General features: G+C 38.6%; 11 protein-coding genes and 1 pseudogene across 20 annotated transcripts; 6 read left to right on the top strand and 6 right to left on the bottom strand.

The window, feature by feature from the left end:
- Nucleotides 1–3,066: 3,066 nt before the first annotated feature.
- LOC146306306 (BPTF-associated chromatin complex component 1) lies at nucleotides 3,067–11,421 on the bottom strand. Of its 2 annotated transcripts, none has more exons than XM_084712285.1 (5): nucleotides 11,091–11,421; nucleotides 9,198–9,292; nucleotides 5,154–5,395; nucleotides 3,400–3,504; nucleotides 3,067–3,301 (listed from the first exon to the last, which is right to left on the bottom strand). In XM_084712285.1, the coding sequence occupies exons 1-5, from the start codon at nucleotides 11,109–11,111 to the stop codon at nucleotides 3,237–3,239; spliced, it is 528 nt and encodes a 175-aa protein (XP_084568411.1). In that variant the 5' UTR covers nucleotides 11,112–11,421; the 3' UTR covers nucleotides 3,067–3,236. The 2 variants fall into 2 exon arrangements, with proteins under 2 accessions (XP_084568411.1, XP_084568410.1); XM_084712284.1 differs by having other exon boundaries at nucleotides 5,154–5,377; nucleotides 11,091–11,146.
- Nucleotides 11,422–11,614: 193 nt separating this feature from the next.
- LOC146306305 (charged multivesicular body protein 4c pseudogene) lies at nucleotides 11,615–13,873 on the top strand (annotated as a pseudogene).
- Nucleotides 13,874–17,035: 3,162 nt separating this feature from the next.
- On the top strand, nucleotides 17,036–23,537 carry LOC146306304 (ribonuclease kappa-A-like). Its single transcript, XM_084712645.1, has 4 exons — nucleotides 17,036–17,217; nucleotides 19,658–19,737; nucleotides 22,928–23,051; nucleotides 23,464–23,537. The coding sequence occupies exons 1-4, from the start codon at nucleotides 17,143–17,145 to the stop codon at nucleotides 23,479–23,481; spliced, it is 297 nt and encodes a 98-aa protein (XP_084568771.1). The 5' UTR covers nucleotides 17,036–17,142; the 3' UTR covers nucleotides 23,482–23,537.
- A 1,838-nt stretch (nucleotides 23,538–25,375) lies between these two features.
- On the bottom strand, nucleotides 25,376–48,913 carry alox12 (arachidonate 12-lipoxygenase). The gene is made up of 15 exons (XM_084712529.1): nucleotides 48,643–48,913; nucleotides 39,453–39,599; nucleotides 38,166–38,367; nucleotides 36,871–36,955; nucleotides 36,645–36,767; nucleotides 36,000–36,106; nucleotides 33,883–34,055; nucleotides 33,606–33,749; nucleotides 32,518–32,721; nucleotides 31,553–31,639; nucleotides 31,149–31,318; nucleotides 29,182–29,303; nucleotides 27,742–27,842; nucleotides 27,419–27,589; nucleotides 25,376–26,063 (listed from the first exon to the last, which is right to left on the bottom strand). Exons 2-15 carry the CDS (start codon nucleotides 39,597–39,599, stop codon nucleotides 25,884–25,886), a joined length of 2,016 nt encoding a protein of 671 aa, XP_084568655.1. The 5' UTR covers nucleotides 48,643–48,913; the 3' UTR covers nucleotides 25,376–25,883.
- A 5,880-nt stretch (nucleotides 48,914–54,793) lies between these two features.
- On the bottom strand, nucleotides 54,794–74,152 carry pelp1 (proline, glutamate and leucine rich protein 1). Its single transcript, XM_084712233.1, is given in 20 exon segments — nucleotides 54,794–54,915; nucleotides 54,918–55,007; nucleotides 55,805–56,143; nucleotides 58,456–60,144; nucleotides 61,828–61,930; nucleotides 64,130–64,263; nucleotides 64,450–64,505; nucleotides 64,616–64,769; nucleotides 64,855–65,005; nucleotides 65,705–65,818; nucleotides 66,020–66,108; nucleotides 66,454–66,541; nucleotides 67,279–67,411; nucleotides 68,171–68,327; nucleotides 68,441–68,500; nucleotides 68,641–68,712; nucleotides 70,019–70,168; nucleotides 70,294–70,399; nucleotides 73,702–73,766; nucleotides 73,963–74,152. Coding segments are annotated over 20 exon segments (3,951 nt in total). The 5' UTR covers nucleotides 74,104–74,152; the 3' UTR covers nucleotides 54,794–54,855.
- On the top strand, nucleotides 74,152–78,298 carry med11 (mediator complex subunit 11). Its single transcript, XM_084712232.1, has 3 exons — nucleotides 74,152–74,433; nucleotides 76,665–76,795; nucleotides 77,093–78,298. Exons 1-3 carry the CDS (start codon nucleotides 74,364–74,366, stop codon nucleotides 77,300–77,302), a joined length of 411 nt encoding a protein of 136 aa, XP_084568358.1. The 5' UTR covers nucleotides 74,152–74,363; the 3' UTR covers nucleotides 77,303–78,298.
- Nucleotides 78,299–81,044: 2,746 nt separating this feature from the next.
- Nucleotides 81,045–99,641, bottom strand: arrb2b (arrestin, beta 2b). Its single transcript, XM_084712231.1, has 14 exons — nucleotides 99,510–99,641; nucleotides 91,069–91,099; nucleotides 90,898–90,958; nucleotides 89,826–89,870; nucleotides 89,514–89,710; nucleotides 89,043–89,170; nucleotides 87,890–88,025; nucleotides 87,729–87,813; nucleotides 87,520–87,592; nucleotides 85,508–85,645; nucleotides 85,315–85,398; nucleotides 84,423–84,499; nucleotides 84,185–84,239; nucleotides 81,045–81,557 (listed from the first exon to the last, which is right to left on the bottom strand). The coding sequence occupies exons 1-14, from the start codon at nucleotides 99,530–99,532 to the stop codon at nucleotides 81,467–81,469; spliced, it is 1,224 nt and encodes a 407-aa protein (XP_084568357.1). The 5' UTR covers nucleotides 99,533–99,641; the 3' UTR covers nucleotides 81,045–81,466.
- An 8,301-nt stretch (nucleotides 99,642–107,942) lies between these two features.
- cd99l2 (CD99 molecule-like 2) lies at nucleotides 107,943–125,376 on the top strand. 3 transcript variants are annotated; one of them, XM_084712330.1, is made up of 10 exons: nucleotides 107,943–108,171; nucleotides 112,971–113,030; nucleotides 114,175–114,240; nucleotides 115,482–115,598; nucleotides 118,944–119,024; nucleotides 120,320–120,391; nucleotides 120,507–120,560; nucleotides 120,654–120,773; nucleotides 122,344–122,409; nucleotides 124,274–125,376. In XM_084712330.1, the coding sequence occupies exons 1-10, from the start codon at nucleotides 108,111–108,113 to the stop codon at nucleotides 124,333–124,335; spliced, it is 759 nt and encodes a 252-aa protein (XP_084568456.1). In that variant the 5' UTR covers nucleotides 107,943–108,110; the 3' UTR covers nucleotides 124,336–125,376. The 3 variants fall into 3 exon arrangements, with proteins under 3 accessions (XP_084568456.1, XP_084568455.1, XP_084568457.1); XM_084712329.1 differs by having other exon boundaries at nucleotides 114,172–114,240; XM_084712331.1 differs by lacking the exon at nucleotides 118,944–119,024 and having other exon boundaries at nucleotides 114,172–114,240.
- A 10,342-nt stretch (nucleotides 125,377–135,718) lies between these two features.
- On the bottom strand, nucleotides 135,719–153,202 carry mtmr1a (myotubularin related protein 1a). 4 transcript variants are annotated; one of them, XM_084711746.1, is made up of 20 exons: nucleotides 152,837–153,202; nucleotides 149,917–150,022; nucleotides 149,813–149,836; nucleotides 148,590–148,613; nucleotides 146,292–146,360; nucleotides 144,874–144,961; nucleotides 143,956–144,050; nucleotides 143,531–143,638; nucleotides 143,187–143,285; nucleotides 142,790–142,873; nucleotides 142,472–142,621; nucleotides 141,283–141,471; nucleotides 140,998–141,183; nucleotides 140,720–140,878; nucleotides 140,587–140,634; nucleotides 139,801–139,893; nucleotides 139,577–139,690; nucleotides 139,450–139,493; nucleotides 139,237–139,369; nucleotides 135,719–137,920 (listed from the first exon to the last, which is right to left on the bottom strand). In XM_084711746.1, exons 1-20 carry the CDS (start codon nucleotides 152,941–152,943, stop codon nucleotides 137,753–137,755), a joined length of 2,088 nt encoding a protein of 695 aa, XP_084567872.1. In that variant the 5' UTR covers nucleotides 152,944–153,202; the 3' UTR covers nucleotides 135,719–137,752. The 4 variants fall into 4 exon arrangements, with proteins under 4 accessions (XP_084567872.1, XP_084567870.1, XP_084567869.1 ...); XM_084711744.1 differs by lacking the exon at nucleotides 146,292–146,360; XM_084711743.1 differs by lacking the exons at nucleotides 148,590–148,613; nucleotides 149,813–149,836.
- Nucleotides 153,203–165,602: 12,400 nt separating this feature from the next.
- On the bottom strand, nucleotides 165,603–206,418 carry mtm1 (myotubularin 1). Of its 3 annotated transcripts, none has more exons than XM_084711749.1 (16): nucleotides 206,228–206,418; nucleotides 198,110–198,191; nucleotides 194,552–194,624; nucleotides 188,085–188,179; nucleotides 184,549–184,659; nucleotides 181,485–181,586; nucleotides 178,903–178,986; nucleotides 178,505–178,654; nucleotides 176,073–176,258; nucleotides 170,496–170,678; nucleotides 170,225–170,380; nucleotides 168,832–168,879; nucleotides 168,540–168,632; nucleotides 167,117–167,230; nucleotides 166,847–167,023; nucleotides 165,603–166,228 (listed from the first exon to the last, which is right to left on the bottom strand). In XM_084711749.1, the coding sequence occupies exons 2-16, from the start codon at nucleotides 198,164–198,166 to the stop codon at nucleotides 166,037–166,039; spliced, it is 1,821 nt and encodes a 606-aa protein (XP_084567875.1). In that variant the 5' UTR covers nucleotides 198,167–198,191; nucleotides 206,228–206,418; the 3' UTR covers nucleotides 165,603–166,036. The 3 variants fall into 3 exon arrangements, with proteins under 3 accessions (XP_084567875.1, XP_084567873.1, XP_084567874.1); XM_084711747.1 differs by having other exon boundaries at nucleotides 165,603–166,231; nucleotides 206,228–206,415; XM_084711748.1 differs by lacking the exon at nucleotides 206,228–206,418 and having other exon boundaries at nucleotides 165,603–166,231; nucleotides 198,110–198,646.
- Nucleotides 206,419–220,184: 13,766 nt separating this feature from the next.
- On the top strand, nucleotides 220,185–258,754 carry nat16 (N-acetyltransferase 16). Of its 2 annotated transcripts, XM_084713007.1 has the most exons (6): nucleotides 220,269–220,367; nucleotides 243,810–243,999; nucleotides 254,276–254,501; nucleotides 256,291–256,515; nucleotides 256,685–257,025; nucleotides 257,145–258,754. In XM_084713007.1, exons 2-6 carry the CDS (start codon nucleotides 243,941–243,943, stop codon nucleotides 257,371–257,373), a joined length of 1,080 nt encoding a protein of 359 aa, XP_084569133.1. In that variant the 5' UTR covers nucleotides 220,269–220,367; nucleotides 243,810–243,940; the 3' UTR covers nucleotides 257,374–258,754. The 2 variants fall into 2 exon arrangements, with proteins under 2 accessions (XP_084569134.1, XP_084569133.1); XM_084713008.1 differs by lacking the exon at nucleotides 243,810–243,999 and having other exon boundaries at nucleotides 220,185–220,367.
- An 18,615-nt stretch (nucleotides 258,755–277,369) lies between these two features.
- Nucleotides 277,370–281,836, top strand: LOC146306295 (uncharacterized). Its single transcript, XM_084711768.1, has 3 exons — nucleotides 277,370–277,831; nucleotides 280,214–280,502; nucleotides 280,545–281,836. Exons 1-3 carry the CDS (start codon nucleotides 277,370–277,372, stop codon nucleotides 281,834–281,836), a joined length of 2,043 nt encoding a protein of 680 aa, XP_084567894.1.
- The last annotated feature ends 6,522 nt before the right edge of the window (nucleotides 281,837–288,358 follow it).

Here is a 288,358-nt window from a genome sequence, read left to right as displayed (position 1 = left end):
TACTGATGTGAGAAAAGGTGTTAGAAGATATAAAACACATGCTCAAAACTACATATTTTTTCTCTTAACTGTCATGCTGTTTATCCATCTAGATCAGTCATTCCCAAAGACTGGGTCGAAACCCACAGGTGGATAACAGGAGATTTTATTTGGGTCCACAAAAAATGAAAGATTGGAGGAAACTCTGCAAATTATAGATTTAGAAGATATAGACATGCACTTCACCTTTTATAACACTTTTAAAACGTGTATATTGTTTTCCTGATGAGAGGGAAAAAAACAATGAGATGGCCTGTTAAGTCAGCCTAAATTAATTTATTTGTGTGTGTATGCACTGTAAAACTGAAAGCTCCAGTTAATTATTTGTTAAAACGTTTTACCAACTTCAAAATGATGAGTGCTGAGTTTATTAAACTAATAATTTTGATTAATGAGGAAAACAATATCCCTAAGACATAAATATTTTAATAAGATTAATATACTTACTATATTATACTGTACTATACTTGTATATTCAGTTCTGTTCATCTATTCAATGAGAGTGGTGAGTAAAAACTCTGAGTTGAATTACTGAACATTTGGCTTAATCAGTCATTTTAATTTAAGTGAAATCAAAGAGCACATGACACCAATTCCAAATATTTAAGCTCTGATAAGCTCCAACCTTTGAGTTTACAAACTCAAGGAAATTGTGGCAACTGTCTGGACTTTTTCTGAGTACTGCTGTGCTGACTTACTTGGGTTTCAGTGTATGTTTTCAATAAAGCGTCAAGATAATATAAGGTGATGTGGAAATGGCAGTAAAAATAGTCAGGAACTTTCACTTATGCATGAATGAGCTCTTCCTAGAATTTATTGATGAGGCCTACTATAAATCAGGTCGCAATTGTTTGTCCTTTTTTTTTTTTTTTTTTAAAGTGGGTCCCCAGAAATAAAAAGTTTGGGAAAACACTGGTTTAGATAGTTTTGGATCTGTCTTCTCTCCAGTACAATAGAAGTAGATGTAGTGCTCAAGGTGCCAAAACAGATCAACAGCAGTATCACACACCTTTTTGTGAACTGCCAACAGTTTCACTGTGCAGGTGGAAGTTGTGCATGTCAGGGTTTCGGCTGGAGTTTAAAGGAATAATATGCAACATTTTCCTTAAAAAACAATGTAGAGTTTGATATAAACATAATCCATTTCAGTCATCACTTTTGACCTGCTGTCAGTGTGCAGTGGTGTCTGTATCTGCAGACACTCTGCAGCCCTCTGCCTGGATTTCCTTAATTTTCTCATTATTTTGCTGCTCAGGTCGCTTTACCAACTCAAAACATTGGTATCTGATGTCCAGTGAATCAGACCCAACAATCTTTTGGGTGCGTTTGCATGCAGCTCATAAAAACTGATCCTAAATTATATTAAATACTTTTAAAGACAGTATGAATGCAATTTGAGGCCTATTTCATGTCCATACTGGCAAAAAATGTATGAAGGATATGAAGGGCAATCAGATTCTCAGAATTACTTGAAATGTGATTTCATGTGCTTTATGTTTTTCTGATTTCCCATACAAGGTGCAGCGGGCTTCTAATTCCTTATTTTCAATGGGCTTCAACCAAGTACTGATCTCGCTGAACTTGCACTTACCTGTATTAGATAAAAAAATAACATTAATAGAAACAATTTTAACTTATTACTTTGAAAAGTAGACAATTCTTCAGTGAGATGCCACATCAGCCCACACACCACATCGCAATTCAATACCAATCAATTTTAAGATCTCTCAAAATAGTATTTAAGAAATTTTAAAGGAACAGTTCACCCAGAAATGACAATTCTCATCCCCTATTCACTCTCCTGCTGATTGGAGGTTGGATTTAGTTTTTTAGTCCACTAAACACTGCTCACAATTTAAGTGAATGGTGGCCAGTTTTCAAATGGAAACAACAAAACAGAAAATGCCTCCATACTGCTCATCTGGTGTAATCCAAGTCTCTTAAAGCCCTGACATGCAGAGTTGACTTGAAAGATGTGATTAACACCATGTTTTTAGCCTGAATCTTCACTGTAGAGCCTTAACTTGTAGACGTGTTCATGTGCCACACGGTCTGAACTGTGTGTATGTGTGTTGTGACAGTGTGTGAACAGCATGTCAGGGCTTTAGGGGATGTGAATTACACCAGACAAGCAGTATGGAGGCATTTTATGAGTTTTTTGGTTGTTGTTTTTTTAACATTTGAAAACCCTCAGTTGGCATGATGGTGAGGAGATAATGACTGAATTTCCATTTTTGGGTCATTTTTCTATCACTTTAAGGCCTGGAATTCAGATTATTAGATCTCAGACTTTAAAAGGACCTGTGTAAACACTGACTCATGGACAAGAGGGTCCAGCTCAGCCAAGAAGGATACCATGAATGTTTACATCCCCTTATATGCCGTCACCATCGTCCATGAATTCAAAACTATCTAGAAGGATAAACAGCACTACAGGGAAGACACAAAAATATGTCTCTTTAATTTTAGGATGAACTGTCCCTTTAAATATATACCTCAAATGACTGGCTTCCACAATTACAGTCAACTTAAACATCTTTCAATATGCCTGTTAAAAATAAATAATATGACCACAACAACATATTTCATGTGGAGAAAAAGAGATAAATGTAGAATGAAAAGAGTCAAGTGTTTTGATCTGAGCCTCCATCACACTTTTACTTGCAAGAAATTTAGACAATTCACACTGAAGATATTCTAGAAGTAAATCACTCAGACATGATTCCAGACTCTCTGTAGTTCTACATACTCTAGTAACTTCATGAATATAAACTGAGGCTTGTGTTAACATCTTCTAATACAATCATTTGCTAAATGTGGCAAGACTGTATTGGACATGACATACAGTAAAATTTTACATTGTTCTGCTTTCTAATCCACAGGTGCATGATGGGAGAGCAAGGATGGTTGTTTTCCTGACCTGAATCTTAGAAAAGCTTCCCCATGAAATAAAGTCTGTCTTCTTTATTTTTGGGGGAAATATTCTGGACATTCCCACAAAGCAAAAGACCTTGAAGTAAAAAAGAATTTTACAGTAAAAGAAAACTTTATTTTCTGATGGTGCCAACACGTCACTGACTCCACGACCTGCTGTTGTCAGTCTGATGCGTGTCTGTGTCAGCACCATGTGGCTCAACAGACGAGTCCAGTTTGTTACAACTACACAGTTTAGTCCATCGTTTCTGTGAAGTCCTCAATCAGCGGGACAGTAGAGGAAGGTCACCAGGGTTCATGATGAGGCTCGAGTCCAAGTTCAGGTTGTCTGTGAAAACAGAAAAAAAAAAAAAAAGTATTTGTACTTTTTTTTCTTGCTTTGAATGTTCAGTTCGCTGCTCAAAACTGCTCCTGAATCAACCTCACCCTGATCAAAGTTGAGTTTTTTGGAGTTTGATCCTTCACCCAGTCCCTCGATGTCCACGAGATCACTGTTGACATCTGAGTCATTCAGAGCACTCAAGGTCACATCTAGACATACAGAGACACAAAAAAGGCTGAACATGTAGTAGTGTTTTTGAACATGCAAACATTTTTAACACTGGTTTATATAAGATAAAATGATGACAGAAAAAGAAAAGAACATTTAAACAGAGAGCTGATTTCAGCTTCTTAAATGTGAACGTTTTCTGGTCTCTTTACTCCTCTATGACAGTAAACTGAATATATTTGTGTTGTGGACAAAAAATGACATTTGAGGACGTCATCTTGAGCTTTGATCAACATTTTTCACCATTTTTCTGACATTTTCTGGAACAAACCACTGACTGATTGATAATCAATTAATTGAGAAAATAATCAACAGATTAATCAGTGATGACAATAATCATTAGCTGCAGCTAACCCTGAAGTTAGCATCGCTCTGGTTCCATCAACAAACAGCCAAAGACATTTTTCCATTAGTGCAAAAAATAAACTCGGTGGTGAACACAAGTTTCTGATATTGACACATTTTGTGCATCTTCACAACTAAAAAACAATTTAATGATTTCTGAAGTGAAAATGCATTTGTGAGAAATAAAAAGCTAATGTTAGGCTGTAAATGAGGGACACCACAGTCAAATGGTACTGTGACTCATGTTGGGTATGATGATGTTTCATGTCCCTGACAACATCTGCAATCACATTTAGCTGCTTGTTAGCAACCGCTTTGTTTGAGACATAAAAGCTCAGGATTGGGAGGGTTACTTTAAAAATGTATTCTGATACAGTTACTAATTACTTGTTATGTGTCATCAGAGACATTATACAAGTATCACCATAGTAAAGTAATGTAACTTGATTACCTAATGTTACTTTTGGATTACCTCAATATAAAACATGGTGAAATTGTTCAGCCTAATATAGTGTTTTTAGGGCTGCAACTAACAATTATTTTCATTATCAATTAATCAGTCGATTATTTTCTCAGTTAATCGATTGGTTAGTTGGTCCATAAAATGGTGAAAAATGTTGATCAAAGCTCAAGATGACGTCCTCAAATATCTTGTTTTGTCCACAACTCAAAGATATTCAGTTTACCAGAAAATATTTACATTTAAGAAGCTGAAATCAGAGAATTTTGACAATTAATCAAAATAGATGCAGATTAATTTAATAGTCTATTAGTAATAGTTGAATCATTGCAGCTGTATTTAATGTTTGTTGTTAGGGTTTATTAGTCCAGCGGTTTCCTCCTTTGTTGTGTAGTGTTTATTGATTGATTGATTTAAAGACAAAAAATGTTGGAACGTTCCACCCAGTGAATCATTTTTTCACTAGAGGCCATCATAATGAATTGGCAGCTGTGTGTCTACTGTGCATGGTAGTATATCACTCTTTAATTTAAAATTGTAATCCTACTAATAATCCACATTTTTACTAAATGTAACTGTAACAGAATACAGACATTGAACCATCTGAGGGAACCGTAAGTGTTAACATGTTCAGCTGCATGTTTCAGGACTCGATAATTACAATTTACAAAACATGTCAAAAAAGGTTGGGGCATTAAATTCACATTAAAATTGTAACTGTCTGCAGTACTGCAGGTCTGTTGATAGTTTTTGTTTGATCACATGATGTGATGATCAGTTCAAACACTGTGATGTTGTTCAGTCATGTGTTTCTTCCTCGCTCACCTGCTGTCTTTTGTTTCTTGAGGGTGGGCTGGCTGGAGGGGGGGCCCTGCAGTCCCGATGCCACGACAACCTGAGCAGCGGGCACGGAGATGACGGTTGGAGTGGCCGGCGTTGCCATGGCAACGGGGGCGACTTTCTTGACGACCTTCTTCGGGGCATCGGAGGAGGTGGGTGGCGCTCCATCTTCATACAGCTTCCTCTTCACCGTGCTCTTCGTCTGACCGCTGGAGGGAGGATGGGAACTGAACTGACTTTAATATTTATCCACATGAGCTCACACTCTTCAGACACTCTGGAATTATAAGGTTATAAGGCTATTTTTGTCAAAATGTAATTATTCACATATTGTTATTATGTAACACTTGGCCATTTTTGTAAGAAATATGATTTTTTTTAAAATTTAGACAACAAAACGGTTCTATCTGCAAAGTCAAACTAACTAGGCACAAGAGGACCAATCAGGTTCTGCTTCTTCGTCATGTTGCTGCATGCGACATAAGAAAATTTAGAACAAACCTGAAGATGGAGGATGTTACTGATGGTCTCATTAAGGACAGCCATAGATTTTTTTATTGTTTTAGATCTCACTGAGGAGTGTATTTTCAGTGTTCCAGCTAATGTTAGCTTCCTGATGTCAGTCTACAGCTAGGATAGGTCGGGGCTGTGCAACCTGTGCACTTTAGCTGCTCTCCAGTGGCTCCCCGTAGCTATGCCAAAAAATATGTAAATTAATATTTTTTTTAAACTTTTATTTTACTTTTAATTTTTCAGTATTGTAGGTCCACACTGTAAAAACACTGAAAAAATTAAAAGGCAATGCACTGCAATGGATTTTTGAGTTTTGAGCCCAACTCAAGTTTTGAAAAGGTTTTACTAACTACAAATCTTTTATTGAGATAATTAACTTTTCCTCTTTAAATAAACTTAAATCTTTGCGTTTTAGACACCCAAAAAAGATGTATTGAAAAAAAATCAGAGAGTAAATTCATTGAAGTGAAAGTGAATTATGGTTAAAATTTACAATTATATATTATATTTTCAATTAAAACCTTTCAGGCAGCAAAATAATGAAAAATCAGGTTCACAGCTCACTGGCCATATTGAGGAGGGGCGTTCTAAAGTTTATCTAAAGAAGAAAAGTAAATTATCTCAACTAAAGATTATAGGTCAGCAAATTCAACTATTTCTTACAGTGTAAACTGATTCTTACATTCTCTAACTGTAAAAATATGTCTGTCTTTGTTGAAAATCGCTGCTTCTTTTCATGTTTTGCGAGGCAGAATGTGAGGAAGAGTGTTTTAGGATTAGAAGGCTCTATCTGCATTTGACCTGCTCCAAAAAAAAAGAAGAAGAAGAAAAAATAACATTTACAAATTTGATAGGATGCAGATCCAGAATGCAGATAGAACCTTAGAATTCCAAGTTTTAGTGCTTAAACTAGCCTGCACACATTCACAGACTGACTACAGATTAGGGCTGCACAATATTGCGATTAATAATAATAATAATATAATGCGATTTTTTTTAACCCTGTAATATATATTGCGATATGAAAAAATACAGGAATTTTCACCAGATGACTTGAATAGCATTTTATGTTATGCTGCACTGCTGCCATCTTGTGGACAATTAACCTGCACTGATCTTGTGACTCACTCCATATACAGGGGCGTGGTCTGCTTTGGCAAATTGATTAAGAACGATTGTGATTGGTGGATCGCTGCGCGCAGTGTGTGTCAGGTACCCTTGAAATTAGCTGAGAACACGTTTAGTTCATTTGCCTCCTACATCGCAGGACCTGCGATGTGACTATTGCGCACACGTACATTGCGATGATGATGCTCAAACGATATATTGTGTAGCTCTACTACAGATCACTGTTAGTGCTGACTCCAGGTGAGATGGCTAACAACTGCATCCTCAACAACAGTATCACTCCATCGGCTCCTCAAAATGCCTTTTTTTTCTCTGTCACCTGATCCTAACTGGTTCCTCTTTTGGTAATAAAATGACTGTTTCTGTAAATGGAGTCTGGTTACTTTAGCAAAAGCAATAAATCAGCTATTTCTGGTTAAATAAAACAGATCTTCCTCTTTAACACAAAGCTCTGTCTCTCCACAAAATTGCTTTAGAATAAGAAACTGAGCCTGTCAGTGACAAAACAAGCACTTTTAGCGGATGTTGAAACTGCCTTCTAACATCGCAGCGTGTTTCACAGATGCTGGCTGCAGCGCTCTCCCTCAATACTGGACCAAGGTTAAACATTGTTGTCCCCATTAGTCACTTACATACAAAACCATGGGAAAAGGAGGGTCCAGGTTGAAAAATACGGAGCTTACCCTTTTACATGCACAGGTAGTGCAGCAGAATTCATGTGAAACAAGCCTCACTGTGGACCATGAATAAGCTCTGTATTCCAACTTCTGCAATGCTTTATTTTCCAGGACCCATAATTTCATAGTAAGTAGGTGATAATTACCAAGTAATATATTTCAAATTTCTTAGAAATTACACCCAGATTACCTCCAAATTTCATGATTAATGATGTGATAATTAGCGCTTTACCACTTTCATGCAGTGGTAATTAGCAAGTAACATAGGACTGAGCATTATAGCTGAAAAGTCTATCACAGCAGAGAAGTTTAATATCAATTGATACTGATAATTATCAGTCTAATTGTCAGTTTTTTCAAAGCGGAGGACCAGTGGTTCTACTCCGAGCTCCCTCCGTATGAATAAGCTGCTGTTTTTGTTCTTCTCACGTGTCACTCTGTTCATGCTGTTTCTAACGTGTCAGTGGGGCAACCCAAAAACAACTGTGAAATGACTGGCTGTGTGTGTGTCACTGTAGCACCTAGGGATATGATAGGCTGTTTGTAAGCCACAGAGAGTGAACATGTGGGCCTTCTCTGTTAAATGATTGGTTGTTCATGTGTCACTCGTAGCATGTTCATTATTAAGGACTATGAAAGCCTGCGCTTTGTGCTTTCATGGCGGTTTGCATAAATGAAACTTAACACTTTATCTCACTACTTTCTTACTACTATCGATGACGTGTCTAGGGTAACATTAGAAATTTCTTACAAAGTACCCACAAATTACCTCCAAAATTCATGGTCAAGTACACGATTATTAGCAAGTACCCTTTTCATATAATGGTAGTAATTTCCAAATAACACAGTTGAAATTTCTTAGAAATTAGCCACAAACTGCCTCCAAAATTAATGGTTAAGTTTGTGATAATCAGCAAGTTCCATTTTCATGTAGTGAAGTTCCTTTGAATTTGCCTGCAAATTTTCCCAAAATTTCCTGATAAATATGTGACAATTAGCAAGTATGATAACTGAAATTTCTTAAAAATAATCCCCAATTTTATTGAAAATGTCCCCAACATGATTTAATAATTATATTTCAAAGTAAGCTCTTAATAAACAGGTGATAATTTCTTTAAATAAAGAGGTAAATATCAACTAATTCTTGAAAATTAACTGGATTGAACTAATTTCTGCAAACCTCTGCAGACCAAACCTGTTTAACATCCAACTAATTTCTGCCGGTCATACTTGTTAACTTCTAAATAATTTCTACCCAACATGTGCAGAGCAGACCACTAAATTGAAATGAGTTGTTGCATCCTAAATATCTAATAATTTCTACTCAACTTTCTCTACCTAACTTACTTCTAAATTTGGGGGTAGTTTGGAGACAATTTGTGGATCATTTCTAAGAGATTTCAAATATGTTACTTGGTAATTACCACCACTACATGAAAACGGTACTTGCCAATTATCACATAATAAACCACTGAATCTGGGGGTAATTTGCAGGTCATTTGTGGGTAATTTCTAAGAAATCTGAAATATAGTACTTTGTAATTACACCTATTTACTATGAAATTATGGGACCTGGAAATTAAAGGGTTACCCAAAGCTCTCTGTTCAACTGGGTATTCACCATTAAAGTGTCCAAGTGTTTGTGTGTGTGTGTGTGTGTGTGTGTGTGTGTGTGTGTGTGTGTGTGTGTGCGTCTGTGTGTAGGATTTACCCTGCAGGACTGGTGTCTGCCACTGGGTGAAGCTGCATGGTGAGCTCTCCTAGTTTGGTGAAGGCAGCTCCGGCTGCAGAGAAGATCTCACCAACCTGTGGAACACACACACAGGAGTCAGACGTGGTACCAGGTTCACTTTCACTCAGACTGACCGCGCACAACTCAAATAATAAGGGAAACTAGAAACAGAGTTACATGGAAAACTAGAAGAGCTCGCTGCAATGCGACCACAAAGTTTTGAATAGAGTGTTTTTGTACAGTATAGTCTCAGTTTTCTTTAGGATGCATACATTAGTGTAACAGTATTGTGACTGTGCATCCTGGGTTTATCTGTGCAGCAGGAGGGCAGAAAGAGGTTTTCAGAAGCTTTGTAGCTTCTAACTGAATCTCTGTGATTTGAAGTTTAGTTTCTCTCCTGCGTTACTGTTTGTAGGTATCTGCTTTATTTTACTGTTTCATGTCACTTTCAGCTAATAGGAACTGTGTTAGGTTACTGCTGAGGAAAGCCCAACACTTCCTGAATTTGCTGCTTCATAAAAAAGCGTTTAAATAAGAAATTATGGGGGGCTTTTAATGTGAAGACTTTCTAGAGAATGAAATTTGGTTAACCAGCATTTTACAGCAGCTTGACTAACTACAAGGGTTGCATAGATGCAAAGCCACACCACACTGGACTGATACGCCAAGTCAAACTGTGCCCGCACACTTGTGTGGAGAAGGTCTACATGAGGGCAGACATCTTCCTGTTGGTGCTCATATTGAAAAAACTGTCCAACAATAGTTACAAATACATTACACTTTATTCCAGCCTCTTTCTGACAGAGAAAAAACACTGTGTACACTGGTCCCCAGTAAATCTCAAACTATTCAGGGCAGAGTGTAAGGGCACTGTTAAAACTGTGAATAGCATGACTGCATCAGCGCAGGCTAACGATGTAATAGCTTGCAGTTGTAGACACCGCTGATTGCTTAAATCGACCAGTGGAATTGCGATTCTAGAGCTGCACAATATATCGTTTGAGCATCGTCATCGCAATATACGTGTGCGCAATAGTCACATTGCAGGTCCTGCGATGTAGGAGGCAAATGAACTAAACGTGTTCTCAGCTAATTTCAAGGGTACCTGACACACACTGCGCGCAGCGATCCACCAATCACAATCGTTCTTAATCAGTTTGCCAAAGCAGACCACGCCCCTGTATATGGAGTGAGTCACAAGATCAGTGCAGGTTAATTGTCCACAAGATGGCAGCAGTGCAGCATAACATAAAGTGCTATTCAAGTCATCTGGTGAAAATTCCTGTATTTTTTCATATCGCAATATATATTACAGGGTTAAAAAAATTTGCAATGTCAGTTTTTTCCAATATTGTGCAGCCCTAGTCGATTCTGACGTGTATGTATGCAATAAACATACATTTTGGTGATTTTGGTGCTGATAAAACTTTAATTCAACCTTTGCAGCTTGACAACTCGTCTCGATGACGTTGGCTGTAATAAGTCTATAATAGAGACTGGTTTGGGATTGGGCCTGAAATAGCCTGTGGTTCTTTTTGTACACTAATGACATCACTGTGACATCACTGTATGCAGGAAGAACAACAGATTTTGCAGCAGCACAATTCAGCCTTCTTGGTCAATATAGCAGCACTAAGGAATTTATTACTTCAACTGACTGCATTTACCATTAATACTGACTGGAAAGCCACATGAACAGTGGAGACTTTTCACTCTAAATTCATGTTCTACGTTGTTCCCGCGAGCAGCAGCGGGAAACATAGAGAGGCTCGTGCATTTGCATACATGTACAGTAATAGGACAGTAACTATTCAGAACAATAAATGCTAACTTTAAACTCCACCTGCGTGTTCCTGTGTAGAGATGACTTACTTTAGTGGAGGCTGAGGTCATCCTGCTGCTGTCTGTAGAACCACAGGCTGACTTCAGTCTGTGAGCAGGACTCAATGATGCCTTCAAGCGCACGGAGCGGCTGCTAAGATGCTAACACTGTAGCTCGGCAGCATTAGGGTGCTCTTTGAGATGTAGCCAGCTAACAGAGAAGCTAGCAGTGTGCTCCTCCGCCGCAGCTAACAGAGCAGTTAGCGGTGTGCTCCTCCGCCGGGTCACCGTCGGTGCAACATGTGCACAGAACGCTGCATAGCGCTATTAAACTTGAATGTAGTGTACATTACCACTGGGAACAGAGCAGACAGGTCAGGTCATCTGGATACAATACAACGACAAAGCTGCTGCTGCCTTCACTGACTCCTCGGAATTTCCACGTTTAGGATTACAATTTATACTTTACCTCGTGTTTGACAGAATGATATTACAACAGAATGCAAAATTTGGAGGACGAAGCGTCATAAAGCTTTGGGGTGTTTTTTGTTTAATTTAGTTACATTCATACATTTGTAAGTAAAAAAGAGGACACCTCATGGCAGGGAATGGAATTACAATATTACACGGTATAAGCACTAGATCCACAAGAAATACACCAATATTAATGGATGTGAAAGATTTACATTTAACTAGTTTAATTGTGTGTAATAAAAATCCTAGGTTTTGTCATTTGTCCATTATGTCTGTGGTTTGCAAACTGGTGTTCAGAGACCAACAGGGGCCCTTGGGTGGATTAAAGGGGGTCCCCCAGCAAAAGGAGAAACAGATTATTTCAACTTTTGTCACATTTTTGGAAGTTGTAACAACAAGGGAAGAATTAGTGTTGGGGTCCATGGTCTAATGTGGATCTATTCTGAGGGTCCTTAACATAAAAAAGTTTGGGAACCCCTGTGTCAATATCTCACATTATTTTATGCTATAACATTTTGGGGACAGGCTGGGTTTTACTAGATTTTACAAAGTTGTTGCATGGCAAATTTGCAAATTTGAATTATTGGCTAGACCAAATGAAAACATGAGCTCAGTTGCATAAAACTGCCTAGGAAAGTTTTCCTTTAAATTTCTTTCAGATTGAAGTATTGAAGGACATTTATTATCATTATACAACACAGGGTTGTACAGCAAAATTAGAGTTGTGGTTCCTTACCAAAATACAACATACAGGTCAGCATCCTCACATAAAAAAATTGAATTTCTGGGAAATGTTAAGCAAAGAAAAAAAGTTATCTAAATGATGCCTTTGGAAGAAATGATCACCATAAGGATTTCCTCAATTCTTATGGTCCTTAGTATGAATTTTCCTCAGACCATTTTAAGGGACCCATAACAGTAAAATATTTTGTTGAATATCAGACAGTGAGAGAGACAATTTATGGTGATTGAAGAGGTACAGGAGACATCAAGATGGATTTTTGGGACAGGGAAAACCCTCTGGACATTATGAATGATGCACAACTTTTAGAGAGTATAGATTTGAAGTTACAACTAGCAACTTTGTAACTAGCTAGCCAAACATTAAAGGAACATGTCATATATATCTTAATTATTGTTTTCAACTCCCGTTGATGTTTGTCACCAATCTTGTTGTCACAATTATTAATATTTTTTTATTCATAACAATGAACTGATTATCAGTTACGTCTTGAAAAAAGTTTGGTTTTCCTTGTCTTTTTGTGTTCTCTTTGTTGTAAAGAATAAATCACCTTGATGTCTTGTTCATTGGAGAAGCTAGCTACCGAAGGCTTACTAAGTTGCTAAGCTAGCTATCATCTGACAATAATGCTATTTAGTAACTTTAAAGAATGATGTGCATGAAGTGTAACCATGGTAACTGAAGTGCACATGTGCTGAAGATCTTAGTCTAAACACTTTGGCAAGGAGACAACCTAAGAAGCTTTATGCAGCACTCCTTAAGCGAGCCCCTTAGCTTAGGGAAATATCCTGCTCGGGGACAAACTTAAGTCTGAAACTTTTTTTTAATACAACTGGACACAGGGCATCATTTAAGCATAACACAAAGAACTGTATTTTATTTTGAAAGTGGTCTCCAGGCAACATTAGCTACAACCTACACAATTATAGATTTCTTCAGTGCAAGACCAAGGGCCCAAAAGGTGTCAGTCAAGGTGTCAGAGACATGTCTTTTTTGAGTACAATGTTCCATGGAGGAAAGAAGTTGAAGAAGAAGCGCTGCCAACGAGAGGCGATTGAGAGACTCGCAGAGGGTGAGGAGACACTGATGAAGAAGAAAGACTTTCTGGAGAAAAAGATTGAGCAAGAACTTCTGTTTGTCAAGAAAAACAGCAGGAAAAACAGAAGAGCAGCTCTGCAGGCGCTGAGAAGAAAGAAGTTCTATGAGAAACATGCCAGGTACATCGACTGTGCTGTGAAGGCCTTGAGGTCTGCTCATGAACAAATAGACATCATCAACAAAGTGAACAACCTGATTAAGGACATTACAGAGGAGCAGGATGGGACTCAGGACATGGCAGACACCCTCTACTCACCTATGAACTTGAAAGTGGAATTTGACGAGGATGAGCTGCTGGCAGAGCTGGACAGGCTGGAGAAGTTCCTGGATGAGAGTTTCTTTGACAGGGACACAGCGGAGGAGAGTTGTCCCAAATTATCGTCCACTGCATCATTTTCCCAACCTGCCAAGATGGAGGAAGACGAGACTGAAGAGGATCTGGAGTATTTGTGGCGCTGGTTGAATGAAGCCTCATAAATACACAAAGTATAGCTTGGAATAATAAACAGGCAGAAATACATTATTGTTGTTCATGAGTGTTTTATGTTTGTAAATTCTTCTTCTTCTTCTTCTTCTTCTTCTTATTATTATTATTATTATTATTATTATTATTATTATTATTATTATTAGTATACTATAATTAAGGTATTGTTAACATTGCTAAATACTCAATACCATAAAATGAACTTCTCTGAACTGCATACGCCAACCTTATCACTATGCAGAAGCAAATATGCATCTACTCATGGATGAGAGGAAACCCAACTTACTATATGAGTATGTGTAGGAACCAAAAATACTTGGGTAGGGTTAGGAACCAAAATCACTTTGTTAGGATCAGGAACAAAAACTTGTTGGGTAGGGTCAGGGACAAAAACACTTAAGTATAGGACTAGGAACAAAACTATTTGGGCCTTTCTGGAAATGACCATCCAGGCAATGAGTTCTTGCCAATTACAGCACAGTAGGGTGGGACTACGTGGAACAGTCTTGATGGGAAAAATGATGCTCAGCTGAGAAGGACACCATTAATGTTTATATCCCATGCTGTCACAAGCATGAGCCTCTTGTTCATGAGTAGATGCACGCTTCCTTGTGCACTATGATTGGTTGGTGCATGTAATTCGGTAGAAGGAAAATAGCTCCTGCATGAAACTGCTCACAACAAGATCTGTGGATTACCTTGAGTAACCAGGTTATGATTTCTGAGAGACATAACTGTTAAGATTTTGCCTTTAGTCACTTCTTAGCTGATATCTCCAAAACTCTGCAGCTCACACCAAGTCTGTCTAGATGGATAAATAGAACTACAGGTAAGAGGAAAAACATGTAGTTCTTGATTTTTGGGTGAGCTGTTCCTTTAAGCTACAGGTGGTTCTGCCATCATCAATCAACAAAAGAGTCCACTACACCCGTGTACTCGGCCTCCTGCCCTTCACTGATGCAGAGTAAACCTGAGGAGTTGTCAGAGAACTTCTGCAGGTGGCAGAACATGAAGTTGTAGTTGAAGTCAGAACAGAAAAGGTGACAGGACCGTCCCCTGTGGGGCTCTGTGTGTCTCACCACTGTGTTGGGCAAGTGGCCCTGAAATCTTGCATACTGTGGCCAACTGGTCAGATGGTCAACAATCCAGGATGCCAACAGGGCAGGCTGGATGGTGTTGAACAAAATGGAGAAATCAAAGAAGATGAGTCTCATAATGTTACCAGACCTGTCCAGGTGAGCACAGGCACCATGAAGATGGTTGACCTTTCCAGACTCAAGGCCCTCGCCAGACTTGGACTCAGGTTGTCTTCTCCAGACTCGAGCTCAGATTAAAGACGGTGGCCCTCTCCAGACTCTGGCTCACATTTAAGATGTGCTATAGCTGTCCACACAGCTGGATGGCATAGGCTTTGAGCACCATGATGTCCTCAGGACCTGCAGTTTTGCCTGGATGGAGTCTACTTACTCTTGCGCTCTTGTTACCTGCTCTGCTGTGAAGGTTGGCATCAAAAGCTTAGTTTTTGTTTTGATCAGGGGGATGGGGGGGCGGGAATTTGGGGGGACGACATATTACGCGGGTCCTTCCCCAGGAAATTCTCAGTGTTTAACACTTTATTTCTGGCATTCTGGTGATTTTTGCTGCACCAGTTTGTGTCTTTTGTGAATCAATTTAGTCTTTATTTATGTAAAGGAAAACACAAAATTTAGGTGACAGGTGACAATTCGAAATGTAATGGAATATAATGCAGCAAGGCTCCTTGTCAAAATAAAAGTCCTGTACATTTTTTAGTTATTATTAGGGGGGACAAATGCATGTGTTCTAAATATTGAGGGGGGACTAACCCCTCCATTCCCCCCAAAATATACACCTATGACTGATGTACAGTGTGTAACAACAGTGCACTTTATTAGCCCTTTGGAGCAACAAACAAAGAGCAAAGTAAGAGCTACTAAACAAAGGATGGGAGAATTGTATAATTTTCCATCCAACTGTCTTCATAGAATAAAGATTTTTGACTATCTGAGGTTTTTTTTTGTTTTTGTTTTTTTATAGTATTTTGTCATTATACATTGGGAATGAAGGGGAACAAAGCAGTGAAATACAAGAATGTTAGACAACAACCAAACAACAACAGAATAAACAACAACAAGGAAAAAGTATACATGATACACATACCTTTACACAAAAACACACCTAAACGCATGCAAAAATGGGGGGAAAACAAAAATCAAACAGAAAAAAAAAATCAGAGGGTACTTGAACGCAGCATAGTACCATGTCATGCCGCATTCATACCCCTTAACAGCCGGATGGGAAACCCCGCTCATGTCAGTTGAGGAATTTCTGACACAGGCTATAATGCGTCTTAGTGGAAAAGAACCAGAGACATGTTAACTAACTTTTGGCAGAATGGACGCAGATTCATCCTCCTGACAGTTACATCTAAATAAAACCTAGTATAAACACTAATACAGTCCATTCAGCTCATATTATAGGAGCCATACACTGTTTGTATCTGATTTTTCATTGTAACTAACTGCCACAAGTACATACTAAAATACTATTTATTATCTGGTGTAACTGTGAGGTTATATATTGCAAACATTACACATATTTTTATATATTACCTCACTTATCTCATTATCTCATTGGACATTTGTATATGAAATATTCTGCCAGAATAATGAAATGATTATTCCCAAACTTTTTCCTTCATGCTGGAGACCAAATTTTACATTTTCATATGTTAGAATGGCCGAAGTGGGAATAAGCGCTGTTTTTTCCTGTTCTTTTCAAGCAGCAGACAAGTGAATGCAGCATCAGAACGGCCATTGAAAGGAAAGTCACGTGACTGGAGACCGTATGGTCACATGATTTTTATTATTGACAAGGAAAGTTTATGTTATATGATTTGCTAAAATGTCTAAGAGGACACGCTAACTTTCTTTTAACAATAATTGTTAGTTATGACAAATAAATAATGTAATTACAAATTTAAATCAATTAAATGCAAAAAATCTTTAGGAAGAGATAAATGAATAAAGATACGCCTATAATAAAAGCATAATGTGCTTATTTGCGTTTTATTTTCATCAAATATAAAACAGATTTTTTTTTTCTATTTAAATTAAATACTTTATTTAATATTTCAGTCCGTAATATATCTTTTTAAAACTCTGTCAACATCCCGGAAACTCCCGGTGTTGACTCAATCACGTGACTGAACAAGTGACAGTCAGAAGTGTGAACACCGAGCAGCTTCTGTGTTTCTTTTTCTCCTTCAACAGCAGAGTGAAATAATCATGCGTGGTTTGATTTGTGGACCTAAGCTGGCCGCCTGCGGTCTGGTGCTGAGTCTGTGGGGGGTTATAATGCTGGTGAGTGTCGTTTTTTCTCTTTTCATTCTCGGAAATCATGAGTTCGTTTTCCACAGAGCGAACAGGCAACAGGTGCTCCGATGAGTTTCTCAGCACACTCCAGACTCCAAACTGGCCTTAATGTTGAGTTAGTGTGACATATATCCAAAACGTTTGAGATGAAATTGAATTATTGCAGACATAAAAGCATGGAAACACAAATTATTACTTTCCTTTTAATTTTATTATTTTATTCGCGTTGTTTGTTGTATTTTGTTTTAATTGTATAAATATGCTAACTAATCTATATTATTTTTCTGTACACTGTTACAGTCATTGGCTGTATGATTTTGTTAAATGTTTCACTTTACAAAAGCCAGAATGTTGTTCAGGGAGACATCGACACTTTACATGTAAATGTCCAGTCAGGGTTGATGGTAAATGTAGTTCTTCTGCTGCAAAATTTGTGGTCTATTTTTTTTTTCTCTTTATTAACAAACATTGAGTATACATGGGACAGAATACAAAAGAAACATGACCGGAGAGCCAGGGGTAAATAACAATATCTTACAAAAAGATATTAAAAGACATAAGTAAATTAAAAAGCATCCAAATCGCACAGCCAGAACCAAATTGCTATTTTTTAGAAAAAGCATTAGAGGGATGCTCAGTCTAAAAGAAAAAATCTTGTTCTTCCAATGAAAGAAACCATGTTTGTTTGGTACGGACCTCAATAAATATCACATTATCACAACTTTTTTTCTGCAAAAAATTATAACTGTGATACAAAAATGATCATTCCCACAAATCATATAATGATCACAATTTCAGTCAAAATATTTGCAATATGACGTTTTTTACCGTCCAGCCCTAGTGTGCACTTGCCAAAACAAATGTCAGCAATTTTTTTACAGTCAGCCATGTTGTTTGTTGTAGTTTTGGCATCGTGCACCTGGAACACTTTGATTCCAGAAGTTGGAAATTTCAGATGGGAAATTCCAACCTCCGACGTTGTCTTGAAGGCAGCATTTGTCTGGTCCAGTGTATTACTCTATGCATGATGTCAAGAGACAACATCCTGGAAAACTTTTGGGCCTTGAGTCGAGGTATGACATGCAGCAAAGGGCTGCAGGCGGGAGTTGAAGCCATGGCCGCTGCAGAGGGTTAGGGTCACAGCATCAGTATACGGGGCGAACGCTCTACAACTGAATAACCAGGCTGGAAACATTTAAGGTCATGACTCCAAGCAATCTTTCAAGTTAAAGGAGGAGAAAAAAAACCATCTCCTGGGAGAATTGCAGATTCTGCCTTTAATGTCCTCTAGTAAACATGATAATAGTTTTTATCCAGAAAAGTTGCTGCGCCCCGTTTGCTTTACAGGACTGTCCTGCCTGGTCCAGTAAGGTGGTGACAGCGACGTACGATCCAAAGGCCAATGCAGTGTCTACGTATGTATGTCCATGCAACTGATGCTATGTTTTGGCCAACAAACTAATAGCTAGTTTTGGGTGGTGATACGCGGCCATGTGGGTGTTGTAACTCAGTTGGTAGAGTGTCCATCCCATGTCCTGAGGCTGTGAGTCTTGTCATATCTGCAGCTGTCCTAAATAAAAAAAAAAAAGTTCCAAGTTCCAATTTTTTTCCTCTTAAGTATTTTTATTACTGTAGGTGTTGGTACAAATACAGCATCCAAAAGTTACAACTTTTTCCATGTTTCATATTTTTCAAATAAAGCAAAACAAAACAAACCAGATAGAACAACAGGTAATCCCTCCCCCCACCCCCCCTACCTGTCTCAGGAGTATCAGGAGAATAAAATCAAATGACCCTGTCACAGTCCCTTCTGTTTACAGTAGGTTAAAGATTGACATCAATTACGTCTCTTGGGTTTGGTCATAAGCCAATAAAACAGAAAATAATAAAAATAAATGAAAAGTAAATGGAAACCTATGTATTGGTCTCATTAGAAGATGTCCTTTTACAGGTACAAACATATTAATTCTCATAGGCCGGAGCATTAAACAATAAAAATGTAGACAACACATGCAAAAAGAGGACAAGTCAGCCACGTGCAGGTATAGTTGAATATTTTCTTGTCTGTGTCGTAAGGCAAACAAGCTAAAGAAAATAGCTCAAAATTATAGTTATAAAAATGTGGTTTTGATAATATTTGGTCTTGAAAGCTGAAACCATATCCACCATATCTTCAAGTTACTGTGAACTAATGTTTGGTGTAAGATTAGTTTGAATAAAAACATTTAGTTCTTTTTAAATCATTCATAAAGTCTTATGTTCATGTAAATATATATCCTCAAGTGTGTTTACCAGTTAATTTCATTAAATCTTAGTTCATTGTCTTTTCTCTCAGTTTTCAGTTTGTGACTGAACACAGTAAAAGCCTGTAAAGGCCTGTCACTATTTAACTGTCTCTCTCCTGTCTCCTGTCCCTCGTGTCTCTCAGGCCATGCTGGGGATTTTCTTCACCATACACTCAGCGGGGCTGATAGAAGACGTGCCCATATCAGAGGACTTCAAGCCAGAGTAAGACCATCACATCTGTCACATGTTCTGTTGGTGCTGCAGGGCGTACAGCTAGAGCTGAACAACTTTGATTTGATTGCGATTATTTTGATTTCCAATGTTGGAGGCAGTGATAATTTTTACATCGTTTGTATTTTGATTCAAAAACATGTAAAAATGTATTTGTAAATGATATTTTTGCAGGAATCTGTACCAAATGAAGAATCTGACGTGTAGGACAGGACGTCTCTGCCTCACCACATTCATTCATTTAAATGTTTAAAGACACAAATTTGGCCTTTAACAAATATTCCTGTGGCACGAAAATTGCAGAAAGCCATATTTTGATTTTGCTAAAATTTGGATTAACTTGGGCAGCCGTGTGTCCGCCTCATATCAGCTGATTACAGATCAACTGTTTCCAATATGAAGTTTGTCCATCAGAGACACTGACAGGTGGACTTTTACTTGGAAAATATAGAATACAACCAGTCCTGGAGTTTGAGAGGCTGATGCAGACTAATACCAGTGAGTAAATTTTAGTGAAGTGTATATGATAACATTAGGACCCTGAAATAATTGCCTGCTGCCTATAAAACTAAGATAAAAAAACAAAAACAAAAAAACAACAACAACAACAAAAAAAAAACACCTGCCTTATATAAAGAAAATACATGGGATCACACATGTGGTGATATGAGGTTGATAATATCAGTCAACTGATCCATCTGTCTGGCTCTGAGGGCTGTACAATGAAGGAAGCTCAGCAGGGTTTCTTTGTATGAGCTGCTCAACAAAACCTAAAACTGTCTTTGTTAACTCAGGCTTTCTTCTTCAGACTCATTTGATCCTTCACCCGCACGCGACCCTCTCACTTCACTGCAGAAAGCATCACTGTTGCTGCAAATAAGGCAGGAGAAGAAGAACGGTGTCAGAAAATGACTGACGGACTGAATGTGATTTTAATGCTGCTGTTTATGTCTAACATGACAACTGAACATAAGACAGTTAAACTTCATCCAGCAGATTTCAACATGATGCTGTCGCTCTGACACTGTCCCACGATGACAGAGACGTGCACATCACTTAACTTTTAATCCAAATCAAAGTGAAAAGAGATTGAACAGATGAAAGATTTTTTTTTTTGTTCTGAGCTGCTGTATCAGTGATGCAGAACCGACTTTAAATAGTATTCAAAGTGTCTGTAGTTGCTTCATCATTATTTTTGTGTGTGGATGATACACTGTGTAAATTTAAAGAGATGATATGAGCTGAAGCAAACAGGAGAAAATGACTCTGCATCATCAAACAGAGGTTCCCAGTTTGTGCTGCTGTTACATTATGTTACATTTCTACATTACTTCGGCTTAATTTGGTGATATTATAAACGTACAGCTCAGCAACTTTTCATTTTTAACATCTTCCCTCAGTTTATAATCTGTATCACACAAAGAACTTTGTTAGGAAAAGAGTTTGGGTGCAGCACTTTTTATTGCCGATTTAATCTGAAACTCTGAACAGAACCTGCTTCAGACCAGGTGATGAGTCCAGCATCAGTTACCATGGTGATCTTGCAGGTTAAAGAGAGAGACACCTTCATGACGCTGAAAACTCTGACTTTAGACTCAACCTGCTAACACATTAATGTCCCTTTGTATTACAGCCCTCTGGAGTTTGTGAGTCAATGCACAACAATATTAGTGAGTTAAAAAACTCCAATATTGATATATTCTTTATATGTATGTACATACAGTATATGTATACAGTGGTGGAAAGAGTACTGGAAGTCTATACTCAAGTACAAGTACTGTTACTGTATTAAAATATTACTCAGTTACAAGTAAAAGGACTGGTGCTAGAGAGCTACTGAAATACAAGTACAGAGTATTCTTGTAATAACTACTCAGAGTATTAGTTACTCACACACTCACATCTGCAAGATTGAAAACTGTGTGCATGTGACTGAACCAATGAAAAATCTAACATTCAATAAATCATAGATTTTTTTTTTTCATACAAAACAGTTTTTTTTATTCAAATTTATTTTTCTTTGTCATTTTTGAAGTTTTAAGATTTCTTATTCAACACGTTAAATGAGGTGCAGGTACTGCTTCTTTTAGACTATTGATTAAATATTCATTTATACATTCTTAATCTGTGAAATTCTTAACAGTGATTAATTGATTAATGATTAATTACTCATTAAGATCCTCACGCCAAACCAGCGCTGCTGCAGTGTTTTGTTTTCCGTCCATATGTCAGTGTTTTCATTGGTCCATTTGTGATCAAATCATCTTATTGGCTACAAAAATGCAGATGAAAATGTTTGATATTAATTCAAATTGTACTCAGTAATCAATTATGATTTTAAAAGTTGAAAATCTACTCATAAAAGTACCCTAAAAAAACTACTGAATTATATACAGTAATACAGTAATTTGAGTATTTGTAATTAGTAATTAGTGTGTATGTACTACATATACTGCCTATAAAATGAAGACAAAAAAAACAAAACAACAAAAACAACAACTTTATGAAGAAAAAAAAAAGTGACCACATATGCACTGATACTGATATAGACAGATACAGATGTGCATGGCCAGTGTAGCAGACCAGGGCAAAATGTGGCCTGGGGTCCAGATGAAGTCCACTCAAATTTTTCATGTGGCCCACAAGGTCATCATGGAAATTTCAAAAATTAAAAATCTAGCACAGACACTCGATATCATTTTGTTCACCATTAAATCATTATCAGACCTTTATTGTGAAAGGGGTCACTGCTGTGTTCTTTGGTAATGCTAATGAACTCTGTCTTTTATATTTATTCACTCAGTGCTGTACGTCCATGTTGTTTATGTTCTTCTTCTACTGCTGCTGCTACTGTCGTTACAACCTGTATGCAGCCTGCATAATACACTGTAAAACATTTCCGAGAAAATATTGGCCCACAATTCAACATGGCAATTCAGGAATGGTGACCAACAGGCCTATATAGAACACCTCTGATCAGTCCATTATTAGAGATTTGATCATTATTAGGACCTTTTATCATCTGTATCTGACTCACAGCAGCCTGATCAGTTTCTCATGTGGCCCCCCATGAAAAATAATTGTCCACCCCTAAAATATGGGGTTGGTAGTATCAGTCAACTGGTATATCTGTCTGTCTCTGGTCAGATCTAACGTTGTTACTTGTTGTTTGTGCCCTCAGTACCAACCCTGAGAGGGCCTACGAGCTGTACAACAAGGTGGGCTACAACTGCTTCATAGCAGCTGTGATCTACGGTCTGTTCGGCGCGTTCTCCTGCTGCCAGCTGAGGCTCAACAAGCAGAAGGTCAGTTCATTGATTCGGCTCTTTGACTTTAATGTTGTGGATCTTTGCTGAAAGAGTCAGACAACAGTGAAGAACAACGCAGCTCTGGTGGCATCTCTTCATTAAAATATGATTGGAACTACTTTGTTCTGCAGGAGTAGTCCTTAAAGGGAATGTCTGGACTTTTTGATTTGTAGTTGTATGAGGTACTTGTCCATAGTCAGCGTATTACCTACAGTAGATAGCAGTCGACACCCCCAGTTTGGAGAAGCAGCAGGAAAACTGGTGTAGGAAGCTAAAATTTAGTTTAGAGACCTAAAAAAATCTGTTTAAGTGTATGTTACATTCAGAATCTTTTCATGATTTTACCGTGCAGGAAACTGCTGTCTTTAATGTTCACTCACATGTATATTGTTGATGTGTTGTTCTGTAGGAGTACCTGGTGCACTAGTGCCACCTGCTGGACTGATGATCTCCCAGCAGCCGTTGGGACCTTCACCTGCTCTCCGATTCACTGTCGTCACTCTCAGGGTTTCAAATTCCTAATCAGGAGCTGCAGGGAGGAGCCTGATGAGATTCAGAAGATGAGATTAATTCTACCTCTTATCACAAGTGCTGAAATGATTTAAAAAAAACAAAAAAAAAACGACCCAGTGGAAGTATTTGAAATATTTGTCTTAAATGAACTGTTGAAGGTTGTAAATTATTTAGTCTTGACTTGCTCTTTCAGGCTGACCTGTACAAGAGAATGTGTCTGTGATTAGTGCCAGTATCCTCTTGTGTTTGGAGCATCAGTCATTGGATCAAGTTACTCATGTCTGTCTTCTTATTTCTGTCTCTTCTTCGTATGTCCACTGGACACAGTCCAGCTGTGCTAATGTTGATCACACTAATTTAATTCCATGTGTCATATCAGTCCATCAGAGTCCTGAGCAGGGTGTCTGACACTCTGGACAGCATCACAGTAACAGTGATCTGTCTGCCATTATTATCAGGGGCCAGTATTTCAAAACCTTAAATCTAGATCAGAATTATCCAGGTAGGATTAAGTCTCAAAATTAGATATTTCAAAACCAGGTTATGTGATCCTGATCGTGGAAAACTGGGATTTGGTAATCCAATCCTACCTAGAATCCAAATGTTCAAATGTTATTTTGGGCATTTCAAAACTCTTAAGTGGAAATTAGGAGCGTTTTGATGCTGATCCTACTGGAGAGGTGGATTCATCATGGATTCAAGGTGGATGTAGAGACATGTAGGGCTCAGGGGGTGTGTTAAATTATTCTTTTATTCAGTGCTTGCATGTTAAAGTAACACACATCATGCAAAACAATGCCCAGTCTAAATCAAATTATTAATCAATAAACTAATATTTTCAGTGTATGTTAAAAAAAATAAAAAGGTTTGAGAACAGTTCTTTTACTGAGGGTCTTTAGACCAACAGTAATCTGCCAAAACTTTTAATAAATCCAGAAAGACATTTAACAAATAAATATAAAATATATAATGATAATAATAGTATACAAACTGATTTGTACTTCCCAGTATTTTCTCATCTGTTAATGAAATGTTTCTCTGACCAACAGATGGAGGCTGATCCAAAGACTGCAAATGTAGATTGTGCAGTCCTGATCCTGTGGCATCCTTCTGAAAATTCTTTGACAAAGTAGAAGAAAAACTACAAGAACAGTTTTATCTGGGATAGCCAAAAAAATCTGGAATCAAAGTTTTGAAATATCAGGCCCAAGCCTCATTTCCTTGTTTTGCATCAGTGGGTTCAAGAGAAACCATTTCAAAGTGAAAAACTGCAGATAACTGAGTTAGCTTTATTAATTTTTAGTTGGTGTGTTGATCTGTCCTTAAATTTCAAACATGCAGAAGAGCAGCTTATCCACAGTTCATTCACACATCAAGATCTGTGGCTGTCATCACTAAAATGAACATTCCATAATTATATTAGCACTGCAACTGACAAGTATTTTCACTATTGATTGATCTACTGATTGTTTCCAGAATTGTTTAGTCTATAAAATGTCCAAAAATCGTCAAAAAATTCAGTTCAGTTGTCTTCAAATGTCATATTTTGTCCAGCAAACAGTCCAAACACAAAGACTCTTCATTTACTGTCATCAATGACAAAGAAAAGCAGCAAATTCTGTTTGACATTTTTATTTTAAAAAATGACTGAAACAATTAATTGATTACAAAAATCAAAACGACATTTTCTTCCAATCAACAGCGGCTCAACCACAGATAAAATATTGGCTAAATAGGTAGTGGTCCATGACCTTTGACCCCTTCCAATTCTGTGCCTACAGCATCTCATGCTTCAGTTTGGCTTTTAATTCTGTAAAGATGCTGCTGTCTTGCTAGCACTAAGGGGTGACTCCAAATGCGTTTTTTTCAAGTTATACAAATGGAATTTTTACTTTTAGCAAAAAGTGGTGATGAAGGATAAAGCGCTGATGCCCCGTCCCGTCTCTCAGCCAGGGATGGTTTGTACATAGCAGAAATCTACATCATACTATCGTGGCCTATGTTTCTTTAAATAGGACATGAAAAAATAACATTTTGATGCTAAAACATAAATATGTGAATACATAAAGAACCTCTGGTGGACACTCCATTTACTGCCTGTTCAATGAAGACGTGTCACACAAATCATCAATTGTCTAATCGATGACTTGCAGAAGATTTTTCACACAAATAAAGTATTTTGCCTTACTTGGATTCTCTTGTGTTCTTTTTTTCAACATTTAATAACATAAGAGATCATTTTATTACATGACAGCACCTCTGGGAGCTGTCAGGTGTCACACAGGGTGACTCCTGTATGTAGTCTGTAGTCTGTCTCTATATGGTGATGCTGTTTTCTATGCGGCTGGGCAGGAGGAAAAGGTACTGAAGCTCCAGTCCTTCATTCTGATTGAGGATGTGGCCCTCAATCTTTTTCAGCTCTTCTCTGAAGCTGTCAATCACCTCCTGGGCCCGCCCCTCAGTGAAGTGGTCCTGTGTGTATTGGCCCAATGGGATCTAAGGAAAAGAGAACAGGAGGATGCTGAACTAATGTGGCTGATGTCATGTGATCACTGATTAAAAGAAAAACAAAACACTAAGAATGAAGTGGAAATGACAAAACTAAAGTGAAACTAAAGTTGAAATGTTGAGAATAAAGTCAAAATTTTGGGAATATAATTGAAAGGTCAAGAATAAAGATGAAATAAAGTCAAAATGTCAAGAATTACGTCAAAATTATGGGAGCAAAGTTGAAATGTTGAGTCTAAATTGGAAATGTTGAAATAAAGCAGAAATGATGAGAAGAAAGTGAAAATAAAGTCAAAATGTTGAGAATGAAGTTGAAATGTTACACAAAGTCAAAATGTCAAAAATAGGCAAAATTCTGGGTGTAAAGTCAACATGAAATAAAGTAATAAAGTCAAAATGTCGAGAATAAGGTCGAGATGTCAAAAATAAAGTGAAAAAGTCAAAAAATAAAGTCAAAATGTTGACAATGAAGTTGAAGTGTTGAAATAAAGTGGAAATGTCAAGAATAAAGTTAACATGTCAGGAATAGAAATAAAGACATAAAGTTGAAATGTTGAGAAGAAAATTGAAACGTCAACAACAAAGACAAAATAAAGTCAAAATGTCAAAAAAAAGTAAAAATAATATTTCAGCGTGATCAATTCAACTTTATTCCAGACATTTTTTCCCAGCAGTTTGACTTTATTCTCAAAATGCAATTTTTTTCCCCCTTAAAGGACCAATGTGTAGAATTTAGAGGCATCTCACACTTAGCTTGCAAAATGCAAACACCTCGCCTCACCCTCCCCTTCCAAGAGTGTAGGAGAACAACTGGGGGCCACAAAACTTGTACCTTGTTTGCTTTGTCCGTAGAGACACGACGGTTTTAGAAAGAAATCTTATTTTCATGTAATTATAAAAAGAAAACATACTGCCATATTCTGGCAACAGATCTGACACACTGGACCTTTAAATTGAGGTTTTTCACCTCATGTTTGCTTCAGGGCGACTGAGTTAATCTGCCACAATTCACGCTCTCTCCCATTCATCTCATATTTTCTTTTCAATATGCTGACATTGTCACTTGTACGTTTGAACAACCTCAATATGCTTCTTATTTATATCTGTATTTTATTCATTTTATTTTCTTATTGATCTCATGCAGACACCACTGCTATAACTCAATACTGAAGAAATATTCCCAGTGAAAATAGAAACTGTCTATTATCCAGAGTATAAACAGTGACCTTGCTCGTGGTGATGAGTATTTAGTATTTTTTTCTATACAGAGAGCAAACATAAACATAAAAGCCCTGAATGTCTCATTAGTGGGAACATGAAGCAGCAGACAGAGGTGGACTCACTGCATCTGGCTGCGCTCGGCCCAGGTGCCACGTGATGGCCATCTGCACACACGACTGGCTGACATCGGGGAGGGTGGCCATGATCATCTCCATGGTGACAGCATCTTTGTCTGTCGGTGGGGGGTGTCTCATGGTGCAGGGGGTGTTTGGGACCCAAGCACACCAGTCAAACTGGAAAAAACACCAACAAGACAGGGAAGATGAGTAGGAGGTCTGAACAGTGTGGCAGCCAGGGGGCAGTGTTCCTCACAGAGGCATCTCACAGCTGACAGCATCTTTGGCAACAACTCAGTGTGTGTGTGTGTGTGTGTGTGTGTGAGCACCTGTCCATTGTTAGTAGCAGCATGTTGGGTTGTACTGGTGAAAATGGACACTGACAGCAGGGTGCACAGCTCCTCTCTGCTGCTCAGCTTACTGGCCAGACCTGAACATAACATACAGCCACCATCAACTATTAGATACATGACACAATTATAGAATCTGGTGTCTTTCTGATATGTTTATTTTGGGTTATAGGTAAAGAGAGATACAGCACAGATCAGATATATACAGGTATATACTGAGGATGCCAAGAAAATGATAATGGTGGACTGGAAAGATGCAAAACCACCAATTATAACTGATCGTATCGTACATCGTATGTGGATGTTTAATCAGGTGGAAAGGGTTGTTGTAATAGATTATATTATGATGAAAAAACACTGAAAAAATTATTTATTTAATAATTTGATTTAATTTATTTAAATCATGTTGATGATTTTATCTAGTTATATTTTTAAGTATGCTGTCTATAGACGTGTCCGGTGAAGTAGCAGAAGATAACAAGTCGCCATTGCTGCAGTAGCGTCTCCCTACAGTATGAGCGTGAATGTAAAGCGAGCTGTCATAAGAAGTTTGCAGTTTTCTACTCCGGCACTTACTTTTTACGTAACGGTACTTTTGAAAACAGTGTCTAGGAAGTTGGGAAAAACCTGTGCCGTAAGAGGGCGGAACACACAAAGCAGTCGCCGGATTCATCTGTAAGGCAACCCAGAATTTGCAAGACTGTTGCAAGGTTTTTCATGTTTTCGGTCAAAATGTTCACTCTCACGAGATCTAGTGGATCTGGGGTTCCCTTCTACACACTGTGTCTGCTGTTACTTGGTAGTGACAGCACAGATAATTGGATTGACAGCAGCCCTCAGAAAGTTTCCTTTTATTAATGTTAACCCTTTCTTTTTAATAATCTGTATGAGGTCCTATGTCAGGGAACGTTTTGTTATGCAAAAAGAAAAAGAAAAACTTAAATATGAAGTTTTTAAAAAAAGTATTAGATGCATGAAAACATCACTTCTCCTGCCTCTGACAGCACTTTATATCCTCCTGAGAAATGTTTTCATATTGAATATTATATTGAATATTGAGATTTTTTTCTCCCAGATTTTCTTTGCTTATGTTTTATAACATGTCCCTTGTAATGAACATCGGGTCAATATTTTCTACACAAATGCAGAAACATGTTTTTAAGATAACAATAATTTTAAATAACAATTAATCAATTAATTGATCATTGATGTTACCAAGGATTGATTAACCCTTTGCGACCCTGGGTTTAAACTAGTGCTGGTACTGGTACAAGACTCACAATCCAATGTTGAAATGTTGTCATGAATATTTAACTGTAAAATAAAGGCTAAAAAAAAAGTCAGAAAAGAGAGAATGCAAGAAAAAAAGATGTGAAGATGTGAGGTAACGTGATATGAATATGGACATGAAGAACAGACCAAAGTTGGGGATGTCTGTGAAGCCCTCCATTGCGATGTCTCTGATCCAGGCCTGGAGCTCCGGGTCCTTCTGCACATCCTCGTCTGACTGGTAGTACAGGCTCATCATACCTGAGACAAAACTGAGGGGAGAGACACACTTAGGGTGACTAATCGTGGTTTGAATTACGGGGGAGCTAAGGAGAGCTCAGCTCCCCTGAGAAGGGAACATGAGCTCCCCTGAAATCCTGCTTTGAGACAGTTGACGGAAGCTCTAAAACATGAGGTTCATGAAATAAATAATAATAGTCAAAATATGCCAATGTTATGTGTTTATTCACTCATAACATTATAATTTCTGAACATTTATTTTCACTAATTAACACAATGGTTTGTGTGTACCACAGAGGCCGTGGTGCTGTCCATGATTCTGACACAGAGCGGAGACAATCGATAGACATGCTTGTAAATAGAAATAGAAATAGAAAGTATATTTTTCCACAGACTGAAGTGAAATGGCAAGAAAGATCATCCTGATTCAAGAACTCTTCACATTAGTTTACATTCACAAAGCTCAGGTGATCTTCATTAATAAATGCATTCTTTGATTTTGAAACAGTAGCCTTATATTCTTGTTATCTAGCATCTATGAAATGTTACTGACAGTATTAACTGTCTGCAGTTGTAAAATGTTTTTTGCAGTAACCCTGAAATTGACCGTGCTGCTGCTGTGTACTTCCCTGTGCACACAAGCACATAACATGCTTTCATAGAGTCACGGTGTAATTCAAAGCCTGACACTAATACATGTGGACCTTAGTGATATTTCTCTTCCTTCTGGTGGTTTTAAACTATTTGGATATTTATTTGCATATATATACTACAGCATGGGATTTTCAAAGCTTCCCCAGTGAAAGGTTCCAGGCTGTCTTAGGGACCAGGAGCTGCAGCAGCAACACAACACTGTTCAAGGTACAACAGCACTGTGTTTATCTACAACTTCTCAAACTCTCATGTAGAACTTGGTACCAAGTCAAGTCCTCTTAACATTAGGTCTCCCAAAAGGGTCCATTCTTGGTCCTCTTTTATTCACCATTTATATAAAGAGTAGTGTGGTGACTTTTTCTTGATTATTTACCTGCAGAGCTGAAGTAGAAATCTTGGGACACACAACATGATATGGCTAATGATGACTGGTTACCCTAAACACATATACATATAGAGGACCATAAACAATATTTTGTTTAATTTTATATGATGAATTAACAGACTTATTTGTCTATGTATATTATATACATAACAAAGTCCTGAAAGGTGATACAGTATTTATTTTATCACTATTTTATCAATTTAAAAAAACAAACAAACAAAAAAACAACACTGTTATTTTAAAAGAACACATTTTTATTTAATTGCGTATCATGTGTATCATGTGATTTTTAAAAAATTTTTTTTTGAAAAATGACCATTATTTTGAAAGATCACATACCCATTTTAAATCCAGATGAAAAAGCCTTTCAAGTACTATCTAGTTTCTGTACGATGACATAGCTCTGAGTGAAACAGGATAGGCAGGCAGGATAACGTTGACAGGCATTTGATTTGAATTTGATTTTTTGTATCTTTTTGGCTTATATTGTTAAATAGGTGCAAAAAAAATGCACTGGACATGATCTACAAGGGTTAAAAGGGCATTTCTCATTTCAGTTTGACTTTAAGAAATGATCAGAATTGGTAATGTCACAAAAAGTATTGGTATCCTATCAAATTAAAGTTTTTTTTTATCACTTATCCTGTAATAAACTATGCAGGGTAATTAAACTTTCAGCAAACTTACAGTTAAATGATACTTTAATGATAATACTTGTTACACACTAACTGCTGTTCAACTCTCCCTGATGTCTCTGTCAGAATAAACCAGAGCCAGCAGTGATGTCCTGCCAGCAGCTGGTATGAGCAGGGTGTGTGTGTTGGTGTGTGTTGTGTACCTGTTTATGGCCTCCCACAGCATCAGGCTGTGTTCTCTGTAGAAATACTTTGGGAGCTGGGAAACTCCTCTATCAGTGAAGTCATTTGGGGGCTGGAGGGAGCGGTAGGTCAGCACCTTGTACTCCCTCTGAGCCAGAATCAACAGACCATCACCGCCTGTAGACACAACCTACACACACAAGACTGTCATAAGCACCACCAGTCGGTCAGCATCAGATTGTTTGACAGAGCAACTGAGTTTGTTTTTCATCCTGCAGATAAAAAAGACATCAAAGATGAGTAATGTGGCTGCGATGGGTGGAAGGCCTGGTGACGCATCAAATAACCTCACATCAAATAAGTTAAACCTACATCAAATAAGTTCAAACATTAAAAAAAAAAACAATCAGTCAGAGTGACGCACCCGTTTGAAGATGCCATTAGCAGAGATGAGCTGAGTGCGCCCCCTACAGTTGATCTCTAGAGTGTAGCGGAGATGAGGGGCCAGGAGCTGCAGCAGGAACAGATAGAACACTGTTCAGGGTACAACATCAATGTGTTATCTACAACTTGCCAAACCCTCAGGTAAAACTCAGTTCCAAGGTAAATCCCCTTAACATTAATATAGGTGTGCCACAAGGATCCAGGCTTGGTCCCCTTTTATTCACTCATTTATATAAACAATGTCATCTCTGCCACTTCAAAGTGTCATATACATTTTTATGCAGATGACACTGTTTTCTACGTCACTGGCTGAAGACTAAATATATGCTATTCTGTGCATCATCTGAGAGCATCCAGCCTACTGTCCATATCCAAACTGTTCAGGGTTCTGAAAAAGAAACTGTTGAGTGTTATAAATTACTGTGTTATTGGACAGCAGGCCCATGAGGAACACCTATCAAGCAAGAAAAACGCACAGAAACAAATCCTGTATAAAGGCCTGTGTCTAATAAAGGCTTGTTGTAAAATGTATATATTTGTGAGAAAGCACCAACTCATCAACATCTGCTAAACTCTCTTTTTTATAAACAGTGGTGCATAACCTGATTTTAAACATTAAGAAAAAAAAACACCTTTGTTTTGTGCGAAGGTTCAGGGTCCTTGGAGTTGATAAGAATATTGTGTTGTTTTATAGAGCAGCTGCTGAATTCATTGTTCATTCTGGCATCACGAAATGGTTTGGTAACCTGACCATCAAACTCAGATCACAACTTCAAAACTTGATCAGGAAGGCTGGAAAAATAATTGGAATGTTGCCCTATCCTCTCTCCAGGAGCTATTTGAGGAGACATTTAGGAAGCAGGGTCTTAAAATCGAACATTTTTTCAGCATAACTCCCTGCCAGTGAGATGTTTCAATAATATGCCTTGCGTGGATGTTTGTTACCTTATATACAGGGTGCACAGCGGGCAGCTGCCTCAGAGTGGCCACACAGAACACCTCTATGACAAGGTGAGTCCTGAGCAGGTGAGACAGCAGCTGGAACACCTGGAACTCAGCGTGACGCACCCACATCTTAGCCAACAGCCAGGCCAGGGGCGGGTCTTTGGGCAGGAAGATGGGCGTGTCCCGGCTTGGAGTCTGCTCGAGCTGAGGACGAGGAGAGGACATTGTTACAGGCAGTCCTGTTCCACTGCAGAAACCTAGAACCTCCCAGACCACATGAGCTGCAGCTATAAGTCACACTTTTTAAAAAAAGATTTTCTTCGTATTAAACTGAGACTTATCAAGCTTTCTTGCCGTTAGATTCAATATTGTCTGATTATTAGATTTTCTTATATTTTATAAATATTTCTTCGGTATACATTCAGTCAGATTCATATTAAAAAAATCAACATTTCACTGTTTTTAAATATTTTTTAAATATATTATTTAATATGGTATTCTCCTCTTAAAAAATATGTACATATATCAGATTTACCTTGAATATTTCTAAAAATCATTCTGTATTTTGTGATTTTTATAAAATATAGCAGTAGTAGTAGCAGATTTACTGTCTGTATTTGCATATTTTAAGAATATTTTAAATCATTACATTCAACATTCAATGTTATCATGTCCTTATTAATATATTTCAAAATAATATTTCTCACAAATGCATTTTATATTTTTAAAATATCTTTTAAGATCACCTTCAGTATCTCAGATTTCTATAGAAGTTTCAGTTGTTTTCTTCAGTTTCCTTTAAGTATTTCTTAATTAATTAATTAATTTTTTTTTGTAGATGTTTTCTCAGGGTTAAATTCAGTTTTCTCCAATTCTTATAAAATGTTTTCAGGTTTTCTTTTAATTTCCGAGATTCTATAAATATTAATCAGCTTTACATTCAGTATTGTCAGATTTTTGTATACTTTTCTCAGGTTTACATTCAGTGGTATCATTTCATATTTTCAGCACTGTGACAGGTGGTGTTCAGTCAGTATTTAGTACAGGACAGTACAGATCTATGGACATGATGGGTGTGGTTGATGTACCTGTATAGCGATAGGAATGAGTCCAACATCTGGGTGTTGGTACAGGAGACAGAGTGGAGCAGCGATGTACTGAGGTTTACCCCTGATGGAGTTGGCGGGGATCCCGTCCATGATGGCGTAGTCTAACAGGTAAATATTCCCTGCCTGGACAGAAGAGCGTGGACATGGACGGAGCAAAGAGGATGAGATGAATGAGACATGAATTAAACTTTTTTTTATGGTATCACATTAAAGTCTGGATAGACTGTACACAGACAGATTTGGAGCATATGTCCACCTTGAGTTCCTTGTCCAGGTTGGTCCTGGGAGCCATGGAGCTCTGCACCATGTCTGCACACACGGGGAAGTTCTCTGGCAGCTTCTTGCACCTCTGGATCATCCTCGGGTTTGAGCCATTCATACACTGGTAGCCAAAAAACCAGTCTTCCTTCCAGTGCTCCATACAGTACTCTGAGACAAACACACATGCACACTGGGTCTGAATAACAAATATCATAAGTATTTTGTTAGCACTGAACAACAACACCTCCCATGCAGCTTTGATATCACGTTTTGTGTCTCTGACTTAAATTACAGCTTTACAAAGAGTGGTGATAGACTTTCTCTCTCTGGGAAAACACTGTGTAACAGAGACTGGCTCAGAAGTAGGGCAAAAAAAGTTTAATCTCCTCCCAGTTTTATCCAAATTTTCAGTGAAATTGAGAGGCCTACGGTTATCACACAAGTGTTGCTTGGCTAGCTAGCCTTGGGCTTTACATAAAGTATGTAGACCTCAGTATTCTTCAAATAAAGGCACTTCTAAAGGCTAAAGTGAGGATAAGAGTGCAGATATTCATAGTCTTGCACTTGTTCTTTATTCACCCAAAAAGTGACGCAAGCAGCAGCGTGAGGAATGAGGACTTGAGAGCCAATCGCAAACCAAAACCATATGCCATCACATCATTTGAAAGATTATGTAATCACATCAAAACTCACACACAGCTTTACAGTTTTTTCTCAATCGTTTAAACACATTTTCTGACAGTATAGCTCAACACTTGCAAACTGAAACACTACACTCAAAACCTTGAAATCTTTCCACCAACACTGTACACAGCTTTAATCTGTCAGAACATCAGTTTACATTTTTCTCCATCGTATATACACAAACACACAACTGACCCTTTGCTAAGCCCCACCTTCAAAGAGCAACTGTCCAATCACAGTGTGCAGCAGGCTGTGAGAAGAGTGATACTCTGTTTTTCATGAGTCTACACGGTGGTGTCTTTTGTTGTCTCTCAAAGATGTGAAACACAAGAGGACATGTGTGGGGACTGATTTCATCTGCTCAAACAGAAGCTATGAACATTAGCATGTCCAGCTAACTAATACTAGCTTACCAGCTGAAGTAACTTCAAGTCCAGACAAACTTGTTATATATCACTGCATTTGTGTTAGTTATATAGGGGGTTTGAAGTGGGCCAACAGTGATGCACTTCTCTCAGGCTCACTCTCTTCGGTCTAACCCAGGTTAGCTTAGCACTTATCCTGGCTCTTTTCCTGTGGCGATTGTGGTCTGGCTGGTCTGGCTGGTCTGGTTGAATGATCCGTCTCAAGGTCCGCTGCGCTAATCGAGTCCCTGAGCTTCTTTTTCCCACATTAATGAGTGTATTTCTGTCATCTATCATGTAGATATACCTGCTGTATTTCACCATCTGACCAATGTTTGCTGAGATGTAAGTTAGCTTTAGCTTCAGTCTTTTAGCATGAATGTTATATCACGTTCAAACTGTGCCACAAATTACATGATGTTTGCCAATTTAAATCATAATTTCACAAGTCAAGAAAGTCTCTGTCAGAGGTTTGTCGTAGTTGTAATAGTTTTACATGAAACAGCTCAATGAACTGCATCTCTTATCTTGGACAACACATTATCAACACCAAAAGTGTTGGTAGTGGGACTACATCCCAGTACAAAAACTGACAGGCATCGCAGTTTCAGCAGCTAACGTTCTATATTTATATAAATATATACGTTCTACATTTCTTTACAGTCTCATACTTCAACAGTTTTATGACAAACTGGGAATGTCTTGACTTGCAAAATGATCTTTTAAGTTTACAAACATCATTTAATTAATTCATGGCACAATTCAAACAAGATCAAAAAATAATGTGTCTCATACATGTCACAATGACTAACTCTTATTATATGTTTGCATAAAAAAATACTCTGTATTAGTGTTTACTGAAGATGCAGCATGTTCTTCTTGTTCTTCTACTTCTTCTCATGTTTACTAGAAATGTCAATGAGTTACAGGAAACCACCAAGCCTTTAGATTTAATTTCCCAATCAGATTTTGTAAGGTGTGCGTGTGTGAGTGTGTGAGTGTGTGTGTGCGTGTATTTACACACCAGCTATAGGGCTTCGCAATTTCCAGAAGATCCGTTTGAAATCGTCCAGATCACTCCAGGACCTCCCAAACCTGATGGCAAGCTTCTTCAGAGACAACTCCAGCAGGCTGATGAGAAGGACGGGTATATATGTTCTTAATGTTCATCATGTTGTTGGCATACAGGTGTATACAGGAGTGTGTAGTCATGTTTTCACCATAGGAGCTTTCCTCAGGGACTAGGAACCTTTGGTGGAACTGGTCCCTGCATTTCCACCACAGGGACCTGGGTCTAAATTAAGTTCTGAGGATGTTAATTTATCCCAAAAAGTTTCTGCTTAGCCAGTATTTCCCAAAAGTAGGGAAAGTGGGGGGTGGGGCTTGCAGCTCAGAACATTTCTGATTGGTTGAGTACCTGCAGTACCGTTTTTAAAAATCTGCACTACAGATTAGAGGTTGACATGAGAGTGGATTTTCATTACTGCCCCGTCCTACTCCCACATAAAAACTTTCATGGAGAGAGTCATTTACATATGAATCCCAAAATACATTTGTGAATCATTCTGTGTGCATTTATTCATTATGAGACTGATCTGACTCCATACTCCTGAGACTCAAAGTTCCAGGTACTTTAGGTGGAAACAGCTTATGTTTGTGCACAACCTACGCATATTGTAAGGAATGTTCAAAGTCGCTCCTCTTCTCGTTGTCAAAGCGGACGTCTTGGGGTAAATCTGCTTCTGTTTTAGCGTCGATACATCTGGGAACACCTGGAGCCCACGTTACCCATCTGAGAGACAGTGACACACAGCTTGATACAAATATTAACACGTATAAATCTTAAATACTCTGCACACTGAACCTGTGTCTTTGTGTTGTCGTGTCTGTCGGACCTGTAAGTGTTCTGTCTCTCCTGCAGCTCTGTCTTCCTGTGTGCCAGCAGCAGGGGTGAGGAGTCGTCGTCCCTCTGTGTCTTCGCTACAGAGGCAGGTGGAAGAGAGAGACAGCAAAGTGCAATGATGTCCAACTCACCAAATCATAAAGAATGCACTTTGCATTTGTAATAAAAAGTTATTAATTATAGTTAACAATAATCAAGATATTTCAAAAATTAAATATTGATATCCTGTTAATAATGTAATGTAAATAATCCAGCACCTCTTAAACATATTGTCTTCTCATAAATAATTTCCGTTTCTTTCCATTCTCTTTTCAAATTTTCTACAGATATCGCAATGCCACTGTTATTATCAATTCTTTTGGCAATAATAATCATGTAGTGAAAATCTGATATCATGACAGCCCTAGTAGAAAGGCAAGGTACACTGAATCAAGGTTCTGTAAAATGGAGGAGGTGCATGCATACGTCATGATCAATCACTGACAGAAACGTAGCTTCCACACATTTTTCTTGGCATTGAAATAAGACTTGAAAATGCTAAAAATCATCAAGCAACTGTTAAAATGCTTTTGAGAAGACAAAGATATTTGTTTTCTGATTATTTGAAATTAATTCTAAACACAGAAGAGCGGTTTGTAATGACTGAAATGTAGTCTGAAGCTCTGGCACTGCTTGGACTAGAAAAGAATCACACATATAAATGAGACTGTCATCAGTATATAGGTGTATTTCAGCTTGAATGCCTTTACCGAAGTCATTTGCAAAATAGAAAACAAAACAGGTCCCAACATGGAACTCTGAGGGGCACATTTAGTTTTCGTTTGTTCAGCAGTTTACAGTTTTTCCTAGGGTTAGGGTTAAAGTGTATCTTGAGAAAACAGGAAGAGGTGGAGTTAAAGTACCTGTCAACTTGTCATATGAATTTTCTTGAGATGTGGTTTGTCATATACAGATACAGATCACGTTAACAGCAATGGTGATGAAGTTTCTGAGTATCAGCTCACTATCCAACAACAGTGTAAAATATTTGAAAGACTGATCAGTCCACACATGCACAAGGATGTGAATGTCAGTAGCTTTGTGCCAGCACAAACATAGAACACAATGCTTGGCTTTCAAGAGAAATTTAAATGTAAATGAAACTGTTTTCCATAGATAAAGCTGCTGCTCAGGTTAGGCCAGCTCCACTGGATCAGTTTGGAGTTGGTTATTTTGCTCAAAGGCACCATGACAGTACCTTTATTGTTTACCCTTAGAAGTCCATAGGGGCCATAGAATTTTTTCTACCTGTTCCTTCTCTGATCTCCAGCTTAATGTCTCCTACAAGCCAGCGGTAACAAGGGAACGTGAGCACTTTCTCTTCGCCTGGAGGCTCCACTGTGACATAGCGACAGAACCAGTTGTCTTCTATCCAGTACCTCTGTTTCTCCAGTCTGACCAGTAGCACGGAGCCTAAGGGTGAAGGGCTGGTCACCTTGTACTGATCCACCTGATGCAGATGGAGGGAGGGAGAAAGAGAAAGAAAAAAATTAATTGAATTTGATCTAAACTGGGACTTAGAAATTCCAACTTCCCAGTTGGAAATTTCAACTGGAATGCCTCCTGAAGATGGAGGAACCCCAACCTCAAAATCCAATATGGCTACTCCACCCAACTACAGACTACTGTCTTTGGACACATTGCTATAATGTTTATATGCACAAAATACTGCAGAATGCGTTGTTATCAATATCAAAATGTTTTCTGACTTCTTGTACTGAAATGTGGTAAACTTGGGTGTGACGTCATTCCCAGGTCCGATGTCCGAACTCTGAGGTAGATGGAACAAACCATAATAGCATCTCTAACTGGAACGGGAACTGGAAAGGGAACATCTGTGTCAAATAAAACTGCATGTATGAATGTAAAACTAAACCTGAATAGGTCACTCAGTGGAGTGTAGATCTCCACCGCGCAACAGATGGTGAAGCACCTACTGCAATGCCACCAGGAGTAACCAGCACAGATTTTCAAAGTTTTGAATCAAGTGTTTTTGTGTACTATAGTGTCGGTATGCTTTAAGATGCACAGAACAGTGTGATGGTGTCATAACTGTATAAACTTAATAAGGAAAAATTACACAGGACGATAAGTCCAAACTTCACAGTTTAAACACTGTTAACATTCCAAGCAACCAAGTGGTTTTACAACAACCCTCAAGCTTCTGGTTGAGGTTGTGAAAAAGTTTGTTGTATTGCTCCCTTTTGCTTTTATGTTTAACCACACTATTGTTGTTGTTGTGCATAAAAGTTTAACATCATCATGTCAAAAAGTATTGCCATTGTCATGATTATCATTATCTGTGTTTTTTCATCATATCAAAAACTGTATTGATATATTGTGAACAGTACGGCACATTTCTGCTTTGGGTTGTTGGCAGTGGAGTTTTTTTTTTGTTTAACTGTGAAATTGTTTCCGCCATGTTTTAACAACAGAAAATAGAGGACTGTCCTCAGTCTCCACTGATCGAGTTTGTTTGTTTAAAAGGACATCACTGTATTTAACAGTAATCACAACACCATTCCACACACTTACTGCTCCTCGACAGAAGTCCAGTCCAGGGTTGTCCAGCAGGGTGCGTTCACTCTCTCCTTTCTCCCCCACCAGGGTCACATAGATATAGTTGTTGGTGCCTGAATACTCTGATGTACCAGTTGCGACTGTTACAGTGTAGACTTCCATCTATGGACATGAACACACATGAGATGGTGATTGCCAAGGGTTCTATGGCCAACATGTGGGTACTTGAAGGCCACAGCAGCCTGAGGCTGTCATAGGTAGCATTTTGTTGCATTTATGTGCCCTAAGCGTAATTTTTTTGTGGTGCCACTATGTGGTTTTTGTCCAAAACGTCATTTTATAGAGTGGCCATTTTTGTAAAAGGGAGATTCTTGGTAAATGTAGAACCCATTTTCATTCAGACAACTTGACATGAGAGGTCAAAGACCTTTGAAAATAGTTACATCAGTTCTTACCTTACCAAAATGTAGCCTAACATTAGTCGTAATTGACCCTCCTGAAACACGTGGTTATTACTGATGGATTCTTTAGATATTCTACCAATATTTTCACTTCTCCTTCAAAACCACTGTGGCCTCTGAAAGACAGAACAGGTGACCAAGAAAATACCACAACTCATGTAGACACCTGCCTGATAAACCCCGCATCCCCAAGCTCAAATTCATAAACCCACATACCAAGCCCGCCCCCACAAACAAAACATGTGAATAGTCATACAAAAAACAAATAGTCACTGAGACAAATTCCATACTGACAATAAAAAAAGAAAACAACAACAACAAAAAGACAATAATTACCAAGAGTCAGTCATGAGTTTACACCACTGACTGCATTTCAAAGACATATAACCTATAGCAAACAGACAACGGTCCACAGTGTCAGAAAGCATATATTTTACAATTTACAGTAAATTCATGCTTATTTATAACATATCACATGGAACGTATGAACAAGCAGATCGAAGTTGTTATCTGGTCAGAACATAAAAGATAAAAAAGGGCCCCAGATTTTGTCGTATTTACTCACAGAGTCTATATTGCTGTATATGACTCTTTCCAGTTTAGCTATTTTAGCAAGAGCATTATATCAGTCCTAAATAGTAGGACAACAGACCTCCTTCCTTTTAATGTACAGTAATTTTTTAGCAATTTGCAGTAGCATTTGTGTTCTTGCTATATCGCTAACCCTTTGACAAACCTCAACCCGGAAGCTTTTAATTGTAGCACAGTCCCAAACCATGTGCAGGTAGGTCCCTACCTCAGCTAAGCATTTCCAACAAGTACCTGTTGGTCTAAGGCCAACTCTGTGTAGCTTGCTAGGGGTCCAGTGGTACCGATGCACCGTTTTCAGTTGCATCAACTTCAGTGACCCATCCTTTGAGACAGTGAGGGCCCTACTCCAAACTTCATCCCACTCTTCCTCAGTAATTTCACAGGCCTCTTGATGGCCTGAAAATCTGATGTTATTTCGCTAATAAGTTCTTCATAGATCCCAGATGAGTTTATTTTAGATTGCTCTCCTTCCAATAAACATTTGTCCCAGTATGATGCCAGGGTCTTTACCATTATTCCCAAAGGTTTCCACTGCACTTCTTAATTGGAAGTCTTTCCACCAGGGTAATAGAACAGGAGAGGTTGCTGTGCTCAGTTCAGTATAAGATTTAAATCCAACATCTGTATAAAGATCAGTCACTCTGGAAATGCCACTTCTGTGAAACTCCTTCCATTGGACTGGCTTCTTGCCTACAGTTATGGAGGGTATCCATGGAGACCGTGACACTAGTTCTTTAGATAATTTATGGATCGACAACCAGATGTTGTATAAGAAGCCCAGACAGGGGTGAGGCTCATCCATTCCATGCTTTCTAATATATAGTATCTTTCAATTGAACAGGTAGCATAAAATGCTGCCAGATATTAGCCCATGATAGTTTGGGATAAGGAGACCTTACTGTTGCTATAAATCTATTCAGTATAAAAGCCCCATGGTAAAGCTGGAGATTAGGCAAATTGAACCCTCCTTTATCTTTAGGTGTCTGCAAAGTTGCAAGGCTAAAACGTGCCTTTCTCCCACTCCATAAAAAAATATGAATATGCTTATTAACTAGTTTTTCTATATATTTATGCAGATGGTCAAATCATAAAACAAGCTGATGAGTTTAAAGACTTAGATGTTATTCTAGATTCCACTATTACATTCAAAAGGCATATTAAAAAGATATGACATGTATTATAACAAAGCTAACTTTAGACATACAGTATTAGGAACTCATTTACAGCTGAAGCTTTGAAGAATGCTTTTTTTTCTTATTTTCATGACTACATATCATGTTGGTCTCAGGCAAACAAGACTGCCTTAAAAACACATTGTACTCAGGTGTCAGTTTAGTGCACAAGATAATCCATAAAGCTCCTTCTAGAGACCGGTAGGTTTAATGCCACTCCAGAGGAGGACAGACTGTTTGTTGTGTGAGCTCAGTGAAACTGAGAATGAGGTTCACTTTGTGTTTTGTTGTCCTGCCTATGAGGACTTAAGGGGTGTACTTTTCACTATAATGTCACTAAATGTTTTTTGGTTGGATGAGTATGTGAAACTTGAGTTGTGCTTTAGTAAGGGGACCTTTTCTGTAGCAGATTTTATTTCTCAGGCCCGGTAGAGAAGGCAGAATATTCTGTTTATGTGATGAAATGGACTGTAATTTTGTAACGGAAGGAAAATGTTTGTGCACTGCAACTGTATTTGATGTCTTATAAACTCATGAGGGTTGGGCACTGTTTGTGGATGACACAAAAATAAAAAGAATCAATCAATCAATCAATCAATCAATCAATCAATCAATCAATCAATCAGTCTCCACAGTTGGAGCAGAGCAAAAGGAGACTGCATCGTCCTTAAATAAAGCTCTACTTTTGAGGAATGGCCAGTCTGGATAACTGCATACTTCCATATTTTATTCTGTAGAATTAGAAAATGGATTTTAAGTAACCAGTCTTGTCAACGTTCAATTGACATTTTGACAACTTGTTTTTATTAAATAACTAAACTCATAGTTGACTCTGTGTTCTAACTCTGGGTTAATTTTATGAGCGGGTTGACACTGAGATGTTTTCTGAAACAAACCAACAAATCAACATGTCAGCAGTTAGATAACATGATCCTGCTGGTATTTCTTAGAGAGACCACAGGAAATGTTTCATCAACCTGTTCTTGTTATAATTGAAGCTATGACATTGTTCAGCATTTCATATGAATCAAACTCTTCATCACAAAATGAGTAAAGGGTCGTTGTCACGCATTCTGTGAGGCCACTGACACGCCAATGTGGGTGTTTTTTTCCTGAAAATCATTTGAATATCATTTCAATAGTAACCACACTGATGCAAATGAGCTGATGAAACAACAGATAAGTGGTGTGATAGAGCAGCCCACAAACCTGCAGCAGGATGTGACTGAGAGCTGCTGCTAGCATCATGAGACATAACATGCTGTAACACTAAAGGTGTTACCCCTAACCCTCTTACAGAACCTCTGACCTTTGGGTTACAAGCTCTGTAATAGTTTAAATTATATTTAGCAAAAATGGTTAATAAATAATTATTGCATATAGTCACAGCAGTATTTTCCTAAAGAGTGAAACCACAATGATCCCATTCAAATTTTAGCTTGATCTAGTATTACTCAGAGCAAGAAACAAATAAATGTATTCTATAAAATTATAAACATGTTATTTTAACATGAAAAATGACAAATTTCTTCTAGAATCATCACAAAAAAGTAATCATATCCTACAGGAAAAGACTTGGAAATACTGCTATTTGTAGTAAGTAGGGGTATTTGTGTCAAAATATGAGAGCAAAAAACAAAATTCTGCAAGTTGCAGTGGTGTTACAACCATCCCCAGTCTCCCCTACTTTATGTTCCTCAAATTCTTCAGTTATTCTACAGCTTTGGATCATCTAATCTAATTATTTGTATTTTAATGTGAGCAACTTAATGGAACTTGAGACCACTTATGAAGTCTCACTGACAAAGACAATAATAGTTCTAAGCAACCAAGACGCCCGTCCAACTGCGCAAACAGTGGCAATTTCCTTGTGGTCAAAATGACCACTGATGGCCAAAATGAATAAAAATGATCACATTTCCTTTGATAGTGTTTGTGTAATGTAATGTTTGTTACTTTGAGCTAATACACAGATCAATAAAGGGTGTCACACACATTTGTCATCTGCATATAATCAGCCAATCACAGCTGTGTATCAGTTAGACACTGCAAGTTTAATTCCAGACTTGCTTTAAAAGCCACTTAGGAATTTATTTGAAATATATGGAATAAAACTTGAATGAAAGTCGGAATATATTGAATGAAACTTTGAACACGTAGAATGAAAATCAGAATATATGGAAAGAAATAATGTATTTATAGAAATGTGTATCTGTTCGAGTGAAATCTTCAGAATCAATAACCTGTCATCTAGACTCCTGGCTTCACAAAGTGGCTCCAGCTGAAACATTTCAATACTTTGTTGACGTGTAAAATTTAGCATCAGTCAGTCATCATCCAAATGACAGTGAATACATTTCTTCATCAGTTTAATGGTAGTTAATAGAGATGAAACAATTACCAGTTTCATAATGAAAAAAAAATGCAATAAAAGTCCTGATGATTATGATTATGATTTCAGGGCTTTTCAAGATTTTCAAAATAAAAGGTGGTGAAATGATTTCAGTGTGTGTATCAGTATTTTTTTTTTTTACATTTTCAACAGAATTTAACAAAACCTTGATAATACTGAGAACTGTTTGGTAACAAGAATCATCCAATGAAATGTTCATCCCATTTCATTGTTAGATGTTTATATGTTTACCACCAGTATTATATTGTGCAGTACATGCATTCACCAGGGTGTAAATGATCTCCTCATTATCAAGCAGAGCTGATACCATCTCATGTTGACTCACTCTGGCAGCTACATCTGTACAGAATAATATCACACACTGAAAATGCAAGATGGCGTCAGTATCTTGATGATTTCAGACTTTTTACAATATTCTCAAGTTTCATTCCATATAGTCCCACTGTCATTCAATATATTTAATATTTCCTTCAATATATTCAACCAGTTTTCATCCCAACTCATCCAATACAAAAGTGTGGCCAGAGCAGGTGGTTAATGTTGTAAAATGCTTGCAGTTTTGGTAGGTTAGGGACAAAAATACTTTTAAGTTAAAGATATGACCATTTTTGGGGTTGACATTACGTATGTCATGTGACATCACTGAAGCGACTCACAAAACATAAGCCACATGACAAAACGTTTTGGTTTCATGAACCCTGCTCTCCTGGGTGGAGCTCCTGTGTTTATTTGAGCCATCCATCCACCTTCACCTCCTCCATGTATTGACTTTCTCACTCTTTATAGTACGTCAGCCCAGGATGTCTCGTACAGCTGCTGATGGGTTTACACTGAAGTCACTCGAAAAAACCTGCTGCATCTCTTTCATCTGTATGAGTCACTGAGAGACAAATCATCACCATGTGATGAGCTGGGAATGGGATCGGACCGAGATGTTCAAACGGTCACGCCATACAGTTTCCAATTACCTGTTAATAAATGTAGTCAGTAACATAATCCAAGTATGACAATAGTCATGTAACTTGGTTCTTTTTGGATTACCTCAATATAAAATATAGTGAAACTGTTAAGCCTAATACAGTGTTGTTAGGGCTGCAAGTAACCATTATTTTCATCATTGATTAATCAGTTGATTATTTTCACAATTAATCAATTAGTTGTTTGATTCATAAAATGTCAGAAAATGGTGAAAAATGTTCATCAAAGTCCAAGATGACAGTTTAAGAAGCTGAAATCAGAGAATTTTGACTTCTTTTTCTTAGAAAATGACCTATCACAACAGATGCAGATTGAGGTAATTGCTGATTAATAATAAATTAGAAGTCTTTTATGAAAAAAAAAGTGAAATTTCCATCCAGTGAAGCATTTTTTCACTAGAGGCCATGATGATGAATTGGCAGCTGTGTGTTCACTGTGCATGGTAGGATATCATTCTTTACATTAAAACTTTAACCATACTAATAATCTCCATTTTACTAAATGTAGCTGTAATCTGATTATGTCTTCTTTCATCTGTGACTGTAATGGAATACAGTTTCCTTTTTTTTGTATCCAGATTATGTAATCCTATTACATGTAATCCATCTTGTATATTAGGGGTCACAGGGCAAAAGTTCTCTTTTAAATCCAGTGAAAACAGCAGACAAGCCATTACAATCCCTGAGACTAGTACTGGTCCCAGTCCTGGACTAGTACTCCTCTACTGAAACACAGTAGCACTTCCTGTCCTCAGGATTTCTGTGTTGGCTCTGTTTGTGGAAATTAAACTGTATTTACAGATGGAGGAATATGCATCATATGAGGATGATATACACTAAAACAATTATGGTTTTCACGCTAGATTTAGACACCACACCCAAGACAGAACCACATAATTGGCTAATAATGCAGAACTCACCTCAGCTGATATTCTACTAATATGGTGCAATTTCCCTACCAAACATGCGATGAAGGAACAAGGTACACCGTAGATATATTCATCATTAAACAACACAGGGTTGTATAACACCATGAAGCTGTAGTTCTCTTTTAGCAACTCACAAAAAACAGTGTTACATTTATACACAGCAGATTAGTTGAAAGGCTAATAAATCGTAGAAATAAAAGCAAAACAAGCTAATTTACATGGCCACAACCTGCAGTACGTTTTTATGATTTTCTTGATGTCGTGGAGCCTCAGTGATTCACATTTCTTATAATTTTCTATAGGTTTAAATTGCTGGGATCAGTTTGAAATTTGTGATTTGAATTTGAGAGAAAAGGAATATTTTTCAAAGATCTAGACTCCGTGTATTAAATGTTAAATGCATGGCCATGGACCACTTTTGACTTTAAATATAGTTTAAAAATTAAAATTTGCAACATAAAATTAATAAGGGGCACCCCCAAGAAACATTTTGCACAGGGCCTCCAAAAAGTTAAATACGGCCCTGGTATAGTTCGACGTTTCTGAGAAAATGTAAAGGAAATCAAATTTGTTTGTAATGTTTGTCAGTCTGACTGAAGAGTTGTTGGTTCAACTTAATACCTTTGTTTTCTCAAGAACAACTGAATCACTACCAAGTTTACTTGACTTGAAATATTAAGTTTTTCAGTTAACTGAACATTTTAAAGCTGCCTGGACATGAACATTTTAAGTTAAAACAAATGTTGAACAATGCTTTTAAGTCCCAGCAGTGAAATTTTGGATTTATTTAAAATTTTCTCATGTGATGCTTGATGAATATATGAATGGTGATATTAAACATATTGACAAAAATGACTAAATAATCTGATTTAATAACACTGAAGCATTTTATGGGTCCAAATGCTTTTGTTCATGTCTTAAAACTGCGGTCTCAATGTTCAGATACACGAAATAAGTTAATAAAACATTCTGACATTATTTCAAATAAAATTCTTTCATATAAATATGACTTTACACCATGCTAAAACTATTTCTTTTGTTTACTGATCGTTTATATGATTTTTTTTTTTATCTAAAAGTTTGTGTCCCATACTTCTGTGTCCTTCCTCTAATGCTGAAACCCATTGTTAACTTTTTTATTTTTTCCAAATCCAAACAAATCTACTTCCTGTGGAAACATAAGCGAGCAAGCGAGCACATGGCTGACTTGCTGGGCCACCAACACCAGGTTACCCTTTTAACTCTGGAGCAGTCATAGTATATCCTCACCAGACAGCTTATTAAAATGAATTTCATGTTACTGTTGAATTCATGAATATGAGATACTAGGACTCAAAGCTAACATAGCAGATCTTGCCAGCTGCCATTTATTACATTTAAATGAGCTCTGCAACAGTTTTAGGTGCTGTGGTGAAGACCTTGTGTTACAGTAGAGGCAATTTTACATTAAAAAAAAGGTAACTTCAGTATTTTTCAACCTGGAGCCTAATGCTAATGAGCTGCTAATGGAGCTAATGCAAACAGCAGATTATTGTTAAATGGTAAATTATTAACATTTACCATTAACACTGTGTCCTGAACAACACAAGGTGTCATTATTACTGCTCTGTGATAGTTATTAATATGATTTTAATGTGCAAACATTACTTTAACAGTAGACATATTATTCATAGGTTAGAATTGAATATCTGTCATTAAAAACATATTTTCTTTAGTGTTTATGTACACAACTGACATTTGAGGTTACTGTTCAAATTTTCCATTGAGTAGAAAAAAATCATGAAATCTCATGTTGTTTTTTGTCATTCAGTATTTACAATGTTGTACAAGCCTGATGAAATTTTATATGAAAATGTATTAAAGGGATAATTCACCCAAAATCGAAAAGGAAAACAGTGTTGCAGAATCTCCTGAACTATTGTAGTGAATGGTGCCCAGTTTTCAACTGTAAAAATAACAAGGAAAAAAAATACATAAAATGGCTCCATACTGCTCGTCTGGTGTAATCCAAGCCTCCTAAAGCCCCGACATGCCAAGTTGACTGGAAAGACATCATTTCCACCATGTTTTTAGTTGTTTAGTTTGTTCTTTTGCTTGTAATTACCACCCACTACTTGAAAATTTTGTTTTGTAATTATCACATAATTATGAAATTTGGGGTAATTAGGAGGAAATCTGTAAGAATTTCAAATATATCACCACCTATTTACCATGAAATTATTGAACCTGGAAATTGAAGCATTACCAATAAAAACATTAAACATAAAGAACAAATAGTGAAAAACAAGAAAAAACAAACATGTTCCAGATTAAAATATTAATGCCTACATGCAATTTTGGGTATCTGTTTATATTTATTAGAGCCTTTGGTTAAAATCAAAAGTCACAGACTGATTTTTACTCGTTTTGGAGTCAAATGTGCTTGAAGAAAGTTGGAAAAAAAGCCCAAGTTGAGCATTTGGAGTCACAAGCAGTAACACAGACGACACAGTGATGCAACCTGTGTTTTTCAGTGCCAGAAAAGGAACAGCCCCCGACGGTGAGAGCAAACAGTCAGCAGTCTGTGTCAGCCTGGTAACACTGAGTGGAGTTACTTCAGTGCGGTCATGCTTACTTGCATCTGAACTCCCTGGGCTGTAAGAAACTAGTGAGAAACACTCACCGTGCTGCAGAAGTGTGCTCACAGCTGAGGCTCGCAATATTTCCTCTGGCTCTGTTTGCTTTCTGCCACTTCCCTCTCGTGTCCCTCTCTCCTCCGTATCCTGTTTTGCCTCTCTTTCTCTGTCCTCTGAGTCCTCAAAGATCTGGAAGTTCAACAGTTCAAAAGTTAGCTGGTCCACAAATGCAGCAGTCCTCCCCTGGTTTCTCTGCTGCAGCAGGAGTCTCACTCCCTCACTCTCACTCTCACTGCACAGCTCTGCTCACTGTCTCTCTCTCACAAAGCCCTCAGTCTGTGTGCAGTATCACCTTGCACACACACACACACACACACACACACACACACAGAGAGAGAGAGAGAGAGAGAGAGAGGGAGTTACAAAAGGGAAGTTGGGTCAGTATCTGGGTTGAGCAGCAGCTGTATAACCACTCTAAAGCAGAAGATGAAGGAAATAACACATGTAGTTAGATGTCTGGCTCCAGTCTGCAAAATTAAAACTGAAAGAAACGTTCCAACATTCTGCAGGATTCTCTCTCAGTATTATCACTTCCATCTCTCTGAAGCCAGTACAGACAGGCGGGGAACTGTGGGAACCACATTTTTTCTCTTGTTGTTGTGATTTTTTTTTTTTTTTACACGTAACCATCTGCAAATTTGTCCCTAGAAACTCTTTGGAAAAAGGCAGGCACTTTAAAAAAACACACACACACTTGGCAGGTGACTGCATGAACCTTCTGTTTATCTAACATGGGCTAGCTATATATTTGCTTTCGGTGCAGACACACATGGATAACTTGAAGACTGGCAAGATGGATTCTCACAAATCTACCATCGTCGTGGCTCCAAACACAACAACAACTATTATGAAAAGAAGTGCAGATCAGGGGGAGAATATTTCGAGCATGCCATATTAAAAATGAAGTGGAAAAAGTGAGCCTGACTACTGAATTGTCAGGTACACAATAGCTCCTCACACCAAACAGCACAAAAAAATTTGAGAAACACTTCACTATGCAATATTATTAAATTTTGTAACACAAGTTTTGTGATATGCGATAACATGAATCGTGATCTTTTATCCTTTGTTCAACTGCAAATTACGTCCCTCAAAGGAAAACTTCTCACTCACCAGAAAAAAAAACAAAACAGCAAATGATTTACTTTAAATTTTTGTAATATTGGGAATTTAAATGATACAATACTGGCTTTTACCCGAACAGCATGAACCATCTGTCACATCAGTTTCAGCTGTGTTTGGTAATATTATGGTGATTATCATTTCAATCTCGTCATGATGATGTAAGATGAACTTATTTCTGTCCAGAGTTTCATCATAGCAACTGACTCAGGATGTGGTAAAGATGTATTTTTGTCAGGCTTATGTAACACAGGCTACTAGTTTTAATTTAGATTTTCTAAAACTCTAAAACTTAAAAATTGAAGTATGGAAGTAGGAGAATTTAGACCACGAGCTATAAATTCAGTGGTATTTACATTTCAACAGGAAGTAATAGGTTGTGATTGAATTTCTAAATTAAGCATTACGTTGCTTTTAAGATTCAAATCTCTGTGGCTGTTATTTTCCTCTGTGTAGGCAGCTGCTGCTCAGCAGAAGTCACAAAGCTGTGTTTCAGTCTCAGACTGCTCTACACACTCAGTCATCCAGGCCTGCAGTCTGTCATATGTTCACTCTAGAAAAGTGAGAAACTACTCTGCCCTACAAAGGAAACAGGAACTAACTTCACGAAGTGTAGAACTGAGAAAAATCACTTAAAAGTTTTCTTGTTGAGCCAAAATAGTTGAGGTAGTTTTATATGAAGTTATTCTTTCTACATATTAATCCTGACCCCTTGCAGAGCTGACCAAAAAATCCTGGGTCTTACCAAAGTCAAAGGCAGCAACTTCCATTTTATCTGATCACTTTAGCTTTAAAAAGCAGCATAATGACAAATATGATCAAATCCTCAGTCCGATAGTGATGTCAAATGAAAGTGCACCTTTCCTGTTATTCTTTACATTATTGTTATCACTTTTTATTTACAACCTTTATTATTACATTATGGCATGCTTGTGAAATGACTGTTAATATCAAATTATGTCAGTGCTTTTGGGATGTTTAAGAGCCTTATATTCAGATAAAACTAAATTTTAGAGTTTATATAAAAGGCAATTTGCTTCTACAGAAATGATATTAAATATCGCCAAACCTTTTTAGATAAAATGACACTGATTGCTTCATTTAATGGCAATGCATTTTCACCTCTGTGGTCTAATATGCTGGTTAAAAAAAACAAAAAAAAAAAACAAGGCACGCACTCTAATATTTTGTTGGACCACCTTTAGCTATGATGATGATCCTGCACATTCCAAAGATACTCAGAGATGATGGTTCACTACTATCCTTCCAGGTTTTAATAATGCTTTGGACTGTTCTTCACTCAGTTTCAGTAGTTTCATCAGTCTCCTTAGTTGTTGTCTTTGCTTGATGCAGGACAATAATTTGACTCTTCTGAAACAGAGTAACATCATCTGAAACATATTAATCACTACAGTAATTATCAAATGGAAGGATCTTACCTGTTTGATTAGTTAAATCCAGGAGGTGACTTTTTTTGGCCCAGCAGTGTATATAGTAGTATAATGCACTTAAGCGACACATTATTTCATTTTCATGCAGATATTTTACATGTTAGAATACAGCAACTGAAGTTACAGTGGTTTGCTGTGGTTACTCTACAGATTTTTACAATTATTGTAATTTCAGCCCCGTTTTCTCCAAAATAAAACACATTGAGAGAAGATATTTGTCTACACGACAAAGGATGTTTTAAATGTCATAAAAATGATAACTATTTTTTTTTGTAGGGCAGAATAAAACAGCTCACAGCTGCAGATCATTTCAATAAAGTGCAGATGGTCCTGGGAGAGTTCGAGAAGACACTGCATCAATTGTTAGTGGTGTTCCAAAGTTACTGGTTAACTGATGTCACTTCCCGTTAGTACAGAACTGTTAAGCAAAAATACTGATATAATAAAACTGCGAAGAGGACAACCGATCAGTGACTACATGAAAACCACCTGCCTTATCTTGTAATCTTGTGTAGGTCCACTCCCATGCAGCCAAATCAGCTGTGACCTGTGGAGGCCTGAGTCCTGACGACCTCTGACAGAGTCCTGTAGTATCTGACACCACGACGTTAACAACAGACACTTTACAGCCCGTGTAAAGGGAAAAGGGGGTTTTTCTCCTAAACACAGTGTACATGTTAGAACATAGTTGCTGAAAATACATTAAAACACTGAGAACTGGCTCAAACATGTGTGAACAAGTCTAATAAATCTGGTGTTACTTTACACAATATTTAAAGGGAAATTACAACATTTTTCATATATATTCAGGTATTAGTGGTAAATTCAGATAATTTACAAAATAAATTCCTTAGTGGTGCTATATTGATGAAGAAAGATGAGCTCTCCTGCTCACAGAGATGTGATGGCAGTGCCAACATGTACCAGGATGCATTGCAGATGAGCTTCAGATGGTAATGATCATGTTGCTGTGTATCAGCACCCTAGACTATAGCAGTTACTTTGATGGCCAAAACATGACGTTGGGTGACAAAAATACTAGCACGACCCCTGGATACCCAAAGGAGAAGATTAAAAATCCAGACTGAAATGACCTTCCTCAATGCCAGCGACTTCACTGGTTGCAGGACGAACACCAGATTTTGCGGCAGAGCTCAGCTTTCTTAGTCAATATAGCAGCACTGAGGAATCTGACTACATTTACCATCAACACTGACTAAACATCCACATGAAAAGTGGTGAATTTTCCCTTGAAGTTCAGCGGGTTGGATGAGACTTGTTCCAGCACATCCCGCAGACGCTTGATTGGACTGACATCTGTGGAATTTGGAGGCTGCAATCACCCCGCGGTCCAGTTCTGATGCTCACATGTTCATCGTAGGTGTCTTCAGCTGTGGACAGGGTCCAGCTTGAACAATTTGACCAGTCTGCTGCCACACAGGACCATAATGCACTGTTGGCTCTGACGCCTTTATCACAACCAGCATTCACTTTTTCAGAGGAATGGGATCAGACCAGACCCTGTCAAGGGATCACTGATCACCTTTTAGAGCTGCAACAATGAATCAGTTATTAAATTAATCTTTAAGACAATCAAAATATTGGAGAGAATTCGCCTGGAAAATTAAGATGAAGGTTTTAATAACACCAAAAATCATATCAAAATTAGGTAGCACTGAATACTGGAGGGAATATGGGGAACAGGAAGCTCATCACTCACATATTTTTTACTTTTGTCCTACATTAAAAATGTTTGGAGGTCAATTCAGGAGAAAGCCATGAATATTTTTAATTTAAAGAAACTCAGAGTCACCCAATATTATATTAGGAAATAGAGAGGAGAGGAGATAAATATTTGTTTACAATTACAAGCATAGCTGCATTAAAAGTATCACTTAGAGGTTGAGGAAACAGAAGAATAATTCGTAAGAAGCTGGAGTAAATGGGTCAAGGAAACAGATGGAGTGAAATAGTAAAATAAATCATAATTAAGAGAATACAGAAGGATCCCCCTTTCCCTTTTTTCTCTTTAGTTTTATTTTATTTCCCTCATTCTGTCAAACAAAAACTGTTAGAGTGCAGCAGGATGAATGACATAAGTGACAAATTTTATAACTTTTAAAGTGAAAACCTGCAATAAAGTTAAAAGAAAATTAAATTAATCCCCAACTATTTTGAAAAAATTGAAAATTAATTGAACTTTAGCTAATTGTTATTTCACTGTTGAACAACAAAATGATAGATATGTTTCCTAAGTGAGGGATAATTTATAGAAAGCAGGTCGTTATTGTGAAATAAACCCCGACAAGATGATGAGGCATTTATTTCACAATGACAGCCTGCTCACTGTGCATTATTTTAATAGATATGACACACATTTATGTGACACAAATTATTAATGCCAAAATGATTTTAGTGGTTTACCAATGATTTTGATGTTTCTCCTGAGTCTATGATCAAAACTGTTCAAAGCAACAGTCTGTTCTTTATAACAGTCTGTTATACAGAAATAACAGACCTCAGAATACTTTAGATGACCAGTCACAATTGAGCATTTAACAAAACCATGTAATAATTGTTAATGCCAGCATTTATTAGTTTATCTTTAGTTTCATGTGGCTAATAAATAGTTTGTAAACTGTCTATAAACATTATTTTACTCTTCTAAAGTTGCAACTTAGGATTACAAAAGCTGACCAACTTTTCTGCATAACTTCTACTAGTAATGTATTTATTTTAACACAAACCTTGATCTTTTCCCTAAACCTACCCAAGTAGTTTTGTTTCGTAAACCCAAAGAAGTAGTTTTTATGCCTTTATTTTGAAAGTCTATGTAGATGCTGCATATTTATTAATGACAACTTGACTGCAGAGCCCCGCAAGTGCAAAACTGATGCTACATACAGCATCATAGTTTGAAGTGTAGGGCTGCTGACCACACTGCTGCATTTAACGTGTTGGAGTGAGAACAAGTTGTCTATAAACATCATCTAGATGACCATTATGTTGTAACTGATGTTTATAATACTTGTAAAAGGTTAATGAAAGGTTTCTAAAGCATAGATAATTATCTGAATGTCTTCTAACTGTAAAATAACTACTAGTTAACATTTAATTAACTGTCAATTTACCATTTGTTAAGGATGGTAATTAATAAAGTGTTAACATGGATGAAACGATCCTTTCAAAGAGGGAAATCTCAGAAAAAGTGTGTATTTCACTTTTTACTTTTTTATAACAAAGCATATGACAGTGATGACAAAACATACAGGGCAAAAAAAAAAGACATAATCCAAGAAAACCACTTGACTGTAGGATACTATGAACTGGATACAAGAATGAAGGCATAAGAGTGTTGAAGGGAATAGAGGCTCACCTCCCTGCTGGACTCTGGACTGTAGAAAATGGACTGTCTGTCACATCATGTAGGACTAGTTCTTGCCACTTACAAGCTGGATGATATGGCAGTAAAAAGTCTGACTTCCTTCCTCCACATATTGTAGATTAAGTTGACAAAATTGTTAAAAAGAAAACAAACTGGAGGCTGCTTTCTACCACAGTGAAGAATGACGGGAGCTGCTGTAGGAGGTAACTAAACCTTGAGAATGTCACTAATGAGGCCGTGTCCTAGCAGTGTGTATTGAATCCATGGTAAATTATCAGTATCAGTTCAGGTTGGCAAATGTTTATGAGCGGTTCGATCCAGAGGCACCCTCTTCCTCATCAGGTGGACAGGCGACAAAATCAGCCAACATGGAGGCCATGGCGTCTTCATCCAGCTGAGGGACACAGAGAGAGAGAGCGTGAGAGTGAGACAATGGCTGAAACATGCTGTGATCTATCATCATTTCCACCAGACGTAAAAGAGGGAATTAATTCAAACTTGTCACAAACGGCCACTTGGACTCAAGGGTGAAGTGATTATATTGTGGCCACTGTGACCCCACGTCCATCCCACTCTTGTAAACATGATAACTCAGAAATTCTTGGAGGTAATTTCTTCAAATGTGGTACAAATGCCCACTTGGACTTGAGGATGAACTGCTTAGATTCTAGTGGTGTCAATGATCACTGTGACCTAACAGAAAACATTTTTGGCAAGAATTAATATGCTAATTATGTCAAAATTTTCACACATGCAGGGCTGGAAAGTTAACAGTTACATAATATAACTGCACATATGACTGAATTACAAAATACATTTTTTGTAATTTGTTACAGTTAATTTAAAAATATGCAACTCATTTCCAGTTACTGAGGCAGCACTGTAGCTCAGTTATTAGAGCGACCGCCCCACGTACGCAGGTCGTTAGTCCTCTGCAGTGGCCGCTAGTTTGATTCCCGCCTGTAGCGTGTCACCCTGCCTACTCTTTACCCTCTTTCCTGTCTGCTCTTCAGCTGTCCTGTCCAATAAAGGCAAAAAGCCCAAAAACATAACTTTAGAAAAAAAACCAAAAACATTACAGTTACTGGTGGAGATCTACAGTCTCCTGAAATACCTCCTCTAGTTAGAGATGTGTCTGACAAAGGGAAAATCTATTCAAAAAGACAGGTGGTTTATGGGAAATAAATGTACCTTTTTCTTCTCAGTGCTTTGCCCCGCCTCTTCCTCCCTGTGTGCATCCTCTCTCTTCCTCTTCACTCCTTTCCCCTCCTCTCCATCACTCTCTCCACCTCCGCCTCCTGCTCCTCCGCCTCCTCCGCCTCCTCCTTCTGTCTCCTGCTGCTCTTCTTTTAGTTTTTCTCTGTTCTCAGCGTCCGTCTCCTCTGGCTCTTTTGTATTCTGGTCTGTTGAGCTTTCAGGTTCTGCCGCTGCTATGTGTCCTTCTTCAACAGCTGCTAGCTGCTCTTCCTGATGACCGGAGGGCTGGTTATCACTGACACTGACCTCCTGTGCAGGTTCAGCTCCTGACTCCTGTTAAGTTGAAGACAGAGATCTCAATGTCCTTGCACCAATTAGACAAAAACATAAGAAAACTGGTACAGGTTGAAAAATACAGAAGTTATCCTTCAAAGCTGTAAAACTAAATCTGTTTATTGGTAGCAGCTGAACTTGACCCCTGATTCAGCTGCAATCTGCCATCTCTATCAGAACATAAACCACTTCTCTATCTTTGTTAATAAAGACACCATCTGTTTGACTCAGCAGTGTAAACAGACAGTGTGGGAAAGTGAGGAATGTGGAGAGAAGCATGATGAGTGCTTGGACTTCTGCCCGTCGACAACATAAATGCCTCATCTGAAAACCTCTGCTCTTGAGGAAAATGTCAGAGGAGCAACAACTATTCAAAATGAGAGGGGGTCTCCAAACAGTTTCAGGGGAGCCTCAGTGAATGGGGGTGAAAAAAATATTTAATTAGTTATAAAAACGAGATCACACAGAAGTGTGTCTGATTTAGTTAAATAGTTTGAGAAGGTGGGAAAACAGTAAACCACTGTACCTCTAAACTATCTCGGAGTCAGACACAGTTAAATTCAATGGAAAAACTTTTCACAAGTGTGTCAATGTGAGAAACGCCCTACTTGGCTTTCTGGCCAGGACTTAGATAAGAACATAAGGTGTTATGTGGCAGACTAGACTTCCCGTAGTCTCTGTTGGTTGCCTGGTAACTGCTCAGAAGAGGGGGGGTAGTGTGGCATGTAACTTCCTCTGAAACAATTGTGTTTTTGTAGAGATTAAACAAATCAGATCTGTCATGTGAATTGGTATGCTTCATAGGTGTTGATAGGTGGGTTTTATTACTGCTGGACAGGCTAGCTGTGGCCCCATTTCCAGTCTTCAAAGTTTTCCAAAAGCACCGGCTGCTGGACAAACAACACACTGCTCACTGGAATCTGGTTACTTAGAATAAAACCTATGGTAAATGAGGTGCATACTATTTCCAAGGAAATATTAGGCCTGCAGTATGCCAGCATAAATATCCCATAATGCAATACAGTAGGGACAACGACAACATTACAGACAAAAGTGGCCAGTGACCAAGGCAACAATGACTTAATGTCAATATCACTTCAATTCTGGGCACCTGGATAGCTCAGTTGGTACAGCGTGCACGCCATGTAACAAGACTATTGGTCCTCTGCAGTGGCTGTGGGTTCAGTTCCAACCTGTGGTCCTTTGCTGTCAGTCTCCCCACTGTCTGATCACTTTTCTGTCATCTTCAGCTATCTCTAATAATACAGGCAAAAATGTATGTTGCACATACAGAGCATAGTATGTGATTTTGGATGCAGCGCTTTGTCTAAGAAACCAGATGTAGCCTTATATTTACAGGACAGATATCACAGTAGTAACTCACATGTCAACTACAGTAATAACTAGTTTCACTGCGTAAGTGTCATATTTGATCCACTGACACTATAACTACACTTTAACTTGCATTTTAATTCTTGTCAGTGTTTATATCCTAACTGAAACTTCTGCTTCTTTCTTTCTGCGGTCATTCATCAATTGACATTTTAGCCAAATGTTACATTACCTGCTAGCTAGCTAGCTAAAAAGACAAAATGTTACATTATTTGCCATTACTATAGCTAGCTAGAAAGTGAACATTACATTGTCTGCTATACCTAGCCAAAGGCATTGTTCGCTATCTAAAACAACATTACATTGCTTGCTAGTTAGATAAAAGAGTTAAAGATGTTACATTGTTAGCTAGCAAAAAATTGGCAAAACATTGTTTTCTTGCTAACTACAAAGTCAACAAAACATTACATTGTTAGCTGTAGCTAGATAAAAGGGGACTAAAACATTCCATTGCTGGCTTCCTAGCTTAAAAATAAACAAAAACTTACATTGTTTATTTGCTAGCTAAAAAGTTAACCACACATTATATTGTTTGCTTGTTAGCTACAAAGTTAACAAACCATTAACAAACAAACCATTACAGTGTTAGCTAAAAATTAGCTAAAAAAAACAACAAAAAACACTACACTGTTTGCTCTATATTTCATGTAGCTACCTAAAAAGTGAACAAAATCAAAAAGTGTAACTTTAAAGTCAATACTGGATCACATTTTAAATTGGAGTTAAAAGTTTTGGTGCAGAAGAGTAAAAACTAAACTGAGGATTAAATAGAGGTTTAAATTCAGTATTTCTTAAGTTTAGTTTTAAAGTTTGGTGCCACATAATTTAAAGATAAACCATGATTAATCATGCTTAAAAATTAATCCCAGCCTAAAGTGGTCAGTATGCTTCAAAGGAAACATTTGAAGTTGTGTAACTACCTGCTGATTCTTATCAGCTGTGCATTGTTCTGAGGAGGTTTTTGGCTCAGTCTCACTGGCCCCTTGCTCCCATGAGCTGGCCTCCTCCTGCAGCTCTTCTCCTCCTCCTGCCCCTGCCCCTGCCCCTGCCCCTCCTCCTCCTCCTCCTCCTCCTCCCTCTCCTCTTGCTGCTCCTCCTGCCTCCTCCTCTGCCTCCTCTCTGTCCTCCAGCGCTCCTCCAGTGACACACAGGATCTGTGGCATGGTGGGGTCATCCATCCGTTCATTGTCTTCCTCCTCTCCCTCCCCTTCCCGCGCCTCCTCCAGGACCCCGATGCTCTCCACCTCCTGGACCTTCATCCTGTCCTCTGTGAAGAGCGCTCTGTTGGTCTGGATCTCCTCGATACCTCCTTCTGCCTCTCCCTCCATGCTGAAGCCAGCCATCCCTCCTTCATCCACTGCTGCGCGCAGTAGCTTCCCCTCCTCTATACCTGCCCCTGCTGCCTTGTCCTCCGCTCCCTCCAGAGGAGGTATGTCCCCGTCCTCCTCTTCCTCTTCTTCTTCCAGCTCCTCCCCCTCCTCTTCATCATAATCCTCGTACTCCTCTCCATCATAAAACTCCTCAGCATAGTCACTTGCCTCCTCCTCCTCGTCCTCCTCATCCATTCCCTCCTCCTCCTCCTCCAGCTCCTCATCATCCTCCATATCCTCCTCTTCTTCCTCCTCGTCATCGGTGCTGTTGATGTTGATGACTCCGGAGTCTTCATTGGCAGCAGGGGGCGGTTGATGCTGGTGGAGGTGGCGCCCCTGCTGGCTCAGCTGGTTCTGCAGCTGATGGATCTGGAGGGGGAGGCCCATAGGGCCTGGCTGGCCCGGGGTGGTGGAGGACTGCATCAGCATCTGCTGGAGCTGGGGTCGGCCCGGCAACGAGTCACCCAGACCACTGGGTGGAGCTGGGAGTGTGCTGGAGTTCAGAGGTGGGACCAGGGAGACCACTGAGGAGCCTGAGGGAGGGAAGGAGTTGATGGGGGTGGTGGAGGTGGTGAGGAGGGGGGAGGAGGTGGCTAGGTCATTGGGGAGCGAGACTCCATCTATAGTGGTGGTTGCAGCTGTGGTGGGAACCATGGAGACAGGCTCCGCTCCTGGCAGTGGGACTGTAGCTGGCCCGGGTGCAGCAGGGACCAGATTCTGGGAGTTGGCGGCTCCCACCTCCTCCTGCTGGTTCTCCATGTTGAGCATCCCCGGGGGGACGATGACCACACTGTCGTCTGAATCGCTTGCCAGAGAGATCTCCACGTCTTCTGCCTCCTCCCGGTCATAGCGCACAAACACGGGTCTCTGCCCCTCCGGTGGCCCCAGTCCAGCAGGGTCCTGCTGGTGGTGTGCGTGGGGGGACAAGATCATGTCTCCTGGGGTGGGGCCCTGGCCCGGCAGGCCCGGGACCAGGGAGAGGTGGTTCTCCAGAGAACCAAGCAGGGAGGCGGGGCCCAGACCAAGGGAGTGGCGGGTGGTGAAGGGAGGACCAGGGGCGGGCCCTCCCAGGAGGGTGGGCAAAGTGAGTCCGGGGGTCGGCCCCTGGGAGGAGGGAAGGACTGGAGCGGTGGGGGTGGGTTTCAGGGTGAGGGGTGGCAAGGGAAGGGCGATGGAGGGAGTGCGGGGGTGGAGGAGGGAGTTACAGATGGTCAGAGCCTCAGTGCAGAATGTAGAGACCTGAGAGGGGACAGAGGGGACAGAGAGAGCGGGGACAAGACAAAAGAGTCATTACAAACTGTGACACCTCGAACAACTGTCACAAAAACTGAAATCATCATCCATGTGTTAAAGTCTTTCCAGAGACAGATAATAGGTCATGTGAAGCATGAAGAGCTGAAGAAAATGTTGCTATGGTTACCTGCAGTTTAATATGAATCTGAACTAGTGTAAGCCTTGTCTGCATGGACGGCAGCACAGTCACTGGGCAAAAAAACACCCCAAAACTGTGACATATCATCATTCGTGCTGCATGTGTGAGGGGACACATTTGGATGCTGTGGTTTTACTAATTGAGTATTATCTGTGTTAAATAGGATAGACCCTAGATTCTCAAACTGTGGTCCGGGAACCACTGGTGGTACACGAGATCCCCCTAGTGGTGTGCAGAAAAATGTCAGAAATGTTTTTTAAAACGAAATAAATTAATCTAAAAACATATAATACTACCCAAATACTACAAAATTAAGTAAGCAGAGGTAAAATGGAGAGAATGAAAATAAATGCCTCACAAACGCTGCCTCCAAACAGGAATTATTACGAACAGAGGTGAAGAGCAGGAGGAGAATATTTTCAACAGCCGTGTTGAGGATGACTGTGAGCCGAGCATAAGTAGCTACTTAAGAAGTGCAAGTGACATATTCACTAAACTTCCTAGCACCAAATGGTAAGGTGGTACTTGGAGAGCTCAGTATTTTCTGAGGTGGTCCGTGGCATAAATAGTTAGAGAAACACTGCCATAGACTCATCAGCTTTTGAATGAGTGCTTTGAGCTGGAATATCAGCAGAGCAACTTGGATTTGGATTTGAAACTGTGACAAGGCGATGCATGCTGATTGTGAAACTTTAACATGTGACAACTTTCATGTACAGCTCAGCAATAGAATAACATCTTCCTTCCTCTGAGAATCTAGGTCACTCATAAAGAACATCATCAGGAAAAGAACTAGTTCAAGAGCGGTGCCTTTTACTGATTTAATCTGAAACTTTGAACAGAACCTGCTCTCAACCAGGTAATGAGTTCAGCATAAGTTACCATGGTGATTAATAGTATTTGAGGACTATTTTGATTCAAAATTTATTAAGGATATTGACTTTTTTTAAGCTGCCATTTTTCTAGATACCAAGTTCACTGACAAATGATGGAATGAATTTTGTAATTTCAAATATTTGGGGATACATTTGGGATTGGTAATATACAGAGTGTTTTATTTTTCCAACTCTGTCTATTTTTGTCCCTTTTTCTGCACGTGGGGACTGATTGTTTGCAGATTGGCAGCCTCTCCCTGTTTAAGATGGCTTCTCATTAAAACAAACTGTTTGCCTGATGAAGGTCTAGTACTGAAATGCTGCAAATAAACATTACCTTGCAAGTTAGACAGTGTGCGGGAGATGTTTTGTAACTTTTTGGTCTACTCACCCCTCTCCTATGCACCTAGCCAGATTAAAAAGCCACCTTCTTGACACAGAAACTGCTGGCTACAGACTCAACACACCTTGCTGACACATTAATCAGGCTTCATAGTACAACCCTCAGGCAGGGCTGAGTCTGTATACAGAGAGTTGTGTTCCCACATACGGCTCCTCCAGATAGTGTCTAGGTAAGTGTAGAGTTGAAGTGTGTGTGTCCCTCAGAACAGTCACCTTGAGGTTGCGGTCGGTGCATCCCTTGCTGAGGATGGACACAGCGCAGGTCAGAGGTGGAGGCCAACAGGGTGACGGGACCAGAACCAGAGCCAGCAGTACCCTGAAAATCAACACTAACACATCAGTGTGAACACATCTACACTCCAACAGCCAGCAGGGTTCTGTTGTTGAGCGGACTCCAGAATATCTGTGCTTCATTTGCTGAGTCCTGCACTGAGGGACACTGAATTATCCAAAAATGTTGTTCTTCACATCAGGGTGTTTCATCCAATATCAATGTTGTGCAAGTTCACACTTAAAAAGAGCTTAAAGTTCAGTTCATAGAGATCAAGATGAACAAGTTCATGTTCATAGTTCACATTTTTAAATTCTGAACTAAGTACAGAGTCCCAGAAATGAAGTAGCTCATTTCTTGAGTTTAAAAAAATATTTGAAATAGAACTTTCTCCTACCAGGGACACTGGAGTCTACATGATGATGTTATACTACATGCTGAACATGTTTTGTTTTTTATTTATTTGTGCAAAATTACTTTTAACTCAATTCAAATAATTTTAGAATAGTAGTCAAAAAAACTTGTAACATTATTAGCTACTACAGCAGTCATGTGATTACTTTTTGGTGTGCTTCTATTTAAGATACAGGAGGTGAACATGACTTTGTTTCATCTGACCCCACCAACTGTAACAACTGCCCCCACTAAGGGGACAATGGTAACCCTCTGACTTCTTGCATGAATTTTAATATTACAGTCTGTTCATTATTGATGCAAATATATATCAACTGTATTATTAATTAGTACAAAACAGTTGACTAATCGTTGCGGCTCTGGTGAGTTATGAAGGATTTTTTTTTTAACAGTTACAATTCCCCCTGGTCTCCCCTATCTTAAAATACTGAGTCAGTCTCTCAAAGTAATGAGAAATCTTCTGGGAATAATGACTTGGTATCTTAAAAGAATGACTTAATATCACAAAATAACAACTTGATATCTTAAAATAATTTACGATGACTTCATCTGCAAGTCATTTTGAGAAAGTTTCTCATTATTTTGAGACATATACTCAATATTTTGAAAGATTAAATCATAATTTTGAGATTCCAAGACATTATTTCAGCAAAGTTCCTCATTATAATGACTGACTGGATCTTCTTTTTTCCATCATATTGATGTTAATGTGGCTCTATAGATACGGATGTTTGGATATGAGAGGATAACACAGATCTAACTGTCTGTCTCTATTAACAGACTCCAGTCTGCAGTGTAGTTCATACACCTCACTGATTTCAGTGATCCATTTTCATACACACACTCTCTCTCTGCTGCAACCACACTTTTTTTTTTTAAATCAGCTGACAATGTGAGCACCATTATCTCTTTCAATGGGCCTCATTCACAAACAGTGCGTCTGCACAGATTTGTGCTTAAACCATGCATATGAACGGTACGTACAGCCTGGCTGTCTTAGAAAATGTTGAAACACACCTTTTAACTAAATATAAAGCATATCAAAACCACATTCATTAAAAAAAAACTTTAACAGAAGTGTTTTTATGGTTGATTTATTTGATTTTATTTTCCTTGTTTTTAGGATTTTATCATAAATGTCATGATTATCTGTTTTTATGTTAAGCACTTTTGTTGCATTTTCTGAATATAATGTGCTAGATCATTATTATTATGATCATTATTATAATAATTATTATCATCATTAGGTGTAAGTCCTTGCTTTCATCCTCATTTTTTTTTTATGTATGGATTTTTCCAATAATTGCGGTGAGTCTCTTATCTTGGGCCGACAGACAAGTTGTTCTCCACTTGTTTCCTCATTTTTCCTCTTGTCTGCTTTCTTTTTAACGCATCAACTTCAAACCATTTCTTTTTTATCTGTTTTACGCTCAGCGCTAGTAAAAAGCAGGTTTCATGGTGGTTAAGCTCTAAACAGAAATAAACATCCCCACATAGCGCAGCAATGCCTGATTTAGCCTGAATGTGACATTACAACAACTTCACTGTTTCCTCTATGACACTTTCCTATGCAAACATATTTCCTCAGTCAGTGTGCAGACTGCAGGCAGCAGGTACGAACCTCAGTCAGTTTAGAATGATTCTGATTCACATGCGCATGGTGGTAAGAACAAATTTGGCTGCTGCATGTTTCATGAATCAGAATTACTGCAGTTCAACATCACTGTCATTAATGAGGTGATGAATTCATAATGGTAATAATTATCTCTACGTGGCATATTAACGTAATAAGCAAACACAGGACTTTAAAATCTGTGTGACTGGAGGTACCTGTAGAGCTCTCGTCGGGTGAGGGCACCGCTGTACTGCCCACTGCTGCCCCCTACAGACTCAAATAAAGTGCTGCTGCTGGACTGTTGCTGCTGCAGACGCACACACAGCGGCAGCACCATGTCATGGAGACGCTGAGAGAAAAACAAGAGCACAAAACCAGGTTAACTGAGGAGGAGGCGTCCATTCTGTAACAGAGTGAGTGCTTTTTGGCAGATATGTTTTTACAGAAAACCACAAACATAATCTCAGGGTTTTATTGCAGTCAGTTATTACAGCAGCTAACTGAACTGTTAGCTCTGCTCTCTGCTGACATTTACCTTGTGTATATCATCCTTTAGCAGTGTGCCGCTGCTCAATATGATTTGTCTCAGTGCTGTGAAGAAGAAAAGAGAGTTTGAGATGACAGCAGACTTAGAGATCAACAGAAAAAAAAAATCACAACAGGATTTTAAAGGATGTAATGAAACTGAAGCAGCGTCTTACCCCTGAGGGCTGAAAGGCAGGTGTCCTGATTGGCCAGCAGGTCTCCTTTCCTCTGAACTGACGGTCCAACTGCGTCTGCCATGACCAGCGGTTTGGTCCGCCGTGGCCCAGGCTTCCCTCCAGGAACAGCATCTGCTGACAGACCAGCCCGGAGCTGGAGGACAGGACAAGCTCAAAAAAGCACATAATCAAAACACTGTAAAATACATTCAAACCAACTCCAGGGTTGTTGAACTAACCTTGACAGACTCCGCCCCTGGTGTGATGTCACCAAGCAGGTGGCTGAACAGGAGCTCTGAGTGGCCTGGGCTTCCCTGCAGTATGCTAGCCGAGGCTCCGGCCACCTGGACCCACAGCTCCAAGGCTCTGTAGACGGACACCCGCACGGAGCTGTGAGGGAGATATACGACACACATGAGACTTCAACTGACACCGTCCACAGCACTGCTGCTCAATCACCAGCATCTTTCACATATCATACCAATTCCTTTTTAAATACTCTTTTGTAAGAGTGTAAGAGTTGACATTTTTATTTACATTTGCTCACATATGATGTTAATACTTGCAGCATTCTTACAATATTTATACATTTTATAGCGAAAAGATTAAGTGAAGAAAAAGAACATAACGGATGAATCCTTCAATATTTTTCAATCGTGATCCACACATTTAATCTACTTATTCTAATATTCCAGTTCTTGATTTCTGATGCTAGTTATTCTTTCCATGGTTCCATGGTTCCATGATTTGTCACACAGAACCATCTGTGTCCTTGGAAACTGTTTGGAAAAGGGCAGGCACTTTCAAAAAAATACTTGATTGGATGGTGACTGGAAGAACAATCTGTCTATCACATCTAACATGAGCTAACTTCAACCAATCAGATCAAACTCTTGCTGAAGCCAGCCCAGTCCATTTTTAGTCACTTCCATGGACGCTTTTCGCTGTCATCACACCTAAAACTACACCCCTAGCTGCCAGTTGTCCCTTGTAGGATGTTGATTGGCTGCACCACTTTTGTTGCAGACAAACAGATAAATTGAAGCATGGCAAGATGGATTCTCATGTGATCTCGTGAAGGTAAGTTACCTGTAGGCTCTTTGCTGTCCCAGACTGGCTTCAGGTAGAGGCGTCCAGGCCGACAGAGTCTGAGAGAACAGCCTCTGTAGCACAGCAGCATACTGAATCATGCCACTACGGACACTGTAACACACACAGTACAGACACACACAGGGTCAGCACCACACAACCATCAACACAAAATTTAAACTGCTACATTATGTAGCTACTGCTGTTTTCACAACTATTCTACAACTGTTGCTTATGATTTATGTCTATCAATTACAAAACTAAACTATATGTATGTATGTGTGCATGTGTGTGCATGCACACGTCATTACTCACGCTGCGATAAGGGCTGATAAGACCTCCAGTGTGTTGGTGTGTACGATGGGCAAGACCAGCAACCTCACACTTCCATCACCTGTTAGATTCTGACACACACACTAAATTAAAAACACGGATTATAATCTATATTCTGTGTTTGCGTGTGGATTCAAAAACGTAGATGACATGCTGGGTTTTGCTGCTGTTACACAAGGCACCACCACCATCTTCTAAACATCTGTATCTCCCAGATGTGATTTCAAAAAGTTCAGAGTTCAGTTTGAAGACAGTTGAAGATTGTGCTTTCATTATTACATTCAATGCTACAGAATTTATTAAAACATCTGAGTCAAAACCAGCTCCTTCCTTCCTAAATATTAATGTGAGATACTGTGTGTGTGTGTGTGTGTGTGTGTGTGTGTGTGTGTGTGTGTGTGTGTGTGTGTGCTCACTATGCTCTTGGAGCTGACAGCGAGGGCTCGGCACACCAGGTTGAGTATGGGTCTGACAGGCAGACGGACAGCTGAGGCTGGATCCACCCTGATGGACACAGAGCAGAAGCAGCATGAGGTCAGTACAGTCCTGCTCTCCTGAACAAACCAGCTCCCCCTGCTGTTTTGGATTTTTACTTTAGATGCCTCTATACTGGAAGACTCCTAGATGTGCTGTCCTGTAGACTTGTTGTGGGAAATGTGAGTTGTTGTAAAGTGACTCTGCGTGGTGGTTTGGTGGTTTTCAGAGAAATTCTGGGGAAAAACTGGTCGATATTTTTCAACATTTTCGGACATTTTTCTGACATTTTATAGGCCAAACAACTAATCAATTAATCGAGAAAGAATTGAGAGATTAGTCAACAATGAAAACAATTATTAGTTGTAGCCCTAAACTCAACAGCAACATCTCCTTCCAGAAATGATCACTTGGTTACTCAAGATAATCCACACACCTTGTTGTGAGTACAGGTGTAAGAACATCAAAGTTTTTTTGGGGGGCGACAAATCGATTTATCAATTCAATAATCATTGACTATCAAAATAGTCATTAGTTGCAGCCCTACCCCGTCACAAGCAACAGTGTCTGCCATCACAACAGGGATCATTTATAGAAGCTGTTCATTTTGAATAATAAGTATGACTCCACAAAACAACCTTTTAGAGTTCAGTGTGTTAAGTTTACAGATAGAAGAAGTCAAATACATTTTAAAAAACATTATTTAAAATGATAAACTTTTTTTTTTAATAATAAAAAGTTATTTCAGTTGTGTGTGAGTTTTGTACCTGAGTGTGTGTTTGAGTGCCAGGCAGACAGCTGTGAATCTGTGCTGGAGCTGCAGCAGCAGCAAGGGATCTGATTGGTCGAGATGAGGAAAGGCCAGCTCCACCCCCGGACCTTCGTATTGCACCGTTCCATCTGCGGCGGCAGGAACCGCATCATCAGAGTATGACACACATGAAAGTCATGTTCAGACTGCATCTTTAACTAGAAAAGCTGGAGAAAACTGTCTCCAGGTGGTCCAGTGACTGATCAAAGTGCTGACAGTTATTTGCATTTAATTTACCAGTGATGATATTTATATCAGGCATGTAAATGAGCAGATCTATTTCTAGTGAAGACACTGCCTTTGTAGTCACTGTGACTCCCCTGTATGACAAAGTATGTGTGAGAATGTGTACAAGGCTACAAAGGATCACTGGTGCACTCTCACAGTCTGTCTCCCTCTAAAAGTATATAGACAAATAAGGAAATAAATCATCCTTACAAAGGTGTATTAAAGCCACTGTAGGTTAAAAAAAATCAACAGGAGAAGGGGGAAATATTAAAAGAAAACTTAGAATTTCAGAGAACATGGAGAAACTCAGTAATTCACCGTAATGTCATAAGAAATATATGTATAGGTACAAGAATAGGTTAGTCTGACCTTGACAAAAAACACATTTTCTTTTTCTTTCATTTTTTCTTGTTAATTAGTGAAATTGTGTTTTTTTTCACAAATTTACAACTTTATAATCTCAAAGAATAACCTTTTTTTCTTGTACATGTTAATCTGGGATTTTTTTTCTCTGAACATTACCCCTCACCATGGCTTCTTAGTTTGTTTTTGTTTGTTTTTTTTAACTATGAAAAACCTGCTGTGAAAGAAAGTGAACCAGCACTGATAGAAAACTGTACCTGTTTCTGAGCCCTGGTAGATCTGAGCTAGCTGGCCATTGGCTGTGGCCAGTAGGCAGTGAATCTGATTGGTCCAGCCCTCAGCTCTGCCAGCACCCACCCCTCTGTCCAACAGCCCCCCCAGACAGGGCAGGCGACCGTAACACTGACAGGCCATCTGACAGAATCACAATGAGACAGAGTTACTGAACATTTGGTTACGATTGTGTACATAAGACGTGTTAAGAAAGGCCTGCGTTATGATCACGTCAACAGTGAGAATTTACAAACCTCTTGTGTTTTCTTGTTTGTACTGTCCATTTTGGACAGAAAATAGGCCCCCAGTTTGTCCTGGAAGAAAAAAAAGCCACCTCAGGTTTCATACATGATGCAAAACTTATTTCTTCCGAACATGAGCCAATGTTTCTTCATAAGAAGCATCTCTTTTACAGCTGTTTTCTCCATCTCATCTGTCCATCAGTGCGTCTTACCCTGAGGGATCCACAGGCTCTGGGATAGAATGTCATACAGGCTGTCATCCCCTCCATGGCTGCCAGCTCACACTGAGATCACAGGAGGAACAAAGAACATGTCGCTGCTCAACTGATCATTCTTTTCACTGTCAATCAGTCTCCTGACTACTTTTTTAAGTTCATTCATTACTCATTTAGTCATTTAGTTTTCAGATATAGAAAAAAAATGGTTCATTGCAATAACCACATTCTGAGCCAACTCAACAACAGGGAGCTGAAGGCGTCATATCGCTCCAGAGTCCTTTGACAAAAGCAGAAATTACGAGTTGGGAAGGTTTCTTTATTTGACTTTATTTGTGTGGACACCCAGGTATGGTTTGTGACCTGTTTTGGTATTTTTATTTTTTTAATCAGTCTGAGATGACGACGGTATCAGTGATTGATTAGTGATCAGTCTGCCCTCCTCTCCTCACCTGTTCACTCTGCTGTGAGAAGGTCTGAAAGTTTCTCACAGAGGAACACATACTCTCCTGTTTTACGTATAGACAATTGTTTAATTTTATAAGAGCATCTGGTTGATGTCGATGTCGTTAACCATCACGTTAGTTTCGACTGTTGTAATAAACTCCGTCATTAACAACAGTCTCCTCCACCCGCAGCTTCTCTGCAATTGGTCTGTGCGTTTCCTGATCAGCTAAAAAAGCGCCGGAAAGACTACAAAAGTTGCGCCAGTTAAAATAGAAGCGTCCCGTCAAATTTTAAAATCTCTTAATAATTTATTGGTTATAGGTCCGGGTCTGTATAGAACGGCGTGTGGGTCCGGACTCGGACCGCAGTCCGCCTGTTAGGGACCCCTGACCTAGACGATCCATACGATCTCCTCACTTTGGCACATCGTCTACACGTTCTAATCCTTCACGATCTAATATCGTCATATCGCACACCCCTAATCGCAGTAAATGTGGACATTTAAAATTCACTTTGTAGCTATTCACACTTTACACTCAAACTTCAAGTCAGCTGCCATAAGTAGTAATACTGACAGGTTAGCTAGCTATAACTGAATTTATCTATAGCTGGTGTTAGCGCTTGGTCTGTGTAGCTAATGTTAGTGGTTGGTCTGTGTAGCTAATGTTAGCGGTTGGTCTGTGTAGCTAATGTTAGCGGTTGGTCTGTGTAGCTAATGTTAGTGGTTGGTCTGTGTAGGTAGTGTTAGCAGCAACCCCTGCATTCTACAAGTAAAATGACTATTTTTGCCAAAGGAGTCTGATGCTTTGAAGAGAGCATAGATGGTGGCTTCAGTTCCCCATCAGAATAGTCTGTCTGACAGCAAGTAACACACACTTTAGACAATTGCAGAAAACTTCTACACAGTTGTCCCACCCTGTCCCCTCACCTCTGTCTTCAGGCCCAGCAGAGACGTAAGGATTCCGAGGATGGAGTTAAGGCCAACCTCCCTGGCCAGCTCTGGTAGCTGGGACGAGTACTGCAGAACATCTTTCAGGATGTTCACAGCCAGCTGGATGGTCTGAACTGGAGCCTGAGACTGCATGATGGCACCGTGGGAGAGAGGAAGCAGAACGGAGGGCGTCAGGCTGCGCTTTCATTTCCCAGGTAGTCATCATTCAGGTTTTATACAGGATGTAGACTGACGGTGTTGTGTGATCATACCTGTATGACCTGCTGCAGGGAGCGCAGCCAGGAAAGGCAGTGCTGCTGGAACAGATCACTGGAGCTGTCTTTAACTAGCATGGAGAGCAGGCACAGCCCCTCAAACCTGCACACACACATAAAATATATAAAATACAGATATCTTGTATTGATATGACAACTTAAACCTCACTACACTTTAGAGTCATTCAGTGTAGCACCACGACAGCCAGACACATATATCAGACGTATTGTCAGCTCAGTATTGGCCTATCACAACTACTTTGAATACTTTTTTTTTTAACATATTCTTTAGCAGATTTTCAGATTTTTTAGTTTTATATGAAGAATTTTATGTATATTTCATTAATTTATTGACTGCCTATACATATTCCTGCTCACAAGTCAGACATTCAGAGATAATACTGGGCAACAAAGCTGAAAAACCTATAATGTTAGCCAAGTTTCATGTTTGTCAATATAGATAATTACTGATTATGTGACTGACGACATGTTGTATACACCAAGGGATGGAGGCTGCTGAGGTGATAAAATGAGTAAATATCACAATATTTTTAACCAAATACCTTGATATTGCAAGAATATTGTAGGATGACTACTGGTGCTTTTACAAACTAATAATACAATGAGCTTTTTGGATAAATAATCATCAGTAATGTGGAGATAATAGACAAAGTTTAGAAAATAATGTCACTTTACTGAAAGGGATAGTTCACCCAAAAATGAAAATTCAGTCATTATCTACTCACCCTCATGCTGACTGAAAATAAAAAAAAGCACATAAAATGCCTGTGAAAATCCAGCAGTGTTTTGTGGACTAAAAAAACTAAACCTGACCTTCAATCACCATGAGGGTGAGTAGATAATGTCTGAATTTTCATTTTTGGATGAACTATCCCTTTAAAATCAGGAAAGAGAAAGCAGTTCTGTCATATCAGGTTATAATATAATATTGATACATTCTCCGGCCCAGTGTAGATCTCTATGGCCAACTGCTCAGTTTTACCTTCTCTATTCATTATTTAGATTTTTACTCTTATTCTTACTATTATTTTATTCTACTTTATTGTATTACTCTTACTATCTTGGTTTTTGCCAGTACTTCTACTCTTCAATTGTTCCTTAACTGTGTTTCATTCTAATTGCTGTTGGTGCTATGGCATCTGAATTTCCCTCCAAGGTTTAACAAAAGGTTTACCTTATCTTATTTCCCTTAATTCTTGTTTATATATAGTTTGTTCTACATGTGTTCTAAAAAAAAAAAAAAAAACTCAGCACATCGTGCTTACCAGTGACCTATTTCCATTCCTGAGCAAGGCTGTAATTTCAATAGCTTTCTCATTTATGAATATATTGACATCAAACCACTTCTCATGTGTTTTGGATATCCCATCACAACATCCACAGCTGTTAGGTTGTTAAAAAGACTTCAGGAAATCCCTTCAGATAGTTATCAGTGACCAATTATGAGGGCCGTACAATACGGTTAAAAAATCAGGATGTATCATTAAGATTTTATTGGTTCTAATATTATCTAGAGCTGCAATGATTAAGTGATTATTAATTGGTTTGAGTATTTGAGAATATTTTCTGGTTTCTTTACTTCTCTCTGACAGTGAACTAAATATCTTTTGGTCGAGAGAAAAACAAGACATTTGAGGATGTCATCTTAGGCTTTGAGAAACACTGATTGATATTTTTCACCATTTTGTAGTATTTTAAAAACAACCCAAGTATCGTCTCGTTGCAAAAAATAAAGGCATGACATGGTACTTAGATGCATTTTCATGTGATTTAGTAAAGTGAACCCACACTTTTTGCTCTGTCAGCTTTATCTATAGTAATAGCAGCACCAGGAGCTTACTCATATTTCAGCAATCATTTTTCCAATAAAATTCCATTTAAGGAAAAAAACTATTAGAATCATGATGACGTGACATTTGTTGGGGTCTGTAGCAAAGAAACATGCTTTCTTACAAGAGAAAGAACAAGACAAGACATTTCTGCAGTATTACAGTACTTCAATATAAAGCTGTTCGACACACATTTGACCTTTAGCAAGACAATGCAGCCTCTGTGACTTGGATATTGCACATGGCCATAGTGAGATTTTGATCATATTTTGATTAATTGTGCAGCTCTACCTATAAGGGATGTCACGACACCAAAATTTTGAACTTTGATACAATACTTGTGTTAAAAAATGTGGCTTGATACCCCTTTCAATACCATAGCAAAGAGAAAAACCTCATTGGAAACTGGACTTTTTTTTCTTTGTATGAACAAATAGTGCTGGTACAGAAAAAGTCACTGAACACTGTCTGGTTTTGCTGCAAGTCGAATTTCAGGCAATACAATCACAACTGATCTAATCTGAGGTCTGAATAGATTATTCCTCTATATAGCTGTGGTACTTTTGATACTATCAAATGTTGGTATTGTATTGTTTTAAATAAAGTGGTGTTGAACGGTATTGAAGTATCGATACTTTTGACCAGGCCTGGGCAATATGACTGAAAAACCTATCATGATAGTGAAGCTTTATATTGGTTGATATTAATAATCATCACTGGGCAATATAAACAAAATAAAATATCACAATATTTGTGACCAAATACCTCAATATTGATATGGAGACAACATTATGTGGATGACTATTGGTGCTTTCACAAAATATTAATCCATTAGATTTTTTGATAACTAATCATAAGTAATGTGCTGGGCCTGGGCGATGAAGCTGAAAAACAGAATCATGATAGTTTCATGTCAATCAATATGGATAATTATTGATCATGTAGGGTGTGACTGATAACATGGGGATAATGCCTCAATACTGCAACAATATTGTACAGACGACTATTGGTGCTCTCACAAAATATTAAACCAATGAGATTTTTGGTAAATATCAGTAATATGGATGTAATGACTAATTGGGTAAAGGCAAATGATAAAGCAATTAGAACAGTCTGATAAGTTCAGAAAATGCAGACTTTAAAACCAGGAAAAGACAACACTTGTGCTATATCATGGTATAACGATATCCAAAAGCTATCACGATATCTAGTCCCAAATTGTGATATGATATAATATAAATATATTGCCCAGCCCAACTTTTACCCTTATTACCCGACTATACAGGTTGTAATTTCAATTACTTGCCCATTCCTAACCATATTGACTTCAGACCACCTGTCATAAGTCTTGAACCACTTCTCAGAACTTTCACAGCTGTTAGGCTGTGAGAAACCCCTTAACAAACTCCTTAACATCACTATCAGTGACTTATGGCTTCACTGGAAGGTTGTAATTTCATAGTTTGCTCATTTGTCAGTATATTGGCATTAGATCATCTCTCACATGGACTGGACATGCTCTCACAGTCGTTTTACAGACACAGCTCTGTCTCACCTGGTCTTGCTCGAGCCCAGTTTGGCATTGCTGAAACCCACGAGACCACCGACGGCGCTCGAGCCCTGCAGAGATAAACAGGTGAGATAAAACACAGTGAAGGTGAGACATGTTTAAGAGCCACAGACAGGCTCAGTTCTGCAGTGTGTGTATCAGACAGGAGCTGAATGAGTGACAAAGCCTGGAGCGGCTGCAGCAGCAGCGGCAAACGGACAGGCAGCTAGCCGCCGAGCTAACGCTCCTCCCCGGCCCCGACTCTACCTGAGTCTGGAAGACGCCATGTTCTCTGTAGCTGCTCAGCAGAGCAGGTAGATGCTCTGGACGCTGTTCTTTCAGGACCGACACCAATCCCTCTGTTAGCCGCATAGCAGACGGGCCACGCAGCCAAGCCGATGTAGCCATCTTGCCTCTCTGCGAAGCGACGTCACCAGAACGCGACTGTGACGTCAATTTAGGAGCTTCTTTGTTGATGTGCCGCTCAGAGAGACTTCAGGCTTCAGTTTGGTGGAAGTGGACCGAACTGCTTGGACTCGGTGTGTTTGTGCTCAGTAGAAATTTATCTCAGAGAGCTGCTGACTGTGTTCTGTAACGTTTCCCATGAGTGCTTAGTCTGCCGGAAGTCAAGAAGAAGAAGAAAAAGAAGAAGAAGAAGAACGTTCGTCATGGCGAACGAGCGGCTCCGAGCTCTGGAGGAGGTGGAGAAGGAGATAGCGAACATCCTGCAGTGTGCAGGTGAGGACGACATATTTCTACCAGAATGAATTAATTACAACTACTCCAATGAATGAAACAGACATTTTTACAGCAGCCATTTTGACATGAAACAGTGGTGAGAACACGGGTGTTGCTAATGATACTAATAAAGGCTTTGTTCCATTCAGGTCAAACAGACTCAGGGTGCTGTTGTTGTGCATGTTGCCTCACTGGAAAGACTCTGAATGGAACAGGGCTCTAATTAATATCAACAGTAACACCTGTGGCTATTCTAATATTTCATATTAGTATGGCTACTGTGGAAAAAGGTCGATTAAGCAGAGCAAATTCTTTCCTACTGTACTTGAGTGGAGTTTTCAGGTATCTGTACTTTACTTGAGTATTTATTTTTCCTACAAGTTTTTACTTTTATTCCCTACATTTGATCACAAATATTTATACTTTGTACTTCTTACATTTCAAAACAGGTTTGTTATTTTATTTTTAGTGCATTTGAAGGGAATTATTATTTTCTTCTTTTGCATCATTGTGCACCACTTTTCCAACATCAAGACTGATTTCAAGCTAAATGGATCAAACACTATCTCACAGAAAAGATGATTTGTTGGTGTGTCCATCAGTTTATATCATGCAAGACAGATGTAATGAAACAAAAATGAAGCAAAACACATAGCAGGACAAAAAAACAAAACAAAACAAAGAACAAAAATGTAGCAAGCTGAAAAAGACATAACACATGTAACAAAATAAAAATAATGTTAGTGGACATAATAAATGATGTTACAAGTTGAAAATTACATAGCAGGTTGCAAGACAAAAACAACATAAAATGTGTAAGAAAATGTCAATGATGTAACAACATGCTACAAGACAAAAACGACGTAACAAGACAAAGACGACGTGATAGACGTCTCAAGATGAAAATGACATATAAGATGCAACAAGACAAATATGTTGTAAGATGTAACAAGAATAAAATGACGTAAAAGATGTCAGATGATGTAAAGGATGCAACAAGACAAAAATGACATAAAAGACGTAACAAGACGGAAACAACTTAAAAGATGTAACAAGACAAAAATGACCTAAAAGACAACAAGACAATTGACAAAAAAAAAATAGTGGAAAAGATGTAACAAGATAGTAATGGCATATACAATGTTACTAGACAGAAACGTTAAATCAAGATAAAAATGGCATAAAAGCCGTAACAACACGAGACGGGGAGACATGACCGCAGTGAAAAGGTGAGGTTCAATAAGCTTTGCACAGAAACAGTCCTTAGAAATGTCTTTCAGAGGACAACTTTTTACTTTTATACCCTGAGTACGTTTTTACTTCAGTAAAGAAGTGAAATCAGTACTTCTACTCAGTACTTTTTCGTTTTCTTTTTTTGACACGTACGTATCTGTACTTCTGCTTGAGTAAATGTGTGTGTTTTTGCTACCTCTGCTGTTAAGTAAAAGTTACATCAGGGCACTGAACCAGTATATACCAACAGCAGCTGTGCATGGAGGGTTGGTAGGGTTACTTTAAAAATGGATTCTGATGCAGTTACTAATTCATTCATTTATTTTCTGTAACCGCTTATTCCATAAGGGTCGCGGGCTGCTGGAGTCTATCCCAGCTGACATTGGACGAGAGGCGGGGTTCACCCTGGATAAATCGCCAGTTAATCGCAGGGTTGACACATAGACAGACACAGTTACTAATTACCTGTAGTGAATGTAATCAGTAACATAATCCAAGTATCACAATATTAAAGTAATGTAACTTGATTACTTTTAATTATTTTTGGATTACCTTGATATAAAATATGGCAATTTCTTTCCTAATATATTGTTTTTAGGGCAATCAATTAGTTGCTTGGTCCATATAATGGTCAGCTGTGTGTGCACTGTGCATGACAGTATATCATTCTTTATTTTAAAGTTGTAATCCTACTGATAATACACATTTTTTCTAAATGTATCTGTATTCTGATTACGTCTTTTTTTTTATCTGTAACTGTAAAATACACCTTGTTTTTTTTTTTTAAATCCAGATTTCATAATCCCGTTACATGTAATCTGTTACTCCCCAAGCCTGGGTACATGGAATGGTGGTGTCGAATTGGTCCCTATTCTACTCTAATCCGTCAGATTTTATGTTCAGAGTTTGTTTTACTGCCCCTTCATTGGACAAAAATGTCAGCACGTCTGTTCAGACACTAATATGTTGCTGTAATGTCTTTATGTTTCTCTCGGCAGGTAACATAGTTCTGGAACTCTCTAAAGACAAACACAACGCCAGCTTCCTGGATAGACAGCTGGTCCAGTTTCAGAGCTCCGTCAACCGAGTGGAGAGCGAACTGAGCGGCCAGATCCGCTACCTCACACAGGTCAAACACACAGTACAGAACTGTTAGTTATTTTATTTGTCCACAATAAACCTGAGCACCACAGCTACAACAGCAGAGCTTTAGTGTCTCATGGTACCATAACTTGTCCTTTATAATTTTGTATTTATTTTTCTTTTCAATTTCTCAATTCCTGCTTTTTATTGACAGAAATTGGTCAGTACTGTTGAGGCAAATCTTATCACAGATGATCAGCTCATTATTGTCCAATAATACTGTAAACATGTAATGAGTCATAATTAGAGCAGCAGAATAAAGCAGTAATTCTCCTGTCCCCAGGTAGCTACTGGTCAGCCTCATGAAGGTTCCACTTATTCAGCCAGGAAAGACTGTCAGATGGCGCTGAACAGAGCCGAGTACGCCAAGGTCAAACTGGGGGAACTGGGACGTACCTGTGAAGTCATGCTGGAGCAGCAGCAGCAGCAGCAGCAACAACAACAGCAACAGCAGCAGCAACAACAACAACAACAACAACAGCAGACAACATGAGAGCAGACAGGGACTCTGTCTTGCTGGTGAAACAGTGATTACTGAGCAGCATTTCACTGTGTTGTGACTGTATCTGCCCTCATTCTCCATTTCTACCAACAGCCTTACAGTCTTTTCATAGATTCTTTTTATTGTTATATCAAATACTAAAGATACTCAGAATTTCTAAGTAGTGTAGGTTGAATTTCTGGGTATATTTTGTTTTTGGTATTGAGTTATATTCATTTTTCCTCTTCATGTGCAAAGCAGGCCAAAAGTAGACCTTGTTAAGATGCTAACATACTAACACAACTACAAAAATATTTGTCAGGGTTTGGATTCTCACTGGAGCAAATGCAGGTAGAAATCCAATAGGGGAACAACAGAGATGCAATTTTAGAATCTCAGCTGTATAATCAGTGTGAAAAATACAGAGTGATGAAAGTCAAGAATTGACAGAGCACAGAGACAAACTCTGAACCTCTGAGCACACATATAAAATATTTGGTTTGTACTCTGAAATGTGATCTCAGCATTTCCTTCAGCTTCATTTTGTTATATTCTGTGCAGAAAAAGAAAAACAGATCAGTATCACATCATGAGGAGAAAAGTTTAAAATTATAACAAGATGATTTTCATGTCATTACAACATACTGTAGTATGTAGTTATCACATTATAACTAGGGTGACCAGATGAGCGTGGGTGAAATTTGGGACAAGGGAGTTAGGCGTGGCCTCCAGTACATTACATTCACTGTCAACTTACACCAGCATGTTATTTTTGTTCATTAAATCAACTGTCTGTCTTTCAGACAAAGAAACACAATGACTCTGATGTTGCTTATATTATCTGTCACTAATGGTTAATTTTTGAGACAAAAAGGACAAGAGTCAGGACACCTGCTCTATTATGTCGCACTATAACAATAGGACCAATACCACATTTTAACTTACACTGAAACTATAAGTTATCAAATTATAACATGAGTTAGAACATTAAAACATTTTGTTACATGACTTTGTTAAATACTCTATTCTGATTGGTCAATTGCAGCATTCTAGGGTCTGTTATGTCTTTATAACAGACCATTGCTATAAGGAACAGGTTGTTGATACAAGTTATAGCAACGCGTTATAAAAGGGGTAGCTATACTCTCAGGACCCCTGTCTCACTTCCTGGTTTTAAAAAAAGCAGCAATGCTGCTCAATCACAGGTAAACTTTGTCTTCTTTCTTTTTTGACAAATTCATTATCCATTATTGCCATCAGATGTGTCTGAACCATAACATATCAACTTTGAAGCTTTTTAAAACTCAAAACTATAACAATTACTATATAATTATTAATAATAATAACTATATAACAACAAATGTAAAAATGTGTATTTTGATTTGCATTAAGAGAACTCTGAGCATCTATTCTGTGAAATTAAAAAAATAAACATTTAGTCAACTCTGTAAGATGTCATCAAGTTGACATCAGTGCTGACAGCAATATCTCTGTTATCTTAAACAATTGAATTAAATGTGTAATTGTAGTACTTTTTCAATTTAACTAAAATAAATGATAAATAAAATAAAAATAAATAAATAAAATAAATAAATAATAAGTCAGTGCCCACTTGGGCCCCCTAGTCAAAAAAAAGTCTGGACATGCCCCTGTATGTGATGTCAGTTTTGTCAGTTGGCTGTCAACTCCATCATTAAGTTTTAGAGAAAGTTTTAATGTTTAATTCATTACCTATATCTTCATAAGGATTAATAAATTGAGTTTACATAAACAAAAAAAAATCCTGGTACACCTAATGTATTTTCTTTGTGCTGGAAATGATTTTGTGTGTATCTTTTCCGGGAGTGACAGTAATACACTGCTGTACATCAGGTGGAAAACATAAAGAAGAAGACATTTTTTAGTAACAACACTTTATTTGTACATTTTAATGATTAACATACTGTTACAAATCTGATAGAGTATCTTGTAATATCCTCTCTTACTATATAAGTCATTTATAAATCTCAGGTTTGATTACAATGATATATAGCTGTTGTAGCTTACACTTGCGTAGCTCAATTTACATCTCTATGGAAAAATGCATTTATCATGTTTTAAAATCAGCCAGGTTCATAGGTACAAAAACATAAGCATGTTTAGAGACACTAACAACAGCTGACACCCTGTAAGATGATGTATCTTGTTTGTTGGAACTGACGTCTCAAATAAGACCAAGACCAAAGGATATTAATGAAGACGTCCAGTGAAGTCATGGTGGACTGTCTCACTGGACAACTTAAATGTTAAATGATGATACATACACATGTGATTTACCGCACTCTGGCCCTACACCTTGTCCCAGTTCCATACTACAGAAGGTTTAGAGAAAAAACAATTATAGCCCAGTGATAAATTGGCAGGCTGATGCGAGCTCATCACAGATACATCATTGATGGTTTTGTATATCAGCCAAGAAAATAATAAGAAATGAAATGCCAGACATGTTGGAGGTAATGCAAACTTGCCATTATTTTATTTTAACCAAATTTAAAGGATCCTCGTCAAAAATGTTAAAAAAGTAATATCATCTGATATATCTTTACCAGATTTTTTTTAACACTCAAATATAGGTAGCACCTTCAAATATCATGTATTGGACATTTTCTCATGCTCTAGTCTAGACAGCTGACTCTGGACCAAAGCAGTGGACCCACTAACATTGTTGTGCCAAGTACTTTTTATAAAGAATGTATGACTGAGTTGGACCTTTTTACAATACCCATTAACACCACACTTGAAAAAATAAAAATGAAATGGTTTTAGTCTGCAAGGAAGCATTTATGTCTAAACTTGATTTTCCAGTGAGAACAAACTGCATGTTCAAAATATTAAATTATGAGTTCTGACTTTAAAGACATTATTCTGGGTTTAACACTCAGAATTCTGACTTTATTCTCAAAATTCTTACTTCATTCACAAAATTTAGAAGATTCTGACTTTATTCTCAGAACTGTGACAAAATTTCAACTGTATTCTCAATTTTGACAAGATTCTGACCTTATTGTCAAAATTCTGAAGATTTTGACTTTATTCTCAGAATACTGACAAAGTTCTGACAAAATTTTCACAAAATTCTAAAAAATCTGACTTTATTCTTGTAATTCTTACAAAATTCTTACTTTATTCTCAAAATTGAGAAGATTCTGACTTTATTTTAAGAATTCTGACACAATTTTGACTTTGTTCTCAGAATTCAGAAGATTCTGACTTTATTCTCAAAGTTGTGTTTATGCTGAAAATTCTGACAAATTTCTGACTTTATTCTCAGAATACTGACAAAATTCAGACAAAATTTTCACAAAATTCTCAAAATCTTGACTTCATTCAGAAAATTCAGACCTTATTATCAGAATTCTGACAAAATTCTAACTTAATTCTGAGACTTTTGACAAAATTCTGACCTTTCTCTCAAAATTCAGAAGATTCTGACTTAATTCTCAGAATTCAGTGTAAATATGTTTATCATGTGTGGCACTTTTCAGTGTCTTCTGGTTTCACCTTGTTTACAGTTTTGGACCTGGAGAAACACTGTAACTAACCCAATTACTGAATATAATTAGTCTTTTGTGTAGGTCCACTAAAGAAGAGCTGATCTCATTCTGAAAGGCCGAAACTAGAATCAAACAACTCGGCTTGGCTGTTCGACAGACATTTAAGATCAGTATGTAGGATAAACATCTATTAGCAAAAGTACAAAAACTAACTAAAAAAATAAAATATTTCCTGTTTATTCATTTTTCTCCACCCTCCAGCTTGTTCTGCTCAGATATAAAAATGTTTCATTATAAAGAGGTTAAGAATAAATCAGAAGGGAGCAGTGAAAGTTAGAGGTTCCTGTGTTATTGCTCTGATACCTGAAGAAAAGAACTGACCTGTCATCAATATAAAAATATCATTTTTATTGCCCTGCTAGAAGTATAAATCCTGAATCACAGCAGCATGTAGAATACTGATATCAGCAGAATGAAAACTCAGAGTTAGGCAGCATGTCCTCCAAAAACATCGGACTGTGACCTCACTTAGATCAACTCAAAAATGGTACAAATAAAAGCATGTGTTGAGACTCAGGAGTCTGTGTTTACAGGTCTGGCTGTCTGCTCTTTGTGGGTTCTGAGTTGGAAGGAGGAGGCGGAGCTAACAAAAGGGTTCGTCCTCATCCTGCATCCCTGTTAACCGCAGGCGAGCGAAGTCTTCAAACACTAAGTCATCAAGCTGAGAGGAAGTGCTGAAAAGAGAAAGAATGTCGTCACCTACCTGCATAAAAATACAACATGACACAACAACAACATAAAATACAATGAAATGAAAGTAAACAGGTTTCAGTAAAGATGCAATGAGTGTTCATGTTGACAACAACACGTCTAAACTAACCTGACACACCAGATGGTTTGTTACACAGAACCATGTCGAAGTCGAAGTGGTTTCCAAAAAACCACTTGGCAGATGATTGGATGAACCATCTGTCTATCACATCTAATAGAGGCTAACCTTGACCAATTAGATCAAACTGTTGCCAAAGTCAATCAGGAGAAGAGTGCAAAAACAGCACCGTGCTTTCAGTTCTGATATAATTGATGCTAGCACAGTATCTATGCTAACCTCATCAGGAGCCGCCATTGTCTGTTTGAGACTAGTCGCTTCCATGGATGCTTCTCGCTGTTGGCACACCTAAAACCACACCCATAGTTACAAGTAGTCCTTCTGAGGACGCTGATTGGCTGCGTTTGTTTACTTCAAATACACAATATCCCTGTAGTAAGTAGATATGAGTGTAAACATAGATGCCATCTAAGGAGGGTGCATTGGGTTTTACACCAACCTCAAAGTTCAAGATAGTGGTGTAACAACCCCCGAATCCTGAGGCAAAGCAGGAAAAAAGCAGCTGCATAATTCCCATGGACTGATCAATTTCATTGGAGTTTAAAGGACCGCTAATAAATATAATACCATAGCAATATTATTATTATTAGTTTAATTTATGTGATGAGTTGTAGTGTGTGGCCGAGCACACTGCACACTTTAATTAATTTGTTAACAAGTACAAAGCATTGTGAATTCAAACAGTTATGACCGTTGATGCAGTTAGTACTGCAACTTGTGACTGTACCATTTAAATTAGATTCACATGACACGATGTCTGTCACCAGCTCTGCCTGGAAATACTTGAAAAGATTAAACAATGAGGACGCAAGGTGTGCGCTGTGCTCGAACGAGGGATAAGCTTCAAGACCTCTGGATTCAAACTTTATCCAAAACACTTCTGAGCGGCTGAGATGGCAGCGTATGATGGATTTACCTCCAAAAGTTAGGTACGGCAAAATGCGCCCTTCAGTACAGACAGTCAGCCAAAGGTTCCTGAAGAACCCATCAAAAATCTCATTGCACGATTGAGCACTTTTTCAGAGTTTTGTTTTTTAATTTTGAGTGATTGTCAAATTTATTAGGCCAACTGTTTCTAACATAGCAGTGCGCACGGTGCAGCCTGCTGCTGGAGCCTCTGAACACGAACACAATATGGAATCTGTCTCAGCTCAATAGAATAGAACAAGTTTTTGTTAGTTTATAATATGAATAACTGTAAAATATCACTTCCATGAGGCTGCTCAGTCAGACAGTCATAGATCACTTGGCGTTTCTTCCTTGGAGCTGTGACAAAGGTCAAGCAGCATGTGTAGTTTATATTATGTTAATGAATAATGAAATGGCATTTCTCTGCCTCAATTGTTATTAATACTACCAGATAAAAGACACCCAATGTTTAACCCAAGTCTGCACCCTTGAGTGTAATTATGCATGAGAACACAATTTTTACCATGTTATCACCAACAGGATGGGCATCTGTTTATTAATACTACAGAATAATAACATGTTTTCCCTGCGAGACAAAATCAATGGAACTCATTGATCAGACATCCAGTGGGAGCAGGCGGGAGTGGACACATGTATTGCAGGAGTGGGTGGGAATGGTCAGAATTCCTTCAGGAGTGGGATTAAGAAAACAGTCCCACACTGGGGTCTAGGTCAATGGTAAACTTCACTGAGACATCATCATGTTCTTGTCTTGCCATTATTCAACACCATAACTCAGGAGCAAAAACTGACGTGAGCCCATGAAATATGTGAGAAATACGGCCCGACCCGACCCAAACCCATTGGGTTCTATCAGGTCCCATTAGGTTCAGGCACAGATCTCAAGCTTGAGTAAGAATATACAAAACTCAGACACTGTTCTCGTTACAATACCAAAACTACTCTCTTTACAATATTAATAATGCAGTAGAAGAAAAGAAAAAGAAAAAAAAGACAGAGAAAAAAAAATTAGTTAATCCTTAAGTACAAGTGGATGTTTGTGCCAAGTGTTCCTGAGATATGGCCTTCATGAGTATGGGATGGACTTTAGGTTGCAGTAACCTTAACCTTTGACTCCTGGCCACCAAAATATAATCCATTTATCTGTGCATTCAAGTGGACATTTGTGCCAAGTTTAAAGAAATTTCACTTGAGGCGTTCCTGAGATATCACCTTCACAAGAATGCGACAGGCGGGCAGATAGATACAAGGGAGACAACCTGTAAACATAATGCCTCCTGCCACAGCTGTTGCTGGTGCTCAGGCATAAAAATAGCATCACCTGCTTCTATTTGCAGCTCTCCAATTCAGCACCACGTGACTCCTCTCTAATCCAAACACTGTCATTAAATTATGTTACGAAATGATCAGAGGAGTCAAATCACATCCAGCAACTGGAGTCTGGGAGTGAAAAATGTGGGGAAGAACTGTGGATGTGGATGACTCTGTAAGGATGAAATATCTTTTTTTTTTTTTTTTTTTTTTTTACACAAACACACTTACTTTGTGTCAAACTTGATGAGGTTTGTATCCACAGCAGCATCAGCCTGTGGGGCAACTAGAAATGAGAAGCAGAAAGTAATCAAATTACACTCTAATCCTCCCAGCTCACACAGCTCCATTGTTAACTGTGATGATGTGTGTGTGTGTGTGTGTGTGTGTGTGTGTGTGTGTGTGTGTGTGTGTGTGTGTGTGTGTGTGTGCGTGTGTGTGCGTGTGTGTGTGTGTGTGTGTGTCCTACCTGGTTGTGGTTGAGTGCTGGGCTGGTCTGCAGGTTTGGGATGCATCAGGACAAAAGGAAGTTCCACTGCTACATCCCTACACACACATACACACACACACACTCTTAGACCTGTTTATTGGCTTTATTAAAACTTAATTTATAGGTCCAGTGTATCAGATTTAGGGAGATCTATTGGCAGAATATGGCAAGAATGGAGTATAATATAAATAAAATAAATGTAAATATAAAATATAAAATCAAATAAAAGCACACTCATGTTTTCATTAGTGTACAATCATATAAAAATAAGAATCTTTGTGTTTGTGTCAAAGTTTTGCATCACCATGTTTCTACAGTAGCTCAGAACAGACAAACAGTCTCTGCTACATGCAACAGACTCCAGCCTGCAGTGTAGTTCATACACTTCTGTCCATTCTACCTGCTGCGATCACGCTTTGTTTTAATCAGCTGCTAATGTGAGCGCTGTTATCTCTCCCAGGAGTGAAAGATGCTCACGTTCATTAATTGCAAACTGATTCAGTAATTTCACTGTTCACCAAAAAAAATAGCACAAATGCTGCTCATTTAGCACCTGCATGCACAACACAGAACACTTCGCATATCTAAATACAGAAAACAGGAAAGGAAAAAGCTGACAGAGGTTCAATTGGGTACTAAGACTGTTCAAAGGGGCAGGACTGAGAAAGGGTCAAATCAAATGTCCAATGGCTAAATCATGTCTATACATGTGAACAGAACCATAGACGAACACAGCTTTATTAAAAGAATCTGTGTTTTTTGTACACAGAGTTTTAGTGATAAACCTACAGAGTTTATGCAGCTGCAGCATTTATTGTTTTTTTTTTTAATATCCTTACATATCCAAAAGCCACCTGGTGTGTTCACCTACCCTCCAAGAGACACCACCAGTTTGACTTTGACTCTGTAAGAAACCAGGATGCCCATCATCTCCTTGTTGGTCCCTTCTTTTATTCTGCAACACGCACAGGACACATGAAAACAGATATAAAGGTTTATCAGTATACATCTCCATGAATTTGTATTTCCTTTTCTATCAGATGTATGTGTGTATCTGTGTGTACATGGTGCTGGAGGCCAGATTGGTGTCTTCATGCTTTAGCTTTCCATCCAGGGCCAGGCCCCTCTTTTCCCTGTTGGTGCCCAGGGTAGGGGTCAGAGTGTAGACGTGGCAGGAGGTGGAACTGGGAGAAACCTGATCACTGAGGTTTAAGGAGGGTGGTAAAGGTCAGAGAGAGAGGAGTGAAATGGTAAAGTTAGAGAGTGATCCATCACTTTTTTCTGTTGCTACATAATGAATCCCGGAGTCATAAATACAAAATGAGACTTTAAATACTGCTTGCCTCACCCTCCCCTTCCAAGTGTGTAGGAGAAACTACAGTGGCTGGGAAACACACAAAAATGTAGAGCCAGTGTTTGATATGTCTGTTCAAAGATTCTTATTATCATGTGATTATACATTAGTGAAAGCATACTTTTGAACATTATATTCCATGTCTGATATATTCTGACAATAGATCCTCCCAAAATTTACACAAATTTTATTGTCATATATACAAATATGGAAGGTAGACTGTACAGTTAGATTCAGTCTCTGCGTATAACCCATCCTAGGATCAGGAGCAGTAGGCAGCAGTACCTGGATACCAACTCCAGTTCTAAGCCACTGCCTTGGTCCATACATACCATACATGTTTATGATTGTGGGGGAAACCCATGAAAGTACAGGGAGAACATGCAAACTTGAGGCGACAGTGCTAATAACTGAGCCACTGTACTGTTATTAATATACATTCTAAAGACACCTAAAATTGATCCCTGTGGAACCCCTTTGTTAATATTGAGAAGTGCTAAGGGTGCCAATATTAAGGATGGGTATCAATTCAGATTTCTCAAATCGATTTGATTGGATTCACAAGATCCCAAGTCGATCTGATTCAATATAGATATTGATTCTGTTAGGGATATTTCAGTTACAATACCAATTTTACCAGAATACTGTATGAAAGACATTCTCAGAGAACTAATGCTGTAATTTCTACAAGGAACCCTCAAACCTGGGACATTATTAAAAATATTAATGTATACATTAAAAATTGCCACCAAAGTAGTTACATTGATAGCGTTTCTCTTTCTGTTCTCTGATTAACTTAGGAGGCAAGTTGGACTTTTCTGATTAATTTAGCATTCTGTTAACACACCAGTCATAATTTTGTTTTAATGAAAACTCAACTCCAGATATTTGCTCCTGTTGTTCTTCACCACTGTCATGGGAGAAGGAACTAAAAGAAGTGACAGGCGAACCAGCTTTAACAATGATGTGTCTCCTTTTTAACTCTTTCCCCACCATTGATGAGATATCTTGTCAATTGCTGTTTCCACTGCAAAGCTGTAGGGGCCGCTGTAAACGATCATCTGACAAAAAATCATCAGTCGAAGAAGAAGGGAACAACTGGAATTGAGCAGCAGCAGAGGAAGATGGTGCTGTCTAGCATGAAAACACTGGTGCTCAGCTGCAACTAGATCTGTCCTTTGTTTTGATATATTCCCTGTTAACATATTCATATAACTGAATATTCTGTGGGTGTTGAAAAATCTGTGAGTTTTGTCGGGGAATCCTGCAGGACACAGGATTGGGAGTCAATTCTCACCACTGAAAAAAAAAAATTAGCAGGAGCAGGAATTATACCAACTATAGGTTTGGTATACTCTTCCGGGATTGGGACAGGACAGGAGTATTTCTGTGGGAGTGGGACGGGACAGGAGTGAAAATCCACTCCTGTGTCATGCTCTACTGTGCGGTGGATCTAATTTATGCCTGTGAAGAGTGGTTCATGTGGATTTAAAAAGTAACTTCTTGGGTGAGCCTACATTTGCATATAAGCAAAGAAACTTTAAAGTGTTAAATATGAGGGGGGGTTTTGGTGTGGTAGTGGGTGGTAGAATGAGAATGTCTTACTCCCAAAATTTTTACAGATCTTCATGGTTCCCACCCCTCAGAAACAGCTTGAAGAGAATAAACAATCAAATGAAGCATGTGTGAAAAGGAAGATAACAGTATAGAAGAGGAACTCACTCTACTTCAACCTGGGCAACTGGACACTTGTACTGAGCCGTGGAAAACAGACAGATATCAGCATACTGACGAACTGAGAGGGAAAGAGAAGGGAGGACAAAGACTTCAGTACTTCCTTTAGCTTTCGTCTGTCTTCAAAGTCAGTTCTGAGTCTAATCTGTTGCTCTAAGTGGTGCTTTCGGTTGTTGTGTAGGGGCAAGTGGTGTTACCAGATACTTTCACCCTCTTGACAGTCTTGGTGGAGTTGTTGGTGACCTGGACGTTGACACTGATGGGCTCGCCATGGTAGTACAGCTAGAAAGAGACAGAGACTCGTCAGTATGTGCATCCCAGTCATCAAATATCACATAAAAATGTGTGAGCGTGTTACCTCTTTATCCAGCGAGGCCTCCAGGTGTAGAGATCTGTCGGACATCAGGAAGGAGCGACTGGTCTCCACCATCGGCTGTGGACCTGGCTTCTCTGGGGCATACTGAACCTTCCTGATCACCAGGTGGACAGAATTCCTGCACACACAGCAGGTTCATATACATGTACATGTATGGTGGTAACATGTCTATACCCTACACAAGCCAACAGGACAGTTAGCAGTGACAGGGACAGCAGTACAGAGAGAACTGGGCATTCCAAACTGGTTAGCTATTAGCTGGTTTCAAAGAATATGTCTAGTCTCTAGTGTTTCCCAGAGAACCACATTGTATATATCTCTACAGGGCTTTTCACACTGCATATTCTTAGCCCAGGGCCGAGAGTTAACCCTGGGATAACTTAGTTCCTTTTCACACACATATTGGTAAGCCAAGGTTATGTTTAGCACAGGGCTATATAATCACACTGCATTTCTAGTAGCCCTGGGTCACTAGTCTGTTGGTGTAGCAGCTTATGTGAACATATTGTTCCGTGACTACTCCTTTGTTATAGCCCTATCTCACACCGGTACTTTTTAGGCCTGGATTTAGATGATTTTCAGGGGATAACCCCACAAACTTAGGGCTTACCCTGCTCCTCAACAGGGCCAGCAAGCCCTAGGCTAAAGTTGGGGTTAGCCCACTTGTTACACAGACATTGTTAACCCAGGCTTAAGCTAAGCCCAGGGCTATATAATTCACACCGCCCTTCTTCTAGCTCTGGGTTAAAGCCTGTGTACACCCACACAAGTGTTTTGCATTAACCTGGCTGATTATCTTGTTCTTTTAATGTTTTGGACCTATTTTGCAGTAGTTGCTCTAAGCCCAGGGTTTAGTTGATCTTCAGAGGCTAACCCTGCTCCAGAACAGGGCCAGCTAGCCCTGGGCTAAAGTCAGCGTTAGCCCACTTTGGAATGTGCCAGGATTGTGACAATGTGAAAGCTCTTTAAGTCTCAGCTCCCTTAGCCTAAGGCTAACTACTCTCTTAACTTGGGTCTAAATCCAGTGAGAAAAACTCTTGTGAAAGCTTTCATAACCTGGGGCTAAGTGAAGTATGAAAAGCTCTCTAGAGGTGTTGGTTTTAGTTGTAGTCTCTGGTGTCTGAATGTGTCAAACCTATGGTGGATCTTCTCCTCCACAGTTTTGGCACAGAATGCTTGAAGCTCATAGTCCACGCCACACGCCTTCCCAGTGTCCTCTGGGCCTGGCTGGAGGGTCACTGAGCAAGGCAGGTTCTGGGGGATCTAACACACCCAAACACATGAACAAAATTAAACATGGCAGCCATAGTGATTAGTCATACAGAACACTATAGCTCAAGTTCAGGTTCTTCATTGTCATACGCACAACTATTAGAGTGAAACAGTCGTTGGCAATGAAATTCTTAATCCAGTGGTGCACTGAGTAAAAAATGTGTCTACAGACAAATACTGTGTGGTATGATGGTATGTTCCTTTCTTTTCTGTCATCTGTACAAACTCTGACAACATTATGTCTTCCTGAAGAAGTCTAATTGCCTGTACCATCACTTTACAGCAGAGTTATTGGTGGTCCTGAGGGATGAAGGACTGGGTATGGTGGTCTTACAGTGAAGTTGAAAGGGTAGGCATGCTGCCCCAGCTTCTTCAGCAGCCTCTCCTGCAGGTGGCTAAGAGGCTTCTTTTCCTCCTGCAGAGGAGGGTAGACCTGGACCGTGTGGACGTACAGATCTTTCCGGAAGGAGAGGCCCAGGACATCCAGGTCTTCCCGACCGTAACGAAATGCACAAGTCAGAGTTACAAACACTGAGGATGGAAGAAGACACTGATTAGAGAGATGGTCAATTGGTCTTTCAATTATCAAATTAGGCAGGTTGGTGCTTTGTCTGCTTAATTTGTGTCTATCTGAAACTTTTCTCACCTTTTCGATCTTTCAGATACTCTGGGTCTACAAGGAGCACTCCGTCTAGAGAATAAACACACAGACATGCGGTCTTTTAATAATGTGTCTATTTCATGTACCCTAATTCAGAAGCTGCATTTCCAAAGTCATCATAAAGAGTCAACAAACAGTCAAGAAATACAGCTTTCTTTTGCCCAAATTTCGACACAACCTTTGTGTCCTTTGCATCCCATAAACTGGTGCCTACCACAGGGTGACCCGATGTCCCTCTTTATAGGACTCCACACATTTTGCTTGGCTTCAAAAGTCAAACTCCTGCAGGACAGGCACTTTTCTAAAAACAACTGTTTAATCAATGGATGTAAAGCAAACAGGGAGGACAGTCATCATGGAACTGTGCAAGTGCAGGTTAACCTGTCGCCATGTTTACTACCCCAAAATGCAACTGGAAATGTTTGTGAGTTGCCACAAAGAGACAAAAGCTATCCAGATTTAGACAGAATTGATCTAAACTACCATGAAGAAAAGCAAATGCAGCTACAACAAAAACTGTGAAAACATTTATCTATTGTCTATTGTGTGCTACTGAATCAACCAGAGCCCTCTCAGCATTGTTAATGTGCCCCACATTGTCCCACATGATCACACTCTTTGTCCCACATTTGGTTTATTGGGATCTGGTAACCCTTGCCCACCAGTGTGCTGCAGTGAAATGTCACAGCTGGTAACATAAACTCTGAATAATGAAAGTTCTTGTTTGCCTTTGCTCGAAGCATACACTTACAGTGCCATGTCATCAGAAGATAGAATGCCTTAGTGCCTTTCCCTTTGGCTGTCTGCGTAACTCAAGTAAGACTTCCTGGATTTTATCTTTTTATACTTGCCTCACGAAAGAGCACCTGTTGGACGAGCCATCCCAAGTCGTGCAGTGCTTCCTTGTCCCATTAAGAACTATTGAAACTCATTTGAGGGCATCTTACTGGCGGTATACCTTGACATTTCTGATTCTCTCAGATAAAAAGACTCTCTCAAACATGTGTGTGTGTGTGTGTGTGTGTGTGTGTGTGTGTGTGTGTGTGTTTAGACTCACCCACTGGATCGACATGTTTTAGGTGATCAACAAAGTCTCGCTTCCCAAGATAAACTGTGAGCTGTGGAAAAAATGAGAGAAAGAAGAAGGGAGTGATCATGATGATCCATAACAGGAGGGAGAGGAAGAAACAATGATATGAATCCCTTCTCACACACACTCATATCCTACCTTGCAGTTTGGACTGGACTTTTTAAAGACTCTGTAGAAAGAGGGAGAAAGCATGGCTCATTAACATAAGTAACATTTACTTATGTCATATTAAGGGACATTACATTGACTTACATTCATTTCGTAGATTTACTGTAACCCAAACCCTGTTTATTTGTTCTTAAACCCAACATTTATAGCACTTTAACAAGCAGCAGGACCACTCATTTTTAATTATTTATGAATTATTCTCTTTATTTGCTATCATATTGCATGACTTCGCACAAAGCACTTTCACATTTGCCCAGAGATAATTAATATTCTCATTTTTTCTTTTTTCTTTTTCTTTTAAAAGGGAGCCTGTCCACCTAGAGGTGAAGGCCCATCCAAACCAAATCAATTTTAATAAAATTATTCTGGGTGTATGTTTTATGACAGACTTTCTTTTGTAAATATTTTCCTATTTTACTCATTTGTTTTTACAATCTGCAGTGCAGTGTTTTATTTTATTCATAATTAAGCACTTATTGAATCACTCTTACTAATCAATGTGTCTTATGATGAATTTTTAATATTTTAGCACTTACATTTAACTGTTTTGGACAAGAATATATATGCACATTTATGTAACAGATATTTATTATTTATTCTTAAAATTTTATTAATCTTTCTACATCTCCCCTTTCTTTTTATTTATTCAGGTTGCAATTTTAACTTCATTCAGTATTATTAATGAATCGACCTGCAGGAGAGCCACTGGGAGCTCAACATTGTAATAAACGACTGTTCCCTCCTCTTTACCAGCTGAGCTATCATATCAGTCTCTCTTTTTTAACCCTTTTTATTTTCTTACTTTAAAAGGATAGTTCACCCAAAAATGGAAATTCAGTCATTATCTACTCCCCCTCATGCTGATTGAAGATTGGGTTTAGTTGTTTAGTCGACAAAACACTGCTGGAGTTTCACAGGAAAGCAGTGTTGCTGAATATCCAAATCAATGGAAGTCAACAGTGGCCAGTTTTCACATATAAAAATAAAAAAACAGAAAAAAACAACAGAAAAAAAAATTAAAATGCCTCCATACTGCTCGTATGGTGTAACTCTACTAAAGCCTCAACATGCCAAACTGACTTGAAAAATGTCATTTACATCATGTTTTCAGTCTAAATCTTCAATGTAGATCCTTAACGTGGAACCATGTTCTCATTAATCCTATGACAGCTCAGCTGATAAAGGGGTGGTCATTAATTAAAATGTCGCGTTCACATGCACACTGTCTGAACTGGGTGTATGTGTTGTGTCTGGCTTCAGGAGACTTGGATTAAACCAGACGAGCAGTGTGGAGACATTTTATGTTTTTTCCAGTTGTTTTTCCATTTAAAAACTGGTCACCATTCACTTCCATTATTTGGGACATTGTGCAATGCTGTTGTCCTCCTTCAAAACTAAAACTGACCTTCAATCAACATGAGGGTAAGTAGATAGTGACTAAATTTTCATTAAGAAAATAAAAAGGGTTAAAAAGAGAGACTGATATGATAACCCAGCTGATAAAGGGCAGGGAACGGTCATTAAAATGCAATGTTCACGTACACACTGTCTGAAATGGGTGTGCATGGTGTGACGGTGTGTGCACGCAAGTGAACGGCATGTCGGGGCTTTAGGAGACCTGGATTACACCAGATGAGGAGTATGGGGGGTTTCTGGGGTGTTTTTCTTTTTTCTTTTTTTTTTTGATAGTTTTTTTACGTTTGAAAACTGGTCACCATTCGCTTCCACTGTTTGGTGTCATGGTTTTGGATTTTTGCATTTGCATTTTCTGTTTTATTTTGTAGGCTTGGTTCTTCCTCGTGTGTCTTTGTTGTTTTTACTTCCTGTCTTTGTCTTCCCTTGTTTTCCCACCCTTTTAATTGTCATGTGTTTCACCTGTTTTCCCACCTGTGTCTCATTAGTTAAGTCTTTTTAGTCCCTGTGTGTCTCTGTGTCTTTGTCAGTTCGTCTGTGTATGCTTCCACATCAGCCAGCCCTTGTGTCTTCCCCCCCAAGTTTTCTCCCATGTTCTTTTCCCCCAGGACTGTTTTTTGAATTTGCCTTTTTGTGGATTCCGTTCTGTTTGGCGTTTGGATTTTACCTCCCTACATTCAGTGTAAGTCTTTGTTTCTTTGTTCGTTGTTTTACTTTATTAAACCTTTTTTGAGCTGGAAGCCTCCCGTTGTCTGCATTTGGGTCCTCCTTTTGTTGAACTATTACAGTTTGGGAGATTCTTCAACACTGTTTTCCAGTGAAACTCCAGCAGTGTTTTGTGGACTACAAAATGAAATCTGACTTTCAATCGGCATGAGGGTGAGTAGATAATCCCTGAATTTTCATTTTTGGATGAACTATCCCTTTAAATTATCTATGAAGGTCTTAACCAAGTTCAATGAAAATTTTAAAGTATTTTCAATACCTTCCAGGTCCTCTTGTGTCTGTGCCCCCATAGCACCTTTTAAAAGTTCTGTGCTCTTAACCAAACCTAACCCTAAACACTGACCGGGGACACGGTGTGTGTCCCTAATTGCATCAGTCGTCCCAAGTTAACTGGTCTTGAGTCTGACATGTGCCACCAAAAATAGCTTAGGTCATAGGCACCACCCCCAGCACCCTCCCACACACACACTCACACACAGTGCAGCAATAAACCAATCCTTGAGACTGGTGTAAACAAAAAGCAAGCAGTTACAGAGAAGCACAACGGCTCACAGCGCAATGACCCTCAGTACAGGAAGGTCGTCATAAACTACAGCTAAAAGTCAATGACATGTTCTCTCATCTGTCTCTGTATGTGTGACAGAACAGAGCAGTGTGTGTGTGACCTGTCTGTGACCGTGTGTGCCTGCTTAGATTACAATACACAGCATGGAGCAGTTCTAATCCTGAGAGAGACGTCAATCAGTACTATGAAAAACTGCAACAGTGTTTCACAAAGAACAATAGCATTAAAGCAGGGAGAATGTTTCAGAGAAATACTCAAGAAACTATTTCCAACTCATTTAAAGGAAATCCCCACCCTCTGATTGTCTTAAAGTTAGTTATCATCAGTGTTGAAAAGCAATTCAACATTCTTTACTAGACAATTTGTTAAAAACATCATTTAAAAAGACAAGAAGGAGGAACAGAAGTAAATTAAAATATCATCATTGAGCCAGCACATGTGAAATCGATTATTATGAAATTGATTGGCGTAACTTCCCATAAGAAAAGAGGTAGTGGGGAGTGATGATAAGTGGCCCATTGCAGAATGTCAACTCAGCGCATTTTCACACTAGGTGCGATTGATTCGTGTTGTGCCGGAGTACGATGAGGGTTGAGGGATGCCTTTGCTGCTGCTCTTTTGGTCTGGTTGCTTTCACAACCGTTGCATGAGACCGTGCTCCAGACTTTCTTTTCAAACAGACTCAGGCACAGATCAACACGGAACGCAGTGTTCACACTTATCAAACAAACTGGACTTTGGGGTCAAGCGTGTTTCGATCTGTGCACAGGTACCTGGTGTGAAAGCCCCCTCAGAGCCTACAGGTTGATGCTCAGATGGGGTGGGGGGGCTTTTGAAATACTATAAAGCAGCAGTGGTGGTGCAGTTATACATATATCTGCAACAGTACAGTCAGTGTTTGAGTTGTTTTGCAAAATGTTGCTTTTGCATGTAGGAACGTGTACACATTAAACAGAGGAGGCCCGGGAATCAAAACCTACAAAATGTTATTTTTATTTTACTCAGATAATTACCAATCAGTAAAGGAGTAGTCACTATCTCATACATGGGATTTGACCCAATGCCCACATGCAGTAGCTTCAAGGCCCACCATGTGGCGTGGCCCACTCTTTAGGAATCTCTGAACTCATTACAAGTACTGTACTGAGTTTTCTGATGGACAGATAGCTCTAACTGTTGCTAAATGTACAACAAAGCTAGCCATGCAGCTAGCAGTCCTGTCTGCTCACCATGTTATAAGAGCTGCATATTTGAGACACGGACATTGGAGGGATATCTGTATATTCACTCTTAGCAAGTGAATAAACATAATTCTCCATAATGTTAAACTGCTTTAACAGCGTGACTTCCTCCAGGGGATCTAATTGGACAATACTTTGATGCCATAGAGAGAAGATTCAGCCCTCATCTACCAGTGCTAAGCATTCATATGCTTAGCACTGGGCTATGAAGTAACCTTGAGATAATTTAGCCCTTTTTCACACGGACATTGTTAACCCAGGGTTAAGCTAAGATCAGGGTTATATGATTCACACTGCCCTTCTTCTAGCTCCGGATTAAAGCCTCTTTGCGTTAACCTGGCTGATTATCTTCTTCTTCTGATCTTTTAGCCCTTTTACACACTGGCTACTTTTAATCCTGGATTTAGTCATTTTTTCAGAGGATAAGCCCACAAACTCAGGGCTATCCCTGCTCTGGAGCAGGCTTAAGTTGCAGTTAGCCCACTTTGGAACATACCAGGATTGTGCCAGTGTGAAAGCTGTTTTAGCCCTGGCTAAACACCTCTCTTAGCCCGAGGCTAACTGCTCTCTTAACACGGGGCTAAAAGCAGTTGTGAAAAGCCCTTATTTAGTTCTTTAAGTCCACACAAAGTTCACAAATGAGTGTGAACAATGCAACTTACATCACAGCTACACACTGTTAAAACCTAGGAGTTAAAGTCTGTACATTTTGTCTACTATCAGAGCAGTTTTATTCTTATATTTATTATTGCACTAAAATTAGTCCAACAAGTCAAAGTTCCATTCAGGTCAAATGACTTGTCTTGTTTAGTTAGATCTTATCAAATTGTGTTCCACTCAGATAACTCACCACAGGAGATAGAGGGTTGGTTTTGTGGTGTTCGGGAATCTTCCACCAAACACTTACAGCTTAATGAAGTACAACTAATTACAACCTCCATGAGTTAGTCAACAGGGAGAGCCACTGTTCCTGATCCAGGTACAACTGAGACTACAAGTCAGCATGAAGCAGCGCAGAGAGAAAAGAGCAGTGAGTCTCCACTGAAGCTAAACAGGAAGTGGGTGCAGTGTACTCCAGGAAATGTGGCCAGTGTATTGCAGTAATGTGCATATCAGGAATTATTATTGTCACCATTGTGATTAATCAGACAACTCTTGGAGCCTGTGTGTATAACTATAACAATATAACTGTTGAAATAGTACCGGTCTGAACCAGAGCTGCTGTACCCAGTTTATGCACAGCGTTGCAGTTTTAACATTAGCATGTCCCTGTGCAGGAATGTGCTGCCTTTTACATTCTGAGGAAAGAAAACAGGGCAGAAGAACGAATGCACATCCTGATTATCAACAAAAATGTCCTTTGCTTCCTTGACACAGGACATGTGAAGCCCTTCCTGTCAACCCCTTACCCTAAAGGCAAAAAAACACCTCTAATAATAATAAAAAACCTCTTAGAAAAAAAACTCCCTTAACAGAGTATGAAGGTACTGAGGTCAGGATGTAACACACAATTCTAATTATTTCACTTTAATACATTTAATGCAAACTGCAAGGAAAGCACATAAAGAATAAGGCTTGCCTCATATCTCCTGATAATGTGATGATGTCTTACATGCTAACAGCCAATCATTTCGCAACTGTTGTTCAGTTGCATGTGACACACCAGAAACGACATGGACTGGTAAAATGAGTGTGGAGTAGGGTTGGACCGATCATTAATCATGATGGCTGACTGAGCCCTCTACCATCGTAACATCATAGTTTAAAAGACTTGTGTGTTTGAGGAAGAGTTTCCGCTCAGAGTTGCAATCGAGTTGTTGCCTAAGTTCCGTTTTTGACAAGAGGCAGGGAAAATGCTGCTGTTCACTGCGTCTCCATGTTGTCTTCATTAATTTTTTTACTTTTATTTTTTTACAGGCATGTGGTGCAGTGACAACAATATGGAAGCCCATTTCTGCCAAACAAGAAATACCCCCCCCCCCCCCATGGTAAGTCATATATTTCTGAGATAAAAAGTCGAAATTCTGACTTTTTATCTCATAATTTTGACATTTTATCTCATACATTTCAACTTTTTTGTCTCAATTATTACAATTTTTCTCATAATTATGACTTTTTATCTCATAATTTTGACTTTTTTGTCTCATAATTATGACTTACCATGGGGATATTTTTTTGTTTAGTGGTGTAAACATGCTTCCATACAAAGACCCTTTCAGACCCAGCAATGATACCATCATCCATCACAGTGTTTTCCTGTGGACACGGTGATAATTTGGTAGATCACCTAACTTTAGTGCAGACAGTGAGGAAACTGGTCATAAAAAAGGACAGGTCAGCTCACCAGCATGGCAGTTTTTGGGGGTTGTTTTGTTAAGTATATTAAAAGAGCAATATGTAGGATTTTGTGACAACTTGCAGTGAGCTTACAGCTTGCAAACACCTCGCCTCACTCTCCCTTTCCAAGTGTGTAAAAGAACCTATGGTGACCACGCAATTCCTGCAAAAACACTGCTGTAGAAACATGGCAGCCTCCATGCCTCCTCTGATTATAAAGGGCTCATTCTAAGGCAGGGGTTCTCAGAGTACCACCTATGGGTTAGTGGAGGGCCACAGAAACATTTTGTGCAGCCACTGAATGAAATGCATGTATTATATTTTAATTAGCAGATGACTTAGCAGTTTATTGTGCAAGTGAGATGCAAGCCACCACAGGAAAAACAGTGAGGATGAGGAGAAAAGGGGGTTTCAGAAAAAAATGGTTCAACTGTTTGCCAGACAAGTCCATCAAGTAGGAAAAAACCTGGTAAATTGCCCTCTAGGGTGCCCTTCCAGTAGATAAAGTGTGAACAGTGCCCTCTATGCTTGCCCTCTCAGTGGATAAAACCTGGTGAAGTGCCCTCCAGGGTGCCCATCAGGTAGATCAAACCTGGTAAAGTGGCCTCTAGGGTGTCCTTCCGGTGGATAAAGCATGAAAAAGTACATTCTAGAGTGCCCATCAAGTGGACAAAATGTAAAAAACAATGCTTTAGGGTCCCCTTCCAATGGAGAAAATACGATGTAGTGTCATAGAGGCCCCAGATGCTACAAAACTATTAGACCTCTATGTACCTTTAAATGGTTAAATAATTAATTGTTCCTTGTGTGTTTTTATGACAGAGGTGTAGTCACTGCTGTACTTGAAGTCACATAAACAAATTTGATCTAAAAAAGAGATTGAAACTGTTTAACCACAAGTCCATCTCGACTTTCTGCGTCTTCATATGCAACCACATGCAGCTGGTGACCTTTTTATTTTTATTTCTATTTTTTTTTTCACCCCTGCCCCCCAGACAGCCTGAATCCACCAATGGTAATTTATACGTTTCTTGTTATAATAAGTTTATAAGTTTGTCATTGTAACGTGAAAATATCTTATTATAACATGACAAAAAACTGTAATAACAATAAACTTTACGTTTTTCTAATGTGGCAGCAATACGCTCCCATAATACTGCACCATTTCTCCAGGAAGGAATATTTTCCTATGTCTAATCAGGCTTGGGGAGTAATGGATTACATGTAACAGGATTACGCAATCTGGATATTTTTGAGTTGTGGACAAAACAAGACACTTGAGGCCGTCATCTTGATCTTTGATCAACATTTTTCACCATTGGACCAAACAACTAATCAATTAATTGAAAAAGTAATCAACCGATTATTTAATCATGACAATAATCATCATCTGTAGCCCTAAAAACAATATATTAGGCTGAACAATTTCTCCATATTTTATGTTGAGGTAATCCAAAAGTAACTCAAAGTAAGTCACGTTACATTATCTTAATATTGTGATGCTTGGATTACATTACCAGCTGCATGCTTTAACAGGTAATTAGTAACTGCATAAGAATACATTTTCAAAGTAATTCTCCTATGTCTGCTTACAGGGCGCAATAATTTGAGGAAGGGGGGAGAGATCTGTTGGCTTAAATATAAGATCTAAAGTAAGAAGCGTTTTTACTGAGAGAGTCAAACTGCAGCTTGTGTGTCTCTGCCAGTGTTCCAGCCCGACACGTCTCGTTGTGTCTCCATGAGGAAGTTACGCAGCTGCTTCTTTCCTAAATGTTTACATTGAGTCAGTTTGACGCTGCACAGCTGGATTTACAGCTGGACGACACCTTCAGCTGACGTCCACACTTCACTTACATGTTACTATCACTCCATATTTATTTGAGATAGACTTAAAACTTTCAGTCCTCCGAAATCCTCTGAGCAGAGTCATGTGAGTCAGGCTGATCTAGAGTCAGTTTAAGATCAAAACCAGAAGCTTTGTTCAACTGGCTTCTTTGCATTTAAGACACTTTGAGCGATAAACAGTCCGGGGTTAAAGGACAGTTCCCCTTTTCTGCTCGCGGAGTTAACGGAACGTGTCTCCCTCCTCTGACAGCGCGCATGATGAAGCAGCTGGATGATTGTCCTACCTGGTCCCTGTTTTGTCCCCCATCTCCTCGCACCTCTGTGTGGACAGTGTCTGTAGTGTAGCTGCTGGTCTGTTGTGTGTCCGTGCTGAAGCTGCTGCTGCTGCTGCTGTCAGCTATTTGGGCTCATTCAGCCCGTTTCCGCAGTTCAGGGACAAAAACCACGCCTCTGTAATATGCTGGACACCACGATCACCCAAACAATTTTAAAGGGATAGTTCACCCAAAAATGAACATTTCAGTCACTATCTACTCATCCTCATGCAGACTGAGGGTCGGGTTTCGTTTTTTAATCTGCAAAACACTGCTGGAGTTTCACAGGAAAACAGTGTTGCAGAATCTCCTAAACAATGGAAGTGAATGGTGACCAGTTTTCAAATGGAAAAAACTACAGAATAAAAACATTTAATGCCTCCATACTGCTTGTCTGACACAATCCAAGTCTCCTAAAGTGCCAACATGCTGTTTGCTCACGTCACGACACACACTGACGGTGTGCATGTGCACATGAAATGGCTCTAAGGGATCTAGGCTAAAAACTTTGTGTAAATAACATTTATAGTCAACTTAGCATGTTGGGTCTTCAATCGACATGAGGGTGAGTAGATAATGACTGAACATTTCTGGGTGAACTATCCCTTTAACCCTCATCCTCTCAACACGTGACTGCAGCTCCCAGGGGCCCCAAGAAACTGTTGTAAGAAACAACCACCATAGCAAAATGTTCACTAATTTATTCTCAAAACACTATTCATTATGTAATAATTGAGGCTCAGGTTTATTTACTTTCCTGTCGAGTTTCACAGGAAAACAGCGTTGCAGAATTATGCAATTAATGTCCTAAGAATAATAAAAACAGTATTATTCATCCATTGCTGAGAATACTGACAAACCATGTCCTAAGTCATTTATACTCTGTGACAGAAAACACCCTTGTCCCAGACTCACTTAAAAAAGTAATTACGCCAAATTCTTGACTTTATGTATTTTAATTACATGTAATTTTTCCATGTAATTTTATTAGATAAGTTTATTGTAAAGAATTGCTTTTAATACAATGTTTCATGTTTGGTCAGTGTGATTAAATAAAGTTAATGCAAACTTTTACATAACCTGTGTGACGCACAGCCTCCTTATGTGATCTGGTAAATAAAGTTTACTTGATATGTTTACATTCAGTTTGTACTAAGCATATTCACATTATTTACATTGTTTGTTTGTTTGTTTGTTTTTTGGATAAATAACCTTTGATTTAGTATATTTTAGTTACATTTTACCTTAACGTATTGTTTTTTGTTTATTAAAGCCAAGAATTGTTTTGAGGACAAGAATTCACAACTTCAAATAATTTCAAAATGTGTTAAAAGTCTTCAAAATCTTATAATTTATATAATAATTTCTACTCATAACATTAAGTAGAAAATGGGTTATTATAATCATACTTGCTTTTTTTAAATTGCCCTTTTAAAGTTGTGTGCCAGATTTCCATCAACTCCGTCAGACTTTTACAAAAACATGATTTATTCAGGCATCAAAAGGGTTAGCTATACCGTAAGGACCCCTGTCTCACTTCCTGGTTTAAAAAAAAGGCGGGAATACTGCTCAAACACTGGTAAACTTTCTATTTTGTTTGACACATTCATTAAATAATATTCCTATCAGATGTGTCTCAACCATAACATGTCAACTCTGTAGCTCTTTTAAAATCAAAGCTAAATAACAATAATGGTTTAAAAATGTGTATTTTGATTAGCATTAAGAGAACTCTGAGACACTTTAAAAAATAAAATGGCTGCTCACTACAACTATGCTGTGAAATGAAAAAAATGTAGTATTCTGTCAGCTCTGTAAGATATCAACTACATGTCAGATGCAGCTTCAGAAGGACTGACAGACAAAAATACGTCATCATTAGTTATTCAGGAGGCTAGATTGCCACCCATTGACCTGCATTCTAAAAGTCTTGTGCCACCTGCTAACAAACCTTCTTTGTCAGCACTGAGATTGTTGAACACTTGAACCACACAGCTGTATCCACCTCTAACTTCTGTACTTCACATAGAAAGTGCAGTTCTCTGTCTGAATTTACCATTGACTCTCACTCAAAACTTCTCCATATCACTGACGCTGCTTCAAAAACTCACAACCACTTTGATTTCCAGCCCCAACCCACTGTTTCCCATTGACACCTGCTCAAAACATAATCCCCCTGTTGACTCTCAGCGTGCATCTGAGCCACCCGTTGACTCTCACTCAAAAACGTCTTGCAGAGACTTTCAGCTCCCTGCACACCATCACATCATGTCTTCCCCAGAATCTGTTTAGAACCAGTGGAACTGGTCCCCCACTGACGTCCATTCAGAGTCTCAGTTGCCCATTGATGAACACTCATCCAACCACATAGAAAAACATTTTTTATTGAGTTTGTTTTTAAGATAAATTGTGTCTTTCTGGTCTGGTCACACCAGATAATGTCAGATTTTCCATCCAACAGAGTTGATGTCTTACTAAAAAGTAAATCACTTGGATGTTGGCACAATAAAAGGTTTAACAGCCAAGAGTTTGATCTTTTAAAATAGATTTTCTGGCATAACTGAAGAGTGAAAACCAAACATCCCTCAAAATGTGTTTCGAGAATGAGTGTATTATTTCAGACAAGTTTCTACCCTCCTGATACTGTGTGATACTTGAAATTATGATCCATGGCAAACATGAGCTCAATTTCATCTATTACTACTGCAGAGGGGGAACTGGGTCTCCCACAACCCTAATACACGGGTAATTTTAAAAACCATTATTTCAAATAGAAACACAAAACAATGGGCCTTCTTCACCAACTGTTCCAATTTCTTCTTAAAATCCACTTATGCAGAATTTAAGAACACTTGAGAGCACACTTACACACACTTGTGTGCTGACATACTTGTGCAAAATAATTTCTAATAGCATTTTCTTCAATTCCACAGTTGTTTAATATTATAGGATTTAAATTACAAAGGTTTTTTTTTTTTTTATAATTTACATATTTATTATATAAAATACTTTAGCCTACAGTTTACAGTTAATATCAAGAAAGAAACATGTCACAAATTAAACAGATTTCAATGTATATCTTAATTTTTTAATATGTATTCATATTTGTAAGTGTCTCTGAGATGTGTTGAGACTGTGTGTGTGTGTGTGTGTGTGTGTGTGTGTGTGTGTGTGTGTGTGTGTGTGTGTGTCTGTTTGTCTAGACAGAATCTGAGATCAGATGTGGGGCAGTTAAATGAGACCTGAGATAAATAAATGATAAAAATAGAACCACTGTGGTGACCTTTTTGGTGTTTTAAATTGTGCAATGTCCGGTCTATACAATAAAAGCAAACTAAGAACTGAAGTAACATTGAAGAACTCTTCACTAAAATAATCACCTGCTTTTAGGTTTTACACATGTTCACATGTCAGCAGGTTTCACAGCTTTTAGATAAAATGTACCTCCAAATTCATCATTCATTCTGAAAAATGAAAAAAAACTTCCTCATTCTGAGATGACTGAGGAGATAAAACCAGTGACTCCGCTCCACCATCTTTAGATTTTTGTTCTTGATTTCTCTCTCAGCTTATCTCTGCACACACTCCTGCAGTCTCATGTCCTTATATGGTCATCAGTGGGGCGTTAACTCCTGCTAATTAAGCTGGCACTAATGAGGACAGTGACATTCATGACTCTAAGAACACAGATGTGAACACTTCTGCGGTTTAAGAACACATTGGTGAATCTGGGTTAGACTTTATTTAGGGTTCTTAAGAACAAATTTAAGAGAACTTAGAAAAGAAATTGGTGAATGAGGCCCAATAATTAGGGACAAACTGATGGACAAATCATGGAAAATTGGAGTGATACAATAAAGCACCTGTGAGATATGATAAGAAGTAAACACCTGGGGTCTGTGGATATTCTAGTCCATTGCTCTAGTCACTCTAGTCCACATGGATGGCAGGACCCAATGTTTCCCAGCAGAACATTACCCAAAGTATCACACTGCCTCTGCCAGCCTTCTTCCCATAGTGCAGCCTGGTGCTGTGTGTTCCCCAGGTAAGCGACACACACGCACCCAACCATCCACGTGATGTAAAAGAAAATTGATTCATCAGGCCACCTTCTTCCATTGCTCTGTGGTCCAGTTCAGATGCTCACGTGTCCATTGTTGGTGTTTTCGGCGGTGCACAGGGGTCAGCATGGACACTCTGACTGGTCTGCAGCTATGCAGCTCCATACACAACAAACTGTGATGCACTGTGTATTCTGACACCTTTCTATCAGAACCAGCATGAACTTCTTCAGCAGTTTGAGCAACAGTAGCTCGTCTGTTGGATTGGACCACACAGGGCAGCCTTCATTCCCCATGTGCATCAGTGAGCCTTGGCCGCCCATGACCCTGTCACCAGTTCACCACTGTTCCTTCCTTGAACCACTTTTGATAGATACTGACCACTGCAGACCAGGAACACCCCACAAGAGCTGCAGTTTTGGAGATGCTCTGACCCAGTCGTCTAGCCATCACAGTTTGGTCCTTGTCAAACTCACTCAAATCCTTACGTTTGTCCATTTTTCTGCTTCTAACACATCAACTTTGAGGACAAAATGTTCACTTCCTGCCTGATATATCCCACCCACTAACAGGAGCCATGATGAAGAGATAATCAGTGTTCTTCACTTCACCTCTCACTGGTCATAATGTTATGCCTGATCGGTGTAAGTTTACTCTATTGGGCTGTTAAAAGACAAAAATTTAGAAAAGAGACATTTAGATATTTGGTAACCACTGCTGGTAGGATTAAAGTTAATACACCTGCAAATCAGAATGTATACTACTACTACTACTACTGTACTACTGTTAGCAGCAGTTAAAGATGAACAGTGGTCTCGATTCATCTGAATACCCTTTAGTTAAAGTACCAATATCACAATGTAAAAGTACTCCAGTAAAAGTAAAAGTCCAGCATTTAAGCAAAAGTGCTAAAGTATCATCAGCTTCGTGTCATAGTGGCTGTGCAGTGAAATGTCCCCTATGACTTGTATTTTCCTGTATAACCTCAAAGATTGTTAGAGCATCAATGTGCATTTTACTGTTGCAACTACTTGAATTTAAATTACTTTATATACAGTGATATTTCTCACAGGGAGTCTCCAGAGTGTCATTAAATAAATCAGAGTTCTGATCCACAAACCTCTATTAATGCTTTTAACTTTTCTACAATCTTTGGTTTCCTTTTATCACCATCTCAGAAGATTTTATTGGTCTTGTAGAGTTGTATGCAGACACAGGTGGAATGAGTCCAAGGGCCAGTCTACTGAGACAGGTTGTTCTTCCTGTGGTGCTCTGTGGTGCATCTCAGTGGAATGAGTCCTGCTCAATGTCCTCCCGTACTTGACCAGCACGTCATGGGAGTGGGCGGAAAAACCTTGTCCAAGAGGAGACGTAACTTTGGCAGCACTGCCGTCCAGTAAGTGAGTCCAGTTCCACTCCCACAATGTCACTGACCTTGTGGATCAGTTTGTTCGATTTGCTCTCTCTAATGTGAAACATGACCCAGAGCCCAGCATAGATCACTGTTTTTTTCCCCTTTCATGTTTGTTAGGATCACAAAGCCAAGAAGCACTGGTACAAAATTCAGTGTTTAAAGTCCTATCTGAAAAGTAACTACAAAACTACAAAACAAATGTGCAGTGCAGTAAAAAGTACAATGCAAGTTGGAAAAATAGCTCCAGTTTATATCACTGAAAGACAATTATCTGATGACTTTAGAAACCCAGAAGCTTCTGACCATCTGGATAAAAAAAAAATAAAATAAAAACACAACTTGGGAAATGAGATTGACCCTGTACATTTGATACAAAATTATAACAAAATATAATACAAAAAAGTTACATGTAGCCCCAAAAGCCACTTAACTTCCAGGTCCCATAATGTCATGGTAAATAGGTGGTAATTACTGACGAGTATATTTGAAATTTCTTAGAAATTATCCACAAATATCATTAAGTATGTGATAATTACCAAGTACTATTTTCATGTAGTTGAAATTAAAAAGCAACTCATTTGAGATTTCTCTGAATTTACCCACAGATTACCACCAAAGTATGTGATATTTATCAAGTGTCATTTTCATGCAAGTATGCTTAATAGCTGGTAATTTATTAATTTCTTTTAATACATTGCCAAGAAAATAATGCAAAGTTAATTGATCAGCCATGCAAATGCTTTATTTCCAAGTTTGCTGTTTATGTTAAGTTTTTAATGTTCTATTTCCCAATAAGCAGTTGACGATCACATTTGATTTCACATACTTTCTATGAAATTTGGTGGTATGAAAATGGTACCTGCTAATTATTACATACTTAACAATTAAATCTGGGGTAATTTGGGGGTAATTTCTAAGAAATTTCAAATATATTACTTGGTAATTACCACCTTTTTACCATGAAATTATGGGACCTGGAAATTGAAGTGTTTCCAGTATTATTATTGCAAAAATGACCACTTGTTCACAGAAACCACAAAAATAAAATACCCCACTATTTATGGAATGCACAAGGATTGGCAGCTTTAGTTCTCTATACTTTATTATAGTCAGTCAATAGAGAAGCAATGGTAAATAAAGTAATAGTAATTAAATAATAAGATTAATTCCTTTCCCTTTATGGCCCAGACTTTTGTGTTGGTTCAATAGTTAATGACATGTAATGTAGTTGAACTACCAGCAAGATATTGCAAAACATATGTTGCAAAACTGGTAGTTTAATGACATTTAGTTCACTAGTCCCCAACAGTGCAGAGCATTATTCCAAGCAGAGTTTTCTTTAACATTTAGGTTACTGACTGGAGGGAATCTTTGATTGCAGGACATGATTGAAGCTTCGTATTTCTTATGTGTGTCATACTACTGAAAAAAAGAAGAGGGTCATTAAAAAAAGTAAAATAAATAAATGAAGGAAATATTTTTTATTTTGCATTTTGAGAATAAAGACAAAATGTTGAGAATAAAGTAGAAATGTCAAGAATAAAGTGGGAAAAAAAGTTGACATGATGAGAATAAAATCAAAATATTGAAATGAAGTTGAAATGTGGAGAGTAAAGTAGGAAAAAGATAAAATGTCAAGAATAAAACTGAAATAACATTCAAACTAAAATGATAACATCAGTAGGATTTGTCTGAGCTGTTCATAAATGCATCAGGATGCCAGATACCAATATTTTGGATTGGTGAAACCTCCCAAGCACAGCAACACAATAAAGCCAGCACTACACACTTCTAATGGGACTTAAATGATGATTGATGATTATTTTTCTTGGAAACTGTTGCAGATTAGACCTTTAACTCTCAAAATGAAAAATAATAATAATAAAAAAATCTGTCTCTGATACTCCATTGCACTAAAGTCTCTTAGTATAACAGCTATTTCTCAGTTGAAATGAAATGTCAAGAGTAAGGTAGAAATGTCAAAAACAAAGTTGAAATGTTGAGAATAAAGTCAAAATGACAAAAACAAAACTGAAATAAAGTTGAAATGCCAAGAATTATGTCAAGGTGTCAACAGCAAAGTTAAAATAAAATTGAATTGTCAAGAATAAAGTCAAAATGTCTAGAATAAAGTCACAATGATGAAAACATGGTTTAAATACAAAGAATAAGGTAGAAATGTAAAGAATATAGTCAAAATAAAGACAAAAAATGTTGAGGAAGAAGTTGGAATGTCAAGAATAAATTCCGAATGTTGAGAAAAAAAGTAAAAATATTGAGAATAAAGTTAGAATGCCAAGAAATAAAGTTGGAATGTCAAGAAAAAAGAATTGGAATGTTGAGAAAAAAAGTCGGAATGTTAAGAGTAAAGTCAAAATATCAAGGAAAAAGGTCAAAATGTCAAGAATGAAGTCGGAATGTCAAGAAAAAAAGTTGAAATGTCGAGAATAAAGTCAGAATGTCAAGAAATACAGTTGGAATGTCGAGAAAGTCAAAGTGTGGAGAATAAAGTCATAATGCAAAGGAAAAAAGCCAAAATGTCGAGAATAAAGTCTGAATGCCGAGAACAAAGTTAGAATGTTGAGTTTAAAGTTGGAGTCTCAGGAATAAAGTCAAAATAAAGTCAAACATCAAGAATAAAGTCATTCATCAAGTTTATTCTCAGCATTTCGACTTTACTCTCATACTGAAAAGTGAAAAAAAAAACACTCTTCCACTGATTCAATTTCAAATGCAAAATACATAAAAAAAAAAAAAAAAAAGTTAATATGGCTCCAATACTCTAATGCGCACTGTTTTGGAGTTGCTGGTGAGTTTCTATTTTTGGCAAAACCAAACCGTTGCGACGAGTCGTTTTTGAGCGTGGCGTTTTATTGTGAAAGGCGTGGCAGGAAACGGGTACGGTGTGGGCGTGCCCCCCAGTGCCATAGTGAACGCCTTGAATGCGGCTTTCTGAAGGGACGGAGCTGTGAACGGCAGACTTCAGACGGACGGCACGGCGGCACAGCTCTCGCTCTTTAACCGCTCTGTAATCCTCTCTCTCGCTCTCTCTCTCTCTCTCCCTCTCGGCTGTTGGTGCGCGAGGACACCGGGCTCATGGCTAACCGCTCCCTGTGGTCGCTCTGTCTGCTGCTGGCGCTGCTGCTGCCGCTGGAAGGTAAGAGACGGCGGCTTTGTCCTGCTCACCTCAGCAAATCCACATGTTCTGCCTTTTGTGCCGCACTAACATTCAAGGCCGAATAACGGTCCACCGGCCTGGAAGCACACATTAAAGAGGCAGAGAGGCAGCACGGATACACCCCTAACACATTCACACATCTCCTTACTAAGTTATTATCACATATATGCCTTAAATACATTTTATTTTTTCAAACTTGATTGAATGTGGCTGCCTTTGCTCTCCTTTGCTCCGGATATTACTGATGCTGCTGTTAACCTACTATAATAGGTTCACCTTTACATTATTATCTAAATGATTTTAGCCTGTATAGAGTTTGTTTCATGTGATCCAGTCATTTTAGATCTGATACTTAAAGCATCATGTATAGATCAAAGTGATGTGGCACCACCCACAGCAGGCTCACCTCTGTGTGTCTGGATTACAGCTGTACATGCCACCATGCTGTGCATGATGATGTCACTCTCACTGAGGATGATTATGAAAAGTTAGTCACTTGAAGGTGAATAATTCAAAAGCGGATGATTTCATTCAGTCTGACTGTAGCACCTGTCCTGTCCTCACACCCCTGTGATCTCCACCATCCGACCTCCCCATGACATTTTACTGTATTCTGTGAGGAGTAATGCATTGCATGATAAACTGTGGATTGGAGACACAATCTGACTGATTAGCTGCAGTGACTGAAAAAAAAAAGAAAAGATTTATTTAACCATGTGGCCTGCTTGTAAGTGCAGTGCTGCGATGCAAATTATGCGAATGAAATGCAGATTATGTGAATTAATTCTGGCTGGCTGTTGGGTTTATGCAGAAGATTGAAAATGCCTATGCTGGGTAATTTAAGTATATATTTTTAAAGTAGTTATTTTAAGGCTAATATGAGAGTTATGTAAAGACACACTGACACTTCAGTTCTCTCTTTTCCCCAAATTTAGAATCGGTAAATCTCAGTACGTGGAGCTCACTGGAAACATTTTTGCAGAACATGTGGCCAGAGACCGCTCATCTGTGACCACAGCCCAGCATGCACAGGAATGTAGCGATGCAGAAAGGCAGATAATGGAGGTTGTGGCAGTGGATGGGCTTGTAGCACATCTAATCGAAGCTCCCAGCACAGACCAACAGTTAAAGGGATAGTTTTTGAAGTGGGGTTGTAGAGGTGCTGATGTGAGGTACGCACCCAGTATGGAGAGGCAGAGAGGAGTACCAGTGTGGAAACATAGGGACAGGGTCAGTAGCAAAAGAATTTTAGCAATCTAAATAAATCAATATTAATTAAGTGAACGCTACATTTAAACTTTCTCTCGTTCAACCAGACTCCACTGGCAAAATTGCTAATTCTACCTCCATTGTTTCCTGTAGAATTGTACAGGGTAGAACCCACACCAGGCCAAAAAAAATTCTTTTTTCAATGCTAAAATAACGTCTCTGTACGGAGCTGTTCGTGACATGAGTCAGCCTTTGTGTTGTTGCCGGGGAAACTGTTGGATGAAAGTGCCCCTGCCTTTAGAGTCTGTGTGAATTACCACACAGCAGGGCTCCAACTAATGATTATTTTCATAGTCAATTAATCAGTTGATTATTTTCTTGATTGATTTTAGTTTTTTCCTATAAAATTTCAGAAAAGTCTGAAAACCCCCCACAAAATATTCACATTGAAGAAGCTGAAATCAGAATTTTCATTTTTTTCTTAAAGAATTACTCAAACCAGTAATCAGTTACTGAATAGTTGGCAATTAATTTAATAATACATTAATCGCTGCAGCTTCACTGCTGAACGCAAGCATATTGGATGCAGCTTAACTAATTTGAGCATGGGGTTTCCTAAAAAAGCCTCTATTAACAAATACTAAATTGATAGTTAATTAAATTTTGTTAATAGTTATTTCACTGTTAGTAAACAATGACATAATAATTATGTTTACTAATTATTATTAATGCTGTCATTAGTTTGTGTAATATGAAATAATATTAGTTTAGTTTTCGAAGTGACAAGAATACCATAATTACATTCTGATTAAATTAGTAAACTAACAGTTTATTATTGCACACATTATAGCATTTCATATGAAGTATTTGCTAATGACTAAAAATGATTTTTAACAAATCATTACATAAAGAGACTGATCAGATATCTATAAACATTTGTTAATGTTAATAATTAGTTTGTAAACTGTTTATAAACATGATTTGGCTGCTATCATAAAGTTGTATGTGATAATTATAATTCCTTATGTACTTATGTACATAAATTACAAACATTACGTTGTGTATGTGAACTTTTCGAAATCCTATTTAAGTAATTTAGTTTTTGTACCTTTAATTTGAAAGTCTATGTCGTGTTACCTCAGGTTTTTCAGCTTGTACCACCAGGCATGAAAAAAATGTCTTGGGGAAACACTGACCTCTGCTTCGATCGGTTAGTTTGTTTGTGTTATTGTGTGATTGTGAAGTCGCACAAGAACACAAACAAACTAACAGATCAAGGCAGTGGTAGACCAACAACTCCTGTGTTCTGTGAGGTAAAATGACTGATTTCGCCAATGAACTCTGGTTGAGTGAGAGATTATTTGGCCAGTACTCCTCTCTGCTTCTTGTGCGTGTCAACCAGCATCTTCTGTAGGTAATAAACTGACTATCAATCAGTACCTCATACAGCCCCATCTCTAATAATCTCAGTTACCCTCAGGTCCCTCTTGATGTCCCTGTGTTCGAAAACCAAACTGCAGCAGAAATGCCCTCTTGGATGTCCCTTTGATAGATAAAACATGACAAAGTACCCTCCCCGACCCTGTTACATTGTTACTTGTCACCCCTCTTGCTTTGTTTCCTGTCTGACTGTGCTAAAAATGCCAAAAAAAAAAAAAAATCATTAAGAAGATCAATGTAAAATCTGCCTGTCTGATGGATAGAAGCTAAAGCAGGAAGGCTAGACTGAAGTTAGAAGATAAGATAAGAGATAATTGATCCCCAGAGGAAATGGTGTTACGGCAGAACAAAAAAAAAGACCAGATACAAAAAATAGATACAGAGGGATAGAGCTGAGTGAAAAAAAACAAACACCTACAACTACAGCAGCAATCACAATTAGATAGTGATATATTTCACTGATAATAATTCTGTACTTTTACTCAAGTAGGGTTTTAAATGCAGAATGACTCATATCAGGCAAACACAGTGATATTTAGAGTCTGCACAGTTGACGCATAAGTAGCAACATGACCTGCCACAATTCACTTTTGCCCGCATTCTGTTGGTTGAAGGATGTGTATTTCAAATCCTGGTTAAAGGTGTGGCCTGTGATTGACACATTTACCCATACATACTGTATATAATGCATACATTAAAAAATAAAATATACATTTATGTTTTGTTTTTTGTTTTCAATGTTATATTATTGAATTAATTAAGGAAATTAGGAAATTTGTTTTGCTGATCTTTGTTGTTCTTTAAATTATTTTAAATTATATTTATTCATTCATTCATTCATTCATTCATTCATTTCATTATCATTTGAGCTCTGAGTTTAAAGTCAGGATTGTGAAAATAAAAACACGATTCTGAGTTTAAAGTCAGGATTCTAAGTTTAAAACCTGGATTCTGAAAATAAAGTCAGGATTCTGAGAATAAAGTCAGGATTCTGAGTTTAAAGTCAGGATTCCCAGGTTAAAGTCAGGATTCTGAAAAGAAAGTCAAGATTCTGAATGTAAAGTCAGGATTCTGAGAATAAAGTCAGGATTCAGGGGATAAATTCCGAATTCTGAGTTTAAAGTCAGGATTCTGGGAATAAAGTCGGGATTCTGAGTTTAAAGTCAGGATTCTGAGTTTAAAGTCAGGATTCTGGGAATAAAGTCGGGGTTCTGGGTTTAAAGTCAGGATTCTGAGAACGAAGTCAGGATTGTGAGAACGAAGTCAAGATGGAAGTCAGGATTGTAACAGTAAAGCCAGGCTTAAAGATTTGACTGATTGATTTTGAGATAAAAGTCAGGATCCTGAGAATAACGACAGCATACAGAGAATTAAGTCAAAATTCTGAGTTTGGATGCATGGAATTGATTTAAAATGATATTTATTTCCTTTGTATTTTTATAAATATTATAGAAGAGAATTAGGGCCACAAGTATCCTTATCCAATCAAGATGAAATTTCAAAGCAAGCATATATATACGTTCATTTTATATTTGCTCACAATATTGATGAAATTTTGTCAGATTTAGATTTAGAGTGAGAAAGGTAAAGTGTGTAAAAGCTGTGTAGTCATGTGTAGAAAGAAGTGAGGATAAAAATATGTAGTTAGAACAACCTGAACAGTAAAATCTCGTCTTGTACTGCGGCTGCATGTTGAAACGTGGATATTGACACACATGCACTCGCGCGCACACACACACACACACACACACACACACACACACACACACACACACACACACACACACACGGTGTTTGTTTGTGTGGTTGGCCAGCTCTGCTTTTGTGTCCTCTCTGGTAAATGATCTGTGCTCTGCAATCCAGACAACAAACAGAGGATTAGGCCCCTGTGGGCCCAGTTTGGCATCGGGGCAGAGGTTTACTATCTGTGTGGCACAGTCACCTGAGCAGGGCCTGCAGAACTGATCACTAACACGTTCATAACCTGTACCTCTACAAAATACAGACAGCTTCTATCAAAGAGATCAGCTTCATTCAGCATATGTTGAATCCTTTTTGATTGTTTGCATCAGATTCAGTATAACGTATCTGCCTGCTCTTTCTGTCCCTCTGTCCTCTCTGAACTGTAGTCTTGTCTCAGGACCTGGACCTGGGTGATGCTCTGGATGATTCTAATGACAGTAAAACATGTAAGTACAACAGGACACCATTGTTTAAATGTTACGGTCAAGTATGTGAGGAGTTTTGTAAGTTCTCCTCTCACAGTCCAAAGATGAGGTGAACTGAAGACTCAAGTCAGTGTGTGTCAAGGTGTCTCTTTGTGTTAATACCAGTTATGTAAAAGAGGGTGTGGCAATGGGAGTGGCCTTTAGCAAAGTGGAGCATAACTTTTAAGTAGATTCATGTAACACGACCAAACTAATGACCCATTTGTCATAGACTCTTGTGGGAGGCCTCATTGCACTCAGCAGATACTTCCTATTTCAATAATGACTTTTGTCCTACCCCCTACACTTTAGCCACACCCTTTTTCTTTAAAAAATAAACAGAAAGTCTTGTCTTTCTTCCCCAGTTTTTGTTTTCATTGTTTATTTTTTATTATTTAATCAATTTAGGGAATCAGTTTGATTTATTCTGTTTCTTGTTCTTCTTGTTAATTAATTAATTAACATTGCACACATGAAATTGATTTAGAACTATGTTTATGTTATTTGAAGAGGAATAGGGCCACATGTGAAAGAAAATTCTGAGTCAGGATTCTGAGTTAAAAGTCAGGATTTTCAGAATAAAGACAGGATTCTATGAATAAATTCAGGATTCTCAGTTTAAAGTCCGAATTCTGAGTTTAAAGTCGGGATTCTGATGAAGATATCTGAATCTCATTATTGCAAGAAAATCTTGTATCTCTTGGTTTCCTTTGATTTTGTTCATTATGAAAATTAGTAAGGCCACTACAATAATTTGGATCAGCATTATTTTATCATTACATAATATTGGATTGACATGAATGGAAACCAATGGCTCCCTGGAAGAGTGAGAAAAATACATCCTAAAGTCTAAAAATCCTAAAAATGTGAAGCCTGCATTCAAAACATTTTAAGTATTTGTCAGTAGTTTGTCAGTAATGTGTTAAAACATACAAACATGCCGGTATGGTCCTTTAAGATGGTATACAGGAGGGTATGTCACACCTCCTTATGACTTCACTACTGTAATAAATGACTATGGGACTTGAAATAGTGGTGTGCAGTAGAATATCCAGTGTTCACTTATGAATATGCATATACAATTATGTAGATATAATATATAATTCATCTTTCACTTTCACAGCAGTGACCCCTTCAACAAAGCCAGCAGCACCAGCAGCTCCAGCAGGAGGAGCAGGAGGAACAGGAGGAGGTAAGAACCACAAGCAACTACTGACACACCCACCCTAGCAAGAGACAACAAACGACGTAACAAGATGAGAAAGATATAACAAGACAAAAGTTGACATAATGAGACAACAAATTATGTAACATGAGGAGAAAGATGTAGCAAGACGAAAGACAACATAATGAGATGACAAATGACGTAACAAGAAGAGATATGTGTAACAAGACAAAAAATGTAGTAACAGGAGGAAAAACAACATAACGACAAAAATGAGAAAGATGTAACAAGAGAAAAATTACATAACAAAAGATGACAAATGACGTAACAAGAACTGAAAGATGTAACAAAACAAAAGATTACTTAACCGGATGAAAAATGACCTAACAAGAAGAGAAATGTGTAACAAGACAAAAATGTAGTAACAAGATGAAAAACAACGTAACAAGACAAAACCAAGAAAGATGTAAGAAGATGAAGATAGTGTAACATGGGATGATTAATGACACAACAAGAACTGAAAGATGTAACAAGATGGCAGACAACAAGAGACGACTAATGATGTAACAAGAAGAGAAAGACGCAACAAGATGAAAGACGACGCAACAAGATAACAAACAACGTAACAAGAAGAGAAATGTGTAACATAAAAAAATGTAGTAACTAGATGGAAAACAACATAACAAGACAAAAACAAGAAAGATGTAACAAGATGAAGATGACCTACAAGAGACAATAAATGACGTAACAAGAAAAGAAGATGTAACATGACAAAAGATGACGTAACAAGAGGCAACAAATGATGTAACAAGATGAGAAAGATGTAACAAGACAAAAGATGACATAATGAGACAACAAATGATGTAACAAGAAGAGAAGGATGTAACAAGATGAAAGACAACATAACAAGAGATGACAAATGATGTAACTAGAAGAGAAAGATGTTATAAGACAAAAGACAATATAATAAGCAGAGGAAGATGTAATAAGATGAACAATTACATTACAAGTCGATAAAGATGTAACAAGACAAAAGACGATGCAACAAGAGACGATGAACGATGTAACAAAGAAAAATGTAACAAGAGATGACAAATGACGTAAGAAGAAGAGAAAGATGTAAAAGATGAAAAACAGTGTAACGAGAGATGAAAATAATGTAACAGATGTAGTGCATGTCTGGGTACTCCACATATTTCCTCACCGCTCATAACTGCAGTTTGTGGATCTATGCGTTTGTATGACAGTTCTGTCCATGTTGTCTGCAGACCTTAATCTGGAGGATTTCTTTGATGACAACCCCACCCCCACCAAAGCTCCACCCAAGGTTGTGCCTAAAGTCCCTGCAGGCACCAAGGCCCCAGCGAAGCCCCAACCCAAGCCAGGTGAGATTTAGAGACACACACCCAACAGCAAAGAATTAGAAGCAGGCTTATAATAGAGACTGGCCTGTATTTTTCATTTGCCCGTTTTATATTTTACAAACCTGTTTTCTGATCTTCTTCTATTTTATTTGCTGTTAATCCAAATTCAACACTTTTTCGGTGTTTACCTTTAGCATCACCCTCAGCTATACTTTGTGTTTAATGTGATTTAGCATATGTTGGACTGTGAACATGTCAAATAGACCAGCTTAACATCAGAATTTCAGCCTTGTCATCATGAATTATTCAGCATACTGATGTCAATATTCAGCTCAAATGACAGCATCACAGAGCTGCTAGCATGGCTGTAGACCTCTGCACAGTGACTCCACAGCCCTGAGCCCATGTGGTCAAAGTAACACAGTAGCTGAGCTGTAGCAGCAGCAGTCCTCCATCTGTACCTAGAAACTGTGCCTCATGTCCTGAGTCCACTTAACCTGATGTATTTTTGTAGGCCAGCCTGGCAGTCAGCATCACTCTGGTTCTCTTGATCACTCCATTACAAGGGCAGTGTCTCTTTACAACATTTATTTATTTTTTAAAATTTAATGTGCTTTTTTATTTGGAAAAGAATCTATCAGGGAGTGTTCAGTGTTTGATGCTTTTACATAAAGCCCTTTTCCTTTTTTGCATATTTCTCAGTCCTTAGAAAACTGTCAGTCTTATTTTTTTTATATTTTTTGACATATAGAGGTTGATCACATCTACACACATTTACATCAGTAATATTCACCTGCATAACATTCAACAAATCTGTGCGTACTTCTACACCAACCTGCCAGCAGTTTGGTGTTCCACTTTCCTACATATGTCCTTCTGACATTCTATTAAAGTGTAACAACACACACAAAAAGAGGTGACATTTGTACTGTTCTCTTCTGTTAAAGGAAGCTTGAAACTTTAGTGGAGTCATACAAAGTCTGTTCATACTGAGGTTAGAAATTCTATCCATTTATTCCAAATTTGGTGTAATTTGTCTTTTTGAATCCTCAAAAAGTAAGTCAGTTTTTCTATTTTGAGTATTTCCACTGTACCAGTCTTCCACTGCAGGTGGTATCGGATTTAGACACTTTCTAGTGATTGATTTTTTTTTTACTCACCACCAAAAAGGCCTGCAGCAGCTTTGTATCCCTCCTCTGTTTCAAGATCAAAACATGGCCCAAATAAAGAGACTTCAGATTCGGGGCTTTATGAATTTCAAATACTGAGCACAATTTTTTGTGGATATCGCTTCAGATTTTTACTATTTATGACCATATTTCAGTCCCTGCAGGAAGTTGCAATCGCAACAATTAATGCAAATTGAACCAGCCCCCTGCACAACCTTGCAATTTTGTCCAATCAGGGCAACTTTTTTGCAAATGTGACTGAACATCATAGCTTCCTGCAGTTCCACCAATCATAGCATCCCTCTGTGCAAACGTCATGCATTTACGTTTTAATGAACCAACTCAATGTCACAATGTCACAGATAGTGAAAAGAACACAGAGTTTGTTATTGTTATTGACACTTATCAATGTTCTTTACACATATATCTGTCATTCTTTCCCAATAGGGATTCATATTTTTTCAGAAAATGAGACTTTTTTGATCCTGGGAAAAGAAGCCAATTTTCTGGGGAATCCCTTTTTTTAAAGGCATATCTTCAGCTAAGCACTGGTCATTTCAAGCAACATTGAATGTAGAATTACACATATATGTGTTCATAACTTTTTGTTTATTATTAAGGCAAAAGAATACAAATTTATGTCCATCAGCATTAGACTTAATATAAGCTTTGCATTCACCTTGAACATTGCTATATCTGTTGCTCAACTTCCAGAATTCTGAATTGTTGAATTAAATCTCAGAATTATTGTCTGAGATTTATCTTCTGAGAAAGCAAGACATTTTGTGTTTTCTAAGCCATTCTATTGAACTAAGTATTCTATGGCTGCTCCACTGGAAACAGGAAATGGTCTTGATTAGATTTCCCAGGAATCTCGTTTCCCAGGATTAAACCCTTCTTCCCACCATATCTTATTTTACAATTAAAGCATATTTTGTTAGAATCTTTATAATCTTAAGCCGTTTTTCATAGGGTAACTTGGAAAACAAAATACGGTTTTATTCTCAACAGAACATGTTGCCTGCTATTTTTTTCAATTTTGACTTGTTCTCTTTTAGAAAAGCTGCTGTGAAATCAGGCATTTTAGGCTGCAATGATCACAAAAACGTCTGCGAAATCCTGCAAGGAGTGATATTTATGGGACACAGCTCCATTCACCTAATAATAATAAATCATCAATGAACTATTCTCATTAATAATTCACACTGTTACGTACGTTAGCTAGTTTATATGTGACACCGTAATTATAACCAGGGATAGAGTCCACTATTTTTAAGCCCTGACCCCTTGAGGCATCCAGCCCCTAAATTTGGTGGCCAAAGTATATCTTTGGTGGCCCAAATGTAAACTGAAGTAAAAATGTTACAGAAAAGGCAATTTAACACAACTTAACACAACCTTCTTTAACTGTGACACTTGTTATGTCCACTGTTCCCATCAGTTGTGATGTGGTGTTTCCTGGAGTCATAGTCTCTGGTGAAAAACGAGCTACACTCCTCGGCTAGTTGAGGAAACTGGTGACACACACTGCAGTACATCACATTCTACACACTCCTGCTTCTGTTCGCTCCTACATTGTGAACCCAGACTTCAGTAGTCCTGACATACCTGCACTGACAACTGTTTGCCTTTTTTTCGTAGAACGTTGAACTAAAAGACACAAAGGAATCAGGATGTTTGTGGAACTGTGACGCTGTGTAGGTGAAAGATCACAGTATGGTGATAAAACTTGGTGGTCACAGTGGGCTGACATGGAATATTTGGTGGCCACATTGTCACTTTTGTGGCCAACACAGTCTGTCCCTAGTTAGTTAGCAGCTTCTCTCCCATTTCTCTGAGACAGTGTTTGATTATGGTCAACTAACTAGTTTGGCTTCAACCTCAGACTTTCAGTTACACTTATGCTCAGCTGGTGCACCAGGCTGCAGCTCTTTATTGACATAAAGGTCTATTATACTAAATATACAGTATGCAGTATGTAAGGACAGTCAGTACAGTCCAATTTAATAAAATAACTAAATAATAGGTAGTTGCTTTGAGCCTTTAATTGGTCAGGAGCCAAGTGAGTTTGTGTTTGTGTTTGAATTGATTTTTTTTCCGTTGTTCTAACCCCCTCAGTTTATAATAATGCTTTTTAAACTCCTGTGTTTGCTTTTATTTTGCATTAACACAATGACAAACCTTTCAACCTCTACAGCTGCTGATGACTTTGACCTGGCTGATGCCTTGGACCCCAAGAATGACATTGGTGGCAAGGATAAGAACAAGGGGCAGGGAGGTGGGTGGGAGTGTCTCCCGTAGGATTACTGTTTGTAGTCGGTAACACTTTAAAACCATCACTGAAAACATAATTATTAAGTCAGATGGCTTAATAATGTTTTTAAAGCTATAGTGTGCACAGTTAATTTTAGTTCAATGTTAGAAGAAGTGCTCTGTTGTTTCTACACAAGAAGTAAATAAGAGGCTTCCAAGTCATTTCTCTTCAGGAAGGAGCCCATTGTTTTCATCCCACTCTGCTGTACAGAGTACAGTAACACTGTCTACTGCTTCATGTCTTCATGCTATGTTTGAGTTGAACAACTGAAGAACAGAGTTTTTATTAGTGTAAATACATTCCCATATGTTTTTAAAAACAGTCTCTGTGTCCCTCTATGTATGAAGTGGTTCTGATTTTATTAATTACGTTTCTAATTATTATTATTATTATTATTATTATTATTATTATTATTATTATTATTATTAGTAGTAGTAGTAGTAGTAGTAGTAGTAGTAGTAGTAGTAGTAGTTGTAGTAACATTTGTGTTGCCCCTTGTTGGCTCTGTGACCATGATCCTTTACTACATCTGACTTTAATATCGGAAATCTGTGGATAAAAAATTCTCAGAATAAAGTCAGAATCCTGTAAAATAAAGTCAAATTTGTTCCAATACAAAACTCTGCAAATTAAGTCAAAATTGTGGGAATAAAGAATTCTGGGAATAAAGTTGGAATTCTAAGAACAAAGTCAAAATTCTGACAAAGATTTCTGGCAATAAAGTCAGAATTGAATTGCACTGTAAAATGTTCGTTATAGTATGTATGAATTGGATTTTAAACGACAGTACATATGTCTCCTGATCTGTGTAAATAGTGTAAACTCTGGAAAAACACTGTCAGCTTTAAAGGTACAGGAAACTTGATTTAGAAACTTGTTAATAAATACATGCAGACCTCTGATGTGCTGTGCAGAGCATCTGAAGCTACACAAAACATCCAGCTGCAATTAAAAATCACTAGTTTATTCTGACTTTCCTCCTGGCAGTCCACATGGAGGATATCAGTGTTTCAGTTAGTCTCAGCAGCAGAGCAGCTTCATCACGTTCAACCCAACTAGAAACCAAATGGAAATGAGAGAGCATCCCTACACATGTGGCATCACATACACCAGATCATCTTCACAACCACATGAATGACAAATACAGCTCTGTATGAGTTTCCTGTTCCTTTAAGCAGCTTCCTCTCAGTTACACTTCTTTATTTAGTCATGTCATTCTTCAGCCACAGTGTGATGATGATCTTTTTCTCCTCTTTCAGGTGATGGATTTGCTGACAGTGATCTGACTGATATCCTTGATGATGGTACCTACAAACCTGACAAAGGGAAAGGTAATGTTTGCTGCACTTTTACAGAAAACCCATAGCTACAGAATACAGATGAGACCGACACTGCATATAACAGTTCAAACAGATGTGAACATGGGCTGTTGTTCTGTTTCCACAGGTGGACGTCCAAGTGGTGACAGAGATCAAATTAACCAGTATGACGACAACGGTGGTGGGTGTTCTCTGTCTGTACTGTTTGGTCATAAATGCATGTCCGTCTGTGAGCCTGAGCTCACTGTATGTCTCTGTGTGTGTGTGTTTGCAGAGACAACAGCAGAGGTGGGAACCATTGCAGGGATTGCTAGTGCGGTTGCCATGGCGCTGGTCGGAGCAATCAGCAGCTACATTTCCTACCAGAAGAAGAAGCTGTGCTTCAGTATACAACGTAAGGCTTTTACAGTACAGCTGTGTTAAAACTGCAGTTATGTCTAAGTTCTTCAGTGAAGAACAAAACAGAGCTGAATGGAGAGTGATTTTTGGACTTCATGTCATGTTTTGGAGTTCTTTGTTGGTTATTTCCTGTTTTATTTTGTAGTCCTGTTTGTGCACACAAATACGACTCGATGCTAATGGTGCTCTATGTCTGCTCACTGTGTTTGTAACAAATTCTATGGAAGAACAGTTGGGCCACATTTGAAAAATTTATTTGACTTCTGCGTTTAAAGTGAGAAGTCCCAGAATTAAGTCAGAAATCTCAGATTTCTGAGAATAAAGTGAGAATTCTGAGTTTAAAGTCAGAATTTGGAGAATAAAGCCAGAATTCTCATTTTAAAGTCAGAATTCTGAGTGAGAAGTCCCAGAATTAAGTCAGAATCATGTGAATTATGTCAGAATTATCTGAATTAAGACAGAATTCTGAGAATAAAGCCAGAAATCTGAGTTTAAAGCCATAATTTGGAGAATAAAGCCAGATTCATGAGAATAAAGCTGGATTTCTGAGTGAGAAGTCACAGAATTAAATCAAAATTATCTGAGTTAAGTCAGATTTCTGAGAATAAAGCCATAATTCTGAGAATTAAGCCAGATTCATGAGAGTAAGGTCAGAATTCTGAAGTTCATGTCAGAATTAAATTAAGATTCTGAGATTAAAGTCAGAATTCTCAGTTCTCTGAGATTAATCTCAAAATTCTGTCTTTAAAGAACTCAAACTGCACCCAGGTGGCCAAAACAATCAGTGTAGCTCTACATTTGAACACAATGTTGAAGAATGTCCTAACAGGTAAGGACTACAGTAATGTGTAAATCTGCGATCATCAGTCGCCATAAAACATCTGCAGCAACATTCAACCAAAGCAACTGTGTAAACAGGAAGTCATTGTAGCATTACGTCCTGCAACATGACAACAAAATCAATTGAAGGGGCTATATATTATATATTTAATGCCTTATTAAATGTAGGTCTGACTTTGTTTTACTTTTTCAAATTGGCATAAATGTGCATGTTCCAGAGTTAGTAGTCTTCATATAGTTGAAAGTGAAAGGCAGGGAAAGTACACAACCTACAGTATAAGGGTGCAGCAGCAAATGGAGCCAGTTAACAAATCCATTTAAAACCACAACACAGCACACAGAATTTTTTACCACCCACAACAGAATATGAGATTAGTATTGTAAGTGTTAAATATTCTTGTAGACACATCTATACCACAAACAGCGTAGGCCCAACACAGAGTTTGTACAGGAACTACACTTTAATGCCATTTCCTCTAAAACGTCATGCTGGTCTGCAGGGACTTCCTGTATATATGGTTGACAGCTCTTGATTGGACAGCCTGAAGATGTTTCATTCATTGAAGTCTGCACTGACTGAGAAGGTGCAACCTGATTTAGAAACTAGTTACCAAGAACTTAGGAGGGACTTTACGTTCAACAGCCACTCCTCAGTCGTAGTACAGTAGTGGCAGTAGAACAGTGTTTGTATTTGTTGATGCTCATTAAGTGTGTTGTCATGACAGAGAGCCTGAACACTGACATGGTGAAGGCTGAGAACCCTGAGGCTGTGGTGGCTACAGAACCACAAGGTAAACATATTTCTACTCTTCTCTACTCACATCTAATATACACTCTCCTCTGGTCTCATCTATTAATACAGAACAGTGGTTCCCAAACTGTTTCAGCATGAGACCAAAAAGAGAAGTTTGGTTTCTCCACAGGAACCCGAAATACATCTTGAATTCCCGTAACATTTTAAAAAATGTGTATAAAATGTTAATTTCATTATAAAATACTCCTTAGCACTAATCAAATTTTTACTGAGTGTTACGTTAAGTTTCTCATCACCTCGTGACCGAAACGCTAGAGCTTGTTTATTTTTATTTATTGATTTATTGATTTCATTTTTATTGGTGCAAAAACAATACAGTAGTGATTTTACAGATGAAACTATGACTGACACAGACAGACAAAATACACAAAGGCAGACAAAAACCAAAAGCAAACAAACAAAACAACTGGAAACAACTAAACTAATAAATTAATAATAAATAATGATGTGCAAAACTTTTCATGGCACATATAAATTCTTTCAACGTTGCTAATAATGATCTTGACATTGTCATTTGGGGGGTTATAGTCTTTGTGTGTTGAACAATTAAAACTAAAGCAATAATAATGAGAACTTCTACAGGTACATAAAGTAAAGAGTAAAATAAAAATAAATAGATAAATAAGTTAAATTGTTTATAACTGATACTGAGGTGTTGATGTATGGAGGGTCCTGGTGGAGCTTGATGTCCTTCTATACTACTTTTGAATTATTGAGTTGGGGGCAGGCGCTAGATGTTTTTTAATTTGAAACAGGAAGTGTTGAGTTTGTATTAACAGTGCAGCGCAGGAGTAGGGCAAACACATGGGAAAACTCTAAATCTCAACTGACCAGTGGTCTAACTTCATCACTCACTCAGCTTTAGTTCTTTGGCACCTTTCATACACAAATACAGCCCAGAGGGCTTCACGTAGCAGAATTATCTCTCACTGCGTAACAGGGCTTTTCCATAACCGCCTTTAGTCTGCAAACTGTGCTGTGCTGATTTGCTTGTCCATTACCTCTTATACCACGTCAGGCTATGCACAATCACGCCCTGGATGGACTATTTCCAGAATAGGGTCAAATTGTGCCTGACCCACCTCCAGACAGCTTGCATGTCTTTGTGTTCAGCTCTCAGGACTTTTTGTAGCTTCTAACTGAATCTCTGTGGTTTGAAGTTTAGTTTCCCTCTTGCGTCGCTGTTTGTACTTCCAGGCATCTTCTCTATTTTACTGTTTCATGTTTGCTTTCAGCTGATAGGAGTCACACTAAGTTACTGCTGATGATAACCCAACATTTCCTGATTTTAACAAAACAACAAGGAATTTATATTGTGAAGAATTTATAGGAAACGAAATGTATTTATCCACTCCTTTACAACTGCTCGACTCAAGATAAGTATGCATTATTTAAAGAGACATCTTCAACCCTGTTGTCATGGAAATGCTATCAGTCTGAATCAAGCCAGGCCAGCACATGAGAACTACAGAAAGGGATGATTAGCTGTGATTTCACTGGACTTTTTTATTGATTATATTATATATGTTGACAAAAGATTTTAAAAAATTAAAAACTTACCCACATTAGCTGCAGATGCAGTGTAATATTAAATAAATAAATAATAATAATGATGATAATAATAATAATAATAACCTTTACAGTCCTGTATAGCCCCTTTCATGTCACACTGTGCAGCTCAAAGTGCTTCATAATAAATTACAATGTAAAAAATTCAATATACTTGAGTCACTATAAAAAGGTGCAGGATAAAGAGACAAATTAAAAAAGAGCAATATGAAAAAACTTAAATAATGATGTGTGTTTTTGTTTTTTTGTTTTTTGTTTTTTTGCCTCTGTAGTCCAGCAGACTCTCCTGGAGCCACCCAACGCTGAACCTCCCACTGAAGAGAACGCTGTGTAACACACACACACCCAAAGGTCACCCACCTACACTCTTTCCTAAACACCCCCACCCACCCCTCCCTGCACACACACACACACACACACACACACACACACACACACACACACACACACACACACACACACACACACACACACACAGCCATGCTACAGGATAGACAGTCTATTGTGTAGCATGACCTTGTTGATCCTGCAGCTCCGTGCTGCAGATGTTGGGATTTGTAGTCCTCTGCTGAATGTGAACACGGATTTCTTTTACTCTGTGCTGTAAACATGGCTGACAGTGTATCGAACCTTGCCAAATGTATGTGTATACTGTAATTTATTTAATTCATTTACTGTTTGAACACCACTAACAATGTTGGCCGACAGTAATCCAGCCTGCAGCATGTAGCCTGTGATTTCTCTGCTGTGAGCCGGGGCTTTAGTTGTAGCACTTTGCTGAGCTCCTCACAAACAAAGAGTGTCAAGTAGGAAAAATGCATAAAATACAAAAAAGTGTTTTTGTTATGTTGGAGAAAGAAACTGCTGGGCATCTGTGTGTGAGTGTCAAACTGCTTTGACCTCACAGGGATTTCAGGCAGATTACTTCCCTGATTGGTTGAATTTTGGGACACTGATGAGTCAGTGAGCTGCAGAGCTTGATAATAGCAAATATGTTCATCGCTCTGTACAGAGAGTTGGGGGATTTTTGAGGGAGTGGATCTTGAAGTGAACAAGGGAGCGCTGTGAGACATGCCCAGTGTTTTCTCTCTCTGTCTCTTTTTTTTTTTTTTTTTTTTTTTTAAAGAATGATCTCATTTCCCGACTTTCAGTGGAATACAGCAGTTCTGTTTCCCCCTTTAAGCACATAACATAATCACAGATTTTACTTTAGTTGATGCACAATGATGGAAATCAGATCAGTGGAACAACAGAACTGTACAGTCTATCTTTGCTCTCCACAGATGTGTGGAGAGTGAATGAAGAACATTTAACAATATTGCCCAGATTTCTATCCAAAGCCTTGTAGCAACTGATTATGTGATCACATGTCAAGTGTTGTGATAAAATGCATAAAAAGTCAAATAAGTAGCCAGTTAATGTCATTCTGTAAGGGAGGTAGCATGTTAAAATAAAGGCAAAGCACGTATTCACAGAACTGAAGTTACATCATGTCATAATGAAGTTAACTGATGCTGCATTCACATTCAGGTCAGATGGTAGGATTTAATGATTTTGAAGAAATATAATAATTGCAATTATTTTGACTGATATTGCCATTGCGATGTGATTTGCGATATTAGAGGAAAGGATCATGATGGACAAGCTCCCAGTTTGTTACAACCTGCTCACAAGAAACAACAAAGAAGGGCGATGCACAATGAACGTATCAAAAGCAAACTAAAACTAACTACTATAAAACTAATGTTTTATATTTTATAACTAACAGTTACCATGTTTAAAATTACACCAGAGTAGAAAAAATTATATGCAATACGTGAAATATAAAGTTAGCAAGCAAACATTTCATTACATCTGGCACGTTTGTGCATATTAGCAGACAACTCAGCAAGTCATTTAACAAAAGTTTTTGCAACTTTTCAAGTTGTTGTTCCGACCTGAGGGGGCGTTCAAATGAATTTTCCCAGTTGGGAACTAGTTTTTCCGATTATTGCAACACCACATGAATGCCAGAAAACATACAATAAGATATCTCTTATTCTGACAAGATGTGACATTTTTATGTAATTTATGCCATTTCCAGTTTACTGTATTATCATTATGAGGTCATCATCAGTCATGACTATAAGAATGGCATTTGTTTTGATTGACTTGGTACATGTATTGCCCTTTAAAAGGCTCTGTGATTAGCTGTGTGGCGCCCATTATGAGTATGAGCCAAATTATGAGCATGTACACCCTCACAGAAGTGGAGTTACTGTAGGTAACTACTGTTTCTGTCATGTGACAGTCACGTCATTAGTTGCTACATGCTGCTCCATCTACACCCTCCTCATGTCGTCTATCTTAATGTACAAAGTTGCCTTATTCACATTTGGATCTTTTTGCAATGGTGAAAAATAAGGCGTCTAAACATTTCTGTCTACTTACAACCTGTGACTTTTTATAGTGTAAATAGCCTAATATTTAAAAAGAAAAAAAAAAAACATAGATTCTGTTTCTTCAACTAGCCTTTAATGACGATGCCTAATGAAGGAAGCCTGGAGAAGCTTGGTTTTCCAAAGTGGTGACTGGTGAAAAAAATAGTGACGAGACCAGCTGTCAGTGAACCGTCCATCAGCTTCTTTTGTAAAGGACTTGGCTGACAAGGAAAACGTCAAAAAGAAAAGTTTAACCCTGGAATGCTTAGAGTTCAGGGAACGTAGCGCCAAAAATGCGCTTGATGTAGCATAAAAATGATGCTAGCTGAACCGTCTCCACTGCAGTTAGAGTTTAAAGATACACAGCGACAGCCTGTACTTTAGACCTCCTTCAGTGGGAAGCTGTTGGAAAAAAAGGAAACCTCAGCACTTCCGGAACAAGCAGGCTGTGACGAGGCTCGTGGACAGGCAGAACATGTGTGAAATGTGACTTTAGTTGAAGATACAAATGCTACATACAAGCTAATATTGTTTGTACTATGTTTTGTTGTGTTAGCATTGAGGTGCCAGTATATGTGGAGGAACTCTTGAGTTTATCTTTACCCTGTGGTGGCCATTTTGAATTTAGGCTACATAAATGTGAGAATTTCCATGGGAAAGATGAGCTTGTTTGTTGATGTAATGCTAGTTTGAACAGATTTTAGATACTGTAGACCAGACCCAAGCTCAAACATTTCTGGAAGCCCCAAGCAGAAATTGACAAAGACAACAGTTTAAAGGTCTCCTGTGGAGGTGTCTTTCATGCATTTCCTTCCTCAGAAAACATTCATAAAGCTGTTTAGCTGTTGCTAATGCTAATACTGGCACATTGTTACATTTCTCAGTGTGTTACTGCCACCTACTGTCAATCAGTGGAATAGCTTTACTCCATTAGCAGGAATGTGTAACAACATGGACACACACATTGCTCCAAAGCACCACTGAAGTAAAATACTCCACAGGGTTCTTTTAACCAAGTTAATATATATGTTGCTATTTACACCCGGGTATATATAGTCCATCATGGTAGAGATAACCACCCAGGTGTCTTTAGCTAACAATGCTATTTGCTCAAATAGGCACACTGGCTAGAGACAAACCATTCTTCTAAACGTAACCAAGTAGTTTTGTTTCCTCAACCTAACCGAACTGTGACTGAAAACTTAAAATAATAACAATAATAATAATAATTAAAAAAAATAAAAATAACACACTTATTCTAGTTTCTGGTGTCCAACCCCACCACAACATCCTCTCTGCAGAGACTTTGTCAGTCTTAATATCTAAACAAGGGGCCCGGTGTAAAAAAACTGTTGTGTGACTATTGTCACCCAGGTGCAAACGGACACATCATATATTTAAAATATGATATTACTAATTAAAAAAAACTTGCATGCAGTAATTTAAAATTAGTTAATAAAAGTATTTTTTTGGACAATCTGTGCAATCATCAAAAGTTATTACAATTATTGCCTCCGTGTGCTTCAAACAAACTGTTCGTATGAGGTGTAAAAACCGGTTTTGACTGGCGACTCTGTAAGACAGGGTTGAGGGCTGCTGTTGTAGTCTTTTTTTTAACTGTATCTACTAGCCAGTCACTGCACAAAGTGGGTGTGATTGACTGATACACTGATAGATGATCCAGCAAACTGTTCTTGAGGCCTGTAAGGTCAACCCCCCCCCCCTCCTGTGGCTCGGCCTTTGGTAGACTTCAAAATGGCCACCAATGAAACCAGAATGGAAGAGTGCGGTATTTGTGAGTGATGAAAGGATGTCTGGGAGGAGTTTGAATCAGCTGGCACTGCCACAATGACAAAGATACTGGTTGAGCCTTTAAAAAAAAAAACCTAGAAATCTGCTTTAGCTGTGTAGATGAAGTTAGCAGCAGTAGTTAGCTTTAGGATGTTGAATAGTGTCATAATGAGTGCTTTTGGAAAGTTGTGATGAAGGTTGTACATATTACTGTGAGCGGTTTTGTGTTTGTACTACTAGCAGCGTGTAAGAGCATAATTATGCTTCATATTACTATACTCTTAAGTGTGTGTGCGTTTACACTCTTCACCTGCTCTTTTTACACTTTGTACCCGACTTGACTTTTCCTAATAACTTAGCTTCTTAACTTTTTGTAGATAGTTACTGCTTCCTGGTGAGTGAGCTCGTTCTGTACTGTTTTCTTAACAACTCCTGGAATCTCGTATGTTCCTGAATGAGGATGCTTTGATTTGGGAGACTTGGGCTGCTTCTGAAGTCATTCACTGTTTTCTATGCTGTCCGATATTTAGTCTATCTGTCGTTTTATAGCACTGCTCAGCGTGAGAATTATTAAACCCTACGTAGTGGACTTTAATTATCCCACAGTGTCACGTAAAACATAGTGAATAATGCCACGTTTACGTCATGTGTGATGGAAGGTAGTGTTAGGATAGATTAACAGCTCGAGAAAATTGACTTTAATGGTTCAACTTTAATGTCAGTAGGTCAGAAACCTACTTACCCAAAGTAACTTTTTGCTTGCCCCTTTACAAATTGTTTCATATATTAGCGGTTATCAAATAATGCCTTCGACAAGTCATGTGGGTGCGGAACTGCATACCCAGGTCCATCCTGTTCTTCTGTTGAAGAGCAGTTGCACTGGAATACGCAGTGAATGACGTCACATTTTTTGAAACACAGCTCGTGTCAATCGATTTTAAGATTACCTGACTTGCTAAGTGTTCCTGTTTTGTACAAACACAGGCAAGAGGGGTTGTCAGCAGTCCTCTCAGCTGCGGTGATGTTTTTTGGAAACTTGACGTGCCTTTTAAAAATGAACCAATTCCAAAATAGTTGTAGTTTTGCCAACATCCCCTAATGCCAACCAACTAAACTCCTGTTTCCAGGATAACCGAAATGCTTGCTTGGGCTCAAGTTCTTAAATTGCCTTTGCCCACCACCGTTTTCTTGCAAGTGTCCGAACAGTACTACACAACTCTCAACAGAGATGAGATGGGAGCAAGATTGCTCGCTGCTTCCATCAACTTGAAAAACTTTGCGTTTTATTCTTTCTTATCTTATATATAGCTAGATTTGATAGCCAGATGTGGCATTTTGAATGCCCCGAGCAATCGGGCAATTGTTATTGTTGAGCCCTGCAATCGAAGATGACTGTATGATTGCAGTTTGTTGTGTAAGAGGTCAAATATACTTTGCACAAAGCACTCTGAAGTATTCAATTTGGGTTTGTTTACCTTGAATGACAGACTTTGGCTGATGTGAGGCGTCTTTCTTGAGATATTTCCAAGTTTTCTGAAGTGTTTACGAGTTTCCCCATCACAGTTATGACTTTGGCCCTTTGCATGGTTCTTGCACTGGTCTTAGCACTCTCGTGTACTTCAGTAAATCTCCACAAGTATGTGATTTCAGCTGGTGCTTGGACCCAAAATGCACATGCTTCCTTGTCAGTGGTTGGCTCGTTGCTCTCTGACACCCCCCGGGGCCGATGAATTCCTCTTCCACCACCTTTTAAGACACACTGCCAACAAGATAGCCAATGTGTTTTTTAAGATGTTAAGTATAAAGAAGATAGTAGACGCCAACAAAACACATGATCGTGGCATAAGCAATGATTGATAATAAATTAATGACCTGAGTAGTGTTTGATAGAATAGTCTGTATCTACACAGAGGTGAACGCGTGAAGGATTTTGGATTTTGGCTCCTGGTCTGAATGAGTTTAAACTTTCTTGTCGCATCATGTCATTTCAGATACTGAGGGAGTATGTGTTGTATGAGCTATAAGTAGTGTCGGTGGCCTGTAAACTGAGTGTGTTACATATCTGACAGGATGCAGCATTGTCCTACACGAATACCACACCTTGGTCACCTCCATGTTGCCTTGGAAAAGCAGCCACTTCTAGTGTACCCACAATCCCTTTGTGTCGCTCTTTCTCTAAAAGTCCTTAAACACTCCAGCTGCTTGTCAGTCTTTTTAAGCTGATATTATACTTCCCATGTACAAATGTGCCCAAGGATCTTCTAGGGTGACTTAAATTTCATCATCACCATGTGTGTGCTAGGCTCTGTGCCTGTGTACCCCGAATTTGTTGTGACCGTGCAGACTTGTCAACACAGCCACAACGTTGATCCTATAGATTGTGATCCATTGTGCATGTGTGGAACGCGTCCTCTAAGCGGACTTCAGAGAGTTGTATAAATGGAACAGCTACACATCCGTGGTGTCCGCAGCTGTCCAATTCTTTTTCTGTTTGGGAGTATAATTCAGGCTTTAGTACGACACCGATCAGAGGCTGGTTGCGCAAAGATACAGGTAGACAGTGTTAGTCAGTCAAAACTGGACACAGCAGTCTTCAGCAAACCTGAGGTCTCGAGAAGAATTTAACTGCCACAAAAACATTTTAAAGGAAAATTTAGTGTGTGCAACAGCAGAATGGCATTAAATACAAATTCATGAGGTTCGACAGTCAAGCGAGTCTGTCCGTTTTCTTGTTCATGGTGTGATCAATCTGCAATCTCTGCAATGACTTCCATAGCTGATATCTCATAATCAGATTTTTAAAAAATTCTATCAGCTTAAAAAATGTTATGCTTTCATTAGATAGCAAAGTTTGGACAGATGACAGGAAACAAGTAAGACAGATGCAAGAAAAGTCCCCTGCTGGACTTAAGTGGGATGTTGCCAAACATGATTGGCATTGTAACCCCTAAACCAGCGTGGCACCCCAGTCTCTACTGATTACATAAAATAAACAGCCTAAGTAGGCTAGGTCTTTGGACTTTTTTGAAGTTTTGGAAAGCTACACTTGAGACGAGCCTTATTCAGTATAAAGTCTGACAGATCTTTGTGCAACCAGACCTCGAGAGATCAGTCATCAGTGTTGAACATCCTCATCTGATTGATAAGAGACTGATGAATCAGTGTGTAGTTTTCGGCAGCGACTAGCAACAGAAGAGAAAGACATCTCCGTTTTTTTGGGCACTTTAACATTTTCTTAACTTGGGTTTGAGGCTGCTTTGACTAGTGCCTGATTGTTCAGGGACTGGTTGGTGATGGTGATGAGTGGTTGGAGTGACAAACTGTTTTAGTGATCTGCTCACCTTGTAAGAGTCACAGATAACTTCTCCGCCCTGTCAGCTGTAATTCAAATGGTGCTTCTCTCTTTGCCTTATACCCTCCACAGTCCCACAGGGACGCGCCACACTATTCATCTAACACCCCGTAGCAGCACCTGAGTGAGAGCAGCAGCCACAGCTTTCAGCTCCTTTGGGTTGTTTCCATGGTGTGGCTACAGCACCCCGAGGACTGAAAGGTGCAGGTGTGTCGTCAAGCTCAGGCTGCTGATGCTGAACTTCACAAATTAAACACAAAAGAACAAACCTTTCTGTTTACTGAATGTACTGAATATCAAGCAAAAACCTTTGGCATGTAGCAAAAATACAGATTCACCAAAGATGTAGCATTGATTGAGATTGACTTTGCCTTTTGTGCATTGGGATTGGATTATCTGTTTGTAAGAAAAAGGGAAAAATGATTGAAGAAGGCCTTGGATCTGAATGTTAGACAGAATAATGTCTTAACATTTGAACTGGTTTGATGCTTAGATGAAGACTTGATGGACTAGAGTGAAGAGTGTGTGAGGACTTCTTTTATGTCCAATTCAAGACAGCACAGATGCACCTGATATAATCACCTGGACAATGCTCACTTCAATACACAATATCTGAAATACTCTGTTATTATAGACACTGTGGACGTTGATACTGCTTTAAGATTCCATGTGAACAATTACCCTGTAACACATCTCTTATGCTGCTGTTTGGAGCTGGTTACCAGACTCTACAGAACATACAGAGGGGTGGACACTATGATCTGATAACATCAGTACGATCTAAAGCTGCTACAGCCCATGTTTGCTTAAATTGTAAGGTTGTGTCGTTATATAAGATACCGTACAGGTGTGAATAACATTGTGTCCACTCCCTGTAATAGTAGGTGTTTGGATAGCTGTAGACTGGTTGGTTGATCTCTCATTGGGCCTGAGGTACTGTGGTAGTTTTCATGCTGCACGTAGCCCAGGGCTAAAGGCATTCTGAGACCCTTCTTAGCCCCTGGTTAAGAAAGCTGTCACACTGGCACATTCCAAAGTGGGCTAGCCCTGACTTCAGTCTAGAGCTTCTAGCGGCTAGCCCTGACTTTGTGGGGTAATGCCCTAGAAATTGACTAAACATGGGGCTAACAGGTGCCAATGTGAAACAAGACTAAAGGCTGTTTAAGAGTGATCACATCATTCTAGAACGCAAACATTAGACCATGTTCCAACGGACGTTTAACCCAGGGCGCCCCAGGCCTAGGTTAACCCTGGGCTAACAATGTGTGTGTGAAAGAGGGCTAAGTTGTCCCAGCATTAACTCTTAGCCCAGGGCTAAGGATGGCCAGTTGGAAGCTGTACGCAGTGGCACAGCACGAAAGGTCCAGCAATGGCGTGACAAGATGAGGTTTAGGGCCATATAGGTGTGGAAGAAGGGGCTAATTTACAAAGCATCCTAAAATAATAATAAACGAGATTTAAGCTCATTTTTAAAATGGTTGATACATTCCAGCACTGTTTAAATGCTGCAATAGAGCCAGATTAAATAATGAATTTCCAAAATTTAAGCAATTAAGGCTGAGATTTCCCATAATGCAACTCAATGGCACTGAGGGCTTGATCTCAAGAATGGTTACTTGAGTGACGATCCCACTATTAAAAATAGTTCACTTGAGGTTTCTGCCTGTTAAAAGGAAGTTTTTCCTCATCACAGTCGTCTCAGTGCTTGCTCTTGGTGGGAACAGTTTGGTTTATAAAGAGCACAGATGAGATCTGCTCTGCATGAAAAGTCCCCTGAGATAACTTCATGATCTGAATTGAATAAAAATACGCCTGGATTCTGTTAGCTCGCTTTGTAAAGTGTCTCCCTGCTGTCCAGACTCTGTATGGTATCTGACCTCTGCTGACATGCTGCCACTCTGTCTTCTCCCAGCACTAGTGCCTGTCACTGTGTCATGCAAAGCCAGCCGAAATCCAGAACCCGACTTCACGATTGAGAAAAAGATTCCTGTGAAAACAGAACAAGACGCCAGCAACGCTTTCAGTGATTTGATATTTGAGGGCTGGCTTTGCAAGGCCACCTGCCACATACAACACATACACACCTCTCATACATACACACACACTTTGATGCATGCTTTTCTCGACATACTGTATAGACAGTTCCTTGTAGCTTACGAGTGTTGAACTCTGTGTCTCTCTGACAACTGAATGTTGGACAGTCTTCATTGCTTGAAGTGTAATAGTGAACTCTTCTTTCTCTCTTATTCCACTATGATAACTCTCTGGCAATATGTTCCAGGTAATTGTTACTAATATGAACCAATAAAAGAAAACATTTGAAAAGACAAGAAAGCGTCTGGAGTTTTCAGTTCTTCTTTTTTTTTATTTTGAAAATGGAATGTCAGAAGTGATTATGGCTCATTATGGGGTTTCACATCATTAGACAGACACTTTACTTACATAAAAAAAAAGACAAGAATGACATGGTGACATGCCACAGGTAGACAGTGTGAGTTACAGGTTACATTGTTAGAATAAAATGGATGTCATTATTCTGTAAAAAAAACAGACTGATAAGACAAAACTAAGACTGAACTAATCCAGGCTGACATGATGTTCACAGACTCAAGTTATCCTGCTCTTTCTTTTCTTATTTGGCTCTTGGAACACAGATGAAGTTGTTGTGAATAAAGGCAGCATAATAAGAACTGAAGCCATGATCAGCACTCACGTTATTGGCTGAGTGCTGATCATGTGATTGTATTCATACTTGGCTGGCATGGCACTTTACAGACAGCATTTTTAATACTTTAAAGCCAAGGGATCTCTTTTTAAACATATTTTATCTGCAGTGAAACCTGATAAAATCTCTCAGAAAGCACATTAAACTTACAGAGATTAAAATGATTGTACGTCAAATTTCCACAAAACTGAGTTCAGTGAAAGTGACTCGTTAAATAAATATTTCTCACACATAATTTGGATTAGCTCTTTGTTTTACATCGATCTGTTTTTATTTTACATCACATATAGGATTTTTTCTCTTAATTGTGAAATCTGACTTGAAATAAAAACAAAAATATCTTAATTTCCCAATATTTTATATTTACTCTTCTAAAATTATAATTATATTAACATTGTTCTACTTATTTGAGTCAGAGTCTGACTTCTGAGATTCAAGTAAGATTTTTTTTTAGAATAAAGTCAGAATATTGAGAATAAAGTCCAATTCTGAGAATAAAGCCAGAATTTCTAGAATTAAGTCAGAATTTTGAGAATAAAGTTGAATTCTATGAATAAAGTTGGAATTCTAAGAATGAAGTCAGAATTTTGACAATTAAGTCAGAATTCTAAGAAATATTTCAACACGTGGCCTGAATCCCCTTTTGTACCGTAATGAAAGGAGACACTTGTATCTGAAAATGACTGATGTGACTGAACGTGGTCTGGACTGAGGACGTCAACAGAATACAGATCATAAAAATCCTCATGTTAACATGTGATCCATCAGCAAGGCATTTTCCCCACAATGCATTGCTAATACATGAGAGCTTCAGTCAATGTGTGTACAGACAGACAGTTTGGGGGCAATCATCATCGACTGTTTGAGTCATTATATCAGCCAATTACAGCTTATCACAGACTCAGTATCAGCATGGCACATCCTTTAAATATTTCATCAGCAGGGCAGAGTAGCAGTGATTTAGTTTTCATGTTACAATATATTTTCACATGTACAAATGAGATTTATATCCCATTTACACCTGGTATTAAAAAAGTGATCTGTATCCGGACACATTATCCAGATTGTTGTACAGATGACTCTTGCAGATGTGGTCAGCCAGGTGTGATCACACTCCAACCACATCTACACCTTGCATTAACGTACGTTTTTCCTTATCTGGATGATTTACAGATACAGATCACATTTTAATCCCTGGTGTAAATGGGCTGTATCAACTGATTTATAGATAATTTAATGACAGATATCAGTATCAGGAATCCTCACAGTCAGACGAGTGTTAATTTAGGAGCAGCTACGGACACAGAGCAAACACTGATTATAAATCCAAGTGATGTTACTACAGTAAAGGACGGGGTGGTTGGCACTGACAGACAAAATGACATTTTGACAAAACTAAATGATAAAAGACTATTTCTTTATACAAATAAAAGGTAAAAGGTCATGAAGAGATGTCCGCTCTGACTCCTCTTCAGAAAATGGAACAAAAGAAGAGAACTGCGGCATCGCTCATGTAGATGTCTGTAATGTTGAAGAGGAGCTCTGATCTCTGAACACCGAGGGGACATGCAGTGATGTGACAGTATCTGAACAGCACAGGTGAGTGCAGTCATGTGTAACAACAGCCCTGAGACAAATAGTAGCAATCCTTCATACAAAAGTAAAAACACTGCTGGAAACTCTACTCAGTCCTTCCAGGATTTTGCAGACCCTCTTTGGGATCGTAGCATCCTAAAATGCTTGATTTCACGGCAGCTTTTCTAAAAAATTACAATGCATGTTGCAGTGTTTTTTAGCATTTTTTGCAATGAAATTGGGGGACCAAGAGAATTTTTATGTATAAAATATTTGCATAATCCATTAAAAATGTTCTGAGTGTTCTAACTAAGAATTATATAAATTATAAAAATCTGCTGCTTTGTAAATGAGGAAATGCACTGGGGGGATATTCCACAAAGAAGAAAAATCTTTTTGGAGCTCAAAAACAGCACTAAATGATCAAATAAAAGTGCAGAGAGCCTTGACAAATGTCAATGACAATGACAGATGTGTTCTTTTCAGTACCACTGACAAAACAAAACATTTATAAATGCAAAAAAATGTGAATAATAAAACAAAACATTTAGTCAGTTTATTGAGATGTACAAGTTTGATGACTGCTCTAATTGGTGGAACTCACAGGAAGCAACGCTGGTTGTTCAACTTTGCGGAAAAGTTGCAGAGTTTGGACAAAACGGCGAGGTCGCACAGAATTCACAGGGATTACTTGAATTTGTGTGAACTGACCCTTTGCTAAACCCCGCCTCCAAACAGCAACTGTCCAATCATAGTTTAGCAACTGTAATTATAGCTGTCAAGCTTTCCATATCAAAGTGGGTCAACGACGATGCATCTCTCTCTGGCTCACTGTCTGAGGTCTAAGCCTGGTTAGCTTAGCTCTTATCCCAGATGTCTTCTGCGACCATGGTCTGACTGGGCGACCCGTCTCAAGGTCCACTGCAATAATCAAGTCCCTGCGTTTCCTTTTCCCACATTAATGAGTGTATTTCTGTCATCTATCATGTAGATATACCTGCTGTATTTCACCATCTGACCAATGTTTGCTGAGATGTAAGCTAGCTTTAGCCTCTTTTAGCATTATCGTTACATCATGTACGCAGCTGCTGGGTAAGTTAACATTTACACTTTGACAGCGTTCTTCTTTTAAAATGTGTCAGATGGAAACATTAAAACATCAGCTGGAGGCTTCTCAGCTGACTCAAGCAGTTAGCATTAGCTTACATCAGCCAGCTACACTTATGAAATCAGCTTGTGAGTCATTTTTTTTAGCCAACAAAATCCACCGTCATCAGCTAAAAAATGAGAAGCTGCTTTTGTCTGTTTGTTTCTCTAAGGATCCAAAGACCTCGTATTTCAACAATTACAAAAAATGTTGATGTTAAATCACCGTTATCACTGTAAACTGCATAAATGCAGTGCGAGAATGGAAAGTTTGGCAGGCTTAGCAACAGTAACTAAGGAGGGTGGGGCTTAGCGAGGGTTCAATTTTTGCAATTGAAATGTTGCAACTTCCTGGAGGGACTGATTATAGAACTGAAAAGTCGGAGTAAGTGAATTATAAGATTGAGGCTGAGGCGGCCTTTCTTCATGTTTCAACTGAATAAATAAGAAGAGGAAGGTTCAACCAGGTCACTGATGGTTGTTTCAGCTTTTAACACTTCCTTTAAATACTTTTTATACTTTACAAATATCATGATCAGATCATTTCATTTTGTTAAAAACATATTTAAGAATGTTAATATAAAATTATTAATCTCTTTGTAAAGTCTCCTTCACATTGTAAACACTGCTCTCCTCAGGATTTGTAGTAATCGGGCTAAAACATGCTGTAGACTGTGTGTGTGTGTGTGTGTGTGTTGACACGGTGATGTGTCGGGGTGTTTCTGGTGTGTGTGTGTGTGTGTCAGACAGCGGTGTGCAGCGGGGTTCCTGTGTTGTGTGTGGGGGAGGGCGAGTGGTCAGAGGAGGAGGACAGGGAGTGGGAGGTGGCCTCTCTCTGCAGCTCCTCCACCCTCCTCTGCAGCTCCGCCCGCAGGATCAGCAGCTCCTTCAGGGTCTGATGCACCGGCACCTGGAACACGCACACGCACACGCACACACACACACACACACACACACACACACACACACACAGTGTCAGTGACTGCAGGTCTCCTCTACATAGCGAAGTCAAACACAGATCCTTCCAGCACTGACAAACCAACATCCAGGTGTGAACCAAAAAGCCAGACTTTGGCGTGGTGAAGAGAGGTGAAAAGAGGTGCTTCCTGACCAGGTAAAACTGAAACATGGTTCGATTTGAGTGACAAACAGTCTTTGGATGTTTCGGACTTTTGGACAGATGGCAGGAAATTACAACAGGATATCGTCAGATTGGAAGAAGGAAAAACAACACACCGGATGTTAAACTGACATCTGCTCTGATGACTTTATAGAGCATCAACTGGAAAAAACTCACAACACTTTTCAGTTGTTGTTTCACTTTGGTGCTGCTGGCAGAGGTGACATAATAATAATATAAGATGCGAATCTTCTGGGTCTTATGTGTAAGGTCATAGGTGCTAAAAGCTAACTTGAGATTTGAAAATATCAAAAATATATGAAATTTAAAACTTTTCTTTTCTTGTGAAATCATCATTTCACAAGAAAAGGCATCATTTTTACATGAAATAGTCAATATCACGAGCAAGTTTCAATTCTATATTAAACTATAAGAGCGAAGACGATGTTTTTCCATAAAAAAGAATGACATGACTTAAGTACTTTTATAACAGAAAAAGATGCCAAATGAGAACAAAATGTTATAAGAAAAGGCAAGATGAAAGTCTTAAAAAATCTGAATATTATGAGATGTTTTCTCAACAGCGGCCCTGATATTTGTAGCTAAAACTATAAGTTAAGCTAAAAAAGAATTTGGGCAAATCATATCCTATCAAATAAAAACCTCAAAAAATATTACTACAAACACTGTAATTCCATTTTTTGGTGAAGATTTATTCTTTAAGGATTTTTATATAGGAAATATGTAAATCTGAAATGTTTTGATTAGCTTTAATATTTTTAATTTCTAAACTTGCTCTGTGTCAAAAACACCCTTGTCCCAGACAAGAAATCATGACTGCAAACAATTTAAAAATGTATTAAAAGTCTTTAAACTCTCAAACTAACAATACCTACTGATAACATAGGTGTAAAAATGAAAATGTGGAAAATGTTGGCCCTTTAAAGTTGTGTCCTAGATTTCCAAAAAACATGATTTAATCAGGCATAAAAAGGGTTAGCTGTCTCGCTTCCTGGTTTAAAAAAGGCTGTAAAACTGCTCAAGATACTCCACGCTCCAGATAAAAAGGACAGAAAGCATGTGACGGGGAGGACAGCACTGTGTACCTGTGGTCTCATACGTGGGTTCCAGCGGGCGTAGTAGCTGCTCCACAGCTCCAGGTGTCTGGAGGACACCAGCGGATACAGAACGTGGTGCTCATAGTCCACATAGAAGGGGTTGGTGAAGTCCTCCGGCTGGCTGTTGGGGGACAACATAGATGGTCAGAATCACTGCCGTTACTCAAACACTCACTGACGTCAGTGTGGACGCTGTCTCACCTGTTAATATAGGACCACAGGGACATAGTGTTGGTCTGGACCTCCTGCAGGACAGAGGACAGACTTTAATGTGACATTTAGTCTCTTACAGACACATCACCCCTGTGAACAGAGGAATGGTACAGACCTTGGCTGCCCTCTCTTGTTCACTGTTGTAGAGGAATGTACCAAACAGGCAGCTGTACAGGTGGTCCAGCACTGTGATCAGGAACAGCTCGTTGAACTCAAAGGCTGCTGGGAACTGCAGTCAGAGGAACACAAGGATTTTTAGTGCGTTGCTTCATGAAGATGAGCGCTCACAATGGACGGCCCTCGAGTTAAGTCTGATCAAATATGAGGCTGAGGACCCACCTGTCGAGTCATCTGCCAAACACAGTCGATGAACTGGACGAAGAGAGGCGAGCGCTCAGAGTTAGCGTGGTTCTCATCACCGTGACCCACACGCTACAACACACAGAACAACACTGTCAGCAGACATGCAGTATTTTGTATGTGTAATAATTATTCAACATGACAACACAACTCAAAGCACATAACAGACTGTGATATATCATATATATATATGTACAGGCAGGCTGAGGGAGTAATGTAACGTTGTAAATGTCAACATTTTAGCTAGCTAGCAAACAACGTAATGTTTTGTCAGGTTTTTAGCTACCTAGCAAACAGTGTAAGGTTTTGTTAACTTTTTAGCAAGCTAGCAAACAACATAACATTTTGTTAACTTTTTAACTGGCTAGCAAACAATATAATGTTTTGTCAACCTTTTAGCTAGCTAGCAAACAATGTCATGCAAACAATGTGACATTTTGTTACAAAATACAGAGCAGCCAGAAGTTAACTGATTTCCCCCATCTTATACACTTACTAAGTCCTGCGCAAAATGTATTATTTATTTAAATTTGGATGAACAAGCATCTCCATACTGATTAAACCTTAAACTTGAATTTACTAAATGGAGACAAGTTTTTTATTGTGCAACAGAGCTCTGCTTAATTAAATTAAATTAGTATTTATTTTTGTAACCCAGTTTTAGTTGTGATCATTAAGGATAACGTAATTACTGTTACAGTGTTTTTTTTTTCAACAGATATTCATTAATAGCAAGAAAACCATCTGAATAACTCTGGTCCTTACAGCAGCAAACTTGTGTCCAAAACTAATCCACTCCTTCTCCACCAGAACCTGCAGGCACAAACACACACTTCATTGTTGTGTTGCACACATAAAGACCACAGTATTTAGTTGATTTTGTGAGGTGGAGTGTGACCTGGAATCCTCTGAGTGTGCGGTAGTAACTGTCCAGCATCAGCATGGCCAGAGAGGTGAGCTGAGCGGTTCTGTCCCAGCCGTCACTGCAGTGAACCACCACCGACGTCTTCCCAGACTCCAGCTTATCAGCGATCTTTGCTGCTCCTGATAATAACAGCTACACACAAACAGCACACACACATGTGAGAGTCTCTAAATTCTGATGTAATAAAACAACACTGCTGAAGTTTTCTTTGCTGATGTATTCTTTATTGTGTTACTGTGTGTGTGATTTACTCGTAGATACTCCAGCCAGTGTGTCTGGTCGATAGCTGAGTGCCAGTGAGCTTCATCTATGGTGGGATAAACCACGTCCTTCATCTTCCTCAGAGACTCCCTCATCACATGGATGTTGGGGATTTCCAGGAAGTTCAGCTCCACATTTGGGTAAAAACTCTCACTTTCAAATCCTCCATCCTTCGCCTGCATGTGTCAGAAACATCAGAGGTGGAGGAATTAAAAATCAGTCCAATGTGTAATATAAAAATGAGGAGAAACAGGTGTGTGTTTCCTGTGTTGTACCTTGTTCGTGACGGCTACGCTGCTCTGCCGGGCGTCAAAGATGTTGAGCTTGTGGGACTGGGCGTTGGCGTCCATGATGATTTGGAGGAAGCGTTCGTCCTCTTTACAGCGACGGTCTGATGGACCGACTAACGGCTGGCTGCAGCGTACGATGGTGGCCTGAGACTCTGGGTGAATCCAGGACAAGACCTGGAGGCAGAGCGGAACCAGTTCAGGACCAGGGGGACAGACAGAAGGCACATCAGTGAGACACACACACACGTGCACTGGGTGATATGTTCCTTCATTACCATGGACACACTGGAGTTTATTTTGACTCAGTCCTTCATCATCCTGCTGCTTCAAATACCAGCACACACTGTACTGTTCACTATTTAGTTAGCTAGCAAACAATGTAATGTTTTGTTAATTTTTAAGCTTGCTACCACGCAGTGTGACATTTGTTTATTTTTTAGCTAACTAGCAAACAATGTAATGTTTGTAACATTTTAGCTAACTAGAGGACAATGGAATGTTTTTTAGTAAGCTTGCAAACAATGTAATATTTTGTTCACTTTTTAGCTTGTGAGGAAACAATGTAACGCTTTGATAAGTTTCGGCAGTATGTTGCCTTGAAATTGAGTTGTTTCAACTTTTTCGTATCGACCTATGACAATGAAAAATGACAATTAAAATGAAAAAAAAAGTTATTAATTTTTGGTAAAGCCACAGGGAGCCATTGGAGAGGGGCTAAAGAGCTGCATGTTGGTAAACTTTAATTTTTAAGTTGAACCAGCTCAGAATTATTTCCTGTGTACGTTAAAAGTTTTGTTTGCAGCCATTTCCAATAAACTTTTAAGTTGAGTGAGTGAATTGGCATAACTTACAGTAAAGTGAGCATGAAATTAATGAGCCTTATTAAAAATCAACTATATGTTTGTGAGGTGTTTACGTTTTTAGAAGGAACCAATGGGCTTGGAGCTTAGAGCCACAGACAGGAAGTGCAGGGAGACGTATCCTTTCAGGATCAATACAGTTCTGTCTTGATCTTAAAATGGAATCAGTGCAGTCAATACAAATATTAGACGAGATTTGAACTTTTATACAAATATTACACTTAAGTTTTCTGAATGTCATTTGTTTATTTTAACAAAGTGAAGCTGGTGGAACTGAACTCTGAAATGAAACATCTTTGCATCAGTTCACTGACTGGTATGCGGTGCTTGGCTCTGAACACGGCCACTCGTTTGATGTCTTCGTCTGTGATGTTGGTGGGGACGACCAGGAGGGACGGGTACGTGTCACACAGCTCGTAGGAGCTGTTCAGCTTACTGATGGTCCAGCTCTCGTTAGGGAGGCCCTGACAACACACATGGAACAAACCATTACAAGACTGTGGAAATCTACAGGCCGTCACAACAAGCTAGTTAGTCATTAACAAACTAATCAATACAGTTGGCTGGTTTTATAAATCTACTATGAAGAGCTGGTCTTTCTCAGCTCTGTCAGACTCGATGTTTGCAGTTACCTGACGTCTGTACTCTGCTACTGGGTCATAAACCTTCCAGCCGTCCACAGGAAACTGCTCCTTGTACAGGAAGGCGAACAGAGGCTGCCGAAGGACGTCACAAGACACGTTAGCATTCAGTCAAACTAAGAGATGATGATGATGTATGTACAGCTCAGACATGCAGTTAATAAGCTGGAGTGAAAGGGACAGTTCACCCAAAAATGAAAATTCATGCCAACCATGTTTTTTTTGCAGTGTTTTGTGGACTAAAAAAATGAAATCTGACCTTCAATCAGCATGAGGGTGAGTAGATAATGACTGAATGTGCATTTTTGGGTGAACTATCCCTTTAACTTTAAATATTTAACACTTAATCATTTTCAGAACAACTTGAGAAAACATTTGGATGACTGACCAGGTTTTGGGAGAGGGGGAAGGCGTGTTTGGCCAGCACCTCCACCACGTCCGGATGGCTCTCCTCTGTCTTATAAGCAAACCTGGGACTCCTCATGTCCTGACGCAGGGACAATGTTAGAACAACAGTGAATCATCAGTGTCAACACAAACTGCAGACTGCAGAAATGATTTGATTAGTTGATTCTCTGCTTCCACCATGTGTCAGTTTGATTTTATTAGAAAATGAATGTGTGTATCGGTTGAAAAAAAAGACAAATGATCTGTTTCAATATACAGTGTTAATCAGATCTGATGTGTGTGTGTGTGTGTGTGTGTGTGTGTGTGTGTGTGTGTGTGTGTTACCTTGCAGACCAGCTCCAGTCCCTTGTTGTTCTCTCCCTGGTTAGGAACACTGATGGTCTCCAGTCGGCTGATGACTCCAAGATTCACATCCAGAATGAACGGAGAATCCTGCATGTACACACACTGACATTATCACACACACACACTGACAGGAACACTGGGGTTGTAATTGTGCAATAAAGGTATTAAAGGGATAGTTCAGACTTTTTGAAGTGTGGTTCCCTGTGGTTAACCTACAGTAGAGGTAATTTACAGCAAGATAATGTGGTGAAAATACACTCTAAGTGATGCAGATTTAGGTTTGCTGATCACTGTCTACTGTAGATAATACACTTGTTATGGATACGCACCTCATACAGCTGTACTTCAAATAAGCCAGACTATCCCTTTAAAGCCCTGCTGAGTGAATAAAACATGAGCAGTACCCGTTCCACACTGGTGAAGTAGAGCTTGTAGTCTGTGATGGTCAGAGTTCCATTAACCAGACCGCTGAATGGACAGATATACATCACATCCTTGACTGCACAAGAGAACACACACACACACACACACACACACACACACACACACACACACACACACACACACACACACACACACACACACGCACACGCACACACACACAGTAAGTAATATGTCACTCCTTCTTGAGAACTGGGACAAAGTTGGATTTTCACTCTTCAATTATACTGGATAATATATTTTATAAGATCAGACTCTTGGTTATTAAGCCTTGTAACGGTTGTCAGGGTTCCTTCACCTTTTCAAACGTCAAATTCAAGCACCTTTCAAGCATTTTCCAGGTGCATTTTCAAGCTTTTCCAGCACCTTAAAGTAGGGCTCGGAATACTTGAGACTAGGTATTGTGATAGATTTTGCATATCATTATATTGTGATATGGCCTAAGTGTCGTCTTTTCCTGGTTTTAAACACTTGTTGTCTTCTACAACCTGGCTGAGACAATATAATAATAATCAACAGATGAATAACTACAATTTTAGTAATATATTTTAAAAGATCCAATTCTTGGCTGTTAAACCTTGTCATCAGATGGAAAATCTTACAGAACTGACAAAGTATCACATTTTTTTAATTTCACGGCATAGTCATAGTGAGCAGTCATTTTATTTTTAAAGTTTGTGAGTGTTATCTTAATGCTTATCAAAATACACATTTTTAAACCATAATTCTTCATCTGAGACACATCTGATAGAAATATTATTATGAATTGATTTGTTGTAGTTCTCACAAATGGGTGATGTATGTTCACTCTGTTAATCATTAATTAATTAATTAATTATTGATATGGACCCTGTGATGACAGAGAGATCAGATGAACTCACCTGTAGTCTGGATGGTCTCTCCTGGCAGTAGAGGAACCTGGTTCTGGGCCATTTTGACCTGTGCCCCGTATCTCAGAGCTGGAAGGTTCTAGACAGAACACAGAGCAGTCAGTGGAACCCTAACGCTCAGCTCCGCCTACACCACTCAACCCTGAGAAACATGTTCAGTGAACATGTTGCTGATGAGACGGAGACAGAAATCATCACAGCAAACTGAATCCATAGCTGTCGGAACGGATTCTTGGGATGGAAAGTTTCCAGTGGGTTTCATCGAAGTTTTTTGGCAACACCTGCTGCAAACTAACTGAACAAACACTGGGAATGTTACAGAGCAGCATGCACCAGTCAAAGACAACAAATGACACCAGGACTTTTCAGGTCTAATGAGACAATGAGACATGTGGAATCAAACACGGGATGTAACAGGATACCATGTATGGGATAATGTACAGTGAGCAGGTCATTGTTGTGAAATAAACCCTGGCCTGAGGGGCTTTACTTTGCAATAATGACCTGCTTATTTCTGTATAACATAAGTCATGTAATGATCATTGAGGATGATTCAACTTCATATAAATGACCTTTGACAAGCAGCAACAGCAACCTGGAGACAACCAATCAGCTCGCTGAAATTTCCCTCTAGAAACACAAGCACTCTACTCAAATACCATTTTGCCCTCACTCCACAGCCAGACACACAGTCTGACAGGTTCCACAGTATTATAGGTCTGTCATCCGATACACTGATATATCATATTTTGACAGAGTTGATGTTTACATTTAATAAAAAAATTCATCACTTAGAATGCTGGCCTGTTACAAGGTTTAATAGCCAAGAGTTTGATCTGTTAAAATATATTTTGCAGGATAATTAAAGAGAAAAAAATAAACCCCCCTCAAAATACAGTTTTGTGTTGATTCTCCTATATAAGTGAAATATAAATCTTCATAAAAACACAATACTGATATTGGGAAATATAACAATATGTCAAAATGTTATACTGAGGTTAGAAATTAGGCTACATAAAATAAGTATGTTAAGCTCTCTTTAAAGTCACTAAATTAGTGAAATTACTTTATAGGAGGAAAATATTACATACAAAAGTTTAAGTATTTCACTTTCATTGCATCCAGGGGCTTGTGAAAGCCAGATCTTGACTTGTAGCCCCTAATATGGCTCAACTTCCAAAAGCACTGGATCCTACATTTCTCATAATTCAAGTCAAACATGTTTGATTACAGCCTCCATGTCTGGTGAACACACACTTTTCAAATTCAGGACAGCAGCACTAAGGGAGCAGAGACAGACGGAGAGGAGGAGGAGTGGAATGAGGCATGCAAAGGACAGAGTGAGGACGAAGTAAACAGGAGGAAGGACAGACAGACAGACAGAGAGAGAGAGAGAGAGAGAGACTTGCCGAAGCATTGGAAGGATGCTCAGATTCACTTTCTCCATGGTAACAAAGCCCTTCATCTTGTGAATCTTGCTGCAGGGAAGAGCCAGCATGGAGAAAGTGAGAGAAAGAGAAAACAAGAGAGAGAAAGAGACATTATACAGTAAATAGACATTATTCTGTTATCTCTCCCTGCTATCTGCTGCGATCAGCTTAGTGTGTCCTCGTAGGGAGTGATGAGGTGCCTACACTCCAGATACACCAACACTGTACACATTCTACATTCTCATAATAATGTATTCCACGTGAGCAGACTGACTGAAGTCAATGAGAGTGTGACCAGTTTTACTTCAGACAGGGTTTTCAGAGCTGCTGACATCAGACAGGCACAGACCAACATATTATTTCTGCTGGTGATGCTCCACACTCCCAATATAAATACCATCATGCCTCAGTCCTGCTCACTGTGAATCAATCAGTATCAGTGTGTATTTCAGGCCATGTGTGTAAACACTGGATTTCCTCAATGTAGCTTTAAAAAACATCCTTCCTTCACTTTGGCCTAATTACTTAGTTTACTTACTTACATTCCTTACTTACTTTCCTAATGTACTTTCCTTACCTACTTTACTAACTTACTTTACTTACCCACTTTAACAATTTACTTACTCTATTTTACTTACACACTTACTTAGTTATACTGTATTTATTTACAACATAGTAATATTATATGTAGAACTGTATATGGTATATATCATATAGCATAGTATATACTACATAATACCTAAACTAACCAAAGCTACTCTACTCACACTTACTTTTTGGACTTTACTTAATTGTCGTCCTTATCATAATAACTATGTTAGTGCTGGTATTTGCTCATCATCTTTGTAAAATACCCATGCTAATGTGCTTTGCTAATTAGCACTAAACACAAAGTAAAGTACATGGGAACATCTGTATTTTTGCAGGTATTCAGTAATCAAGTATTGGACCAATTAAAATGCTGACTTGATGATGATTTGACTTGACTTGATGAAAGATAAAGAGTCAGAAGACCAGCAGAGTTATTAAAAATCTAAGGAGAACATCAATGCTTGAACCAAATTTCATGACAGTCCAGCCATTTCACCCTGAACAGAATTGGAGGACTGACCGACACTCTTGTTTCATGAGACTTAAAACTCAGAATTCTGACTTACAGGCAGACTATATAGCCTAAACAGTGTAAATATTACACTGGTATGAATTATCACTATGGTATGAATTTTGACTATACCATGCTGACCAAAACAAAAATCAGAATTCTGAGAATAAAGTCATAACTCAAAAAATTTTTCACGTGACCCTAATCCTCTTCCATAGTGTAGGGGTTCAGAACAACGAAGAGGCCTGAAGAAAGATACAGGGAAAGAAAAAAAGATGAAGGAAGCACGCTGAGCTGGAACAGGCAAAGAAAATCAACTGTGTTCTGTCTACAGTAAGTCTGATGGAGGAAGTGCTGGTGGAGGAAGCAGAGCTAAACTCCACCCTCAGACATCACTGACAAATCAAACCTATCTAACGTCACTTTCATACTCCTCAGACTCACAATCACATCCTGTTTACTTTCCATGAACCAGCCTGCGCACATTCTTATAATGTTTCAAGCGTGAAAAGCCAAAGCACTGTAACAAACTGTTCTAAGTTCTTCATCACATGCTCTAGAGCAGTGTGTTTTTTGGGGGACCCAATATTTTTGAAATTCTGATAAGAATTTGTGCATAAATGACCATTTTTACTGCCATTTTTGCATCACCCCATATTATCTTGATGCTTTATTGAAAACATATGCACAAATTAAAACTTAAGAAATTAGAAAAATGTATTTAGGCTACAGGCAATCTCATTGTTTTTATTCCCTCTTATGAGGAAAACAACATAACACATTTTAGCCTACTTCATAAATGAGACAAAGTAAGTGCATTTAGATGGAATTAACAGGCTCTTGTTTTTTCCTCTCATCAGTAAAACAACACACACATTTTAAATGATTCATAAAATGTGTACTGCAGTGCAGCTATAAATCATGAATTTGCAGAATTTCCTCCAATGTTCTTAATTTATTTGGGGACCTAAATTACATCTCCTGCGACCCACCTGTGGGTCCCGACCCAGTCTTTGGGAATGACTGCTCTATGTTGTCATACAGACTTTGGCATTTAATTTGTTATATTGACCATTCCTGTGAGGACTCTAATGGTCAGAATGCATCTTTAGCCCTGTGCCAAGCAACACTTCAGCTAAAACTGAGCTCTGAGAGAGGAAGACTACAGCTCTTACCCTGGGATTCAGCCTCTTGGACACCTGGAGGTTAAACACACAGGACGTGCACACACACACAAAACAAATGTAGTTTACATGAAATGGAAACAACTATGAGGCTGTTTACACCTGGTATTAACACGTGTCCTGGGTGATCAGATTATAGGTGCTCACTGGTAGAGCTGCAGTGATTCATTGATTATTAATCTGCAACTACTTTGATGATCGATTCATTGGTTTGGTTAATTTTTTAAGGCAAAAAGTGAAAATTCTCTGATTTCAGCTTCTTTAATGTGAATATTTTCTGGTGTCTTTACTCCTCTCTGACAGTAAACTGAATATCTTTGAGTTGTGGACAAAACAAGACATTTGAGGACGTCATCTTAGGCTTTGGAAGACACTGATTGACATTTTTCACCATTTTCTGATATTTTAAAGCAAACAACTATTGATTGATTAATCGTGATAATAATTGACCAATTAATCAACTTTGAAAATAACCGTTAGTTGCAGCCCTACTCACTGGAGACATGTGAAGACTGTAATGCCAAGTGACAACAGACGTACTTAAAGCTGTCCACCTGTGATCAGATCACCCAGGATGCATGACAATTTAAACTGTATGATATCAAACTGAAGATTGCTTTAACATGTTTCTTATTGTGGGAATAATCAGTCATTGTGTAGTCACTGAAACTGACAATGTCAAAAACAGTGTAACCATTCTGTATTTGATTGCAGATGGATGCAAACACACAGGAGCCCAAAGCAGCTGCAATAAGAAAAGTGCAACTTCAGAAACATTGCCGATACAAACATCCAAGCAAATCCAACAGATGAAACCTGCTACAATAAAAGAAGAGAGCTGCACAACAGCTTTGCAAATGTGTTGTGTACGCAGTGTGTGTGACATTGCACATTCAAACACAGGCAACAGAAAAGTGCTTAACATTTCACTCCAGTCCCCTGAAGTGCTCCAGAACTCTACAGGGAACAAAGATCGCAGCTGAATCCACCCTGATACAGTGAAGGAAGACAGAGGTCGACTATCAATGAACCAATCAGGTGCTTCGTTGTGGCTGTAGAGAGCAAGCTGCTGACAGACAGAAGCAGAAGAGATACTCTACAGCAGCAGAAAGTTGTGATACAGTACTCTCACACTAAACACACAAAGCTCTGGCCACACTGCAGTGCATATAAAGCACACATGTGCACACATGTGGCCGTTTCTGCAACCTTACCAAGAAATCTGGTCTTCTCGCGGCCTATTGGTTACAGAACACAAACTGATGAGAACGACTGTGAGAAGAGAGTGTGTGTGTGTGTGTGTGTGTGTGTTAGCTACCTTGTTGTCTCTGTTCACAATGTCAGGTGGGACTGATCCTGAGATCTGACTGGAAATGGTGGCTGCGATCAGCTGTTTGCACCACTCCACATGAGAACCTGTTGGACTGAATACAAAGAGACAAAGAGTGAAAAAAAGATGCTTTCCCCCAACAGAGAGGCAAATCACCCCTTCCAGTGGACCTAACTTAGGAAAAAATATGAACTGTTGTCAACAGCAAGAGAAAAAATAGTTTTTGATCCCATTTGAATTGTGCCACGAATCACACATATGATGTTTGTCAATTTAAAAGAAAGAAACATTTTACAGGATTTTTGGTTGCTGTGGATTATAATAAATTATACAATAATAATAATGAATTATACAAAGAAATTTGCAACTTTCTTTTGTAGTTTTCATTTGGTCTCACAATTTCATTGCAAAGAATGCCTAAAAACATGACAACATGCATTGCGTTTTTTTTTTAAACAGCGGTGAATTTAGGAATTTTAGGTTGCAACAATCCTGAATAGGACTGGAGGGACTGGTTTTTAGATGTCTTTGCAATGACACTGCAGGAACAAGCAACAAAAAAGCAAATAAATCCACTTTCTCCAGGGAGAATAAAACCACACTCTGTTCAAGTGTTCTAAGTAACCAAAAAGGCTCAAGATGACAAAGATTCTGATAAAAAAAAAACCCAGAATGCTTTATTCGTGAATGAGGAAGTGCACCTGGGGGGTATTCCACAAAGAAGAAAAATCTTTTTGGAGCTAAAATTGAGTCAAAACAGCGCAAAATTATAAAAATAAAAGTGCACTGAGCATTGATGAATGTCAATAACAATGACAAACAAGTTCTTTTCAGTACTCCTGGCACAGTCAAAAAATGTAAAATAAATAAATGAATAAATAGTAAATTAAAAAAAACATTGAGGCAAGTACGATGTTTGTGCAGGGGAACGCTATGATTGGTGGAATTTTACCATAAAATTAGCAAAATATTACAAAATTGCAAGGCTGTGTAGAATTCATAGGGATCGACTGATGTTAAATGTTGGGATCGCAACATCGCAACTTCATGGACGGAGTGATTTTACAAGGTAAGCCTTATTTGAGCCCAGCAGCTGCAGTCAGTATAGGTTATTTATTGGTTTTGGTTTTGGTATTTCTTTTTGTCAATGTTTTTCAAAATTTATAAATCACTGCAACCACAAGAGGTTCTTGAGCATACAGTCATAAATGTGCACAAAATATATTACACTGATGGGTCCAACAGTATGTGAGATTAGCTGCAGACAAGCTCACACACACACCTCATCACATGATCTCCTCCAGGCAAGTAAATTTGACAGTTGCTGTTGTACTCCCTACATTTGAATACAATCTGTATCTGTACTTTCTACTCCTTACAGCAAGCCTGCTACTTACTGTACTTTACTTTACCTTTAATGCATTCAAGGGGAATTATTGATTTTTATTTTACATCACTGCGTGCTGCTGAATTTCCAGCATCAAGACTGATTTCAACCCAAATAAATGGAACAATAACACATAGAAAATATGACTCCCAAGCATACCCACTGGTATGTATCACACATGACAGACGTAAAAAGACAAAAATTATGTAAATAACACAACAAGCTGAAACAGACAGAGAGGGAGATTTGAGTGTAGAGAAGAGGTGACGTTAAGTTAACTTTGCACGAAACAGTTAGTAGAAATGTCTTTCAGAGGGTGACTTTTTTCTTTTTAACTTTTCAGAGTCTGTACAGGCCTGTTTCACTTTCACTTCAGCAAAGAAGTTGAATAAGTACTTCTTCTATTACCAAAGTCTGTTTTCACTCAAGTATCTGTGCCTTAACTTGAGTAAAGAATGTGTACTTTTGTCAGCTCTGTTATTTTGACATAAGTAAGTCATTATTATGAGAAAGTTTAATGTTTTAAGAAAATCATTATTTTGAGATACTGAGTCATTATTATACTATACAGAGTCATTAATTTGAGATACTGAATCATCATTTTAAAATTCTGAATCATTATTTTGAGATATTGAGTCATAATTATATTAGACAGTGTCATTATTTAGATAATGAGTCATTATTAGATTATAGAGTCATTATTTAGAGATACTAAGTCATTATTTTGAGATACTGAGTCATTATTATATTAAACAGAGTAATTTCTTAGAGATACTGAGTCATATATTTTGAGATAGAGAGACATTATTTTGAGATACTGGGTCTTTAATTTAAGATACTGAGTCATTATTTTGAGATAACGACTCATTATTATGAGATAATGAATCATTATTTTGAGATACTGAATCATTATTTTTGAGATACTGAATCATTATTTTGAGATACCGACTCATTATTTAGAGATTTTGAGTCATAATTTTGACATATTATTTAATAATTTTGTAAAGTCTCTCAGTCTGTTTTTCTCATCAGTGTCAGACACGCCTTCCAAACAGCAGCTCGTTTGACGTTTCACGAAGCTCGGCCTGTTTTACTGAGCTAACTGTTAGCTGTGTGTTAGCTCACTGGAGGACTGTACTGGTTGGTCTGACAACAGTGAATACTGATATATCTTGCTCTTATACAGTATAATGATTTAGACAGGCTTGTAGCCTGTTCGCCGTTAGCTACTGTATCGTAGCTACTGCACTGCACCGTCACACCAAACTCCAGTCAAAAAGCTGCCAATTTGTTGCAACCTGTGTTTATTAAGGAACACTCTTGAACGCGTTTGAAGAGTATTTTTTTTTGGAAAATAAGCACTACTTTGGTCATTTGATCTATGCCGAATTAAAAACGCGATCCTCTACGTGCAGGAAATAGTATTTGTGTAGTAATTTGTGCGAGGTGACATGGTGGCAAAGCAAAACAACCGTAAACGGACAACTTTTCACGTCGCATTCTTGTGTGAAGCCCACTCACCTGTCAAGGCTGTCGGCGGCGGCCGGTCCGCAGGTCTGCGAGCCCCAGGGCTTTCTGTTCGGGCCTGTTCCGTCCGCAGCCCCGGCGGCTCCGGCCTGTTTCTCCATCTGTTTACAGTGTGGGTCACTGGGGGGGAAGGAGGGTGGGGGTCGTTTCCTCTGATATGAGGAAGGATGTAGCGGATTAAAGTAAACCTTTGTTCAGTTCCAGTGTCCGCCCTCAGCGAGCCTGTCTGTCCTGTCAGACTCCTCCGTCCGTCTGTCAGATGTGTGTAGAAGCTGTATGTCTAGCGGACTCTGTGGTTTCCTCTCATTTGCTTGTTTGTGCTTCCTCCTCACGGCCTCTGTTGCATCTCTTCTCTTCCTCGCTGCGCGCGGGAGCTCCGCCTCTTTATAACACAGATGATGGAGGATGAGAGGAGGAGGAGGAGGAGGAGGAGGAGGCAGCACACATCTGTCAAACATGTTAGTGATCACATGCGCTCAGCAGTGATAAGACATGTTCACCAATTTCAGGTCATAACATGGAGTGAAAAATGTAGTCAGCAACGTAATCCAAGTATCACAGCATTAAAGTAATGTAACGTGATTACTTCCCGTTACTTTTGGATTACCTCAATAGAAAATATGGTGAAATTGTTCAGCCTAATATAATGTTTTTAGGGGCTGCAACTAACGATTGTTTTCATCACCAATTAATCAATGGATTATTTTCGCAATAAACTGATTAGTTGTTTGATCCATGAATTGTCAGAAAATGGTGAAGAAAGAAAGATGACGTCCTCAAATGTCTTGTTGTGTTCACAATTCAAAGATATTCAGTTTACTGTCAGAGAGGAGTGAAGAAACCAGAAAAAAAAAAACACAGAAAAAGCTGAAATCAAAGAATTTCGACTTTTTTAAAATTGAAAATGACTCAAAATAATTAATTGATTAATTAACCCTGTCACAATCTTGTCACTTGACATACATCCATGTTTCACATGTCCCCTCCACGTTTGGACCTGTTTTTCGAATCTTTCCTGTGAAGATTATTTTAATTATTGATTAATCTGTCGACCATTTTCTCTATGAATTCAGTTATTTGGTCCATAAAATGCTGGGAAATTGTGAAAAGTGTTGATCAAAGCTCAAGAAGACGTCCTCAAATGTTTTGTCCACAACTCACATATTCAGTTTACTGTCAGAGAGGAGTGAAGAAACCAGAAAATATTCACATTTAGGAAACTGAAATCAGAGAATTTGGACTTTTTATAATTTAAGAAATGACTCAAGATAATTGAATCCTGTTACAATCTTGACGTTTGTCTCTGTGCTGCACATGTTTGGACCTATTTTTCAGGTCTTTCCTGTAATGATTATTTTAATTAGCAATTTATCTGTCGACTATTTTCTCAATTAATTCATTAATTAGGTATTTAGTCCATAAAATGTCAAAAAAAATTAGACATCAACTGTTTTGTTTTGTCCACAAGTCAAAGATACTCAGTTTCCTGTCAGAGAAGAGTAAAGAAACCAGAAAATATTCACATTTAAGAAGCTGAAATCAGAGAATTTTGACCCTTTTAATCAAATAAATGACTCAAAATGATTAATCACTTATCAAAACAGATGCAGATTAATTTAATAGTCGATTAACAATAGATGAATCATTACAGCTCAGTGTTTTATGTTTGTTGTTAGGTTTATTAGTTTGTCCAGCTGTTCTTCTTTCGTTGTGCACAATTAATTGATCGATTTTTAGACAGAAAATGTTGAAATTCTGTAATCAGGTTATTTTTTTTTTATCTGTTACTGTAATGAATTTTTTTTCGTATCCAGACTAAGTCATTCTGTTCCATGTTATCCCAAACCTGACCAGTTGTGATCAGTACTGAGTGATCCATCTGTTCGGCTCACTGAGGCTTCATCAACATGTGATGTTTCTTTGAGGAAATGTGAAATTATAAGGGGGCCTAGAGAGCAACGGTTTTCAAACTGGGGTCCGAGGACCAACAGGGGTCCTAAGGTGGCCCCCAGGAAAAGAAGAAACAGAATATTTGAACTTTCATCACATTTTTTGGAAGTGGGAACAACAATGGAACAAACAGGGCTGGTCGATTGGATTGACTGTCATTTATAGTGATCCAAGATTGATAATTAATTGACTATGAAGCCTTTATTATCTTTAAGCCTGAAATGAAAAATAAATATTAAAAAAAAAAAAAAAAAAAAATCAAAAGTTCTTGATACCAAATCACAGCATGAAATCTTCTGGGATGTTCCTTAGGGTCTTGCTGTCTGAATGTGGTATTTTAGGGATTTTGAGCATTTTATCAATTCATGAGAGCTAAATTGTGTATCAAATCTGTGTAATAAATGGTACCAGCCCAAAAACTGCTGCAGCAGTTTATAAGACATAATAAAACTTCATGGGAATGGCCACCTTACATCATAACGTTATGAGTGTAGACAATCTACATGCTCAGAATCTAAAGAAAACAAAATGTTTCTTACAGATTTATGACAGAAAAACATATGTGACATACTGTTGCCTTCTCTCTCCCCCTAAAGACTCCTGCCCCCAAACGATGACAAAAATAAATGTGTGGTAGTGAGGGGTGGAGTGGAAAAATGTTCCTCTCAAACTGGGGGTCCATGGTCTAATGTGGATCTACTGCGGGGATCACTGACATGACAAGGAACCCCAGACCTGGATCACACTGCACCCATCCAGGACAATTGATGTGCTGCTGCCACAGCCTCCACTCTCGTGGTTCCTATGGAAACCCACATCTGCTAGTATGATTGAAGAAAAATGCTGCAAGCTAATATTTTGATTAAGTTTCTTACTCTCCCACATCCAACTGGTTCGGAGCGCAGCAGCAAGGCTTCTTATTGGTTTTAACAGACGACATCACATCGCTCCAGTCCTGGTTTCCCTCCATTGGCTCCCTGTGAGTTTAAGAATTGATTTTAAGATTTTACTCATCATTTTTAAAGCATGTTTGAGTCTGGCCTTGAGCTACAGAGCTGAAATGTTGACCTCTTATGAGCCAGTCTGCTACAGTTGACCGCACTTTTTCCATCAGGGCCCCTCAACTTTGGAACTTCAAACGCAAACACATCACACTATATTATCCCGACACTACTGAAAACGTTTGCACTTGTTAAAACAGGCCATCTCATTGTTTTTAGTTCTTTTTATCAGGAAAACAACACAGGACATTTTAGCCTCCTTCATGACTGTGACAGGATAAGTGCATTTAGACAAAATAAACTGGGTTTTCCCTCCCATCAGTAAATCCTTCCTTCAAGGTCTTATTTATTTGGGGACCCAAATAAAATCTCCTATGACCCACCTTTGGGCCCAGACCCTGTCTTTGGGAATGGCTCAGTTAGATGACATAATATGATGTCATTTAACTTTTTTTTATTTGTATTTATTTATATTTACATGACGTCTTATTAAATTATTGTTATTGTCATGTTCTTCTTGTTTTCCTGGTCTTATCTCTTTTACTGTTCTATTTTACTTTGACTATGTTTTAGTGTCTTTTGCTTGTCTTAGTTTTACTTCAGTTTTGTCTTGCAGTCTTGCTTCAGTTTGGCCTTCTTGTGTTTCCGTTGTCACATTGCCTCCTCCATTTTTAGACTATTTTTAAAAGTGCTATATAAATAAAGTTATTATTATTATTATTTACTTTTTTTTATAATTCAAATTAGCAGAAATGAACTACTGCAAAAAGAGCTCAGTGCTGATCATGTGATCGTTGTTACATGAGGATTGGAGCGTTCGGAACCGTCCCAGCATGCAGTGGGGAAATTACTTCATAGACATGAGTTCCATTTTATATGCGTTCCTGTGTTTTAACAGATATAATTTTGTTTTGCGTTGCGCATTTCCATGGTTACCACACTTTGATCACTGTCACACATTAGACAAGAGTGAATGTGGTCAGGTGATTAGTGATGCTGGTGTATGATTGGTGGGATTCTCCTCCATGGTCATGACAGTGAAACCTAAATCTAAAACGTTATCTCTTAGAAAGCAGCTTTAACTGTGTCAACAATTTCCTGTGTGTCTGCAGTTAATCATTTAATAAGCTTTATAGTTCAAATCACAACTTCTCATTTTATGTCAAATCTTAAAATAATGAGAATTTGAACTTAACATGTTTTGATACTAACTCATTATTTTCAGATATTAAAGTCATAATTTAGATAAAAAGTGATCTGGGCTGTCAAGACACAACACACAAGACTCCAGCAGGACGAGGGGAGGACTCTGTGTTTACATCCATGATACTTTGTCTTCACAGTCAGTTTCCAAATGTTTGACCGATGTCTACCATATTGTCATCACCACTGTGCTGCTGCTGTTTGTATTCAACCTGACGCAAATTCTATAAATGCACTACAGAATTATGCCCCAAGTCTATGTAAATAACTTAAATATTGTTTCATTTTCTTTTATCCTATTCTGTTCTAAATGTCATCATCTGTATGTAAGGTGTGTATCATGAAGAGACAACAGCTTTCATTCTGTTGTCACTCCTGTCCTGTCACACTCCCATGAAAGTATGAAAGTATGTAAAAAATATGAAAAAAAAAATCCTGTCCCATTACAATCTGTTCTCACTGATCTACATTTTTACATATTAAGAAACTGACCTATTGTTTTTATGATTTCTGCTCCCACCCACTCCCACTGACTTTTTCCAGTTCTGCCCCAGTCCCGTGATGAGTAGTGAAGTTAACTCCGGTCCCACAGGAATCCCACAGGGATCCCGTGTCCTGTTGGAGTGTCAGCCTCTACTGCAACCCTGTGTTGTATAATAATAACAAAAATCATAATGACTTACAGGATTTTCTTTTCTTTTTTTTTTTTTGTCATCACACTGGTGGAAAAGAGCTTCCATGATCTAAAACTGGAGTACACTGTTTAAGATTGTACGTGTTCAAAATAATTTCATTCAAAGAACTTAACAACCTGGATGAGAATAAAACAGAATATTATATCCTGATAACAGCCTGAATTAGTTTAACTACATTTCAAGAACAGGATGTTATAGATCTTTAGTCCTGGTATTGTGTGTTGATGCAGTAAGAAATGACCACCTTTAAAAGGAAAATGAATAAAATAGAACAAATAATTGAATAAAGAACAGACGAAGGAGCCAGTCAGAAATCCTTAAATTAATTTAATCAGTAATATTTACATAACAGGAGCCATCCAACAAACTGTGGAGAGGATATAACATGATTAAAAGAAATATATTTGAAATGTATTCTGATTTCACCTTCCCTTGTTGATGCCAAAAAGATCCTGAAACACATTTTATGTGCATTTATTAAAAAGCAGGCTATATTATGACACAAAACCCCTCAAACTACGATCCCCCTACATTAATGAAAAGAGTCAAACTGAAATGAACAATGACAGAGGACTTCTCAGATTCATCACCACAGAGCCAACATCTCAAAAAAAACCCCTAAAGATCCATCAGAAGACTGAGACGAAGATGTCAAGGTTTGTGAAGAAGCTTCTGTCTTTTCATCCCGGGTTAGCGAGTACAAACCCCCAAAAAATGCCCTCGAAAATAAAACAAAAAATTTTAACCAATGGAGCAGAAATCCACAATTTATACCAACAATTTCTGAACCAACATTACTTTCCTTTTTATAAAACTGTAAGATTTTACACTACATAAAATAACTGTATTTTACAACAATAGAACTTTAGGCAGTAAAATAGGTTTTGATTGAGGTAATTACATCATGGTGCTTGTACAAAGTAAAAATAAAAAAAATAGATTTTCATCTGTTTTTCCCTAAAAACACAACCACCCGACCAATGCACTCTTGCTGTCACTGCTTTTCTGTCTCGGTTCTTTTACCCACAATCCTCCTCAATGAGATCAAACCTTTCATCAAAGACGTCAAACACTTGTCAACAGTATCCACTTGGTAGACCTATGTTAATTCACCTCTCTGGGAACATAGGGGTCAGGCTGCACTCTGTAATCTGCCCGCTCAGACATAGAAACGGGTCATGTTTGAGGACTGACGCACTTGCATCTAGCCCAAGTCCTGTTCTCTCTTGAAACACTAAGACTTCATTTTCATTTTACAATGACTTAGGAGTTTTTTTTGCTCAAACAAAGCTGCGGTGACATCTGCTGGCCAGTCTTTGGAATTACATTTGTATGGAAGGTTTGGAAGGATGAAGGGTCGGGATAAGAAATCAAAGAGAACATGGTTGTTCTGAACGTTCACGTCAGAAGGTGAAGTTGGACTGAAAAGCTGGCTGTTCTAAAGAAGGGCAAGACACAAAGTTATTGAAAGTCTCTCTTGCAAGACATTCATTCACATAAAAAAGAGGCTCTCTTTTTTTTTTTTACTAAAATAAGCTCTGGTTCTTGAACAGGTTCCATTCAAGGTTCTTGGAACCTTGGTGCCTTCTAAGGCTACAATTATAGTCCTGAACAGACACAACATTAGTTCTGTTTCTGTTAGTTCTGTTCATCGTGGACAAGTCTGCTTGGTCACTACAACAACTTGGGCGTGTGCAAATGTACACACAGAGTTTTGTTCACCCTCTGATGATGGAATTAATGTCACATGGACCCCAGCGGACCTTCCTGCACTTGCAGATGTGGAAAGTAAAGGTCTTAATGAACCAGCCCGCGTTTCCAGGATGCATCATCAATAGACAAGCAATGTTTTTGGTTCCACCTGGAAACTAATAGTCTGGGTTCCGGATCCATTTATTTTTGGTTGAAATGCTCCAAATAGTTCAAAATTAGATGCATAAATAGTTCTGTGTTGATGGGAAAAGGCCTGTCAGCTGGTCAATCACAGTGTAAAGTGGGAAATGTGAATGTTAGATTGTCAGTTTCAGAAAGTTACAGAAACGGCCAGACACGTCTTCAGCTCGGACAGAAGCTTTGCACCAAGCTGGACCTCCTGTATCACTGGATTAAACACACCGATGAAACTGGTGTTAATCTCATCTGTGTGTGGGTTTTGACGGGGGCTGCGTATCAGTGTGCAATACTTTTCAGGTATCAGTTGAGATAATCCAGTACCAAGTAGTATCGAAACTTCTCCAGTCAAATGATACCTGTGTTCGATCATTGAGGTACCCAGATCTAGAAAAAAGATTTAGATGGCTTTGCTTGCAGACAAAGACTGCAAGCGTTCTTGGAAGAACTCGATTGGTATTAGCATCACTTTAAGGGTACTGGTATCATAATTTTTTAAACGATACCCTGCCCTTGTTGTGACAAGAGTCAACCGGGTTCCTCAAATTTAGGCCAGAAAATCTCTGTGTCGGTTTGGTGGGGATAAACAGAGGGGTCCTTTAACAAAGAATAAGTTAGCTTGATAAGCTGCCCTGCCTTTTATGCCCTGCAGTCAGTTGAGGAATGCCTGCAGTGCCCGCCCATTTCCTCCCACTTCAAACTGCACAGACCCATAAACAGCAGCACAGCATCCTCCCAAAACCAGAGGCTGTTCTTCCTCTGGACCCTGAACTACCAAGCAGTCAATCTCAAACATGACCCCGGACAGCTAGAGTGCGTCTCTCTGAAGAGGTGAAGGTGATTCTCAAGAGAATCAAGGCACAAATCTGGACATGACCTGACACGCTTCGCAGAAAGACTTATTGCACCTCATTCACAATTGAAACTGTACATACAACGCATTGCCTCAATGAGTCGTTGCGTCCAACTTGCTGAGAACCCAATGAGTTGAACACACTGGGAGGGAAAATGTATTAAGAGTCTGAGCAGAAGGGCTGGACAGGAAGGCTGCTTATTTTGGAGTTCAAGGATGCTGCAGAGCAACAGAGATATTTTGGGTATCAATGGTTCCAGAAGTAAAGTCCCAAGAGTTTTGGTAAGAAACATCCAATCATCAAGCTTACGTTCTGGTGCCTGCGCTGATAATGGCAGCTTGAAATGAGGGACTTTGCCTGTTAAACATGAAGTTTAAAGGAATATATGTTGCAGAACTCTGAGCTTAGGTCGTTGCAATGAACTTGAGAACATTCTTCCTGCATTTATAAATTAACTAAGTTAAATAAACCGCTCTGTCGACCAGTAGAAATGACTGTTGGGGTCCTGCAACACAATGATCATTTGTGAAGGTTTGGACATGTATTTACAGTGGGGGAAGTTGTTCTGGAACCAGCAACTCCTCACATATTGCAACTCAATGATCTCCAAAGAGTCACATATTTTCCATACTGAAAAATACTAAAGAAATCCAATGTAAAGATAAAATGATCTTGAGAAAATGCTCATTCGTATTTTTTTCAATATCTAAAGAAAGAACAAAATAACTATAACAAAAGATTCATTTGTGAAGGAGGACTTTTATAAAATGTTACAAATATAGTGCCAGGTGGACTTCATCTACAGTGGCGGTCCACGTAGACTTGCAGGTGTATCTACCCTGTATTAGTTTGAACAAAGTATTCTGAGTAGTTCGGTTTGGAGCCAGAGCGCAGCACTGTTGCAGCTAAACTGGTCCTCCTTTTAATAGTTGTCCATTGGTTTTATTCTTATTTTCAGTGATGGAGCCCACAGCTGGTACTGCCAAAATAATCAGCACTTGATGCACTGCAAATATCACACTCAAATCCTGAATTTACTCCAAGTAATCAAGTCCCAGTTAGAAGTGGCCAAGGTTGGTATAAAGTGTCAGAGACTGACCAGACTACCAAACATTGCTCATTAATTAATCATTTCCACTGCATGGTAGAGCTCAGCTCCAGTCACTTTTGGCACCAGGTACTTTTCTAGATTTCCACTGAAGACAGCAACCCCTCAATCTTCAACAAGAAACTAACACAGGAACAAAGGACAATATCAAAGGTATGGTGGTCTTGATTCTCGGTAGGTTGTTGTTTGTCAAAGCAAAGTTGGTCAGATGGAGACCCCTCAGTTGACTGACTGGTTGATTCCACAAACCACGACACGTCTGCATCACGGTTCTGATCCGTCTCCCGCATGGCTGTAAGCCTCACCAGGAGCATTTCAGAAGTGTTTCAGCAGCGGAGTGTTTTGCCTGCCTGATTATGTTTACTTGCTCAGATTTTGTTAATTAGGCTCTCTTTCCTTGCTGTTTGTGCTTCTACCATGGATTTACGAGTCTGCACGGGGCCTTTTATTTTGAAAATTAACCAGATTCTCCCCGCCTTTTCTCTGTCTGACTTCCTGTCTGTTCAATCTGCTAACTGACGTGAAATAGACTCGGTGTGTATCTGAAGCAGAGCGGAGTGGAGAGCCGCTTCTGGTGGAATCACAAGCACTGTGTAGAATGGCTGCAATGGAATTTAGCAGTGAGACTCTCCAAGTCGATCGATGATTTAGTCTCTGGCTTAGTCTTAGTCTTGTTAACAATCCTAGCAATGCTCACTGCTAGGCAACTGTCATAGTCTTGATGGCATTCACATGAATGTGTACTGCTAAGTCCAGGGCGTAGTTAAGACGAGTGTTAAGTCTGGTTGGTACAGCCGACATAATGTCCATTCCAAAGACTGGTCTTAAGTAAGACTGACTTAGCAGTTAGGACCAGGCTTAGTAAAGACCAGCCAATCATTGGTCTTGAGTGTTTTAACCTCACCTTTAACTACCGGCTCTGCTCGCTTGGAACCTCGACCAAGGTGATACAAAAAAAAAGTACCAGGTACCAGGTACAGTACTGTCCACAACTTTTGACAATGGAGAAACAAAGAGGAGCGTTTACGAGCTGAGTCGGACCATGCAGTGGAAACATCAGATGGACAGAACAAATGTGGTGGCAGAGATCTTCAACTCAAGAGCGATTGTAATAAACAGTCATGTCGCCCTCTGGACAGACTGACTGATACAGTACATACATCTGTATTAGCAGCATGCTGGCTGTTACTTTTCTGTTGAGTTTGTGTCTGTTCTGAAACTAACCAAAATGGGAGCCTTTTGAGTTAGCAGCAATATCCTCATATCAGGCTATTAAAACCCTTCAATTCAGTTGTCCATGCGATGTCCTGCTCTGAAGATGCCAGCTCCATAACAGCACCAAAAACCCAAAGAGACAACTGAGAAAGCATGTGCTTTTTGGACAGGTTGGTTTTCGTATCTTCTTATCGGGGGATTTTATTTTATGGAAGCCCGTTTGAGTCAGGAAACAAAAAGTAAAATGATAGAACAATGTGATGAAAAATAATTATGAGATACCAGATCAGAATTATAAGACAAATTAATTTTTTCTACTTAAATTTTGGCTTATAATTAATTAATTTGAACCTGATTTCAACATACCATGAATATTCCTTTTTTTTTTTTATGTCAAACATGTATTTTTAGCAGTACAACTTACAACTTATTCTCATTTTTATAGCTTTCTCCTCCATTCCTACTGGTAGATAAACATGTTTTACACCAATTTCCATGCTGATGTCTTGGGACACTTCAATTAGTGTAGAAATATGAGCAGTCAGATAATACCACTTTACCACTTTATTCATTGACTGAAACTTTTCTTTCTTGATGTAAAAGCTATTTTATTGTATCCCATTGAAATGGCTACAAAGCCAACATCTGTCCAAAAGGCTCATGTGCTTTGAGACCATGAGTGAAGTATCTAGAAACAGTCTGATTTACAAAAAGTCTATTTGAGGGGGGAGTGACAGTGAACTGATTTACCTCTGCTCACTGTCCCTTAATACGTGTGCTGGTTGCAAACATGTTGGCGTGTTGGTAAGGCTATTATGGACCAGGCTGATTCGTCCATCCAGGGTCTGTGTTTGTTTAGTGAGAGCAGAATATACAAGAGGCAATCCAGGATCAGAGGCCAGCACCACTTCATTTCCCTATACTACCATGAGCACCTGAATATATATTTCAAACTGTATCAAAGCTGCATTCAGAAAACTAAACGACTGATTGATTCTCACCAAACTCTGCTTCTTGGCTAGAACTGTTGCTCTCAGTGCCGTACTGTAGCTTGGGAAGTGCTGGAGAACACTGCTCCGGTGAGCTTAGCTGATAGCAGTAGCAAAATGTACGGGACAGGGACAGCTCGAGCTTTCATTCTCGGCTAAAAGAAGCGAACAAATCCCACATCAATCCATCGAAAAATCTGACATGCCTCATATATACACGTGGCTGGAGACAGACAGCGGAGTCCACTGTGGGAGCTCCCAGCCTCCAGCTCTGCAGCGGTTCTTATCGATTCTTCAAAAGGACAGGGCGACACTCAGCAGCAGTGCAGCAGGTAGGAAGAAGAAGTGTGAAGAGTGAGAATTGTACAACATCTTGATTACACACAGGACACCGGCGGCTGTGTAGAGGACAGAGGCGGGAGCTGACAAACACACATCCCGAGTGTGACGTGTGTTATGTTTCCAAGGAAATGGAGGACTCATTGATTCTAGAGGTTTCTCATCACTCCATTTTTAACAACATAGCCCGATCGCTTTGCTCAATAATCCTGGTTTCTATGAGAGATCTGTAACATCACACACTAATTCAGCGCTGACTGTGGGTGCATTTTATTAAAATGAGTCTTAAAGGGAAATTCTGGTATTTTTCAACCTGGATATTACAGTACTTTTCCACTACAAGAGCATTCTATAAGCTGTGAGATCTTGCTTCTAGGTTTTGACTGTTTTCCACTGGGTTTCATAGACCAGAGTGTTTTCATTAGACAGGAGGTGCAGAGGATTGTGGGTCAGAATAGCCAGAAAAGCATCCTGGAATTTTTGGCATACTGCATTTGACATATGGTGTATTGGAACTAAGGCTGGGTATTATTAAAAATGTTTGATACTGATACAGATACTTTTACTTTGGTACTGGTTCCTAAATAATTTTTTTTTCAAGATCCATTTTTACATTCCATTACACATTATGGTACAATTACACACTTCAAAAGCGGGAGCTGTTTTTACACTGCGCACTTTAGAATGTCTGTACAGGGTTGGATTTAATAACAAACAGTGATCTGTCTAATCTGAAGAAGAAGAAGGAAATGACTGTGCAGCTGATATTTGAAATACTGGGAAATAGTGGCAGAGTGAGACCTCTTACTTTCTCTGACCTTCAACTTCAAATTTCTCTATTTTTATCTGTCAGTCTGTTAACATGTTAGTCATCAGAAACGCTCTCCGCGGTCATGTGATTCAGTGATTTCAAATCAATGATGAATTCGTACTCTGCACAAGGAGGTCACACCATTTTTTACTGGATTTTAGTGCTTCTTCTTTTTTGAATTAATATAATTATAAATTCATAATTTTATTTCAATATCAGACTCTGCGCCCTTTTGACTCTTTTTTCTCTCTAGTTTCTTTCACTGCCTTCAAGCTGCTAAGCAAAACTTTTTTTTTTGTTTTTTTTAGGACACTCTAAAGGTGTGTGCCCAAACTGCGTATGCCACCGAATGACAACAGGATCAAAGCGCCACAAAAGTTCAGTAACCCAGTAGTTCAGTAAAAGTTCAGTACCCAGCCCTAATTGTGACATGCTTAATCTTTTTCTGGATTACTAAACAGTATGCTTGTATGATTATTGGAATGCACCCTCAGTTTAAGTGCTAAAGCTAGCTGAGCTAGCAGAGCGCAGAGATGAATCTGCTGACAGTTTAAGTGCTGCAGTGTTCCTTTAAATAAACAGTAAGGGTACATTTGACTAAAGAACTGTAACATCAGCTTGATGTAATGGCAGCCTACAAACACAAAGTGTGAGCAAGTAGAACTTCAGCTTTATCACTATAGTGTGTGTACATGAGATTAACCACCAACAGTGTATTTTCTGGTAGTTTTTTGTCCAGTCAGAGTAAAACAACACACCCCTCCAGCTCTGCTCTGCTCTGCTGCCTCTTCACCTGCACACAGCCGCTGTGTGTCCTGTGTGTTCAAGCCCTTGGACTGAAAGCCACTGAATGTCTTTAAGGCTTCACTGTATGATGCGTGTCTGTGTAGAAAAGTCTTGTGACAAGGCTGTACTGTGACATATTGCATAAATCACCATCATCACCACCACTATGGTGTTAGAATAAACCGTCAAATCTAAATCGTATTAGCTCTCTTTGTTATCCTCAGTTAGGACTGCACAATACTAATTAATCCCTGCGTGTGTGTGAGACTGACAGAGTGAAGACGACGACATAAGTGCAAGTCAACAAGTATATCTGAGTGTGCGTGTGTGTGTGTGTGTGTCACCGCCGGCCCTCAGAGGGGAGTCTGTAGGTGTGTGTATTGCTGTGACGGTGTGGAGGAAGTGGAGGAGGAGGTGTTGGGGGCGGGGCTGTTAGCCAGACGGGAGGAAGGGGAGGAGTCGGACAGCTGCAGCTCCTCCAGCTTCTTCAAGTACTCGTCTCTGAGGGCCAACAGCTCCTTGTAGCGCTGCTCCACTGGACTCTGCTGCTGCAACACAAACACACACACACACACACACATTATTAAATACACAGCTCCTGGTACATCCTGTAACACTGACTGTCATGAAGAGGTCAAGTGTTTTTGGACGTGAGTTCATCTGCACGTTTCTTTCAAAATATTGAAATAGCAACAACTACTTGAATAATATATTATTAATTGAAATTCCAACTATTTTGATAATCAATCAATCAATCGGTTTGAGTATGTTTTCTTTTAGAAAAATGGTCTGGGTGAATACTCTTTACTGATTTGCCAGCAGGTTTGTGTTAAAATCATTTAATGCACATGTAGAGTACTTCGACTTATGTTTAATCACCATTCGAAATTCATCAGATACCCAACTTGTTACCATAGCAACATTACAGAGCACAGCTGAAGCTCACACCACTTTCTGAGTGGAGGTGATGCGAACAGCTGATTGCTTCAGTTTTCCTAAATGAGGACGTCCTAGCCTGTTATGTGCGTCAGCCGACATGCTGAGCGACGTGACGCTCTACTACAGAGAAGTTTCACACACCTCCAACCTATTTTATCTGGTTAAAATCAACAGGACATCCTTGACATTTCACAGCACAAGATACGAAACACTGGCAGTCCTACCTGTTGTCGTATGCGTGGGTTCCAGCGGATGTAGTATGTTACCCAGAGCTCGAGGTGGCGCATGCTTGCGACGGGGTAGAGGACCCTGCCGGACTCCGGAGTGTAGAAGGGGTTTAAATAATTGTCCATCTTACTGTTGACCAGAGACCACAGAGACACGGCCTTCGACCTCACCTCCTGCACAAAGAGAATGAAACATTTACTGCTGAAGTGCACTGCACAGTCAAAGCATGTGTGCATGAGCAGACAGTGTTTTGTGTGCAGTCTTACATGCTGGTCTCGTGCGCTCTCACAGTTGTAGAGGAAAGTCCCGAAGCGACAGCTGTAGAGATGATCCAGGATTGTCAGCAGGAGGCGCTCATTAAACTCAAAGGCTGTAGGGAACTGAGAGGAGAGGAGAGGAGAGGAGAGGAGAGGAGAGGAGAGGAGAGGAGAGGAGAGGAGAGGAGAGGAGAGGAGAGGATGTTAAAAGCTGATATTACAGTCTCTGGAACAAAGCCACTGAGCTGCCACTTTGATGATTATGTCAACAGGAAAAAACATAAACAATTTTCCCAGCAAAGAAAAATGTTAATGTATTTCAGGTATTTGTACTTTACTTGAGTATTTCTGACAAATTTACTAATATCTTATCTGTACTTTCTACTCCTTATATTTTCAAAACAGGCTTGCTACTTAGGTTTTAGTACATGAAGAAAACAACATAAAAAACATATGACAAAAACAACATAACACAACAAATATGACAAAAGATGCAGCAGGACAAAAAAACATAAAAGTTGTACCAAGACAAAAATGACACAACAACAATGTAAGAAGTTAAAACTGATGTGAAAAACGTAACAAGACGAAAATGACAACGACACAACAAGATGAAAAATGACGTAACATGATGAAACAACGTAACAAGCTGAAAATTACACAATATGACAAAGACACAGCATGACAAAAATGACGTAAAACTTGTAACAAGATGAAAAGCGGAAAAAAAGCTGAAAATGACATATAAGACATAACAATAGGTGAATGATGTAACAAGACATGCCAAAGCCAAAAATGAGAAAAGATGAAAATGACAAAAAGATGCAAAAAGATACATAACATAAAATGAGACGAAACAAGATGACAACAACATAACAAGATGAAAACAATGTAAGACGTAACATGACTAAAACAATGTGATAAGACCTAAAAAGCAGAAAATGACATAAAAGATGTAACAAGATGCAAGAAGACGAAAACGACATAACAAGACGTAACAAGCTGAAAAAGACAAGATGAAAATGACAAAATGAGGCAGCAAGACAAAAACAACATAAAAGTTGTAACAAGATGAAAACAACAATACATAAGATGAAGGATTACATACTAAAGATAGATGAAGAAAGAGACTCGAGCACAGAGAAAAGCTTAGGCTCAGTTAGCTTTGCACAGAAACACTCAGTAGAAATGTCCTTCAGAGGACGACTTTCTACTTTTACGGTCCATGTACATTTCACATCCTGAACATTTTCACTTTTACTGCAGTAAACAAGTTCAATCTTGACTACTTGAGTACAGAATGCGTGTACTTTTGCCATATCTGCTTTTAACGTGGTCAAAACAGTAAAGTTGTGAAATCGGTCTGCACTGGTTTCTAAATGATTGAGAGTGATTCTTCCAACTTTCTCCTTCAGCATGAAAACAAACATACCTGTTTAGTCATCTGCCATACACAGTCGATGAACTGAACAAAGATGGGTGATCTGTCCTGATCTGCATGGTTCTTGTCACCGTGACCTATCCTCTACACACACACACACACACACACACACACACACACACACACACACACACACACACACACACACACACACACACACACACACACACACAGTAAGTCAGTTGATCCATTTCTTGTATAAATATCTGTATGTGTAACATATCTGAATAGGAATTCTTATGATTATTCTGAAGAAGACAGGAGTTGTATGAATGTAACTTACTGAGGCAAACTTGTGTCCAAAGCTGATCCATTCCTTCTCAATCAGCACCTGAAAAATACAAAAAAGGCTCATTACACCAGGTTAATAGTAATCTGAACTTTCTGTCGTTCATATTTAAAGTTTGCATAAAACCACTTGGTCTGAGGAAAAAAAATGACCAAAACACCATAAGGATTTTCTCAGTATGTTGTAACTGAAAATTCTCTAATCTTTACAGTGTTTGCCCTTAGCTGATTAAGTAATCCCTTATCCCTTATGTGTTGAAGGTCCTTTAGAGACCATCTTCCTCAGAACATTCATGGAACCCATATCAATCTCTTGAAAGTGAAATAGTTTGCAGACATCAGACAATGTCTGAATTTATGTTGACTGAAGAGGAGGAAGAGACACCAAGACACATTTTTCAGGACAGGGAAAACCTTTTGGACACTATGAATGATACATAACTTTTAGAAAATATAGATTTGACTTTGGAATTAGCAACTTTGTTGTTTTATTAAAACTCAGCAGTTATATTGACTCCCGTCAATGTTTGGCTCCTTTCTTGCTGTCACAATAATATTGTTTTTATTTCTTAATGACTTTATCTCCAGTTTGTTTAACAACAGATTTTTCACAATGACTTTATCAGTTACTTCCTGCCACATCACATCAGTTTAATCAGGCGTCCACACGCCTGAAGCGGGTACACAGGCTCTCACCTAAGCAGTGTGACACGAGATATATGAGATCTTGCAATACCTTCACATCTGTGTTTACATGCTACCTGGAAACGACTCAGACAACAGAGAGAAATCTGCTCAGAAATAGTCACTTGTTACACACACAGTTGACTTCACAAACGTTCAACAAAGAAGAAAATGTCTGAGGACTTCGACATAGAAGAGGAACATCATTTCTTTGCTGCAGTCATGCTGTTTGGGCGAGAGCCTGTGTACATTTAGATTAAAAACATGGTGTAAATGGTGTCTTTTGGGGTCAAATTTTAATGTTGCAGCTTACAGACACTTGGATTACACCACACGAGCAGTGTGGAGACATTTTGTGCTTTTTTGTTTGTGTTCTTTTTTTACATTTTAAAACTGGTCACCATTCACTTCAATTGTACTGGATTTGGCTGCAACGTCTGTTTTCCACTGAAGCTCCAGGAGTGTTTTGTGAACTGGAGATCTTCACCCATCCTCACATCAGCACAGGGGGAGGAGATATTGAGTGACATTTCATTTTTGGGTGAACTATCACTTTAAGAGACATAACTTAAGTTTGAAACTTAAGGTAGTTTTTTGCAACCAGGCACCGATAATTTAAAAAAAGTGACATTCTTTTACTTTGAAGAACAGTAAAACCACTTCACAGGTGTGACTAAAGTGTATCATGGTGCTCAGTAACTGACCTGGAATCCTCTGAGTGTGCGGTAGTGACTGTCCAGCATCAGCATGGCCAGAGAGGTGAGCTGAGCGGTTCTGTCCCAGCCGTCACTGCAGTGAACCACCACTGAATTCCCACTGGAAACTTTGTCGGCCACCTGGATGGCTCCTGACAACACCAGCTACACAAACGAGGAAGCAAGTTTGGACTTTTAGAACAAGTAATGATTATGCTCCCAATTAAAAATGATCACCTACACCGAGATGAAATAATGACAGTGAAATTCCTTGTCTTACCTTAACGTGTTCTAGCCAGTGTGTCGACTCTAGACTGGACAACCAATGAGATTCCTCCACATTGGGGTAGACGATGTCTTTCAGTTTCTTCAGGGACTCCCTCATGACGTGGATATTCTGAATGTCCAGGAAGATGAGCTCTGCGTTTTGGTATTCGTCACCCTCGTAGCCTCCTCCTGTGGCCTGGGGACAGCAAAGAGATAAAAAAAATGAAGTGAAATGAAACCTCAGTTCTTAAGCAGAAACAGGAAGCAAACACGCATTATTTTAACACATGGTGGTGTTAGAGGAAATCTTTGGCCACAAAAAACATCTGGTTTCTCTTTCTAGAACAAGGGGTCTGAAATTTTTCAGCTCGAGACTTTGAATTGCCATAACGATTATTTTACTGCTATGTTTTACGGTTCTTATCCTGTGTGTTGAATGTCATTATGAGGTTGATGTCACAGAGTTGCTTTCTGTTACCCGCTCCATGCTGTCTGCCATAATAACACCAACTGACCCTCTGCTAAGCCCCGCCCTCCTTAGTTACTATTGCTATGCCTGCCAAACTTTCCATTCTTGCACTGCATTTAATGGTGGCTTCTCATTTCTAGCTGACGATCGTGGATTCTTTTAGCTAAAATAATGACTCACAAGATGGTTGATGTAAGCTAATGTTAACTCCTTGAGTCAGCTGACATTTTAATGCTTCCATCTGACACGTTTTAAAACAAGAAACCTGTCAAAGTGTTTAGTTAGCTAGCAGCTGCATAGATGATAGAACATTAATGCTAAAAGACTGAGGCTAAAGCTAGCTTATATCTCAGCAAACATTGGTCAGATGGTGAAATACTGTAGGTATATCTACATGATAGATGACACAAATACACTCATTAACATGGGAAGAGGAAGCGCAGGGATTCGGTTAGTGCAGCGGATGTTTTGATGGTCACCCAGCCAGACAAGCTGGACCACGATCACGAAAGACAGCTGTGATGAGAGCTAAGCTAATCTGGCTTAGACCTAAGACAGCAAGCCAGAATGAGATGCATCGTTGTTGGCCCACTTTGTGATGCATCAGCCCACATCCTCCTCCTGAAACCCCCACAGAACATGATCGAACAAGTTTGGCTGGAGGTAAAGTTACTGCAGCTAGTAAGCTAATGTTAGTTAGCCAGACATGCTAATGTTCACAGCTTGTCTTAGAGCAGATGAAAACAGATGAATTAATTCACCAAATGTGCTCTTGTGTTTCACTTTTTGAGGGATGTCAAAAAAGACGCCACCATCCAGACTCACAAAACACAGAGTATCCCTCTTCTCAGAGCCTCCTGCACACCTTCAACATGTAGAGAAATGGAAAGCTTTACAGCTCTAGTTATGGTTGCTAAGCTATGACTGGACAGTTGCTGTTTGGAGGTGGGACTTACTGAAAGGTCAACTGCACAAACAGAAGGAATTATAAATAAAGCTGATTTAGAGGTCTGTTAAAATTCACAACAAATTTCTTAAAAGCAGGGCTGAATGATTTTGAAAAAATATTGCATCATGATTATTTTGACTGATGTTACAACTGCGATATGACTTAGATATTAGAGGTAATGATAAGTTTTACAGCATTATTTTTATTTTCATTGAATTTTTTTTTGGCAGGAATCTGTACCAAATGAAGATGTTTTTTTTAAGTCTGTAGAATCTGATGTGTAGGACAGGACATCTCTGCCTCACCACATTAATTCATTTAATTTCAAGTTTTTTTTGACACATTTTGCCTTCAACTAATATCACACCTCCTGTGATTTCAAAAGTGCAAAAAGCCATATCGCAGTTTCTATAAAATTTTGATTATTTGTGCAGCCCTGGCTGCCACTGAGTTGGACTCTCCATGAAATTAGATGAAACAGTTTGTGGGTACAGCAGTGGAAACAAAACCTCTTTTTTTGTCTAAATAATAACAGAGTGAAAACATGTGCCTTCTTCTTCTTTTGTCCACAGGGGTCTTCAAAATCAACACAACATGACAGCTCCTTGAAACATTCAGTTGATAAGCAACAATTTTCATAACTGCTGATACTGAAACCAGAGCACTGCTGCAACCTCACAGAAACAATCTGAGCAGACTACCCAGTATTCAGTGGCATCAGTACTAAAACTCTGGAGGATGTAGTGAAGCATCTTAATTCCTCCACCTGCTGTTTTGATACGCTGCCAGCCAGCTTCTTCAAAATTGTTTTCAGTTGCTGGGAAAGGGATGTTCTGAGAACTGTCAGTGACTCACTCTCATCAGGCAGTTTTCCAAAATCACTGAATGCTGCAGTTGTTAAGCGTCTTCTAAAGAAAGACAACCTGGATCCCTCAGTGTTGAGTAATTAAATACCATCACTAATCTTCCCTTTGTTGGAAAAATGATTGCGAAAGCTTTCTGGATTCAACTCAATAACTTTCTGAATGTAAATGGCCTTTTGCTCAGAGCACATCACAGCACTGATGTAAATTAAATGACATTTGTCTGAATGCTACTTCAGGTCAAACACTGTGGACTGTAAAATACTTGTCGACAGACTGGAAAAATGGTTGAGATTGTTTGGCACAGTTCTGAGTTGGTTCTGATCAAACCTTGAAGGCAGAGGTGATGTTATAACCATGTAATTATCATGACATGTGGAGTCCCACAGGGTTCAATTCTTGGGCCGCTCTTATTCAACCTGTACATCCTCGCTGCAGGTCGCATCACACAGGACATTAACACTGATTATCACAGATATGCAGATGACTCAGATTTATTTAGCTCTTTCATCAAGTCACTATGGCCCCTTAGACCAGATCTATCAGTGCTTAGCGCACAAACATGACTGGACACAATTCAATTTCCTTCAATTAAATAAAGACAAGACAGTTTTTGGCCACAAAGAGGAAAGAATCAAAGTTATTGCTCAGACTCAGATCTGAGCTTCAGCAGCCAGGCAATAACTGAAGCGTTTTATCTCAAACAAAAAGCAAGAAATAGAGTTCTCATGTTGGACAAAATTTAAAGAAACTCATTCATGCCTTCATTCCCAGCATGGCACACCAGTATTTCTCACACAGACTTTACTTGGGTGGGCCACCCAGGTATTTTAACAGCTGAATAAGTATATTTTATTCTGTTTCTATCATTCTAATGCTTTTCTTCGTAGATGTTCTGTGTTTTTAAACGTGCTACATAAAGGAACTACCTTCCCTCATCAATTATTCTGTCATAACTGATGGAAGAAAAACATTGTGATAACCATACTGGACATTTTGATTCGCTTCCATGAGTTTTAATCTCATAGCTAATGTATATAGCAACCCTGTCTGACACCACATGATAATAAAACACTCACAAAGACTCCCATACAGACAGAGTGCAGTGCATCATACACTGAAAACCACCGGGGTGAAAAAGAGCGGCGCCACAATATGAAACCAAATGATTAAACACTAAATCTGGGTGGGGGGAGTGAAAGATAGCGCTTGGCCCTCCCTCATGACCACCACTGAGGTGACAATGAGTAAGGCCCTTAACCCCAACCGCTCTGGTGGAGCTGCTCAGTGGCCGGCAGATAAGACTGTGGTTGTACTGGGCAGCTTCTTGGTGTGAATGTGAAACTGTGAGCATGTGATCAGGGCGTTCCTGTAAAAGAGAGCTTCACTCTCAGTGAACCTACCCTGAATAAATAGATGTTAAAAAAAACAACAAAAAACTAACAACGGGACGGTAGCTCACTAAATTAGATTTCAACACAGCTTATTGTCAACCAGAGAGAGAAAGTTAAACTGACAAACTCAAATATGATCATCACCAGGTGAGATCATCATTTAACATAACAAGGATCAAAACCAGGCCTTTAATAGCTGAGTTATCTTACATTTCTAGTCAAATTAGCGACTGTAATCTAAACTGAGTGTCAGGATCCCACATTTTCCTCCTTTGTCCTGCTGACGCCTCACGTCTGTCTCCACTTTTTGTCTTCTAAAAGACTCATTTCTTTTTTATTCAGCAGCTTATAAAAACTTAGCTCTGGTTATTTGCGTCCCAGCACACAGCAGCTTTTAGATATTTTTATGTTGTCTGTTAGAAGACAGAAAGTGACAAGAAGCACCATCATGCATTACAAGTCTATGGAGGGCCATGGATTATTTTCCCCTCCGGTGTGGGTGGGGCTTAAATGCGCCCTGTTTCTACTAAACAGTGATCAGAATTCATTTTTGTAACGTAGATACTGAAAATGTGATTTTATTTTGATGCTATTCTCATGTTGTAACCTTTTGGCTGGATATGAGAAGGTTTGTTTAAATCCTGTCTGTGATTTAAAAAAAAGAGGATTTTATCAATTTTAAACAAGCCTCCAAGTGGTTCAAAGGACATTCATTCTTTTACTGGTGAGCTTTTTTGTGGAAAAAAATAGAAAATAAATCTTTTTATTTGTTCTTGTTTTCCATGTTTTCTTATGCAAGGATTTGCTGCTTCTCTTTGTTCACGGTAAACTCAATTTCTTTGGATTTTGGATGCTTAGCTGTGTAAAACAAGACATTTGAAGACATCACCTCAGGCTCTGAGAGGGAGTGTTTGGTAATTCTGAAAAAAAAAAAGGGTTTGGCGTACTCCTCAGAGTAAAAAAGGTAGCATTAGCAATTCAAAGAAATAATGAGGTGCTCTTCAAGGATGGGGCCAAAATGAGATGAAAATAAAACAAACACTGACTGTCCAACTTACTGACAATAAAACTATGAGTAAAGGAAGCCAGTCTGAAATGATCTGAGGAACTGTGATAAAAAAAATTCAAAAACCCTTTATTCAATCATTAATACACCAACGTGTTCTGAGTCTTCATCAGGGCTTAAAGAGAACAACAAGGAACAGGCGAGGAATCAGGAAGTCATGTGACCTGGTCACTTGTCATACCAATGCTGCCACATGGGTTTTGCTGTTATTGTATAACTTAAAATTTTTCCATGTTCCCATTGTTATATCTCATGGGAGTTTTTTTTCAAGCAGCAGTACTGGAAGGTCTGGAGACTCTTGATTAGTTGTTTTTCTGCTTTTAATAACACACCTGTTCCTTATTGTTCTCTTTATGGCCTGATGAAGACTCAGTTGAGTCAAAATACGGCATACCCATGATCGAATAAAGGATTCCAGACTGCCATCCAGAACGTTATACTTTTATCATCAATAAGTTGGACATTCAGTGTCATTTAGTGTTTGGTAATTTTGCTTTGTTTTTTCAAATTGTGTAGACTAAATCATTAGGCCTAACTGAAAATATAATGGACAGATCGATCCATACTGAAAATCATCATTATTTCCAGCCCCAATTCTCAACCCATTATCATGCCACAATATTTATACTACTGTTTGTACCAGACAATCATTCTTTGATTTGATTTAAGTACTGGTATTGATACAGGTATCGCAATTTTTTAAACATTACCCAGCCCCCATCTATACCTATATTAGATCTACTAAATACAAGGTCTTGTACACTAAATGTAGCTGAACACTTCCTGGACAGTTAAACACCAGTCTGTAAAATCAACCTTTGACCCCTGAGACTTCCTGTTCTTTCTGACCTTGTTGGCGACAGCGTTGACATTGGGCCGAGCGTCATAGATGGTGAGCTTGGTGGTGTCGTTCGCCTCCCTGATCAGGTCCAAGTAGCGCTCGTCGTCCCTGTTTCTTTTACCAGACATCCCGACCAGAGGCTGACTGCAGCGCACGATCACCGCCTGGTTCTCCCTGTGGATCCATGATAGAACCTGGGGAACGTAGACAGATGCCATTCAGCACCGTGGCAAGAAGTGTGGCAGAACAGGCATCACAAATGACTCCTCTTCACAATGGCAAAAGAATAAGTATCATGGTACATTTTTAAATTAACCTTGGATGGTAAATCAAAAAGTAGTTTGAGTTCTGCAGCAGCCAAAAAAATTAGGAAATGTCACAAAATGCCTATCAGACAAAAGCAGATTTTTAAAAGACTTCTGAAAGACTTCAGTCTGACACCGTCTCACATCTTAAGACAATCTGAGTTTAATGCAGGGTCACTATTTTCAACTAGATTATTTTAGTCTTTTGCCTGTCTGTACATTTATTTTGCAAAATATCTCTCACTCTCCTATGATCATGTATAGTTGGCTTTTTTTCTTATTACCTGCAAAACCTCTTATCCATAAATCTAAATTTTCCCATTATAAAGCATCTTTTATGATTTTTGAAAATCAAGTCAAACAATACATTATTTCAACTGTATATTGTAAAAACAAGAAAGCCATCAAAACATTTTTATGGAATGAACTGATTAATGATTTCTGTCTGTTCTGATCAACCAACGTTATTAATTTCTTATTTTTTTTTATATGTCAGTGTTGCTGTTTCTCAATAAAATGTTTTAAAAATAAAAAAATGACTAAATAAATGCTAAATTAGTTGTGTTGGTTGCAGAGAGAGAGAGATCAGCTGCCATATAAAAAGACAGATAAAGAAATCTTTGGCCAAAGCATCAGACTCACTAAAGGGGCACTGCATGTTTGAAATAAAAAATCCACAAAGGGAGAGAGAAGATCAAACTAACTATATCTGTCAAATGGCACTCCTGTAAATCAATATGGGAACACTTTCCAGAGGGAAAGAGTAAGAGAAAGTTTCAGAAAGTTTCACTATAATTGGACCTCCTCTCATGCAGCAAGTGGTGTGCTCCTGTCACACACACACTGACTGCCTGCGCACACTGAGGGAAATGTCATTGAGCTTCACTGCTGTCATGAGCCAAATAATATTTAACATGTCTGATTTTATCAGAACGTCGAGATGGGAAAAAGCCCGATGAGAGCGTGCTTCAACTCCAGCAACATCCTCATGCAGGGTTTCTGCAGGTTTTAACAAGTTAAATCTGGACCATTTTAAAACCATTATAAATCAGCTATAAAAATGTCTATGTTAATGGTCATATCTACACAGTACAGAATTAACCAGTGCTGCTAATCTAGTGGGAGTCAAAACAAAAGAATTAACTTGTTGTATGAACTGGCTAACATTAATGCTAATAAAGCAAACAATGAGACCTCATAGAAAATTGAATTAAGTACAATTTTGTTAATTTTAGGTACCCATTTATAGACCTGTGTTGGATGTTTTACAAGTCTGTCTTAATTTAGTGATTTTTTAAGCATGGATTGACATGATGCTCTTTCCTGCTGAATTAAAGTGAGCTTAAAGCAATAGTTGACCCAAAAATGAAATTTCACTCAATATCACTTCCCCCCTGTGCTGATGTGAGGATGGGTGAAGATCTCCAGTTCACAAAACACTCCTGGAGCTTCAGTGGAAAATGTCATTTTTGGGTGAACTATCACTTTAAGCTCAGTGTTTCCCAATCCACTGCTCTGCATGTTTTATGTGTTTCACTTCTTATTGATTCCATGCTGGTTTGGTTTTGTAGCTTTGTTACAGTCTCATCAATTTTTGTCCCACAAAAAAACATGTAAAAGTGAGACTCAAGTTAAAGAAAGTTTTCAAAACGAAGAAAGAAAAAGAGCATTTTAAGACATTTTAAATTTCAGATTATTGGATTTTAGACTTTTGAAGATTTTTTTTAAGAACCTGCAGAAACCCTGCTCGTGATTTTACTCCAACATTGATCATCTGTCTGCAACTGTGAGATCACTTCATTGATTTCAAACAGTAGATGTTGCAATTATGACGGCCGTTTCCATGGCAACAAACTAAACCACTACCAACAGATTGACTTGTTTTCAGTTGTACTTCTGCTCTATAGTCTCTATTATCATTTTAACACTTCAGTGACATAATATGAGATTCAATAGCTTTCACTTGAACAACAATGTCGTTCTCACTTTTCTCAACAATTCCAGTGACCAGACCAAACAAACAATAAGTTGATCTTACTACCAAGAACTATCTTTTTTCTCCATGCCTTCAAACCTGTAAATGCTAGTAAGTGGATGTTAAGATTTTGTAGCGATCAGTCAGATCAGACACTCACCGGTATGCGTCCTCTTGACCTGAAGGCTGCCACTCTCCTGAGGTCCTCCTCTTTACTTTTGTAGGGTACAGCCAGCACAGTGGGGTAGGTGTCACACAGCTCGTAGTTCTTATTGATGAATGTAATGCGCCACTTGTTATTAGGTAAGCCCTACAGAAGACAACCAGCATCATTACTGAAACACCAGAATGAAATTCACTTCCACTAAACGCTTTATTTCTGACCTGTTTACACTTCACACAATCTCCCACCTCCAGATACTTTATTTTTACTTCTTCTGTTCATACAACATGCCTACACGGCAAAATTATATAAAGTAGTAACCATGAGAGTATTGATAAGTATTGGTATCAAAGAAAAAGACATCATCTGTCCGCTGCATCTGTGTGTGTCCTCACCTGCCGTCTGAACTCCTCTATGGGTTTGTAGATGTTCCAGCCGCTCTCCTCGTACTTCTCCTGACTCACAAATGCAAACAGTGGCTGGATGGAGGGGAGAGAGGGACTGTTTTAGTTTACAGGCACTGAAGGAGCACAAACACACACACACATCAGACCAGTGGCAGTTTATGATCAACTAACCCGCCAGATACATGTTAGATGTTCTTACTCCTGGAAGAAGAGTTTGAGTTATTTTTGGTCTGATTCCAGGGAGAAGCTGCTGCTTGAACAAATGCGTTCTTTGTTTCACATTTTCTTTTAATGATCCTCTCAAAACAGAAACACAGGAGTCACCTGGATAATGGAACAATTCTGGCTTTATTCTCTGAATTCTGACTTAAATTTTTCACGTGACCCTAATCCTCTAACACAGTTTGGTGTGGTGGGTAACTGTCAACACTTCACCTGCAACAACAGATTATTTTACTTAACAATTAACAACCGATCTGTTATCTATTTTTCTGATCAATTGTTTAGTCTATACAATGTCTGAAAACAGAGCTCTAAGATGTCTGAAATCCTCATTGTTACACTCAGTTGTCTACGCTGGTTGTGTCTAGAAAGGAACCCAAAATTTTCGAGACTTCCACAAGATTTTTCATGGTTTCGGTTGAAATGTCCAAGAAGAGGGGAACTTCTGGACACCGTGTCTGCTGCTGCCTGCTGACAGTGTCAACATGGATAACTGGATTGATGACGTTAAACATTAAAATGCAACTAGCCGATTAATCCAAATAATAATCAACAGATTAATCGACAACGTAAATAATGGTTAGTTGCAGCCCTAATCCATTCACAATATAAAATACAAAAGCAGCAGTGCCTCACATGATAGAAGCTGGAACTTTATTAGAGCTGCAACAATTAATCGATTATTAAACAACTATCAAGTTAATTGACAACTAATTTGATAATCAATTTTTAAAGAAAAAAAAGGTCAACATCATTTGGTTTCGGCTTCTTTAATGTGAATATTTTCTGGTTTCTTCGCTCCTTAAAGGCAGTAAACTGAAAACTTTGGGGTTGTGGACAAAATAAGACATTTGAGGACGTCACCATGGGCTTTGGGAAACACTGACTGATATTTTTCACTATTTTCTAATATTTTATAGACCAAACAACTAATTGAGAAAATAATCGACAGATCAATCAGCACGCTTAATCGTACTTATTTTAATACCTAACTGTTTAAACACTAATAAATACCACAAAATCTTTTTGTCAACATCAGGCTCAGACTCTGAGTCTACTCAAAGTTTCAGCAGTTCTTTTTCATATCAAAATATTCAGCTTCTGGCTACTATCAGCGGAGCAACAACAACATCTGACGTTGTGTGTTTGCTTACAGAGTATTTAGTGAAATAGTGAAATTTGGAGGTCAATGTTGGCTTCTCTCCTCACTTTTTTACCCCAGGCACTGACTTTTATACCAAAGAAGCAGATATATTCTAACACAGTCGTCTTTTGTCCTGGTTATTCACTCAGCATCATAATGCTGCCTGCCTGCCTACTTGTGGTCCAGTGCAGCCTGGAGGCAGTTAGCAGAATAAATGTGAGGACTTTTATTGTCTCCGCTGGCCGTCAGCTGACAGACAGCAGCAGCCCTGGAGAGGCCTGCTCTGACACAAACGTTAGCGTGCACAAATATTAGCCAGGCAGATGTAGCTGTGGTGTGGGTGGGGAGCTGTGTGTCACAGCATATGAGGGGGCTGCCTCTCTGCATTTCAGCATTTGAATACCGGGCATTGAAACAGAATGGAAGATGACTGCAAGCAGAAAAATGTTCAGTGTTGGGTGGGTTTGAATGCTTTGCTGCTATAAATACACTCAGTGTTCAACACTGGACTAATCTTTGCATTAAAGTGATCCTTATACACACACAGATTGTACAGGTGATCCTTGTGGTTTGTCCAACTGATGTGGATCAAACTATCTGACAAAATGAGGCTACATTAGGTTTTAAAGAACGCCTCCATCTGCCATCTTTTCCAGGTTTACATAACAGAAACTGCCACTCAGCTGTCAGCGGTGATGTAAGTTATAGCGCTAATAGACCTGATCAAAATGCTAAAAACATATTGCAATTATTCTGACAGATAATACTATTGTGATGAGTCATGTTTTTCGTGAAAATGCTGATTTTTTCACAGCAAAAAATACAACAGTGTGACTTATGTAATTTGTGTGTTTGTTGCTGCTGTCTATACCAAACAAGGACGTTCCCTTCTGTCTGCAGAATATGATTTGTAGGTGGGGGGCATCTCTGTCGCACCACAAGGCTTCATTTATTATGGTATGATGTGACATTTTATCAAAAATTGCAGCTCCTGTGATTCTGGTAATATATGATTCAGGTGAGGTGGGAAAATGTTCTCAGCAGGGCTTGAGAAAATAACATTTCACACTTCAACCAAAATTTGAAATCTGAATTCCAGTGAAACACTACAAAAAAAATAAATAAATAAAAATGATGGACCCGCCCTTTAAATAAGTTTTCTGGTTGGTCAGTAGATGGCAACAGAAGTTGGAGGCTGCCTTACCAGACTATGTGAGAGGGGGAAGGCGTGTCTGAAGAGGAGCTCGAAAATGTCTCTTCTGCTGTGACCCTCCTGCTTCAAGGCAAACCTCAAGTTCCTCATGTCCTGAGGGGGACAAAGAAGAGTGACAACTTTACTATCAACAACACACAGCATATGTAAAAGGCCCGGTCCACACCTACATGGGCAAAAACAGAGCTTTTTCTATGTGTTTGGCCCTTTTGTCCACACAGAAGCAGCATTTAAGATCACTAAAAACACCTGCAAAGGTGAAGATATCTAAAAATGTTTTGTTATCTCATTTGTTTGACGTTAGTGTGCACGTTATCTCAATGGTTACCCTGTTTGAAATCTATTAAAAACAACTGAATGATGAAACGTGTGACTACAAGTTCAGTTTCATGAAAGTTGCTGTCAATAATGGATTAGTTTTGATGCATCAAAGTTTGCTGGAAGACTATAGCTCTGGTCAGTCTGCACAGCCAGATATAAACGTGGTTCAGTAATAATGTAGTACAATAAAAGAAAAAGCTGTTCTCCTGTAAAGCAAATAATTCAAATACAGTTTAATAAATAACTAAGAGAGCACATGTATGTAGGCTACAAGCCACACTAGCAAATATGAACTCAGTATGTGTTATGATATTGAGTATCTGAGTTTGTACATAGGTCTAATGGATGTAATATTGTCTGTATATGTCAGTGGACTCAACCTGTAGCTCCTGCTGAATAATGTTTGTTTTTACAATTTTAAATTTCATTCATCATTGTTGCAGTCCCACTAAGACAAAAAAGCCAAAATTTCAAGACAACATACTGTAGTAAAGTTTTGAGCCCAATTCAAACTCTTTTGAGAAATTTTTACCCACTACTAATCTTTTGTTGAGGTAATTTACTTTTCTTCTATAGATAAACTAGATCAATGTAAATCTTTGTGTTTTAGACCCCCCTCCCACACACGTGAAAGTGAATAATGTTTGAAATTTTTTTGTTTTCAATTAAATCTAATTTTCAGGCACTAACAGCTCACTGTGTATTTTTGAAATACTTTTAAATTTCTAAAACTTTAAAGATTCAAGTTTATTAGTTTATTTCAAAAGTCAGAAAGTTTGAATTGAGCTCAAAACTCAAATCTATCAACTATTTTTTTTTTATTTTACTTTTCTGTGTAGAGTGATTCTTAGATTCTCCAACTGTAACATATGTAGCCTAAACACCACATTTAATCTTTTAAACATATTATGTCAATTAAAATGTGTGCCATGGCCTGCGTCTACGGCTCGGTACCTTTTCCTCTAAATTTTGGTGGTGGCTTGTCTTCTTGAGTCTCGATAAGCAGGGAAGCCAAAAAAAGACACCAGACAGATTTGTTTTTTTTTTTGTCTCCTTTGATTATAAAGGTTGCTGACCCCTGATGTACAGAAAGAAACAGAAGAACGTCTAAAGTACAATGATGGAAAAGGGAGACAAAAACACCTGCTGTTGAAAATGTGGACTGGGCTTAAGACATATTCCAAAGTAGAGAAACTTTCCTTTAAGAAAATTTGTCCAATTGCTGTGTGTATTGATGCTGGCTGACATGAATTTTGGATGACTTTCTAATCCAGTGAAAACTCACACAGACTGAAAGAGTCTTCCACAGATTTAGCATCGTCAGACTCACGCTGGACACTTTAGAAAAGTATCCAAATCCAAGCAGTATATCGTCTTTTTTTATCCAACACACTCTTCTTCCTTTCCAAACAGAGAACCTCATTACAGAGGCTGATCTTGGAAAATTCCCATCTTCTCATCACCTGAGCAGTTCCTAAACTGCCCTGTGCCTTTGTATCTGAAATCATATTCTATTTAGGCTAAAGCTGTCCATTTTTCAGTCGGCACTCACCTTCTCAAGCCTCCATCTGTTTTTAGAATGTACACGAGACTGCCTGTATCCATGACAACGGCTGTCTTACTTCACTGGTCGCTGGTTAACAGGGCTGGGCAATGTACTGATATTATATCGATATTGTGATATGAGATGAGATATAGTCTTCAGATTGTGGATATGACATAAGTGTTGTCTTTTCCTGTTTTTAAAGGCTGCATTATGATAAAGTGATGTCATTTCCTGAACTCACCAGACTGTTCTAGCTGCTTTACTATTTGTCTTTACCCACTTAGTCATTATATTCAAATTACTGATGACTATTTATCAAAAATCTGACTGTTTATGTTTTGTGAAATCACCTACATCATGCCCACAGTGTTGTCACAATATCGATAAATATACACTGTAAAAAACTAATCTTTTCTCATTAACTTAACATAAATATACAAGATTTATTTATTTGCGGTAATTAAACTTAAATTTTCTAGTATTTATTGTGACAACACTTGAGAACTTTAAAATGAGTTCTTTTAACTCCAAGCCATTTAACTTGAACTAATTAAATTATGTTTAGAAAGAAACATGATCAGAGTGTCAGCAGTCTTCCCAGCATGCACTGTTTGAGTTAAAACTCCCCTGAGGCCCTTTTTTTTTTAAGAGTTGTTGGTTCAACTTAATATCTCAAGTTTTGTTTTCTCAAGTACAACTGAATTTGAATAATGACCTTAGTGTTTTTCTTTAAATATTCAGGTAGGCTGGACACTACCTTGTTTCAAGTTAAAACAAATATTTTTTTTTATAATGTGGATATCTGGGTTTTTGGTCAAAATATTGTGATAGTTTTTTTTTTTTACACTGCCTTTTAGAAAAAATATGTATATCGTGATATACATCATGTATCGTGTAATAGCTGAAAATAATCAAGATATTATTCATAAACCACATTGCTCAGTCCTATTGGCTGAGCCTCAATTTAATTTAAAATTATGTGTCTTGCCAGTTAATATACAACTCAGTCACACAATACACTGTGCAAAGTAGTCACCATTTTGAATAAACACACAATGAATGTAAACAGAACTTCTGTTTGTTCATTATAAAACTCCACCTTACATTCGTAGGAATCTGTTTGATTTTTTTTTACCTCACTCACACTCTGACGCACGCACACACACACACACACACACACACACACACCTTGCAGGTGATGTCCAGGCCGTAGGAGTTTTCTCCTCTGCTTGACGCCCCACCCATCTTCTCCACCCGACTGATGGTACCCAGAGGAACATCCAGCACCACCGCCACGTCCTACAGCAAACAGGGGCAGCACATTGTTTGTATTAACACACAAAGTATGACACACACACACACAAGCAGACATGCCAACAAATCTAACTTTTCACCTATAAAAAAGACAACATATGTTTGGAACAACCTGGGAAACGCACAGATTCCCCTGAACCCAAAGACCTCAGATAGACTCAACTAGGGCTGCACAGTATGATAAAAACAAAATGCTAAAATTGTGATTGTGATACAAGTAGTGGGAATTATCATTACAATTTTAATTTTAATGAAACAAAAAATAAAGAAAAACTATTAAAATGGTGAAGATATGATGTTTCAGTCTTTGGATGTTACAGTGCTGACAAGTAACAGCCTTGTGCTGAATGGTGATCAGAACCATTTATGACTGAGATGATCTTCACAGAACTAAATCATTATAGAACATGAAACCTGATTTAAAACATTGCATTTACAGAGGATGTTTCTTGTGTAGTGGCATCATTGTTAATAAGCACAAGAAACTCTGCTCATTCATTTAAAGCAAACTGTTTTTATTCCCTGTTGCACCTGCAAATCCTGACAAGTGTTCTGTGCTACACTACCTGCTATAATATAAAATCATTATATATAGATATATCTTTATCTATATATGTTTGTGTTTTAATCACCAAATTGCCTGACAAAATGAACAAAAACACAGGTGAATGACAGCAGCTGTGCTGTGTGATCAGCTGTCTCTGCTAATGATGATAACAATGAATCTAGTTTTTTTTTTTATCAAAATTGCAATATGGCCCACTAGAATTTTTAAATGGCCCACTAGAATTTTTAAGTGGAACATGTGGTAAAGGCAAAATGTGTGTAAGAATACCATTTTAAATTAAATACTGTGGTGCAGCAGAGGTGTCCTAACGAAGGATAATAACAATTAATCAATGATCAATAAATTAGTTGTTATGAATTTGATCGAGCAAGTAAAATTGAATCAATCTACTATCAAATAATGATCTGTGTATATGTGTTTAATACGTAGGCCTCTATGTCTTTATACGTTTTATAGGCTGTGATGCTGTCAGAGAACATGTAATATGTTGCTGTGGAAATAAAGCTTTGACTGAGGGGGAAAAATGTATTTTGTATTGTTTGGTATTAGTCAAAAAAGCATTTTTTTTTAACCAATAATTGATCTATTCATTGATCATAAATGTTACCAATGATCAATTAAGGAAAGCACTTATAATTTGCTACCCTAGTCCTCACCTACACATCATTTTCTACAGACTGTTTGCTACAGATCCTCAGAGAAATGTTCTTGTTAACATATAGTATTTCAATGGAGATAAAAGTAATTATGTAAAACGATCCTTCCCTGCCTGTAATATCATTTATCATATCAACATTGCAGTATCAGTATAAATGACTGCAATTAGATATTTATTCAAAATCACTCAGCACTAATGACTGTACACATGACTGCCAAAGCCTACGACACTGGAAACAACTACCTCCTCTAATTACACAAAGGATCTATTGTGGTACTGAATATGTGTTGAATATTGGGTGGGGGTATGTCACTCCCCATCCCCAGTAGAAATTACAGCCTTAGTTATATGGGAAACTGCTACTCTTCAATTACGTGGTAGGAATTCACACATGGGTGGAGGGAAAACACATGTGGCTGAAAAGTGCAGGTCTAGTCAAGTCAAGTCAAGTCAAATTCTGTATGAATGTCCCGTAAGGCTTTGAGTTGTGTGTGTATGAGAATGAAATCCCAGAGTAGCATCAGACTAAATCCATTTTACTACTGACTTAATCATATGTACAGTACAGTCACATTATCATACTATATTATGATACTTCCAATGTAATGAATATGATATGCAGCTGTAATAAAGATAAACCTTTAAGTTGCTGATTTGATTGAACAGGGTTTCAGATCTATTGGATTTAGCATTTTGGCAGCATTAAAAGTATGCTGGATTAACCATCACTGGATTACTGGGATACTGAAGAAAACTTCAAAACATGGTGATTCTCAGGGAAGTTCTGAAGTGTCTTTGGCTGATGATTTCTAAGTGGCTCCTTGGACTTTTAATCAGAAGATACTGATATCCTTGGTACAGAAGAGGATGAGGCCCACATGTAAAGACTTTAAACTCAAAATTCTGACTTCATACTCAGCATTCTGACTTTATTCATATAATTCTGACTTTATTCTTAGAATTCTGAATTCATTTATAGAATTCTGACTTCATTCTAAGAATCCTGAACTTATTCTAATAATTCTGACTTTATTCTGTTAGTTTATACTGACTTTAAATCAGAATATTGACTTTATTCTCAGAATTCTGACTTTATTCCCAGAGTCCTGCCTTTATTTTTAGTATTCTGAATTCTGAATCTATTCTTTAAATTCTGAATTTAGTCTTAGAACTCTAAAAACTGACTAATTCTTTTAATTTATACCGACCTGAAATCAGAATCTTGACTATATTCTAAGAATTCTGACTTAAAACTCAAAACTGACTTTATTGATGGAATTCTGAACTTATTCTAAGAATGATTCTTAAAATAAACTCAAAATTCTGACTTAATTCTTTTAATTTATACTGACTTGAAATCAGAATCTTGACTATTTTCTAAGAATTCTGATTTTATTCTTAGAATTCTGAATTTATTTTAGATTAAGAAGCTTTATTGTCATTGCAAGGGGTACAATAAAATTCCGATTGGCAACATCTCTTGTAGCAGCTACAATGTCCTGGTGATAAAATATAATATAATGTAATATAAATAGTAAAAATAAGTAAGTAAAATAAGGTGCAGTTAGAATATTTACAACACATTCTGATTTAATTCTGTTAATTTATACTGACTTTAAGCCAGAATCTTTATTCTTAGAATTCTGACTTTAAACTCAAAAATGTGAAAAATGAGCTCAATGTTTGATTCAGATTCACATCACACACTATCTTTATCTCACGTCTCCCTCCACACCTGCCTTGAAACTCCCCAGCACCGCCCTGGGGAGGCTTTTGGCTTTGTCCTGCTGAATGTCCAAGTATCTCCTCTTTCTTCTTGTACTTTCTTGAAGGTTAAACTGCTAACGGAGTGAGGAGTTAAATTACTGAGGAGGAATATTCCACTCCTGTAATGTTAATCCTGTCTGACTGGAGCTTAAGTGTGTAATAACAGAGCAAACACCACAAACAGCTCACAGACAGATGTGTCACAGTGAGGTTGGTAGATACATTATTTAACCTCATTGCTGGTAGTTGATGGCTTCCATCTGTCACACACACACACACACACACACACACACACACACACACACACACACACACACACACACACACACACACACACACACACACACACACACACACACACACACACACACACACTTGAGCCAGTCATGGGCCCCTCATGACTTCAATGGGACTTACAGTGTCTGAGCTCTTGAAGTAGAGTCTGTAGTTGGTGATCAACACTTTGCCCTTCACAGCTCCACTGTATGGACAGATGTAGATGATGTCTTTATCTGAAAACACATGAATACAAACACTGTTGAGTGATTTGAAGTCTTAGCCATCTTCTCTCATGTCTCACTGCACACAGACTCAGGACAGGTTCCTTTCTTCACATGAGTACTCTGGTTCAGACATGATTTTATTATTGGTGAGCAGCGAGTAGTGTCAGGGAGGAAATCAACACACATGCACAGAAGAGGAAGCAGAAAAGGAGAAGAGAGCCGTGCAGCAAAGGTAGGCTAAAAATACCAGCTACTCTGAGTGTTCAATATGAGACTAATAAGGACAGACCCACTCAACAGTTACTGGCATCCAAATCACATGTCAGCCACGTACAGCTGGAATCACTCGAAGATCATGTCACTGGTGTATCTCTATCAATAAAACCAACCCATGACAACATATCTGGCAACAGAACTGGCTCAAAGTAGTCAGTTCCATGCTGTCTTCCACACAAATTGAGCACCGGACAGAAAAAGACCCTCAACAGACGACTGCAAGTGTTTTTATTTTTTTGTTTTACAATCTGCAGCCAAATGTCTCACATGAATCAGCGTTTGATTAGACTTTGTCTTATGACATAATTCTGTTACAACCAGACTGGAAGCATCCATTCCGTGCCGAGTCAAACTGTGCTGTGCTAAACTGCACTTCCATGACCACTTTTAATGCACTGAGATGTCCCAAGCTGCACCCAAGACAGGACTTTCTCTGGAGAGGGCCCAAAACACACCCGACCCGTCTCCAAGCGGACTGCAGAGACATTTTATCAACTGTGGTTAACGCTTCTCTCTCTCTCTTTTTAAAAGTGCTCTCAAAACTTTTTTTTAGCTTCTCACTGAATCTCTGTGGTTTTAAGTTTAGTTTCTCTCCTGTGTTGCCATTTTTACATCCTGGTATCTGGTTTATTTTACAGTATTGTGTTTGCTTTCAGCTGTATAGGAATCATGTTACGTTACTGCTGATGAAAAATTAACATTTCCTGGTTTTGCTACTTCACAATAAAAGCTTTCAAATGAAAAAATAACGGGGAACTTTTATTGTAAAGATTTTAGTGCTAGAGTCCAGCTACGCTCATCTTCAATTAAAGACACTCCTTCAAGTGAGTAGCCCTGTTGTGATGGAGATGCAAATCCTTCCTGACATGCTAAGTCAAACTGAACCATCACATGTGTATTGAAAAGGGGTATCTGACTGTCATCCATTCAGCAGAGCAGAGCAGTGTTAGCTAGCATGCTAACTGCTGACTGATTCAATATGCAGGACACGTATCTTTTGGAGCTAACTTATGCTAGCTGGCTAGCTTTGGCTAGCTTTGGCTCAATTGGTTTTGGGTCGACATCTGTCTAGTTCCATAGAAAGGAGCCAGTTGAGGTGGTTCACGCATCTTGTAAGGATGCCACCTGGTCGCCTCCCTAGGGAGGTGTTCCAGGTACATCCAGCTGGGAGGAAACCACGGGGCAGACCAAGGACTAGGCGGAGGGTTTATATCTCTGCCCTGGCCTGAGAACACCTCAGGATCCCCCAGTCAGAACTGACTAATGTAGCCGGGGAACAAGATGTCTGGGCTCCCCTGTTGGAACTGTTACCTCCCTGATCTGAATTTGGATAAGTGGTTGAAGATGGATGGATGGATGGATCTGTCTAGTTTCGGTTTTAGACTGATTGAATTAATACATGACTCTTGCCGGGAAGTTTTAATTGCACTTACAGTAATGTAATTAGCTGTCGTCAGCTCCAGTTACTCCACCTATCTCTCCTCTGCTCTAAGACTTGCCTTCAGTGAAGCACATGGAGCAGAGGAGAGAACGCACAATGGTCAGTAAAGGCCCTAACACTGGGCTGAAATTTAGGCAACAGGAGGGGAAACACTTCTTCTGTTTTGTGTGCATAACCACAGTAACTGTGTGCAGCTTTTGCTGCACAGCTGGTCTACACAAGGTGTTAGTGATAGCTGAAAACAATAAAAAAAGGTTGTAATGAACCTGAATTATCTTTTAACAGCATACATTCATACATATATTTTAACAGTCATACAGGGTCTGGCCGAAACACCACAAAAAACCCCCCCAAAAAAATGGTCATGAATGCAGATGCTCATCTGCTCAGAGATCCTGTATTGAGGTGATGTTAGGGGTGGGAATTTCTTGGTATCTCACAATTCGCTTCGATTCTGATTCAGTGGCCATGATCTGATGATAGAACAATTCTCAATGCACCTTGATGTAACAACGTCTTAAGCTTTTAAATCATGAGGTGCGGGTCGCATTGTATCCATCTGCAGCTTCTCACGTTCAGTCATCCTCATCAAACCCAAACATGATGCATATGTTACATTTAAGGCAGGGAATCTTTTTGTCCAATTTGATTCAGAATCTATTCTTGACTAAAAGAAAAAGGGGTACAATTTTCAGTCTCTTACTCCAGTTTCCCTGAAATACAATATGAAACCTAACTGGCAATTAAATGGCCCACAGCCTTTTATATTTATTAATGAATTAATCAATGTGAAAATACCTTACAGTCTCCTGCCTGTATGGGAATAACAAGTGAGGGGGAGGTGGTGTGCTCTGCAGTGTTAACATTGTGTCTCCAGCAGTGGAGAGCAGCCTCTCTCCTGCACCGTCAGGTCGGAGGAAACACATCACTGTGCAGGATGCAGAGAAGGTACAGAGTTTCTGAGATGAAACAGGCTGAGCAGAAAGTTATTTTCTCAACCACAGAGTTGGCTGTAGTTGGAGTGTGTGTCACTCAGCTGCTCTCCTTTGTTACAGCTGATGGCTGCTCCGCTCCGTGAACGACTTCACATCTCTGTTAATATTTTGTATTTTAAGTTTATAGTGTTTGCAGCTGCTGCCTTTAAAGAAGATGAACACATCTCCCTGTTAACTGCTGATAACTCTACCATGTGCACACTGTAGACTATCCAGTGTTCAGCCTTTTCATTCCATCAACATCATGTTAATTAATATTTAGGAAATCAAAACTTTTGACATTCATGACATGATTACAAATCTTCCATGTCCACACTGCGACGCATCTAAGAATTAATGTAAGAATATTTCCCCCTAGGTGATGTGTTGTAGTGCACAGCCTTCGCCACCAGAGGTCAGTCTCTCTACTGGTGGACAAGACAACACAGTGGAGCTGAGAAACACAGCATCAGCAGGGGATGAAGTGACAGGACTAACTAGAAAATAAGGAAAATACTTCTGCTCCTCCTTGTGAATATTTTGGGTTGGTCCAGATGATAAAAGTGAGCCAGTAAACACTGCAGACTGCTGATTGGTCAAAGTGAAGTGTGTAACAAGCGTAAGAGAGTGAGTGGCAGTCTAATTATCATACTGCCTATTAGGGCTGCACGATATTGGAAAAAACTGACATTGCGTTTTTTTTTTAACCCTGCGATATATATTGCGATATGAAAAAATACAGGAATTTTCACCAGATGACTTGAATAGCACTTTATGTTATGCTGCACTGCTGCCATCTTGTGGACAATTAACCTGCACTGATCTTGCGACTCACTCCATATACAGGGGCGTGGTCTGCTTTGGCAAACTGATTAAGAACGATTGTGATTGGTGGATCGCTGCGCGCAGTGTGTGTCAGGTACCCTTAAATTAGATGAGTTCATTTGCCTCCTACATTGCAGGACCTGTGATGTGACTATTGCGCACACGTACATTGCGATGACGATGCTCAAACGATGTATTGTGCAGCTCTACTGCCTATGTAGTGGCAGAGAGTGAGGGTGAATGCACAGTGAGTGAAGGGAAATGTGAGCAGTGAAGTTGTCAATCTGGCAGTAAACGTACAATGTTGTTACAGTTTGTCAGGGAATAAAAGCTGCAGCTTCTCAGAACTAGGTTCGGGTACTGAAGTCTTTTAGGGGTACCAACCAAATCGGTGCTACAGAGTACAAATTCACAGTAAATCAATCTGTGCTGATTTTCGATACCTGGGAGTGCATCAGGGTGAGAGACTAGCAGAGTAAAGAGAAAAGGAGGAAGAGGAAGAGCAACAACAAACCATGCAGCAGCTTGTACTCACAGTGCCTAGTGAGTGAGTCAGAAAGATCTGAAAGTGGTTGCGAGTGTGATTAAACTTTTCAAAACTCAGTTCATCCACAAGCTAAAGCATGGACTGCTAAACATCCTGAAAGCTAACCTCCCCAACAGCAGCAGCAGCTAAAGTTATCATGCCAGTAGGTAGTGCCTAAAAAGTGTAACTTAACACTCCACGGACAACAAAACTTTAAATGAGGCATCGACATCATCAACATCCTCAGGTGAATTGATGAAGATGATTGATGATTGATGAAGATTGATGATGATGAGATTGATGGATCAGTCATTGTTGGAGATAACTGAGATTACTTCACTGCCTTGATTAGCTTAGCAGATTTGATTAACGTTAGCTAACACTCAAGCACTGACTGAACCTGAAACTCACCAACATATTTACATTTACATTACAACAGGGTGTGAGGTCTATTTATTTATCTGAAACCTGAGTATGAAACCAATATTCATAAATTGCTGACCTGTAACAAATCATACAGCACGCAAGCACAGTGGTTTTACCGACAACAAGATAACAGGAAGGATATTGCCTGTGCTTTCTACGTGACCTAAATAACAGCGTTGCTGATTGTAGAGACGAGTTAGAGAGGGACGGGGGAGGGGTTTTATTTTGTGTGATGTGTAAAATGCTCTAAATAAATAATGTTAAAATCAAGAAGTACTGACTTCTTTTTTTACAACAGAAATTACATTTTTGTTATTATAGAAAGTAAAGTACCGAAAAAGGTAAAGTTTGGTGCTGGTACTGAATTCAATGTACAGGTGCCAAGCCCTACTCTGTTCAAGACCAGAGCAAAGCTCCTGTGTGTGTTATTTCTACTGTGGGAATAGTGTTGTTCTGATGATAAGTTCCACCTATGTTGAGAGAGTACTAGGGTTGGGCGATTGGACCAATATATCGCCTATTGCAGATGGTCTGAATCCATTGCTGGTTTTGGGTCAATTTTTGGGGCAATATTTGTTATATTATTTTGCTGATGTAATGGTCTGCAGAATGACAGCCACTGCTATGCAGGAGGCAAAGGAAAATAGCCTGCAGAGTCAGATTCTTTGCACTGTTTTGAGTTAAGGATTTAATTTGACCAAAGTTGAGTTGATGGTTGTTGGAAGAGTGGACAGACTAACAAAGCTCATAGTTTGGTAAAAATGGAAAAACTTGAATTCAGAAGTTGTATGGTTGTATTTTTCAGTTTAATAAGTAAAATTGGTGTGAGAATGTTTAATTTCTTGGGCTTACTCGGCTTAGCAAATGTACCCAGCGTGTGTAACATAGTGAATTCGCCACAGACATCTCCCAGCTGAGACTCAAGAGGACGGCAGGAGGGAAGAATATGTCGTCAATTGCTGGTTGATGGACTGACAATGGTCGTTGGAAACTTCTGACATATCAGCCAACCCTAGAGAGTACTATCTGCAGCGGAGTAGAGTCGAATTGCACTGTTTAACACAAATTCAGTATACCTTGGTAAAATGATGGCATGAAAAATAGATACCGCCCTGCCTGTCAGTCTAATCTGGTAGGCAGACAGTTCCAGCGTCTGCCAACTCCAACAGTCCACCTGTGGGCTCACAGTTTTCATTCATACATCACCTCACTTCTGTTATGACTCTGTGGGTCATTTGTGAATTTATGTGTCATTTTGCTGCAATAGTAGCAGTCAGTAGGAGGGAGATGCCTTTTTATTCTGAATCACACTTTTCTTCTGTTCTTTTCTTGATTTAGGAGTTAGATTGGTTCATTTGTCATTTATTTATCTTTTGTTTTAGTTGCAGGAAAATTAGGGTTAATTTAGAAAGTTTTGTTTTGCTGTTTAGGCACAGTTCTCCCTCTGAGTGGAATAAAAACTTCCTTGGGAGTGGGAAGAACTGGGGAGCCACACATTGTGTTATGACAAGGGTTCCCCTAAACCGTGGCAAAACATGGATGAAGCTTCTCTCTCCTCTGGTGGAGAATACGAGCACTTTGGTGAAAATAAATGTTAGTTGCAGCCCTAGTTGTGGACAAAACAAGATACTTGAGCTCTGATCAACATTTTTCACCATTTTCTGACATCTTATGGACCAAACAACTGATGAAATAATCAAGAAATTAATCGACAGCGAAAATAATAATTAGTTGCAACCTTCTTTCAGACTGATTCAGATGTTACAGAAGCTTTTAGAAGCTACATGAGCGGCTCACTCGACAGAGATGTGCTTCAGACAAAGTAATGATCACAGGTTTTCTACAAGGGTAGAAAAACACTTGCTTATGCCTTTAAAACAGAGAGAAGAAATGATTGAGCTGCATAAACTCACCTATAATTCTGTCCTCCCCTGGCAGCAGAGAAACGTCAGCTAACAACTCCATCTTCAGAGACTCTCTGGAGGTCTACAAACACACACACAACACACCAAGACATAAAAACAAATGAATAGAGCAAATTAATTTATCAAGAGGACTGCTGAGGCTGTGTGGAACAGTAACGCTTTTATTTAGTGCTTTTTGAATGAATGAACAAAAGAAAAAGAAACAAAGGAGAAGGTTTGCTGTGAACCAGAAGAAGAGGGGTCAGATTCAGTGGTCAGTGAGATGAGACACCATAAACACCGCACTTTTCCTTTTAAAGAGGTTCAGCTGTGACCAGGAGCTTCAAACTAAATTTGACACTGCTGCTCTTCATCCTTATTTGGAGGTTTAGTTTATTAATTTTACTTTTTCACTACAGAGCCATGGTATTGGTATTTGGATCAGTCTTCTGTACAGTGAGTTTTCACTGTACAGAAGACTGATCCTGATGAAAACATTTAAATAACAAGGACCTCAAAGGAAATATGGTTTAGCTTTACTGGACTGCTGTCAAGTGAACTCTGTTCATTTCCAGTCCACTGAAACCAATCACAGAAGTGTACCATTGTATGCGTCATTTCATTGGTTAAAAAATGTTTTCTCTTCCTGTTTTTGTGACTGGTGAACTTAGCAGTATGTTTGCTACTAAAATGTGGACTGACAGGAGACAAACCTGGACTCAGGACAAAGTAAGAAATGTTGTCTTTTTACATGCATTTCCATTACATGGCGATTTCTGGAGCATTTGAGTTTTGCCTTTATGAACACAATCTGGACCAGCTGTAAAATTCAAACAATGGATCATCCATTGTATATAAGTTGTATATTTTGTTGTTTACATATTTTCACACCTCTTATTTCTATTTTTTTATATTGTTGTATATAGTTTAATCTATAAGTCACATATTTTATTTGTTTTTTTTTAATCTCTACATAAGATTTCTATCTTATCTTTCTATGTTTCTCTTGATTTCTACATGCTTCTACATATGCTTCATGATTGGGTGCAACTGTAACGCTACCAATTTCTCCCCGGGGATCAATGACATATTTCTGATTCTGATCCTTGCATTAGTCTAATTTATGAACTGAACCTTTAGGTGTGAACCTGCCCTAAAGATGCTTTTCCACTGCAGGAACTCAGAACCCCAGTGACTAGGACCCTTTGCACTATAAGAACTGGGGATGGGCATTGAAACCTGGTTTTAAAGTGGAATTGGTTCCAAAATTACAACTGCAATGGAATCATTAAGATATTAAAATTTCAATTCCGCTATGGATTCCTGTATGCTAATTTCACTCGCATATACCTCCATTTTTGCCTATTACCTTCACGTCTTACAGTGTTGACTATGTGCTCGGGACAATAGTCCCCTCCTATTCAAAGAAACTCCAGCTGAAGCTGGAGTGGTGAAATGTACAAGACCCCTCGCTCATGATATCAAATAAAACGTCCCTGAACCAGTGCAAAAATTGCCATTACCAACATAAACCAGCATTTTCTGAACAAACACATCACAAATACTAACAGAGAGTAACAACCGTACCTTCAAAATAATAACAAAAAATAAATAAATAACAATTATAATAATAACAGCGATTTTTGCATTGGAATTAAAATCCAAATTATTCCCAACCCCATCAGAAACATTTAAACATTTCGTTAAGGCACCTTTCAAATGTACAAATTGTTTAACCTGCTGTACCAAACAAAACACATCACTCACTATACAGTTGAAATGTTTTGTGTAATATATACATTAGTAAAACTGTTCAGAGACTACAACAAAATTTGTGTTGTTGACACTGAAAACTTGTAGAGGCCTACACACACAAAATCCACAGGAATCGATCAGGAAATCAACAATGCCATTGGTATCAATAAAATCTTACCAATTCTCATCCCTAATAAGAACTCAGTGGCCCAAGGACCACACTCACAGACCTTGAGGTGCGTTCTCGCGCAGTCCATGAGGTCTTAGGGCCGCTCCACTGTCAAATCATTAAGTTTGTAACAAGAGTGTGGTTCCAGGAATTTAACCTCTTGTGGGGTTGTTAACACTCCACAAGAGGTTAAATATCTGGAACTCCAGGTATTTAACCTGGAACTCTATACTTGTCAGTTGAAGAAGTCTCTTGGATGAGGGATGAAAGGTCTTCAAGAACCTTTAGTCCAGTTGCCTTCATACAGATCCAAGGGATAATCCATTCTAAGTTTTTTTTTCATTTTTTATAGAAGTTTATCCAGTCTTTTAATATTTTCATTTTATGTTCTTCATATGTATTTATATCATTTAAATACAATTTGTACGTGCTGATATTGTTTACCTGAATGTTGAAGTATCCTTTCTTCTTTTGTGTATTATTCTTTTTACTACAAGAACAAAGAAAATTTAAATTTTTATTTCATGATGCTGTTTTGAAAAAAAAGTGAATAAATGAGATGGACTCCAATTACGCTGTAGTTCAATATCTAAGCCCTCTGTCCAAATGTCTCATGTCACTGAATCTAAATCTAAGTAAAGCTAAAAAAAAAAATAGGGTAAACTGATTATGTGACAATTTGTATTGTCTACTCTGTAAGTTACAAATCAGACAGTCGGTCCTTGGCCGTGACAAAAGTAAAAAACATCTCATATAAAGTTTTGAAACCCACAAGGTGATGTGATGTGTCACATTTAGGTTCTGGGGACATTATTTTGCCTGCAAAAAAGTCCCCGCTCAGGGGGGAAGTACTTTGCAAAAGAAAAGGAACTTTGGGGATGGGGCTTCAAGCGCTCAACATTTCTGATTGGTGGAGTACTCACAGCATTTTATTTCAGCCTTTTTTTTCTTTTTAAATCTGCATCCAAAACCTGTTTGTTTTTAGCTCCTTGTTAGCTCGGGATGATAATGATTAACTAATGATTGATTAATTGATCATTAAGAATTTGATTGATCAAGTAAAATTTAATTGATCTACTATCAAATAAAGATCTGAATATGGAAGTGTTTGTGTTAAATATGTAGGCCTACATCTTTATATGTTTCATTAGATATGTACTGCTGCCAGAGAATATGCAATATATTTGCTGTAGAAATAAAGCTGATTGAGGTGAACACTATTTGGTTTTGTTTGGCTTAAGCAAAATTTGTATGCATTTTTAATAACAATTAATTGATTAATTGATTGTTAATGTTACCAATGATCAATTAGGGAAAGTCCTTCCAATTTGCAACCCTAGCTTCAACACATCAACATGGAATAATAGAAGAAAGTTTGTCTGCTGCTTTATATGTCGTACTCGTTATTGTATAGTCATGCACAAAAATGACGTACAAATAGCGGTAAGTTTTTCATATGTCAGCAGACTCATTTGCCTGGTCTTCACTGGGCCATGGTGGAGACACAGAAGACAACAGCTACTTTGATCCCTCACTGCTTTCTCACCATGTTAAAACTGCCATCGCAACCTGCATCTTGTATAAGATTTTAATATTTCAGCTTTGACAGACAGAACAGACGCACACACAGAGCATCCACTTACACTGGAGATGTGTGTGTCCAAGGCGTTGGAGTTGTAGACTGAGACTGGTGAGGCCATCACTCAGGGAGGGGGCTTCCACAGGCTGAGACAGACAGAAACACAGACTGTTAGAGGTCCTGTTCTACAGCTGGGCTCCGATTTTCTTCTGCCAGAACTACACATACATATTCAGCAGAAATATGACAGCACCAGTCTTTTTTTTTTTTTTTTTTTTTTTTACCATGAAACGCTCAGCTTTTGGATCACACAGGATAAAACACAGGATTATACATTTCCAGTGGGCGTCAGATGAAATTGCAGTGTCACAGAAAAAATATAAACTCATTTGAGCTCATAAAATCGTGCGCTCAGATTAATAATCTGGGAGCACAAATCAACAGAACATAATGTTAAATCATGTTAACACTTTAACATGCTTAAAGGCTGTCAGGCATGAGACAATGTTGTTTAATGGTCAGAATATTTAGTCAACTTTATATCCATGTATTTCAATCCAAAACCAAAGTGAAAAGTGATGATTTTAAAAAAAAGTTATTTTTTAAAAAAATAAATCTGATGCGTACAGCATTTTTTGTTCACACAAAATTTCCTTTTAACTTAAATGGCCCTCAGCTTGTGGAGCTCCAAGCGCCAAAAAAAAAACAAAAAAACACCTAGTTCTGAGCAGCATCATGATGGAACTATTTTCTTTTTGCAGTAGAATCTACCAGAACTACTTTAGAATCTGCTGCAACTATTTTCTTTTCTGCTAGAAAGAAAATAGTTCCTACATGAAACTGCTCACAACAAAGTCTGTATCTTGAGTAATCAGGTCGTGAGTTTTGGAAAGAAACACTGGTTTTGAATTTTCCTAGTGTATTTTTTGGTGCTCTGAGCACCAGAAGCTGAATGGAGAGAAGGCAGACATCACTACACTGATATCTCCAAATTTTTGAAACTCTAACACACTAAAACTATCTAGATGGATCAATGTGAATGCAGGAGAAAAATATGATTTTTTGATTTTGGGATGGACTGTCCCTTTAAAGTGCTTCTGCTGTCCTTCTTTAATAAAATCAAATAAAAGTAGCAGCCATGACCTAAGCATGTGCACGGGATTTGGTGTGAATAGTCTTTTGCAATTAATGAATGAATTATGGAGAACTGTGTAACAAACACAATGCAGGAGTTAGCAGCAGTCCTTTTATTAAAGGACCAGTGTGTAATAATTACAGGAATTTATGTACATAAATGAGATATATTATATATAAGTATGTTATTTATTATTATCAATCAACGTAAACTCATAATCTATATGTTCCCGTTACTTTAGAAATAGCCATTTATAGTTACATACGGTCGGGTCGACTTACAGAGATCATCATCCTGCACCGTCTACGGCAGCGTAGAGTGGACAAACTGCACTAACAGTGACTCATGGGAAGCCCATGGTGACCTTACATAGACGCTGCATCGTAAACACGGAAGTAGACGGGGAGGATAGACGTGGGTGATTGCTGGCAGACCATTTTGCGTTGTGAACCTTGACTGGCACAGTTTTGACAAATGGAGGATCATACATACACTGTACCAGAACAAAAAGCAGCGGACAGTGAATCCCTGTCATCCAAGAAGCGGAGACACAAAGAAAGTAAATGCAAGCATGACAGGAAACTGCAAAAACACGAATCAACATCGGCATAGCGTTTACACGAAGGAAATCGCTGATGGAGGACAAACGTTTTCACAGTGACGCCGAGGTTGCCTGTTTTCTGCTGGACAGGTAATTCATCCTACACACATAACTGTAGTTTGTTGTGAGATAGCTTTCACTCGCCATTTTGCAATCTAAGGTTTGAACGTTAGATGCCACTGGAAATCGCACACTTCTCCTTTAAATAACATAAAAATAATAAAATAAATTTAACCACTTAATATCATGGTCGATATCATCACAGACTGGTACAGTACTGAGACATTGTTTTTTTGTGATCAATCAATAGGCCTTATATTATTACATCCCATATTTGGGCACTTATGCCATCATGCCATTAGTTTTTAGTCTATAACCAGTATGACCAAAACAAACATTTGTCTGGACCCACAACTATTCTCTCTTTTACCAGGTGACTTTTCTCTATAGACTTATGGAAACTCAAGAAAAGCAGCCAACATCAAAATTAAGTTGACAAAATATTTTTTGGTGTATACACTGCATATTTTTACAGTTAAAGAACATAGGAATCAATGTATACTGTAAAAAAAGAAGAAAAAAAAAAGACGACTCAACATTTCCTGGCAAGGTACTGCAACAGATCTTTAAGTTCTGAGCCCAACTTAAACTCTTGAACTTTGAAATAAACATTAAAAAGTTTTGCCAACCTATAATCTTTAGTCAGGATGATTTACTTTTCTTCTTTAGATGAACTTGAATCTTTAGGAACTCAAAAAAAATTACTTAAGTGTGGACCTGTTTTTTTTGTTATTATTTTGGTGCCTGAAAATTAAATGGTTTCATTTGAAAATATTATAATTTTAACCATCATTCACTTTCACTTGAATGAATTGACTCAAATATTTTTTCAACACAACTTTTATGGGTTTCTAAAACGCAAAGATTTAAGTAAAATTTAATCATCTCAAAAGTTTTGTAGTTAGATAAAACTTTTCAGAACTTTTCCACTTTTTTGTTTTTAAAGTGCAGACTTACAACAATGATAAATAAAACAATAAATAAATAAATAAAACAAATTAATTTCCATAATGTAATAACCCCCCATTTAGAATGTTAAGGTGAGTCTTAGGTGTTCAGTGTGCTGGATCTCAATTGTCACTCAATTATACAGTAATACAACAATACATTGTAAAACACAGGTTAGCTGGCTGACTTCAGGCTTAACTTAGGATTTCATTTATAGGCTAATATAACCTAATGGCACTGACTCACTTCTAACTGAGGTATATGGTGAGGTTCTCTACATGGTTGATCCTCTCAAAAACAACAACAGCAACAAACGGTGTTCATTCATGCAATTCAAGTTCAAAAGTGAGCTGATTTCTGTTCTGCTCTGTCTGATACACCTGTCACAATGAAACTGTCTGAAAATGAGAGCTTTAGGAGGGGAAGGAAGGAGAGAAACTGAAAATATGTACTTGTGGGTGAGCCAGAGAGAGGGCGGGAGTTATATGGAAAAAGGGAAAGTGTGAAAGAAGTGAAACTGGAACTTTATTTAGAAATCATATCATTTCATTAGGCTTTTACAGTCGAAAAATAAATATTAAAACTAGAAAACCAGACTCACTAATCAGCTGCAGCACCGTGGGACTGATATCACATTATTAGACAAAGGGCTGTTGTTTTATATCAGCTCTGGTCTATAATTGTGTTTTTGTGGCTGGCACAGTGTGAAACCACCTGCACACACGTTTGTGGTTAGCAACAGTATGAGGTTTTCACTAACAGCTTTGATGAACAACAGAAATGAGAGGCTGAACTGAGTGCAGACTTAAATACATTTGTCATTGTTACAGTCAAATAACCTGGTTTTGTGTTTATTTAGTTTTGAGGGAAGCAACAGCAAGGCAGGGCGAGGAGAGAATACATGATTTTCTTCTTGGAGAACATCTTTGTGGTCCTGCAGCCAACACTACATGGACTGGTACCAGATCACACAGGGATCAGCGGTCTAGCTGACTAACAGGCCTTTTCCACCAATATGGAACCAGCTTCATTTGGAGCAACTGCACCACATATAAAAGTTGGTTCTTGGGCCATATAGCTAAAAAGTCTGTGTCATTTTGGTTGGTATCAATTCTACATATCAGTTATTGATTATGTAGATTATGACTGGTGACATATTGTGTGCTCCAAAGCATGGAAGCAACAAAGGTGGGAAAATAAGTTTGTTGTATTAACAGTCTTGGTGGGGAACGTATTCCTGCAAAGTGTACAGTTGGTCGCGGCAGCGGCAGACCGAGCATGACTCAGCAACACTTTCCTGCTCCTCCACCTCAGCTGGTTCCTTTCAATGCAAAGGAGCAGCAGTTCGGCTTAAATAAAACAACAAAAAACTGCAAAACCCACAAGGTGTCCTGTCCTTTTTTAGCCGCAAGGATTCTGCACACCATTTCTGTTGTCTCACGTGTCAATGGGGCATCCGAACAACGCAGCTTGTATATGATTGGCTGTTCACATGTCACTTGTAGCCTCTAGGGATATGACAGACTGTTCATGAGCAAGGTCGTATTCTTCATGTGCTTGGATTTACTGCATTTTGGAGAAACTAAGGTTGTCAAAAGTATCAATACTTCAATACCACATTGTTAAAACAATACAATACTAATATTTGATGTTGTTAAAAGCACAGAATCTATTAAAAAGACAGCGTTCAGGGACTTTTTCTGTACACACTGAGTACCGTTTTTTGTTTTCTTATAATCCTATTTTGTGTGCTTTTTGTAATTTTTTTATTTTTTGGTACTGAAAGAGATATCTTTTTTTATACCAACATTTAAAATTCTGGTATCTTGACAACCCTATAGATGAAACTACAGAACATTTTATCAAGCTAATTTCTTATTGCTATTGATGACATGTCTATTGATAGATATCACTCTCAATTTATTGCCCAGGCCTAGTGGGTGTAATGTACAGGTCAATGTACACCGTCCTCTGTTGATAACAACCCCAATAGTTACGCTGAAAACTGGTGGAAATGTGGGCTGGTTTGCTTAGCAGCACCAAGTTTCCAGAACTGGTTCAAGAACCAGATCTTACTTGGTGGAAAAGGGCTTTAAAACTGAAGCCAGATGAAATCCCATCAGCACTGTTCTAGGTTTGGTCTGGCCAACTTCAGCAACAGAACTGCAACAAAACCAGTTGGTTGGGTTTAGGAAAAGATCGTGGTTTGGGTTAAAAATATACACTTTTACAGCGTTAAGCATGTGTTAAAAAAGCTTTCTGGCAATTACAGGGAAGCGCCAACGCAATGGGTACTGGCCAATCACAGCACAGTGGGCCAGAACAGTCTTGGGGAAAAACAGTAACAGAGCAACAGAGAGCAGATTGAAAAGTTACAAACCCTGGATGTTTTCGGGCTAACACCAATAAGTTTTAAAGTTTAAAATATCCACTAACAATTTATCAGCCTATATTTTCTTAACAAAAACTTATAACGATTTTAAGTCTATAAAAGATTTTTTTCTCCATAATGCAAGAACAAGACACAAAATAAATAAAAAATAACTTCTGATATTGATATTTTGTCAACAAATAAAAGCTAAATCATTGAAACACAAACAAATGGACAAATAAACTGACTATTTAATGAGCTTTTTTTGCAGCAAACCTTACCAGTTAAAAAATTCATTAGTAAATTAATCCACAATGCCAATAAAAAAATTGCATCTACATGTCACAACAGAATACCTGGAACAAACCACAAATACTATTAAGAGTAATGTCAACATCACTTTGAGTTTATCTTATCGACACTCACATTTAGAGGTTCTCTGTGGGAATAATTGATGGATTAAAGTTGTCTGTCACTCATCTTCCCACCAGCTGAACACACACACACACACACACACACACACACAAACACACACACACACAGCGAGTGAGCAGTGTCTCAGTGAGCAGGTGAGTGTATCCAGTTTCTGAATGAACAGCTGCTCTGCAGTGGAGAACACAGGTAGCTGCAGTAATGACCACAGAGCAAGAAGAGTGAGGGGCTCGCCTCACGCCTGTAACCACGGTAACTACACATCAAAGATGGTGACAGAGGTCACCTGCTCAGTTTAAGATGTAAAAATCAAAAATACATGATGAAAATTAGACTAAAATTTTAGTTTAGAAACTGACACACAGGTGTCTGTAGTTGTCAGGGATGCATGATGTGGATTATTAATGGATGTTTTTGAATTAATATTACTGCTGTGTTGTATATCAAGACATATATATCATATATTGCAGAACAGCCTGAAAATATTGTGAAGTTATTTATAGGTCATATCGTCCAAATGTAGTTTCTCGTAGTTATCTCGTAGTAGATAATTATATAAAAAAGTTCATATAACCTGTAGTTTATGCAAAACTGAGGGTAAGAAAGGCTCAGAGGTAGTGAGCAAATATGTAATTAAAAATAATATTTTATAGCTCTGACTGAACCAAATCCAATGACATCACTATGACAACAAAAACAGTGCATCAAAAACTTCACAAACATACTTTGGCTTTTTGAGAGCATTTTGATGAAGAATTCAAATTAAATGCTTTGAGACAATCTGTCAATACTATCTGTCAAATCAGACATTGTTGGAGCTACAACAATTAATCAATTATTACTCGATTACATTAATCACCAACTATTTTGATAATCGGTTAATTGATCTGAGCAATTTTTTAAGAATAAATGTGAATGTTTTCAGGTTTCTTTACTCTTATGACAATTGTGGGCAAAACAAGACATTTGAGGACGCCATCTTGGGCTCTGGGAAACAATGATTGACATTTTTCATAATTTTGTGACATTTTACGGACCAAACAACTGGGGCTGAACAATTAATCAAAATTCTGTCGAAATCGCAATATAGCCTACAGCAATTTTCAAATCATAGGAGGTGGAACATATGTTAAACGCAAAATGTTCATCAAACTACCATTTTAAATTAAATATGGTACTGTAGAAATGTCCTGATCTACACATCATATTTTTACAGACTGAAGAAAGCATATTTGTTCGGTATAGATCCCTGAAAGAATCACATCATAATAATGTTTTAAATGAAAATGAGAATATTGATGTAAAAATTAGCATTCCTTCTAATATAGAAACTGCATTGTCAGTTAAAATAATCACTATTAGTTTTTTCAAAATCATTCAGCCCTACAAGCAACTAATCAAGTAACCAAGAAAATAATGGACAAAATAAACAACATTGAAAATAATAGTTAGTTGCATCCCTACATATTATTATAACCAATATTTAGCAGCTGTACTTTCATTATCTGAATAATAAGTGATAACAAACATTTTTCAGTATTTATCATGCATCCCTACTATATTATAACAAACCATAACCAAATGGAAATATATATAATGGACTTAGACTACAACTAATATACATTTTTGTCAAAAGATCACAACTAAATCATGATCAGGAGCTAAAATGAACACTGTCAGTCTGTACTACAGTGGATACAGTGGGTATGTCCTGATATGTGGCGAACTAAAATCAGTCAATAATATTGGCCATGCATCAGCATCAGTATTGATCTGGCTCCAGTATACAGAAGCTGGTGCAGCGAGCCAAGAGCAGCACTGTATGCACAGACTCACGACGACAGGTTGCTGGGTAGAACAGCAACCATAAAGGGTGCTCATTTATGTTTATTTACAGCCAGTTTTTGCTCCTTTAAACGCATCAGAACAAGTGCACAAGGCTGCTGATCCCAGACCAGGTGTGTCTGAGCAACTCCAGCACTGGAGCTGCTTCTGACCTGCTGACCTTTAACTACAAATACATCAGTAATGAAAATATACACACGCTACAACACTCTTACTGCGACAACACACACTGGATCTACGAGCACAAAGACATAACATGATCATATGGCGTTAAAAACGACTCATGAGCTGAAGTTGAGTAGAGCTGTTTGAAGTGAGAGCAGATCAGGGTGCAGTCAGTGTGGTTCAGGGTGGTACAGTTAGCTAACACTGTCCACACACTGACAAAGCTGACAGCTAAAGAGCAGTTTGCGGTGTGAATAGCAGCTCCAAGGTATGAATAAGGCTGCCTTTCAGTCCTGTCCGCTGTCAGAATGCAGTCTGCATGAGAAGCAGGCAGTTTTCATGTCTAAATGTGAGCACAGAGAGAAGTCAGGAGCGGAGTGGAGCAGAACAAAGCTCCTCCAGAACCTCCTCAACTGAACTTTTCCAACTTGGCCGTTCCAGCAGGCACAGCTGTGTGTGGAGTTCACCAGGAAATAGCGGAGGCCTACACGGTAACGACAGCTCGTTCCAGCCCGAACTCAGCCTCCCCGTGCCCCGCAGAGCGCGGAAAGCTCCGGTAAAGCCCTCCGAACGACCCCTGACACGGCCTCCGGAGGCCTCGCTGCGGTCAAATGTCTTAACTTACCCGCAAAGTGCGATTCTCCCGTGGCTGAATGTCGATCTGTTTCCCTCAAGCCACAGCAGGAACTTACTCTACGTCACGTGCCGGCCTGTCATGGCGCGGATTGGCTGCTTGTCAAAATTGGAGCTAGCAAGGGATGCAGGGAAATGTAGTTTTTAAATGGGTTGCCATATTCCTCTTTATGGAGCACTTTTTGTTTGAGGTGATATTTTTGTCTGTTTTTATACACACACGTATTATGTTTTGCAGGAGAAAAATGTTCCCGTATATTCAGAGGTTGACATAAATAAAACTAAATTTAAAAATGGATTAATTGTATCCAATTAAAATAAAAATATCAAATATTAGTATGAAAAAATTAATTAAATTAAAATACAAGTAATTTGTAATTTGAAAACGCAATGTGATCACGTTTTAGGCTTTTAGTAGCCTCCATATTGGCATTTAGTAAATGCCTCATTCAGGTGCAGCAGTGGGTGTACATTTCCAACTATATCCTCATGCAATTCACAAGTAAAACACAACATGCTAATAATGAAAAATATGATTATAATATCTTAGAGTATTGGGACCAGGCATAAGGTAAAAACTGAGAGAATGAAATGTCAAGAATAAAGTCAAATTTTCCATATTAGTGATAATCATAATTTTTAAAAAAAAAGTAAATCAGGCAGAAGACAGAAAAAAAAAATTCTTTGTTTCTTTTCTTTTTTTGAGTTGAAATACGCTAATTTAACTTTATTCTCAGCATTTCAACTTTATTATTCTTGACATTTCAGCTTAATTATTCTCAATGTTTCAATTTTATTCTAAACATTTACTTTTTATTGATTGACTTTACTTTTCTCAATAGTTCAACTTTATTCTTAAAATTTTGACTTATTCTTAATATTTTGACATTTCAACTTAGACATTTCAACTTTATTCTCAACATTTGAATTTTATTCTAAATGTTTTTACTTTATTCTTGACATTTTGACTTCATTCTTATAATTTCAATTTCATTATAGACATTTCAACTTTATGCTAGATATTTTAACAGTTTTCTAGACATTCTGACTTTATTCTCGTCTTTTCAAATTTATTCTTGTAATTTCAACTTTATTCTCGTCCTTTTGACTTTATTCTCTGCATTTTGACTTAATTCTAGACATTATTCTCTGCATTTCAACTTTTTTCTTAAAATTTCGACTTAATTCTCACCATTTCAACATAATTTTAGACATTTTGACAGGTTCCTTGACATTTTGATTTTATTTTTGACGTTTTGACTTCATTCTAGATATTTCAACTTTATTCTATGCATTGCGACTTAATCCTCTGCAATTGAACTTTACTCTCAACATTTCAACATCATTATCAAAATGCAAAGTTAAAAGAAAATCTTCTAATTTTCCCCCTGTATCCCTGGTTCTAGTCCTCTAATTATTATTTGCACAAAACAAGATCTGAGGAAAAAAGCAGTTTTGCTTGATGGTCAGTATGTTGAAACTGTGGTAAACTTTAAATACTTTGACGCATTTCTCGACTCCCAGCTGAGCCTCTGTGAAAACACAGAGTATATCTCTAAGAGATGCTCACAGCGACTCTATCTTCTCAGGAACTCTGTGGTGTCAGTCAGCAGATTTTGGAGCTTGTTTATAAATCTATTGTGGAAAATGCATTAACTTTTCATCTTCATGTTTGGTACGCTCACTTAAATTGAAGACTTAAGGAAAAACTTTCAAGGCTTGTGTCAATGGCAAGTTAGATAATTAGCAAACACCAGAAGCCTTTGATCCGACTTTTTACAGAGAGGAGAGGAGGAGGAAAAAGGCGAAGAGCATCCTGTCAGATCACATCCTCTCTCCAGTCACTTTGAGCCTTTAAGCTCTAGGAGGCGCTACAGAGTCCCTCCACCAACTGAAAATGTCTTTTAAGAAGTCCTTTGTCCCTACTGCTATTAATATACATACAGGATCTGGACCACAGACATGACATGAACTGCTCTTTGTGTTTAATACTTAATGTTTATTATGTATTTAATCTGTTATGTCCTGTGACAAATTTCCACCTCAGTGGACAATTAAGATTTATTCTATTCTATTCTATTTGACGATCTAAATGAACTGTGCAAATATTTCAGTGGTTACACTATATAAGAGCCCGATGAAGCCCATCTCTGAAATCCTTGGTACAGAGATTTGTTATCAGCTGTTAAAATGCAACAACCTGAATGTTTCCTCTGTTTGATGTTTATCATTTCATATTATTTGTTAATAATGCAGTTATAAATAATGTTAACCCATTATTCATCATTATGGGCTTCTTCTTTTCTAATAATCCACCAAGTTGACAGTTATATATGTTGATAAGTATGTCCAAATCTCTGCAGGTTTTTCCCAGAAATGGTCCCTTAGAACAGAGGTTCCCAACCTGAGGGGTGGGAAAGCTTCAAGGGGGTTTCAAGATAAAGTTTTTTCTTTTGAAAATATGGATAGTTATTACATTTATTCAAAATAAAACGATCTAGGGAGTGTAAAGGTGAGAATCACTCTGTGGTCGACCTGCTCACAACTCAGACACTGCGTCATTTTAAGGGCTCATCAGCTGAACAGGTTGAGAAACACTCAATTAGACGGTTTTCCTGCTGAATTAGAAAGTGTCCTGTTCCACCATCCAGGGATTTTTTTTCTCAACCAAATCCAGAATTTGTTCCAATTAATGTCTTTTGATCACTCTAAAAAGATTAAAGTTTGATTTTTTTTCAATCAACAAAGCCACTATGAAGCCTTCATAAAGGCTGACTCATTAGAAAATAGCATGACACCCATATAACATATATATTTATCTATGGGCTATACTGTATTTATATGGAAGACCTGGGGAGGATCTAGGGAGAGATTTATAGGGTGGCAAGAGGGTGGCATGGAGACTTTAAGAGGTGGCAAATAGTAAAAAATGCTTATGTAATCGCAAACAATAACATATATCAATATTTGCTTGGAAAAAGCCCCCAAATGAAAATATTATTGTGGCACTTGAGCAAGCCGTTGAACAGGAATATCTAAAGGTGGCAATAAAAAACAATACATTGTTTTTCATTGAACATAAGGCCCAAAATGTGGCCAGAATAGGTCATTAAATTATATGTGTTAGAGTTTCAGTCTTGGTAAATTTCCATCCAGCCACAACCTTTCATACATATATATATTCTGAACAAGAACAGTCCAGAACTGGGGTGACAGCTGGGGTGGCAAGGCATCTTTTAGGGGCGACAACTGCCACCCCATGCCACCCCTCTAGATCCGCCCCTGTGGAAGATACACTCTCTTTCAGTATATTATTATTCTAGTAAAGAGAGAGGGTTATTATAGAGCAGGAGACAAATATTGCATGAACAATAAAATGAGGTTTTTATTTAAAATGAAATATAATAATTACCATGATATATTGTGAAGCGTGTTTTGAAAAGTTTTAAACTGTATTGTACCGTACTGTATACTGTTCTTCTTATAACAATATAGTATTTATCTTGTTATATGATGTTATAATAATATTAACGATCCTGTTATAACAATATAAGTTATGTTATAACTTTATAATAAGAACTTATTCTTCTTATAATAACAACATAGTATTTATCTTGTTATAATGTAACATAAAATTATCAATAACATAAATTATAAATCTAACATAATTTTTTATTGTAATTGTGTTAATATATGATTATTATTATAATTGTAAATTATCATGTCATCATTTCACTTTTTAACAAGATAAATTGTATATAAAAAGAAAAGTTTCTTATTATAAGGTCATCCGTTTGAAGGTCATAATAACCTAAAAATATCTTGTTATAACATGAACGGTCTCATTCAGAGCTGGGCACTGCTCCAAGATTCCAACCTGTTTCTCCGGCTTTTCCTGAAACTCCTGCACCTGCACACACACCAACAGCAGCTCTGTCCAACACACCAACACACCCCCACATCCATCGAGCCTCTGATCGCCTCATCTCAAACATGCTGGTGATAACATATATTTCAGCTTTTATGTCAATACAGTTTTACATCACTTTATACAGTTTACTATCCAGATGTACGTTTCCTGATGCTTTATGGGCCAGTCTACCTCCAACTTTTGCAGTTTTGAGTTCATATGTTGAGCAGCGACATTACAGCAGCATTACAACAGCAGCAAGAGCAGAGGAGACGAGATCCCTTCACACGAACTGCAGTTCCCACTTTCAACTGTAGAGGGCAATAGAGCACAGATGATGCAGGGATAGTGATGCAGTCTTCAGGTTTGTAAGTTTAATTTATTTAGAGAGAGACAGTGCAAAGTAACAAATGCACATGTCCTGAAAAAATGGCAGAATTAGCTAAAAGACAGACGTGTTAAAAGGCTTCCTGCTGTACAGCAAAGCCAAAACAAAACAGGACCTGCAGTTTAAAGAAAAGGAAAATGACACACAGTTGTTAACAACAGCGAATGCAGTAGTGTCATATGCAAACAAGCAGGACATATACAACAATACAATACAAACATATTCATAAAAGCAGTAGTAACATATATGCATGTAGAAGAACATTGCATTTGCAAGTGAATCATGCAGCTACATACTTCTCATTATACTGTGATCAGGGTTGGGAGGGTCACTTTAAAAAATGTATTCTGAAACAGTTACCAATTGCCTAAAATGTAGTCAGTAATGTAATCCAAGTATCACAATATTAAAATAATGTAACTTGACTACTTACCAGTTCTTTTGTATTCCCTCAAAATAAAATATGGTGAATGAATGAATTGTTTAGTCTACACACCGATCAGACATAACATTATGACCAGTGAGAGGCGAAGTGTGCTCACTGATGCATGTGGGGAATGAAGGCTGCCCCGTGTGGTCCGATCCAACAGATGAGCTACTGTTGCTCAAACTGCTGAAGAAGTTAATGCTGGTTCTGATAGAAAGGTGTCAGAATACACAGTGCATCACAGTTTGTTGTGTATGGAGCTGCATAGCTGCAGAGCAGTCAGAGTGTCCATGCTGACCCCTGTGCACCGCCGAAAACACCAACAATGGACACATGAGCATCTGAACTGGATCATGGAGCAATGGAAGAAAGTGGCCTGGTCTGATGAATCACATTTTCTTTTACATCACGTGGATGGCCGGGTGTGTGTGTCACTTACCTGGAGAACACATGGCACCAGGATGCACTATGGGAAGAAGGTGAGCCGGTGGAGACAGTGTGATGCTTTGGACAATGTTCTGCTGGGAAACCTTGGGTCCTGCCATCCATGTGGATGTTACTTTGACACGTACCACCTACCTAAGCATTGTTACAGACCATGTACACCCTTTCATAGAAACAGTATTCCCTGATGGCTGTGGCCTCTTCCAGCAGGATAATGCATCGTGCCAAAAAGAAAAAATGCTTCAGGAATGATTTGAGGAGCACAACAACGAGTTTGAGGTGTTGACTTGGCCTCCAAATTTCCCAGATCTCAATCCAATCAATCATCTGTGGGATGTGCTGGACAAAAAAGTCTGATCCATGGAGGCCCCACCTCACAATTTACAGGACTTAAGGATCTGCTGCTGACATCTTGGTGCCAGATACCATGGCACACATTCAGGGGTCTAGTGGAGTCCATGCCTCAATGGGTCAGGACTGTTTTGGCATAAAAAGGGGGACCAACACAATATTAGACGTGGTCATAATGTTATGCCTGATTGGTGTACAGTGTTTATAGGGAAGAAAACATTCACATTTAACAAGCTAAAATTTGACTTTTTTGACTCTGTTTCTGTGAGGGAGAACATACCACCTGACTCTAAGATCACACAGTTATTAAAGTGCCATCATAGTCCATAGTAAGTTGTCTTGCCATGAGGAACAATCAACACAATCAAGATATGTACTTTGAATGGTACAGATAGTATACAGCAATTACACTGATCTTTTGACTGAACATTGTTACCATATAATAATACCTAACTGTACTTGCTGCAGTTTAATCCAGTTATAACTTTAACATGTAGAGACAATCTCTTGATTTTGTTGCATTTTCTTTCATTTAGTATTTCCTTACATTTTAATAAAACACATTTTTCACATTGACTTGTATGTAAATTATATTTTTGGCACTAAAAACATGCAAACAGCAGCTTGGGGGTGGGCAGTGTGCTTTATACCAGAAACTACAGGATGCCATGACCCAATGTCCAGATTCTTCTAAATATATTAAGCTATATATGTGCCACATTTTGAAACTTCATCACAGAATGAACAATAGATTAGCTATGTCACACCACTAACATAATTATATGTGTGATGCTTATGTGTTTCTGTACATTTAGAAACTGGCCATGGTGGCCAATTTGTGGTGGCCCACTATCCATCAGGCAAATCTGATACTTTGATCACAAAATACATGTTTTATCAGCTATGCCTCCCCACTATTATGACATCTTAAAGGTATAATCTGCAACATTAACCTGAAGAAAACAGTATATAGGCTCATACAGACTCAGAGACCCTGCAGCCTTCTGCCTGTAAATCCTTATTTTTCTCATCGTTTTGCTGCTCAGGTTGTTTCACAAACCCAAAATGTTAGTATCTGACATCCTGATGTGTTTAGGAACTGCTCACACAAATTCTACTGACTGTACCTTTAAAACTCGAAATATTTTAAAAACACCGCTCTATTACATAATAATCTAAAAATTCAATGCACCATGAGAAATTGGAAAATGTGATGTCCTGTGGCCTAATGGCGAAGACACATGCACCATGATGTTAGTGAGATGTGGAAATGTATGAGGCTCATTACTGATTATAAGTGACCCAGCAGGTCAGAGCCATCATATGATAGGGATTGGGAGAGCACTAATGAACCAAATGACTTTTTCAATCGATGTGACTGCGGTCCTATCAGCTGGGTGGACCTGTACAGAAGCATCGATTACACAGATTACACAGTCAATACGTCAGCTCACACAAGGTTCCACTGGCTGACGTCCTGCGCTCTGTTATTAAAAACTGTGTGGGGTTGGGGAGGGAGAAGTTTCATGTCTGCAGAGACGAGCTGCTGGGCCCCTGGTAACCCTCCACCCTCTGAGTATTGTATATAGTTTTCTATCCTGGCACCATGTCTGCTGTGTGTTCATTGTATAAAACAGATACATTTAGGACAGTGTGACATATGGAACAAACACAAAACTGAAAAAAGTGTCTTTTCAACGTTGACAAAGGGACCCCATCCAGCAAAATGTGGTTAAAAATATGTTGAAAAACGGCTTTGCCAGTAGTAGAAGAAATGTTTGAATAATTTGTCATGATTCAGTTGTCTTTGAAAAGACAACTAATAAAAGAGGTCCATCCATGTCCAGGTTTTTAGTTGAAAGTCAAAGGTGAAAAGTTGCTGCTGAAAAGATAGACGGACTGAATGTAGCCCAAATTTCAACGTCTGTTTTAACATCTATTTTGGGCCATGTTTGAACCAAATCATATTATTTTTGGGCAAAATATGGACCAAATCAGAAGGACTAAACACGGCCTAATTTTCAACAGCTATTTCTGGGCTACATTTAGATCAAATCGGACAGACTAAACACGACCTCGTTTTCAAGGTGTATTTTTGGGCTACATTTGGAAAAAAATCAAACAGACTAAAGATGGTCCAATTTTCAACGCTTATTTTTGGTCTACATTTTGGACCACACTGGATGGACTAAACATGGCCCAATTTTCAACGTCTATTTTTGGGCAAAATATGGACCAAATCAGACGGACAAAGCATGGCTCAGTTTTCAGCTTCTATTTTTCTTATAAGCGTACGCTATATTTAAAATATTTTCACCACTTTACCTTGTTGTCAGACAGCTTTTTCTGACATGAAACCGCTGTTAAATAAGCCTAATGTCACTCTGTGCAAAGCAGCCAGACTCCTTAGGCAAAATTAAAGTCATTTTACCTCACAAAACATGGGGATTACTAATGTGTTCTCATCTGAACTCTTCACATACTGATGAAATGTCACTTACTGCTCCTCACCTTCTTTTACTAAGGCAGAGGGTCAACAGCCTGGGGTGCTGGTTTGGACTGGCCATGACACAGTATAGGAACAGACTACAACAGACAGTCAGGACTGCAGAGAAAATGACTGGTGCCAGACAAAGGAACAGTTTCTTTCTACAGGCCACCCTCATAATGACCTGTTGAGTCAGTCATACAGTGTCAACAATTCTGCAGGCTACAAATTAGAAATGATATATTTACACTTCAAAATACACACTATGTAAAAATGTATACATGCATATATTATTTTTGTAAAGGAACAGTTACTTTTGTTTCATGACAACAAATAGTCTTTATCTGCTGCGAGGATTAAGAGCACACCCTTCTTCATTCAGGATATTGTATTAATGTTAAAGGGATAGTTCACCCAAAAATAAGAAGTCATTATCTACTCACCTGCATGCTGCGAGCAAATAATAACTGAATTTTCATTTTTGGGTGAACTATCCCTTTAACCTCATGCCAGACTGATGCATCAGCACAAGTCTGGTTTTCAGCTGAAAAGAAATGGAAGATGGGAGACACTTTCAGAAGAACGCTGATCATCATTCCACTTTCCATTTCCTATGTGTTTTATTTAAAGACATGTTTGCAGTGTGCCGCCCAAAAATGAAACGAGCTCTGACCCACAGGAGCTCTGATTGGCCAGCTGTCGCATTCTGTGTGAGCTGGAACAGGTGGTGGGCTTCCCAGGGTTAGAGGTCAACAGCTGCTCAGTATTACTATGCTATTTTTCATCTATTTAAAAACAGAATAAACATACATGTTTGGCAAATTTAATTTATTCTATTATCATTAGCCTTTTTCTAATTTTGTGTTTTATTGATTACTTTAAATGTCCAGTGTGTCAGATTTAGGGGGATTTATTGTCAGAATTAGACAATTTTATATCAACAGTGGGTACCTCTTCCCTGGAGGCTGCCGTGTTTCTACAGTAGCACAGAGCACTGGATCTAGATAAAGTCTTTGGTGCTTTTAGCATGTTTCGAGGCCACCAGAGGTTCTTCCACACACTTGGAAGGGGAGGGTGAGATGAGGCGTTTGCAGTATGCAAGATGATCCTACACACTGCGCCTTTAAATTCTAATTTACATATCTAACTATAACTAACTAAACAATAACTTTTGTGTTTTTTCCCTTTAATATCTCTGTGAGTGTCTTATCATTGTGGGAAATGTTTCAAATTACAGAGAAGGACTGATTTATGACTTCATCTGAGTGTACTGACGTCTGAATGTGAAGCTCTAATAGATTTGTATAATCAGCACACAACAGTAGGAATAGATCTAAAAGCTATATGCCATTAAAAATCAGTGGGATGAGAAAAGATCTTTGTGGCACTCCTTGAGGAAGTTTGGAACTTCTGTGACGTGACCTGCATTATCAATGGGAACAAAGTGCTCTCTGTCAAATACAGCTAACAAATAATTTGAGAATTCCATATTTTCAAAGCAAATGTATGCTTTTGAGGGGTCTAAAAATACACCAAATTAACATATTTTGGTTATTAAGGTTAAAAAAAGGTCATTTTGGTAGAATGCTATTTTTTCTGAAGTCCATTCTGATGTTTAAAGTGGAGATGGACAGGTTTTTGTCTACCTCAGAAGTTCCATGAAGAAATGATAAACACCACTTTGAAAATAAGAGAGAAGAAAGAAGCATGTTCACTACAGAAAAGAAAATTTTATATTGAATTTAGGAACAAGCAAACGGTGTTGTAATGTAAATTAGTGTCGGGGTGGAGGGGGTGTAACAGAAGAAAAAGAAATGGAATGAGCCACAAGGATCTATTCTTGGCCCACTGATTTTGTAAATTTATGCTATGTCAATGACGTATAGCTTGTAAAGATCTTTTTCTACTGATGTGTGCTGATTATATAAATCTATTGCAGCTTCACATTCAGATATCATTACACTCAAATTAAGTCATACATCGGTTCTACTCAGTAATTTGAAACATTTCCCACAATGATATGATGCACTCTGAGATATTGAAGGGATAAAATACACAGCAACACACTTGAAAAATCATTATTTTAAAAAGTTATTATAGTTTGGTGTTTGAATTAGAGCTCCCAGGACCAGTGTGTAGAATTTAGTGGCATCTAGTGGTGAGTTCACAGATTGCAAACACCTTGCCTCATCCTACCGTTCAAGCGTGCAGGACAGGGACCTTCAACATTTTTCAGATAGGGGATCTGACAGAGAGACAGGGCAGGGACCCCCTACTATGTATATTGCATTGAATGTTTTTGGGTCTTCTCTCCTTTGCTCTCACCCACAGCTGCTATGCCAGCAGCAGTTGCAGCATGGCTAATGTTAGCTGTGTTAGCCTCATGTTCTGCACTTTTGTGAGTGGTTTCTGAGGAGGAGCTCAGAGTCTCTTGCTTGTGAAGTTACCAAACGTGACAATTTGGACCACAAGAGTGCCTGCGCACTTTGGATAATAATACAACTAATTGGCCAATGTTTTAATAATACATAGCTAACTAGTTCACTGTTATGAATAGGTGCTGCACAGTGATGCAGTCAGTTAGCTAACTGAAATGACTGCATGAGGATTCATTTGTTGGTACTGTGTGAATGAATTAAATGCTTTTTTTTTTTTTTTTTTTTTTTTTTTTTACAAATATACTTATTCATTTTTGCTATGTTGGGTTCATGTTTATTTGTATTTTGATTACATAATAATATCACAATTACATATTTTTATTTGTTAAGGGAAAAAAACGTACTCTGACGACCCTTTAGTGGTCTGGTTGAAAAGGCTAATCCTTCTTTGCACGACACTCTCATTACAGCTGAAGGTAGCTGAATCCCTTTTCTGCGATGTCTGGCTATTCATCTATTCAGTCTCTGAGTTCAAATTTTAGGTTCCAAGCTGCACTGCTCCGATGTGGTCCATCTAACAGCATGCTCTGAACACGAGAGTCGGCCGAGGACTAACACCGATCCCTTCTGCATTCCGTCCTTTATATCCTTTCCCTCTGCGATGCCTACGTGCCGAATAGCTCTTAGTTGTATATTGTGCAAAATACCATCTCCTCTTTATCCTGCTTGTGCCATACAACTTCCCTTTTTTGCCTCTCTTTCCAGGCAAGTTGCAAGATTCTGCCAGGTCATGGTCATCTTGGCCTGCCATTTCAACTTTTGACTTTATTTCCTTTCTTTTAACTTGTTTTCATGCATTCATAATCATCTATAATCAAATACTCGGTTAGAATCATATAATCATGTTTTCATTAGTTGTTACATCAATCATTCTTCATTACAGAGTCAAGTTCAATCATTATACAGCTTTTAGATATTATAATCTCTGTGCACTACCTCATTCAGATGGAGCGTGAAGAAACATGCCCACATTAAGCACATACACAGACATAAACCTGCAAGCAGAGCTGCTGCTGCTACCAGCACTGCTAACGTTAGCCACACTGTGTGTCAGGCTGGCAGATAACATTAGCTCTGGTTCCTTTACCCGCAGACACTGTGACCCTCTTCAGTCTGGAAAGGTGAAGCATTTATTGAGTTGTTGTCATGTTTCGTACATTAATGAGGCTTCTATTGCACAGAGCAAAGTAGCGCACATTTCAGCTGCATTTAAAGTATGATTTGGCGATTGTAGACTGTGACTAACGGCTTCAAATGGCTCTTAATACACACAGTATTTTTTTTCCAACAGTGTTTAATATTATAATTTAATAAATTCAGCTAAATTGTAATTGCTTTCTGAGTGTTTTCTTAGTGTTAGACTAGTCGACTAGTCTAAATTAAATTTTGCATTTAATCAACAGGGAAATCAGTCGCCAGGAACATCCCTAATCTAGAGGCAGTGGTTGGTTTGTCCCAACCTGTTTTCATCCCAACTCATTAGATCATGACGTTTTGTCACCGCCCCTCAGTGTATCATACAGGCACATAAGGTTCTCTTAGGAGGCTATAACAGACACTGGCAGAAAACCTTTTTAACATGTTGATAATGTTGTGAAACACAACACACAAGTGTGTGTCTGTGTGTAGAGGGATGCTGACAAGACATCAGTATTTGATGAGTCTGAAATGACATCACGCTGTTTGTCCGTTCCGTTTGTCCGAAAACATCGATACAGCTGAAATTTGCGATATTATGTTTTATATTATTGTATCAGTTCTCAAAAACACTAACATGATATCATGATACATGCAAAGATTCATGGCAGTGGTTCATTTTGTGTTAACTCCTGACCACTCTTTACTCCTTTTTGTCCATTCTTTTTTCATATGGTGGCTTGTTATTTATAGACTTCCTAAAACCAGATCTAAAATATAAAACAACTTTCTGTTACTTTGGATAACTGTTTAGCCTAATATAGTGTTTATAGGGCTGCAGCTAATGATTATTTTCTCAATTAATTGATTAGTTTGGTCCAAGAAATGTCAGAAATTGTTGAAAAATGTTGATTAAAGCTCAAGATGACATCCTCAAATATCTTGCTTTGTCCACAACTCAAAGATATTCAGTTTACTGTCAGAGAGGAGTGAAGAAACCAGAAAATATTTACATTTAAGAAGCTGAATTCAGAGAATTTTCACTTTCTTTAAATTAAAGAATTACTCAAAATGATTAATTTATTATTGAAATAGATGCTGATTAGTTTAATAGCTGATAAATAACATTGATTATTGCAGCTCTAAGTGTTTTATGTTCGTTGTTAAGTTTTATTAGTTTGTCCAGCTGTTCCTTCCTTTGCTGTGCCCAATTTATTGATTGATTGATTGATCATAAAGACAAAAAAGGTTGAAATTTCCACCCAGTGAAGCATTTTTTCACCAGATACCATGATAATGAATTGGTTATTGTGTGTGCACTGTGCATGGTAGGATATTGTTCTTTATTTTAAAATTATAATCCTGCTAGTAATACCCATTTTACAAAATCTGTAATCTGATTATGTCTTTTTTTTTTTATCTGCATCTGTAATGGAATACAATTACCTTTTTTGTATTCAGATTAAGTAATCCTGTTTCATGTTATCTGTTACTCGCAAAGCCTTACTGTGATTGGATCGCCAGATTCTTGCCAATACACAACCCTAGTAGAAACATGTCAACATAGTGGCCTCTACACATTCTGTGGTAACAAAAACACAACAATTCTTATTTTCAGGTGATTATGATAATGAATGTTATATTCCATTGTATTCAGTCATATTCTGCAAATAGATCCCTCTAAACCTGACACATTGTACCTTTAAAGCAAAAAAAAGGTTGTCTATCTCCACTTTAATGTGGATGTTATTTATAGCAGCATATCCATCGTGACGCAAAATTACAGAAAGAAGGCAGAAATGAGGTGTGCTGTTCAAGGCAAGGCAAGGCAAGGCAATTTTATTTATATAGCACCATTGATAAACAAGGAAATTCAAGGTGCTTTACAGAACTTGAAAATGCATTAAAATAAAAACTTGAAAGAACATTAAAATTGCATTTGAGATCATTAAAAACAAAAGCTAAAAGCAGGACAGTAAATAGCTTAAAACATTGCAGAAAATGCATTTAAACATAAAACAAAAGCAACAGCAGACAAATATATAAACAATAGCTACAGATTATACTAAAAATATGTAATGCATCCACTTCATTGGTAAACTGCAGTTAACAGTAATGTTTTAAGCCCTGATTTAAATGAGCCGATAGTTCAACTGCTCTGCTTCTTGGAAGTCTCAGCACGTCCCTTTGATACTGACACACACACACACACACACACACACACACACACACACACACACACACACACACACACACACACACACACACACACGCGGGCAGATAGCAGAGGGGGGAGGGCTGCGGTGATGCTGAGCCGCTCCAGTGACTCCAGTACGGAGGCTTGACGTAGGGGACTGGGAGGGGCGGGGCTTGTGGTTCGTGTTGAGTCGCCAGTGGACAGAGCAGAGCCGGTCTGTCGCACTGTCTGTCTCTCATTCATCACCGGAACTGTGCAGCTCGTGCATCAGCGTCTCCTCCGACCAGCGGCACCAAGGACACCTTCACCACATCCACCTCAACCACCACCGGCGGCTCGGCCATCACCCGCGGTAAGACCCGCAGCGGCGGCAGCAGCAGCAGCAGCCGGGCCGGCTGAGGCTGAGGCTGCGGCTGAGGCTGCAGAGCGGCTGGTTAGATAACGGACGGCTCGGTGCTGTCCTATAGGTTGTCTGGAGGAAAATTACCAGCCTATAACATCCCTGTATGGTGTACGGTGCGCGTGCAGGGCCCGCTGCTTCATTGTGACGTATGGGGTTTTATGATACTGTTTGATTTTAATCTGCACTCATATTATGTAATATGCTTTAAATGTGTGCGGGGCTGCTCGGTAATAACAGGATAGTGACCTTGTCGGATTATTTGGGCTCTTTTTCATCTTCTCTGCTCGGTTATCGCGGTGTATCACTGATGACGACACGGCGCTGCTCAACATGGAGATGAAACCTGCCCAAATTCTCAAATGTTCCTGTTTGAACTGATGGTTGAACACGTTCTTAAACGTATAATGCATTATAACAGGTCATTATGGTTATATTCTCTTTAGTCCAATTCATCCATCCTACACCCTGATAACACTCAGTGTGGGGTCTATACAGCACTGACTGCTCTCATTCTGGTACCATTTTTTCCTTCCCAGTATTGATTCTGATATGATATCAGTGCATTAAAAATATAACTGTGTTACTAAACCTGTATGAATGTGATACAGAGATTTTCAGAGAAAGGATAACATAGAACATGACTTTGTCATTGTGGGGGCAAAAAATGAAGTACGGGACGCCAGAAAGCAGGGTCCTTTCTTGGGGTTAATTATGTTGGACTGGTGCATTGACTCACGATACCAGCACCAATACTGAAAAATGACTGTGATGCTGTCTTGATTGCTGGTATCTGTGATTTTATGCACTGACAAATACCATGTAATTTATTATCTGGGAAGCTAGGGATGAACAGTTAATTGAATTCTTGCAACATGATCCACTGCAATTTTCAAATCGCAGGATGTGCAATATTTCTTGAAGGTGAAATGTATTTAAAAATATCGTTTTAAATGAAATATTGTGGTGCTGCAGAGGTGTCCTGACCAACGCATCACTCTCTAGACTTCAGAAAACAGCTTTGTTTAGTAGGGATCCATGAAAAAAAATGAACACACCATAATGGTTTTAATGTGTTTTTCAACAAAAATGAGAATAATGATGTAAAAATTATCCTTTCCTCTAATACCGCAAATCATATTGCAGTTGAAATATCAGTCAAAATAATTTCAGTTAGATACTTCTTCAAAAATCGTTCAGCCCTACTAGAAGCTAGGTCTGCAAGCAACGATTGTTTTCATTGTCGATTAACCTGTCGAGTATTTTCTCAATTGATCGATCAGTTGTTTGGTCTGTAAAATGTCAGAAAATGGTGAAAAATGTCAATCAGTGTTTCCCAAAGTCCAGACAGAAGCTGAAATCAGAGAATGTAGACTTTTTTAACATACTGTCACAATCTTGTCAATTGGACCTGTTTTTTTTAAGTCACAGTGACAATTATTTTCATTATCAATTCATCTATTGATTAATTGATTAGTTGTTTAGTCCAGAAAATGTCAGGAAATGGTGAAAATGTCAATCAGTGTTTCCCACAGTCCAAGATGATCAAAAAGAAGAAAATTCAGAAATTCAGATTTAAGAAGCTAAAATCAGATAATTCTGACTTTTTCTTATTATTAAAAAATGACTTAAACTGCTCAGCTGTTGCAGCTCTACCAGAAATGGGACCCTATCTATCTATCTATCTATCTATCTATCTATCTATCTATCTATCTATCTATCTATCTATCTACCTATCTATCTGTATGGGGAAGAAAAGAATGGTATCAGACCATCTCAAATGGAAACTTACCCAACAGAGGGGTGAGTGATAGGAGCTGGCTCATCCAGTAAGCCAACACTAATATAAAAACAACACTGGGTCAAATTATGAGTTGTTCTGATACCGATGCCAGTAACAGAAAACCCCTTGAGTCTTATGTGAGTCTATGCACAGATACATTGTAATTTATTAACTCCAAGACAGGATCCAGTGGCATCCGGAACAACTTTTTCCTCCCAGGATGGCAAAGTCAAGTTCTATGGCATTCATTCTCTGTTTGCGTTTGTTTAACAAAGGGTTCCCCTGAATCAGGCCATACAGCAATGCACTATACTTGTTATTGGCTGATACGTCATCACAAGAAAAAATGGCATCAGAACATCTCTTGGTAAAATGAAGCCAGTCTTGTGTCGGTGCTACATAGATCACACACACTGGGAAAATCTTTCTGTGTATCTGTGCAGCTAATCCTGTAATAGAACGTGATGAGAGATTAAACTTGGATTTAACTCAAAATACATAAAAAAATCTGTAACATATATAGGCCTGAAAATTGTGATACAAAATGACAGTTTAGAAAATACTAATCAGGTTTCGTTCATACAGTTGTAATATATATTTTGGCTGCATCATTACTGAGGCTGCGGTGTGAACTGGATAACATTTCATGTTTCTGTGGACAAAATAACAGAAACTGCTCATTCAGTGATGATGAAGATGACGTCATCATCAGTCAGGCTTGATCTGATCCAAAACATCTCAGACTCGGATCAGAACCTGTTCTTAGGGTTCTGGCACGTTCTTTGTCTCTGTCAAATTAGATCTGCAACTGACAATGATTATTTTCATTGTTGATGAATCTAGAGCCGAAACGATTATTCGATTAAATAATTAGTCACTCAATTAAGTCTGTATCAGTATCAGTATATGTATTGTCTGATATGGCAACTTTTATTTGTACAGAATTTAATGCAGATTGTTTCTTTTTTTATATTCTAGTTTTATAGGCAGCTATTTCGTAATTCAATATTCTATTTTTATTCTCTTTGTGTTTTTTTTAAATTTATAGTTCTTTATAAACAGTAAAATAACAGTAAAAATTGTTTCAGTATCCTGATGCTACTTTGGATTCTATATATATAAAAAGAATATCATCTGATATGTTGATATTAATCTTTTTTTTCACTGTCTAACAACAGCCCCAAAAATCCAGTGTCAGTTTTTAGGATTTTCATCCTTTAAACTTTTGATTGGACAAAACCAGCCCTTGGACTCATGGATTCTGAAGGGCAGTTTCTTCATTTCTTTGCGATTTTTTCGATAAAACAACTAATATTTGCTGATAATCAATATAACCATCCATCACAGTTTCCCTAAAGGTGAGGATGCAGTCTGCTGCGTTGTTTGAACTAGACAGCCAGAGACACTGGGACCTGATCCAGAACGTCCCCAACTGGAATTGGGACTCAGGGCACTACCTGATTGCAGAAAATATTCCATTATTATGAAATTAGGGGTGTTGCAGTTTAATTTTCTGTTGATTGATCAACTGATAATTAACAAATCAATTAATCGTTTCAAGCTCCGACAACAATAAACAACACTGTGGATATTTTGACACAGTCAGGTGTTATTTTCATTGGTGATTAATCTGTTGATCATTTTCTTGCTTTATTGATTAGTGTTTTGGTCAATGAAATGTAAAAAATGGTAGCAAATTTTGCTTTGAGAAGCTGAAATCAGAAAAATGTGACTTTTTTTCTTACTAAATTACTTCAAATGATTAGTCAGTTGGCGGCTAATTGATTAATTGTTGCACCTAAACTCACAGCTAAATATTTCCACCCACTGACATTAAAGAGGACATAAAATGGAAGAATAAAGGTGGTCCAATTTGTTTTTGTTTGTTACTCCTCTGTTATGAGTTATTTAAGTTTTTGTGAGCGTCATACAGACTACTGATCGTCTGCTGGTTTTTTCAGGCTCCTGTGTTTCAAACTAAATGCAGGCAGCAGATGTGCTGCAACCACGGATTAATGCTTTAAGTATAAATAATTTATTCCAATTGAATACTCTCCAACCAAGCAACTAATATTAAATGTGCTTAATGTCAGTGAATCAGTCTGCACTGATCTATGAATGAATGTGGCTGATCTAATGTGAAGTAAATGGTCATTTGCTTTATCACACAGCCCTATGTGTGAGGTGATACTTAAGTATTTTCACTAAAATAGCATTGGTTTGATGTAACCATCACCAGATTAATTAATTTTTTTATGTCTGTAGTTGTAGTAACTACCTGATGGGAGATCAGACTCCACCTGTCTTTGGGTCCAGATTTGTGGTGATCTTTGTTCATGTCATGACGCTCCGAACCATCCAGACATTTCTTTAGGTTCTCTGAGTCACGCATTGTCATCCTCAGCTGCACTTAATTTGTACAACAAAACACCTTACGGCAGGTGAAGGTGAGGGCGCAGTCTGCAGCTGGGAGGTTTCTATATTTAGAGTTTTCTTTTTTAAACCAGTCAGCTGCAGACACCAAGGTTTAATTGGTGCCAGATCCTGCTGAAGCATGATTCTGAACCTCTCAGATTGGGACTGATGTCATGAGGGAGATTTCGTGCTTTCAGCTTGTGAATACTGTTTTTTTTTTACTGTTGACTTTGTATTGTCAATCATGAGTTGTCTGATAGAATGAACACATGCAAGTTAGTCTTCTTTCCTGTTGATACCTTTGCTCCCACATGTAATTAACACAATGCTGTGCCACACTGAGATCAGCCATGAGGGAAATGTTAATGTTCTACTCAGTTCTGATCATGAGTATGAGATTTTTTTTTGACTATTACCAAGTGGAAAGGACTGCATGTGTCAACAAACTGGTGCTAAAATGACTGCAAAGTCACCACTGTCTGCAGTCCAACATGACTAAAATCCAATGTTATCACTAACACATTCAAATCTGCTTAAGACAGTAAATCCCTTTGTATCTGCTTCGGTTCACCATCAAACTGCCAGGAATACTGTCAGCATGCACAAAAATGAGGCTCCTTTTTTAAAGAATAGGCAGTAGTGTGAGGACGAGCTGTAGGATTAACTTTAAGGTCATAATAACAGGATGTTACTTACCAGACATCAATAGGCTCAGCTGAGTGTTATATTAGCATGTTAACATGCATATTAACAATTATTGATCATTGGTTAATCATTGGTTAACAATGGATGATTGATGACATTTTCATGTAAGGTCACTTGTATCATGTCAGCATGCTACTGCATGCATATTAACATTTTGTGTTGTGTTATCATTACACAACATAGGATTGTACAACAAACAGAAAGTTTTTCATGCTAAACACTGATCATATATACAAAAAATCAAGATCAGAAAAAAAAGGATAACATATAGAATAAAATGAAACAAAACAATACAGTTATATATGTACATATATATGTATGCACACAGGAAAAACTTCTTTAGTGCATTTATTTAGAATTTGTGTTCTTCTGTTCATCTTCACATTAAAAGACAAAACTGTCCATCAGTTTTGGCTGCGTTTGTGCACAAAGCTAACCTGACATGCCAGATGGTTTCTTACACAGAACCATCTGGGAAGTTGTCTTTAGAAACTGTTTGGAAAAGGGCAGGCACTTAAAAAAAAACACGTGGCAGGTGATTGGATGAACCATCTGTCTAATCGTGTCTAACATGGGCTAACTTCAACCAATCCGATCAAACTCTTGCCGAGGCCGATCGGGAGAAGAGCAAAATCATCTTTTTCATGGAGAAAAGCCTTCAGTGTCGTTCTTTGCTCTTCTTTCATTGAAGAAATACTCTCCAGTTCTGATATAACTGATGTTATCACAGTAGCTATGCTAACCTCTTTAGGAGCTGCCATTGTTTATTAGAGATGAGTTGCTTCCATGGATGCTTCTTACAATCGGCCACCTAAAACCACACCCACAGCTGTCAGTATTCCCACCTTTGATGCAGAGTGGTGTACACAAACAGATAACTTGAAGCCTGGCAGGATCATGCGATGTGTGCAGTGTGTTCTGTCAGTTTAACTGGAGTACAATCTGCCAGTCAACTGCAATACTTGCAGTCCCATTTCATTTTCCTGACTGTACATTCACTAGGAGCAGCCTTAAATCCAAGCTGGGTTAGCATGGCTCATCCACGCTCTTCTGCATCGTGGTCTGCAGCCGTGCATCCAGCTGATCTAGCTGGGCTGTCAAAAGATCCCACATGCATTGTTGATGCGCTGCTCTTTAATCCAAACCCCACATTTAATTTTCCAGTGCCTACAAATGCATCCTATCATAGGTTATATGTATTTCAGCAATAAAGCTGATAAAATAACAGATTAAAACAAAATATATCACAAAATGTGCACACTTAACACGCTAAAGTTAGCATGTGAACTTAGCATTAATCTCAGAGAAGAAGAAAAGAAGAAAGAAGTTGTAGAGATAATTTGCTCTGAGTGTCACCAGCCCATTAACACTGCCATCTATTGAGACACACCTCCACAAAAATGGCCAGTAATTCACATATCTAGCCAAAGTATAAAGACATTAGCTGTAATGGCACCTGTATATAGGCTTGTATGTTGCATGTATGGAGTTCAAACTGAGCTTTACTAAAAGAGAAAAAGTCCACTTAAAGTGATTGGATAAGACTCAAAAATGTTTCTGCAGAACGACAACCTAGACGTCCGTGTAGTTTTACCCACAAACAATGTAAGTAGATATACAAGACTCATGGTCCCTATTATATTACTTCTCCTGTAACCCTATCAGTCATCTCAAAGTGCTCTTGATTGGGTAATGGCCCTTTGAAAATGAGCTAAGGGCCCCGGGGTCAGATCTATAACTATGAATTGGGAAACAAGTTGCAGTAGTGGACAACAGAAACTGACAACTTTAGAGGTATGAAGGACTACATGAGTACACGTTTTAGCTATTCCTCAGCCTCAAGCATTCTGGGAAATATTCTTCTCTCACTTGATATGACTATGCATGTGGAAATGCTCCATTTGGTGGACCATCTGGACTCTAGATAACCGCTAGCCTTTCATCCCAAATAGAAGTGGGACACACTTCACTACATGAGAGGGCAGAAAATGGAGGGATAGGAAAAATTGGCTGGATAATTCTTGATGTGTGCATAAAAATGTGTCTGTCTCTGTGATAATCTTGTCTTAAGCAAAGAGAAAACAGAACAAAGAAACAAGATTTAAGGACATTTGGTTCATTCTTACTAGTATTTATCATATTACAACACATATTGTTAATATAACATGATGTGACATTAATGCACAGATATCATTTGCTGCATAAATATTTGGTTTTGGTTTACATGTTGTAAGAGTAATTAGGGAGATGTAGAATCTTTAGGTGCAGAGCAGCACCCAGCAAACAAGCTGAAAACAGCATCTTACACATTATTAGGGTTGGGTTTTATACCATAATGCTGCTAAAATTAGGCCTTGGCAATATAGATGAAAAACATATAACAATAGTGAAGTTTCATATCAGTTGATATCATATCATTATGACTGACAACATACTCTGTACTCCAAAAAGTGGAAGTAGCCAAGGTGATAAAGTAAGTTTGTTATATTATTGATTTTTGACCAAATATGATGATATAATGATATCGATATTGCAACAATATTGTACAACTATTGGTAAAAAAAACGAAAAAGTCAACACTTATACCATAACACAATATAACAATATCCAAAATCTAAGATGATATCTAGTTTCATATCATGATACGCTAAAATATTGATATATTGCCTAGCCTGGGGTAAAACGGTACCTGTCCATAAACTGTGCCCAAACTGATACTTAAAAGAAAAAAAAAGAAGCACAAAATGACGGCAGATAACAATAAAGAACAGCTTTTTACATTTAAAGGCAAATTTGAACTGGAAATTGAACAATATATTAAGTGTTAATAGTCAACAGCAGCCTGTCACTGGAAATTATGCTAACGAGTTTCAGTATCAGAACAATGCGCTAATAGAAGCTAAAACGCTCCGTAGAGCTGAGAGAAGCTGTGGGTTTGTCACTATGAGCAACTTCTTTTACATTATAGTTATTTAGTTCAGCTTTAATTAGTGATGGGAGAGGTGTGTTGTTCAAAATAGCAGCTATCCTCACAATCATCATCATCATCGTCATCATCATCATCATCATCATATGATTACTTATATACCTCTTTAGCACGATGACTCATGAATGAAATACTTTGTGTTGTCATGCAGTTCGTACAGCTGCTGGAGGGGGAGAGAGAGAGGTGGGGGGGTTGGGGGGGGTGTTGGATGTGATCTGATGTCTTTTGACAGTTTGGTATTTGGAATTGAAAGCGTGGAGGCATTATTGTATTAATCATGGAACGGAGAGAAAAAATAGGAAAGCACAACATGGACATCCTATTCTCTCCACTTTTGTCAACACATTTACTCACACAGTTCGGCCTCTGTGTGTGTGTGTGTGTGTGTGTGTGTGTGTGTGTGCGTGCGTGTGTGTGTGTGCCCGTGCAAACGGGGCCGGGATCAGCAGCAGTGGATCTCTGTGCAGACAGGAGTTGCAGGAGACAGTTCTGTTGGGTGTTGATTATGTGTTTCATTAATATTGTTAATGTTTGAACACCAACCCTGGTCTATGCTGTTGTTATATGTAGGGCTGACCGGTACGCCTTATAAGTAATATTATGATATTTTTAGGCTATGCTTCGATATTTATATCTCGATATACACATTATCTCTAAAATAACAGACAGTAAATATTGCAAACAGGATGCATTGCTGTAGATGAGTACTAGACAGTATGGACAAAATACCAATACCAAATATGTCACATACGCCATATTGTAACAGTATTGTAGGGATGACTTTTGGCGCTTAGCCCAGTGAAATTTATGATAAATAATCATCATTAATGTGGTTATAATCTGTAAGTGGAGAAAGGCAAATGATAGGGAAGCTACACTGTAAAAAAAAAAGTTGAAAAAGTTGAGAAAACCCAAAAATGCAAGGCAACAATAGATTTTAGAGTTTTAAGCCCAATGCAAATTTTTAATTTTTGAGAAAGTTTTAAGAACTACTGATCTTTTCAGATAATTCGCTTATCTTCTTTAGATAAACTTAAAGCTTAAAACATTGTATTTAAAGGACAATATTAAGTAAATTCATTGAAGTGAAACTAAATGTTAAAGTTTTGATATTTTCAATTACAACTATTGAATTTTTCATGCACAAAAAAAAGGTTTGCAGCTCACAGTGACAAACTTTTTCTGAAGAAATAACTCAATTAAAGATTATATATAGGTAACTTTTAATCATTGTATTATTAGTTTATTCAAAACTAAAGATTGTGAGTTGGACTCATGTCTCAAAAATCCTTTTTGCAGTATGTTGCCCTGAAATTTTGAGTTTCCAGAAAACATTTTTGTTACATCACATCATATCATCACATTACATTTGTCACATCAGCCATTTTTGGCCAAACACAGACAAAAAATTATGAAATTCTTTCTTTCCCCTGAGGACTTTTCTAGCCAATAGAATCAATTTACACTGTAAAAAATAGTTGAGACAACTCAACATTTTAAGGCTGCCATAGATTTTTGAGCCCAGCTTTCTTCTCAAAATGGGTTTCAAAAGTTAGTCACAGTGAGCTGTGAACCTGGTTTGTCATTATTTTGGTGCCTGAAAATGAAATATTTTAAACTGAAATTGAAATTTAAAATTTAACCATCGTTCACTTTCACATCAGTGAATTTACTTATTGATTTTTTAAAAAAGAAATACAACTTTATTGGGTGTCTAAAACTCAAAGATTTAAGCTTAACCAAAGAAGAAAATTTAATTATTTCAACAAAAGATCTATAGTTGGTAAAATTTTTTCAAAACTTTAAAATTTAGAGTTTCGTCAACCTTTTACAGTGTAGACCTACAACAATGATTAATGAAAATTTAAATGTTAAAAAAGAACTTAGTCATTTTCAATTTTTTTTTTTTTTACCAAAGCCACAGGGAGCCTCTGAATGATCAGAAACTATCTCCAGACTGAAAATGAACTGAGCATAGCTGAAGTAGAGCATGTTGACACAGTTGAAGACCAGATAATGAAGCTGGACTCTTGTGTTCTCAAGTTGGTTAAAAAATTATATTAGGAATCGTCCCAGCAGAAATAGAAAGCGAAGGAGATTAATATTTGTATACAATAATATGGATAGCCACATCAAAACAAATTACACAGAACTGGATGGATGTTAAGTCATCATCTATTAATGCCTGGAAATTAACAGTTGAAGATATTAAAGAAATTGAAAATTACTTACAGCTTGAGAAATAGGGAGGATGAATTCATGATAAACTGGAGTAAATGGGTCAAAGCAGCATATGCAGTGGAATAAAAACACTCAAACTATATCTAAGAGAGTACAGAAGGACCCCCCCTTTTCCCCCTCTCTTTTCTCTTTTCTTCTTTCTTTGTTTCCTTTTTTATGCCCCCTTTATTATTGATTTATTTTAATTTCTTAAATTTTGTCTGTAAAATACAAAACTTGTATAAATGTGGCAAGATGAATGAAATAATTAATGAGTTTGAAAACTTGCAATAGTAAAACCTGCAATAAAGTATTTTAAAAAAAGAAAAGACTTTTTAATGTAAAAAGTTAACAAACTGGAAAACAAATAAATTGAAGCGTTACCGAAAAAGTAAATCAGATATTTTTCTTGAGGATATAGTTGAAATTTTAAGAATAAATTCAATAAAAGGTTAAGCATGAAGTCAAATTGTTTTATCATGGGGTGATAACAGCGATGACAAGAGCAACAGCAACACAAATGATAATAATAATAATAATAATAAATTAAATAAAGATAGATTGCTGCATATATGTATAACACTGTAATAGTTTAATTACTGAACAGAAACAGAAAACAGAACCAGATGAGTGGAGTCAGAAACTAGGTTTTTTTTTAATCACTTTACCCATCATCTTGCCTATAAGTTGCTAGATAGTTTATCCAGATTTTCCAGTAACTTTCAAACTTATCTTGTTCAAGCCTGAGAATGAATGTTAGCTTCTCCATTATAAAAATATCCTGAAACACTTTGATCCAATCCTCAACTGTAGAACTGTAATCTTTTTCCAACCATTTCCTTGTGATTGCTTTCTTACTCGCTTAGCCCCAGACATAAGGTCTCAGACCCTGATGGAATCACTATTTTCATGATTTTCTCCATGCTCAGTTTAATTCCTTTCCAATATTTTAAAATGACCGGGCAGTCCCAAAACACATGAAAATGTGTTGCCTTGTTCTCGCCACAGGATCTCCAGCAAGATGTACTTCCTCCCAGAGAAATCCTTTGAGCTGGAACTCTAAAAAACCTAACTATACTTTTCCACCCAAATTCTCTCCAGGACAGAGTAGATGTACTTTTCCACTGTTGTAAAATTATTTTTTCCCATGTTTCCTTCTGCATCGTGATGTTACTCTCCTTCTCCCATTTCTCCATGATATATGCAGGATCCTCTCTTACTAGCTCTTGCAGCACCTTATATATCTTCAATATATTTCCACGTCCAGGGTCTGACCTGTAGCTGAGTAGAAATATCTTCACTATACCCCAATTCTTCCTTTTTCATTGTTTTCTCTATGTAATGTCTAAGTTGCAAAAATCTGTAAAAATCTTGATTGGTTAAACCAAATCGATTTTTAAGATCCTGGAATTGTCGCAGTGTGTGACTGAGGTCACTGTGTTTTATTAACCCTTTATCAGCCCACTATTTAAATCTTGCATCCATCGTGTTTGGTAAGAAATCTGAGTCATATCCTATCCATCTTATGATCCAGTATGTTTCTTTGGCCCTGTGCCAAATCCTAATTGACATTTTTATCCATGGGTTTATGTCTTTTAGACAAATAAACAACCCACTGTCCCCTATAACTGCTTGTAATGGGATATCACTAGATATCTGACATTCTATGTCTTTCCACTTCGCTTTATAGGAAGGGTTGCAAATGTTAACCAAAATCTTTATTTGTACCGCTTGATAATAATTTTTAATATTCGGGAGAGAGCGGCCTCATTTGTCTTTTGCTAGTTGAAGAATCTTATAGCAAATTCTTGGCCTCTTCCCCTGCCAAATGAATCGTGATATCAATTTGTTTAATTCCTGGAATTTCCCCTTTGGAAGTTCCGCTGGTATCTTTTGGAGCAGATATAATAATCACGTTAATTTTTATTGCTTCCACCCGTCCTAATCCTAGAAAGGGAACTAGTTTCCGTGTTTTAATAATTCTGTAATACTGTATGATTGTCACTCACAAATTGTGGATGATTTTCCTCCCACATGCTCATGCATGGATTACACGTATGGTGAAACACGTCCAAATTAATGAGAAGAAATGGTCTCATGGTGCAAATTTGAAGACAAAAACTTGGGAAATAATACAAATCATTTTTTAAGCGTGAGGAGTTTCAGCAGCTAACACAAATGTACGTCACACAGAGCCTAACAAACACTGTATAAATCTGCCTTTTGTGATACATGTGACTTTTCAGGCAGTGTTAACACACACACACACACACACACACACACACACTGAGACATTGTGTGTCGCATGAGGAGACCTTGGAGATTAATGACTGTATAGGTGCTGCAGTGCAGAGGGGAGGCCAGGGGAGGAGGACAAGAGAGAGAAGAGAGGGGAGGGACAGATTTAGGAGAGCAGGAGCAGCAGGAGGAGGAGGGGGAGGAAGAGGAGGAGGAGGAGGGGTGGAAGGGAGGCTGGGAAGAGGGGGGAGGGGGCTGAGAGGTGTTTAGAGGAGCTGGAGAAAGAGTCTAGGATGAAGTTAGGAGATGACGAGGAGGGTTTGGATTAAAATAGAACGAGGCACAGAGGAGGTGAGAGGTCAAGAGGAGGCTAGGAGGAGACCAGGAGGAGGTGGAGGAGCACATTGTCTGCATGAGCAGTTTTATTGTTTGCAGATAGGCCTGACTCGTGATGAACTACTGCAAAGTCAAATAGGACTTAGTCAGAGTGTGTGTGTGTGTGTGTGTGTGTGTGTGTGTGTGTGTGTGTGTGTGTGTGTGTGCGTGTGTGTGTGTCGTGTCATCACTCTCCCTCCCTGAAATTGGACGGAGCAGACACAAATACACAAATACACAAAGCCCTCACCTCTCCCTTCCACTGTTTCATCATATTTATTACACCCGCAGCACCCGCAGCTGTCAGTGGGTGTAATGACACACACGTAATCCCCCCACCCATCCCCCACACCCCTCCCCCTCCCCCTCCCCATCCTCCTCCTCCTCCTGTGACCCTCATTCATTTTACTGCGGAAGCGTTTTGCTCCACTGTGCTCACTGCATTTACATGCAGCAAAATCCACATTTCTGAAATGTCATGTAAACAAGAGAAAGAGCTGACTTACACAGCTGCAGCGCATACATTTATGCACTCCATGTATTTTTAGAGGGTTTTTTCTTTTATGCGTCTGCACGATGATGACGCAGGACAAATATCAGCAGTGTGGCAGGATGAAAAGGATCAATCACAGCTCCCGGCGGTGCGTCAGTTTACCCAAAATAATTCTGCCAACTGAAACTAATTCAGTTATAATACATGCAATACAGGTGTTACACAATCTGTCCATTATTTTCTCGATTAATCAGTTAGTTGTTTGGTCTATAAAGTGTCAGAAAATGGTGAAAAAACATCAAACAAAAACTTGAGATGACGTCCTCAAATGTCTTGTTTTGTTCACAACCTAAAAATATTCACTTAACTGTCAGAGAGGAGTAAAGAAACCAGAAAATATTCACATTTTAGAAGCTGAAATCAGAGAATTTTGATTGTATTTCTTGTGAAATTACTCCAATCGATTAATTGATTAATTGTTGCATGTTTCATTGTCATCAAATCTCATGTGCAAAACCAAAAAACACCCAAGAGAATGAATTCTACTAACAAGTATTCTCCGTCAGTGTCCTGCACACAGGGGTGTTTAAATACCAAACTGAAAATTGAATGAAATGAGATTTGAGTTTCAGTAATCAAAATATAAAGGCAGAATCTGCAGCGTTTTTTTTCTCTCCACCTCTGCCTACTTGCAGCGTCCAGCACGTGTCCACAGAAAAAGCAACTCTTCAAAGACTACTCATTGTAACATAGTGTCCATTATACAGCCCCTGTAGGATCTTGCAGGCTCTTTTTGGCCTGACGTCATGGCAGCTTCTTTACAAAATTGTGATGCATGTGGCAACGCTGAAGGCATTTTTTGCAACACTGAAAATCTCTGTCCTGAATTTTTTTTTTTTTTTTTGCAATGAAATTCTGTGAGCAAGTGAAAATTTACAAAGGAAAGTATCTGCATTTGGATACAATTTTTTTTTAATTCATTAAAATCAAAGTGAGCTTGTTCAGGGGAAAGTAAAACCACACTCCACACGTCCTGAGTAACCTCATCAAAAAACACTCTTTAACAAAATCTGCTTTATTTGTGGATGAAGAAGTGCACCTCGGGGGGTATTACACAAAGAAGCAAAATCTATTTGGCACTCAAACTCAGCCAAAAGAACAAACACAAAATCATTAAATAAAGATGACAAATGATTGGACAAAGTAACAAGGTTTAACAGAATTCACAGGGTTGAAGTTGAATGAATTGTTGTGATCTCAACATCGCAACTTCCTGGAGGGACTGATCATATCACACTTGATACCATATAGATGAGCTTTTACAGAAGGATTTGTAAATGACAGTTGTCAGGGAATAAAACCAATCTATTGATCTTTACAAATCAAGACTCAATATTCTTACAGTTGTATAGCTGTCAGTGCTAAAAATAATGTTTAAATCAAAGATTTGTTTTGAATTGTGACCTCAGAATCAAAAGTCGAATCGAATCATTGATTTGGAGAACCGTGACTCCCTGACCTGCATGGGTTCAGTTTCGCAAAACCTCCCCGCACCTACAAAGCTGAGTCCCGTTCCTGACCCAACCAATCAGGACCCATTAATAGAATGCTGTGTTCCATTTACTTTGGATGTTGGAAGTTGGAGCTGGGAATGATGAGTTGACCACGTTCCGGTACAAGTCGGAAAACAAAAATGAAACCCCCGATGAAAGATAACGCTAATAAATGTCATATTAACACATCTTTCGTAACTGTTGATACACTGAGGAGCCACCATGGATTTTGAGGTCGGGATTTGTGAAGTTCCTTCAAATCAGAAATCTGACTTCATGGGCGTTCCAGTTGAAATCTCTGACTGGCTCTTACATCACTGTTGGATCAGTGACGTCCTGTTGTTTGGCCAGATGTGAGTTTAGGGGGTCAAAGCTTCGCCTCGTAGGCTGATTAGGCTTGATAATATAAGTGGATTTAGTGGATCAATTTTTAATTTAGATTTTTCCAGAAAAAAATCCACATTTTACCATAAATTTATATAATTTTATTCTTAACCCGTTACACAACTTTTTTGCAGGTTACTTGCAGGTACCTAACCCAGGCAGGACTTTAATCTCTGGTTCGCTTTTTTTAAATCCGTGGATGAAGCAGGCCAGCTCTTTCCAGTCTTTTTGCTAAGCTAATCTAACTGGTTGTATTTTCATATTAAAGGGACAGACATGAGAGTGGTATCAACTGTTTTGTGTACCTCTCTGTAAGAAAACAAAGAAGCATGTTTTTTAAAATGTCAAACTATTCCTTGTAAGAGATACACTGCTGTTTTCTTACACACTTACTCTGGTTCTGTGATTTGGATAGTGCACTTGGCCATATTGCAATTTCGATAAATTGTACAGGCCTAGTGAAGAACTTAAATGGTTTGTTTTCACTCTAAATGTATTTAATGCTGGATACAAAATCCAAAAATGGCCCCAACCAAGCAGCGAAAGCATCCAGTGCATATAATAAAAATATGTATTTCTACTTGCTGTTTCTATTTCTCAGCCCATGACACATCACCTGGCTGAGCGGGGCTAACTGTCCACCCACATGAACGGGACGAAAATAATATCAAGACACAGCTCTGTGTGGGGTTTAGACATCAGCTGAGACTGTAGTAATTCAAGGCCTGTTTTACAGCTAGGGGGCGTTGTTAAACCTCTAAAACCATCTTTAAAGTTGTCAGAAGCTTCTGTCTGGCTTTGCATTTTCTTTCACATGATATATCATAGAAAATAAACTATTGATTTAAATGGATAGAATCTAATATGAAATATCAGAAACATATTATGCAGACAGTGGATGCATATTGTCCCTATGTGACCTGTGAGAGGGGTGCAGCAGGGGACCATGCCAAGACTGAAAACAGATAGCGGACCACATATTCTGTTTAACAGTCTGCCAATCTGACCTTTCCAGCTCCTCAATTTCTCTTTATTTATTATCTCCCTGTCCTGTTCATCTCATTCATCCATGGTTAGCCAAATGTGATTTTTCTTTAATGATATGGTTATATGTGTCCTGAGGTTCAGAGAGTTACACTTATTAATGTTTTTGTTGAGTTTGGAGCTCATAAAATCATAATATATGACATTTTTGTGCACACAAGACAGATAACTTGTAGTCTAAATAAAAGTGAGGTGATCAAAGGGATGAAGGTCGGGAAGAAAGTAATCTCCTTTTCAGTCAAAAGGGATTCTTTGAAATATGTTTTAATACAGAAGGGACAGCAAAAAAGTTTTGAGATACTAGAGGCCAACCAATGCTGGATTTTTGGGGCTGATGGGAATATTCAAGTGTGAAAAAATAAGATTATTACTTTTGAAAGATATGCAATGGAGGCAGGATTTTTTAACCAAACCCTAACCCTTAAAAAAAATGTTCATGTCAGCGCATATTGGTCAACATATACGCTGATATCAGCCGATAATATCAGTCACCGACATATTGGTCAGCAGGTAAGAATTGAAGCTCTTTAGTGTACTACAACTGACTGACTAGTTAGCTTTTTAGCCTGATGTTTGTTCTCTAAAAAAGGAGCACAGGACATGCAATTTAGAGATAAGTTCAGATAAACTGCATTGATTCCGTACTTGGGAAATTCACATTACAGCAGCTCAAAAAGCACAGGTTGAAAAAGCAGTGCACGATTAAAGAATTCTTACAAAATAAATATAAAATGGAAAAAAAATAAGAATTAAAAAATAACACTGGTAACTGGTTTAACAGTAGTTTAACATCTTTTCGTGAGGGGTTACGGCTTACAAGACCGCAGTTGCAGTAACCTGGTAAGCCTATATGAGCCTGCTCTGAATTATGCATACTGCCTCAGATAACGCATTATTCATGACCGATGCTACACTGTACAGGTGGTGTCTTAAACCATTAAGCACATTTGCTGAAGTGGTTCAGTGAGTGCTTGGAGACAGTAATGCTTCAAATAGTGGGTTTATGCTTCCTCTGATGCCAGCTGTCAGACTCTGGAGTTCTTGTCAAGGTAAGAGCAACAGGAATAAACAGGAAATTGTTTTATTTAATTTGGTAATTGATTGGACACAAATGTCAAAATTCGTAGCGTAATATATTTTTCTATATTTCTAGGAAAAACACCACTTCCCCGTCTCCTTGGCCGTTCATTCTGCCCCCGGCGGGTCCGACCTTCAAGAATGGGACGAGGAGACATGGATATCATGGCGCTATGAAAAGAATTGAGAACAAATCAAAACCTTGTACATAAAAATAAAATGTATTTGAACACTGACTGGTCTTTTACATGTTCTTGTAAAAAAAAAATCTTCATTATCATCATTATTACCATGTGGGGAATGGGAGGATGTTGTACGATTTCCATGTATTCAGAAAACCCAACCGTAAGCCAGTTACAAACTGTCTTAACCTCGTTTTTCAGAGTATAAACTTTGTAGGTTAGCAGTAAGTGATGAACGGTACAAATGTCTTTTTACTCTTGTTAGCTGGGAGATCTTTTCCTCTCCCTTCAGTAATTCTTTATTGAATGAAATGAGGTACAACCCAGAGACCAAAAAGAGTCAACGTCACCGTGCAGAGAAAATAGAAAAAAATCTTGGAGGGGATATCGTGACGGAAGCCACTTGTGTGGTTTACCAAAGCTTTCTTGGCACATGTGTATCACATTGAAGATGTGATACACATGTTCCATCCATAACTGCAACTATCACAGGGAACAGAATTATAGAATTTAAGCTTTTCTGCCTTTATGACTAAAGGGGCAGTTCCACAAACCTTTCTACAGTATGTTGCTGTTGGGAAAATAATTGTTTGCCGTGCTGGTACTTGGCTTGTTGGTCTCAAACTATCCACACTGGCAAAGTGCATTTTCCCAATGGCTGAACATGGTGTCAAAACAGCTGTCATCTCTATTGCACTTGGCTGTCCACTTTTCTATGATATGCAAATATGCCAGCTTAAAATTTATGGTCAGTGTTATTGCTTGTTGTCGTGCAGCGTAAAGTTTGAATCTTTTTCCTTAATATGGTAGAATTTATTTCAGACAATTCACATTTGGTTGTTAGTGAGAGTCTAATTATTTGCATTATATGTGTGGATCTACGTTTCTATAGCCACACCTTCGTTTGAGAACAAAGCAATGTTACAATTGTGGCAATTGTAGCGGTGCTAGCATGTGGATTGTGATATAGTGTCATCGTATTGTTACAATTGGCTGTTTAGTTACTATTGAACCCACTGCTGGATTTTAAAATGCATGGCATTATTACCATGGCCAATTGCCCAATCTTGCAAAGTGAAATAAAAAATCTGTGATTTGGATCTGTTGCAAATTTCAATGGATTCGTCCCTGGCCTATGCTACACTCTTCCACCAAGTTTCCTGAAAATCGGGCCAGTGGTTTTTCCGTAATTCTGCCGATAAAAAAATAAAACAAACGGCACCAAAATATAACCTCCTTGGCTGATATAATAACAATAAGCCACAAAAACTGCTTGTCCTACAATTCCAAAACATTCTTGGAAAGTGAACCCTCACTTCTTTCTCTACTGCAGCTGTCTAATACTGGAACCAGACCACGCAACTTCTTTCCCTATGGTCATGACCACTGGCCCACCGAGACAAACTGATGTTAGCTCGCAATCTTTCACAACCTGCATGACCTGCAAAGTGATTCTGCAGGAACCACAGATGGACTTGGGGGAACAGGAATGTTAACTACTATGGCAGCATGGAGGCTGTTGTTAAAATTGTCTAACCAGTCAAAGGAAGATTAAAAATTCATACATCTGTCCATCAATTTCTTATGAGGCTTCCTGCAGTTGCAGAATTGGTTGTCTTCCTCTCCTTGTTGGATAGTTTTATTTTTGTAATCTGTTCCAGACAGAAGACCCCAACAAACAGCTCCCTAACGCCAATAACAATTGAACCTCATTGAAAATTTACTGCATGTAGAATTGTTATGTTTGTTTGTGTGTGTGTGTGTGTGTGTGTGTGTGTGTGTGTGTGCACGTCTATGTGTGTTTTGTGTTTGTGCGCATGTGTGTGGGGGGCTTGTGTTGGGATAGGAAATTGTGGGGGCGCTGGTGGAGTTGGTGCAAGTGGTAGTGGGGTGCAACTTGATAGGACTACCAGATGGCACCAAAGAAAATAAAATGCAAAATTTTAACGGTTATGCTTAGCTAAGAATCGACCCTAGGACACATAAATTGTTAACCCAGGATTAACCTAAATTCAGGACTACAGATTCACACTGCTACTAGTCCAGGGTTATTCTAGACTGACACTTGACTATTCAGACTTTAGCCCTGTTTCACACTGTTATTTTAGCCTTTCATTTAGTCAATTTTCAGGGGATAACTCTGCAAACTTGGGGCTAACCGTACCCCAGACTAAGGCCAGAAAGTCCCAGGCTAAGATCAGGATTAGCCCACTTTGGAATGTGTCAGTGTGAAAGCTTTCTTAGCTTGGGTCTACAGACTCCCTTAGCTTCGGGCAAGGAAGGTTCTCAGCCCTGGGCTAAGTGCAGTGTGAAAAGCCCTAATGTTAACCCAGGGTTAACCTAAGTCCTGGGCTAAACAATTTACACTGCACTTCACTGCTAGCCCTGGGTTAAATGTCCGTGGCACATGTACTTAATTTTTATATCTTAGACTGACATGTTACTACTCTTAAACAGCTTTCAGCCCTGTTTCACACTGGCACCTTTTAGCCCCGTGTTCAGTCAGTTTTTAGGAGATAACTCTAAACTTCGGGCTAAGCCTGCAGTGGGGCCAGCAAGCCCTAGAATAAAGTCAGGATTAGCTCACTTTGGAATATGCCAGGATTGTGCCAATGTGAACACTTTCTTAACCAGCAGCTAAGAAGATTCTATAAAGAGCTTTTCACTCTCCATATTCTTAGCCCTGGGCTATCTTTAACCTTGGGCTAAGAGTTAACCTTGGGCTAACATAGCCTTTTTTCATGCACATAACTGATGTGAACATTGTAGAATGTCTCTGGAGCAGGGCCAGCAAGCCCTTGGCTAAAGGTGGGGTTAGTTCCAGGATTGTGCCAGTTCGAAATCTTTCTTAGGCTGGGCCTAAGGAGATTCTAAAGGGCTTTTTGCACTGCATATTCTTAAATTATCCCAGGATTAACTTTTAGCCCAGGACTAAGGATATCCCTGGGCTAAGAGTTAATCCTGGGATAATTTAGCCCCTTTTCCCACACTTAATTGTAAACTCACGTTTAAGATAATCCCAGGGCTATATGATTCACACTGTCCTTCTTCTGACTCTGGGTTAAAACCTCTGTACACTCACACATGTATTTTGCGCTAACCTGGATTATCTTCTTCATCTAATCTTCACAGTGGCAGCTTTAGCCCTGGGTTTACTCGAATTTCAGGGGATAACCCTGAAAACTCAGGGCAAACCCTGCTCCAGAGCACTGCCAACTAGCGGTTAGCCCACTTTGGAATTTTCCAGGATTGTACCAGTGTGAAAACTCCTTTAGCCTAGGCTAATAGCTCCTTTAGCATGGGGCTAATTGCTCTCTTAACCTGGGGCTAAATGCAGAATAAAAAGCCCTTATGATGCTTTTAGCCCTGAGCTAAGTGCAGTGTCAAAATCCCTACAGTTTCTGCACAGAAAAAGTGCTAGTTACTGGATAATGTCAGTAGCAGCTTAAAATTTCAACATTTTGTTGGTGACAGTAAATCAGGTGAACCTTATGTTGGATTCAAACCGGAAATAAATTAGTGCAACAACATGGATGTATATATATATATATATGTATATGTACATTAGTGATCCATATTATAGTGATCCATGTACTATATGAAAGAGCCTGACATCCATCTGTTTCTATGTCAGGTTTGCTGTAGAGGTTATCACAGTTTTTGAAATTTAAAGTTCTGACAGATGTGCAGGGATTACGTGCTGCCCTTTTAAATAATTCATCATCTGTCATCAAAGGCTTCTATCAAAGCCAAATGTATCAGTAACAGTAAAAGACACCATGTCTCTTTGAAAAACATGCAGAAAGAATGGTGGATAATGGAAATACAAAATGTATCTACAGCAGGTTAAAAAACTGCTGCGGCTTTTGCTTAAAGACGCAGTATATTTTCCATTTAGATGAAGGACTCTTTAAAAAATCCACTTTATATTCATTATGTAAGTTTATTAGACTTCATCTGAGCACCAGGGACTCTCCACACTGACCTATTAAACAGCCTGCTGCACAGTGAGAGCCAGTATCGGCTGGCATGCCTCTCTCAACATGGAAGGCATTGATTTTTAGATGGTACATTAAGGTCATTTTCACTGGGATTTACTGCATATTCTTGTTTCTACACAATGATTGTTAAAGTCTGAATGTAAGCAAATTTAGGTCAATGGCCAATTTATGATTTCTAGTTTAGCCATTCACAAACAGAATTCTGTGAAAAATATGGGTGTATGTGGACAAGTAAATAATTAAATACTGTTTTAGATTCACTTTATATTAAAAAAAAATACAAGCCTTGCCCAATCTTATAATGCAGTATATGAAAAATCATAGAACTGTCAATAATTTATGAACCATACATTTGATGCGGGCGCCTTTGAGTCACAAAGGCGCCCATAGATAAAACAGCTTATTTTTGATAGTGTTGAAGGTTAATTAGATTCAATAAGCTCCTATTTTGTAGAAATCCATTTATAGTCGGGGGGGTCACCTCTAGGAGAGGAAGAGACTCTTTCAATACCAATAAATCTAAAGGTTGCCATTAACCCTGACCTCTGTCTCTATAATATCTGGTGATGGAGTCATCCATATTGCCATAATGGCCTCGTGCTCTGCAATGGGAACATTTTTCCACAAGGACATTTTAGAAGACAGATCCCCATGGGTAGAGCATGTGATCCTGGGGCCTCATTTATAAAACAGTTATGATCAGTTTCGATCTTAAGTATGACTAAAACCTTGTATAAGTAGTTATATATAAAACCTTACTTTAATGTTGAAAAGTTGATATCTCTAAGTAAAGACTAGACTTGACGTAGGGGTGTTGCAGTTTTGGATGCATATGTGCCCAAACCCGCATTAGCTTTAAGAACAATGTGATAGGAGTTACGTGGTTGGTTTTGTTTGTCAACCCACGATTTAGTCCACAGAGTAAAAGCCATTGCCTGTCTGCCCGATCTCATCTTCCAAAAAGTTTTCTTTCTAAATTAAACACTTTTGTGCTACATTATATAAGTAAAATTGCTGATTGTAAAGCAATCAATCAGGTTTTTTATGCTCAATGTCAAATGTAGCGAATTACCTCAAGACTAAATCTAAGAACATCTTTATAAATGAGACCCCTGGTCAGGAAGCTACACTCTTGTAGTCACAACTCTCAGGCCATGTGTGCATTTTTCAAAGTTCATCAATAATAATACATTTTAGGAGATCATTGTATTAGATACAGACTTTGTGATGGTAAGTCCATTATAGATTAAGGTTAGCCTGATAGGACACAGATGTTAGAAGTCATTGGTCTTATGAGATTGTTTGGCTAATAGGCATTTGTAGTAGTCATTGTATGATAAAAAAGGACAAGAAATTAGTCATGCAGATTATATTATTTTGGAAATAGACATAAAAAGTAACACAAACACAAAAATAACATGTTTTATAAATGTGCACTTATTGCTAAAAGGGTGCTAGTCATGTGATTTGTCTAGGGACATAAAGAGTCTTGTCCTCCAACTAATGTGTTGCTGTTGCAACAAAACTTTTTGAGTTTGATACTGTAATAATTCGCTGTGGTTAAGCTGTTACCCTTTACAAGTAGTTAATAATGAAAGCAAAATACATTAGATGAAATGTTAAGGCGCTTCAGTAGTGATTAAAACAAACACACCAGTGAAATGTACAAAAGTGAAAAGCCTACTTCTTGTCACTGCAGAAGATCACTTGAACTTTGTGGTAGGATACATAGAAACAGGAAGATTTGCTGCAATTCTTTGCATATGCATTTTCTTAAAGCATCATTAATCCTACACAGAAGCAACCAGTGTGGGTGATAATTTGAAGTATATCGCTCAGTTGTTATTTTCATGACAACAAGCACAGAGTGATGATTGACAGATTTACCAACTAATCATTTTCTGGTGCCTGTGTGTCAATGGTTTGTTTCATGTATAGGCGGGGCTGCGTGGGATAAATGACATGGATCCTGCTATCGCGCAACAGAGTGGTATGCTTATGTGTTTGCGTCAGCATGGAGCCTACTGGTATGAAGCACTGGAGCCAAGGATCTACCCAGGATGACATGAATGATTTTGGTGTCCATGTTCTCATCACTTGACCAACAGGATAACCTACTGAAGACATGGTGTGTTCCTTTGGTTTTGTATTATTCAGGTGCTCAAGAGACCTGTTCTTTTCATGATGGTCCAATCTATTCTGTGTGGAAGTGTGGCAAGACAAAGTGGAGAGCTGGCAGCATACTCCAAACATACCCAGTTTGATATGTCAGTGTGCATTGGCTATAATATCAATCAACCTCTCTTAACCTACTATTTATGATAAATCATTAGATTAATAATCTCTCTGGAGTTACATTATGTAATCCCTGTTATATTACCAGAGTTTTGCAACATGTTCTCACCCTCAACTTGTCAACTAAGGCAGTGGCCCTACATTTCACAGAGTGATGCTGTAGGCACGACTCTAGCATCAGTTACACATGTGAAGAGCTCCATGCTCAAGGTAGCCATAATGAATATGCAATGTCCAGGTAGACTTTCAAAATAAAGGCACAAAACTGCTAGGGGGCATTTAGGAAAATATCATGGTTCAGGTTAAAATAAATATGTTAGTCAGACAAATAGGGATGCACTGATCGACCGACCAGAGGCCGCAACCAGATGGTTTTCAGCATGACTAGTCCTGACTGGTGACTGGGTGGGCAGCGTCACATATCCGATTCTGTGCCAGTCATATTCATACACATGCTCTGTACAATGGTCATGTTTTGTGTGCAGCAGACACACTGACTGGAACATCACAGCCACAACAGCGCTGGTCACAGCCATACACACTCAGGCACATGCCTGCATGAAGTCTGAGTTGGCGTCAGATTCCAAGAATAAAGTAAAAAGTAAACAGACAGTCTACAAGGAGAGGGAGCAGCTGACAGTGTTGTTGAACAATAGTAAACTTCCTGGCTCTTTAGGCTAATGTTAGCCAGCAGCAGACTGCTGTTCACAGACTAAGTTACAATCTCACCTCCTGAGGAACAAACAACCTGTGCTGATATTGTCTCCTCGAACATTTTCTCATTCGGACTTGTTTAATTTCCGCTTGTTTTGTCTCACTGCAGCAAACTGTTGCACCGCATCAGTTTCTGGTTGGTTTACATCTGCTTATGTAGCGTAACATCGTAAGAAGAATTCAGCGTTGACTGTTGGCTTCACACAGGACACAAACCCTGGGTCTCCTTGGTGAAAGTCCTTGGTTTGTTTGTCCATCCACCCACCCTACGCCCTATATACATATTTGCTTGACTTTGGACAAGTAGATTTCTTGCCCAACAGGACAGTTGCTTTCTTGCTCTTTACACTATGCTGCCTGACTTTGATGGTACATTAAAATATAAAGGGGTGCTGATCAAGCGGCCGTATTTGACAGGTTGGGAGTGGGAACAGACCGACATTTGAGGTTGTACCACAATTTGGTGCACAATGCAGGCATGGCTGACACTCAAACTTTAGTGATATATTGACGATAATTCTTAAGATTCTTAGCTGCTCTTTGTGGTCATTGTTGGTACTATTTTTTAGTGTGTAGTTGTCGGGGAGTTTTCTGTTAAATGCAGCCCTCTAGCAATAAATATGGGTATGCAACAAACCTTATTCTCACCTCTGTCAAAACACAATGTGAGTAGTAAATTGTAACCACTGGTGATGATCTGGACTGCTGTCATGTGAGCAAAATGCAGAATGCTCATCTTTTCTGTGTCAACAGATATGGCACTCATCCTTGTTCCTCATGGCTTGTTGGTTAGTAATCAGTGATTGTTCATTTCTATTGTGTTTTTTCACTTAAATTCCAAATCTCCTCCATCTGGCAAGAGCATCATTTAATGACCAGGCCCCAATCTGCAGTGAGCATACTGGCATTTGCTTGCAGTGGCGTATTTAATGGCAGTTCAACAGTCTTTGCAAATGTGCCAAATTCCATTTTGTTTGGAGTACTCTGCCAGCCCAAGAGAGGAAGGAAGCTAGAGCATGAGAGAGTGAATAGGAGAAGAGTGAATCAGTGAGTGTGTGAGAGAGAGCGGGAGACAGAAACACAAAAACAAAACAGCATCGCTCTCACTGGCAGGGCCAGGCTACCCAGCCAAGCCTGACACCTCATCTCAAAGCATCAAAGCATGATGGAAAAATACCAGTGTCCACAGTGTATACGTGTGTGTGTCTGCTGTGACCAGACAGTGTTTTCACTACAAATGCCCTTACAGCTCACATGGCCCATTGATAGATTATTGGAACATGTCTAGCATTTCTGTGCTAGCCTCTACAAACCAACCTCCAACCCCATCTCTTAACGGCATCAAAAGACAGTGCTTAACACAACACTAACTAGTCATGGAAAAGGCGTAGAAGGCTTATAATAACCAAGTACAGCCACAACAACAAAGTAGGAATGAATACAGAATGATGTGCTTGTGTTAAACAAATGTATCCACATTTTTTGCAAATGTATTGTATCCTTTTGATTTAAAGAGATGAATCTTTATGCTTGATATGGTTTTAGTTTTTCAGTTTTCATATTTGTTCAGTCAAAGGGCATGGAGACAGCAACTTCCATTGTGCCCTTGTAGAGGAGTAGGGCTGGGTATCGGTACCTGACATAAGCCAGAACCAAGTGGTTTCAAAACTTCTCCAGTCAAACAATACCTGTAGTCTATCCTTAATTTAGCCTGATGTAGCAAAAATGACTAATTGTATGTTTTTTCTCACAGTCAATTCCTGAAGTGCAATTTGATTCAGTGTGACATGTGATTGGCCCCCTGCCACAGCAGCTATGACTCATACAGTCTGTGGTGTGGTGACGGTGAGCGCAACTTATTTGATGGAGTTGGCAGTTCAGTGTGTTGAGATGCCACTAAAATGTCGTAAAGTATGGCTACACCTGTGGTGTCTGAGAAAAAGAAATGCATGATATGTGGAAGTATTATTTCAGGCATGCCACTACTAGAAAAAAAAAACTATCAAATAAAGTACTCAATTGGTATCAGTATCACTTTAAGGGTACTCGTATTGGTAATGGTATTGTCATTTTCTTAAACTATACCCAGCCCTACTGTTAATGCATTATTGTTCTCTTGCCAGCATAGCCTGTAGACATGTCTCATGTATTCACAATTGAGAGGTGAAAGCTGGCTTTTAATATGTTAAAGATGCTAGATCTTGAAAATTATGTAATTTTTTGGTGGTTGGCTGGTGTATCGAAGTTGTACCTTGTTTTATGGAAAAGAATGGACCAATGGTGTTGGTATAGTGTTGTATAACTTGCATTTTACTTAAGGCTTGAGGGATATGCTGAACCGGAGGAACTACAGCAATTTATCCTTCCCTATGACCCTTCTCTGAATCTTTTGGTATTTTAGTGCTGTGTGCATGTCAAATGAAAGAGTTGAGCGAGAGGGAAAGGGAACAAGCATGACAGGCAGTGTTCAGACTGTCATAAGAACGGTGAAAAAATTGCATATTCCTCCTTAATTTTTATGAAACTACTGCAGTCTCATTTATTGGTGGTACTTCTCGTCCTTAAACTTGGATTCTCAAACAAGCATGTGTAGATTCTGCACAAGATCTTTTCAGTTCTTTAAACTTTTCTGGAGATTGTGTACATGGTCCTTGGCATCCACTGGAGATACTCCTCTTATTTAGGAGTGGCAGTCCCATGTTGCTCCATTGACCATTTTGCCCCTTTTGTTTTCATTCTGCATGTCTATAGTTTTATTCTTAGACCCTGGTGTTTCTCCAAACCTCTCATGAGAGGTGATGAATGCTGAGTCATGTATGCACTCTGAACCTTGGGTCTGACTGGACCTTGTTCCTGGTGACCTGGCGTTAAGTGACTTCTCTTGGGTCTTCATTTTCAGTGACTTGCCAATATCCTTGACTCCAGCCCTCTCATGCCCCTGGCAGGATTTTTCAGTCTGGCCCTTATCTGCTGCACTCTTGAGATAATAGTTAATCCTTGGCAGGCACCATACGGATGTGCTCTTAGGTAAGGACAGTCTAGATAGTCTTTGATAGTCACTTACACCTGGCCCTCCTCTATCCTGTGGTTGCACAGTGTCTTGCTGCTGGCCTTCAGGAGGAATCTTTTCTTTCTTGCTTTGTTAGAAGCTCCCAGTCCTTGATGTTTGCAGCCGTCCCATGTTCCTTTCTGTATAGATGAATATGTGATTGCAATGTCTTACATGTTGATTCCTTGGATCTGGATCTTTCTGGTGATGTGACAGTTCAGTACAGTCCTACTCTTTCTCTTTCTCTTTGTCTTCATTGCTCCCATGGGATTGTGAAATCCTTAAGTATAAAGCTGCCCTGTGTTTGTGCAGCCATCTGTTAGTTCAACCCCTTCAGTCCCAGTAATCCTCTGTCTCTTTGCAACCATCCAGCCACAATTGAGCAGATGTGGTCCATGCAGAGGAGGCTAATAGTAGTCCTATTCTTGAGTCTGCATTCACAATCGCATCATAAAACAACTACAGTTGACGCTAACGCAGAAAAGCAGCAGGAATAGTATATGCCACCCTTGATTGTCCCTTGGGAGTGTTGATATTCACTTTCCTTGATGCTTGATAGATAGATAGATAGATTTGATTGCCTGCCTCCAAGGGGGGAATTTGCTTCCACTGTGTTTGCCTGCAATCAGTAGGTATTGTGTTCAGAGCAAGCATGGCAGACTTGTATCAAAATCTGTTTTTTGTAGTCTGAAAAATATAATGAGGGGGTGATCATGGTCATGTTCTGTGGTAAGTGCTACAAGTGTAATAGTACTGATGTTGAGACTCAGACAAGATCATTTCTTGTTAACCTTCTGGTGGGGCTGTCGCAGTGACGGAATTTTCCCTGTAGTTATTCGGGTTAGCTCAACAGTGCCATTCTTTTGTCTGTTTTTGCTAATTACTTCATTTATCATAAATAAAGTAATTTGGTTCAGTCACGTGAACTCTGGCAAGGATTACAGAGCAGGACTGTCCAGCTTCTGTACAACAACAAAGCCAATGAAGGTCACACTTCAGGGATGGTTAATGAGCCAAAGGTTTCAAATCGGGGAACTCTCATAACACAGTCAGCTGCAGGATCCATTCAGCTAAAGAGCCAGGCCCATTAGTGAAGGGTCCTGCAGTTGTGTTATTGTGTTACAGTATCAACTTTCACAAAAAGCAACATGAAATTAAAGTTACCGTCATCCAACCTGCAACTCTCATTATATAGCTGGCTTAAAGTGGGACTAAATATTCACACAGTTTCTCCTGACTGTTCCTCAATATTACAACTTTAGTGCAACAAAGCCCCACCCTGTGGTAGTAGCCACATGCTAATGTCTAGTTCAATAAATAAACAAATGAAAACAACATGGTGAATCTTGTGTTGTTAAAGATTGAAGATGGGTCACGTACAGCTAGTATCAATCCATCTTTGAGCTTGAAGTGTCACCTTGTATTGGCTTGTTGAATTTTTTGAAGCATTGATGCATTCAACATACTTTAAAGTGAAAAACACAAAGACAAATTACGGAAATGAAAAACATGATCATTGAATGCTTGCACGACTTGTCATTAGCGCTGTATTTCAAAATTCCATTTACTGTGACAGCCCTACCTTCTGGAGTGCCAGGCAATCAAGAATGGATGTGTGTTGCATTGAATTGAAAGCTCTATTGTTGTCAGTCCAGGCAATAACCTGCTCAGACTGGTGCGTTCTGTCTTACACTCTTCAGTGACTGCTGTTGAGTGCCTTGAGTCTTTAGCATTCTTTCATGGACAGATGGGTGTGCGACCATTCAGCTTAATGGCTGTGATGCCAAATAGTCAATACTTTGGATAAGAGGGCAGAATCATTAGATGGATAGTTGGATGGTGCTCTTTCCTTGTCACTGCCATCTTAGTCTGGCTAGCAGCACTTGAAGCCCCTGTTTAGCATCAACAAAATTTGGTCAATATTCAATTTCAGATTTTACACCCAGCCCTACCTACTGTATATGTTATTGTATGTTATCACATTTTGTTGTATCTTATCATAATGTATCACTTCTCTTTTGTATTGCTTCTTATGTTATGTTGCATGTTTTCTTTTTACACAAGCTTGTTTTATTTTATTTGATCGCACTGTACACGTCATGTGTTAATGCATTATGTCCCAACTTAATTAAAAGCAAAAATCTTCAGAGCGAGCATCTTGTTTTTGTTTTCTTGCGTGCGGACCTGTACGCTCTGAGCCGTTCTCATTCCTAACTTATTTGGTACCAAAGTGTCATCACCGTCTTTTGGCGACTCATACAGACGCGCATGGTGTCCGCATCGGGAGGAGGTGTGGTGGATGAATGGCTCAAACAAACACAGGACTTTCGCCAAGGAGACCAGGGTTCATGTTCCGCGTTAAACCAAAATGTTATTAAAAGTTTTAAAGTGTGTAACGTTACATGTCACGTGGCATACATAACAAATTTGAACCTCAAACAAGGTCTTATCCTAAACCTTCCCAAATAGTTTTTGTGCCTAAATGTACCCAAGCTGTGACTGTTTCACAACATAAACCATGTATTAAAAAGGCTTTCTGACAGGATCTTATACAGCAGCTAAAGGGAACCTTGTGCGCCTGTATGAGACACTGAGGGGATGACAAAACGAAACAAAAACAAATTTGACGAGTTGGGCTGAGAACAGGTTGTGATGTCGGTGATTTTGTTCAATAAAGGCCTTTTTAACAGTCATTTTGATAGCAATGATACTAATTAAGTTTCTGTTCAATTTAGAGTCAAACAGAGTCAAAGACTGCCACACAAAATGGAACAGGACCTTAATTAGTATCATTTGAAACACCTGTGTTTACACTATTTCATGTCCAAAATGGCTGCCGTGAAAAAGGTCTATTATTCAATATTCAATATTAGTTCTGTTAGCACCCAAAAAGAATTCTTCTACAAGGGTTCCGTGCCAGAACCCTTGTAGAATTTTGTGTATCTACTCCAATGACCCTCACCCCATCCAAGTGCCCAACACACAAGTTGTTTATCCTAACATATCTTATCAGGATCAAGTAACAATATTACGGGCAACATAAGTCGCGTTTCCACTGCGGTAATTTTCCCCAGGGACTACAATCTTTTAGAGGAACTCTCATTTCCATGCAGGGACCAGGGTCTAAAGTAATTTCCAGGGAGATTATTTTATCCCCCAGAATGTCCCTTTTGTGCTTCCCGAAAGTAGAGGAACCCAGGGGGAGCGGCTTGCAGCATGGAACATTTTTGATTGGTTTTGCACAGCATTTTGTTTCAGCAACAATTTTTAAAATCTGTAGCGCAAACCATTTTGTTTTTCATTTTATTGTGCTTCGGCACATCAACCTGAGTTACTGAAGAAAGCTTTCAACAGATGTACCCATGACAGTCACTGTCTAGCAGTGGCATTTAAAAACAGCTGTTGCTTTTTCATACATGAGTGGACTAATTTGCTTAATCTTTTCAGGTCTTGAGACTGTGGTGGAAGTGCAGACAACAACACACTTAAGGAAAATTTCAGGTCCTTGAAAAGTAGTTCCTGGGATTAAAAATTCTGGGTACTTCCAGTGGAAATGCGTCTACAGTTGGCTTTTACAGAGAAAATTCAATATTTTTGCGGTAAATTGACTTTCATTTGTATCTCCCAGAATTTCTAGTCTTCAACTACTCAAAGCGCTTTTACACTATGTGTCACATTCACCCATATTCATATGCTAATGAAGGGGCTGCCATTCAAGGTGCCTCTGCTCCTAACCCTACATCATTCCCACTCCAAAGCCATAGCCTTTGGGAGCAATTTGGGGTTCAGTATCTTGCCCAGTAATGCTTTAACATGTAGACTCGAGTGAACCGGAGATCAAGCCATTGATGTTAAGTATAGGGAATGACCCACTCTACCCACTGAGTCACAGGCACCTCCAGATTTTATGTGGATGTTCAGTGAGTGTTGAGTGTTGCAAATTGAGTCAACTGAAGCAATAAACTCTTCAGTGCATACTATATTCACCTGGAAAAATGAGTACTTCTGCATGTGGAGCCTTGCTGGCAATGCCTACATGTACCAGGATGTGTTGGCCGTGAGCTTCTGATGCCCACGTTCATGGGGCCTTTTCATCACCACCCTAGCCTATAGCTGTTAGTTTGTTGGGCAAAACATAGCATTAGATGGCAAAAATACTTAAAGATGTAGAAATACAGAAATGGTCTGTAGTTCGTCTTATCACCAATGACCACACTGGAAGTAAGAAGAACAACAGATTTTGCAGCAGGAGAACTCAGCTTTTTTCAGTAAAAATTTGTTGATTCAGTTGGCTACTTTTACCATCAACACTAACTGGACATCCACATAAAAAGTGGCGAATTTTCCCTTTAAGACACAATTTTCTTATGAAACAATTTTGGTTTCGGCTTTCTCTGTTTTCTTGTCGATTTAATTCTGTGAATCCTGTAGCCAAGTTATGGACACATGCCAGTGTTGTAATGTGGAGAAGGCATTAGTGTATGGATTAGGGGGATGCAAGTAATGGATTTACAGGATATCAAGATAGCCGCCAGTTTTTCACTTCCTGTGTCTGTTGGCATTCATCAGCTCTTTGTCCAGTCTTTTTGTCTGTTTCTGCCTCCCATTCTCTTTAACATGTGTCATCCGTGGTTCTCTTTGTTGTGTTTTCTCCATCTGGTCCATTCACCCACCTTCCCCCGCACATCTCTCTCTACTTACTTATCTCTCAAGCCGGTTATCTGTGTTTGGTTCCCCTTTGCTCAGTTTTTTGGAATCATGATTGTGTTTCAGCTGATTCAAAGTGTGCTGAGTTTATGATAATGTTTTGTCCTGTCCCGCTGGTTGTTCATTCCTGGATCAATCTCATCCCTTTCAATTCTTTGTCTTTTTCAAAATCTTTTAACCAACACCTTGGAATGTCTAAATACAATTGGCGATGCTTTGTGACTTGATAGGTTAAGGTGGATTCCTCTGGACTATTTTTTTTTTGTCATTTGTGAAAAATTCTCCAAAACTTTTATCTGCTCCCAAGGCTTGGTCTCACTTAGGATTTGTTCAGACTGCAGGAAAATCAGATTTGTTTCTCAAATCACATCTTTAAGACAGATCTGTGTCCAGGTATCACCAGCCTATCTGCATGGGTTGCTGTGGTAACAATGTAGTCGTCAGTAACTATGTATGCTGGTGAAGCCCTCCAAACAATACCGCAATCAAGTCAGTCTACAGAAGTTTTTCTCAGTGTTGTCCACCATACTACTCTGCTAGTAGCAGCATAGATTCTGTTCAACTGCTTTGATACACTGTCACTCTGGATTTGATGTCGCTGTTGTGTGTCACATTGCAAAAGAAATCCTGTTTGAGTGGCCAAAGCATCTGAGACGGACTGAGACGCATCTGTAGAAACCCAATTAAAATTGCGTTTCAAACCATCTCCTTAGAGTTGATATGCAAAAACTGCATTTTTGGGATTTTTTGCTATTCAAACTTGCTAAAATCAATCTGGATACAATCTGGATATGCCAAAAAAAGGGATTTGGACTGGCAGTCTGAACAAGGCCTTAGTGTTCTTCTCCTTCTAGAGTTCAGCCTCTAAAACAGAGCTGTTAGTGTAGGCTTCTGTGACGAGCTCGTTGTGGCTGCCAAAGTTGTGGCGTTGGCATGGCACGGATGCAGAGATTGGCCTTTAATACCCTTTTAAGACTACAGAGTCTATTGTAGCGTGTCATGGCTTGTCATGGCCCTGGAATCACCATGCTGCTCCATTGTTGCTCAGAATTGATGGATGCAGGACTGAGCAGTGAGGGCTGTTGTAAGGTAGCCGTCATCTCCTCCTGGCATCACAGTTCCACAGTGTTGCTTTGTGAAGTGCTGTCCTTTAAAAGGTATTGACAGAGCCTGCATGATGGCAGCACAAGCAGGATTACCAGCCAGGGTTAAGTTACTCTCTCAGAAGTCCCCATACGCTGAATGGGGATATTCTTTCCCTCAAATAAAAGTTCTGGTAATGCTTTGCCACTGCTGTTTCTCTGCTTTCATTGATTGCTTACAGTATGTTTCATTCAAATCATATGAACACATATGGCTTGGGTGACACATCCAATTACGATATTATGATATTGATGCACTTTGTATTCTATGTATCTATTTCTGCACCACCCAGAATTTTCCACCTTTCAGGAACTCCTAGGCTGGGATAGCTCTTGGGCTCTCCTCAATCCTGGTTTAGGAAAATGGATTAAAGTAGGACCAGTTGGTTGTCACTTTTGACTAGTCGTTTTTTGACTGGTTGAGATTGACATCCTGCTCTGAGATGCTTAGTAAACACAAGCTACAATAATCTCTCCCCCACTTTGTATCTCATCAGTTGTTTCAAGATGAAGATTGATACCAGCCTGACTATGCCCCAGCTTCCAGAGGCCCTGTCCCAGGCAGACCTTCAGTTCACTGTGGCCACTGAGGAGGACTTTGATGACATCATGGCTATGAGCCAAGACATCTATGGAGGCCTTGACTACCTGCCAACCAGATACACCAGCTGGCTGCAGGAGGCCAACCGTACAGTCATATTGGCCCGCAAACAGGGAAAAGTGGTGAGTCAAGTTCAGTTGTTTACAGAGAGTATGCCATTTTCAGCATATTCAGTTGATGGAATAATGACTTCTGATGGCAAACAGACCTTCACATGACCCATCTTTGCATACAGTAATCCTATGGCAGATAAAGCTGAAATTGTAATTATGTTTTTACCAAGCCACAGAGATGGACCGATGGATGGAATATAGATACCTTAAATCTTGTCATCTACCCTTGTCTGCAAGGATCCATGTGAACATGTGAACTGTATGCAGACCAGAGTTGGACAAGTTACTCAAAGACTGTAACCAATTGCTCATTATAGATTACTCATTTATTAGTCAGTAGCAAAAGTAGTGAGTTCATCACTCATTACTTGTGCGGTTAGTGTGGTTACACACCCTCCAGCTCAACCCAAACAAAATGCCTGAATGCATGCATACTTTTGGCTCGTGTTGGTAAAAGAGCTAAGAACACACATTTTAATAAGACAACTTTGGAGTTACTGGGATTCACATTTTACCTCATGTCACTTCAAAGTCTTCTGCCATGCTAAATTCTATAAACAGATTCCATATATGAATATTCAGCATGTATAGGTAAAAGACAAGAGTTTGGTATTGAAACCATCCTGGTTTCCATTTGTAGTCCAAATAGTATTGATCAATCTAATTTGAACATGCAGGTCAACAATTCATGTGGAGAGCAAAAGAGGCACAAAAAAATAGGCCAAAATGTGGTCTTGGAACCCAAAGACAAAGTTTTTTTTTTTGGGTATTTGTTTATAGAGATTAGCCTCCAACTCCATTTGGAGTATGTAGCCCCAAAACATATTCCATTGCTGCAAAACGATAGCAGTAGGTTCCCATATCGGTGCAATGTTATCACATCCTGGACCAATCTCTCTACTGAGGGCAGAGAAACCAATCTGATACAAACTTTTAACAAGTAATAGAGTGTTTCATGAACTCTGTGTTTATGTTTGATCAGACTAAAGGACTCAAAGTGTTGTGTATGTAATCTGTTTTGGAAGGCTGTAGGTGATTCTTCAGCCATGTCCTTCAGCACTTCTTGGGGTATCCCAAGGTATTCCCAGGGCAGACAGGATATGTAATCTCTCTAGCTAACTGGGTTCTCCTTCCAGCTGGACGTGCCCGAATACATCCAAAGGAAGGTATCTGTGAAGCAACCTTATCAGATGCCTGAAGCATCTCAAGAGGCTCCTTGTCACACAAAGGAGCAGCAGTTCTGCTCCAAGCTTCTTCTCAATATCTGAGCTCCTCACCTCGTCGTTATGGGTAAAAACTAATTCTGGCCACTTGAATCAACAATCCCATTCTTTAGGTTATCACCCAAAGGTCTTAATGTAAGGGTTGGAAGGTACTCTTCAATATGGCAGCCCAGTATATTGATGTGACACCAAATGTTAGCCAGTCTTGCATTCTGTTTTAGTCTTGCTTGTTAAGAAGATCCCAAGATACTTAAAATCACTTGGTAGAGTGACCCATTCCCAACCTCAAGAGAGCAATCCGCTGTTTTCTGGGTGAGTACCATGGCCTCAGAGTAGGAGGTGGTGACTCTCATCAACCCTGCTTCATTCTGGGTCGCAAACTGCCCCGCTGTGCACTGGACATCCCTGCCTGAAGACACCAGCAGAACCACATCATTTTGCAGACTGTGCAGTTCTGCTGGCATGTGGCTTAGACTATTCCTGCAGTAGAACTGGTGTAAAGTTCTATAAACAACCATTTCAATGTGATCATCTGTAATTTTTTTTTTGTCCTTTGCCTCTGTGTTGTTCGGCAGATTGCTCTGGAGTCAGTGTGTGTGATTGACGATGGGGAGACTATGCTGGTGGAAGGTCTCCGTGTCGCCCCTCAGGAAAGGGGCAAGGGTGTGGCAGGAGTTCTGCTGCGCTTTTGCTCTGAGCTGGTCAAATCCAAGTACCCTGATGTCAAAGTAACCCGCTTGACTCGTGATGATCAGCTTGGACCCAAGGATTTCCAGAAGTATCGCATCATAACCAAGCAGGTATCAGCAACAAGAGAAGCTAAAGGTTCTTTCTTTGTTTTGGTGTGTACTTACAATTAATGCTGTTGTTGTTATTGCTCCATGAAAAATGCATTAAGTCCTGAATTCAGCCAGTGTGTTTAGTGTTGTAATTCTTTCTCAGCTCACACATTGGCTTTCTTCTCAACAGGGTATTCTGCTGGTGCGCTTCAGGGCTGAAGACCTCAAGCTCCGTCTGTCTGAGCATGGTCTGGGTGGAGACATCCAATCCTCTTTGACCAACTCCTCCAACCCTGCACCAGTGCGTCTCGACCACACAGCTATTCACCGGCTGTATCTGACCACTGACCTGATGCAGAGCGTCCTTCCTAATTCCACGATTATTCAAGACTGGCAGCCATTCAAGCCTTTGCCCAGCAACATGGCCATCCTGTTGAAGAAGGAAATTGACTGGATGGTGGATGATCTGTCCAACCCTACTGTGGCCAGCCTCTGTACCTTCCCGTTCAGGGTGCCCATTGGAGATGACTGGTAAGTCCTTTCTCTAATAACAAGCAGATGTTGCAAGTTAAGTCAGCACTGTCCATAAGGAAGACTAACGAGCAGTCCTTTCTACTCAGTCAACTGCTACACTTTATTTTTAAAACTAGGTACTACCTGAACATTGACATGTTCGGTAAAGACCTGGACCTGGCTCGGCAGCAGTTCTTGTGCCACCTGCAGCGCCACACCGCCAACCTGAAGGGTCACGTGATGTGCCAGATGTTCCTGGATCCACCACTCTGGAAGCCCATGGCTGAATTCTGCCACAACACCTTGAGTGTTGAGCTGGTGAAGGAGTACAACGAGCAGTGTGTGGTGGAGTCAGATGTCATCTAGTTGCAGAAGGTGGATGGAAAGGAGTAGAAGATGAAGGAGCCAGAAAAGAATGAAGACAAGGGTCTGAGCAACAAGGAATGGACACAACTCAATTACACTTAACAGAAAAACACAACCCTCTGTATCGAGGAGATAGAAACCAAGTAAACAAAATGTAGTTTCTACAAAGCAAAACAACTTCCAAGAATGCAGTAAGTTAAATTCAACAACACACAAATATATACAGGACATGGACATAAAACCATGAACACATCATGTAATCAGCTACAATAGCTCTGTGAAAAATAGTGATTTTGTAAAGATTCTAATATTCAAGAGATGTGTTGATACAACTTTACAGTCATTTGTAAGGCCATAGTTTAGAGGTGTGATAATAGTAATATTTTGTGCCACCAATATACATAAAGAGGGGGGACTAAATTACATGAACACCTTTTAGTAGAGGGTCAGAAATGTTGGACTGGATCCATAACAGACCCAAAGATCATAAATTAGTTTCCTAGGGTTTCCAAGGGCAGTTGGCACTGTCAAGATGGTTTACTGTTGGTCAACAGTGCAAATATGTGGGTCAGAATTCATGCAAGTTGAACTTCCTGTAAATCGTGATTGATTTTGGTCCCAAAAATTGCTGCTGTAAAGGCTGATGTGATTGGGCCCTATGGAGTCTAATCCAACAACACAACAAACTATAGCCTCAAAAGTGACCACTAAGTTGAATCATCACCTTGTTGGCTTAGCTAGAATTTAAGCTTTATCACAATGATTACATATGTTTCTGATTATGTCCAGCTTCTGTATGTCAGACATGGAAGGATGTAGTAAGAGTGATGAACTTGGGGAAGCTTTCTCACACCGGTAGCAGTGACGTAACCTAAAACCTAAAAACAGTCAACATGCAAATGCTATCCTTTGAAGAAAAGATTCAAGTACCCTTTGGACATCTCAATTCTTTCATCTCTGTTCTTTCTGTAAATATGAACCTTCTAAATATGTACACAAGCTGAGTTGGGTTACTAAATCTGCACAACTCTGAAGGCACTTTATTAAAACTACACAGACAGGTTGTGTCTACATTAGAATGAAAAGGAATAGTTCAGGATCAAATATCGAAGATCCCATCACTCTAATGCTGATGGATGCATCTATTAACTAGTATTACCTTAGGAACATCAACAACAAATCTCTGCAGAAACAACAAAGCAAAGCCTGTTAGTGAAATGAACATGCTCAGTCACATATTGACTGACAATTTATCCTTCGTTATGGTCAAACTTATGTCTTAGCTTTTGTCTTTTTTGTTTCAAATCTTTGACTGTATATATATGTTACTAATTTAATATTTTCACTTAAATGCTGCAATAAATTTTTAACAGAAACGATTAACTTCTGAAGCTGTAAGTGAAATCTAGGCTTACTTTTGTAGATCGCTAGCATAATGCCAAACAAAATGCTAATGCTTGAAAATGTTTAACAGACTACTGTGCAGTTTATTACTGGCTTCAGCTGACGTATAGGGAGAAGGAGAAGGAAAATAACTGTGTTAGAATTAACAGAAATATGCTGTCATATGTTTTAACCATCACTAACATTAGCTGACAAAAACCTTTTGAAGAATAGTGTTCCCTGTGACTGTGCAAGAGCAGTTTTCAGAGAAGTTTCCATCATGTTAGTGCAAACTAATCTCTAATTTAAAGTGTAGACATGAACAGAATCTTGTGGATTATACCATGGCCAAGGACAGTGTTGATTTCTGCATGACTGGCACCATTAAAATAGATAAAAACTGCTTTAGAGCTCCTTTATGTGGAGGGGTGACCAGCATTCTTCTAAAACATATTCTCACATTTTGGGAGGGTTTTTTTTACTTGTTTGTGTATGAAACTTGAAGCAACCATAGCAACAATAATTTAGCAGTAAACTCAGCTTTAAGGTAACCCCGCAACTGATGACAGTTAGATCAATTTGTTAGCTATGCTACCTGTATGGCACTTTGTTGGCATGTTGGTCCTCCACTTTTGTCCAGACCGAAATGTCTTGACTATTGAATGGATTGTCATGAAATCTGTTACAGACTTTCATGGTCCCAATTACTTTTCATTGTGGCACCAGCAGTTTGGGTAGCTACACTACAAGATTACTGTCATTAAAAAGTAACTTGGTTTGTTACAGTGTTACCCTCTAAGAAAAGTAACTTGTTAGAGTACTCTTGCACTACCAAAAATACCAATACTTATATATTATTGGTTATATTGTCCTGACAATCTACATCAACATTTCAACATTAAGCTAATGAATCAGTTAGCTTCTCAAAAGACATGCCTGTATGCGAACTATGAAAGTAGACTAACCCAATAGACAAGAGACTTACCCAACCAATACTCATTAATAATGTGGGAGAAGTTTTCAAATCATGTGTCAGATAGTTGTTTCATCTGACTAGACTTCCAGAGCTAAAAAGCCTCTCCATGGGCGCACTGGGTGGTGGTTGAGTTTGGCTCGAAGAAAGATTTGATCACGGAGAATTTGATCAATACATCCATCTCAAGGCCTGTCTTGAGATACTCCGTGATTTCAGTGTCCAGTGTCCAGTGTCAGGACAGCAGTTCTTGCAATGGTGGAAATACAGTAAAATTGTAACCCAACGGATTGCTTATTTGACAATGTAGATAAATCACTGAGAATTGCAAAACCTACGTGTTATGTTGCTCATTGCAACAAATAAGTAATCTGAATACTGTAACAAGTTATTTTGTAACACATTACCCCCAACACTGGCCACTAGTAGGTTGACATAATAGCATTTCACACTGCATATTCTTAGCTCTGGGCTATCCTTAACCCTGGGCTAAGAGTTAACCTTGGGCTAACTTAGCCCCTTTTCACACCCATATTGTTAAGCCAGGGATAAGCTAAGCACAGGATTATATGATTCACATTGCATTTTTACTAGCCCTGGGTTGCATGTTTGTTGGTACACCAACTCATGAACATTTTTGAATATTCCGTGACTACTCCTTTCTTTTAACCCTGTTTCACACTGGCAGCTTCTAGCCCTGGGTTTAGTTGATTTTCAGGGGATAACCCCACAAACCCAGGGCTGAGCCTGCCGTGGAGCAGGGCCAACTAGCCCTTGGCTAAAGTCATGGTTATCCCACTTTGGAATGTTCCAGGATATGTGGAAGCTTTCTTAGCCTAGGGCTAACAACTCCCTTAGCCTGGGGCTAAGTGCAGTGTGAAAAGCCCTATAGATTGCCTTACAATGTAGCCCAAAGTTTATTCCACATATTCATTTTCCGCAGGATTAATTGTAATAACTTTGATGATCCTCAGGTCAGCATTTCAGTTTAGTTCAGTGTAACACTTTTATGACCAAATAGTCTACCTGGAAAACTATTGACATTCCCATCAGCCTGATGTCATTTTTGCTTAATGCTAATTAGCAAATGTTAGCATGCTAACATGCTAAACAGATAGCAAACTGGGTAAACTTTAAGCTATACCTGCTACACGTTATCATATTAACTGTCATTACTAGCACGTTAGCATCCTGACATTAGCATTTTGCTAAAAGCATCACTGTGTACAGCCTTACAAAGCTGCTAGCATTGCTTCAAGTGGCCATGGTATAAGCACAAAGCAGATACAGATGTGTCACCATAAAGAAAATATTAAACTTGGTGGACATTATTTTGCCTCCATCTGCCTGCTGTCCATTATTTTGTTGTACTAGGACAGCTGCATTATCACCTACATATATTATCTCTATTAGAGCTCATAGCAGGCCCAAATGTTTTTAAAATTTCTCTGGATTAATTTCCCCTTTCTCATTACAATGACATCACAGGAGCATCCATGGCACAGCACCACCATTCTTTACACTCCTTAAATCTCCCTTTAAATGCCCTCATAAAGGGTGTGAAACAGGACCATTTGTCTGAGCCAGACAACTCACTTGACTTTGATCACCTTCTTCTTCTGGTATGCAATTTTCTAGGCATAAGGATGACCTATTTTCTGAAGAAAGATAAATGATGAGTCAGTCCTTTAAAAAGTTTTTAAAAAGGGAAATAAATGATTAAAAATACAGACACTTTTTAAAAATTATTAATGTTAGGAAGGACCTATTTGAGATGCCATAATGGTCAACATATTACAGGGAGCATAACAAAATAGGAAGATGACTATCTTTTTACCCTATTGTTTGTAACCAAAGAAGGCACCACTCATCTAAACCGATGCCCTATTATTTGCTGCCAGGAGTGAAGTGAAGATATAGAAGGTTGGAATGCCATGGGAGTAATTATTTTTATAGTTTGTTTCCTCATGATCACAGATTTTTTTTTTTAAATCTATTTATAAAATTGGTATCGTGACACAGAATCATTATTTTGTGATCTGAACCAAACTGTGATTGATTGACATAAGTGATTTAAAACATTCATAGCATATGCTGGTATTTCCAAAAACGTTGCAGCTACTCAGACTTTCATTAAGACGTGATAATTTGTGGCGTAGAGCAGTTCATCCACTGAATCGCAGGGTTGGTGGTTTGAGCCCCACCTCTGCATGGCCTCATGTCAAAGTGTCCTTGGGCAAGCTCCATAGCCACTGGGGTTCCAAGAGCCAGGGCATTCCAAAATTCCCATTCCCAAGACTGCATACATGGGGAGGGCTGCGTCAGAAAGGGCATCCGGCATAAAAAGCCTATGCCAAATCAAATGTACAGATCCTTGGTGGATTGTGTGGGCCCGGTCTGCCAGCAACAGCTACTTCCTGTCAGCAACATTTCCAAGATAGCCCTAGATATGCTCCAGTTTGTTGGGATATGTATCCCTGTCAGCACGTTCTGTGTCTGCCCTGGAGTTTCCTCCCAGTTGGACATGCCAGGAGACTCTCTAGAGAGCAGCCCTGGAGGGATCCTGATTGGATCCCCGTGAGATCTGACACCCTGTGAAGAAAATTCATTTACGTTGCTTGTGTCCACGATCTCATTACCTCTGCCAAGGAGGTTATGTTTTCATGACATTCGTTCATCTGTCTGTCAGCAGGATTGCAGAAAATTACTGGCCAGATTTTCACAAACTTGGTGGAGGGGTCTAGCACAAGCCAAGGAAGGGCCCATTCAATTTTGGAGTGGATCCAAATCACAGGGCAGATAATTATTTTTCACTTTGGCTAACATTGCAAGATAGGCCATTTGGCTTTGGTGAAGGTCTGCACCCTCTAACCAATCATTTAGGGTCGCAAAGTAGATCTTAAGTAGAAATTAAGAGCTTTGACTTGAGTATGACAAGCCTGGCACACCAATTTATCTGTCGATCTTATGTTCCATCTTATCCTCACATGTAAACAAGACCTCAGGGTACTTGAATTCCTTGACTTGTGGCAGTTACTCTGTCTCAAACCAAAGTGGGCAATGATCATCATGAGAGAGCTGAAGGCTGGAATGGAGATCGACTGGTAAATCCACTGCTTGGCTTTCAGCTTGGTAAAGCATGCACATAACTGCTGACACAGCACCATTCTGCCTGTCGATCCTGCCTTCCAAGTTACCACATGCATGAATTGCTACATTGTTGGCAAGAGGACTTGGCCACTTGGGGATTAGACCCTTGGACCTCCCAGTTACAGGGCATATGTTGAGACCACCAGGACAACACATTGCATCTTACCCTCACTTGTAAACAAGACCCCAAGATACTTAACTCAGGTTTCTTGTTGGCAGCTAATCACTCCTGACTTGGAGTCAGCATTCCACCATTTTTTCACCACCTTCATATTTGGAGGTGCTTATTATGGCTGATGTGCTACATAGGAATTTTACCCATTTTGTCTAATTATCATGAGAAGTCATTTGTGATCATGAAAAAACAAACCTTGTTAATTTTGAGATAATGTTCTTGTGATTTCAAGAAAACAACCAAAAAACCCCAATGACATCTTAACCCATGTGCTGTCCGGCCGTCTGTATAAAGATGATGCCTAGGAAGATAAAGATAAAAGCCTTTATGAAGTGATGAAGAAATGTACATATGCAGCCCCTCTTCAAACCAACCATGTACAATTAGTTGTATATTTTCCTCACAATCAAATACACCCTCTTTTAGGTTTAACAGAACCCTAACCCTGACCTTCACATTGCAACTAAAGGTATACTTTAACAGATTATGATTAATATACTCATTAACTTATTTTTTGTTGTCTTGTCATAATAATATGGAATACATGTAAATACTGTATGTTCTGTTGGAAAGCCACTGGAGCTTGTATGATGTCAGAGTGAAGACGATGTTAACACTTGAATGGCCAAAAAGGCTTATGATAGCCTCGTACGTAGAAAACAAATAGTGGCCAGTAATGAATTCATCTCTTGAGAACCTGTCAACCCATCACTCATCACCTCACCTTTTTTTAAAATAAAACTCTATTTTCAATGTTCACTTAATGCGCCCTGCTGCCACTTCACTTTTAGCACCATTTCAGCATGCTATGCCTCCTTGAGTCCTGATATTATCAGCTTCACAGGAGGCAAAAGAAGTCAGAGACATGCCAGTTCTCCACTAATCTGGTAATTGACTCAGGTTTTCTGGCCACTTTCCATTGCGAAACTTATTGGCACTTTCATCCGTCTGAAGGCCTCTGTTTGCTTCAAATGAAGTAAAATAGTAGAGAGTTTGGGTCTTTTACCAATGGCCACACTTGAAGGTGGGCCACAAGCCTGCCATCATAGCATGCTCTTGGAATCATTCCACTGTCTCTCCGATTTGTGTCTTTGGCATGTCTCTGTTATCTGGATGCAATGAATCATACAATCCCTCACAATCCAAGAATCAGAAAGGGGATTCTAGTACTTTGTTTAAAGCATAATGAGCCCTTAGAAGTGCACGAAACAATTCTGGAGGAAAATAGTTGATTGTCAAATCTCATTTGTCAAATACCTGTCCGTGATGTTGATGGCCTGGCCAACCCTGGCCACCAACCCAAAGTGTCAGTATTTGATGACCTAGGATTGAGTCTCGGCAATCAAGGTTTTTTCTCCCGAACTGCTTGTCGGATCTTTAAGATTCAGTTTTGACCCAATTCTTGGGAGTTTTATGTGTACCAACAAACTTCTTTTTACTTGTCGATTTGCTTGGGTCAAGGCAACCTCAACTAATTGGCACAGTCAATTTCAGTCACTTTGGCAGCTGTTTTGACTTTTGTCCAAAACAACTGTATGTAAAACAAAATGTCTTTGGGAGGCCTAATCATGCCTTGTCAACTGAATTTTGACACTCCAAACAATATTTGTCGTGCTACTGAATGTACACAAAAGACACAAGGGAAGTTTGCATATCTCCAATATTGATAAAATTTTGCCCAGTGGAAGTATGAGGGCCCAGTTTACCTGTGTGTGCAGATTAACAATAATTCCTTTAGCGCCAACAGTCTAGATGTTTGGCATCTAACAAAATGAAGACAAGTTCACCAAGACAACTTTTAACAGCAAAATTCTATGAAGTTGACCCAGCCATCATCACATGTGAAAGAAAGCATCTTTTGGATGCTTTTACTGTGGATTATCAGCATTTTGACATTCCAAACAATTTGGTATTGACATGCAAAAGAATCTGGCTGAAGCTCAAAGTTTTGCTTCTGTGTTTCTTTGCCTTGTTAAAGATCCAAATTGTTCATACAAGTCCTGAGTGTACCTGCTTTCAGATGTCCATAATTCCCTCTAACACCCATGCCAAAGGTGAAGGGACTCCTACAAACTTCTGAGGTATCGCATTGAAAAAAGTTTCTGCCACTGAGTTCTGCAGATTGAGATCAATCCAACAAATGTGATTTGATGAATTTCAGTGATCACAGTTTTTAATTTGATCAAAAACACTTTACACATAACACATTCAGTCCAACTTAAGTATTGGTAGTCTGCCTGATGCACTTCTGCTTAGTCCCCAGATTTTGATTGAAATGGTGTTTTGGAGTTTGGAATTGGACTTGGCATCACTGCAGTGAGGTTTTGTGTGATTGTCAAACACATAGCCCAGTAGAGTTCTTGAATGATACTTTTTCCAGAACCACTCTCACATATGGGATTCTTGTTAACATAGATTCAGTTTAGGAAAAAAAAAGATGTTGTGACTAATAATTTAATTAATATTTATAATAATAATTTATTCATGCTTCACAGGTCAGTAATAAGGACAACATTTGGGTTACAAGGTTGTGAAAATCACAATTTCAAAATCAACACATAATACTGTTTTCTGATCTTGCCTTTGTTCCAGAACTGTTGAGTCATCTGATGTTTCCTTATCTGCAACCTCTGTGGTTAGGCTTTGGTTAGGGTGAGGCATAAAGACAACCTAGTGAGGAAATACTGTGGTTTGGGTTGACAGCAACTACTGTATCAAGGTTAGGGAGCATTGGGTTTAAAGAAACACACATTGACTGTTGGCAGGAAATGTGAATCGAACAGCAGCCACTTGTGTCAAAGTCTGGCACACAACCTCAACACACAGAGATTTTGAAACCTATACAACATTATAGGTATGGCTGCCTTTGCTCTCACAGCAGCACAGGTCCTTGCCAGCTAAATGCTTTATTTTAGGCCTCTGCAACACGTCCTCATACCTAAATGACTGAATAGGTTGGTTGCCAGTGACTCCTAAAAAGACATATAGCCACAACAGGCATACTGGACCTTATGTATGTTCGCCAGTGATATTGATATTGTAACACTGGGGAACAATTGCAGTTTGGTTGGATTCAGGCAACAAAACGAGCTGGTTAGGTTTAGGAAAAGATCATGGTTTGGGTTAAATTAAGTAGGTCTACGTTGTGTACGTCACATAACGTAAGTGACCTTAGTTAACTTTGACTTTTGGTTTCACGTGGGACACGAACCCATGTCTCCTGGGTGAAGGCCCTGTTGTTTAATTGACCCATCCCTCCACCCAGATCCCTTCCCTGTTCTGTCGGGTTCAGGCACAGGACTATAATAAAGCCTAAGGGATATTTCACAACCTTATAATTCCATTGTACAAATTGATTCTTATTGCTTTATGATGCATTAGTAAATGATGACTTAACTATTAACAAAGCAATTAGTAACAACTTGTAAATCATGGTACTACTGTCTGATAATGTATCATCTGTAATGGCTTTATAGGCACACATCACCAGCATGTACAAGTCAGGGATGTTAACATAGAGGATGTATTTGATCATGAGCAAAATCTGAATGAAAGGTTTAATAGAAACAGTTCCAAATTGTTGAAAATTGGTTACAGAGCCCAGCAGCAACCCCAGATCCTGCTAATCAAGAAAAGTATCTTTAGCTGTGAAGTTTTAGATGTGTTTCCAGAGTGCTGGATGCCTGTGTTTACTGCGACATACACAAAATATAGCACAGAAATATGCAATATGTTCAGTAGATACTCTGGATTTTATCCACAGTATTTCTTCACGGGGTGTGAGTATATTATGTGCTTGAGGGAACTTTAAAGAAGTGCCAAATTTCTCGACTGCTAAACTTAAAACTTTTATCAATTAGCTTATCAATTAGCTTGAAAATTTATGAAAAGGCAGCAAATTTCTTGAGTTTTTATTCGGAACACAAGCTTTATTTGAAAACTTACCTTTGAGTTAAAAGTTTGTATTTTTTCCTTATACACTAGCCCCATAGCACACAAACAGAAGTCAAAGGTGATATCATCAGTGGTTGAATGTGACACTGAATTGAATGACTGAAAGTTTTTTGTTTGGTTACTTATAGCACTTTGTTTGAAAAATGTGATGATTGTATACTCTGTATACAAGAAAATTAAATGCTAACACATTGCGCTGCAAACCCTATAAATATTATAGGGTTAAGTGTTATATTAACGTATGTTTTATGAATTCCTGTACAAGCCATTAAGTTAGAAGGTAAAGCAGCATGCACTTTAGTTGTCTTTGGCAATAATAGACAAGCTCCCATCTCCTGTGAAGTAGCATCGACTTCAGTGAAAAACAAATGTTCTTGTTGCGCATCTTGATGTCCAGAAACAATCATACAGTGTCATGTGAGATAAGCCTCTCTCTGTCGGTCTGACAATGTTTCTTCAAAGCTGAACCATTTCACAAATGACATGAAGAGCAGTTTGTGCATCAGTATAGAGCAGAATTAAAAATAAGACTATATTTTACTCTCAGACAAGACTAACAACTGCACGATTAACACAATAAGAGGTTGAAATGGCTGTTTTCTGAAGGAGTAATGTGGGTTTGGGTTAGTTAAGCCAAGAGATAAAAAGTAACTAAGTACATTTAGTATACTAGTTTTTAAGTACTTTACTTTATGTGAGTAATTCCATTTTGTGAGACCTTATACTTTTACATTTCATAGAAACGTTGTCCTTTTTACTCCACATTAACCTGACAGCTGTAGTAACTAGTTAATTTCAAGACTAACGTTACATGCAAAATATAAATAAGATGCACTGCTAGAGTTGAAACTGGCAAGTGTTATTAGAAATGTGTAGGCTTCAAAGAAAATTTTATTTTAATATGCACTCGGTGATGCAAACCTTTCTCTGTACATTAAATCTTTCTCTGTGCTTGATTTGTAGTGATTGCTTTATCATGGCTTGATTCATAATGCCTTGGACCTCCTAAGGGGGAACATGAACAAACCTTCCTCATCTGTTGTATTTTAAGTAAAGACAAGTGATGAGTCTGTGTTTTCTTTCACATTATTTTCATTCTTTTACAGAAATGTGTCAACATTTTTGGGAATACCCCCTTATGTGCTCTCTCTGAGAGTTTCTGAGAGCTTAGGATCGCTATCGGTTTCATGTCTGTGCCTTAAAGATGTAGTTCAAACTTTGAGAAGAATTGTATTTACTTATTTGCTTTCTTTCTAAGGGTGAGATGTTCAGATTGGTATTAATCTCAGGTCTGTTTGTTCAGGACAGAACTGGAGTCCAGACATTGTTAGCCTAGTTAAATACTGAAAGCAGGGGGAAACAGCTAGCTTTACGCTCTCTGAAGTATAAAAAACACAATTACCAACACCTTGAAGGCTCACTGATTAAGATGTTATATCAAGCTTGTTTAAGTTGCACAGAAACAGAAATGTAAAAATTACATTTTATTGTGGACAGAGTTACGTTACGTTCAGGGACAATCTTTTAATTTTATTCATTCATTAGCCTAGTTGGCTACTTCTGTGACGTGTCTCTAGCTATATAGCCCCTCTCTGTCAGTAAACATACAACTATTTTTGTGGGTGGGTCTTAGATGGAGGCAGAATTATCTAAACACATTAGCTAACCCTAGCTAACAAGTTTTGTTGGCTTGGTTTTTAACAATGGCTGAAGGAAATACAAGCGCTTCTGAACAGGTACAGTCCCTCACTCTCCAGGACCACGAGTGTTGCTTGAATAAGTTCACACTAACCAATTGAAGCAGACTGGCTGACCTGTAGACCAATAAATGATAATGCAAAATACTGTCCAAAAAAGTCCATTAAGAGCCATTTGAAGCTTTTAATCTCATTCTCCGACAGCCAAATTGTATTTTTTAAAATATTTTTAAACTTTTCAGATTGAAAAGAATCACAGTATTTGAAGGTAAACTACAATCCATGTTTACCTTCAGTTTTTCCTTTGTTTTGTCTCCAGCTAACACTACTAGGGTCTATAGCGTTGGGTGCCAAATGTGGTCATAGAGCACAAATCTTACCTTACATAGGCATGATAGTATGGACCAGACTTTAGAAAGCTGCACACAGTCATTCAACAAGAACTAATTCCAACACTGTTTTGTTAAACAGTGATCTTTAGAGGTGTTGTTGGGTATATTTTTGAACTTTGACACAGCCAGGCTAGCTGTTTCCTTTTACTTACAGTCTGCTTGCTAAGCTAGGCTAACCTCATCCTGATTCCAGCTCTGTACCAGTCATCCTGAACATGAGACTAATAAACATGACAACTGTGGAAAGAAGGTAAGCAACTGTATTTTCCCAAATGTTGAACTATTCTTTTAAGTAAAGGGTATAGAGTCAGGACATGTTTAGCCTAGCTTAGCATAAAGACAGAGGGCGGGGCAGGGGGTTGGACAGCAAGCTTGGCATGACTAAAAGTTAAACATGGGTGTAATTCACAAAAATGTTGAACTATTCCTGGAAGGCTTTAACACCAGCAGTATGTGGAAGAATGATATATTTATCACATTAGTCCTAATGCAACAGTAATATGACAATGTGAAAACATCCATGAGTACTTGTATTTTTGATATTTTACTACATTTGACTTAAAATACTTACATAAACTTCTGAATGCAGTTTCCATTGTGGTATTGATAGCTTTACTTTAATAAAGGATCTCTAAGTCCTTTTACCACTACTGTTTAAGTCATTCTGTGGCTACCATTCAGTTTTATCGTAGTTTTTATTATTGAAGTTTGATATGGAAGTATTTTTAGAGCACAACACTTGGGTGTTTGTCAAATTCTACATAAGAAATTCTCTGGCACTCATTTATTTTTGCTCCAGCTGTTGTAGTATTAACATGCAGCTAAATGTATTCACACCAGTAACAAACCTTCTCTCACCAATACATTTTTTTCATACATATTAACTGTCATTCTATACATAGAACTGGTGAGACTAATGACAGGAGGAGATATAATCAGACTGGGACATGGCCACCACACAATATTTCAGTCCAGACTGAAATATTTCTAAAAAACATGAAATTTTGACATTTTGTAAAGACATCAACAGTTCCCAGATGTTCTCTCCTAATGACTCTGGCCATTCTTGATGTTTCCTTTAGGTTTTAAGTAATTTACTTAAACAACTACCACATGGACTGCCATGAAATTTGGTCCAGACCTTCATGAACAGTTTATGAAGAACTCTTAAGAGCTTCCAGTTATCGTACATGTCCACAGGGGCATTTTGGATGCGAGGGGTCCTGTTGCCTCCCAGTTTAGATGAGAACAATCCATCTGGGTACTTTGCTCCTGCGTCATGCTTCTCTCCATTTTGGGGTGAAAACAGCCACTCTAACTTGACTGGTCCGGTCTGGTCTGAGGTCAGTTTAAATGCATAAAATAAGACAACTGCATCACTGTTGAGCTATTAGGAGCCAAAATCCTGTGGGTAGTCAGGCCAGCAGTCCTACTGTATTTTCGCTAATCAATGATTGGCATCATTATGTAGAAAAAAATTAAATAAATAGAAGCTGGTGTGTGTCTGCCTCCATCAAAGTAGAAGAACGACTCCACCAAGTGGTCTGAGCTGGTATATCTTGACATTTACAAGTACCTTATTGATCTTCCAGGTGATGTGATTCTGATGTCTCACTTTTTAAGACATCATTTTGCTGTTTCAGTAGTCTGTCCACTGTGGCGTTATGGTAAACTAATTACAATGCTTACATTAACATGCATGTGAATGACAGTAGTCTTCTCTATTTAGCGCTGGCACTTGTTTTCACCCAAAATGCAGCATGGTCAAGGTAAGTTTCGTGAGGCCACACCCTCCTACAGGCTGCACCTGATTAGACAAACACTCACTCGTGGGCTGTCTGCACCTGGATTTCAGACTGGAACAACTTGTTGGTTCTCTCTTATATTATTAAATCAGTCCACAGAAATGTGTCTCTATAAACATCTCAGTTAAGAAATGAGCCATGCTGTTTGTGAATTTGGCTTCATTTTAGATCAGCAACAGTTTTTTGGGAGGTTTTCCAGAGGCTGTGACTTGCCCCACGTTTGCACCCTTGACCTCAACTTCAACACAACAAGCCGTCACCTGAGGTGCGTTCTTGTCATTTGTGACAGAAAAAAAAAGTGCATAACAGGCATATCATTTCCATGGACGCATCTCGCTGTCATTACATTTAAAAGCTGCTTGGCTCAGCTGATTGGCTGCACCACTTTTGGTGCAGACACAAATGGACAAACTTGAAGCCTTGTGAAATGAATTCTCATGTAATCTCATGAATCAAGTTGCCTTGTATGATGAGCTTACGTAGACAATGAATGGGAAGCGTGGAATAGATGGACCCTGTGGACACCTAACTTTGACTTTTTAAACAGTGCCATCTTCAGGTTTTACCTGCAAAGCTAATGACATTTCCATCAGCTTCAGCTATACCTTGTGTTCAGCAGTAATAAGCATGCTAACACACTAAAGTAAGATGACCTTGGTAAACATTATACCTCCTTAACATCGGTATGTTAGCATTATTATTGTGAGTATTTTAGTGAGGTGACATCCTCATGAACATTCATAAGCTTCTAAGAAAATGCAAAGATGGAATCAACATCAGGTGATGATGACCTGGTTAAAACGACATACCTGGGTACAGTCACTATAGAGAAAGAGAGGAGAACTTTAGATCAGGAGCTCAAAGTGAATCACAGCAGCCACAACCTATTTCAGGATGTCCATCAGACAATCTGAAGCACTGCTGCCACAGCAGGCACCAGAGAGCTGTTTGACTCAGAGCCACATATCTGAGGTAAGATGTATTATCTGATTTCAGTGTTGGCAGATGCAAAATATGACAATATTGTATTGTGACTTTGCAATTATTGTATTTTGGTGGCCTGGTAGCTCAGTTGGGAGTCCTCTGCAGTGGCTGGGCATTTGACTTCTGCCTGTGGCCCTTTGCTGCACGCCATTCCCCAACTCTCTCCGCCCCTTTCCTGTCATATCTTTAGCTGTTCTATGAATAAAGACATAAGGCATATGTAATTTAACATTTATTGTGTTTAAACAAATATTATCATATATACAGAAACAATATGGGAATGGGCCAGGATACTACACTGAATGGCAGAAGTATGTCATGTGCACCATAGTACATGGAGGCTCTGTCATCCAAACAAGACAGTAACTTTTTGTCTTTTCTTACTTGTCAAAATAAAAGCCCCAGGCCCTGTCATTGCTCTACCAGGCATGGAGACAAATCATAAAGATTCTGAGCTTGTAAAACAACTAACAATTTTACAGCCTGCAGTTGTATGGCACTTTTTGTGTGCATGTGCAAAAAACTTTCATGCACATGTACAGGTTTGTGAATGTGTAAAAAAGTTTGTAGCTGTAGAAATATTTTGTGGATATGTGCATAATTTGCACATGTACAAAGGTTTTGTGGTTGCAGAAGTATTTTGTGTATTTGTAATTAAAATCTGTGCAGAAATATTTTAAACAGTGAGGTTACACAAAGTCCTTTTTTGGAATTATTTATTATATATCATGCAGGTATTAAACATACAAATCCAATAATTATTGTACATCTGGCAACATCTGATTTATGAACAATTCCAGCTGTGCACAGTGCATTTTCTGCAGACATGATTTACACTCCATCGTCAAAATTGAAGCTCATTGTCTGTTGTCCTCTCCACACACCATATTTGAATTGCCTCTATAGACCTCTAACCTACTTCTGTGAGTTCTTTGAAACAAATGATCCACTTTATTGAATATTTTGAATGTGACATCATCAATGACATGCCATTTGATTGGCCAGATGTGTACATGTCAGTGTAAAATTTTGGTATAGTCAACTTTGGTCTGAAAACATAAAAGTCGCAATAACAGTCAGAAGAATGTTGCCCTTGATATGAAAGCTTGCATTGAATTGGCACAGGTTAGAAAATATTGTGCAAATTAATTGCACAATAAAAAGATCTCTGGTGTGCAAAGGCATTAAGTCTTGTTATTAAATTGTGGAAAATTAAACACTCATTTGTCACTAGTATTGAGACTAATTTGTCACCATAGCCTGCTGTAGCTACACATATTTTGCACACATGTATACTATATTTTGTCACTAGAAAAATGAAATAGTGTATAGGCAGCAGAGCCAGTTGGCCCTATATGCACATAACGCTATGTTACCTCCCCCTTGTGTCAAAGCAGGTGTCCATGTTTACAACTTTGATGAGAGGATGAAGCAGAACTAAAGAGAGAATAATATCTTGAGAGTGAACAGAGTGAATAGTAATCAGGTAAACTTGTGATTCCTCCTGTACACGGTCAGAAAAGATAATCACGTCACATGTGAACATGTGTTCATAAACGCATGCACACTTTCCTGCAGCAGCCTCTGTGGAGACCTGTCTGTCTGTCCAGACAATATATGGACATGATGTTACTCCTCTGAGGAGTGTAAAAAGTATTCAGACCCTTTACTGGTGCAAAAGTACAACACCCTGTAAAAATATTTCACTACAAGTAAAAGTCCTGCATTCACAAAACCTTACAGAAGTTAAAGTGTGGACATATTATCAGTTAAATGTACTTAGAGTTAGGAGTATTCATGTTGCAGTAAAATGTGATTAGTATTATTGTATTAATGTTACTGCTGTTTACTGCTGTAGGTGTTTAAGGTTGAGCTCATTTTAACTACTTTATAGACCTCTGTTGGCTGGTTTAATCTACAGCAATGCATCATGGTCTATAAGACCATCTAATGTTTGTAGCATCACTGTCCTGTGAGAGACATATCTCTACAATGTCAGAAAACAGCCTTTGCGGATTAAAAAGTAAATTTGCCTCTGGGAGGTACAGTACTTGAGGTGAATCTCAACGGACTGATGATTGATTAAATATTTTATTTAAAAATCAATTAACTGACTAATTACTGGGGATTGTGTTTTAGTACTTTATAAATTTCTAATTTATATTTGTGATTGTGCTGAAAATTACTGAAGAAAATATTACATTTCATGTTTCCCTAAAGTTCTCCCCCAAGAAAAAACAATGAAGCAATACTCTAATATTCTGAGATATAAGAAAGGATGTAATAACGACATGTGCCGTATTTGGCCCAGATTAAAAATGCCTCAACAACGGTGATACAGTTATACAAATAACATTTATTTTGAATTGAATAAATTATTCTAAATAACAATATATATTAGATAACTATATATATGAAATGAAAATCAATCAAAATCAATTACCAGCCAAACATCAAATTCTAAAAACATTTAACTGTAAAGTGAAACATGACTGGAGCATAAATAGTGCTAGAGTGACAAACACATTTTTCATTGGCACACTATCAGTCCTCAACAGTTCAAACACTGAAATTTGTGGAATAAAAACACTAAAACAATGCATCAGATTTAAGAGGGCAACAGCAACATTTGTTCAAACAGCAGCACCATCAGTGAACAGTTTGGCATTGACTTTCAGCATTCATAAATGCATCACTGCTCCTTTCTTCTCATTCTTTCACTTTGCCCATCATTTCTATCTGGTGCATTTTGAAGCCATTTTGTAATCCAGGCCTCAATTTCTTGGTCCGTGGCATCAGAAGTCAGACGGTTACGTCACACAGCTACTAAAACACACACACACACGCACACACACACACACACACACACAAAATTGTTCAAAAATCTGCAGTGTAAATCCAGCCATAAATAAATGCATAGTCAAAGTGAGTCAGTGAGAGAGTCAGTAAGTCTCAAGACAAACTTACCAATCACAACATATTTTATCTGCAGGTGCTGGAAGCCAATCTTCCCAGTTATACCTTGCATGTTGATGTTCTTGGCCAGAGAATGTGTTATGGTTGCACCCATGACTCTCTTTACACACTCCTTAACGTCTCCCCCATCTTTAAGAGCCAGTGTGTGAATTGATATTTCTTTGTTAGTTGATCAGCAGTACAACATGCCCATGTCCTCCTCTGAGAAGTAAGTAATAATTTGTAAAGTAAATGAACAATTTTTTTCTCCTGAAGTTGAACTGACATTCTTACCAGTTGGTTTCTGAGGTCAGGACTATTTCTGAGCTGCTCCTCCAGGTTTTCACAGACTGGTGATCAGCTAATGGCAGCAGATTTGGTTCAACACCCATCTCTTCTTCAACTATAGATTTCAGAGAAGACAGCTTCCTCCCCAGAATCATTCCCTTGGGGATTGGAGCCAAATGCATGAAGAATCTTTGGTGCACTAGGCAGTTCAGCTGGTCTGCAATGACACAGCAAACCAAATATTGTATCAACATTTTACATACCAATAGGAGAAGATTAAACTCAAATGAACAATTACTTCTTCCATGGCTTAGCTTTTGGACAGACATGTACCACCTCATCTTCATCTTCACCAGGGAAGAGGATTTTCTTTGGTCTAATTAAATACTTGATGTTATTATAATTGAAAATGCACATAAATATAGGTATGTAAAAATAAAACATAACAACTTACATTCTACGCCTTTTGTGTTTAATTGGAGAATCCTCCCCATCTGTCCCAAGGTCAGTGTGTTCAACGGCTTCTGGAAGCTTTAGTTTTGCCTCATTGTAATCATCTACAAAATAACAAGTACTTAATGGCTCATTTTTTGTTATTCACATGAGAAAGCTCAAACCTGACTGGATACATTTCAATAATGTGACTGTAGTTTCTTTCCATAGAAATTGTGCATTTACATTTGTTTGTGATGACTTATGCCTATTTACACATTCACCAAAGATTAGTCTCAACATGTACCAGATTCCACACAACTGTACTTACTTGATGTGAATATAACTCGGACCGTATATGGTTTCCAGCCTGCTCCAGGTTGTTCTTGGCTTTTTGTGGCCTTAACAAATTCCACTTTGTTTGGTGGCCACATTCTTCTCCGTTGACCCACAGCTTAGGTTATCTACTTAGCCTCGTAGTTATATCTCCACATCCCATGCAACTAGCCCATTGAGTTAGCTTCACTCCTTTCTATAACCTGGTAACTAGACCAATATTGTTTTTTCTAGGGATGTTCCTGGCGACTAATTTCACTGTCGATTAAACGCAAATTTTAATTTAGACTAGCTGACTAGTCTAACACTAAGAAAACACTCAGAAAGCAGTTAAATTTTTGCAGAATTCATTCATTTATAATGTTCTGACTCTGTCCGAATACTGTGTGTATTAAGAGCCATTTGAAACTTCTGTTCTTCTCTCTCTGCTCAAAACAGTGCATCGGTTCTGTTCTGTTCGCGCTCTTAACAACAGGAAGTAGCTAGAGCCAATGAGAGCATAGGAAACGGGGTCACATGTTGTGGGATGGCCAATAGGAGCGAAGGACAAGATTGGTTGGTTGGTTGTCAGGTGGATGGCCATGTAGCTTTATTGAATGGTTGTCAGGGAGGCGTCAGCGGACAGTCTTCAGGATAGTGAGACATTAGGTGTGTTCGAGATGAGCCAGGCCTGCGCAGAATCAATCAGTGGTGATTGCTGCACAATGCATGCCAGTTAAATCTGTGTCCAACTTGATCCTAACTTGCTCTGATGTCATGCACACGTGGGCAACAGTAAACTCATGAGATCGAGGCGACTGCAGTTTGTAGAGCCAGGTGCCGCAGGGGGCTTTCCACCGACTACAAGCGTTCATCTTGAACGTACCAATTTAATAAAAAAAACAAACAAAACAAAACAGAAAAACGCAAATTGTCCTGTAACTCAATAACAGGTAAGGCCAGGGCCGTCTGTTTTAATTATTACTCATTCAATTCTGACGAATAAAGGTTTTCTGTCAGTGTTGGTGGATGTGATGTGGATGTTTCTATGAGTTTGGAGGCATTAAATTGAATTATGAGTGGGGTGGTGGGGTGTGAGACACCAGTAAAGGTAGAAAAACATTTTAAAGGTAAGACTTAAAAATTCTTTGTGGTTCACACTTAAGAGAACACATGCAAACATGTTCATATGAGACAGATCTGGGCCACATAAACCAAACCACAATCGGGCCACGTGGCATGCCATCATGTAAACAGTACTACAGAACAGTAGTATAGTCATTGCCAGACCTGGCCCACATCCAGTTGACATACCACTTGCCATGCCAGCAATGCAGACGCTTGACACCAGATCTGGCCCAGACTTGTCTGCTATGTGGGCAAGAGGGGTTAGGTAAAGCATCAGAAGACAACTGAACTGCGACACAACCTCTCCTCAACCGCGTAGAGAACCAGATTTTTTTACTCAATATTTCTCAGTTCTTGCATCCATCATGGTCCACCTTGGTGATGTTCCCCCAAAATTTTTGGCACTCCTGTCAAAAGCTGCAAGTTTGTTCCTGCTCATCGTCTGCTTCTTCATTCTTCAGCGCGTATTTGATCTGGACTTTGTTTGCTCATGCACAGCAGGTCTAGAGTTTACTGATGGTTTGTTCCTGGCAGCCCCTCCATTTATCCTAACCTGGATTGTCATTCTGACCAAGTCTTTTTACCAAAAGTCATTTTGCTCCTGCTGTAATCGTTGTTGCAGCCATATCTGCAGCTTTATTTTGAAGTTTATCTTCAAATATTTGTGTCTGGGTGCTGTCTGGGTGTCCACTGTTCTGCTCGATGGAGACTGGTACTTCTGCCTGAAGACAAACCTCAACAACAGCTCAGAGACTGGACTTCCTTGCAAGGAGAATCTGACCTACGAGGAGAGGCTCAACAAATCAAAATATAAGAGTGAATCACTTGTAAGTAAAAACACACAAACAAACTCAATGTTCAGTTAAAGAAAGTACCAATGTATCACTATACATTTTGAATTTTTATTATTATTGTTAATAATATTATTTATACACAAAATTTGCTTCTGGTCAAGAGTGAATTTATGATATATTTATGTATTATGATAAAAAAAAAGTGAAAGTATTTTTTTATATTGTATATGTTTGTATTTTATTTACTTATTTAGATATTTTTATTGAACTGTTAATATTATTAATATTTTATTAAATATAATAATAATTAAATATACGAAAATATTGCAAGATTACAAGTAAGTCAAATATTAACAAGAAAGCATCATATTACAAGTAGTAATCAAAAAGTATTAACAGAATATGAGGTTGTAATTTTAAGAAAACAGTGTTACAAGTTAAAGTCATAATTTGTTATGTAAAGGAAATAAAACAAGACAAAGTCATAACTTTACTAAACAGTAATACTGCAAGAACATTTAATAATTTGAACAATAATTTAAATAATAATAACAACAACAACAACAACAACAACAACAATAATAATAGGATGAGTTAACTAACTACCAAGTATATTTTATCATTTCTTCATTCTATAATTCCTCACGTGGCCCTGATGCCAAGCTGTAAATTATTCAAATATATTGAATTAATATTATATTTAAAGATAAAGTCATAATTTTACAAGAAAAAAATATTTATAATATTCACAATATTTGGAGTCATGATATTATGAGAATAAAGTTATGGTAGTACAAGAATAGTTCCCTACGTTTTTATCTAAAATATGTTTTTGGTGGTGAAGAGACTTGTATTTGGACTGTAGTTGTTTTGAATTTATGCCTTTATGAAAAAGGATGTGATCAGTAAAATATAATTATTTCAAATAAAGCAAGAAATCTAAAAAGGGAAAAATGAAAAAACCCAACAAAATAATCCCAGACTTTGGTATCTGTGACTTTTAAAACATTGAACTGGTTCTATCATTAACATTATGAAAAATGAAGCCTGATTCTGTTGTCTTATAAATGCATATGTATGTGAAAAATACCACAACATCTTACTAAATAATCCTTTTTTAGTTCTTTATTATAAATCTTTCACAGTTGTAGTTACTAGTTACTTTGTAGTTTAACATTTTACATGCAAAACACAGAAACATGATGTAAAAAATATCTTGGGAGAGCTGGAGCACTTCCCTTTCTTTACATCTGTATAACCAGGTATTTTAAAAATACACACACACACACACACACACACACAGCTGGCCTCAGGTGTTCTGGAAGTTTGTTCCACAGGTGGGGAGCAGAGAAACTAAAGGCTGCTTCACCTAAAGACAAAATAAAGTGTGTTTTACAAAAAATATTATTATGAGGTTGTAATTTTAAGAACAAAAGACAATAATTTATATATTATTATTATTATTATTATTATTATTAGTATTATACATATATATTTATTTATTATGATAGAAAAGTTGTCAAGTTATGTGAAAGTATTTGTTGTTTATGTATATGTTTATATTTTATTCACTTATTTAGATAATTTTATTTAACTGTTGATATGTATATTTTATTGAATAAAGTAACAATGAAAAAAGAGAAAATATTAAGTCAAATATTAAAAAGAAAGCACTGTATTACAAGTAGTAATCAAAATAAAGACAAAATAAAGTGTGTTTTACAAAAATATTATTATGAGGTTGTAATTTTAAGAAAAAAAGTGTTACTTAAAAGTTAAAGTCATAATTTCTTATGTAAAGAAGATAAAACAAGACAAAGTCATAATATAACTAAACAGTAATACTACAAGAATATTTAATAATTTGTACTATAATAATAATAGTCCCCAACTATATTTTATAATTTCTGCATTCTATAATTCCTCACGTGGCCCTGATGCCTGAAACCCAATTCTGTTGTCTTATAAATGCATATGTATGTGAAAAATACCACAACATCTTACGTAATAATCCTTTTTTAGTTCTTTACTTTAAATCTTTCACAGTTGTAGTTACTAATTACTTTGTAGTTAAACATTTTACATGCAAACAATGGAAAGTGACCATTGATTATGAAAAACTGATTGAAAAATGATATTGCTGACATTGTCACTGCAAATCAAACCATAGAAACACAACAAAATACTTGCATCATTAAGACAGACCAGGCTTCCACATCTGTTTCTGTCTCCTGCCAAGTCCATCTTCAAATGCATCATTGGCAGTAAAAACAATGTCTGTATATAATTGTCTGTATATATTGTATATAACTAAAATGCTGAACATGTCCTTAGAATCATCAGTTGATGCAGTAGTGCATTCTATTAAATATGTAGGTGAAGAAGTCTGAAATTTCACCTTTGTTTCTTTTTCAGAACATTGGTTTTGCTGTAATCTGTGGAGCCTTTCTCCTGTGGAACTTGCCTGAATGTCTTTGTGTATTCTGTAAAAGAGGGAGAAGATACAGAAGGTGCTGTAAGCCATGGGACCTGCTGTGCCCTCCGTATTACAGATGGGTTTATGAGGATCTTCTCTCAGAAGCAGTCAACTCCCATTTCAAGGAGCAGCTGAAAAAAATTGCAGAAGAGAAAGCAAAACAAATCTGTAAAAAACATCTTGAAATTATTCGAAATCACGAGCTGCCAGGACAAAACCAGGATGGCAGTAATGTCACAAATAACAGTGGTAATCCCAGTGCAAATGCAGGTGATGCCAATATCAGTCCCAACGGCAATGCCAGTGGCAACCCTGATGGTAATCCGATCGGCCATCCCGATGAAAATCTCAGTGGCAATCCTGACGGTAATGTCATTGGCCATCCCGATGAAATTCCCAATGACAATCCTGACGGTAATGTCATTGTCCATCCCGATGAAATTCCCAATGGCAATCCTGACGGTAATGCCATTGGCCATCCCGATGAAATTCCCAATGGCAATGCTGACGGTAATCCCATTAGCCATCAAAATGAAAATCTCAGTGGCAATGCCAATGGCAATCCTGACGGTAATGCCATTGGCCATCCTGATGAAATTCCCAATGGCAATCCTGACGGTAATCCCATTATCCATCCCGATGAAATTCCCAATGGCAATCCTGACGGTAATGCCATTGGTCATCCCGATGAAATTCCCAATGGCAATCCTGACGGTAATCCCATTGTCCATCCCGATGAAATTCCCAATGGCAATCCTGACGGTAATGCCATTGGCCATCCCAATGAAATTCCCAATGGCAATGCTGAGGATAATCCCATTAGCCATCAAAATGAAAATCTCAGTGGCAATGCCAATGGCAATCCTGACGGTAATGCCATTGGCCATCCCGATGAAATTCCCAATGGCAATCCTGACGGTAATGCCATTGGCCATCCCGATGAAATTCCCAATGGCAATCCTGACGGTAATCCCATTGTCCATCCCGATGAAATTCCCAATGGCAATCCTGACGGTAATGCCATTGGCCATCCCGATGAAATTCCCAATGGCAATCCTGACGGTAATGCCATTGGCCATCCCAATGAAATTCCCAATGGCAATGCTGATGATAATCCCATTAGCCATCATAATGAAAATCTCAGTGGCAATGCCAATGGCAATCCTGACGGTAATGCCATTGGCCATCCCGATCCCATTGTCCATCCCGATGAAATTCTCAATGGCAATCTTGACGGTAATGCCATTGTCCATCCCGATGAAATTCCCAATGGCAATCCTGACGGTAATCCCATTGTCCATCCCGATGAAATTCCCAATGGCAATCTTGACGGTAATGCCATTGTCCATCCCGATGAAATTCCCAATGGCAATCCTGACGGTAATCCCATTGTCCATCCCGATGAAATTCCAAATGGCAATCCTGACGGTAATGCCACTGGCCATCCTGATGAAAATCTCAATGGCAATAATGAGATAGATGACATTTTTGACACCTGGCATAAAATTTCACTCTCATATTTTTACTTGATGGATGAGAACGAGAGAAGAAACAATGAATGATGAGCGACAAAACTAATGATAATGATAATCATGTGATCACTTCCCCTGTTTGAGTATGTGTGTGCGTGACCTACGTCTTGTGCAGAGCTAATCCTGAATCGTACTGGACCGATCAGCAATGAGTTCTTTTTTGAACATACATGACTGTATGTTGAAAGATGTCTGTCATTCACATTTTGGTGGAAAAAAACTGTCCACTTGGACTTGGATCAATAGTTAAGTTAATCCAACTTTAAAGTTTCACAGTGGAGTCAAACAAATGCTACCGATGATTAAAAATATTGTGATTTTGGTGATGCAGTTAAAACCAATGTGTTGTTGTGATGTGTGTGTACTGAAGAATTACTGAAACTGTATTTACAACAACTTATTGCACCTGAATATATCAATATTCATTACCATCCACAATAAATGTCAGAGTAATGTAGCCAGTAGGTGTGTAACTGTAACCTATACAAAATTCAGCTTGTGTGTCATGGTTCAGTACGTTTTTGGTCCGGCAGGGAAAACCAAAAAATTAAGAAGACCACATTATTGTCATTTATTTTGAAACAGAACCCGTAGACCCACTGTTTGCCACAAGGTTGAGATCCAGTTCTATGCAGATGATACTGTCATTTATGTACCTGAAACAACCAAACAGCAGACTGCATGTGAGCTGACAGCAGTGATAGCTGTGTTTTAATTAAACAGTCGGATTTCCTCTTCACTTCAACATAAAGAAAACACTTTGTATGTTGTTCATTTAATGTTTGTGTTGGGGGATAAGGCTGACATAGGTATCTGATTTCAAATATTTTGCTGACAACCTCTCAAATTTCTGCCATATGAGGAACTGTCCAGCACTGAAACCTGTACGGTCAGCATTACCACCAGGTTCCCATGATGCTCACAGGAAGACGGACAACCATGACATTTGTGACTGTCTCAGACAGAGGACTGTACAGTACCAATGAGGAGGACCGCCATCACTCATCAGAGACTGTGACACGTATTGTTCATTTAAAATCAATTTAAAATCATCAAGTGTGTGACTATACTTTGTAATTTACTCAAATTGCCTGCTGCATGCTTTATGTATTATTATCCTTGTTTTAAAATACTTCATGTGAAGCCTGCTCTGCAATGTGTATATTATTGCTGTTCCTGTTTTAATGCATTTTATTGTTTCTGTCTTACACCAGGCGCACAGCAGATGACACAAGTTCATTGCTATCTTACACTGTAGTTGTCATTTTCACCATGTTTGTGAGATAGCAAGTGAACTGTCTGTGTGCCTACTGGCTGATGGTCTCAAAGTGAAGGTGTGGCCAAGTGTGTTTGGTATCTTGTGCACGGATCATTTTAGTCAAAACCACTTGTGCCACGGAACTGCTAAGATCTGGTTGAAGTGTAAAGTCTGTGGTGCAGTGAGTCTGTCTGCACAGGATAGCAAAGGACATGTTTGTCTGAGACGCACACACACCTCCACAATCACAAAAAAAGCTTTCATTTTTGTTAGGCATTTTTTCCCTACACAAGAGTGTGGAATAATAAAGTATCCTTTGAACACATTTTCTGTCTGCAATACAGTGTAAATATTGAAATAAATAGTTTGCGTGTGTCTAAAATTATTCTCATTAATAAGGAATATGGAATTATAATTATAAAGTCTAAAAAATCTCAGTAGACCTTCAACGTGCACACAGGATGGTATCACAGCTGTCAGATCATCTTTAACAGATCAGTCACATGACAGCTGGAGCAGCTGTACTTTATTGGGATCCAGAAGATCAAGGATTAAACAATTATGATCTATAACATACAAAATGAAGAAGACGTTACATCTGACCATGAGACCGGCCTGACCTGGGGAGAAAAAGGTAAGTGTGCTTCTGTCAGAGCCTGATGCTGGTTGGATAATAAGCTGTGGGTAGTTGCACGTGATTTCCCTCAAACTTAAACTGCACACTATCGTGCTTTCACTTCTCAAACCAGAAGATTTTGACTTGAAAATCTTTTCTTGTTGTTTGCTCACGGTAATTCTGCCATCATGCAGCTAATGCCTGCACTCTGGGTGTGCCTGCTTTTTAAGGTGATGAAACTTTCTTGAATGGTTTTTGCGTGTTACACCCAAAACACACCCATGAATTAATCAAGGTACTTGTGCGCAGCTGATAAGGTGTATCCCACCCTCTGTGGCCATGGTGCAAGACGGCAAAGGTGAATTCATAAACAAATGTATCTTGATCAAACACTCCATTACAAAAATGCACTCTCAAAACTTCTTATTATACAAAAATCATCAATACAGGCAACAGAAATACCAAAACCATCTTCTCCACAGTGAAACGTCTGCTCAACCCTCTGGAAACCAGAACCTCTCCAATGAACTACTTTTCTAATCCACTTTTCTGCAGTTCTTCAACTCCAAAATCACCAGAATTCATGAGCAACTGACCTCTGAAAACACAATGTCCACTGATCTGCCGTCTGCAAGAGCCCCTGAACTGCCTCCATCAACTGCCCTATGTGAGTTCATGCTGCCAACAGAAAATCACATCCTTAGACTCATAACCCAGTCCAATAATTCCACATGCCAACTGGATCCAATGCCCACAACCTTTGTTAAAGCATGTCTGCCCTCCATCATCTCTCTGATAACCCCCATCATCAGCTCCTCTTTGTCCACTGGTACAGTTCCTCCCTCTCTGAAAGCTGCCTTAATCAAACCAACACTGAAAAAACCTGGACTCCACAGATCTGAACAACTACCGGCCCATATCTAATCTTCCATTTATGTCCAAAATCATTGAGAAAGTAGTTACACTCCAACTTCAAAGCTACCATGAAAACAATAACCTCTTTGAACAGTTCCAATCAGGCTTCCGCACCAAACACAGCACAGAAACCGCCCTGGTTGACTCTGGTCAGCTCTCTCTCCTCATCCTTCTAGACCTCACTGCTGCCTTTGATACAATATCCCATCAACTCCTCATGGGCCGTCTTGCCAGTATTGGAATCAAGGGCACTGTGTTGAAATGGTTTACATCCTACCTTTCTGACAGATCGCAATTTGTACAAATTCAGAACTATAAATCAGAAAGCACCACAGTCCATCACGGAGTTCCACAAGGTTCTGTATTGGGGCCCCTCCTGTTCATCATCTACCTCCTCCCTCTTGGCAATATCTTCCGGCATTATGGTATTCATTTTCATTCCTACGCTGATGACACACAGCTCTACATAACCACCAACCCCACCTCTACTTTCCCCCCTAGTACACTCATTGCCTGCTTCAAGGACCTCCAGACATGGATGACAATCAACTACTTAAAATTCAACAGTAAGAAAACTGAGCTGCTCCTCATTGGTTCCAAATCCACACTCTCAAAAGTAAACATCCACTCACTTTCCATAGCTGATGCCCCCATACCCATCTCCACACAAGAGTCTTGGTGTTATCATGGACAGTACCCTCTCCTTCTCCAGCCATATAAACAGTGTATCACAAACTGCCTTTTTTCATCTACGAAACATCTCCAGACTACACCCTGCCTTAACACAGCACTCTACTGAAATCATGTCAATGTCCTGGTCACCTCACGCATGGACTACTGCAACGCAATCCTAACTGGTATCCCTAATAAACTCATCCACCGACTTCAACTCATCCAAAACTCTGCAGCACGGATCATTACCCGCACAAAATCCACTGAACATGTCACTCTTCTGCTTATTCAGTTACACTGGCTCCCTGTATCACAACATATCAACTTCAAAATCCTTCTGCTAACCTTTAAAGCCCTTCATAACCTGTCACCCATCTACCTCACAGAACTCTTACACACCTACACTCCACCTCGACCACTTTGGTCTTCATCTGCTGATCTACTAATAGTACCACCTGTTAACCTTAATTAATTTGGACATGCCTTGAATAAGTTAAAACCCCTGCACCTTGTGCTTTGAACCATGTGCTTTAGAGTGCTGTAAAATAAGGCCCTTAGTGTCTTTGTATCTGTCATCACACCAGTTAACAAACTGGCACACTGGCACATTTACAGAACTATTTGTTAATTTGCAGTATCCCTATAAATTTAAACTGTTTGAATAAAATAAGACTGGCATAATGATTTTGGATGTAAATCACATTTCTGTCACATTGTAGCTTGTTGTCATATTTTGAAACAATAGTCATTTTTTCTGTCATATTTTGAAATGATAGTAATTTTTCTTGCAGTTTTTGTTGGATTTTGCTACGTTTCTTTGCATTTTGATTAACTGACAAAATGATTCACCATTTCATCTTCTCTCTGTACCTGTTACAACTCACAACCCGCACCAGCAATACTGATTTCCTTTATTTATATAAGCAATGAAATGAGCTCTCTTGATGAATTATGCTGACAACACACTCTTTAGTGGAGACAGGAAGTGACATTGCATTCCCTCCCGCAGTATTTGAAGCACGTGACAATTTAGCTCCTCATCAACCAGTTGTCATATGGCAACATGGTCACGGATGCAGATTGCCCTGAGGGGCGCAGGGATGCAAGGTCCCATCCAACGCTGCTTGCAGCTTTAATTCAGTTTTTGCTATTTTGATATCAAGAGCTGTAATAATCTATATCAATCATTCTGAGTTTCTTTTTACCATTTTTATTTCTCTGTTTCAGTCCCACACATGCACAGTTACATGGAGCATAGATCTTCAGTTCTATTATTTCTGTTACAAACAGCTCTGTCTGCTGTCCTGCACTGTTGGAAGTAGCTTTATAAAAGAAAATTCAAGTGTCTGTGAGTAAGCCAGCTCTAACCTTTCTCTGCCTAGAGACAAAAAGAAAAAAATCTGATTGGGTAACTAATTTAGTGTTTACAGGACAGTAAACCTTTCATTACAGAAAATGAAAATTAGAAATTAGAATTAGAAGAGAATAGCCTAACAATTAAATGAAATAAATCAAATATTACATAGTCAAATATAACATTTGAAGTACTGATATGTCCTCAGGCCCTCAGGCTTCATATCTGTTTCTTCACGTTCTTGTTTTGTCACTGGAAATATGAGATATTGTACTGGCAGATTTAAGCGGTCAAGACTTATGGAAAAATTGATTTGTGAGAATTATTTACTTGTTTAAGACTTGCTGCTACTATGACTGACATAACAATGACAGTGGAGAGCAGCAATACACACTGTGCTATAAATGTAAGAGGAGGGAGAAGGATGGTGTTAGTACAGGTGGAGTATGGAAGTAAGTGCTAATGCCTTATATTACAAGTCAAATCAATGTAGAAGTGAGAAGTAGGCTGGCATACTGTGGTAAAATATAGAGAAGCTGCTCAGACAGAATAAATGCTGAAGATTTCCTGTTCCAACAGTCCCTTTTTTTTTTTTGGACTGGTAGAGGACAGAACTTTTTCCCACGCCAGTGCTTGAATCTTTTGCACTTGGAGGACAAACATCTACCAAGCAGAGGTTGCGCTAGACTTTTTCGTTGTCTGTCATTTTGACTGACAGGGTCATTAAAATCCCGTCATAAACTATTTTTACCCGTCACTTTAATTTTTAAAATGATAATATTACATATTCAATAGCATTTAATTTTCATTCATTTTTAATTAATATTCAGTCCAAACAAGCTGAACAGAGAATCCACACCGTACCTCTTTTATCAACACCATCATCGTTATTGGACTTTTTGAAGAAACTTCAGCTGCTGACACTCAGCTGCTGTGACACTAGGTGCGTTCGAGATGATCCAGGCCTGCACAGAATTGATCAGCGGTGATGGCCGCACAGTGCATGCCGGTTAGATTTGTGTCCGACTTGATCCCGACTTGCACTGATGTCATGCACATGTGGGCAACGATAACCTCACGAGATCGAGGCGGCCGCAGTTTGTAGAGCCAGATGCCGCAGCTGCTCTCCACCAACTGCAAACGCCTGGCTGTCACCTGATTGACAAGCTGATTGGCTCCTAATTTTGACAACAAACACCATGTGTTGTATAAAATACTAATTTTCTGTGTAATTGTAATATTTAATGCTGGACATATCGGTCTTCTGTTGTGCAATGAAGTTTTAATCTGTCAGCAAGCAGATATTTTGTGTCTGATAATAATAAAGGTTATATATATGATTTATCAAAAGAACAGTAGGATCTCTTCTATTTTAACTTCAATCAACGATCAAGAACGCACTTTATTTCTTCAGCTATGATCATGATCTGCAGACTACAGGTAACCTACAGGTGATCTAACAGGATGTTTGTGTCTCCTCCTCTAGTCTCTCGTAAGTCTGTTGAAAACTGTCCGACTTGACTGCAGCTTTTTGTCTCCACCTCCTGATCCTCCGCCTGATCTCGTCTACTCTGCGAGGCGCAGTTCATCACCACCAAGTGGTCAGGCATGTGAATTGCAACCTGTCAAAATGACAGATGACCTTCAGATTTTTCCGTCACCGTTTTAAAAAACCGGTCAATGACGGAAAATATTCGGTTAACGCGACCCCTGCTACCAAGAGAAATTTGATAAAGC

This window comes from Lutjanus erythropterus, chromosome 23, assembly GCF_056507025.1.
Source record: "Lutjanus erythropterus isolate fLutEry1 chromosome 23, fLutEry1.hap2, whole genome shotgun sequence".
NCBI classification, from domain to species: domain Eukaryota; kingdom Metazoa; phylum Chordata; class Actinopteri; order Lutjaniformes; family Lutjanidae; genus Lutjanus; species Lutjanus erythropterus.
Note: the sequence above shows the minus strand (reverse complement) of the source record. Positions and strands in the feature narration are given on the sequence as shown.

What these genes read in the sequence shown, in the direction of transcription:
- arrb2b (XM_084712231.1), bottom strand. Translation starts at nt 99,532, where the DNA reads ATGGGGGACAAAACAGGGACCAG. An exon ending in AGGCCTCGCTGGATAAAGAG is followed by an intron (nt 87,814 to 87,889) that starts GTAACACGCTCA and finishes GTCTCTTTCTAG; the next exon opens with CTGTACTACCATGGCGAGCC. An exon ending in AATCTGGCCTCCAGCACCAT is followed by an intron (nt 85,399 to 85,507) that starts GTACACACAGAT and finishes TGCGTGTTGCAG; the next exon opens with AATAAAAGAAGGGACCAACA.
- nat16 (XM_084713007.1), top strand. Translation starts at nt 243,941, where the DNA reads ATGATTTTGGTGTCCATGTTCTCATCACTTGACCAACAGGATAACCTA. An exon ending in GATAACCTACTGAAGACATG is followed by an intron (nt 244,000 to 254,275) that starts GTGTGTTCCTTT and finishes GTATCTCATCAG; the next exon opens with TTGTTTCAAGATGAAGATTG. An exon ending in GTGCCCATTGGAGATGACTG is followed by an intron (nt 257,026 to 257,144) that starts GTAAGTCCTTTC and finishes TTTTAAAACTAG; the next exon opens with GTACTACCTGAACATTGACA.
- mtmr1a (XM_084711746.1), bottom strand. Translation starts at nt 152,943, where the DNA reads ATGGAGAAACAGGCCGGAGCCGCCGGGGCTGCGGACGGAACAGGCCCG. An exon ending in AGCATCCTTCCAATGCTTCG is followed by an intron (nt 144,962 to 146,291) that starts GCAAGTCTCTCT and finishes TGTTCTGTCTAG; the next exon opens with AACCTTCCAGCTCTGAGATA. An exon ending in ACTTCACCAGTGTGGAACGG is followed by an intron (nt 143,639 to 143,955) that starts GTACTGCTCATG and finishes GTGTACATGCAG; the next exon opens with GATTCTCCGTTCATTCTGGA.
- cd99l2 (XM_084712329.1), top strand. Translation starts at nt 108,111, where the DNA reads ATGGCTAACCGCTCCCTGTGGTCGCTCTGTCTGCTGCTGGCGCTGCTG. An exon ending in GAAGCCCCAACCCAAGCCAG is followed by an intron (nt 115,599 to 118,943) that starts GTGAGATTTAGA and finishes CAACCTCTACAG; the next exon opens with CTGCTGATGACTTTGACCTG. An exon ending in TAAGAACAAGGGGCAGGGAG is followed by an intron (nt 119,025 to 120,319) that starts GTGGGTGGGAGT and finishes CTCCTCTTTCAG; the next exon opens with GTGATGGATTTGCTGACAGT.
- LOC146306295 (XM_084711768.1), top strand. Translation starts at nt 277,370, where the DNA reads ATGGTCCACCTTGGTGATGTTCCCCCAAAATTTTTGGCACTCCTGTCA. An exon ending in AATATAAGAGTGAATCACTT is followed by an intron (nt 277,832 to 280,213) that starts GTAAGTAAAAAC and finishes TTTCTTTTTCAG; the next exon opens with AACATTGGTTTTGCTGTAAT. An exon ending in AGGACAAAACCAGGATGGCA is followed by an intron (nt 280,503 to 280,544) that starts GTAATGTCACAA and finishes GTGCAAATGCAG; the next exon opens with GTGATGCCAATATCAGTCCC.
- LOC146306304 (XM_084712645.1), top strand. Translation starts at nt 17,143, where the DNA reads ATGCGTGGTTTGATTTGTGGACCTAAGCTGGCCGCCTGCGGTCTGGTG. An exon ending in TGTGGGGGGTTATAATGCTG is followed by an intron (nt 17,218 to 19,657) that starts GTGAGTGTCGTT and finishes CGTGTCTCTCAG; the next exon opens with GCCATGCTGGGGATTTTCTT. An exon ending in TCAGAGGACTTCAAGCCAGA is followed by an intron (nt 19,738 to 22,927) that starts GTAAGACCATCA and finishes TTGTGCCCTCAG; the next exon opens with TACCAACCCTGAGAGGGCCT.
- alox12 (XM_084712529.1), bottom strand. Translation starts at nt 39,599, where the DNA reads ATGGAAGTCTACACTGTAACAGTCGCAACTGGTACATCAGAGTATTCA. An exon ending in TGGACTTCTGTCGAGGAGCA is followed by an intron (nt 38,368 to 39,452) that starts GTAAGTGTGTGG and finishes CATCTGCATCAG; the next exon opens with GTGGATCAGTACAAGGTGAC. An exon ending in TCATTCCTATCGCTATACAG is followed by an intron (nt 32,722 to 33,605) that starts GTACATCAACCA and finishes CCTCGTCCTCAG; the next exon opens with CTCGAGCAGACTCCAAGCCG.
- mtm1 (XM_084711747.1), bottom strand. Translation starts at nt 198,166, where the DNA reads ATGGCCTCACCAGTCTCAGTCTACAACTCCAACGCCTTGGACACACAC. An exon ending in GCCTGGACATCACCTGCAAG is followed by an intron (nt 181,587 to 184,548) that starts GTGTGTGTGTGT and finishes TGTCCCCCTCAG; the next exon opens with GACATGAGGAACTTGAGGTT. An exon ending in TTGGACACAAGTTTGCCTCA is followed by an intron (nt 168,633 to 168,831) that starts GTAAGTTACATT and finishes GTGTGTGTGTAG; the next exon opens with AGGATAGGTCACGGTGACAA.
- med11 (XM_084712232.1), top strand. Translation starts at nt 74,364, where the DNA reads ATGGCGAACGAGCGGCTCCGAGCTCTGGAGGAGGTGGAGAAGGAGATA. An exon ending in GAACATCCTGCAGTGTGCAG is followed by an intron (nt 74,434 to 76,664) that starts GTGAGGACGACA and finishes TTCTCTCGGCAG; the next exon opens with GTAACATAGTTCTGGAACTC. An exon ending in AGATCCGCTACCTCACACAG is followed by an intron (nt 76,796 to 77,092) that starts GTCAAACACACA and finishes TCCTGTCCCCAG; the next exon opens with GTAGCTACTGGTCAGCCTCA.
- LOC146306306 (XM_084712285.1), bottom strand. Translation starts at nt 11,111, where the DNA reads ATGACCTCAGCCTCCACTAAA. An exon ending in CAAGAAACAAAAGACAGCAG is followed by an intron (nt 3,505 to 5,153) that starts GTGAGCGAGGAA and finishes CTGTATGTCTAG; the next exon opens with ATGTGACCTTGAGTGCTCTG. An exon ending in AAAACTCAACTTTGATCAGG is followed by an intron (nt 3,302 to 3,399) that starts GTGAGGTTGATT and finishes CTGTTTTCACAG; the next exon opens with ACAACCTGAACTTGGACTCG.